This window comes from Hippopotamus amphibius, chromosome 6 (genome assembly GCF_030028045.1).
Source record: "Hippopotamus amphibius kiboko isolate mHipAmp2 chromosome 6, mHipAmp2.hap2, whole genome shotgun sequence".
Classification (NCBI taxonomy): domain Eukaryota; kingdom Metazoa; phylum Chordata; class Mammalia; order Artiodactyla; family Hippopotamidae; genus Hippopotamus; species Hippopotamus amphibius.
In genome coordinates, this window is record NC_080191.1 from 12,351,970 (window position 1) to 12,640,327 (window position 288,358).

Below are 288,358 nucleotides of genomic sequence, written 5' to 3' on the forward strand. Positions count from 1 at the left end.
TCTATTGAGGAGCACCTATAAATAGTTCTAGTAACCAATATGCACTACAAATTGATTCATATCCTTAAGTTCTTTTGACATTTTATTACCAAGCAGTGATTAGCTGATCCTATTTGTAAAATGGAAAAGTCAAATAAACCATTTTATTCATTTGTAGTACCTTCCTCTCCCCAGCAAGTACTTGAAAGAGGCCTACATCAGTTTAATTCCTAAAGCTCTTTAGGAAATTTGGGCACACTGGATTGTCCTATTTCATACATTCAGAGATAAAGAACATAGGAAGCGAGAATTGTCCCCCAAATAAACAAGGGTCTATTTGATTAATAGTCTAAATGCAATACTGTTACATATTGTGGTGTTAATTTGTAATATGACTCCTCTATTACATCTGTACAAACCCATAACAGAAAAAAAAAGAAAAAAAAAACTCATGGCATACATTTCATAACAATTAAGTTTATATTTTGAAAATCACATAAATTGGCATAAATTCCCAACAATTCGATTTAAAATTTTGAAGTTTCCCTGCAGTCCTTATAAAATTAAATTGTGACGTTTTGTAACTTATTGTCAGACTTAAAAATGTGCTTTACCAATGGATGCATTTTAAAAAACGTTACTGCGTTATCACCTAGCTAAATATGGTAATAATCTGCACAAAAAATGAAACGAGGGTTTTTTTGATCTGAGTAAAAATCATTTTAAACCATACTTTTCTAGGGATGTTGCTAAATGCTTTAAGTTCATTCTAATACCAGATGTCATGTGTAATTTTAACTTCCACAATATTTTGACCAAGAAATTAAAAACTACAATAAAACACGAGCCTATTTTCCCTCGCATTAGCAACTGCAGATATAAAAATCTCCAATGAAGAACTTAGTCCTATGAGCGTTAGTAATACCTGATAACCTTAATATCCTGCGGATGAAAACAAATCCACAGAGAGAACAGAAAGGAACTCAAGGAAACACAGGAACCTAAGATTTGAGTCTGTGTTACATGAAACAATTCAAAATGGCGGACTATTACTTACATTTAAGAAATTTCCGCAATGAAGACACTAAATACATACTGTAAGATGTTACTCGAAAACACTCAGTATTTACCAACGTGCAGTTTGAAGAAAAAAAAAAAGTTTTGGGGAGTACAAATCCTCGTAAGGCACCCGCACCCACTGTTCCAGTCAGTAGTCAGTTACTGCTCCTGCGAAGGTATCGACTCTTCTTTGGTTTTTTTCCTTTTCAAAAGCAACCTAAGTCCAGGTGCGTTTTTCTCTGTTCTCCTCAAATCCTTAATTTTAATTCATGAAGGTACATTACCACTCCCGAAGCAAAAGGGATCCCCGACGCCTGCGGCGGCTACAAAGCAGCTCCGCGGCGGAGTGCACGAAGGGCAACAGCCGACGCCCCCTGGCGGCGCAGCCCCGCGGCCCGAGGCGCCCACCCGGCCGCGCCGACCGGCCGCCGGGACCCCGGCCCGCGCAGCAGCGTCGCCCCCGAGGCGCCCGCGCCCCCTCCCCGCCCGGCCCGCCCGTTCCCGCTGCCGGGCGGCGACCGCCGCGGCGAGACCCGGCGGCCGCGCGGGCGACGCCGCGTCGGCACCGAGCGCCGACCCAGCGGCGCGGAGCGGGGAGAGAAAGGTGTGAACCCGGAAGTACATCGCCCGCCCGCATCTCGGTGGGAACACGGGGGCAATAAATCAGGGCCGGCGAAGGCAGGACGCCGCTCCGGCTCCCGAACGGCAACTCGCTGCGAGACCTGTCACTTCCCACCTGGCCCCGTCCTTCCCCCTCTCCGGCGCGCACGCCTCCTCCTCTCTTCCTGCTCCGCCCGCACCGAGCGCCCCTCGACGTTGCTCACGTGCCAGACCCGGGGCCGCGAGCGGCGTCCGCACCCGCGCGCACCCCCGGCCCCACCGGCGCTCGCCCGGCCGCGGGGCGCGCTGCTTACCTCCGGGGCCTCATGGTCGCGTCGCTCGCCGGGGCAGAGCGGGGAAGAGGGTGTGAGTACGCGCGTGGCGTTCAGTCCCGGGGGGACGGGGCGGAAGAAGGGGCCTGGAGTCTGTCCCTTCCAGAGGGAGCGCGGCGGCCGGAGACCCGGGGTGCGCGCGGCGGGGCTGGGCGGGTCAGCACCTTGGGAGCCGCCGAGGGGACGCGGCGAGGAGGGGCAGGGGAGAGAGGGCGGCGCTCGGCTGCCGGCGTGGAATCCGCTGTCGCCGCCGCTCCGCCGCCACAGCCCGGCGGGGAGGAGGGGGCCGGGCCGGGGTGGGGGGGCGCGGCGGCGGCGGCGGCGACACCAGGCTGCTCGACTCGAGCCCTGCGTCAGGCGGCGGCACGCGCACACCTGCCCGCCGCCGCTCCCGCTCGCACCATTGGCTGCCCGCGCCGAGCGCGCGAGATTGAACTTTCCATTCATTCTTGGGCCCGGCGGGCGCGCGCGCGGCGGCGGCGGCGGCGCTTTCCCCGCGGGCTCTCGGGGACGCGCGCCGCCCGCCCCGACCCGAAGGCGCGTCCCCGCGGGGGCTGTGGGCGCGCACGGTCGCCGCCGCCGGCTCTTCTTTGGGCGGCCGCGAGCGCCGGGGCCTGTCGCCGGGGTCCCGCCGCGCGCTGCGCTGCTTCCTGGAGAAGCCTCAGCGGGCGACACCTGGGGCGCGCGTGGAGAGAGGCAGGAGCGAAACTGTAAGGAGGTACCAAATCATATCCTCAGCCCCGGTGTCTGCTCCTTAACCAGCAAGCGCTCCGGAGGTACCAGGAGATAGTGAATGCCTCTGTGCAGTTCAAAGCCGTAACGAGGGATGTATCTCAGGATCCTTTGAGCATCGTAGATAGTGTCAGAAGTTTGGGGGACCCACTGTCAGCTCAGTTCTACATTGTATTTCCTAAACAATAAAATACTCAACCTCAAATTGTATACACACATTACCTCACGAAGTGCCAAAAGATCTGTGGCCAAAAATACTGTGCTCAGTGTATACCTAACTGTGGTATTTTGGTATATATTCCCAAAATATCACTGCCTTCTCCCTTATTATTTTCTACCTAACGACTTCATCGTTCTTTCTTGCCAAAGTTTCTCTTTATTTCTCGGAACCAAATGCGTAGTCCTGATCAGTCACTGTCTCACCAGCTATAAAACTGAACACAGCCTTGTGATCTGTGAGTGGGTCTGATCAAATAGAGACTATTTGGTGCAGCTGATTCAAAGGATTAAATATTTCAGCAAACTAAAAACCAGATTTGTGTATATAACAAATAAAAAGTGGAAAACTTTGAACATGATTAATAAAGGCCAGTTAGCTGGATAACCTGTGACTAAAAGGCAAGCCTCCAAACCGTTCCTGTGTCAGGGTGATCATTTTTTCCCTTACAATTCCTGGATTACGATTAGGAAACCGGTTCATCTGTTAGGAGTAACCACCGTCTAGAAAAAACACTTCCGGCAGACAAAGTGATCAAAAGCAAAATCCTGTTTGACTCCCTAAGAATTTTCCAGGTCAGCTACCTTTGATGCATTTCCTAAAAGGCTGCCCAATTTTCCACTGAGCATGTGTAGAATGTTACTGACTTTAAAGTTCCCTTTTCATTGGCAAGTATGTAAAGTACTTCACCATTGAGAGTTCTTTTAGATACAATACTTGGTTTTAACCATTGTATCGATCAAGTAATCTTTGCATTATGATTTCAAATATAATTTAGTGGAAAAATATGCAGACATTGATCACTAGAAATAAAAACAGCAATCGATTATTTGTCACCATCTGAAATATGATATGCTTTGACAAAAGCATTATAGTAAATTTTTATTTATGAGTAGAGCTTACAAATGATACACCTACAGAATGAACTGGGTTTTTGGGGGGTTTTTTGGTTTTTTTCCAATACTCTGTCTTTTAGATGCTTTGTAAGACTTTAAGTATATTTATGTAATACTTGTTTAAAGTCCTGAGGAGAATTGTAACCAGAAAACAAAAATTAAAACATTAAAACATAACCTAAACTTAGTGTTCCAAACAATCACGAAGTCATCTTCCTTTTTGTTTTCAAACTAATTATCACCACAGCATCATGGTGCTGTTACAAAAATGAAAAATGGGACATTGTAATACTTCATGTATTATTTCATATCAAGTTCCAGGAAGGGGAGATAATGAACTTTGATAGACTAAGCACTTACTAAAGAATATCTTAGCATGATTAGAAGTGGATGAAAAGCCACAAGAGAAAATTAAAGGCAAATGAATTTATCATCTGGATGTGGCTTTTGGCAATTACTTACTAAAAATGTATCTTTCTACCTGGGGCCATGGTGGTAATTTACTTTAAAAATTATATCTGATAATTACTCCCTGAGAGCACAGGCTTTATCTTACTCTTCTTAATATCCTCAATGCCTACAACAGTGCCAGACACACAGTGGATGTGAAAGAAATGTCATTTTTTAATTAGTGCATGAGAATGCACCCTGAATACATTTTCAAGCAAATAATTAAGAAGACATTTAGAAAATATAGAATGTAGTGTATTATATCTTACCCTCCCCCTTTTTAATGACTATAGCATGGGAAAGTAAATCCCAGACATCATGTCATTTTACTTATGAATTACAAGTATTGAGTGTTATAATATTGAAAAACTAGGCTCTTTACATCTTTTTTCTCCTGCTCTAAAACAATTTTTAAAATAGAGTTTAAGAATAAGGAAAGATTCGATTTTTTAAAAAGGAATAAAGAAAGATTAGTATTGTTTGCTGGAGCCCACCCTAATAACCTCGCCTTAACTTGATCATTTGCAAAGATCCTATTTCCAAATAAAGTCACATTCACAGGTAACGGGGGTTAGGACTTCAACATTTTTTGGAAGGGGCGCAATTCAACCCATAAGGTATCATTGTTAGGGTTAGGGTTAGTGATCCCTCTTCTGGAAAATTATCCTACAGATACAAGTGCACACGTAGCAAATGATGTATGTACAGTAAAACCTTGGTTTCCAAGCATACTTAGTTCCAGAAACATGCTTGTAATCCAAAGCACTTGTATATCAAAGCGGATTTCCCCATAAGAAATAATGGAAACTCAGATGATTCGTTCCACAACCCAAAAATATTAATATAAAAATGATTACAATACAGTAATATAACACAAAATAATAAAGAAAATACAAAATATAAAGAAAAATAAATTAACCTGCACTTCCCTTTTAAAACCTTCGTGGCTGGTGTGAGGGAGACAAGAGAGAGGATGGTTATTGTGTAGGACAACTTTCACTATCACTAACGGAATCACTGTTATCTATTGGCTCAATGGAGTCTTTTTCTTTTTGTGCAACTTTAACCAGGAACCTATCCAATGACACTTGCTTTTGCCTCCTTTTGAGGATTTCACAGAAATGTGCCATTGCATTGTCGTTAAACAGATTCATTGCTCGCACTGCTACAGCCCTATTTGGGTGGTGCTTTTCTACAAAATTTTGCACTGTTTCCCACATTTTACACATCTCCCTAATCTCATTTGAAGTGCGGGATTCCTCCACCTTTTTCTCTTCCTCCTCTGCAGACGAGATCTCCTCCATAACCTCTTGCTGTTGCTCGCAATGCAGATTCATCAGTTTGTTGGTGATCAGCTGCATTGGCTCAATTGTGATCATGTGACGTTCAGCATCATGTCCTACTCGTATTGCAAGACATCGCTCATTCATCAAGTTAAAATTTATTAGAAATGTTTGCTTATCTCGCAGAACACTCACAGAGCAAGTTACTCACAATCCAAGGTTTTACTACCTGGAATATTTTTTATCATAGCAAAAGAATGGAAATAGCCTGTATCCATTGACAGAAGCTAAGTAAATAAAAAGCAGTGATACATTGATACAATATTTGGAAAATCTCTCTGTGTACTTGTATGGAAAGGACTCTATGATACATTGTTAAATGTAAAAAGCCACATGCCAGACACTACATGTGCTGCCTTTTGTGTGAGAAAGAGAGAGGAGCTAATACTCATATACTGGATATATTTGTTGTTATTTGTGTATAGAAATACTAGAAAGATACTTGGGAAATGAAACGTTTGCCTATTGGGGACAGATAGATCAGAGTGGATGCAATAGGGGTGGGAACAAGACTTAACATGTGACTGTTACATAGTTTTGATATTTGAACCATGTGAGTGTATTATTTGAAAAAATTTTAGTAAAAGCAATAAAGTATGACAAGGTATTAATGCTACTTCTATGAAAAACACTTTAAAACCTTTCTGTTTTTTGAAAACTCAATTGTTAAAAGAAAAAAAATCTCCAAAAAATGAGAGAAAATGGATCAGTGAAGCAAATGTGACAAAACCTTAACTATTGAATCTTGGTAAAGGTATGTGTGGTTCATTGTACTAGTCTCTCCGATTTCATGTGTTTGAACATCTTCATATTTCTGATGTTCTCTTAATCATTAAAATTTATAAAATCTCATGAGTTATCTAAAAATTTGATAAATTTCTAAAAAGTTAGAGAAATCAGATGTTACTTAAAAATTGTTAATGCCTAAAATGCTTGGCTTTGGAGGAGTCTACCTAATTCAAGGCTTTAAGGCAGTTGACTAGAAATAACCAGTAAAGCCTGCTTTGAAAGGGTAGTCTGGTCAGGTAAGGCAGCCAGGAGAAGAGGAATGCTTGGCAGAAAGATAATTTACTATTATAGTATCATACTGCATGCAGCCCACAGCCTTGCCAACAGTATGTGTCATAGTCATATGTAGAAGTATAGTCCCCAACTTCTTAAAATCAAACTTCCTCATCTAGCTCCAACTTTTAAAAGAATCATTATTGTTCATTTAAACATTTTTAATTTGAATTGTCTTTTAAATTATTAGAGCCATGGTGTAAAAATGTGTATGTTTCACCTCATGAGTGGACACACATCTAGCCATGGTGTAAAAATGTGTGTTTCACCTCATGAGTGGACACACATCTCCTCCAATGTATGTATATTTATTTATAGATTGTATGCATATCCTTGTATATTAAAACCATTACACTTTCCTTTCCTGCTCCCCTTTTCCCAGCATATGTAATTAAGTGTTTGCATTATTGCTTATGATTAAGAATGTTTACATGATTAAGATTATGTAACATAATCTTATGTAAGTGATGTGTTATTTTTACCCCATGCTGCGTTTTTATTTCCTTGAGTTAATAATTGACTTTGTTTGCATGGGTTTTTAGGTGCTTATTGCTAACTAAACTCAAAACTCTTTGTTCAGACAAAAAAAAAATACATTATGTACATTGTAAAACATACAGAGTATAAGTTTAAGATGAGATAAAAATCAAACTGTAGTTATATATTTCCCATTTCTCATTGGATTGTCTTCTGTGCTCATTCCACTTGGTAACCACTGGATTGGAGCCTCCAGGCTGGGTGCCAGGGACAGTGCACAGTCCTGATCCTGCACTGCTATTGCTTAAGGGCACAATGAAAGCAGAAAAGTACAGATTAATAGGAAATTTATCCCCATTTCCTTACTTCTGGAAAACTAAGATCCAAGATTTAATGATGGTGCATCAGTAGCATTGTTTTCATATGTTACAATGTAATAATTTAGCCCCATGAGGACAGGTGTATTTGCTTGCTTGTATTCTTTGGAGTAGGTACACAATAAACAGTTGTAGAATACATCACTAAATGAATACTTGGACTAGTTTCATCCAATTCTCCTAAGCCTTTGAGACAGGAAAGGATTTATTAATACTAGCCACAAGAGGGTAAAAAATTCAGGGTCTTGCAATATTTAAAAACTACATTTTTACCTCATACAGTAAAACATAAGAGTTTGGAAAGCTTTGGCTAATTAAAAACTGGTCTTGAAGCAGAAGCCAGATTAAACAAAAACCTCTAAAAGGATTAAGAATCTTAGTGCAAACCTCAAATCAAGGCACCCATAAATCTTTTCATTGGGATAAAATGTCTCACAGAAAAGAGGCTAAGGTGTGGGTCTTTCGAACCATGTATCATTAGAGAAAGAGAGAGAGGGGAACCAATTCAAATCAGAATAAACTATGGATGTTGTTTGCGGCACATTGAGCCTGTAACTGGCTTGTTGTCATATAGAAAAGAAGCCTGTATTTTGCTGGAGTTATACTGCCAAAGGCATTACCAACCTTGTCTAAAATTGTATGAAACTGTTCTAGACTTTCAACTACTACTCTTTTTTTAGGATTAAATACATAAGGTGTTCTTTTTTCTTAACTTATGCCTTTACTTCTTAAGTTGTTATTTAATTTAGAATTAGACGTCTCTACTGAAGAGGAAAAGGATACTGGAGATAGAGAAGACCGATCTCTCTTGAAAGCACAAAGAAAGCATAAGAAGAAACATAAAGAGAGGCATAAAATGGAAGAAGAGGTGATACCATTTTGAGTACTATCCAAGTAAGTCAACAGTACAAATTATATTCTTGGCATTTGACACACTCCATCAACTACTCTTAAGCTTATGAGAATCTGGGCAGGGATAGGGTTGAGAAACATGTAGAGCCCCCAAGAAAGGCATATTCTCCAGCAACCACTTCAGAGGTAGCCAAAGAGGTAGTGGAAAAGGAAGAATCTTCTGGGGGTGTTGGGGTGGGTAGGGAAGGGGAGCAGAGACCGTGGGGAGCAACAAATCAGCAAGCTCCTTTTAAAGAGCAAAATCAGGACCTAATTAGAGAAGATTTCCCTGCAGCTGGGTTGGGGACCTCAACATCTACCCAGCAGGATTCCCAAATTGCTTTAGACCAATGACTACTATGTGTCTTTCATTCTTCTTCCTTTCAAAATAAGAGTGTTGATTGCAAAACCAGTTCTGCCATTGTGTATTGGGTGTGTTCCAGAAATGGAAGGCTGATATATTATCTCTTTGGTTCACATATTCTGGAATAAAAGGGATTCCCACCTGGACCCAATGAGGAGCCATTGTAAATCACTCAAAGGTCTAGTATTTTGAGCTCCATGCTATAACTGAATGGCACTTTTGGATTGTCTTCCTTGGGAAGGAGATTACTGATTCTGTGTCTGTGAAGAAGAGACACAAGGCTTTCTGGTAATAAGAAGAGTGGACTGTAGAAGATACTTCTACTGCTCCCCCCACATTCATATCTTCTCTTCTGGTCACGTTCAGCTGGACGGAACCATGTGACTAGTTCTAGCCAATGGGTTAGAGATGGAAGTGACACATGTCTCTCCTGGGCCAGAACCTTTAATTGCCAACGTAAGAACTCTTAGTGTCTCCCTTGCTGCTGTGACCAACGACTTTCCAAATGGTGGAGCCTCCAACAACCTGACTCCAGAAATGAGGACCAGTAGATTAGAGGCCCCCATCAGCATAAAGTTGACATAAGCAAGAATAAGATTTAAAACTTGTTTATGATGGGAGATTCCTTAGAGGGCCAGGACAGGGAGGGTGGGAGGGAGTCGCGGGAGGGAGGGGATATGGGGATATATGTATAAATACAGCTGCTTCACTTTGGTGTACCTCAAAAGCTGGTACAAAAGTGTAAAGCGATTATATTCCAATAAAGAGCTTAAAAACAAAAAAACGCGTTGTTTATGCTACAATATAATAGGAGTTGTTCTTGTTATTACCACAGCATAACCTGGTTTATTATGATTGGTACAGTGTTCAATATGGTCATTGATAGTGTCAGTATGTTTGTTAGTGATTTCTACCTGAAATATCAATGTTTGCAATCTGTATTAATAGATCTTAGAGTTAAGAAAAATAAGATTCCTATTCCTGAAATTAACAGGAATATCAAAAACTGAAATATTTAGGGAATTCCCCAGTGGTCCAGTGTTTAGGATTCGGTGCTTTCATGGGAGCTCAGGTTTAATCTCTGATCAGGAAAGTAAGGTCCCTCAAGCTATGCAGCCAAAAATAAATTAAAATATTTACTTCTGGGAGAAGACCAAGTTTTCAACAATCTTAGGTAGAACTTTAATAGAAGTTGAAGTTTGAAGGAATAAAGCACAAAAAGTGGCAAACCTGGTGACAAGAGCCAACACTAGATACAAGTGTAAAAAGGGCAAATGTGTCTTCCAGCTCTCTGGTAGATTCTGTGCAAAGTTGGTTGCAGTAATTCCTCTCCCTATTTCTGTGCTCTTGGGTAGCCTCCTCACACATTGACTCTGAGCTTGTCTGTGACTTGCTTTGGACAATGGAACAGATGAGATGCAAGCACAGGCTTGAAAATTACTTGTGCACGGGGGCTTGCTTTCCTGCTGCTCCTTGGAACCGAGACCATTATGCGGAGAAGTTCATACCTTTGGAGATGAGAGAACATGTGAAGCAAAGATGAACTGTTCCAGGTGATGTCTGCTCTACATCAACCAGCAGGCCAGCTGCCACACAATTAAGTAAGGCCATCTATGACCATCTAGCCACAAATCAAGCCAGTCCAGACCAGAGGAGTCATCCAGCCAACCCAAAGATATGTGAGAGATCATAGTGTTTTGAGGTTTTAGCTGCTCCATTTTTGGGTGGTTGTTACACAGCTGAAGTAAATTGATATGAATTCTGACCCTCAGACCCATTGCCAGCTTCTGCCATATGATGTCTCTAGGGCATGGGAACCCACTGACTCACACCTTCTGGAGAAGTGTGTCAGGGCATTTTTCCATGGCCTCTTTGTGACCCTTCCATTTTCATCCAGACTCACCTTCTCTCTGATGAGAACTAACTTGGTAAATAAACTAACCTTGTGCACCTGTAATGATTATGATTATAGGCTAGTATTTTTTACATGGTTTCTCACACAATTTTTCCTATCTTTGCTTTCTAACCAGGAAGCAAAGATAGGAAAATTTATTAATTTATTAATTTATTTATTTACTGGGGGGGCAGGTGCTTCAAACTTTGAGAAAAACAGAAGGTAAATGTATCAAAAGAGCATAGCGGTTTGGCGGGTGGGAATGGTCAGTGGTGGCTACTATGGGATGGGCAGCTGGGCTGAGGCCTTTACTTGGTTCCAGGCTATTTGAACTTCCCATCTTCCGGGCCCCCATGCTGGGCATGTGCCTTGAAGGTGACAGGGATAGTGATCTATGCCGACTGGGTGGCTGGCTTGGGCAGTGGAGCCAAGAATTTCCAGGATAGGCCGATTTGTTCTCAGTCACAGTCAGGGGAATCGGGAATGGTGTTTGGGAAGCATGGATGGAGGACACTTTGTTGATCTTCAAATCATGCCTGTCTTTTTTTTTTTTTTTAAACATAAAATTATGACTGATTCACCAGCCACTGAATAAAAAGCTTAATGAGTGACATACAAATAAAAATAAATTCAGGAACTTCCATCTCCTTTCCATAGTTTTTCCTTCAGTAATATTAGTCAGAACTTTTTCTAAATATAAATCATAAGAGGTAATAAGGCAGATAGTTCAAGGCTCTGTTGTATAATCATCATTTAATGCAGAAAAGGAGTGCCTAGAGTCATCTGCTTTTACTTGTGTCAGAAGCACAATATATGAGGCAATATATTTTAAATAATTTTTTAAGTGGTTTTCATTTTTTGTTTTAACTAGAAGTGCCCCTCAGGATTTTAGGTGCTGATAGCCATGAAGATGTCTCTACTAACGTTTAGTTCAAGTTTTAGATTCTAGATTCTCCCCCAACAAAAATTCACAGAGGGGGCAAGGATTGTCCATAAAAATAGATCTATTGAGAAAAGAAAGACACTGGATTTATTTTGCTGCAACGTATTTTGAAATGTCAAAGGAGGAAAAGGAAGGATGTGTCAGAACTTTGCAGATTTGTATACAGCTTTTAGCTTTAGCATATATTATATTAAACACTTGACTTTTTAAAATCATTGTAGAGTTGATGCATGAAGAATTCCCAGTTGATGATCTGCCCTGAGTCGTTTCCTCCTTTAGTCTTCCCTTCGTAACTGAAATTGCTGTGCTTTCAGCCCTACAGGTCAAGTTAGAAAGATAGTGTTAAAGTACAAGTTGTATTTGTTATTTAAGATAAACATGAACAAGTTAGCTCAAATTATGGGACAATTAAAATATTGTGATAGCCATCTTGATTTCCATTTATTAGAAACACAATATAATGGATGTTCACCTGGGGCAGATGGTAGACTGTTAAGCAGTCAGGAAAGCCATTCAGAAGTAAATCTAGCTAAAAACTAGATTTACTTCTGATTGTGATCTGATTGAGTAGGGAGAAATTATACTGTAATTCACTACTTTTTCTTTTTTGTATAGTGGAAAATAACCTCTAAAATTGAAAAGAAGGGATGTGGGTGAAGAATTAACGTGTTGAATCCAACTCTGTTCTAAACATTTATGTACATTATCTCATTTATATCTCATAAGAAACCTATGAAATAAGCATAGTGGTTTCCCTTTAAAGAGGAGGATTCTAAGGCTGCTCACTTCATGTTTTCAGAGGGTGTTCCACAGATCACCTACACCAAAGTCACCTAGAGAGCTTAGTAGAAGTTTAAATTCCTGGGCCTCAAATCAGATTCCCTGAATCATAATTTCTGGGACAATTTCAAGAGAACCAATGAACTAAATTATACAGAAGGCATTAAAAAGTAGCATCTCTTTTGGTCAGTGGGTGTTAAAGCCACCAGTTAATCTATCTCTGCTCATGACAAATTAGTGACGAGTATCCGTATCTATAATTACATTTCTGTGTCATAAATGGTCAATGACTATCATTTCATCTGCAAATAAAGAGCGTAATGAAGAGGAAAGAGATCAGCATTCTTGACTTTAGTGCCTATCTAGTCTCTTTCTCAATTGACTGTCAAGGATATCATCAAAAGCAATTGTTAGTGCCAGTCTTATCACTGGCAGTTATTTTAAAAATATATCCTTTTCTTTTTATTTGCGTTCCTTATTTCAGTCTCTCTTTTCTAGTTTCTTGTGGTATACCAATTTTTCTTCTTCCTTTACTGTGCCTTGGGTTTGTCACTAGTTTCTCCTGACTTGATGAGACATTAAATAATACTCCATTCTCCTTTCCCAGTTCTGAACCACTTAAGATATATACAGAGAAGCAAGACAGATGGAGATTAAAACAAAAAAATTAGATTGAAAACTGGGGCTTAGATCAACTACCAATCAAGCTTCCTAATACTTCTCACTGTCCAGACCTTAGAATGACCCACTTACCTGGAATCACTGCTTCAAATGTCGAGCCCAGAGAGTGGGAACAGAGACAAGTAGCAGCCTCCAGCCATGTTTCTAGAAGGCAGTTTTAAGCTGGGTATGGGTGTTAGTACATTTGTATGGAGACATATTTAGAATATATATGAGTATGTATTGCCACCGTGTAGCAGAGAGTTCTGCTTTTTTTTGCCATCGTCTAGCAGAGAGTTCTAGTTGGAAGAGTGTGACACAGTCTGTGGCAATGGTGACATTAGGGGTAGCGGTAGCAACTGTGGAACAGAGTCAGTCATTTCACAGGAACAGCTTATTTTAGTAATAGAAATAAGAAGAGTGACAATAGCCAAGATTTACCACATGTTTACCATATTCCCAGTGACCATAACTCTCAGTTGATCCTTAAGCAGAGAATCAACTTTGGTAGGTACTAAAATAATTCTTTCTTTATAAAGAGATAAACTGAGACTTGGGGGTCAGGAGAGGAGTGGGTATTAAATAGTTGGCTCATGGACATACAGAATAGTAGGCCCTTAAGCTAAGATTTAAACTCAGGAAAAAATAATATGCAAAGTATTATGAATACAAAACCCAGTAGATTAGATGGGAAGAGCGACTTAACTGGGAAGATGCTTAAGTGTGGTTTACTTTTCTCAACAGAGCAGCTCCTTACCTAAAACACCGTCACCCTTGTTGAAGTTTTTGTGTGTGAATAGCCGTGATGAGCTTACATAAATTTGGGGTAAGGAAGTGGAAGGAGTCACATTTTGTGATTTGTGATTTGAGTCCATGTTTCCCTCTGTTATGCTCCTGGTTTGAAGAGAGAGAGAGGAAGGAGAGGGTTTAGTCGGCAAGCTTCAGAACAGATGGAAGCCAAATCCGACAGTGAGAGAAGTGCCAAGAAATCAGGTCCCAGAGATTATGGTGGATTCAGACATAGATAGGTAGGCAATTAGAATATGCAAGTAATTAGCCAGAGCTAATTAGTTAACAAGGGACTTCCAGCCTAAGCATTAACAACACAGAGTTGCAAACCAGCTGAAACTGCTAAAGTAAGTCTTTAAATGTTGAAACTGTTCCCAAAGTAGAACATACAAATTGAAGCAGCAAACATAATTGTGAACAGGTCCAAAATACCGGAAGTGGGAGATTTTTTTTTTCTTAAAGGTAGCAAAGAAAACTAAAGATCAAGGAGTCATAAGTTAAGATTTACTCTGAAAGGAATGTGACTTGTACCTAAAAAGATGTATTTCTTTTGTTTCAGTTATTAAATATTTTTCACTTTGTATAATGAGTAGCTAACTAATTTATAGTATTGTCTTAATAAAAGTTTATATATTCACATTAAACATTTACTGAGCTAAATTCTGGAGCTTGAAGGATTGTCACAGATCACAGCTAGGAGACTGTGCTTCTGAATTCTGGTAGGGCAGCCCAACACTGTTTTATATGAGGAACCATAAGAAATATCTGATGGATAAGAGATGGAAGGATACAGAAAGTGACATTGATTATTAATCTACCCAATGTGAACCTCAAAGCAGTTTACAAAATTTTCTTTTTTGCTTAGAGGCCCAGCAGCCCTTGTACGAAGCTTTGCACCTAACAGCTCGGTCCCTGTGATAATGAAATTAGGACCAAGGGGAGATGAAATCCCCCCAACCTCTGTAGAGGATGGGGGTTGGGATTAATGTGTCAGAAAGGGAAACAATTCACCACATAGCAAAAGAGAGTTTCTTGCTGATCATCAGGAAGAGGATATTCTTTTCAGTCTATTTTTTTTCTCTGTCATTCAGGTTCAGTGAATTTAATCTGTCCTCAAGTTCACTGCTTCTAACCTCTCGTCACTCTACAAGTGAGCCCATCCAGTGACCTGTTTATTTTGGTTATTGTGCTTTTCAGTTTTCTATTTTCCATTTGGTTTTTTCCCTTCACTTGTATTTCCTTGCTGCAATTTTCTGTCCTTTCATTTGTTTCAAGAGATCATAATTGCTTGTTGCAGCATTTTTATGATGGCTTTCTACAATCCATGTCAGATAATTCCAACATATGATTCATCTCAGTGTTGATGTTGTTTCATTTTGTCTTTTCTCATTCAAGTTGTGATTTATCCTGGCTCTCAGTATTACAGGCAATTTGCTATTGTATACCGAACATTGGGGCTATTGTGTTAGGAAATTCTAGGTCCTGTTTAAATCTTTCATTTTAATAGGCAGTCATTCTGTTTAGGTTTAGCATGCAGGACCTGGTCTACTTGTAGCCTGTGGTTTCAATGACAATTTAATGTTCAGAGCCTTTGCTGTACTCTTTTGGTCTGCTTGGCTCCTCTGGTGCCAATAGGGTTTCCACTGATCCCTGCCATTGCCACCTGTGGGGATGAGAGACACTTCCCCAGTGTGAACCACCTGGCCTCTAGGTGGGAAAAGAAAGTCTTCAGCTCACAGGGATGACGAGTTGCTCCCCTGGGCCACTCGTTTGCAGAGCAGCTTCCGCTTTGTCCCCCTTGCCAGTGCCGCTTGGCCTGTCTGGTGGTGTTGGCAGGACTCTTGTTTGATCCAGGGGAGAAATGAGTCTACCTGGGCCATCTCCTGTCACAAGTTTGGGGTTTAGGAGAGACAAGGCATATGAGTTACCTTTTATTGCTGAGTGGGGAGGATCATAAGATACCCAGCCACTGTGTTGTTCCTCCAGTCTTGGGCTCCTAGCCAGTCTGCCTTTCCCTTTTCACCTTTCAGAGTCCTCGGTGGTCGCCTCTTTTGTTATTTCCAGGATTTATAGTTGTTCTTGAATAGACAAGTCTGTACCATTTTGTCTGGACCAAAAGCCCACCGGAAAGGCTATTTCAAAAGGCACTGTTGTCATTTAAATATTCTCTAGCCAACCCTTGAGGGACTTGGAACATTCATTGAACAAATATTATTGAGTACTTACTTTGTGTCAGGAAGTGCCCTGGAAATATGGAAATGAACAAGATAGATTTGGTACCTTCTCTCATAGAGGGGACTGTTCAGTAGAATGAGGAATTATTTCATAGTAAAAGTTATAGTTGGAGGCCAAAAGGGTATCATTTAGAAAGAACACTTTATCACCTCTCTGTCTTCCACTGTGTGGTCACTATAGCAGAGACCAGGAGCACATTATAACTGGAGATGCAAAGAAGTATGCCAACTTCAGAATGATAGTGAAAATGGTAGCCCAGAAAGCATTGCCAAGGAACAGAATCCTGCAATGTTTACCAAAGAAGAGCATGAGCTACATGGGCTAGTCAAAGGAATGGACTTGGGAGTCCCAGTCCTGATCGTAGGTAGAGGCTCAAACCAATTCTCATCACCTCCCAGAACCACACTGGGCAGAGTTGTAGAGGATGGTATCGTTATTCCGAAGGTTGTTTGGACAATAATAGGAAACATGAACAGGAGGGCTGTGTTTCACACAATTGATAAGAAGCAGAATTAGGACTAAAATATTATCTATGATACTGATTCATAGAACAGTGTTTTTATCTAACAACTTGCTTTGCTATGATGATGCTTCTATCTTCAAAATAAAGCTGTGGGGCAGTTAGCCATAAAATAAACGGTTGATTCAGAGTGGTGTGGAGATGCCCAAATTCTTTAGACTCCCAGATTTCTGCAGGGTTCCCTAAGAGCTTGAAACACAGGCATTCCTACTCAGCTGAACAGGTGACTTGGAAGGGATTTTAATAATAATTAGTATAGTATGAGAGAATTGTCTGGTTCCAGTTATAATATCTGTGTGTGTGTGTGTGTGTGTGTGTGTGTGTGTGTAAGCATTTGTAATATAATCACCATCTCATAGAAACACTTTGGAGGTTGTTTCAAGAGCTTATGATTGATGCCTGTGGTCTACTGAACTGGAATAGTTTTCATGATAATTGGGAAAATCAGAGTACATCTATAAATGCAAAAGCAGTTCCAGCATCCTCAAATAGTTGAACATTTCTAAAGTCAGTTAATTCAATAAAAGGCTCTATACTCCTCTTTCTTCAATATTTTCTTCAGAGTGACATTTAGATTATTTTGAATACAATTTTTGCTGCATTTCAATAAGATTAGTGCCCTTTCTCAGCCTACGTACTTGTTCTAGTGTATTTATCTTCATTTGGAAAAATTTTTAGTATTTCTACTTCTTTACTCATTATTCTATCCAATTTTTCTACAAAGTATTTTCTTATTATTTACATATAACCATTCCACATGTAAATTACCAGTATTAAAATTTTATCTGCTGCAATATTAGAGCTGATTAATTTTCTAAACTTTAAAGTTACTGAAATGAAACAAGTTTATTGAAAAATTAGAGCAGGATAGAGTATATAATGTACGAAGTAGAATCCTAAGAGTTAAGAGTTTGGTATATACTTTTCCATAGCATGAATAAAGCATTCCCTTACTTGAAGTTATTTGTAGTGTTATCAGAAGTAAGTCAAGATAATAAAGTGTCCACTGTACCCCCATTTAAAAAAAATTTTGGCCACACTGCACAGCTTGCAGGATCTTAGTTTCCTGATCAGGGATCGAACCTATGCCCTTGGGAATGAAAGTGTGGAGTCCTAACCACTGGTCCCATCACAGAATTCCCTGTACCACCATTTTGAAGATGCAAGACTAAAAGTATGGAAGGCAGCAAGAAAAGCAGAGACCAAACCACCTGGAGCCCATTCCCACTGCAGATGGTCAGTTGTGGTAGAGCCTATGGCCCCTAGCTACCATTTAAAAAATTCTCTAATCTGGCTTCTTAATCAGGGTGAGAGGGCTCTGAAGGGTAAGAGACAGGGGAGTCGATGTTAGAAACTAAATTTGCTCAGAGGAACAAAAATGATTGGATGGAAAAGAATAAGTTAACTTGCAGAAAGAAAAGAAAGGAAGGAAGGAAGGAAGGAAGGAAGGAAGGAAGGAGGAAAGAAAAGAAAGAAAGAGAGAGAGAAAGAAAGAAAGAAAGAAAGAAAGAAAGAAAAAAAGAAAGAAAGGAAGAAAGAAAGGAAGGGAGGAAAAGAAAGAAAGAGAATGAAAATGGTTAACAAATCATGGAGTATCACCTGATTTTTTAACCAGGTGTGACACTCCATGTTTGTTTGTTTTATTGAAGTATAGTTGATTTACAATGTCCTGTTAGTTTCAGATGTACAGCACAATGATTCAATTATACATATATATGTGTATATATATATATATATATGTTTTCTCTTTCAGATTTTTTTCTCTCACAGGTTATTACAAAATATTGAGTTTAGTTCCCTGTGCTATACAGTAGGTCCTTGTTGGTTATTTTATATATAGTAGCATGTATATTTAACCAAATTCTTGGAGTCATCCTTAAAGTAGACAATAAACCAACACCCAAGGATATTCCACTGAATAAGAATGATAAAATACTTTTCATAATTTGGCATAACTGGACAGTGGTAGAGTTTTTAACATAAAGCCCTAACATTGTGGCTTCCTTCAGCTTCGGGCTGACCCACCCTCTCCAGGCAACCAGGGGACTGATTATAGGATAAAAAACATCAAAATGAAGCCTCCACTTCATATTCTAAGGGAATGATTCAAAGGGTCCCCAAATGAAGAAGGAAAGGCATTAAGATGATTCGACCACACTATTTTTTGGCAAATAGCAAGAAACACTCCCATGAGACCTGTATAGAAATGCTAAAAGAAAAACAGAATGAACTAGAAGATGTAAATTATAGATGAGGAGTATGCTTTGGAAGAACAAAATTTTACATAACTTCTTTGATTCTCAAGGAGATTAAAGAAAATAAGGACTCTACAAAACAAGAAAAGAATATCAAATAACCCTAATTCTATCTCTAATCCTCCATATGACCTTTACTAAAACAGGTAAACAAAAGCACTTTTAAGAATTTTTTATTCATCTTTAAAATGTAAATGAAAATATATGATCGAGTTATGTAGGAAAGAACTGTCGATGCACATTGAACACACTTAAACACAGAATTAAGTTCAAATAACTCTGGTAATTATACTTAGAAAGCAGAACATAGATCTTATAATCACTGAAAGGAAATCAGTGTATAATAATAATTTAACTAATAGTCTGGGACAAAATTCTCAGTGCATGCAAACAAAAATATGAGGCTGGGGAAAATGGAAAGCAATATTGGTGCCTTCTTTTACTTTTCTGTCATAAGTCACCCTCAATAGAAATGTTAATTCTGTGGTGTGATTTGCCATGTTTTTATTTTTAAATGAGAAAAAAAACATTTTCATTTTCTGAAAACTAAGTTCAGGTGGTGCCAGAGACAGGGGCTCTTTACTCAGCCTCACGTATTACGGAACCTTACGGAAGAGCTCTTTGAGGCTACCTATGAAAATGTATCTAATGGCCTAACAAAATCTATTGTTGCACTTCAGACTCTGAGCAAAATGATGCCAGTCAGCTGAGCCAAGTGTGTACATTCCTCACTCAACCCCAGACAGCTTAATAATGGTTCATTAAGCAGCTAATTAGACTTGCACTGCTTTCAGCCACAGGCTCATAGACCCCGCCCCGTCGGCACACCTTTGTCATGCTCCTTTCTCCTGGTGCATCTCCCTTTGTCTTGCTGTTCAGAAGTGGCCCAAGAGGGATTTTTACGTTCCAGGAAAAACAAGCAAGCGACTTTTGTATTGTAAGCAGCCTGTCAGTGCACTGATTTTGGTTTGTTTTGTTGACAATGCTTCAAAAGAGGTGCACTAGAGAACTTAGTGATTCCATGGCCTAACTCTAAAAGGAGAGACTGAAAATAGTTGTTGGGCAGGTGCCAAGAAGCAACACAGACAGCACGTGTGCAGAACCATAGCTAGTGTGGTTCTTTTGTGAAGAACATCTTGCTCTCATGACCTGAAGGAGATCCAAAATACATAGATTCAAAGTCCAGTTATTTGGTTCTTGAGATAGTAGGGTATTGCTTGTGGAGAATCATTGCACAAAGAATTTTGTCCTGGTCCTGTTTTGGCAAAGTGCCAGCTGGTGAAACTCCAGGGCTTGCAAAAGAGTCACTTAAAGTGAGATTTTTATTCTTGTTTTAAGAAGTGTCACCATAACTGAGTTTATTATTTTATAAATATATCATTTTATATATTTCAAGCAAACATTTCATATGTTTTCCAATTATCGTTTCTCATAAATCATAATCTTAAAGAAAAAATGAAACACGTCAGAACCTTTGGCAGGATTGCAGTTCATAAGTGCTGACATCTAGTGGTTGTTGCTATTCTTTGATAAAATATTAACCAGGGAGTCTTTTCTGCAGGTTCTATCAGAAGTGATTTTTCCAGAAAGAGAAAAACAAATACCATATGCTAACTCATATATACAGAATCTGAAGAAATGGTACTGATGAACCCAGTGACAGGGCAAGAGTGGAGATACAGATGTAGAGAATGCACTTGAGGACACGGGGCTGGGGTGGGGGGCGAAGGGGAAGTTGGGAGGAAGTGAGAGAGTAGCATAGACGTATTTACACCACAAACTGTAAAATAGCTAGCTAGTGGGAAGTTGCTGTATAACAAAGGGAGATCAACTCGATGATGGGTGATGCTTTAGAGGGCCAGGACAGGGAGGTGGGGAGGGAGTCGCGGGAAGGAGGGGATATGGGGATATATGTATAAATACAGCTGATTCACTTTGGTGTACCTCAAAAGCTGGTACAAGAGTGTAAAGCAATTATATTCCAATAAAGAGTTTAAAAAAAATTAAAGTACTTACTTCAAAACGTAGGTATTTTTATTTCTCCTTATAAGACTCTATGCATTTCAAACACTTTGAGCAAGAAAAATCAGTCTGAGACCTTGGAATTAAACAGGATTTTCAAACTTTTTCCCCCTGCAAGTATGCCCTTCACAAGTGTGGTGCTTTCCCATCATAACATCCTGCTCTGTGCAGTGATTTTCAAGAGGGGCATGGAGGAGAGGTGGAAAGTCCTAGGGGACAGGTAAGGAGTTTCCTAAACCTTTTGAAACATACTAGTTTTAATTTTGTTTTTAGTGTCTGCCTGTAAATGTAGATAGCATTGCTGGATGGGCATGATGCTTAAATGCATTGGAATTTCCTGGAAGCTTAGATCTGGTACTATTTCAGTAATCACAAATACCACTTAGAATGAAAACATACGCTTACTGAGCATGTGCCCAGACTAGCCCTAGGGATGCCACATGAATTATCGTGAAACTTAACGTTCAGAAATTTTAAGGTCAGGAAAATAAATGTGTCATGAAATAACTGCAATTTAGTACAAGAGGTGGAAATTTGACTGTGGTAAAGATTGAAAAGCACAAAGGAGGAAATTATTGGAGAGGTGAAGAAAAAGCTTCACATAGAAGTGATCTCTAAAACAAATATCGTGTATTAACACATATATGCAGAATATAGCAAAATCAACCGATTTGCAAGGCAGAAATAGAGACACAGATGTAGAGAACAAACAAATGGACACTAAGTGGGGAAAGCGGCGGGGAGTGGGGATGAATTGGCAGATTAGGATTGCCATATATACATTACTAATAAGAAAAAAATATCAAATTGTACACTTTAAATGTATGCAGTTTATTGTAGGTCAATTGTATCTCAATAAAAGTTCTTAAAGAGAAAAAAAAAGTGATCTCTGAACTAGGTTTTGAAGATTACTTATGAATTATCTAGGTGACAAAAAAGAGGAATTCTAGACAGCCATTTATTCATTAGCCATTCAGTAAATATTTGTTCAGTACCTACCATATACTAGTTGCTTCATGGGGTACAACATGTGCAAAGGCTGGAGATATAAATGGTATTTTAGAGTATGTTATTGCCAAAGCAGAAAATAGAACAAATTAGAGGAGCAGTAAGAAATGAAGGTGTGTAGTGGGGAAAGACAAATCTGAGTTCATATCCCATATCTACCACACTTACTTAGTCTATAGACTTTAACAAGTAACATAAACTCACTAAGTATCAGTTCTCCCATCTGTACAGTGCAAGAAAGACTGTTTTGTAGGTTTTGGGGAAAGTTAAGTGAGCTAATAGATGTGAAAGTTCCTGGCATTGAATAAGGACCAAAATGTTAGTTGTTCTATCTAACATTTTTTGCTGCATAATAAACAACCACAAACATTTTTGTGGTCTGCAATAATTAGCATTTATTTTCATGCTCATTGGTCTGCAGTTCAACTGCCAGTTAGCTGATCTAGGCTGGGGTTGACTTGGAAGCTCTACTTCAGATTGTGGGTCCAGCCCACACATCTCATTCTGGGCTCAGGCTGCAGGGACACAGGCTATCAGGGTATGTTCTTAGAGTGATGGCAGAAGCAGAAGCCCAACTATGCAAACTCCTTTCAAGCCTATGTTCACGTCACCCTCCTAACATACCGATTGGTCAAAGCAATCACATGGGCAAGTTGAAAGTCAAAGGGTGGGAAATTACTCTGTGCCTCCTTGGAGCCATGGCAAGGATGTGGGTGTATAATACTACCAGCGGGAATAAGATTTGGCAGTGATTTATTTTGCTATATTTCTTTTATTACAGAACCCTTGTGTATCATCCTAAGGAGTGTGGACTTCATCCTGCAGGTAATGGGAAAACACCTGATCAAACCTGTGATTTTAGAACAGGTTCCCCTGGTGCCATGGAGAGTAGAATTGAAGAGAAACATGACTAAAAGCAGAAATACCAGTTGCAGTAATTTCTTAATCTAGAGATGACAAAGGCCTGAGCTAGAAATGTGCCTTGGCCTGCATAGAGGCAAGAGACTCCATTGAATAAAGAGAAGAGAGAAAAATCGTAGGTTAAATCCTGAGGCTGAATCCTAATGAATTTATTAATTTTATTTTATTTGCTCCATTTTTTAATTAAAACATTTTTAATTATTGAATAAATCTGACCAGAGCACTTCTTTAGGCCATGGAATTTAGACTTGATAAACCAGAAGTAATCTTAAACTGAATAAGATAATCTCTTTGTCGGATGGAGGTAGAAAGTGAGGCTCAGTGGTGTGCTGAAGGCAGCTTATAGTGATTTGTGAAAGTCAATAGCTAAATTTTCAGGAATTGTGTGAGCCAGTTGATTTACATAGTCATTATTAAAAATTAAATTGTATAAACTTATAATGAAATAAATTATACTAAAAATAAAGGTAACTACTCTGCTTCCAGCCAAGATGGAGTAACAGGAAAGGGATTGATTTGTCCACCTAAAAAAATTTTTTTTAACTTAGACAAACTATATGAAACAATAGTTTTCTAGACACTGGACATCTGGTAACAAAAGACAGTGACCCCTGAGAGATGAGAAAGACAAAAAGAAGGCTGCAAGCGGCCCCAGATTACTGCCTTGAGAAAGGTTCCAGGCCATGGAGCAGAGAGAGAGACGCAGGCAGAGCCTGGACTCCCTGAGTTGAGGAGACAGAGCTGAGGGTCCAGGGAGACCAAGGCAGCTACAATTCTCAGGACAAAGTAGCAGAGGAGAGAGCTGCAGTGAGAGAGCATCTCAGAGCTCTGGACAGGATCGCTCTGGAATATTCTGCGGAGTACTAACCAGTACATGCATATAACGAAATCACTTGATCCTGGCAAAACAACTGTCTGAAAGAATTACAAGAAATAGTATTCTGTGCTCACACATGATCTGAAATAGTTCCTGTTCCCGCCAGCTGGAAAAACTTGTAATTTGGATAAAGTACTCAGAAAGGTCTTGGCTCAGTAGTGGGGAACATCTAACTCTAGACTAAACACTGCTTTGGCCTCACCTTAAAAACCCTGGAAATTATGGCTCAAAAAGAACAAACTGTTTTCAAGTAATTCAACTACATCTCAGAAAAGCTTGAGAAGATTTAGAAGTGTACAAAAATATGCAGCACTCAACGAAGTAAAATTCACAATATCTAATGCAAAATTACCAAGATTGCAAAGAAGCAGGAAAACAGGAGGCATAAAAAGAAAAGTTAATCAGAACAAGCTCAGAACATATACAGAGGTCATAATTAGCAGAAAGACTGTAAAACAGTTATTTATTTTAGCTATATTCCATGTGCTCAACATTTAAGTAGAAACATAGAAGATAGAAAAAAAGACATATTATTTATAGAGATGAAAACTACAATGTTGGAGATGAAAAAATATACTAGATTGGATTAACAGCTGATTGGACATTGCAGAAAATTGATGAACTTGAATACATACCATTAGAAACTGTTACAATGAAACCCAAAGAGTAAAAAATTTTTTGGTTTTTTGGTTTTGTCATGTGGCATGTGGGATCTTAGTTCCTGGACTAGGGGTTGAACCCATGCCCCCTGCAATGGAAGCAGAGTCTTTTTGTTTGTTTGTTTGTTTGTATTAAATTTATTTTTATTTACTTACTTACTTATTGGCTGCGTTGAGTCTCCATTGCTGCATGTGGGCTTTCTCTAGTTGCGGAGAGCAGGGGCTACGCTTACGCTGCGGTGCGCAGGCTTCTCATTGTGGTGGCTTCTCTTGTTGTGGAACATGGGCTCTAGGTGCGTGGGCTTCAGTAGTTGTGGCATGTGGGCTCAATAGTTGTGGCTCGTGGGCTCTAGAGTGCAGGCTCAGTAGTTATGGCTCATGGGTTTAGTTGCTCCATGGCACATGGGATCTTCCCAGACCAGGGCTCAAACCCGTGTCCCCTGCATTGGCAATCGAATTCTTAACCACTGAGCCATCAGGCAAGCCCAGAAGCATAGTCTTAACCACTGGACTGCCGGGGAAATCCCAAGAATTTTTTTTAAATGAAATGAGTGTCACTGAACTTTGAGATAGAAACAACCCAGAGATCCATTAGTGGGTAGATGGATAAACAAGTTATAGTATATTCGTACAATGGAATATGCTCAGCAATTAAAAGGATAAATTATTGATATATACAACATGGGTGAATCTCAAAATAATTAGTCTGTGAGAGAAGCAAGATAACAGAAGGGTACATACTGTATGATTCTACTCATATAAAGTTCTAGAAAATCCAAATTATAGTGACAGAAAGCAGATCGGTGATTGCCTGGGGAATAGAGTGAGGCTGGGAGGAGCAAAAGGGAGGAATTACAAAAGGATACAGGGGAACTTTTCAGGGTGGTGAATAGTTTATTCTACAATAAAATATTCATGGATGCATACATATATCACAAATTCTCAAATTGTACACTTTAAGCATGTGCTGTTTATTTTATGCCAAGTAGACCTCAAGTTAAAAAGAAAGGCTGACACACGGTGGTAATTATGTAAAATTGAGCTATCTGAACACACACACACACAGGTAAGAAATACTGAGAACTCAACATTTCGTAACTATTTTTCTACATTCGATTGTCATCTATGTTCTTGAGGTTACTATTTATACCTATTATATCTGTATGGTGGCAGTACTATATGATGTGCTGCTTGGCATCTCTTCACAAGTCCACGTTCAGGGACGTTATGCTGGGAGCTTGAAATAGGTCATAGGAACATACACATCACACAAATTGGCAAATACTGCAAATCATGGCCACTCACCCCCCATTCCAAGGACTTGTACTTAGCTAGTTAGAGATACAGGTCCTAACACCAGGGGTCCTATTTTACGTCCAAGTAAGCCTTTCACCAAACCACGTCACCCATCTTACCAGCATAACTAGAAACTGCGCAGAGACACACTGGGGAGACTGAAGGAGAGACTGAAAGGGGCCTTTTCTTCTGCCTTCCAGCCACAGGAAGGCTTCAAGGCACAAGACATTTTCTTCATTGTTTCCTCTCAGTTTTACTTCTCCGCTGCGCCCATCACTCCCTTTCTACCTTTTTTTGTCTGATAAAGGGACAGATCTGCTCTCAGAGAGCCATGCTTAAAAAAAGGAATATATTGTTTATGGTGGAATTTCAGCAGTCGATGGAAATGATTTTTTTTCTAGCAACGGTTCTTTCCAATACCTCTCTGATGATAACATACAAATATGGCAACTATATTTCTTCCTCCAGATGGAATATGTAACTTGAAGATGAAATTTATGCATTTCCATGGTTTATTTGAGATCAGGATTTTACCAGAAAATCCACAAATGCTGAATTCCTCAGTCTTCGCCAGCTTGTGGGTACAAATGGAGTTAAATAAGTGATCAGTCAAATTTCACATTACTGCCCCCACCGACTATCACTGGACTTCCAGGATCCTTCTGAATCCTCAAGGCATGATTCACATCTTATGCTCTGGGATTCTGGTCACCTGGTTAATGTGTTGCCTAGGAAGAGAAAACCCTGAAAGTGGTGCAAGGTATTGTTGCCCACGTCCAATATAATATTGAATCTATTGAAGGCCATCTTTCATTGCTTTCAGAGCTGCCAAATCTGGAGGTGCTGAAGCTGCCCTGCATTTTCTGAAGCTATTGATGATACCAAGTCATGCTGTGCTGTGAGAAGACAGGCGGAGAACACCTCTCTTCCTTGCTTATATCAAGCTGAGTTCCCTTAGCTCCTGGAGTGCCGTATAAGGTGTTACTTGGAATTTTTTGTAACTTCTCTTTTTGGAGGGCTCCAATTGGAATAAATGGAACAGAGCCAGGGGACAAGTATCCAAGACATATAGAACATACTGTTTTCTCCATCTTTGGCCTCAGGTATGTGGTTGGGGGAGTGTGCAGGTGTGGGAGATGGCAGAGGAGGAAAGAAAAGTAGAAAAGCAAAATAAAAGTCTGGTCCAGACATGGCTAAATGCTGGTTTTGACTCAGTAGGGTCCTGTTACATCCAATTATATGAATAGCCTTCAGTTTTTCCTATGGTGGTAAAAACTGGTCTCATATAAACTCTCTGACCTATTTCTTACCATAGAGGTGAGATGTCTGAGCAGCATATACAGAGATGGTCTTTGGTTGACTGAGGAAATTAAAATGTGTTAGATCATATTGCCCAATAGCTTAGCTTTTGTTTTTTTAACCAATGATCCTTCTCATCCTATCACTGAATCTGGTATTTTTATTTTTGTGGAATAAAAATTGCAAAGGGTACATTTGAAAGGCAGGGAGAAATGCACAATAAAGAACCCTCCCCTTTTCCTTCTTTCAGATAATGTTAACATTAACTAAGGTATAAATCCTAACACATGAAATCAATTTCGTAAAGAGAAAAAATGAGGCACTGAGGGGTTAAATGTCTTAAATTTATGAAGCCCCTTAAGGCAGAAATGAACTAAGAGTCTGTGTCCCTCAACTTCTAGAACAGCAGCCAACCCTCTGTGCTGGCTGCTCATCACTTTATATTATCTGCTCAAATCATAAAGTCCAATCCTCTGATAAATGTCATGGAAGAACATCTTTCTGTTATATTTTGTTGTTTGTTCATGGCTGCAACCCATACAGTTGCTGAGGATTTTCATGTCCAAAACCTTTATATGGTGGGTATTTGGGAGATCATGAAAGCCTTACAGAATGGTAGAGAATCTTTTGACAAATCATAAACACCTAGGAATGCAGTTTTGTTAGATAGTGTGTTTTTACATCTCCTATAAGTCTCCGGAGGCAGATGACCTGCAAATATATGAAAATCAAAAACGCTGGAGGTTTAAAATCATACTTCAAGTTCTAAAGTTGCAGAAGCAATTGAATGATTTAGTTCAGGCAGGGGGTTTGTAGGGCTTGGTTCTAATATTAGACAAATCAGTTCCCTCATCTCTAGCTGACCTATTTGTTCATCCATCCAAGTCATTACCCTAATCTCTCTATAGCTTCTGTGTTCTGTACGGTAATTGGCACATATGGGATCCATTTGTAGCAGGCAGTGTCACCTCCTTGAAGATAAGTTTAATCTAAATTCATACATTTATGAAAACCTTCCTCCCCTAAGAGGAGTGACAGATTGATTAATTGGAAACAGGTAAGGTGTACCTTGGCAATGGTTGTCAGGCAAGCGCAGAACTCTCTTCACTCCATACTTGAATACTGCTCTATAAGGTGACACTGGAGACCTCTTCACTATGTGAGTGGGTATGTCCAGTACCTTATGGGGGTGAGAGGCAATGATTGCACAAAACTAGTTAACTAGATGTCTGTGCAATGACCATTCCTACTCACCTAATCATACTCTATTAGCTCCTTTATATACCTTTTGAAATTATATATGAAAGCTGTGTTCTGCAAAAGTAGGAACTATGAACCAGAAGAAATATGTAGATATGTTTGTATTATTATTTATACACATACTTTATATATTCATTATTATATATGTATATATGCAACACGTATTTTACCTATTTCCTGTATCTAAATACACACATCTATATGCATACAGATTTTCTCCACATAATATGGAAGGAAAGTTTTTTTCTCTTGAATTGTTGCTTAAACAGATCTGTTATGAGGAAGGAAATCAAGGAGGATAGTGATACTCTACTTGAGTTTGTCAGCAGTCTTTCTTATTAATTTACTCCTATAAACATCGCTGCTCATATGGAATGGACACATCATATCTTTTCCCAAGGGATAGTTTCAAAAAAGCCAAAACATATATAACATGGCATATCATTCCTTTGAAAAAAAGAGTGGCACATATTTAGAAAGTTATTTATATTTCCCTGGTTTTCATTGATAGGGCCTCATCCCACTACTTTCTTTAGGCCAAGTAACTCTAATCTTCTAAACTTTTTCCTGGCAGGAGTTGACAAACTATGTCCTATGGTCAAATCTGGCTTGTGGTCTGTTAAAACTAAGAATTTTTTTTAACATTTTTGAATTGTTTTTTAAAATTTTTTTAAATGAAGGAGAAAATGTGATGGAGAAGAATATGGGGCCTACAGAGGCCTAAAAAGGCCCTTTATGGAAACAGTTGATCCCTATTCTAGGAGTTGGCCCCAAGGCCCTAATCATAGCATGTGTGGAATAAAAATTGTGATGGTCGTGGCTTGGCCTTTGATAGCCCTAATTATTAGCCAGGACCTGAATGTCTTAGGCAGTAGTATAGTTTCCTCCGTATCTCTGACCAGAGAATGAGTCTCTTATCTAGAAAGTTATCCTGTAACCAATAAAGCACAAATTTGGAAAAAGTACACATGGAGCATTGAAGAAGTTTGAGGACATCCACGTAGTCAGTCACATTATACCAAATCCATTGAGGAGGTCAATGAACTTTTGTTAATACCACATTACATGTGCATTCATGATAATTATGCTGGTGATGTAGCAAAATAAAGTGGGTATATGGTCCTCTACTACTACCACTTGCTTAGTTGCCAAACTCTTGAACTTCTGCTTACAGTTTCTTCCCACTTAGTTGGCTGTCATTGTCAATCTCTGAGAAAAGAGCCTCTGATGTTAAGCATCTTACCTACTGTACTCTTGGTTTGTTTCTTTTAATAAGACTGCCCTTTATTTAAAATATGTAAAAAGACGTGATAAGGATTCTGTTCTTACCCTTAAGTAAGAGGTGATTTTCTTCTTGAATGGAAAACACTTTTCCCTGTATACTCTGCTTGCTTCTGTTTTTCCCAATTGTGTTGGTACCCCTTTATCTATTTTAGATGAAATCAAAGCAAAAGGTCTTCTCAACTTGTATGCACATGTGTACACACACACACACACACACAATTTGTAGTTTTCTTCCTAAAGCAAGTTAATGTAAAGTCATTTTTTTGGTCTTTTTTTTTGGGGGGGTACACCAAGTTCAATCATCTGTTTTTATACACATATCCTCATATTTCCTCCCTCCCTTGACTCCCCCCCACCCTCCCCTCATTTTTTTTGTCTGGAGAGAAAAAAAAGTTAAAATGAAATTCCTGACATAAAGATGGGAATAATCATATCAGTACTCATCAATTTTCGCTGTTCCCCAATTACCTTACCCCTCTTTTCATTTTTTTTTAATTTTCTCTGGGTTAGTGCAAAATAATCAGTAGTGAATTAAGGTATTTGTTTCCCAAAATGTCAAGACCATGAGGGCTCCAGAGGACGTAGGTCAGAGGTGTAATCAATGACCTCCATTTAATGCTGTTCATTCCTGTGAGCAGTGAAAATCCGTTAACTCTTATCGTCCACACAGGATTATTGCTTAAAACCATTATCTCACTATTATTGGCATGCATTGAGTACTTGTGTGTTTGAATCAACTTGAATTGAATTGAATCAGATGAAAGGGCAGGAAGACCTTACTCTCCGTGCACTGTTGTTGGCATCTGCTTGCCTGCTTCTTCTCTTGAAAGTGCTGTTTCTAGTTCTCAAGTCTGAATCCTTTCCCTTTCTATTTTATTCAGCCTTGACTTGTATCCCAATCCTTTTTTTCCCTCAGATTTGACTTTCCCTTTCCCTGAGTGTGAATCCTGGATATCTGATTTTAAGACATTTACCATGTCTCTGCCTGGGCTCCACTGATGCCAGATTGGCTTCTGCAGTTGGCCTCTGACCTGTATCTTGTGCTTTCACTCCAGCCACCCCTGCCTGATACACAGTAAAATATGCTTTTCTATAATAGCAACTATCCGATGTAGAGATGGTGAGGGAGGGGAGGGCACGCACATCACTGTCCATGGTCCTGAATCGCCACTGTGCTAAAACACCATGGTGGTGTTTTCTCTAATCTGCCTGCATTCCACTTATCTTCCTCTCCAATTTGGTTCATGGTCTTGGCCTTTGAGTTCTATTCTGCCAAGCATTGGACATGAACACTATTTGAAGTTGCAAAGCACCTCCAGGAGGATGCTATGTGGAGACCCTGGAATAGTGAACTTGGCCTGCCTCTGCCACCTGAGTTTTTTTTTTTCATTTAATCAAAAGATGTTTAAAACCAAAGATAATGGTTTGAAAGAAAAAAATGTTAAATATGGGTACAACTCTTAGATCTTTTTTCCAAGTCATTTTCTTTTCTGATCTCCCTATTTTACTCAACTCTTTAAATATCTGTCAATGCACACTGACAGGTTTATATACATAATTACCACTGTAGTTCTTTGCACAGTATTTTTATATTTCTTGATATTTTATTTTTGTCACAGGGATAGAGAAAATCTTAGAGGATCTAGATTTTAAATAAGCTTGCCCAGATAGTTGTGAAACTCTGATAAATGACTTTGTCATTAATGAAAGATGATTTCAAAGCCTAATTAAAATTGTTCAGAATGGTGAGTGGATCAGAATCCAGATATTTATAAAATCTCCTATTTATCTTTAGATAAAGATGAGTACAAAGAGGAAGAAGTTATATGAGTAGAGAAAGTAAAGTTTTCATTTTAGGCAAACAAATTTGGTCATAAGTTAATAATCATTGAAGCTGGGTTATGGACACTTGGGGAGTCCTAACATATATTTCCTCTACTTTTGTTTGTGTTTGGAAAGCATAACAAAAAGTTTTAAAAGTAGCTTTAGATAATTGGAAACAAAATTAGAGACATGAATAAAATTATACTACATCTATATAATAAAATATCAGATACATATTAACATTATTTCTGAATGTTTTATGTAAATATGCTTAAAATATAATTGTGTCTTAATAACAGAGCTATTAGGGGCATGGAAAATTCTATCAAGCCTGTCAAATCCTGCTCTACCAATTCATGAAGGTTTTTTTGTTTTGTTTTGTTTTTCAACTGGCAAGATTAATACTTAATACAACTTGGGATTGTTTTGATAAAAACCTAAAAAAATACAGAGACATGAAAAGTATAAATTTCTGCATGTGGCCTTAACTTTTCTTCTATCAGTATAATGTCCCTCCTCAGAAGTGACACCTTCATCAGGTTCATGGGTATTATCCTTGAAGATTTAAAAAAAGTGAATTAAATATCAATGTGTCAATTTATATAATCCTGTTATACATATATGTGTTAATTCATTGTATAATGTTTCTCTACCAATTGAATTTTAAACTTCACTGCATTTGAGAGATAGTAACAGTCATTAAAAAGCAATTTACTCCTCTATTTAAAATACCCATTTCGTCTTAGAACTGAGTCTGCTGTCTCATTCTAATCACAAGCTTCTGAGCCTTCCTGGTGTAGAAGAAAAAAAAAAAGATGCAATTTTAAAGATAAAAGAAAATATTTACCACCTATTTTTACCACAGTCCACGTAGGTATTGCTAATTGTTAGCCTGAGCTTATAAAATACCTGGCAGTAATGATTTGGAAATACTATATATTTGGAGAGCAAGTATTTTGTCATGGTTGGAGTGAGGGGTTCATATAGCAGAATATCAAAAGAAGATGAAGCTGAAAATGGAGCTTTAGAAGGGCCTTTTATGCCATTCCACTAGTTTGAACTGTGTTCTGAACGTGATAAAGACAACTTGACAGGGAATTCCCTGGCAGTTGAGTGGTTGACTCCACACTTTCACTGCTGAGGGCCCATGTTCAATCCCTGGTCGGGGAACTAAGATCCCACAACCTGCGTGGTGTGGCCAAAAACAAAACAAAGCAAAAACCAAAACCAAAGCCCCCCCCCCAAAAAAAAACCTCAAAAAACAAAAATACTTGACAGACTTTAAGTAGGGGAATGATATGATCAAATATTAGGAAGGCATTTGTATAATAGAAGTATTGAAGATTGATCGCAGAGGGTGAGGCCTGGCTCAAGAGAACCAAGTAGGAAACTGTAGCAAATATTTGAGAAGAATATCCAAAAGGAAATGATGAAGGCCTAATTGTGGCCATGGTAATGGGGACAGAGATAAAAGGATAGATACATGAAAGGCTTAAAGGGTGGGGGTGGAGGAAATGTTGAAGGTGGTCAAAAGGCGCAAACTTCCAGTTATAAGATAAATAAGCCTAGGAGATGTAATTTACATCATGGTACAGTTAATAACACTGTATTTTGTAGTTGAAAGTTGCTAAAAGATTAGATATTTTCTTTTAAGATTTATTTATTATTTATTTATTGGCTGCATTGGGGCTTCACTGCTGCACACACGGGCTTTCTCTAGTTGTGGCGAGCAGGGGCTACTCTTTGTTGTGGTGCGCAGGCTTCTCATTGCAGTGGCTTCTCTTATTGTGGACCACGGGCTCTAGGCATGCAGCCTTCAGTAGTTGTGGCAGATGGGCTCAGTAGTTGTGGCGCACAGACTTGGCTGCTCTGCGGCATGTGGGATCTTCCTGGCCCAGGGATCGAACTTGTGTCCCCTGCATTGGCAGGCAGATTCTTAACCACTGTGCCACCAGGGAAGTCCTTAAAAGAGTAGATCTTAAAAGTCCTCATCACAAGAAAAAAAAATCTAAGTAAGGAAATAAATGTAAACTAAACTTATGGTGGTAATCATTTTGCTACATAGACATATATCAAATCAATATGTTGTATACCTAAAACTAACACAATGTTACATGTTAATTCCATCTCAGTAAACCTGGAGGGGGAGAAGAAGTACTTAAGTGGGGGTGGGGGGTATTGGCAGGAGCAATAGAATTGTGAGACCTATTGGGTATAAAAATAAACAATTCAAAAATGATGTGTGATTTCTGGCTTACGCATTTGGTTGGATATAGGTACAGACTGAGATAAAGAATACAGATAGAATAGCAAGACAGTGGACATTTGTTGTTTCTGTGGCTGCCCAGCAGCAGAACTCTCTTCTTTTTGGAGGGCAGCTCTCCATAACGTGTCTTAGCTACAGTCGGCACCCACCTCCCACCGTGGAAGTCTAAGTTCTGCTGTGGCATCCAGTGTTTGCGGCAGCAGCTAACAGTGGATAGCAGCTGTGTGACTGTGGGGCCTGGCATTCATCAGCAGACACGTTAGACTCTTTCTGTGGAGTGATCCTGATTGTAACCCTGGGTGCTGTCCAGAGCCCCTTGGACTTGCCTGGTTCCCAAGCCTGGCTGTATTCTTCCTAGTGACTCCTCTTCAGCTTAAATCAGTCAGATAAGTTTCTGATGCTTGCGATTAAGTGCTTTGATGGATACTAGCAAATTTGGAGGGTCAGACAGTGGAGGGATGTAGAGAAAATATTTTTATGTTTCTATCCAGCTAGGGCTTTCTGAACAAAAGTTACTGGAATGTGGTTCTAGCAAGCCCTTAAAGGTGACTTATGACTAATTAGATAACGAGAGAGTTCTGGAGAGATTTACCTCAGAGGGGCATGTGTTTAGAGTTGGGGATGGGGGGCATGAAAGTCAGGATGTTGGAGGCATCCCTGGATTGTAAAGCTGAAGTTAGTGGTCTTATCTTTTCCATGAGACATTTATTGACATGAGAATCCAGGATCCTTTCCAGCCCACCTCCGAGGAGACTTGTAGGGAAGGGGACAGCTGCCTGATTCTTTCATATAAATGTACTGATTCCTTTTTGGAAGTGGTGGCATTCCTTTCCTGCAGCACAATCCCTGTATCTGCAGAGCAATATCTGGCTTTTGTTATATCATCACAGGGGATAGAATAGGGACATGGCGAACCGCAGGGTGATTTTTTTGCTTGTAAGTGAATAATCATGATCTGTCTCTACTCCAGAAACCTCGTGTGTGTGTGTGTGTGTGTGTGTGTGTTCAGGATAATATTAACAAACAAGGAAAGACAGAGGAAGAAATAGTAAATATGTTCATGTATCTTGGAGACATCAGTGGACTGAAGGTAGCAGTTTTCAGGTGGTCATTGAGGAAGGACAAGGGACTAAGAATTTGAAGTGGTGGCAAAAGATAAGAAATTGGATCAAAGTTGCATTAAGAAAAAAAGTTGTGCAGGTGGAGAACTGGTAGTTGGAGAGAAACAGGAGCAGAGAACTAAAGACTCAGCACCTAGAGGATGCATATCCTCAGGGACAGGGTCTGATCTGTTATGCAGGAAATTAGAATAAGAATGCTTTCCCTCCTGAAATTGGGAGATTGGGATTGCCATATATACAATACTAATAAGAAAAAAATATCAGATTGTACACTTTAAATATATGCAGTTTATTGTACGTCAATTGTATCTCAATGCAAGTTCTTAAAGAAACAAACAAACAAAAAAGGAATGCTTTCCCTCCTGAACCTCACTCATGCCAACTAGCATTTGTGCTCCCACACTTGCCAAGTACTATGGTAGGTTCTGAGGATATAGCAATGAACAAAATAAATAAAGGTCCTGCCCTCAAGGATCATACATTCCACTGTGGGGAGACATGTGTCAGGGAGAAATAAATATAATGAGAAAAAATAAAACAAGATGAAGAATCTAGAAAATGACTGGAGGAGTCAAACAGGTATTGTTTAAAGATAAACTGAGGCATGTTAAAAATTTCAAGAGTTTATTTGTATAAAAATCCATTCAAATGGGGCAGCATCCAACCGGAAGTGGTAAGAAGTGCTCCCCTAGCAGCAGTTGGGGCAAGACTTTTATAGAGAAGACATGGAAGTTAAGCAAGGGAATTGTATGATTGGCTCTAGCTTAAGTGGTTGCCTTATTTGGGAAAGCCTAGTTGGCTGTTTGTGATCGGCTGTCCTTAGGTTTTGAGTTCTTGAAATTGAGGCACTTTGTACAATAGAAACAAACACAGCATTGTAAATCAACTATACCCCAATAAAAAAAATACAAAAAAAATAAAAGCAATTATCATCAAAAAAAATTGAGGCAATTTTACAGGCTTAGTATTTAGTTAGCTTACACAGACATTCTCAGTCTAACAGCCTCCTTATTTAATTAATTTATGAGTATTAATTTATATAAGGTAGTTGTCAAAAACACCTCTCTGTCATAGAGACAGAAAGTAGAACAGTGGTTGTCAGGTGTGGAGAAAGAGGGGAAGGGGGAATTACTGTTTATATGGGTACAGAGGGTTTCAGTTCTGTAAGATGACAAATGTTCTGGGGATGAATGGATGATGGTGATGGTTGCAAAACAATGTGAATGTACTTAATTCCACTGAATCATTTAAAAATTGTTATGGTGGTAAATTTTATGTTATGCACATTTTACCAGAATTTTTAAAAATTACCTTTACATATGTTATTTTGCACATATTCCAGTATATCTGCAAGATAAACTCCAAGTTGAATTGCTTGGTCAAAGATATGTGCAAAGACTTGAATTTTGATAGATATTGCCAAACCGTCCTCAAAATCAATTATACCAATTAACACTATCTTCAACGATATGGGAAGGCTGTTTAATTTCCCATCAAACCCATTGCAAGCAGGTTACTCCACTGAAACTACGCTTGTCAAGGACACAAATGACCTCAGATTGCCAAAATCAATAGTCAACTTTCAGTCTTCTTGCTCTCGCAGGAGTGCTGTAAACACTTTTTCACTTGATTTCTGAGCTACCAACTACAACTGATCGCTCCTTCTTAGCCTGCTGTGCTAGATCCATCTACACTTCCCTATACATAAACGTTGGATGGCTTATTATCTCAAATTTCCCTATCTGTGGTCATCCCCTAAGGGGCCTCATTCTGATGTTTTAATATAATCTAATGCTGATGAGATATGTAATGTAAATATGAGAAATGTAATATATCTAGCCCTGACCTGTTTCCTCAATGCCAGACTCATAATCCAACCTTCAACCCGACATTTCCTCTTAGATGTCTAATAAGTATATCAAACTTGAAGGACAATGATTTCTCCCTGCTCCAACCATCTCCTTCTCCAGTGTCCTCCATATGAAACATATAGCCCAATAAGGACCTACCACAGAGACCTGTACTCATTATTTTATAACAACCTGTAAGGGAAAAGAATCTGAAAAAAAATATATGTATGTATAACTGAATCACTTTGCTGTATACCTGAAACTAATACAATATTGTAAATCAACTATACTTCAATTAAAAAAAATGCATTGAGAATTAAAAAAAAAAAAAAAAACACATGGCAACTCCAGTCACCCAGTAACTTGGGCCAAAATCCTTAGGCTCTAAATCTTAGACTTATATTCTCTCAAACCCCTCATTCTATCTACCATCAAATTCTCAAAAACCATCATATCTCACCACCTTCTTTGGAATAATCTTAGTTCAATCTACCACCATCCCTGTGCTGAATTGTTCCAATAGTTTCCTAACTGACCTCATAGTTTGCAATTTTGTATTCCTACAGTTTGCTCTCTACTCAGTAGCTAGGGAAATATTTTAAAAATATACATTAGATTACATCACTCCATTAGTTCAAACCATTTGGTGGTTCTTCAAACTATGGTCTCTTACTTCATTTCCTTGCACTTTCTCCCAAGCTCCCTGTATTCTAATTACCCTGGGCTTTGTGCTATTCTTTCCCATTTCATGACCTTTGTACTTGTGGCTCCTTCTGCCTTCCTCCCCCCAGCACTTTTAAATAGCTAATATTATTTAATTTTATTTTCATATTTTGTTTTCTCTACTTGAATATTAACCCACGAGACCAGGACTATTGTCTGTTTTACTTAGGGCTATGTCCCCAGTACCTAGAACAGTGCCTGGAATGGAATAGATACACAATAAATAAGTATTTGGTGAATTAAAACATGTGTCTTACCTGTTTTCCGCCAAGTATTTCACCTCTCGCCCATCTCCACCACCAGCTCTCACTTGCTATTTTCTTAAAGACAAGGACAGCACTTTATATTTAATCAGTGTCTCCTTCAGCACCAAGCACAAGGTTCTGCCCTTATTCCGTTTGTTGAACACATGATGACATAGGGATTTGGAGAAATAAAGAGGTGTCAGAAGGATGAAAGGCTTTCTTTTAGCCTTACGGTCTGATGCTATCTTCCAAAAAAATGTTTAAAGTTATAATCAACTCAATTATAAAAAGCTGTTCAGAAAAGATAGCTAGTATAGTAGCTATTCTATAATTATAATAGAATAGCTATAATAGAACAGTGCCAGCCTAGTGGCACTTCTCTGAGCATCATTGTAAGCGGTTCATAGCCATTTGGGTCCCTCAGTGAGAATCAAACTCCTCCCCACTCTCAATGCTTCTGAGAACAGCCCCTTCCAGAAGTGAGGTAGTCAGAGCCATTTAATTCTCTAACAGGAGTGCAGATGACCCCCCCAATCCCCCCACTATTTCTCAGACATCCAGTCTAGGGAACCCACTTCTCCTTTCACCTGCTTTCTGCCCCCGTCCCCACCAAACCTCTCTCCGCATAACCCAGGAAGTATAACTGGATCCGTTGTGCTGACATTCAGAGAGAGAGAGAGAGAGGGAGAGAGAGAGAGAGAAACTAAAGGTCCTGTATAGGTTCTTTAGGAAGATGACAAGAAATTATCCCTCTCCAGCTGAGTTAGTGCTCAGGTAAGAAAGTACCATTAAGTATCAAAAGATTTGCTACATTCTTCTTCTAAATCTACATTGTTGCATTCCCAGATATCCACATTTTAGGTAAGTGTGAAGAAAAGATAGATTCAACCATCTTTATTGTTTTTCAGCACGGATTGCCATATGAAGTGAAGCCACTAAGTCATAAATGTAATTGGAAGAACCAGTGTTGCCGAGACCAGCTCGGCGACTCGAGGTGAGTGACGGGTGCCGCAAGCTTGAAGAAGACACAGACACAGACTGAAGAGAAAAGTGGGACCGGGGGGCTCAAGACCTCTCGGATCAAGAGCCCTGCTGACTCATCCCAGGTTGCTTTTATTGAGTTCGTGGGCTAACATTCTCAGGTTACACTCATAAACAATCAAAGGCCTCACATGACTGAGGCAATTATCTTTGTTTACTTCCTGGGTCCCAGTTGAGCAGGTGTGGACCTGAGCTGGGGGTGGAGAGCAAAACAGCCCTGGGGGCAGGAGACCTCTCTCAGATATTAGGGGTCTGTGCCCCACCCGTGTTGGCCCCTCTGCGACTGTGCCTGTCTTGGGTTGTTCCTCCTCTGAGGAATCTTACCCGTCTTTGGCTAACCAGCCATCCTTCAGGGCCAAACAGGGTGATAGTCTCCACGCCCCACACCCTCAGTTCCTCCACTGCTCAAGCAGGACATTCTGAATCCCATCGCTCGGCCCACATACTTTAACATTTTCAAGGTTTCAGAAAGGCTCCTGAATGTCTTCCCACACAGTGTTCAAAATGTTAAAATGTCGGGGTAAAACTGGAGCTGTGGGATTAGGTAGGAAGCAGGTTGGGGCCCAGAAGTCAGTGGTTAATTAGGTAGATCTAAGGTTAAATAAGGACTTTGGAGTCGTGGTATGTATCCAGGTGAAATAAAGCTGCAAGAAAATTGCTCTCCCTTAATAAGCATGAAATCCACCACCTGCAAGGCTCAGAGTAGGGAGATTGACCAAGTATTCTTGACCCTGTCCCAAATGGCAAATTTGGGTCTAGAGAGTAGTGAGAAGGCACAGTCTTCCATGATGGCTATTAGGGAGGGTAGAGGGTAGCAAATTTTGTTAGATCAGCTCAGCTGACTTAAAACACAAACAAACAAAAAATAAGATATTCAATTAATCAAGGATTCCTGGGGGCGTGGAAGTGCTGAAAATGAAGAAGGATTCAGGAGATAATTTTAAGGCTGGAAGTACAAACAAAAGAAGCAAAAAATTTAAAAGAACATTTTGCAAGAATAGATGTCAAGGATTGCCAAATAAGGATATTATTTCCCAGACACAGACTTGTAGGGTTGAATAAATAAGTCCACATCCTCTGTGTTGGGCAAATTATTTTGCATCTCTCAGCTTCCACCTTTGGGGCAACTATATCTCCCAGACACATGGTTTCTAAGAGAGCAGCCTATTTAAATAGCTTGACCCTGCACCTTGATCCAAGAATGCGCCATCAAGAAAAGCTGTAAGATGTGAGATCATGTTTCCCACCATGAAATGCAGAATGAAATAAGTGAAATGAGACAGATACTGTAATAACTCACATTTTGCAAATGATGAAAATGAAGGTTTTCAGAGGTTAAGTTTATTGAAGGCACCTGGTTAGTAGGGATAAAGCCAAGAATTCTAATCATAGCTTGTTTCCCTCTAAGACAAATCCTGGTTGCAGTAAGCGCTCAATAAATGCATACAATTATTAAAACAAGATTGGGAAGTTTGAGAACAGATTGTGTCAGGCTTTGAATAGCACGCTTAGGAGATTAGACTTTAAATTATGAAGAATGGGGACAGCTGCATAGATTCTGAGGCAGGGAGTGAAATGTTTCCAGTTGTTCTATAAGAAAATAACTAACAGAAACCAGAGAGTTCTAATGGTGCCTTCTTCCCTTGGGGTCCTTAAGCTATCCTATTGTATTAATAAATTTTTTATTTAACATATGCTAGCTGAAGTCATATTTCTGTCACTTGCAACTGGAAAAGTCCTGATTAATAAATTTGAGTTTGCAGATGAGGAAACTTGAAACCAGACTGTTGAAATGAATCACAGTTTTCTGGTGTCAGTGTCCATACTATGTCTCCAATTTATAGCCCTAAACCACCCTACCCTGGGAAATTAGACCTTTTACATTTTTATTGCACTACTTGTTTTGAAGAAGAGGTGAACAAAATAATTCTTCAGGGGAAAGGTTTCTTTTTAATAGAATTGAAACCCACACCAATATGGATGTGGAAAACCAGAAGCATTTATTAAATGTATTTAGTATAGGATTATCCCATACTCCAGACTCATCCTTGATAAGGCTCTTTAGATTCTGCAGTCTAATGATTTGGAGTTAGAGACACAGAATATGCAACTTTTGAACAAGCTACTCCTGACTACCACTGACTTTGGAGTCACATTTAACTCTTACCCATCTAGTCCGTTGTTCATCTAGAGTCGAAATCTTGCACCCTGTCAATCTACAGTTTTCATACTTATCTTTTTTTAAGTTTTTTACTTTTTAATAAATTTATTTTTATTTATTGGCTGTGTTGGGGTCTTCGTTGCTGTGTGCAGGCTTTCTCTAGCTGTGGAGAGCGTGGGCTTCTCAGTGCGGTAGCTTCTCTCGTTGCAGAGCATGGGTTCTAGGCGCACAGGCTTCAGTAGTTGTGGCATGTGGGCTCAATGGTTGTGGCTCTAGGGCTCTAGTGTGTAGGCTCGGTAGTTGTGGCACATGGGATGGGCTCAGTTGCTCCACGACATGTGGGATCTTTCTGCACCAGGGCTTGAGCCTGTGTCCCCTGCATTGGCAGGTGTATTCTTTTTTTTTTTTTTTTTTTTTTTAATAGTTGTGGCACACAGGCCTAGTTGCTCCATGGCATGTGGAATCTTCCCAGGGCAGGGCTCGAACCCGTGTCCCCTGCATTGGCAGGTGGATTCTTTACCACTGCGCCACCTAGGAAGTCCAGGCAGGTGTATTCTTAACCACTGCACCACCAGGAAAGCCCCCTCATACCTATCTTTTTCCTACACTTCCACCTTAATACAGTGTTTCCACTCACCTGTAAAAGTGGCTTCTTAACTCATTCAGCTGTTACCATTCTCTTCCACTACCATCTAATTATGTTGCTCGCTGCTGCTTCCAGAACTGGCTTCAAGCTCCTAAGCATGACATTTAAGGCTGCCTGAAATCTGACTAACACATGTTAGCCTTAATTCTCCAATTACCCAGAAGCCTCAGCTAAATAAGCTATTGATGCTCAACAACTATCAACTGTTAATATTATTTGTTAATCAGATTGTCCTGCTTGTTTCCATCTCCCATGTGTTAATATGATCTTTTGAGCATGAAATTTTCCTTGATTCTACTCCCTCCCTACAATGAAATGATGACTCCCTTCCTCACATCCCCGGGGTTCTGAGTACAATGTGAAGGACTCTCCACAGTTTTCTATGTATTATTGATACTATCAGATTTGTGCATGTCTTAACTTCCTTTCCAGAAGCTGAACTCCTTGAGAGTGAAAAAAGTCTTATTCTTTATTGTACTTCCACCTTCCACCTTGCATATAAATATTGGTTTGCACTGAATTTGGGACTACATTACTGATGATGGAATAAATTCACCAACAATTTTTATTTAATCCAAATTGAATGTTTTAAAAAGGCAGTTATTGAGACGGGGGAAAACAATATAAATAAAAATGATTTCAAATGTACATAAGTTCAGTGATACTGGTTTTCTTGGCAGTATTATTTTTTGGTAGGAAACCTTATCTTTCATGTTCTCTCCAATGACCATTAAGGTTATTAAACTTACTACAAAATTAGGAAAATTGTTTCATAGTAATTTCATGAAATTACTGATTTCATTTATTACAAAAGTCAGGTTTCTACAAATACATTAATGTTTTAAAATTTTAATCTCTATATCCTAATGCCTCACTTTGGAAGATACAGCACTGCTCATAATATTATCATGAACCATGAAATTTTTGCAAGGTATATGAAAATTTGGGACATCAAAATTATTTTTGTCATAGCCAAAAGCTCCTACTTTACACAAACCTAAAGTATACGATTTATGGAAATCCCATTCTTTACATCTCTCCCAAGAGCTAATACATTTTTAATCCTAAACTTCATGCAGGCTTGCAATAATCCACTCCTGAGAAAGTTCTGGTGGCTTGCAATTCATATCCACGAGTGACAGCTGCTGTTGGCATATACCTCCTTCCTATGGTTGATATGCAGGGAGGAGAATTGGTTTCTATAGTGCTTTGAATTTGTAGAGATAGATATGGATTTTTAATGCATATCCTTGATATTTGTACTGTGTTATCTCAGGACACAAGAAAATAGAAAAAAAAAATTTTACTGCAATTAGATTTTTCTAGGACTACTTCCCATATATTAAGCATATATGTTGTCTGGAAAGGAGAATATTTTCCTCCCTATCCACAGGTTACTCTGTTTATATTTTCTGTGACTATGGCCATGAATATATGTGGACTTATTTCTACTATCTTATTTTTGTGTTTTGTTTTACAATGGTTGTTCTTTGTTCCCTGCTTTTTTTTTTCCTGCTCTCTTCCTGCCTTTTATTGAATTGATTGTTTTCTTCTTTTAAATAGAGAAACTTAAGCTTGGGTATCTCCAATAAAACCAAATTTAGGGAGAAAAAAAATCCAGAAATAGAAAAAAGAAAGTTAAAACTGGATCACAGAAAAATCTGGATTCTTATAAGTGAAGGGCTCTATACTTTTGATAATGGAGTTTATAATACAAAAATACCCCTTTAAGGCTTTTGTTTGACATACTTGGTGTTGGCTTCCAGGGGCAAGTGAGAATCTTTAATTCTTCAACTATAACCTATGAGGAGTTATTTGGCTTTTTTGTTGTCCTCATGGGCAGATTCCTTCTTGGTGTGATAAACTGCCCTGTCCAATATGGTAGCCACTAGGCACGTGTGACACTTTATTTAAATACATATTTAAAATCTAGTTGCACTTGCCACATTTTAAGCACCCAGTAGCCCCATTTGGTTAGAGGCTACTATTCTGGACAGTGCAGATTATAGAACATTTCTGTCATTGTAGAAAGTTCTATTGAACAGGCGGTGATAAGGCTATAGTGGTACCATAGCTTTATACACCTCGGAGCAGAGCTATTTGAGAGACTGTGTCATGTTGCAGAATTTAGAAGTGACAACCCACAGCAGCATTCTGTAACATTCTTCCAGCATCTTCTGCTCCTGTGGTGAACAGTGATCAGCATGGGGAGAGATGCCCACCATGGAGGTTATTGGGGGCTTCTGCTCTGCACATAAACTCCAGGCTTGGTGCCCGCAGGACATGGGAGATTATTTATATGGAGCAACAGCTTAAAGGGTGGCAGTGATAGCAGAGGCTGAGATGCTAACTTCCCTATTGCAGTGGGGATTTTGACTTTCTGAATGGTATGGGGAAGCCAAGAAAGGCAGGAGCATTTCCAGTTAAAGTTAGGTTGCAAATGGTTGGACATGGCCTGGCCCACAGTGTTTGGCATTGCTTTGAAGCTCTGATGTCTCCACCTTGTTGTCAGACTGGTTTAGCTTTTATCTGAACCAACTGGTTAGGAGGTCTGACCTGAGCCTGTTGCATCCCTGGTGCAAATGACTGATAGCAGGAGGTTGGAACTGATTCAGGATGGCATTGGCAGGGAACACCCATGCCAGCCGCCATCTGCCCCTGCATATCCTGGAAGGGCAGGTGAGATTCTCTTTCTCCTTCTGGGCCAGCCAATATATATCACCAGCATACATGTGCCCATTCATTGCACGAACAGCTTTGCCTCTTTGAGGAAGGAGAAGCTGACCGAGCTCTTTGGTTCTCAACTCCAGCATCATCTTGGCACTGGTTATATCCAAGAAGAGAAAATTCCTCTCTTCTCATAGTCAGTGGTGTTAGACTCACATTCACCTGGATTGGATTAATTCTTTCATGTTTCAGCTGCTTCAAATAAAAAAATTTGTTTTTATCCTGGCTTGTGCTCAACTTCTGTGTAGAGCTGACAAATATGATCCCCCCCTCCACCCCCACTGATTTCCTTATAATTCATTTCTTCCATACTTTGCTGGTATTGGTAAGTTTTTTGCAACTCACAAAGTCAGTCTTTGGATTTCCCACTGGAATCTGTCATCACCTTGACACTTCAGTATTGTATCAAATAAACTAAAATTTTCTTTTAGGATGTCATCATCCATGTCTTCCTCAAACTTTTAACTTCGTGTCAGGTGCCGTGGTGAGTATGGGAATACAAGGCACTTAGATTATCTAAGTGACGGCTTTGCCTTCAGGAAATCGCCCAGCAGGGGAGACAATTAAGTTACGGTTAAGCTAGCTGCAATGAAGGAAAAAGTGTATTCTGTGTTTGCACTTGTTTGACTTTATCATTCTTTACATTTAACAGATGAAAATATTTCAACAGTTCATGTATCTGGAAAACAAATGTACCCAAACTGGGATGACTGACAACAGATTTAAGAACAATTGTGCAAATCCCCAGGCGGCTATATAGGGGGCGTGACAGAACTGAAGGGAGCTGATCTCGTGCGGCTCTGCGGGCACGAGAAGGGGGCGTGGGCACACCCGGGAAGTCTCTCCCGGAACCCGCGGGCACGCCCGGCCGGGGCACCGCCGCCCGCACACGCCGCCCTAGCCTGGCGTCTCCGTGGCGGGGGCGCGGGCCCGCGGTAGCGCCCCGCGTGGCTCCGCCCCGGGCGCGCGGCTCGGAACTACCGCTCCCAGAAGGCTGTGCGAGTCCGGGAGGGAAGAGGCGGCGGCAGGAAGGGCCCGAGCGGCGTCTCCGGCGGCGGGTGTCCCCTCGGTGGTCTGTCCGACAGCCCCTGGCCCCCGGATAGAGGACGCGGCCCCCAGCGGCCCCCGCACCCCCGGGCGCTGGCCCGGGCGAGCCGCCGCCTCCGCCCGCGGGACGGGATGTAGGGCGCTGGGTGCGGAGGCCGCGGGCGCGGCAGGGGGAGCGCGGAGGGCGCGCCGAGGATGGAGAGAGCGATGGAGCAGCTGAACCGCCTAACGCGCTCGCTGCGCCGCGCGCGCACCGTGGAGCTGCCCGACGGTGAGCGGGCCGCGGGCGGGGGGCGGCCGGGAGGTCGGGAGCGGGGGTGGGTGGGTGGGGAGAAACTAACCGAAAGCTGAGCGAACGCCCACATTTACTTTCTTTGGCAGGGAGGGGCCGGGCTGGGATCCCCCCAGCCCTCGCCCCCCGCTCCCGCCCCGGCCGGGTGGGAGTTTGCCGGCGGGGCCCGGGCCGTGAGGGTCCTAATGCTGGAAGAAGCAGGACAGACAAAAGTCTCTCCGGACTGTTGATTAGGGGTTTTGGTGAAGGAGCAGAAATATCACCCGGATGGCGGACACCCGGATTCGGAAAACATCACAGTTGTGGGCCGTTTTACAGTCGCTGCCTGCTGGGGATGGAGAGATGCTCCCCAAGTAGTATTGTTTACTTTAAGCTGCTGAGGGGAATCAAGCAGTCTTTCCTTTTTAAAAATGTGGAGCACTTTTGTATTTTGACAGTAAGCGGATCCATGAAAGTGTCAGTTATCAGACGTGTACATGACGTACTGTGTGTGTTTACATATATACAGTTTCCTCTAAAAAGCATTCTGCCTTTATTTATTCATCAGGCAGGTGGGGGCTGGGGCGCTTCTACAAAGAGGAGTAAGGCATGATCCGTGTAGTTCAGGAATTTAAGTTCAGGGGGCCGGGATTCCTTCAGGATAGGTAAAACACTAGTTATAAAAGAGGTGAGAAAGAAAGCCGTTTTGTTTGCAGCCTCCTGAATTCAGGTGGCTTGGTAGTGGGAGAGGGCAGTGCTGCCTCGAAGAGGCTTTTGATTCTGTGTGCCCAGCCGAGAGAAAGGGTAGGGGTTATGGCTGGTGGGTTTTTTGTTTTTTTAATGCTTTGTATTAGTTTATCTTACCTTCCCCCCTCCCCCCATCCTCCCCCCAAACTTCTTTGAATTGCTGCTGGAGAGGTGATTTGTAGGTTAAGGAAGAAGACCCTGGGAGAAGTTTGGGACTGGGGACCTGGGGGTTATTTTCCTGAAAAAGATTTTCCCGAGTCTCTACTTACGATTCAGAACAGGATGATTTGTGGTGACTGTTTCTCAAAAATAGTTTTGTAATATGGGGATATGTGTATAAAAACAGATGATTGAACTTGGTGTACCCCCCCCCCCCCAAAAAAAAAAAAGTTTTGTACTTGGTACTTTGCTAGTGTAAAGTAATAGACTGAAAATAAGCCTGATTTTAGGAACAAGACCTTTGGCTTCAGCTTTTTCTTTCTCTGTTTTCTTTCCACCTTCTACCTTTGAGCCCATTTCTTAAAGTGCTGATCTCCCTCTTTTTCCACACTCAAATTATTAGTATCTGTTGCTGCGTGTGTAGTTTCATTGATACGGCAATTTGTATTGCTCAGTTTAAGTCCCAATTTTTTTTTTTATATAAATGTGACTTTGAAGACTTGGATAATGTTTCCTGGTTTTAAAAGTAATGTATTTTCATTGTAAAAAATTTTGAAAAGAAAGAAAAATAAAATATTATTTCACACACAGTAACAATGTTAGTATTTTCTTTATTTCCTTCTATTATTATTTTCTTTCTCTACCGAATTAAGATCATACTGCATATAGTCTTTTATTTTGCTTTTAGAAAACATAACATTTTTTATATCTTTGAATATGCTTAATTATTTTGTAGGATTTCAGAGGATAATATGTAACAGATATTGAATCTAATTTTTGTTTTTGTAATAGATTTTATGAGGAACAGCTTTGTACATTTTTAAGTCTTTGTCTCTGTAAATATTTCCTTAGGATTATTACATAGAAGAATATAGATCTAATTATATCAACATTTTTAAGACTGAGTATCAGCCTCTCAGTTTACACTTTGGAAAAGATTTTGCCGACAGTCCCTGGAAACTAGAGTAATTAAAAATAAAACTTTTTCCTATATTGCTTACATTTGTTTTTCTTTGATTATAATGAGTTTGTTCATCCTGTTCTTTTAATTTATCTTTGTCCCTAAACTATGATAATTTTTTTTTCTCAGAGATTGGCTCTTTCAAATCTGTGTGTGTGCCTGTGTGTGTTACATTCTAATTATAAAAATCTAGATTGCTGTGTTTGCTTTTTAAGGGCTGAACAGAAGTCCTGAGATCTGTCAAGATTTAGGAAATAATCAGATATTTGTCTTGCCTTTTTAGAATTCATCGACTACCAAGCATTTGGTTGCAACAAATTATTAAGGTTGTAAAGTTTTTAATCAGCCCTCGCTCTAAAATTAACTTTGTTGCATAGGATTAAACTACAGATATTTTATTTACTGAATTGAATTCCAGGAGGACATACTTATGTTTCCTTGGGATGATGAAAACCTGAGTATTCCCACTAAGTACTAGAGTGCAGGTTGTCGAGTCATCTTAGGGCTAACACAGGAATATTCTTGTGAGAGAGGAAGTAGAGGGAAAACAGTTATTTTAGGGATATAGATTCCCTGTGGACTTTAAAAAGTTGGCTTATATTGTTCACTTATGTGGAAAAAATATTAAACTATTGCATTTACAGTGAATGTAATTTGTTTAATAAAATAATGGAACTTGAGCCCTTTGAGCATGATTAGGGTAATTAACAATTTTTAAAAACATCTCTTTCATTTTATGATTTGAGGAGAAATTGAATATGGCATAGTGACTCTGGGCTTCCTGCTCTCTGAGGTTTTCCTTTTAGTTGTTGAGTTCTGAAACGTTTTTAATAAAAATGAACAACGTATCTGATAAAGTGAGAGATTAAATTTTCCTTATCACTCTGAAAACTTTTGTTATATACCAAATTCTCAAGATTTCTTCATGAGTGTGGAGAAAGAAACACCTGACAGCAAATTTATTCAGTACTTTCTTAGTATAGTATTTTTTGGAGAGTCTCCTAGCATCATAGTTGTGTCTTCATACCTTTTAGTGTCTGTGAGCTATATTCTTAGAAGGTTAAATGTGACTTAAAAAATGAGATCTACCTCTTAATTGTATCTAAATAAATACCCTGTAAGTAAAACTCATGCGAACCTTATGATGCTCACTTAAAATTATGTACTGTCTTGATTTAAAAGTTTAAGTTCACAGATAAGGGTATTTCCTGTTTATGACTTTGTTTAATATGGAGTGACTTAATTGAAATTGTCATGGTTGAGAGGTTAAGATTTTTATTGGGGCGTGTATTATATGAGAGATAAAGAATGTTGCCCTGCTAAGGGAGGCTTAGTGCAGTGTTGTTTAACTCCTGTTGGTGACTCACTGTTAGATAATGAGAAGAATTTAGTGGTTGCAGAGTCAGCATTTTGAAAAAATTGAGGTAGAAAAGAATAAAACAAATTAGACTATTGTATGCGTTAAGAATAGTATTGTAGACCTTTTGGTTATTTGTATATAGTGTATACTGGGTGCATTGTAATATTTTTATTGTGGAGGCTTTGGAATCAGCCAGCTTTGAATTCCAGTTTAGCCACTTAATGCCACCAACACATGGCTTATTACTTTGCTTACTGCTTCAGCTTTCTCATTTGTAAAATGGGGATAATACTAGTACCTACTTTATAAGGTGGCTGTGAGGATAAAAGATGCATATTGCAAGGGAAGTGTTTAGAACAGTGCCTTTAAGATAATAGTTTAAAACATGTTGGCTATTATTAATAGGATTCTTTGGTTATTACTTTATTATTATAGTGAGAAAATTGTTGCATCTGCATACTGTACTTGTGAATGTCGACTAGAACTGAGCTGCTCTTCGTGTATATACTCAGAGATAGTAATGAACAAAAATGTGAAGAAATGGTAACTTTTTTCTCTCCTCTAAACACTTCAGGATATATTTCTAAATATATAATTTTTTTCAAACATAGTCACAATACCATTATTAGAGCCAACACAGTTGACAGTAATTTTAATTCTCATCAAATGCCCAGTCTATATTCAGTTTTCTCCTCTCAAAAATGTCTGCTTGCATTTGGTTTGTTTGAATCAGTATTCATTCAGGTCTACACATTACATTTGGTTGACTCATCGCTTAAGACTCTTTTAATGATAACAATTTCTCCTCCTTTTTCTTTCGTTTTTTTTTTAACTTTTCATTTTTAAGTAATTTTAGACTTACAGAAAAGTTGCGTAAATACTACACAGTTCCTGTATACCCTTCACTCAGCTTCCCCTCATGTTCACATCTTATACAACCAAAGTACAGTGGTCAAAACTAAGGAATTAATATTGGTGTAATACTATTGGCCACGTTCCAGACTTTTATTAGAATTTCACGAGTTTTCCCATTAATGTTTCTTTTCTATTTTAGGATCTGTTTGAGGATACCACATTGCATTTAGTTGTCATGTTTCCTTAGTCTCCCCTGAACTGTGTTAATTCTTCAATTTTGCCTTGTCCTTAATGGTCTTCAGTCTTTTTAAGAGGACTGGTCAGGTATTTTGTGAAATTCCCCTTAATTTGGGTTTGTCTGATGTTTTCCCATGAGTAGATTTAAGTTACAGATTTTTGGCAAGAGTACTACAAAAGTGATGTGCCCTTCTCAGTGGATACTCAAGGGCTACAAGAAATTGATATATGTTATTTCTGATGATGTTACCCTTTATCAGTTGATTAAGGTGATATTTGCTGGGTTCTACACTGTAAATTCTCTATTTTTCCTTTGTAATTAATGTTGGGGGGAGATAACTTTGATACTATGCAAATAACCTCCTCAAACTTTAACTCATTAATTTTAGCACTGCTATTAACTTTTTAAGGGTGAAATGGGACTTATCAGGGTTACTTCTCTGTAAATGACTTATTAAAAAACATAAAGTTCTAAACTGCATTAAATTGAGAAATGACCATTAGTAATATATAAAAGTAAATTCAGAACCTTACCTGGCAGTCCAGTGGTTAAGACTTCATTTTCCAAAGCAGGGGCTGCGGGTTCGATCCCTGGTTGTGGAGCTAGGATCCCACATGCCACGTGGTCAAAAAACCAAAACATAAAACAGAAGCAGTACTTAACAAATTCAGTAAAGACTTTAAAAATCGTCCACATCAAAAAAAAAAAAAAAAAAAAGGAAAGAGAAAGAAAAGTAAATTCAAACACTGTGAAATTTACGTATCACATGAGATCATAGATGATACTCACTTAACTTCTTTTCGATTATATTTCTGTGAATTCTATAAAAGATAATAAATGAAAATGTGAGTTAAGTAATAAGTAAAAATAAGACTTTAATGCTGTTTAATAAAAGCTTCTAAAAATTTATATTATCAACAAGAAGCAAGTACTATGTATATATTTTTTAAGTACTATGTATATTTAATGTTTTAAAATTATTTTAGCTTATATAGCTTTGATATTCATATATACTTAAAATTCCTCCAGAATACTTGTAACTACAATGAAACATTCTGCATTATTGCAGATTTTGCAGTATCTCTTGTGTTTTTCACTGTCCGTAATCTTCTTCCACCTCTTCCTCTACCTTTTTATTTACAGTTAAGAAAACTCTAAAGTACTCATAAGTATCACCCTTTGGAAAATTAATAAAAGATGAAGATAAATTAATTCTTTTTCTGTTTTTTTTTTAATACTTAGATAATGAAACTGCTGTTTATACATTAATGCCAATGGTTATGGCTGATCAACACAGGTGAGTGCCTATTTCATAAATTTATATATTGTTTTCCACAAGTTTATATTTTTTAATAATATAAATTTACCTAAATGTTGTGTACAAACACACACACACACACACACACACACAAATGCACACAGAGTTTGGATGTAGGTTTTGTCCTGGGGCAAGTTATTTAACCTTTATTATAATTTTCTGTCTGTGAAATAAGAAACAAGATTTTCCAAGATCCACATCAACTATAAAATTCTATGGTAAGAGATTTTCTAAATGCATAGAACTTAAAACAAGTATTTGCTTGGTCACTCATAGTGAAAACAACATTATGATGGTTTCTGTTAAAAGTCACTACTGATCTTTATAGCAAAAGGTTAGGGCTGATGGACAACTTAATTCCCTAATATTCTACTATTTTGATGTTCTTTTTATTGATGTAATGTTGACACTTCTTTTATAGGGCGCATGTGAGGTACCATTGTCTGGCTGTGATGAGGTGTTTATGCTTGTAACATACAGCTCTGCTGTGGTTAGCCATTGGGTAGTTTGGAATTATGAGCAGAAAGTAAAGAGACACTATTTTGAAACATGTTGAAAATATAAATGATTTTTTTGCTTTGAACTTCCTGTCTGATATAATTAAAACATGTTTTTGTCTGATTTTTCTTATTTGGGCAAAATTAATATAGATAGGCTCAGTTTTCTGCCGGGGGAGCAGCCAGCCCTACTTACTCTCTTTGTTTCTCAAGAATCTAGTGGGAGCTGAAGCCAACTTAGTTGTCCTCAGAGCAGGTGACATAGTCAGAGCGGCAGACGGGGAACCCTTCAGCACCAGTTTATAGGTGAGGGGAGTTGGTTTTTGGATGATGCTGCACTGGCTGCTGTGCTATGCTTAGAGAGTAGTGCCTTGTGTTCTGGCTGATGTGGGACAAAACCTTTTGAATAATTGGTAACAGTAACACTAAAGAGTTATTAACTTGAGTTATTATGTTTTTAAAAACTTTTTGTTAAGGTTGACTCAATTTTCTTTTGGCACAGGTCTGTTTCTGAACTACTATCAAATTCAAAGTTTGATGTCAATTATGCATTTGGACGTGTGAAAAGAAGCTTGCTTCACATTGCAGCAAAGTAAGACTAAAGATATTTTGGATTACGTTTTGGTCTGGAGTAACGATCAGTAAGCTTTGAATCAGTGTGTTCTATAGTAGTTATGGAGCGAGATGAGAACAGACAGCTGAGTGGTTCTTTGTTTTGTTGAGGGCTTAGCGTGCTATGCTTGCATTCTTTCACTGGATAGTTAATCTTGGGATTGGACTCAACTCTTATGTCTGATGTTTTAGCTTGTTCTAGGTCAGATTAGAGGAGGTTAGGAATGGGGATTATCTTTCCTGGATGCACTTAAGAGGGTACATTCACCAAAATTTTACTTTTATCCCACCAATATAAGATTTTATATACTAATTGCATGTGAAGTTGTTGGCTTTATATTTTTTTTACTTAGGTGTGAGAATGATTTTTATTCATAATCTTCCATTGTGTAACTAATCAGTTTGTTGATATCTCATCAACAAGCCTTTTAGGATTTAGGTAGAGGTAACTCTACCTAAATAAAATTGATTTTTCAGTATAAATTTGGCTCTGGAAGGCCAAAAGTTGAGTACTATATTGTTTCTTCTATTTGATAATACTTTATTTTGCTTTATATGAACTTCTCAAATACTTCATAGCTTTTGTAGTAGAATGTACCATCTTGAAAGTAGAGGATATTTACTGTTTGTGACAGGAGTAAGTTGTAGGTTAGTATGGACCCCTAATACAGTGTGTTTAATAGGGCTTTCTGTATTTTAATTAAGCTGTGTCAACTATGGCTATTTGTTAAATGTGTCTGAATTGTTTTCAATATTGTTTTAGTTGTGGATCGGTGGAATGCTTGGTTCTGCTTTTAAAGAAGGGAGCAAATCCTAACTATCAAGATATTTCAGGCTGTACACCCCTTCATTTGGCAGCTAGAAATGGGTAAGTATTTTTTCTTAAGTAGTTTAAGTTGTATTATCAGTAATGACTAAGAGTAGTCAAGGTACTCTACCTTCATTTGGTAATTTTTCCGCCAGTATTTGTCTTGGGAAGAGATCTTGAATTATTATGTTACACTTTTAAATAACTATAATTTTAATAATTTATTAACTTGTTTATTAATATTTTTCTTCTTGAAAATGTATTTTTCAAAGTTTATTTTTACTTGTATTATAATGACATTTTCTGAAAAGCATAATTTTCACCTCTTTGTTTCAGTGTTTTTCCTGGTAGTCTTTTGCCACATCTGACTCCATGGCTTATTTTCCAAATTGTTTAGTTAATTTTATTAATGCAGTTGAAGGCAGAGTAAATACATTACACCTAGTTTTTTTTTTGTCAAGAATTTCACATCTCTGTGTCTGCCTCTACAGTATTTTTTACTTCTTAAAATTCTGTTCAACTGAGAAACTGGACCAAAATGGTTGGGATTATATTTAAAATTAGTTTTTGATTCAGGGCTTGAAGAACTTACATTTATAAACGTTGTTGGAATGCTAGAAAACTCCTCTATGAAAGAATATTCCTACGTGTCTCTTCTTTTGATTACTCTTGAAAGTATTTTTTGTTGACTCTTTTGAATAGGAATGTTAGGGAGTTGAGGTGGCTGCCTAAGTGAGATGGATAGGGGGCTAACATTATTCCCTGCATCAATCTGAGGCCAAATTTTTGCAGATAAGGATTGAAGTGGAACCAGAAAGACAGGAACCATAGTGATGTCTAGGTTGGACAGGAGAGAGGCATAGTCCTTTGACCCTGTCTTGTGTGTCCCATTTTCTGATTTAGCATGTGAACCAGTTTAGTTGTCCACTGTTGCAAGCAGTAACGTGCTGATTAAACAGTTGTTTTTATAATTGGCCACATTAGGTATATTGTAGGGTGTCGTGCCCAAGGTCATAGAGTACATCTTTCCCTTGTTGAATTGATCTCAGGTCTAGATACATGATCCCAAGTGTTGTTAGAATAGTGACAAAGCTCTTTGTTTTTTTTTATTTTTTATTTTTTATTTTTTTGGGGGTACACCAAGTTCAATCATCTGTTTTTATACACATATCCCCGTATTCCCTCCCTTCCTTGACTCCCCCCCCACCTCGAGTCCCCCCCACCCTCCCCGCCCCAGTCCTCTAAGGTATCTTCCATCCTCCAAGTGACAAAGCTCTTTGAAAAAGTTACATATAGAAAAATATCTCACTGTCTGAACAACTGTAAATGAAAGGACAGATTGGCACACAGCAGGGATAAAATGTCTACTGCTGTTGTAGAAGGAGACTTTGTCATTTAGGAGACTATTCCTTTTTTTCCCCCCCAACTTTGTTGAGGTATAATTGGCAAATAAAATTATAATATATTTAAAGTGTGCATCCTGATGATTTGATCTATTGTGAAAGGATTTCTCTCATCTAGTTAATTAACATATCCATCATCTCACATGTTTATCTTTTTTTCTTTTTTTTTTTTTTGATGAGACATTCAGTTTGGAGACCATTACATTTTAAAGGTAAAGTAATATGGCAGATATTATTACATAATTCACATGGCAAATCAGTGACTAGAAAAGGAATAAGAAGAGTCCATAACTCTAACATAACATCTAACTTGAATGCCTTTCTGTTTCTATAAAGATTACTTTTGGTATTCCATACTTAACTATTTCGGTTTTTATTTACCAAATGGGTGCCTTGTACGACTTAGAGGTGCTCAGTAAATGTTTACTAAGTGACTTGCTTACTTGTTGCTTCCTGTAGGTTTTGATGCTTTCAGAAATAGTTTTTTGCTGTAATTTCTCTATAAGTTCAAATTTGTCTAGACTGAAGCAGAAGTCATAGGTGAATTCTCTTTTTGCTGGTCTGTGATTTGTGGGGTTTTTGTTTTGTTCCCTCATCTATGGTTGTCAGAGGGGTAGAGTATTTCTCTCCGCCTGCTTTAGTGTTTCTGTCTTCAGCCATCAGTGCTGGGTGCATTAGTACTAAATTGCCCTTTCTAGTACAAAAACCATTAAGCTGCCTCAGAGCAGCTTAATTGTTGCCTTGTCTGGGCAGGAAAATAGTTGCTTCCTGTGCAGTAGGATCCAGCGTCCTGGCTCATGATTGTATGAGGATGTTAGAAGGGAAGACTTAAACATTATTGCTTACCTTTGGGTTGCATATGGGTCAGATTTGAAACATTTTTAAAAATCTTTTCTCCACATGGCAGGGGGGATCTTAGTTCTCCAGCCAGGGATTGAGCCGGCACCCCCTCAAGTGGAAGTGTGGAGTCTTAACCACTGGACCGCCGGGGAAGTCCTAGAAACATTTTTTCTTTACTTTTGGGGCTAGATTATGAGCTCATAAAGGGCATAGCTCATGTGTTAACATTTTAGCTCCATTCTAAGCAAAATAGGTGTGCACTTAGTTGGTCTTTTTGATTTACTCAAGGTTCTGGAAAATAGCAATAATGATCGCTAAGTAAGAAAAAGGATATGTTTCTCTCATGTTGCCCTGGACCTTTTGCAGTTCATTTTTGGGAGGGGGAGTATGGATTGCTGCTTTTTTTTAACAACCTCTAACCCTAAACACTTCGTTGGAACTTGTTCCCTGGCACAGTCCCATCTAAGCATTTATTCTGACAATATGCCAATAGTCCACGATAGGCTTCTAAATAAATTTTAGAAATCCAGCAATATGGGTGCAGACACAGACACACACACATACACACACACACACACACAATTTAAACAACGTAATATTAATTTTAATAAGACTTTCTGGTCTGTTGTCTCACGTTATTGAAGATTTATTTCCTAACATTTTCATAACAATGGTTTAATGAAGGAACTGTGTAAACTTTTAAACTTAAAGGTTTACTCAGAGCTTTATTTTCTCCCATTTCTATGATTATAATGCTGATCTAAAATGACATTTAACTTCATTTTAGATAAAATCTAAGCAACAGAAGTAATTTGTTCTCTTTTAAAAGGTTTATTCAGTTAATTTTAGCTATTGATTATAAGAATGAATAATTAGTAATTAATTAGCTATGCTTAGTACTGAGTTATTAAAGAAGTATATAATCCATGGCATGAAGATATCTGTTATCTGAGTAAATAGTTATATATACTACATGTATTATGTATACTCTCTATATGCCATATATTATATGTATAGCATACTTGCAATATGGACCCAGTTCTTGGACCCAGTTCCAGTGTGTGTGCATGTATGCATGTGTGTGTGTGTGTGTGTGTGTGTAGGTTTCCCCATACCAATAAGCAATTCTTGGATGCCAGCAGAGCATCCTAGAAGTCAGCTTAATTCTGACACTACGTACCTTCAGGTAGAAGCAGATTCTGTAGGTAAAGGCTCAGTCCTATAACACCACTCTCCACTTCAGACACCAGTTGCAAGCTCAGTCACAAGTGGTGCTCCTCACTGGTCGGCTGCAAATTGGAGGTTCCGACAACCCCCTCAAGCTCAGGATTCCAATTGAGAGTTCAGGTTGTTACCAGTACTTTTGACTGGCTATAAATCAGAGGTTCCCACAATCCTTTTTGGGGTTCGATTAATTTGCTAGAATGGCTCACAGAACTCAGGAAAATCTGTTTACTCACTAGAGTACTGATTTATTATAAAAGGATATTAAAGGATATGAATCAACAGCCAAATGAAGAGATAGATACACAGGGTGAGGTCCTGAACAAAGGAGGTCCTGGCCTGGTTGCACAGAGAAGCGTTTTGGTTCCCCTCTGGAAAGTTCTCCCTGAAAGGGACAAAAAGCTGTCCTTCAGGGTCTTTATGGACGCTTTATTACAGAGTCATGATTGACTTAAATCATTGGCCACTATGAGTTAGTGATTGATTTGACTAAATCATAACAGTTGATTCAACCTCCGCTTGTTCTCCCCTCCCTGGAAATTGGGGTGGGACTGAAAGTACCCTCTAATCATGTGGTCAGTTCTCCTGGCAACCAGCCCCCACTCTTGGGTGGGACCCAAAAGTCACCTGCTCTGAAACATTTTCAGGACAAAGGCCCACTGGTCTTTTTTATTTTTTTTAATAAATTTATTTATATATTTATTGGCTGTGATGAGTCTTTGTTGCTGCACACGGGCTTTCTCTAGTTGCTGAGAGTGGGGGCTACTCTTCATTGTGGTGTGTGGGCTCTTCATTGTGGTGTGTGGGCTCCTCATTGTAGTGGGTTCTCTTGTTGTGGAGCACGGGCTCTATGCGTGTGGGCTTCAGTAGTTGTGGCACACAGGCTCAGTAGTTGTGGCGCACGGGCTTAGTTGCTCCACGGCATGTGGAATCTTCCCAGAGCAGGGCTTGAACCTGTGTCCCCTGCATTGGCAGGTGGATTCTTAACCACTGCGCCACCTAGGAAGTCCAGGCCCACTGCTCTTAATTGCTTAGGAAATTGCAAGGGTTTGGGAGCTATGAGCAAGAAGGGTGGATTAAGACTAAATATATATTTTTCCTATAAATCATAGTATCTCAATTCTCATATTAATCCTATATATACTATATGGTATAACAGTATACATAATATGCTATTTAAAAAAAAATTTATTTATTTAATTTATTTTATTGGCTGCATTGGGTCTTCGTTGCTGGACTTGGGCTTTCTCTAGTTGCAATGAGCAGGGGCTGCTCTTTGTTGTGGTGTGTGGGCTTCTCATTGCAGTGGCTTATCCTATTGCGGAGCATGGTCTCTAGGCCTGTGAGCTTGGTTGCTCCACAGCATGTGGGATCTTCCCGGACCACGGCTTGAGCCTGTGTCCCCTGCATTGGCAGGTGGATTCTTAACCACTGCGCCACCAGGGAAGCCCTATACATAATATGCTATTACACATACCCTATTTTATATTTTTTATGTGTGTGTGTGTATATGTGTGTGTGTGTATATATATATACACATATATATCAGTGATTTACTCAACTAGATCATGACCTTTTTCATGCCATGGATTAAATCACATTTCCTTAATTCAGTGCTGAGCATAGTTAAGCATGTACATAAAATACATATTTTACATATAAATATGTATATATAGTATGTGTATGTATATATAGTATGTGTATGTATATATCACTTTGTTTCCAAAGCATGAATTTTCATTTAATTATTTAATGAAGGGGAAATTGAGATAAATACTGAAGAGTGACTAGGAATGGCTCAGGCCAGGAGGAAACATTGTGAGCAAAATGAAGTGGGCAGGCAGTTCAAAAGGCAACAAAGGACTTTTGTAGACATGTCTCCAAATAAGATATACAGATGGCCAATGAGAACATGAAAAGATGCTCAATATCTCTAATCAGGGAAATGCAAGTTGAAACTACAGTGAGATACCAACTCACTCGTTAGTATGGCTATCAAAAAAACCCAGAAAATGACAAGTGTTGATGAGGTTGTGTAGAAATTGGAACCCTTGTACTCTGTTGGTGGGAAAGGAAAGTGGTATAGATGCTCCAAAAACTAGTTTGGTGCTTCCTCAAAAACTAAAAAATAGAATTACCGTATGGAGAATTCCTTGGCGGTCCTGTGATTGGGACTGCTCGCTTTCACTGCCAAGGGCCCAGGTTCAGTCCCTGATCAGGGAGCTAGGATCCCACAAGCTGAATGGTGTAGCCGGGGGCGGGTGGAATGGGGCAGTAAGAATTACCATGTGATCCAATAATCCCACTTCTGGGTATATACCCGCCCCCAAATTTGACACAGGGTCTTGCAGAAATCTTTGTACACTTGAGCTTGTAGCGGTATGATTCACAATAGTGAAAAAAAAATGAACCTACGTGTCCATTGACAGATGAATGGATAAACAAAACGTGGTATGTACGTACAATGGAATATTATTCAGCCTTAAAAAAGAAGGAAATTCTGACATATGCTACAACATGGATGAGCCATGAGGACATTCTACTAAGTGAGATAAGCCAGTCACAAAAAGACAAACTGCATGATTCCACTTTTAGGAGGTACTTAGATGAGCCCAAATCATAGATAAAGAAAGTATAATAGTGGTTGCCAGGGGCTAGCAGGAGAGGGAATGCGGAGTTATTGTTTAATGGGTGTAGAATTTCAGTTTTGTGTAAAGAGTTCTTCAGATGGATGGTGGTGATGGTTGCACAACAATATGAATATACTTCATAGCACTGAACTGTACACTTAAAAATGGTTAAGATGATAAATTTACATGATGTATATTTTACCACAGTAAAAAAAAATTGAAAGAAAAAGTGAAGTGGATAGGGAGATGAATAGATAGGCATTTTATTAATTTTGTAGTTTTAATTACTCATCTTAGTATTTTAAATATTTTGCCATCAAGAATGTAGGATACGATATTGAGACATCATTTTACTCTATCCATTCCCCTTCCGTTAGACTTACATTGTCTTACATTTCTAATGAAGATTACTATTCCAGATATTCTTTCAACACTAGATATTTCTCAGCACTTTGAATGATGAGTTTGTCCCAATGGCATGAAAACCTCATTGTGCCTTTTCTTTATCCTATTATGTTTGAGTCATAGAAAAAACTGTGTATTTTGTTTCAGGTATTACGGTACTTACTTAAATATTGCAGATACAGGTTGATTTTTGCCGTCAGTTAACATTGAGTGTAGTTAATGTTTCAGTAAAATAATTGTCATTTGTTTAATTTTCTAGTACCAGTTATCTGTGACTTTTTCTTTTCAGGCAAAAGAAATGCATGAGTAAATTATTAGAATACAGTGCTGATGTGAACATTTGTAATAACGAAGGCCTTACAGCAGTAAGTGTTACGAATTTTTATCTATGATTTTAAAAGTACTTTTTGGAAAATAGTATTGAAGGTGATAGTAATCCAAAATGTAGTACAGGTATTTCTGCAGTTTATTACTTTGTGGTAATTGAGAATATACAGAATGATTTGAGACACAGTTTTCAGCTATATTGTTAAGAGAAGTTATGGTTCACCATGTTTCTCCTTTCCCCTTATTTTTAACTTTATGACCTTGCATTTATTTTGAAGTCTTGTTCCCCTAGCTTTTGTCACTGACTTTCAAGGGACTTCGTAGGAGCATCCTCTGCTAAGGTGTGTTATGAGTTCATTTACAGGACAGCTGTTTTTCATTGTCCTTTTAAATTCTTTTAGTATGTACATGGTAGGAAAATTTGGATGGCTATGTTTTTATAACTCATCTCAGTTATAAAAAGGAAAGGAATGAAAAAAAAAAAGGAGAGGAAATAAAAGGTAATGAAGGAAGGGAATGATCACTCACCTGTACTCCCTGCACTCAAAGATAATCACTGTTAATATTTTAGCCTGTATCCTTTCGGACTTGTTATATCATCTTAAACTAGTATTTTTATCCATTTTGCCATGTCACTTTCTTTTCAAAAATATGATTTTATTTTTTTGATCCACAAAGATATTATAGGGAGGGTGGTATGGGATATTACTGAAGAGATTGCTGAAATCCAAAAATTTTAATCATACTATCGTTTAATGAAACATTACTTGATTTAGAAGTAGAGATAAAATAGAATTATGTGATTATTGAGAAATTGTTTTGTCATTGTGACAGAAATAAATTTTATTTATTAAATTTTACCTTCCTGTATGTGAGGTGATGGATATTTTAATTAACTGGATGGTGGGAATCTTTTCACAGTGTATATTATTGTGATGTATACTTTAAATGTCTTACAGTTTTGTCAGTTACACCTCAATAAAGCTGAACTTTTTTTTTTTTAACCTTCCTTTGGTAGTTTTTTTAGATTTTGAATCCTTTAATTTGTGACTAAAGAAGAATATTGAGTATTTACATACCATGCTCGTTTTCAAGGCCTTTCTGATTAAAAATTTTTTTTTTCAGTGGGCAGGGAGGGAGCTGGGGCATAAAAAGCCAGCTTTCATAAGATGTGAATTATTCTGTGAATGACTTATTAAAGAATAAGCTTAATCATGATTATTATATGGAATTCACAATTCCTGTGATAATCTAGATTTTTGTTATATATTAACAATATAACACCATTTACTCTGTAAAGAAAAACTGTATTCCAAATATCTACAGGATGCTGTAGTGATATGGTAGGTACCACAGAGGGTTATAGAACTATGGAATTGACATAGCTGTGTCCTTAGGACACTCTCTAGTATAGGCTAGATAAGATGCTCAGTACTAACATAGTCTGTTTAATCGCATAAGTTTTTATCTGCCAATTATCTGCCTTTACTCCTGAACTTTAAGGGAAGTGGGATATAAAATTTTTATTAAAAAATTACTTATGCATATATTTAAAGAGTCAAGTGATTCTACAAGGCTTATTATGTAAAAATAGTCTCAGCTCTTTTTGTGGATCAATCCAGTGTTCTATGCTGTGTCCCTGATTGGTGTGATGTGCCTCCTTCTCTTAGAAACTGCTCTGGCCGCCAGGCATGTTCCTGCCTAGTACCAGACCACATGGAATTAACTCAACAGGCAGGCACATTGATCCCATCAGCTGAAGCAAGCTAGGATGGTGAAAATGTGTTGCTGCAGAATTTTCAGTAGTTGCCACCAAGCATGTGGGGCAGTAAAACCAAGGCTTCTGAGAAGGAAGAACCTTCAATAGGGAGTCAAGATCCGAATGATTTTTCATACAAAAGGAGAGGACTTTTGACTGTATGCTTTCTAGACTGATCACTCTCACAAAGGACTTCTCATGTTTCTTCATTCATTTGTTCTTTGAACAGGATTTTCTTGAATATCTGTTATGTGCTAGTAGGCACGTTGCTGGTATGGGGGGTAGAGCAGTAATTTGACCCAGTCCTTGCCTTCCCTAAACTTCCAAGAAAGGATAGTCAGCAGGCAGTGGTGACACAGTGTAATGAATGTTAATATAGGTGATAGGCTATAGAAGTCAGAGCAGGGGACCCATCGTCACCTGTGGCATTGGAGGAGGCATCCCAGGGAAGTATCACAAGAGCTGGGACGAATAGAAGTTAGACTGGTGAAAGTGGTGATTGTGGGGTTGGGAGTGGTAGTGGGGTTCTGGCTCTGTGAAATAGATTGGCAGAGGCTCGGAGATGCAAGAGAGCATGCTACAGGGGAGCAGTGAGTTTAACTGGTGTTCAGATACCACTGGGAGTTTATGAAGACTTCTGAAGTTCTGTGGCATGGATAGTTAAGGGGGTCACTTTCTAGATCTTAAACTTCTATATGTGTGCTCCTTCCTCAAGCTGATCTACTCAGGAGCACTTTGTCCTTTCCACCTTCACCTTCAGAATCACTCTTCTATCACTTTTATTTTTTGTATTTACTTTTATATTTTATTTATTTTTAAAATTGAAGTGTAGTCAACTTACAGTATTGTGTTAGTTTCAGGTGTACAGTATAGTGATTCAGGTTTTTTTTTTCTGATTATATTTTGAACAAAGTATATTTTATGCTCACCCATCCTAAGTAGTGCCAAGGCACATTGTCAAGGGTGTGGTGGGGGTGGGGGTCAAACAAAAGAATAATTCAAAATACTGGTCTGTGCGAAGCCTCCATCATTCGACACCATTAACCATAAACTCATGGTAGGGCGTTGTGGAATTTTCCCTGTCCTATACATATTGCTGTTGGGCTGAAGTATTTAGACTTGACTTGTTCTGTTCTGAACTGAGCAAAATTCTAAAAGTGAGGAAATAGGGATGATGGACTGTTGGTTTGAATATATTGCCTATACCATCTCTCAACTACTGTCAAAGTTCATTGCCTCTGAGTTCTATGAGAAAAAAGTGAAAGAACAGCAGTAGGAAAAACTGAAGGCAGTGGATGACTTATTTTACCCAGGTGGCAAAGTCAGAGTGAGACATGTGCCTTATATATCCACATCAGGAAATGGAGGAAATGGGAATGCCAGTGGGTACAGGGTTTCTTTGGGGGGAAATGAAAATGTTCTAAAATTGATTGTAGTGATGATTGCACAACTCTGTGAATATACTAAAAACCAGTAAGTTGTATGCTTTAAGCAGATGATTGTATGGTCTGTGGATTTTGTGGCATTATACTGTTGTAGAAATCGGTCTGTCGAGAAACCAAGCACCACCCTCGGAGGGTTGGAGAACTCAGATTTATTGGGTTGGAGAACTTAGATTTATTAAGCTGGCGGCCCCAGACAAACTAACCAGACAAGCTAAGGCTCTAAAGTTCTGGGCCCTGAGCTCAGGGTGAGCTTTACTTTTATAGGGGTCAGTGCACATGGTTACAGTTAGCATTGGTAGATTGGTTACTTGGTTGCTATGCCCATCAGTTACAGAGCATGGGAGTTTCCAAACAGAAACTTGCAAGAGCAGGTGCAGAACATTCCATATTTATCAAAACATCTTATGGTTACATCTTATTTCTTTCTCCCAGCAAGCATATCTTACAAAAGCAGAAGGAGCATGAAGTTACTTTTAGCTGAATGCAAGTTTCTGATTTTCCTCTTCAATACCTCAAATAAATATACATCTACCTTAGGACACTTCTCCCCCAAAAAAGTAAACATTCTCTTGACCTTCCTCCCCAGCTACCAAATTTCTCACTCCTTAGTCAACATCTCTCAGCTATTTTAATGGGTATAAACATTTTGTTCCCCTGTATCTAAATAACATGCTAATATTGCTACTTTCTGATTTTTCACATTTAGGCATCACCTATTGACTTTCTGGAAGATAAGGTTATTGCTCTCTTTTTCAGCCTCATCTCCCCTTATCCCTTCATGTACAAGCACATTTCCCTCAAATCCTTCCAATATAGTTGTAATTTTTATTAGATCATTTTCAGTGTTTTGACCTTTTGAGTATATAAAAACTATTCACAGGCCAAATAGCTTACTATAGTTGCTTTTCTTTTTTGCACAGCATTTTGTTTTTCATGTAGTTAATAATTGCATTTTCAAAAATGAGATAGCTATGGGGACCTCCCTGGAGGTCCAGTGGTTAAGACTGCACTTCTAGCATGGTGGGGTAGAGTTCGATCCCTGGTTGGAGAACTAAGATCCCACGTGCTGCACAGCATGGCAAAAAACAAAAAACATACACACACACACACACACACACACACACCCCCACACCCCCACCCTCCGTATATTTTGCATAGGTTTCCTCAGTGGTAACATTTTACAAAGCCATAGCATAATGTCATGACCAGTATATTGACATTGGTAGAATTTACGTTATTCAAATTTCTCCAGTTTAACATCTACCCACTTTTACCTGTTTATGTATGTATATTAAGTTTTAGCCAAATTTACTACCTTTGTAGGTCTTGTGTGTCCACTACTACAGGCAATCTTCTAAATATTTCCAACTTCACAAAGGTGTTTTGTGTTGCTCTTTTATAACCACACCTTTCCTTTTCTTCACCCCGCGCCTAACCCTGGCAATCACTAATTTGTTCTCCATTTTAAAATTTTGTCGTTTCAAGAACGGAATATGAATGGAGTCATACTATATTAACTCTTTGGGATAGCCCTTTGTGTGCTCATCATATTCCTTGGATAGTTGTGTGTGCCAATAATCCATTCCTCTACACTGCTGACTAGTATTCCTTGGTGTAGATGTACCACTGTCTGTTTAACCATTCACCTGTTGAAGGACATCTGTGTTGTTTCCTGTTTGGGGCTATTGTGAATAAAGCTGTGGTTAACATAGGGTACGGGTTTTTGTGTGAACGTAAAGGTTTCATTTCTTTGGAGTAAATGCCCAGGAATACAGTTGCTAGGTTGCATAGTAGTTTCATGTTTAGTTTTAAAATGCACTGGTTAACTTTTGCAGAGTGGCTGTCTCATGTTATACCCCCAGCAGCAACATATGAGTGGTCTAATTTTCTGGCATCCTCACCAGCATTTGGTGTTGTCACTGTTTTTTATTTTAGCTGTTATGATAAGTATGTATATAGTGATATCTCATTGTGGTTTTAATTTGCGCTTGTCTAATAGCCAGTGTCATTGAACAGCTTTTCATGTGTTTATTTGCCATCTGTATATCCTTTTATGTGAAATATCTGATCATGTCATTTGCCTATTTTCTAATGTTTTTTTTTAATTGACTTGTTAGAATTCTTTATATCTTGAAGATACTAGACCTTTGTCAGATATGTGATTTGCAAATATTTTCTCCCAATCTTTAGTTTGCCTTTTAAAACTCTTAACTGGGTCTTTTGTATTACGAAAGTTTTAAATTTTGATGAAGTTCAGTTTTTCTGTTTGTGGACTGTGTTTTTGGTATCAAGTTTAGGAACTCTTTGCCTAGCTGTAGATCCTGAAGATTTTCTCCTGTCTTTTTCAAAAAGTTTTATAATTTTACATTTTACATCTAAGCCTATGATCTATTTTGAGCTAATATTTGTGATGCTTGACTCAAGGCTCTTTTTTTTTTTTTTTAAACCTATGGAGTCCAGTTACTCTAGCACTGTTTGTTGAAAAGGCTGTATACTTCCTGCATGAAATTGGTTTTATATCTCTCGAAAATCTTTTGGGCATATTTGTATGGGGTTATTTCTGGGTCCTCAGTTCTGTTCCAGTGACCTATGTCTGTCCCTTTGCGAATACCACACTGTCTTGATTACTCTAGCTATATATAGTAAGCCTTAATATCAGGTAGAGTAATTCCTCCTACTTTTTCTTTTTTAAGATTCAGTTAGCTACTCTGGTTCTTTTGCCTATCCATGTAAATTTTAGAATAAGCTTGTCTATGACAAAAAACCTTGCTGAGATTTTTTTATTGGAATTGCATTAAGTCTATACATCAATTTGGGGAGAATTGACATCTTTACTATGTTGAGTTTTCCAATCTATAAACACAGTATGTCTCTCCTTTTATTTAGCTCTTCGATTTCTTTCATCAGAATTTTGTGTTGCTCAGCATACTGATCTTGTGCATGTTTTAAGTGTATAGCTAAGTATTTTCTTTGGAGCAGTTGTGAGATTGTTTTTAATTTTGATTTCTGCATGTTCGTTAATGGTACACAGAAATGCAATTGCTTTTTGTGTGTCGATTGTGTACCCTGTGACCTTGCTGAACACAGTGATTAGTTCTAGGAGTTTTTGGTAGATTCCTTGGGATTTTCTACATAGACAGTCATGTCATCTGCAAATATAGTTTTATCTTTTCCTTTCTAATCTGTATGTCTTTTTTTAATTTTATTTATTATTTTTTTGGGGGTACACCAAGTTCAGTCATCTGTTTTTATACACATATCCCCGTATTCCCTCCCTTCCTTGACTCCCCCTCCCCGAGTCAGAAAGAGAAAGACAAATATTGTATGCTAACTCACATATACGGAATCTAAAAATGGTACTGATGAACTCAGTGACAAGAACAAGGACGCAGGTGCAGAGAATGGACTGGAGAACTCGAGGTTTGGGAGGGGGCGGGGGGTGAAGGGGAAGCTGAGATGAAGCGAGAGAGTAGCACAGACATATATATACTACCAACTGTAAAATAGATAGTGGGAAGTTGTTGTATAACAAAGGGAGTCCAACTCGAGGATGGAAGATGCCTTAGAGGGCTGGGGTGGGGAGGTATGTCTTTTATTTTTGTTTCTTCCTTTATTGCAGCATATTTTTTGTTGTTGTTTTCTAAATACATATTGTTAATTCATTACTAGACTTTCTCTGGGCTTTGTAAATATCCACATAACATGTGTTCAGTACCTTTCAGCTTCTTGAATAGTTTTGAGGGAGTCTGTTATGGAGACTGCTGTTCTCTAAGTCAGATTGGTTGATTTCTAGGCCTGCTTTAAAGTGTTATTTGGAATATCTCTTCACCATCATCCTGGAGATTCCTTTGTTTTTCTCTTGTTTTGGTTTTTTATTTATAGGCATACCTTGGAGGTATTGTGGTTTGGTTTTTTATTTATAGGCATACCTCAGAGATACTGTGGGTTCTGTTCCTGACCATGTCAATAAAGTGAATACTGCAATAAAGCGAGTCACACAAATATTTTGGTTTCCTAGTGCATATAAAAGTTATATGTAACTTCAAGAGGTGCAGCAGGGTGTTACTACTTGTTCTTGAGCCTTTTGGGAGTTCTGTGATCTGAATCTTCCTTCTTGGTGCTATTACTGGTTTAGGATTCACCTTTTTGTTCTGACAAGTCAGACAAAAGCTTCCAGCTTCCAAAATGGGTTGCTGTTATATTCTCTCCTTTTCTTCATCTTCATCGGTCTGTCCTTTAAGAAAATGTACACTTACTGTCATTTTAGTGATGTTTGGGGAAGAAGTAGGAGCTGATGCATAGGTTCAAGGCTACCATTTTAAAACAGAAGTTTCATGATATATTTTTTTCTTTATTCTTTTCCGCATCAGTGATTTCCACCGTTCTGTCTTCCAGGTCACTTCTTCATTCTTTTGCCTCAGTTAATCTGCTATTGGTTCCTTCTAGTGTATTTTTCATTTCAGGTATTGTATGGCTTATCTCTGTTTGTTCTTTAATTCTTCTAGGTCTTTGTTAAACTTTTCTTGCATCTTTCCGATCTTTGCATCTAGTCATTTTTCAAAGTCCTGGATCATCTTCACTATCATTATTCTGAATTCTTTTTTCAGGAAGGTTGTCTGTCTCCACTTCATTTAGTTGTTTCTTTGGGGTTTTATCTTGTCCCTTCATCTGGTACAAAGTCCTTTGCTTTTTCATTTTCTCTTTCTGTGGCTGTGGTTTTCAGTTCCACAGAACTAAATACTGCTGATACTGCTGTCTGCCCTCTTGTGGAGGAAGCTATCTAAGAGCCTTGTGCTGCTTCCTGATGGGAGGAACTGGTGGTAGGTAGGGCTGGGTGGGCGGAGCTCAGTAAAACCTTAATCCGATTGTCTGCCAATGGGTGGGGCTGCGTTCCCACAGTGTTGGTTGTTTGGCCGATCCAGCACTGGAGCTTACAGGCTCTTTGGTGGGGCTAATGGCAGACTCGGACTCTGGGAGGGCTCACACCAATGAGCACTTCCCCGAACTCCTGCCACCAGTCTCCCTGTTCCCAGGGTGAGCCACAGCTGCTCCCCCCTTCCCCCCCCCCCCCCCCCAGACAGCCCTCCAATACCAGCAGGTAGGCTTGGTTCAGTCTCCCATGGGGTCACTGCTCCTTCCCCCTGGGTCCTGGTGTACACACTACTCTTTATGTGCCCTCCAAGAGTGGAGCCTCTGTTTCTCCCAGTCCTGTGGAGGTCCTGCAGTCAAATCCTGCTGGCTTTCAAAGTCTGATTCTCTGGGGATTCCTCCTCTGGTTGCTGGACCCCTAGGTTGGGAAGCCTGACGTGGGACTCAGAACCCTCACTCCAGTGGGTGGACTTCTGTGGTATGACTCTTCTCCTGTTTGTGAGTCACCCACTTAGCAGTCATGGGATTTGGTTTTATTACGATTGGGCCCCTCCTACCGTCTCATTGTGGTCGCTCCTTTGTCTCTGGATGTGGGGTGTCTTTTTTGGTGAGTTCCAGTGTGCTTCTGTGGATGATTGTTCAGCAGTTAGTCGTAATCCAGTGCTCTTGCAAGAGGGAGTAACCGGACGTCCTTCTACTCCGCCATCTTGAACTGTCTGCCATGATATATTTTTTTAATGGAAAAAAGTCAGATGAAAATTGCATGGACAGCATAGTCCAAAGTTTTAACATTAATTATCTTTGAGTGGTAGTCTTATAGGTGTTTTATATTTTTTTATCCTCCCCATAGATGTTACTTATATATGTTACATGCATTATGTGTAAAATATAGGAAGTAAAGAATACGATACCTACTGTGTTAATTACTTTTTAACTTATGTTTGTTTCTGGAGAAGGAAAAATATCCAGTACCTCTTCTCTAGAGATAAGCTGTACATACAATCCATGGTCATCCAAAATGCAGAGTATTTGGTGATCCTAAGTGGGAGATTTTTAACTACTTTGAACCATGAAATGCTTGATTTTGAAGTACATGGTGGTGTAACCTACATACTGATGCATATTTTTTCCCTATATAAAAATATAGGGGAAAAGGTATATTGGCTTAAATTTTAATTTTAATCTTTAGTGTGCATGTTATGCTCACAGTTGAGAAATAATTGCATTATTTATCTGCTGTTTTCATATGAAACACTCTTGCACAAATGTTAAGTAATTAAATGGCTGCACAGATACACTGGCTGGCTGTGAATGGGCGGACAGAACTACTCCATGACCTTGTACAGCACGTCAGTGACGTCGATGTTGAGGACGCGATGGGGCAGACAGCGCTGCACGTGGCCTGCCAGAACGGTCACAAGACGGTAAATTAAACCTTGAGTACTTTAAGTTGCATGTATTTATTTTTGAAAACTTTGAATTCATGAAAAGTTTTTTACTTTTGTGCATAATTGGAAACATGAAGCAAAATCTTATTCTCTGCATCACGGGGACTTCTTATTAATATAGTCTATGTAGATAAAAGGAACAGAAAAATAGTACTTTTAAATATATTTAATGTATTTATAATTTGGATTTCAATTTTATTTCTGCTTCATAGATTTTAATAGCTGAATATTTAAAATTTTAAATGTATGTTCACATATAATTTTAGCAGTTTATAATGTTCATTCTGTTCTCAGTTTTATCAAATAACTTTTTCATATTTTTTACTATTTTCATATTTTTACCATTAAGCTCAGGTTTTGGAATTAGTGAAGTAAGTGAGCTCTGACATTGCTTAAATAGTTCAACTTGGATTATCATATTTTTGTACTCTCTTGGAATATGATTTAAATACTAGAGTCACAGCTGTTTTCTTTCTTATTTTTAATTTCTGAAATCATGCCTTTGTTTTATGGCAGTACTTTCCTGTTATGCCTGTGTATAAACATTTAGCTTTTAAAATTGCTAATAGCTTTCTCTCTCATTAGGAGACTGCTGCATTATTTAAAGAATGTTAGCTTAAGATTTTAGATTGAATTTCTGCTTTTTATAATTTCCTATCCTGGTTGCTTTCATTTTTTTCCCCACATTTAACATTATTGATAATAGAATATTATTTATTTACTAACTAAACAACAATAATGAACTGAATACAAAAAGCACCAACCAACATTTACAAAAATATGAAAGTTTGTTTATTTTTTTTGTACACACTCTGAGTCTTATCTTTTTGTTGGGAGAATTCCTGGTGGAATCTGGATTTCTATCTCTGCAAACACTTTTTTCCTGACCTGGGTTCAGGATGTTGGATCCTACATGTTTAGATGCTTTATGTATGACCTTAATTCACAGAATATTGCACTTTATAGTGATCTCAAGGTTGACACTGTCTTATGTTTAATAAGAATTGGATGAAAGGAGAGATACGTGATTTGTTTTTCTTTCTGACATTTCTTTTGAACACCAGTGTTCATTTTTATTCTTTTGTCTTTTATCATCTGAAAACTAACCCAGTATTTTCAAGGAATATTCCTTTTCATTACTTTTTACTTTCTCCATGTCAGTACTGCTAAATTTAAGAAGTATTCTGGGTGGAAAAAAAATCATCTGAAATGTTCTTATCTTGACTGGCCTCAATAAGCAACTGGTGCCTGTTAGAGAAAGAGTCCTGCTGGTAGCTCTAACAGGACAGAAAAGTACTCGCTTTAATAGAAACACTCCGCCATAACAAATGAGTGGCGTGTCATTTACTAAGATTATAAACCTACCTGTTGCCCAGGAACTTGTGTAGTAAAACACTGGGATTCAGGTTAGGAATTATCTACAAAAGCTAATTTTAGTTGCCTTGAGCCAGTTGAAGAAGCAAGAATTACTCAGAAAACCTTGGTTCAAAACGTGCATTACAGTGTGCATTAAAAATTTAGAATTGCCTTCTGAAGTTATTGAAGAATAGTTAGCATAAATATAATACACTCCATATGGTTTACAAACTAAAGCAGGTGTGGTAAAGTAAGGGAGAATTCCTCATAGTCACATGCCTTTGAAGAATTGTATTTTCAGAAGATTTATAGGGGGCCTGACTTCACTGTGGTGATGGGTTTCACAGGGTGAGATTTTGCAGATATAGTACAGGAGGAAGAGTACAAAAAGCCACGTTGACTTGTGATTGATTGTATTAGTGAGTGAGATTCCTTTCTGTCATAGTTGGTCCATTATAGTTATCTGCACAGATCATATACAAAGGGAATGTTTAGCACTATTTTCCGATTCATTGTGTGCATCTTTAATCCTTCAATTAGGGCAAGAAGGAATCTTGAGAAATTAGTCCATCTCCCAGCCTCCAGGCTGAATTATACCTCTAAAAATCTGTGTTGATAGTTGTGCTTTTATTACCTGTGTGCCATAATTACTTATGTATTTCTGGGACATGTTCAGATCTCTGTGAGTGAGCATATTCTTTTATCGTGAATTGGATATGTGATTTAAGGGCTCTGAGATACGTTATTACAGGGTAGGGATTATCAATTTTGTTTTTAACTCTTTGTATATGTTTCCATAAGTTGAACACTGAGTCTAGCTATACAATACCAGAATTATGGTTTGTCTTTGGATATTGATTTAATATAAAAAATAATTTGAGAATTTGGATATTCAGCCGGCTTATTATATAGTCTTTGGCAACTTTTTCTTCCCCTACTCTTATCTACCTCCTAAGGTATATTCTGTCTACTGATTACATAATTAAGGGAAGTGTTGTGAACATTTTGGAAGATACTTGAGAGTAATGATACTATTGGTATTGTTACTAGCATTATTAATATTGATGATGTGATTCTGTAAGAACAGTGCAAAGAGTACCACCTGGACTCTTCATTCATTTACTCTTGTGCAGTAAGCTAGGCCCGGTGTCTTGTTTGATTTTTAATCTCATTTTTAGGAAGTGTAGTAAAACCTAATATTATTCTACATAGTATACCATTTTTTTTTTTTGGTCATAAATTGTACTTACTTTTTAGTAATTTTTTCCTTTGTCATTAGGTCTTTAAGATTTATTGACATGTTGAATTGCCACAAATGGTTGATTACTGTTTTCCTGGAATAACTTGGATTTAGAAACTCTAGAGAACTGTCAAATGGTTCAGTCTCAATTTATACTAGCGTACACAGCAGAATCAGTTTTTGGACTAATTTCCATTCATTTAAAGAAATTTATTTTTAGCACAATAAACTTTATATTGCTGAATTTAGATAACTGAATATGAAGATTCACAAACAATATGAAATGATAGTTGAACCCTGCTTAGAATAGATTATCTTTGATAGAACTGACTGCATTTTTTTTTTTTACTGAAATTATAGGCTTGTTAAGGAACAGTGCTCATCTACGTTCAGTCAGTTCTCTTGATATCTTTAGCCAGCTTCCAAGCTTTTCATCCAGAGAATTAGAGGACAGCCATGCAAAGTTAATTGAAAGCTTTTGCAAAAACATTAACGGGATTCAGCCTTGAAGCACAAAGGTAGATGTATTTAACATTTCAGAATATGTTTTTGGGTTCAGAGTAATTTTATTTATTCTAATGTTAGAATTCTTCTTTAATCACTTCTGAGAAATGTGAGCAAATAATAGAAAGTTCTGTTAATGTGATTTTTTTTTTCTAACACAACTGGATAATATTGATTTTTGCTAGGCATTACATAAGGGTTCAAAGTCTTGATAGGCTTAGGTGGACAGGTTTCTGGAGAAGACCTATAAACACCAGTCACTGATTAGTGAGTTGGCCATTTTTCTTAGTGCAGAAGTTGTTTGTGCATTGCTGTCCTGCCATCGGAATTACTTTTAATAAGAGATGAAAGATGCTTTTTGTTGTTTGGCTATCATTGTTTTAGTAAATGATAATACAGCAACTCAGATTTTTACTTATGGTTTAATATTGAATATCTATTCCTTTTTTACTTTGATCAGTGTTTTTAAGAGAGTTGACATTGATAAAGTAGAGCTGCCTTGGCTTTCTTGCTTTGTAATTTATCAGTGTATTGGGCACAGGTGGTCCTGGTTAGTCACTGCCTTCAATTAAATGACTTTTGAGATTGACCCAAACATTAACTTTGCACATTAGTTTTCCACTCAGGATGTTGTTTTATCACTTGAAAGGTCATGAAGTCTGTTGAAAGTGTGTTGTTTCTTTTTAAGAATTTCTTGAAGGCCTATGAAAATCCCCTTTCAATGTTTTTCTTTCAAGATTCTTCCCAGCTATTCCTTACTCTGTAAGGAGGAAGACTCCCATTATAGATTATCTAGGAATAGGATAATAGTGTGGTTTTGTTGTTGTTGTTTTTAAAGGGGAGAGGGTTGGACAGGGAATTTGAAGGTCTGAATTATTTTAAAACCATATTTTGGTGATGTAAATTAGACATAGAAAATGATTTCAGTTCAGTGTAGTTCTTAAAATTACATGTTATATTATCTTGAAAGATTTAGGTAATCAGCTATCAGTCACAGATATTTGTTAGTATACTTTTTCATGTTTACAGTTACTAAGTTGTAAGCTGCTGAGCTTAATTTTTTCTAGTAAATGAGAAGCCATAAGATTTTGAAAACAGAGGAACTTGTGACCATTGTAAATTACAATGATTTTTTTGAGACTTCATGGCCTGTAGTCTGTTAAACAGACACAATGCGATTTTCACAGAAGCGTTTATGTTTAGGGGTTTAGAGGTGAGAAATCTGCTAAAACAAATTGAATCCAAATCTGTCATAGAGAATCCTGTCAGTTTTTCTGGATAGCACTAATCAACATCTAGCACACTACATACGTATTTTATTTCTTATGTCCCTTTGTTTTCCTTTTCCACTAGAATGTAAGTTTCATGAAGGCAGATGTTTGTCCATTTTGTTCATTGCTGTGACTCTAGCATCTAAGCACTTCCTACTAACACATACAAACAATGAAATTTTTGTTGAAAGATGGGATGGGCTAGTCAAATGCAGTATCATTCCAAGCAGCTTTTCTGCCATTGTCTTTCCATTTCTGAATATTTGTAATTTTTTCTTTTGTACCTTTAAGTGAAGTATATATGGATAGTGCTGATTCTTATAAAATATTGTATCTGATTTGTTTATTGCTGAAAATTTCTGTTTTTGAGACTCCTTAGGGATTTTAGTGGTTGAATCCAGAATTTATTCTCTTTGATTATGTTTTTGCCTTATGATTGTGTATAATTTATAATCTTCAAGTAGTAGTATTTCTTCAAGAGCTTTTATGTTTTTAATTTAATAGTCAGAGTTTCCTCCACCTGAATTTTCCTAGTTTCAAAGTTATTTTACCCTTCGTTTCCATAGACTGGAAATTTTGAAAAAAACCAAAACTTTTAAGTTATGTGACTTTCTTTCTCTTTTTATTATGCTATTTAATAAATAATTGAATTCTGTGTTATCCTTTCTCCTCCTGTTTCAGAGCTTTTACAAAAAGAAATCTGCAAGTGGTTTTTTTTTTTAATCACAAAGATTGATGACTTTTCACTCATTTCAGTGCTGCAAGGCAATTTTTTTACTCTTTACATGCAAATCCCTTTATCTTTTTTCTTCTTACTCTGAGGGAAATGGGTTTCTCTCTCTCTTTGTCTTCAGGCAACATTTTATCTACAAGTGAGCTGTTGAAAGCTTTTAAAAAATATACGTTTCTTTTAATAGTAGTTTATTTTGAGGATCTTAATTGGGATAATTTTGTTAAAACAGAAAAGCAGAAATTTATTATCAATGTAAAAGAAAATGCTATAATGAGTTTTTCCACTTTCTTAATCAAGTGTTTTTCTCTCAAGGACAGAATTTTTAGTGTATTTATAGAATATTTCCTGTGTGTAAGGGTATGTTAGAAACATATGACAGTTCATATTGTACATCATGCTGTCTTGCTATGATTTGCCTGAAGTTTGTCTTACCACTTTGTAGAGGAATATGTTAGTCTAATGGCTAATTTATTTTACTGTGAGCTCTACAGTATAAATAAAAATACAGGGACTTCCCTCATGGTGCAGTGGTTGAGAATCCGCCTGCCAATGCAGGGGGCACAGATATGATCCCTGGTCCAGGAAGATCCCATATGCCGAGGAACAAGTAAGCCCGTGCGCCACAACTACTGAGCCTGCGCTCTAGAGCCCGTGAGCCTCAACTCTTGAGCCCGCGTGCCACAACTACGGAAGCCCATGCACCTAGAACCTGTGCTCCACAACAAGAGAAGCCACCACAATGAGAAGCCCACACACCGCAACTAAGAGTAACCTCCACTTGCCACAACTAGAGAAAGCCCATGCAGCAATAAGACCCAACACAGCCAATAAATAAATAGATAATAAAATTGTTAAAAAAAAACCCAGAAATACTATAAAAAGTATGTGGATTTAGAAAATGGCATTATTTAAAAACTACACAGAAATAACTGTCTAGGCGCTTGAGCTTGACTCTCAAATAGTTATTTGGTAGGGAATTAGTAGATCATACATGATTAATGCAGCTTATGAAGCTATGCCAAATCAGCCATAATACAATTTAGTATTCTGAATTTAGAAAGTTGAGAATTTCGGTTTTTTGGTAAATTGTCTAGTGGTTATCGACCATGGGCTTAGGTTTTAATCCCTGTTCCACTGTTTGTGTGTTGGGGTGCACATTGCTTGACCTCTTTGAGACTCAGTTTCCTACTTGTAAAAGTGGAGAAAAGGATATCAACTTCCCCACAAGATGCAATAAATGAATTGATAAATGCTTATTAGCACTGTTGAGGCACATACTAAGGTTATTCATATTATTATATCATTATGTAGTTTTAACAATTATATAATTTTTATGAATGTGTAGTATGTTTTGTTAATAATTACTTTATTTCAGCTTCTCTCTGGATTTCTGGGTTTTAATTGAATATTAATGTGTTTTTGATATAATTGTTTTTATCTCTCCTGAGCCTCTTGAGAGATGGCTTATTGTCTATATAATTTCTGTAACAGTCAGTGAAAATTATTGCTGCTGTCTATCTCACTTATGATTTGGGACCACACAGATACAGCTTCTAGGTCAGATATCAAAAAGGGGAAGGCCATGATCAAAAGGCTCATATGGGCCTTGCCTTATAAAATAAAAACCTAAATGCTTATTGTATATTTGAGAGCAGTGCTTGACCACTTGTCCACAGTTTAAGAACTATATAGCTGATAATAAAATTTTATGTAACAGTGTTTCTGTTACATAGATTTTTCAAATTCCTCCTGAGATAGAAGTAAATTCAAGTAGCAATAATACATGAATACTATATCAAAATATTTTATTTTTACCGAAATCTTTTTAATAAAAATATTATAGTCCCTTAAATCACCCTTTTTCTTTGTCAAATTCACGGTCACTAAGCAACAAGTTTCAATTATTTTAGCTTTTCTTCTGGCATCTATTTCCACATAACATGCTTCTACTGCTCTTTCTCAATTTATGACTTTTACATATCACTGAATCATTTCTTGTTATGGTGCATGAGGGTTTAACTCATTTAAATCCTCTTCCCATGCCCTGTCCCCCCATTTCTAAAATTAATTATATCATAAATTTTGGTGAGACATTACCAGTTGTATATAAGGTTAGGTAAATATTGTTTACTGCTGAGTTAAGTAGTGAACTATAATAACATTTTCTACTAGGGTGACATTAGCTTAGCTTAGTTTTTTGTTTGTTTGTTTTTTTGTGAATCAGTAGTTCTTCCTGTATGCTCCCACAAAATCTTTCTCAGTACTGTTTGCTTCAAAGACAAATCATTAGATAATGTCGCTTCCATTGGTAAGTTTTTAAAAAAATCTTACATAGTTAAGCATATTTTTTATTTAAAAGCATATATTTGAATGATACTGTGGCTGGCTATAGAATTCTTTATTGGATGTCATTCACCTAACAATTTTGAGGACGTTTCACCTTTTAGATTTCATTGTTACTGTTGAAAAGTTTAATGTCAACCTATTTAATGAATGTCAAAAACTTACATGAATTCTGTTTATCTCTGGAATCTTATATCCCCAGTATTATGAAATTTTACTTTGTTGTGCCATGGTGGAGGTCTTTTAATTTGTTAGACTGGGCACTGGTGAGCATTTTCAACCTGGCAACTCGTGTCCTTCAGTTCTAGGAAATTTTTTAGTATTATTTCTTGATTACTTCCTTTTGGTCTCTCACTTCCTTCATTTTCTTTATTCTCAATTTCTTACAATATGTCTTCCTGGATTGATCTACTAGTTTTGTCATTTTTTCTGTTTTCTTTGTCTTCTTGTTTCTTGTAGAGTTTTCAACATTGTATTTCTAACTTCTGTTGAAGTTTTATCTCTTCCATCATATTTTTGATGTCTTATTCTCTGAATGTTTTTCCCCCAGCATCTTGTTTTTGTCCCATGGATAGCATTTTCTCTTTTCTCTCTGCAGGTATTAGTTACTTTTCTAATTTTTGTTGCTGTTTTTTTTGGGTTCCCTTTATTGTCTTTTTAATTTTTCTTACTTCCTTTTTCTGTTTGTTTTTCAGGTTAGAAGCCTGCTTCAGTTGTCTTTTAAATATTGTCTGTCCATTCATGTTTAGTAGTGAGGCACTGAAATGGGGCTGAAAGCATTGTGTACATGACCTGTGTTTGTTGGCTGGCTTCACTGTACGCCATTGTTTTTTCATCTTGGTACTATTGATATTTGGGGCCTGAACAGTGTTTGTTTTGGGGCCTGTATGTAGATTGTAGGATGTTTAGACATACCCTGGCCTCTACCCACTAGTTGCCAGTTGGACCCTCCCTTCCCTAGTAGTGAAAATCAAAAAAGTCTCCCAGCATTGCCGAATGTCCCCTTGTGGCCAACTGTGCAGTTTCACTGGTGACTCTGTAATGCCAGTATCAGTCAGACTCTTCTCTGGTGCCACTGTCCAGACAGGAGATTTTCAATCTCCTGCTTAAGCTTTTAAGCCTGGTAACTGGATTTCTGGGAGCCTAGTGGAGTATGGGGGCTTGGAGGTTTTCACTTAATTATTTGTTTACAGCATGGCTTCTCATACCTTCTCTTTCCTATATTTCTTGTCTGCCAGTCTAGAGCCTCACTATTCACTTTGTCCAGAGAGTAAACCTCCCTTCTTCCAAGACAGATAGGGAGGGATAGTGGCTAACTGTATGGGATGGGGAGGAACGGTCCTGGGGGGAGGGCCCAACTGTTAGATTTTCAACTACTCCTCCTGTCTTAGCTCTGTATAACTATCCCTGTCTTCCAAGATACCTCTTACTTCCAATTCCTGTGTTTTGTGTGAGTGTTCTGCAGTGAGAATTTGGTGGTTTGTTGTTGGAATCTGCATTTGCAGACACTTCAGCTTTCTTTGATCTGCTAAGTCGTTTTCTATTCCTTTTCTTGCTTCCCATTTCCTTAAAACTTCTGACTTATCTATTATGTGTTGTATTCTTTCCTGTTCTTCCTTTGAGTTTATAGTCTTAATATTTTGCTGACATTGTACTAGGTTTTAAAGCAGCAATAAAGATGAACATGTGTGTTCAATCCAGAGGTGATATTAAACAGTCTAATTCCAAAAGCATTTAAGTTTTTACATCTTATCTTCCTTTTTGCAGGAAAAATTCAAAAGAAGATCATAGGAATTAAAACTAGAAAAGATTCTCTTTTTGAAGGTTTTTCAGGCGAGCCTTGTCATATTCCTAATCATCAGATATGTAGTTTTAAGATTTTATATTAGCTTATTTTCTCTTAGTACACTTCAGGTGATTACAGAAGTAGAGCTTAGGGGACAGAGTATATATGAATGACTATCAGAAACTGGGTCGGTGTTGGCTACTGTCAATAGCAAAAGGACTTCTTAGCTTTTTAATATTTTGTACTTTAATAATTATGCTCTTTGAGTTTTGAGAAAGTTACAGCTCTGGTACCTACTTTTTTGTTTTTAGAGGCAAAAAATTCTGGTTTTAAAATTCAGACATCTAGAGCAGCACTGTCCAGTGCTGCCACATGTGGCTATTTAAACTTAATTATAATAAAATAAAATTTAAAATTCAGTTTCTGAGTTGTATTAGCCACATTTCAAGTCCTTGGTAGCTACTACACGTGTCAGTGACTTTCTAGAACCTTCCCAGATTAACACAATTTACATTACATTGGTAATTCCACATATACTGTGTAGTGCCTGAGGTTCAGAACTTACCAAAAAGTGAAATTTGTTCAGCCATCTTAATTGTCATGTTTCTACTCTTTCTTTTTTAAAGCTTCAGGCTGTGGTAAGACCTTTCCTTGTAAGGACTGAAACTGTGATAACTGTGCCTTTGTTGGACTTCTCTGGCTTTACTTTTGTTTTCTTCTCCCCCAGACAGTGCAGTGCTTGCTGGACAGCGGTGCTGACATTAACAGGCCAAATGTTTCAGGAGCTACTCCACTGTACTTTGCTTGCAGGTATGATATTTTATACTTCCAGGTGCTCTCATTAAAGAATGTTGAATCTATATTTCCATAAACAAACATTCATGTATATTTTCTAAAACTCTTTTCTTTTCCTAGAAATACAATGCTCCCTTTTAAGTTGAAGTATAGTTCATTACAGTTCTGTTACCTAACTGTGTGATGAAAAGTGTTTTATATTGCCAGTGTTTTTATATGTTGTAAGTAGGAGCTTTTTATTTACTTGATTATTTAGATTTTAGACTAATTACTTAGTAAGGAATAAAAAAGACATCAATAATCCAGTACTTTCCATAGTTTTCTTTATCAAGTACCAAGTTAGTTCCAGTGGGATAAGCTATTAAAGTATGTCTTAGTTCAGAGCCATGTCTTTGCTTTCTCTGAATTTGTAACTAAAAAGTTTCTTGAATCATTCTTGTTAGATACGAAGTTATGCATTAAGTTGTTTTTACATTTCTGTCCTGGTTCATTGTCTTTTTTCTTTTTTTTGGGTCATTTTCTTAAAGCATATGTTTTGTTTATTGATTCATTCATGTAATAAGCAAACATTTAGTTAGCACTGGCCGTGTACCCTGCATTATTATAGGCCGTAGTGATACAGTAACAAAGCAAGCCAAGTCCTTAAGGAGCTAACAGTGTAATAGTTATACACATACCCCCCCCACCATAATATGTTATCTAAATTTAGTTGCAATTAGGAAAAGTTGACAGTTACACTTGCTTTTTCTTTTTGGTTTAGATTATAGGAATTGTATTTATTTAGACTCTTTATTTTTGATATAATGCTTTCCAGAAAGCTCATCTTTTCTTATCCTTTTTCCTGTTTTATGTCATTTTACTGGAGGTTTGTTTTATTTTTTATTTATTTTTTTGGCTTGCGGGATCACACCTGGGCCCTGGCAGTGAAAGTGCCGAGCCCTAACCACTGGACTGCCAGGGAATTCCCTGGAGGTTTATTTTTAGTTTAAAAAATATTTATTTATTTATTTATTTATTTTGGCTGTGCTAGGTCTTAGTTGTGGCACGTGGGAACTTTGTTGCTGCACATGGGCTCTCAGTTTCGGCATCCTGGCTTCTTAGTTGTGGCATGCAGGCTTCTTAGTTGTGGTATGCAGGCTTCTTAGTTGCGGCATGTGGACTCTTAGTTGCAGCATGCAGGATCTAGTTCCCCAACCAGGGACTGAACCTGGGCCTCCCACATTGGGAGCATAAAGTCTTACCCACTGGACCACCAGGGAAGTCCCTGGAGGTTTGTTTTAAATGAAAGATCTGCTTTTCTTCTATTTATTTATTTATTTATTTTAGAACTTTTATTGAGATACAGTTAACAGACAATAAACAGCATATATTTAGAGTGTACAATTTGGTATCCTAATCTCCCAATTCATTTCCCCCCAACCCTCCCCGCTTTCCCCACTTGGTGTCCATGTGTTTGTTCTCTACATCTGTGTCACTATTTCTGCCTTGCATTTCCTCTTTCATGGTTGTTAGGATTTGCCTTATGTATTGAGGTGCTCCTATATTGGGTTCATATATATTTATAATTGTTACCTCCTCTTCTTGGATGGATCCCTTGATCTTTATGTAATGTCCTTTCTTGTCTCTTGTAACATTTTTTGTTTTAAAGTCTATTTTATCTGATATGACTATTGCTACTCCAGCTTTCTTTTGATTTTCATTTGCATAGAATAGCTTTTTCCACTCCCTCACTTTCCGTCTGTATGTGTGCCTAGGTCTGAAGTGGGTCTCTTGTAGACAGCATATATATGGGTCTTGTTTTTGTATCCATTCAGCCAGTCTGTGTCGTTTGGTTGGTGCATTTAGTCCATTTACATTCAAGGTAATTATCGATATGTACGTTCCTATTACCATTTTCTTATTTGTTTTGTTTTTGTTTTTGTAGGTTCTTTTCTTCTCTGATGTTTCCCACTTAGCATTTGTTGTAGGGCTGGTTTGGTGGTGCTGAATTCTCTTAGCTCTTGCTTGTTTGTAAAGCTTTTGATTTCTCCATCAAATCTGAATGAGATCCTTGCTGGGTAGAGTATTCTTGGTTGTAGGTTCTTCCCTGTCATCACTTGAAATATATCTTGCCACTCCCTTCTGGCTTGCAGAGTTTGTGCGGAGAAATCAGCTTTTAACCTTATGGGAGTTCCCTTGTGTGTTATTTGTCATTTTTCCCTTGTTGCTTTTAATAATATTTCTCTGTCTTTAATTTTTGTCAATTTGACTACTATATGTCTTGGCGTGTTTCTCCTTGGGTTTATCCTGCCTGGGACTCTCTGCGCTTCCTGGACTTGGGTAGCTATTTCCTTTCCCATGTTAGGGAATTTTTCAACTAGAATCTCTTCCAGTATTTTCTCAGGTCCTTTCTCTCTCGTCTCCTTCTGGGACCCCTATAATGTGAATGTTGGTGCATTTAACATTGTCCCAGAGGTCTCTTAGGCTGTCTTCAGTTCTTTTCATTCTTTTTCCCCTATTCTTTTCCACATCAGTGATTATCACCATTCTGTCTTCCAGGTCACTTATTCGACCTTCTGCCTCCGTTAATCTGCTATTGGTTCCTTCTAGTGTATTTTTCATTTCAGTTATTGTGTTGCATATCTCTGTTTGTTTGCTTTTTAATTCTTCTAGCTGTTTGGTAAACTTTTCGATCTTTGCAACCAGTCTATTTTCAAAGTCATGGATCATCTTCACTGTCATTATTCTGAATTCTTTTTCTGGAAGGGTGCCTATGTCCTCTTCATTTAGTTGTTTTTCTGGGGTTTTATCCTGTCCCTTCATCTGGTACAAAGTCCTCTGCTTTTTCATTTTCTCTCTCTTTCTGTGGCTGTGGTTTTCAGTTCTGCAAAACGAAATACTGCTGATATTGCTTGATACTGCTCTCTGCCCTCTTGTGGAGGAAGCTATCTGCTTTTCTTCTTGTTTAGCTTCTCTTTAGGGTCTCTGATGTTGCTTTGATCTGTATGATTCAGTCATCATTGAACAGCTTTGAATTAGAATACAAGGACTTTTGGCTCTCTAGACTTTTAGATCTTACCTGAATCCAAGGTTTTTCTTATGTTATGCTTACAATTTGATTGCTTGGCTAGAACACCAATTTCTTTTTTGGTGTCCTGAATTTATGAATAATAATGATATGATATCATTGATTCCCTGAAATCATATCCTATCTTGACAGGTTATCTCTAGGTCAGACCTTCCTTTGAAGCTTCATATTTAAATGTCCACGTGCCTGATTTACATCGTCACTTGCAGGTCTCATAAAATCTCATGTCCAAAATATAGCTTCTGATTTCCTTTTCAAACCTTTCCTCCAGTTTTTCTCGTCTCAGTCATTGCAACCCTTATCGTCTCAGTTGTGTAAACCAGAAGCTAGGTCTTTATATTTTATTTCTCTCTCTCTCTTTCTCTCTCTGTCTGTCTCTTTGATCCTCAACTTGGAATATGTTATTAAGTTCTATAAATTCCACTTTCAGAATGCATTCTAAATCTCATTACTTCTCTCTGCGTCGCTAAACCACCTTAAAGTTGTTAACTCTTTTCTAGAATACTGCAGTAGTCTCTTAACTGGTCTTCCTGATTCCTCTGTTGTTTCCCTTCCTTCTTCTGTTCTTTCCTCGGAAACCAAAGTGACCTTCTAAAAAATGAATCGGCTGTTGTCACTTTGTGTTTAAACCTTGTATTTAAACTTTTCAGCGCCTCTTTGTTGAATTTCCAGTAAAATCTAAACTCTTCTGACCCTGCTTAGCTCACCTGTGCTTCAGCCACATTGGTTCTCTTTAAGTTCCCCGAATGCAACAGACTCTTTCCAGTAGGCTTTTCTTTGTGCTGTTTATTTTGCCTGAAATGTTATTCCGTAGACTTTTTATGTGGTTGACTCCATGCCAGTGCTTCCCTGTCACTTTTTTTTTTTTTTTTTGGCACACGGGCTTAGTTGCTCCGGGCATGTGGGATCTTCCTGGGGCAGGGATCAAACTCATGTCCTCCGCATTGGCAGGCAGACTCCCAACCACTGCGCCACCTAGGAAGCCCACTGTCACTTTTTAGGAAGGAATTCCTGACCAATCTAAGCAGGCCTCTTCCCAGTATTTTCTATCACAGCATCATGATCATTTCTTTCTTAGCACTTTCTAGTTTATAGTGTTTATTTACCTGTTTATAGTGTGTCTCCCCTGCTAGACTAAAAGCCCAATGAAAGCAAGAATTTTGTTGGTTTTATTCATCACTTTATATTCCATGTGTAGCGCAGTGCTTTGTGCTTAGACGCTCAGTAATTGTTTTTGAATGAATGAATCACTATAATTATGTTTTTGAAAAGTATCTTATATAAAAGAATGCCATGTATACTGGTAAAATATACGTATGTAATAGTGTTGTACGTAACTGTGATATTCATATAGTTAGTCTGAGCATAGGGATATGGTAAAAGAATTTTTTAGAAGTACTTTCTGCTAGTATTATATACCCGTCATTAAGTTTTTTTTTTTTTTTTCTTCTTTTTGTTTGTTTTTATTTATTTATTTATTTTTTGGGCACACGGGCTTAGTTGCTCCGCGGCATGTGGGATCTTCCTGGAGCTGGGATCGAACCCATGACCTCTGCATTGGCAGGCGGATTCTTAACCACTGCGCCACCTAGGAAGCCCCGTCATTAAGTTTTAATGTGGCAAACATTAGATCTCTTTGAACAAAGATGGTTAAGCAAATCTGATTAAAATTGAAACTAGAATACAAATTCTTCAGTGTATTGAGATGATAAATATGGAACATGGTTCATTTCTTAGGCAGACTTCTAATTATATTCATGATATCTAGATATAGGTATACATTAAAAATTACAAATTATTCCTAGTGTGTTGTCTCTGATAAATGAAAGGGAAAGGAATGTGAGAAATAGAACAAGTTGATCCTGCAGACAAGTTACAGGGCTCTAAGATAAAAAGCTGAACTTAATGTAAGTTTTTATTGTTGAGAGATGTTACTAGATGGATCATATGTCTAATTCAAGGATCAACTGCTGAAACTGTTTTCTTTTAATTAAATTGAAAAGATATTGAAAAGATATAGGAAACTATGCAGTCCCAGCCCCAAAGCTATGCAACTTTAGTCAAGTTTCTTGACTTCTGAAGCTTGTTTCCTTGTGAAGTGGAAATGCTGATATTTGCCTTGTGGGACTATAGTGGTAATTAAATGAGATGGCTTATATAAAGCATCCTGCAGAGGATTTTACACTTGACAGTTGGTAGGTGCTCACTAAGCTCTAGCATACTTTTCCACACCCGTGAGCGCAGAGTTGTATTGTCCCCATTCAACTTCATTGCTGTGCAGGGTTTCCTAAGAAATTTGACTTATCCCATCGTACAGGCAGGCCTTCCCTTGTTCCCTTTGTAGTACTTCTATTCTAATTCTGAGCACTATTTAATAAAGTAATGCTACTGTAAGTGAGTCATTTCAGATTGATTTTGACCTAAAATTATGACAGGAACTATTTCCTAGCCACTTTTCCTCTCTAGATATTTTGTTCAAGACACTCTAATTCACTAGCTTTCTTTCCTGTGCACTGTAGGCACACATTGTCCTCCGCCTCGGTCCCATTCTTCAGGTGTCTTTGTTTTCAGGACTTTTATATGGTATCTGCCAATGCTTCAAGTCCTTGAATGGTTAGATTGGTTTTATATTCAGTCATAATACTTCCCATTCCATTAACTGGGTTCTTCAAATAAAGGTTTGGATGTACAATGATTTTTCAAATAATTTCTGTATCTGCAGATAACTTTTATTCTGTTAGCAAAAGCAAGATTTAGCTGTGGTTATATAGATACACTAAATTAGTGAGATTTTTATGGAATTTTGGAGGTCTGTAATAGAGTGAGAAAGAGGTAAGATTCTGAACATGGTTTGTAGCTACTGCCAAGCAACTCCTTTCAGTCAGCAAACTCACAATCAAAGTAGCCATGTAAAAACAGTCCATAGACTCAAAATTGCAGCCTTTTAGAATAGAAAAGGACCGTTAGAAAACATGGCCTCTTTGTTTCATAAGCAGTTCCAAAAAATGTTGCAATATATGTACTATCTGCATGTTAGCCAGGTTTTCAGATTCTATCACTGCAAGAGCCTAAAGTTAGGAGACTTGAAAATGCTTGAGAAATCAGTTCTAAGTGCTTTAGAAGCGCTATAGTTTTCTTATTAGTTAAATCTTTACCAACTTCTTAGTTTCCAGAAAATACACTGGAATTTCCTTGAAGGGAGTATTACCTCAATCAATATAAAAAAAGTTGAATTGTGAAGAATAATTATTCATTGAGCAAATTTTTGCAGTTATTTGAACTGAAAAATCTTTCATGCAACATTCTAAGCAGTCTGTAGCAGTCTAATCCTTATCTTTTGCAGTTATTACATATAAGGCACTTGAGGCCCTAATAAGATTATGCAGATTTTATATATTATAAGCAATTGTTTCTTCTAATTTACTTTTGAAATGAAATGCCACCTGCTCACAGATGAGACTTTAATGTAGTTTTAGAAATCACTCCAGCTTTCTAAGAATGTCATAGTGGTATTTTTTTCTTGATATCAATTATTCTTATTGCTATAAGTGGTACAGAATTAATCCTAAATAAATTATGATTCAGGTCTTTTTTGTTATTTTTTGTAGCTTAGTACCTTATTTAAATTTTTTTTTGGCTGCGTTGGGTCTTCGTTGCTGTGTGTGGGCTTTCTCTAGTTGTGGCGAGTGAGGGCTACTCTTCCTTGTGGTGCATGGGCTTCTCACTGCGGTGGCTTCTCTTGTTGCGGAACACAGGCTCTAGATGTGGGGCTTCAGTAGTTGTGGCACACGGGCCCTAGAGCACTACAGGCTCAGTAGTTGTGGCGCATAGGCTAAGTTGCTCTGCAGCGTGTGGGATCTTCCTGGACCAGGGATCGAACCCGTGTCCCCTGCATTGGCAGGTGAATTCTTAACTACTGAGCCACCAGGGAAGTCCGTTTAGTACTTTATTTAATGCTTACTTGTCAAATGAATCGTATCTAAAATTAAATCCCATCATATAACTCAACAAGTATATTGAGTACGTTATAAGCCAATTGCTATGCTTGGTGTTATAGAACAAATGTATTGTCAAGAAGTTTACAGTTTAGTTGGAAGGATTAAACACATCTAACACAGATAATGAATAACTCTAAAAGAAATGTCATTAAAGTTGAACAGAATAGCTTTGTAAATCTGGGTTTCTCAGAACCTTGGGTCCTAGCAAAGAAATCATTGACTCCTTAAATAAATTAATCTCAAGTTAATTTCTTTTCACTTAGCCCCTATTTTTAGGTATTATACAGAATAGAACAGTGTTAATTGTAAAGTAATTACTGTTAGCTGTAACATATAATGTGTGGGCCAGCACTCCCAGCTGACAGATGACAAATGATGCTTGATGAAGACTTCTCTTAATGTAGACTAGTGAAACTAGTTACTGTTGCTTTTGGAGGGATTGTTGATTTACTTGCTTTCTTGATTTTCTGCTTTTTCTGGAGTAAATTAGATATTGTTCTTAGGTTAGTTTTCGTCTGTTGATATTTGTATTAAGGAAGGTAATCAGTATTATAATAAACTATCAAGTAGTGATATGCTAATATCTGCCACCAGATTCATAATAGGATCCTATTTTTTGAATTAAGTCGAATTATTCTTTATCCAGTGTCATTTGTAGGAAGGAATTAATAGGTTGTTTTTATTTGGTTGTTTCAAGTTTCTGAGGAATCTGTGTAGTCTTTCTCTTTGTGAAATAACATACCTTTTTAGGTAATGGTACTATGGGAAGAATATTGATCTAGAAGACCAGAGATCTGAGTTCTAGTTTCACTGTGCTTGAATAGTAGCTTTTTTCATCTACAAAGTAAAATTGTTTTTTTAAAATTAATTTTTATTGGAGTATAGTTGCTTTACAATGTTGTGTTAGTTTCCACTGTACAGCAAAGTGAATCAGCTATATGTATACAATATGTCCCCTCTTTTTTGGATTTCCTTCCTATTTAGGTCACCATGGAACATTGAGTAGAGTTCTTTGAGCTCTATAGTAGGTTGTCATTAGTTATCTATTTTATATATAGTATCAATAGTGTATATATGTCAGTCCCAATCTCCCAATTCTATCCCATCTCTCTCTCTCCCCCCTTGGCATCCGTAAGTTTGTTCTCTGTTTGTGTCTCTATTTCTGCTTTATAAGTGAGATCGTCTGTACCATTTTTCTAGATTCTACATATATGTGTTAATATATGATATTTGTTTTTCTTTTTGTGACTTGTTTCACTGTATGACAGTCTGTAGGTCCATCCACATCTCTACAAGTGACCCAATTCCATTCCTTTTTATGGCTGAGTAATATTCCATTGTATATATGTACCACATCTTCTTTAGCCATTCTTCTATTGATGGACATTTAGGTTGCTTACGTGTCCTGGCTGTTATAAATAGTGCTGCAGTGAACATTGGGGTGCATGTCTTTTTGAATTGTAATTTTCTCTGGGTATATGCCCAGTAGTGGGATTGCTGGTCATATGGTGGTTCTGTGTTTAGTTTTTTAAGGAACCTCCATACTGTTCTCCATAGTGGCTGTATCAGTTTACAGAATAAAATTCTTTGATCAGATAGTCAGTCTTCCAAACTGTATGACTTCTTGGGCATTTTGTAAAATTAGCTTTAAACTCTAATGTCCCTGCATTATAAATTTATTTTTTATTGTCTGTATCTAGGATCAGCTTAGCTCATTTAATAATGACACCTAGAGTCCAATGATTGTTAGCCCCAAAGCAGCTTCCTCCTAGCTTAAAGACTGGTTGTTACACCTACTTGGAAGAGCAATTAGAGAGAATGGGGCATGTGGATAAGAGAGTTGCTCATTCTAAGTCAGATTGAACAGCTGTCAGCAGAAGCCAAACTGAGTGGGTTGATGAAATGAAGGTTGGATGTTAAATAGTATTTTTAGCCAATTAATCCCCCCCATTTACTTATTTTGATACTTATCTTTTCTCCTTCCTTCATTTTTATTTTTTTTACCACGTATTAAAGTATTAAAATGTACTTTCATTTTGAGTATTGTGGTTCTTTTGGACTAAGAAGACTGGAGACTTGGATGTATGTGGTAGAAAGGAGGTCAGGCTAGAGATGAGAAGGAAGTGATTGGAAGAAAAAACACATGAGCCTGAGTAGCAGCAGCTTATGCCAGAGTATTATGATTTATTGTAGGTAATGTGTCCCAAGTTCAGTTCTGAGATTCAGTGGGTTAGTTTCTTATTCACATCGTAAAAGTATGATTTAACATTGGGAAGTTTAAATGTTGAGGTTGTAGTTCAGATCTTCTCAGTTTTTAAAAATTTTTAATCCTCTGTTGATTGATACTGTCTATAATTTATAGAGAAAAACTTGAACAAGATTATATGTTTAACTTGGTTCTATTTCTGTACAGTCATGGTCAGAGAGACACAGCGCAGATTCTTTTATTACGAGGAGCCAAATACCTGCCAGATAAAAATGGAGTAACCCCTCTGGATTTATGTGTACAGGTATGTTGTTAATGTATATTCTTAGTCCCTTACTTTGTAATAGAAACTGAGACAGGTAAGATCACTTTTTTCTCAAATGAGAGGATGGGTGCAAAGATTTTTATTCTGTTAAGAATATGATCTTTCAATGGAGAGACATACCATGTTCTTGGATTGGAAGAATCAACATTGTGAAAATGACTGTACTACCCAAAGCAATTTACAGATTCAACGCAATCCCTATCACATTACCAACGGCATTTTTCTCAGAACTAGAACAAGAAATCTTACGATTTGTGTGGAAACGCAAAAGACCCCGAATAGCCAAAGCAATCTTGAGAAGGAAAGATGGCGTTGGTGGAATTAGGCTTCCTGACTTCATGCTATACTACAAGGCCACAGTGATCAAGACAGCATGGTACTGGCACAAAAATAGAAAGGTAGCTCAGTGGAACAGAATAGAGAACCAAGAGGTACACCCAAGAACATATGGGCACCTTATCTTTGACAAAGGAGGCAGGAATATTCAATGGAAAAAAGACAGCCTCTTCAATAAGTGGTGCTGGGAAAATTGGACAGCTACATGTAAAAGAATGATGAAATTAGAACACTTCCTAACACCATACACAAAAATAAACTCCAAATGGATTAAAGACCTAAATGTAAGGGCAGACACTATAAAACTCCTAGAGGAAAACATAGGCAGAACACTCTATGACATCCATCAAAGCAAGATCCTTTTGGACCCACCTCCTAGAATCATGGAAATAAAATCAAGAATAAACAAATGGGACCTCATGAAACTTAAAAGTTTTGCACAGCAAAAGAAACCATAAACAAGACAAGAAGACAACTCTCAGAATGGGAGAAAATACTTGCCAACGAAGCAATGGACAAAGGATTAATCTCCAAAATATACAAGCAGCTCATGCAGCTTAATACCAAAAAAGCAAATAACCCAATCCACAAATGGGCAGAAGACCTAAATAGACATTTCTCCAAAGAAGACATACAGATGGCCAACAAACACATGAAAAGATGCTCAACATCACTCATCATCAGAGAAATGCAAGTCAGAGCCACAATGAGGTATCACCTCACACCAGTCAGAATGGCCGTCATCAAAACATCTAGAAACAATAAATGTTGGAGAGGGTGTGGAGAAAAGGGAACTCTCCTGCACTGTTGGTGGGACTGTAAGTTGGTACAGCCACTATGGAAAACAGTTTGGAGGTTCCTTCAAAAAGTACAAATAGAACTACCATATGATCCAGTCATCCCACTCCTGGGCATATACCCAAAGAAAACCATAATCCAAAAAGAAACATGTACCATAATGGTCACTGCAGCACTATGTACAGTAGCCAGGACACAGAAGCAACCTAAATGCCCATCAACAGATGAATGGATAAAGAAGATGTGGCATATATACACATGGAATATTACTCAGCCATAAAAAGGAATGAAATGGAGCTATATGTAATGAGGTGGATAGACATAGAGTCTGTCATACAGAGTGAAGTAAACCAGAAAGAGAAAAACAAATACTGTATGCTAATTCATATATACAGAATCTAAAAAAAAAAATGGTACTGATGAACCCAGTGACAGGGCAAGAATAAGGATGCAGATACAGAGAATGGACTGGAGGACATGGGGTTGGGGTGGGGGGGCGCGGGGGTCGAAGGGGAAGCTGGGACGAAGTGAGAGAGTAGCATAGACATATATACACTACCAACTGTAAAAGAGATAGCTAGTGGGAAGTTGCTGTATAACAAAGGGAGATCAACTTGATGGGTGATGCCTTAGGGAGGATGGGAGGGATTCGCGGGAAGGCAGGGATATGGGCATATATGTATAAATCTAGCTCATTCACTTTGGTGTACCTCAAAAGCTGGTACAAGAGTGTAAAGCACTTTTTTTTTCCAATAAAAAGCCTAAAAAAAAAGAATATGATCTTGAAAAGAGCTGTTATAATATAAAAAATATATGTTGGTCTTTATCTGAGTTCTTAACACAAGAGCTTCTAAGAATCTCCAGAGTGATAAGAATGTCTTTTTGTATATTAATAAGATGACTGGTGGCTGAAAGGCCCTAGGTAGCTTCAGGAAAGGGGCTGGTTGACAGATGAGCCAACCATGTAATTAGAGGGCAGCCTCTTCCCCCACTCCTGGGGAGGAGTCAGGGGCTAGAGACTGAGTTTAGTTACCGGTGACTGATAATTTAATCATTCATGCCTGTGTAATGGCACTTTCATAAAAGCCCTAAACAGTGTGGGTCTCCTAAACAGAGAGCTTCCAGGTTAGTGAACACATCAGAGTGCTGGGAGGGTGGCACGCCCAGAGAGGGCATGGAAGCTCTGTGCCCCTTCCCGCTTACTTTACGCTACGCCTCTCTTCCATTTGCCTGTTCCTGAGGTGTAGCCTTTATACTAAACAGGTAATGGTAAGTAAAGCGTTTCCTGTAGTTCTGTGAGCTGTTATAGCAAATTATCAAACCTGAGGAGGAAGTCGTGGGAGCTCCTTATTTACAGTTGGTTGGTCAGAAGTACGGGTGACCTAGACTTAGATTGGCTTTTGAAGTGGGAGCACTCTTATGTGACTGAATCCCTACTGTCTGGTCTGCCCTAACTCAGGCAGTTAGCATCATAATTGAATTACATTGTAGGACACCCAGTCGGTGTCCACAGAGAACTGGAGAATTGGTTGGTGTGGAAAACCCACATATTTGGTGTCAGACTTTTATGTAAAAGAATATGTTTTCCTTTAGGAATTTTGTTTTTAAACCTAAATAATTTTAAATCTTGTTTTTAGGGTGGATATGGAGAGACCTGTGAAGTATTAATTCAGTATCACCCTAGGCTTTTCCAAACAATTATTCAAATGACACAGAATGAAGATCTCCGAGAAAACATGGTAATGTAATTGTGCCGGTAGCTTGTAAATGAACAAGCCTTGTTCGTAGTTGGTGTATATGGCATTTTACAAATTGTTTAGTAATTTTATTATAAATATTTTAATAATTTGAATTGGCTTATCTGCATTCCAGGATAAGTATGAATTATATAATAATTACTAAACTCTGTGCTAATATTTGGCCCTATAAGTATTCTGTCCTCTGCATCTTTGATCTCTCCTTAAGGTAATTAGAATATTTCCCATAGGTAGAGGAAAAGAATCTAAGAAGGAATATCATGTTATGATTAGTAATCACTAGTTTACTGACCTCTGTATTTATTAATAGCTCTACTCTGAATAATTACAGACTTTAAGTTTTTCTTAAATTTTAGAAGTTTGGAATTAATTTTTCATAAATCAACTTGGTGATTTCTGTTCTCTCTATTTATACTTTTTCGCTGGATGATTTTGAACCAAAATTTTATGTCGTCTTATCTCTGTATAAGCTTTTGATTTTATGCAAGGCCAAATAACTGTAAAGGACTTGATTTCAGCTAATTGGGCTTTGGGATATTTACTAAGCTAATAGGTACTTAGTTTCTTGACAAAGTTTAATGGATTATTATGTGATCACATTTTTTTCTTATTTGTAAAAAATTTAGTTACGGCAAGTTCTGGAGCATTTGTCTCAGCAAAGTGAAAGCCAGTATTTGAAGATTCTGACGAGCCTTGCTGAAGTTGCCACCACAAATGGTCATAAGTTGCTTAGGTAAGTGTTTCAAAATACAAGCAAATCAATAGGTAGCAATTTCCGTCAGCTTTGTCTCTTTTTAGGCTTTTCTGGGAATAGTTTGTTTTGTTGATGCCTTTTATCAGTGTTAAGATGTTCCAGAATTTTGCTGAGTTATCATTGTTTGTTTTGTTTTAAAGGATCAGGAGAATCCCGAGGAGACTTTAGTCTGTCTAAAGAGACTAAAAATAGATCCTGACTTAAGTGATTTGGATTATGTTTCTAGAATTTTATAAAATGATTGCTTAGACTAATCATGGAAGTAAAATGTTCATAAAAAAGAATCAAGAATGTAGTATAGGAATCTTGATCACTAATTTACAAAACTGGGTGTAGGCTCCTCTTCAGCCTCACAGAATACCCTCATGATTTTTTACAAAGTTTTCTCCCTGAACTGTCCCCCTCAATTCAGTTCTTTGTTTTTTTCCAATTCTGTGGTTTTAATGGCTCAGTCACTAAGTCCATGAAGTTGATACCTTTATATATTTTCCTGTACCTCCACTTATTTGTATGTGGTTAGCCACCCCAATTAGGAGTAAAATGGCTAATGTGTTATTTCTTAGCTTACAGATTTGGCCCGCTTCTAGTTTGGATGCTGTCTTCCTTTGTAATTTTCTTTTCACTTCAACTTTTACTACATTGACGGTATTAGAATAGGTCGTGGTCTTCTCTCAGCTCTGTATGTGGAACTGGACTTTTTTCCTTCCAACTCCATGCTGCTTCTGTAAATCAGCTACATTGTCAAATCCATTACGTTAGCCCTATATTCCTGTCTTCCTTCATACTTTTCATATACTTCAGACCAGAATCACACTCTGTACTATTTGCTTAGAAGGCCTCTTACACTTCATGGTCCAAGATTACTTTCTTGTGTTTCTTTAGCTGTTGAAGTCTTTCCTCAGCAGTCCTACTCAGTATACCATTTGCTAATTTTTCTATTACGCTGTTTCTATCTTTGAGACTACTTTAGGCTCTGTCTATAAGATTTGTTGAATTCCAGCTTTACATAATGCTCTCCTTTTATTAGTCATTTCTGTTCATCCATTTGTTAGATGAGGACTTTCTAAGACATACTGAGTAAAAGCGTGGGCTCTGGAGTCAGCTAGACTCAGGTTTAAATGCATACATCACCACTTGCTGTGTGACCCCAGCAGGTAACTTTCTGGAGGTTCCTTTCATTATCCACCCATCTATCCAATACGTATTTTTGATTGCTTGCTATCCACTAGGCCATCTGCTAGAAAACGTGAGTAAAACAGACAAGATCTCACCCCAGATTTAATTTACAGTCTAGCCAGGATTTTATCTCCTTGTTGGAAGATGATCGTAAATAGCGAATTGTGAGGGTGAACTGATAAGGTGCTGTAAGCACAGCGCCAAGCAGTGTGTCCGGCACGTAGTAGAGGTGATGCTGCAGCTGCTGCTGCTGGTTCGTTTTTAAATTCCTCATACTACCTTTAACCTGTTCTCCTACATTAGAAAACTTACTCGTTTGTTCTACTTAAATCTTTGCCCTGTTTTCTGCTCTTCCTTGTAATCAGAAAGCATTTACGTTTTTATCTTTCTGTGTTTTTATTTTAAGTTCACCTTTAATGTGTACTTCAGCAGGTTGTGATAAGCTGAGGGACGTTCAATTACATTATTTCCTTTAATCCTCACAGTAACTTTGTGATTTCGCTATTATCTCCATTTTATATATAAGAAAATTGAAGTTCAGTGATTTGCTGGGCTAGAAGAACCAGGATTTATATTCTTACTAATTAATAAAGCGCAGATCCTGGGTCCAGTTTAGCTCTTAAAAATGACTGGGATAACTTGGTGTACCCCCCCCAAAAAAAAAAAAAAAAAAAAGACCGGGATATTAGTGGAACAGGAGAAACAGAGTAGGAAAGAGGGATCTATGGCCAGAACAAGTTTTAAAACTACTTTGCTAAACTGTACTGCCTCACCACTTACAGTGATACCTTTCCAGTGCCTTAAAGAATCCATTATTATGGCCAATTTGGTCTGTAAACATCTCTTTTTCGGGATGGTAGTGAGTATTGGTTATTAGTATTGTGTTAGAATTTATTGTATTGGTACCATCTTGGCAAAACCTAGTCTTCCTCCTGTGTTTCTCCTTCACTCTCACACTACTATCACATTTACAACACTTTGGAAACCAGGTGTGTCGGGTGTGGGTTTTTATTCCCCATATCAAGCAATTCTTTGGCACCAGCTGGTGTCCTACAGTTTAACTCAGTTCTGACTCTATCTACCTAGAGATAGCATCAGATCCCACAGGTTAAGGGCTCAGTCCTAGGAGACTGCCCCCAACCTCAGATGCCAATTGCAGGTATTGGATTCCCAGGTTACCCACAACTTTTGTTGCTTGACTATAAATCAGAGGTTTTCATGACCTCCTCCCCTTTGGATTCAGTTATTTCCTGGAACAACTCACAGAATTCAGGGAAACACTTGCTTTTGTTTACTAGTTTAATAAAGAATATGATAAAGGATACAGATGAACAGCCAAATGAATAGATACATAGGATGAGGTCTGGGAGGGTCCGTAGTACAGGAGCTTCTTTCCCCATAGAGTTGTGGTATGTCACTCTCCTACTTTGTGGGTGTGTTTGCCAACTTGGAAGCACCATGAACCCCCCATATTTTTGTTTTTTATATGGAGGTTTCATCACACAGGCATGTTGATCATTAACTCCATTTCCAGCCCCTACCCTTCTGTGGAGAATGGGGGGATGAGGCTGAAAATTCCAAGCTTCTAACCATTGCTTGGTCTTTCTGGTGACCAGCCCCCATCCAAAAGCCCACTAAGAGTTGCCTTATTAAAACAAAAGATACTGCTATCACCCAGGAAATTCCAAGGGATTTCAAAACTCTATGTCAGGAACCAGGGCCAAAGACCCAATATGAGAAGAAAAGATGCTCCTAGTGCACTTATCACTACAGGGGTTTTAGGAGCTCTCTGCCAGGGAAAGGGGAGGGCAGGGGCAAAAAACAATATATCTTTTTTCTATTACCTAACAGCTACCAAGGTAGAGTCTTAAGAGGACCTCAAATACAAATCATTCCCTTCTGCCAATTTAGTTTAATGGTACTTTTGCAGATTCTTTCTTTTTTTCATTTATTTGTCAATCGTTTTAATGTTTTTTAATCCACAGTGTGATGTAATTTTGGCCACTTATTTTAATAGATATTTTAATTAAGAAAATAATTCAAATATGTATTAATTAGCGATGATTGAGATGTTATTTAGCATACTTTGGGAAAAATGGATAGCCTTTGTCTACTGATTCTAGGAATATTTGCTAAGGATAATAGATATTTACTAAGGGCCCTTTTTGCACAGTGTTGTGTTTCACTAAATAAATGAGTTATCTTCCTATATATTTATGAGTGAAGGTAAAGATAGTTATCAGTGTGCAAATGGAAAGAGAAGTCACAGCTGTTTGCTGAGTAAAACACTGAAGAGTATACTGAATGAAAGTTTACTCCTATATTAACAAAGGTAAGTGCATTGACAGGGCTTTGAATTAGGGAACTAATTTTTAAACCTGAGTCCTGGTGGCTTGGGAAGAAATTATTTTATGATGAGCTGGAGGAGTTTGTGATGAAGTTTGGATTTATGATCTTTTTGTATAATATGAAAGAGAGATTTCACTGGTTGGAAAGTGAAAAATGACGTTTTTTAGATTAGTGACTTAACTTGGAAGAAAATTAAACTGGGTAAAGTAATATTAGACTTTATTAATAATTGATGATATTCAGACTCCACTGTATAAGAAAATACTTCTTACCTTAAGATAAACTCATGAAGTTCTCTGGATCAGGTATTTAAAACAAATGTTTGTATATATGGTAATTTCACAGAGAAAAATTAAATTCACATCTTTCTCGTAGAATTTGAGAGTAATTGGAGTTAACTTTTCCAATAGCTGCAACACAATAAGAGAAGGAAATAGTTTCAACCCTACTACGTTTCTCTTTTGTTAGTCTCAACAATCTTATGATATAGAATTAAAAACAACTTTGTAAAGGCAAATGTGTGAAAATCAGTGCAAGTTAAATTAATGATTCTATACACATTTGATTCAAAGTTACTAAAACAAAAAGTTTTGCTAATGTGTTGTAGCTATCCCTTTCAAATGCAGTATGGATAGCAGTAGCTATTATATTTTACTGACACTTGTAACTGATAGCTAATAATTGTTAGAATGAGAAAACAACATAAACGTTTGAAGTAAAAATGTCAGGAAATTTTGGTTCAGTTGTCCCTGTAATAGAAAATACCTTCTGATTTTTCACTTATCAAATGAGAATATTTGGAATAAGCATTTGCTATTTCCACATTACTAACCATTATTGTGTTTTTTAAAATAAATCTATTTATTTATTTATTTATTGGCTGCATTGGGTCATTGTTGCTGTGTGGGTTTTTTCTAGTTGCGGCGAGCAGGGGCTACTCTTAGTTGAGGTGTGCAGGCTTCTCAGTGCAGTGGCTTCTCTTGTTGCAGAGCACAGACTCTAGGCACATGGGCTTCAGTAGTTGTGAAGTGTGGGCTCATTGGTTGTGGCAAACAGGCTCTAGCCTGCAGGCTCAGTAGTTGTGGCACACGGGCTTAGCTGCTCAGCGGCATGTGGGATCTTCCCAGACCAGGGATCGAACCCATGTTCCCCACATTGACTGATGGATTCTTAACCACTGCGCCACCAGGGAAGTCCCACCATTATTGTTTTTAACGTTAGAGGATACATGAAAATATCATAGAGGAAAATTTTAATGAACTGAGAAAGACAGGGTAAGCTTTGATGATTGTTTATACAAAGACAGTCATGCCATTATGCCCAAATGTTCACACAACTCTTTACTCTGCTTTTGTGTAACCAACCATTGTTACACAAAATGTTACACAAAAATCATTGTAATACAAGATAACTGATGTTGGAGGTTTCAAAATAAAACCACCACCTGAATAACAGCAAATTTTTTAAGATCTATCATTAGAGTCAATATACATGTAGCCTGACTCCTACAGTTTCTCCATGAAAGAGTAATGATCGGTATTCATGATGATGGTGAGTAATCTCCAGGCACTGTGGGATTTTGAAGGGCTTTTTGATTTGTCAAAGAAAGTTTATATTATATTTAATATAGTTGAGTATTAATTGGATCAGAGTCTTTTTCATAGTAGGATGTATTTCCTTTATTTACTTATATACAGTCATAAGACAGTCCATTATATGCAGAACCCTGGTACAGATAGTCAGTAACTTTAAGATTATTCAATTTGTACATGTTCTATATGTGAACAGTTGCTTACTATTCTGGGATGGGTTGGAGAAAGTGGGGTTGTGGATAGAATAGTAGAGCTCAGCCTCTACAGTTATGTTGTGGATTGGCCTAAGACCATAAGCAGCATTTCCACTATTGGTTCTCAGCGAAATGTTCTCAGAGTTCTAAAGAATCAGTTTTATTTATAAATACACTGTTCTATACTGGTGATTTTCTTTATATTTTATGCTTTGATAATTGGTTATATTCTACCTGCTTAAAAGTTAATAAATCATTCATATGCAATATAATGTATATTTGCTAACTTCCTGGTAAACAAAACATTCCATCCCATATCATGACAGGAAAGAAATTTTACTCGTTAAATTATTGAACAGATGGTAAATGTTTTAAAGTAAGTATTTTAAGATGTAATTTGTTTTATTCCATCTAATCTGTTCATATTTTAATTTTTATTTTCAGCATATCTAGTAATTACGATGCTCAAATGAAGAGCCTTTTAAGGATTGTGAGGATATTTTGTCATGTCTTTCGAATTGGTCCATCCTCTCCCAGTAATGGAATCGATATGGGCTACAATGGGAATAAAACTCCAAGAAGCCAGGTGTTCAAGGTCAGAAAAGTATGTGACGTTGTTAGGAAGATAGATGTGAAAGAGATGAATTTGACAAAGCATACATTCATTAATTGGAAACCTCATAAACAGGATGTAAATTTGGTTTATACCAGTGACTGACACTTTTTAAACTAAGATCTTTCTCCTTTCATCTCTGTCTAATCAGCAGCAAGTCTCAATTGAAGAGCTTTCTATGTTTTTCTTAGAAGTAAAATTTTATTTACTAATGGTAAAGATATTTAATTTATAAATTTAATTCTACTTTTTAAAAAAAAATTGGATTATGTCTTAAATGCAGCCATCACAATTTAAAAAAAATATTTCTTATTCAGAAAGAAAGAAAACATCCAGTTTTTATTTAGGTTTTATTATCGTTTGTGTTATGTGTGTGTCTGTGTATCTTTTTTAAAAGTAAGTTTCATTTGTTGGTTTAACTAACAATTCCTGGGGTAACTTCAAGGAAGAAACGTTGAGATATTTTCTTAATGTATTTTGTATTGCTTCAGTTGCTGCTTCTTTACAAGCTCATTTATGAATGGAATCCTTGGAAGAAAGATTTCCAAGGCAGTGTAACCGTGTCCTATTATAATTTTGTGAAGTAAGCAAAATGTATGTGACTATAATTACTATTGTTAATGCTTTTTTGTGGCATTATGTTTTCAAATAACTAAGATTTTGGACAAATGTGTAATTTAATAACTGTTTTCATGTTACTTTTTAAAGGTAACTTGTCTGCAGAGCTTTTCATAGTATAAAATTAGCTTTTGGGTTCATGAAAAATTACACTTCTTTGAGCAGTCTTTTGGGTATAAATATACGTTGTCTATCCAAAAGGTGATAAATAAATGTTTTTATGTGCCCCTTCCTCAAAAACTAGTTATGATTGACTGCTTTACTGTCTATAAAATTGGAAGTTATATAAAGTTAAATTAATGATGTATGCTAAGTGATTCTTTTCTTATATGGCAAGTTTTTGGCAGACACTTATAAATAAATGGTTTGCAAGCATTTTGACATTAGCCAATTCTTTAATACCTAGAATAGGTATGATAGCCTTTTAAAATAGGTATGTATAAGTTTTGTTTTTTTTTTTAAATTGGTGTAGGACTGTTCAGCGACACCTGTATATGCTTCTCCCTCCCCCGCTCTGTGTGTGTGTGTGTGTGTGTGTGTGTGTGTGTGTGTGTGTGTGTGTGTATCTTTTTTTCCCCTATTGTGCCATCTCCTGGAAGAAGGAAGTTATGCATCTTCTTGTAATTCAGATTTTAGCTTTTCAACATTACCACTTCCTTTGATACTAGTTAGAAGCGATAACTTCCTGTCTTTGTAAAATTTGAATTTGAATTATTGATCCCATTTTGTTAGTGCTGTTTTGTGAGTTTTACTGCTTAAACATTCACATTACAGGAAGTTGTTCTTAATGTGTTCTAATATGACTCATGCTGTTAGTTACTGAATCTACCCCTAATTGATTTTCTATTCATCCTTCTACTCATCTGTAATGATGATTGAAAATTGAACCAGGTATAGGTATGGTTACTACTGACAAATTGAGTATAGATTATATTTATTATTGTCTTTTTTGTTTTGTTTTGTTAAAATTTCAATTTGCCACCTATTGCTAATGATATAAGAAAATAATTATGTGCTAAGTAACCTCTTAGAGGCATTTAGTGTTTAATTTAAATGTTATTTTTCTACCTAGCCAGTCAGTACAGATAAAAATAGAGTAGAAAAGGATATTACTGTTTTCCTTTTAGCTTTTCTTTTATCGAATCCAGACTCTTTGTTTTCATTGCTAATTATATATATCAGTGATATGTATAATATATAAAGTTCTTTCCTTCTATTTTATTTCATTTGTTAACATCTTTATTTATCTTTTTAAGGTATTTTTTTCTGTATCATTTACAACTGCTTTTGTCTCTGATCACTTATTTTCTCTGAAATTTTGACCTTTCACTTTGGTAAAACATTTTTGTAACAAAACTCAGCCAGTTTTTAAAAACATTAACAAGTGTTACTCTTAAGGGATTGATTAATCTCTTTCTGTCTGATTTTATGAATTAAAGGTGGACTCTTTGGAGGATGGTGAAATGATCTGCCCTCCCACTTATAAGGATAAAAATAGAAAGTACATTGTCATCCATGTATTTAAGGTCTTTTCATTGTGGGATGATTGAAGTTGTAAAAATCTGAACCATCTGCTCAGTTGCTGCAATTTTAGATTGGAAATACCATTTTAATTTTTACCACATTTTGTCTAAGGTAGCAGTTGATCCCTACTTTCTATTCCATTAACTAGGTACTCTAGCATGTCACTTTATTGTTGGGATTAGCTAATGGGTTTTCCATTAAGAATGAGTGGGTTTATAGGCCATGTGTTTTTAGTAGGTGAAATTGTTTAACATCCTGTTATTAGTTTTCTGATTTATCTTAGAAGTCCTTTAAGTTAATCTTAACACTTAGCCAATCTTTCAGTGTTAAGAGGTTTTTTATCTAGAGCCTTGCAAACTTTGAAACATCTGAAAGAGAAGGTAGTTCTGGTTATCCAAGCAGGGTGAGCATGGGGAAGACAGTTTAGGCTTTTTGAATCTTGATATGCTCTTTTTCTGTGAGTAGTAAGCTATGACTGTTAATGGTTTCATAGAATTATAATTGGAGAAATTTGGAAGCCAAGAAAGATTAAGAAACTTTGAACTTTAAGATCTTATCTTTTGGCTTGTGGCATTTGACATCACTGAGTTGAGAATAGTTTGATTAACAGAATTTCAAGATACTATTAATAAGTTTAAGTTAGTAATGCCTTCCTGTCAAATTTGTATCTCATTTGGCACATGGATCTTGAAATTTATTTAATTGTCCAACAAGTTTGGAATTATATATTATAGCTTTGACTTGTTAACTTGAAATGTTTTGAAAATCATGTATGGTTGTCAAGTCATTGTTATAGGTAGAATATAATTCTGTGGTGAAGGTCACTCAGTAACATGAAATGAAGTAATATTTTCATAGTGCCAGGAAACCTAATATTTTCCATAGATGTTGACTTATTTTTGTGTAACAGTTGGTATGTATGGTACTTTATATTGATATTTTAATTATTTATGAATATAAAAAGCATCATAGATATGGTTTGCAATTGTTTATTTTTAATTTTTAAAGTTTATCTCGGTTCTTTTTCTCTGTGACTGCTACTACAGTTAGAAATTAAAGCTATTTTCACAGTATTCTTTTTGTTATTGAGGAATGAATTTTCTGAACAAGTCTTCAAAGGAACAATTCCCTAAGTAAAAATGCTTTCAAGGTTTGGATTTAGTTTCAGTGCTTGTGTGAATGAAGAAATAATCAGTGGGAAAAAGAAAAAAGTAAAGAAAAGCCTAAGATGACTTTCTACTCTTTTTTTTTCTTTCTTTCTTCATTCTCTTTTAATTCTTTGCTGTGCTACTTTGTTGAAAACTCTTTCTAGCTTTTCTCAGTATCTTTATTGTCACAATCATTTATACACAGATCTGGCTTTTTTGGATGTTATTCCTGGAGTTATTCAGAATTCACCTTTAATTTTTTCAGGTTGTCAATATTTGAGAATAGGATGGTTGTAGTTCAGGATCAGTGCTCTTATCTGCACGGGGAACAGGTATCGCTTCTTGCCTTAGCCTTCATCTCCATCCAATGTGGGGATTTTCTGGGTTTTAGTCCTTCTCACTTAGAGGCCAATTATTCCTTTATCTTTTTGTTTCAGGCAGTTTTTCATCACCACCTGTTCTTTCTTTTTTGGAAGTTCATTTTTTGATGTAAAGCTAAATAGTTTTGTGACATAAAAAGTTCTTTTTCATCTTTTTTAGCAGGATTAATGTTTTTCTTATGAAGAGAAACTGTAGACACAAACTTGGATCCTGATTGAGATTAAGACATTTTCAGTGAAGGTACCATGTCAGTGTTGATGGCAGCTGGTGCTTCTTGCCCTTCTTTTAAGCGGTTCAGGGACCCTTTAAGAAGTTAGGCACCAACTGCTGGGCCTAGCCATGGGAAAGCCTTCTTTGTGGGGGAGAAGAGTGCTCATTTCAACTTCAGAAAAGGTTTCTTAGAAATTATTTTCTCACTTTGCTTACCTCTTTACCTAAGCTGTACTAACTAAATATTTGTTGAATAAGTGAACTGGTTTTTTGTTAATGGTGGTAGGGTTTTTTTCCTTCTTGCTTTTTGGTTTAATATTTAAGACTTTGGGTGATTTAATTGTTTGCAAATTCAATAAGTAGAATATTCTTAAAAAGAGTGTTCTGGAAATCTGAAGAAAGGCTGGAGGTAACAGCAGGAGGATTTATTAGATAATAATTGTGAAGGATTTCTTGGCAGAACAGGTTAAACATTTTCTAAGTTCCAAATATGGTTGTATAATCTCTTTACAGAGTGGCGTTTAAAAGCAAGATTATTTCTTTTAGTTGAAATATTTAGGGGTGGGTCTTTCAGAAGCACATGGTCTAGTGTGTAGTGTTCTGTGATCATATAATAATCAAAAAGTAAGATTAACTTTCATTTGTAGAAAGACCGTTTATCACTCTCAATAGAAATATTTAGAACAGTGTAGGAATGGAAGACCATTAAACCACTGTCCCCCGTGCCTTTACTGTTCATCTTTATTTGGGATGAAAACGTTCTAGCAGGTCTTTCTCCCCCCCCCCCCCCCCCCAGCTTTATTGAGCTATAGTTGTTATATAAGGTTGAGTAACTTTAAGGTATACAGTGTGATGATTTGATACAAGTATATATTGCAAAATGTTTACTACAATAAGGTTAGTCAACGCATCCTTCACCTCTCATAATTAACCAGTTTGTTGTTGTTGTTATGGTGAGAACATTAAAACTTTACTCTCATAGCAACTTGTAAGTGTACAATATAGTATTGATAACCATAGGGACGATGCTGTACATTAGATCCCCAGTAGCATGTCTTTTAATAGTAGGCATTTATATTTCTCCTCGTGTTAGAAACTCTTTACTAGAGATGATGTATATATTTCATCTTCTCTAGTACCTAATCCTGTTGTAGCATTTATGATCACATAATATTTTAAAGATAAAATTTCATTTGCTTGTTAATTTACAGAAGACCTTTCATTATTCTCAAAAGGAATATTTTAAATAGCGTATAAAAAAGAAACTGTTTACTCCCATCTTTTCCTTTTTTATTAAGCTGTTAATCTTTATGGATTTGCTAGCCAATACTTGAGAGTTACTAGTTATTAGAGATGGATTGTGTGTGGTTGGGTATGCCTATATGTGTGTGTGTGTGTGTATGTAAATATCATGTCATTTTAAAATTTGTCATAAATTTTCAAAATCTCAGAGACTACAGGTAAAGAAAAAAGTGTAGTAAACGAAGTTGTTTATTAAGCTCTTTATGAATTCTCTTTTTTTAATTGAAAAACAACAATTAAAAATGGTTGACACATTAATACAGTAAAGGTTAGGGAGATTGTATTCATAAAAATAATGTGCCAGTTTTTGCTGTACAACAAAGTGAATCAGCTGTATTTATACAAATATCCCCATATCCCCTCCAAGAATAAAGATGCAGATGTAGAGAACGGACTTAAGGACACGGGGTGGGGGACGAAGGGGAAACTGGGATGAAGTGGAAACTGGAATGAAGTGAGAGAGTAGCATTTACATATATACACTACCAAATGTAACATAGTTAGCTAGTGGGGAGCTGCTGCATAACACAGGGAGATCAACTCGATGATGGGTGATGACTTAGAGGGCCGGGATAGGGAGGGTGAGAAGGCGTCCCACGTGGTTTTAGGGAAGCTGAAACTGCTCCTGGCTGCAGAGTAACATACATGGCTGGGGTAGCCAACCTCCAAAGTAGCCCCTAGTAGTCTCCCCCATCCTGGTAGTCACACCCTGTGTAGTCCCCTCCCACATTTTACAGGTCTGTGTGACTGGTAAACTTTGGCAGAATTGATGGTATTTTTGAGATTAGGTCACAAAAAAGACTGCAGCTTCCTTCTTAGGAGCATACTCTCTCTTTCTCTTCCTGACCACTCACTCTTTGGTAAGTCAGCTGCCACGTCTTGAAGACCAGTGGATAGGCTCATATCATGAAGATCTAAAGTGAATAGCCAATAACCAGTGAGGGACTAGGGCCTGCCAACAATAGTGTAGTGGAAGCAGATCTCTAAACTTATTGTGATAATCATGTCATGATATGTAAGTCAAATCATTATGCTGTACACCTGCAACTTATAGAGTGCTGTATGTCAATTATATCTCAATAGAACTGAAAGTTTTATGTATATATATTATATATAAATATACCTGATGGATATATTTTAGATTATTTTAATTGAGAGAGTGGTTTACTTACCTAGATTTTCTAATTTTTCTACAATGAACATTCACTGAATAATAAAAATGATAGAATAATTAAAAAAAATGTATGGTTTTAAAACTAAATATTTGAAAATCTTTAAAGGAAGAAATATTGCTTATAAATTTTTTTTGTTTAGTTTTCCTTTTATTCTAAGGAACAAATAAATATAAATTAATTTTTTTCTGTAAATGAAATTGTTTATATTAGATTTATGTTTTTGTTACTTACCTTTAGGCATTGCTGTCACATAAACTTGGGAAAATAAAAATATCTAGAGTAAATAAAAAATATCTAGAGTAAATATTCTCTTCTATAATATTTGTCTTGAGTGGGTTTCTTATCCTGCAGTTTAAGAATGATGTTTAAGAAAAACACTTTTCTTTTTTTCTTAGCCTCTTGAATTGCTTTGGCACTCATTAGATGAATGGCTAGTTTTAATAGCTACAGAATTGATGAAAAACAAAAAGGACTCAACAGATATCACTTCTATTTTACTGAAACAAAAAGGCCAAGATCAAGATGGTACTTCCATTCCTCCATTTGAACCTCCAGGACCTAGGAGCTATGAAAATCTATCCACTGGCACAGCGGAATCTAAACCAGATGCTCTTGGAGGGAAACAGGAAGCCAGTGCAGACTGTCAGGATGTTATTTCTATGACAGCTAACCGACTAAGTGCTGTCATTCAAGCTTTTTACATGTGCTGTTCTTGTCAGATGCCTCCAGGGTAAGAAGGTTTTTGCTTGTTTTGTGTGCTGATCTCTGCTTGTCAGTAACCAATGTTGTGGCTGGAGCAGCCCTTGTGGTTCTTATTATGATTGCAAGACGCCCTTCAGCAATAACTATCAAGAAACTTTGAAGAAAAAAAAAAGGTTTATTACTTACAGGACCTGGAAATTACATGACACACCTGGGGCCACACAGCAAGGTTGCCAGTAGAAAGAAAGCTCAAGGGCCTGGGGTTCTGTTTTTATTGAAATTGAAGGTGGAGGCCTAGGGTTTCGAAAGCTCACTCTTTATTGGTGAATTTAAAACATGAGAGTGGGAATTTAAAGCGTGAGAAGAGAAAACACAAGTGGCTCACATGGTCAGTTATCGAAATCAACCAAGATCTCTAAAACAAAGAAATTTGGAGATGGGGGTGGCTCTTTATCTAGTTGTGGGCCTGGCATTGTGTTTATTCGAGATAGCCGTCTATGAAGTGGCAGCCTCTTTGAAGTGGATAAAGTGAAGGCAATCTGATAGATTTTCCTGGTCTGCAGTTTGAACGTATCTGGTGATTTTTCTGAGTGGCCCATATAGCAGCAGGTACAAAGATTGTCCGTATATGAGCTATTGTGGTTATTTCTCTGAATTTTACATCAAGTTGTCCTACTTTATCTTTTTTTTTTTAAAGATTTATTTTATTATTTATTTGTTTTTGGCTTCATTGGATCTTTGTTGCTGCACTCAGGCTTTCTCTAGTTGTGGTGAGTAGGGGCTACTCTTTGTTGTGGTGCACAGGTTTCTCATTGCGGTGACTTCTCTTGTTGTGGAGCACTGCCTCTAGGTGTGCAGGTTTCAGTAGTTGTGGCATGTGGGTTCAGTACTTGTGGCTCACGGGCTCTAGAGCACAGGCTCAGTAGTTGTGGCACATGGGCTTAGTTGCTCCACGGCATGTGGGATCTTTCCAGACCAGGGATTGAACCTGTGTCCCCTGCATTGGCAGGTGGATTCTTAACCACTATGCCACCAGGGAAACCCTGTCCTACTTTATCTTGTATGGATTTGGAAAAAGTAGTTTTAGTTTGCAGTGATTCCAAGTGAGAAGGGTGGGAGAAAAATGAGAAATATTAATTTGGAGAATTGTAGCTAGATATCGGAGGAAATGAAAATTCAGTATCCAGTCCAGTTTACGGGTGTTAAAAAAAACAAAACAAAACCTCAAAGACAGTTAACAGGACTGGAATCTGATATCCACAAGGGTGTACTATAAATTTCCATTGACATGTAATTTTTCTTTCTACCATCACCACCATTTCTATCAGAGGTAATCAAAGTAAGATTAATTTGTTTGCAAAATAAATCTAGTTTTGTAAATTTGACCTGACTATTCACATAGTGGAGCAAGAGTAATGATTGGTCATTTAGGCTCTTTTATGTCTGCTTTGCCAGAACTTTTCGTAAGGAATTCAAATTGAAATTTAAAAACCTCTGGAGGCTAAGAAGCCAAGCCAACGACTCGCCATTACACTCTGCCTGCAATACCTATAGAATTCCTCTCTTCTTGAGGTCCCCAAAATATCTTGACGTTTCTGGGGCCTGCCAGGAAGTGACCTTCCTTACGTACCTGGTAAGTTTGCCAGGAACCCTGTAAGCAAGGTACTAGGTTGGTTTTTCCACAAGGTTTTATTGGCTCCATAAAATTAACACCCTTAGTTCCTTAAAGTTGTCTGGTCATATCTGAGTCTATGCATTTCTCTCTCAAAGAGGGACATTCCAGTCAAAGCCTTGGCAATATAACCAGTGTTTTCAATTGTGTCCTGTTAGAAGGAGAACAGATTCTTCTTGAACTTGCTCAAGTAACTGTATTGCCATGAAAATAAGAATACTCACTGAGAGTTTCCAAATTCTGGAGGGGTCAGGTTAGAAGAAAAAGTAATTGTTTCATCTTTGTTCATAAAGGTATACTTTACCAAATTGCTGAGTCATAGCTAGCTTAAAAGAAAAAGTTTCCTTAAGTCTGGAAAACAAAAGATTAAAGAACTAGCAATGTTTCAAACAAAAATTCATAAAAATTGTAATCATCCTCATCAGTTTATTAAGTCTTATGTAATGAATTCTTGACTTTGATCTTTGGTTAGCAGTGTTATGAATCCAGTTTTCCCTTAGAGTTCTGTAAATGTTTACCCAGTTCAGTGGTATGATGTGAAAGTTATCAGAAACCTGTATTTGTCAGAGTCCTTTCCATGAATCACCTTAAAGATGAAGTACTTTTGCAAAAGCATCAGAATAAGACAATAACTGTAAATGAGAAAAGACTTAAAAAATGCCCATGGTTAAAGATCTGATGAGAGTTCATTATAATGTGGTTGATAGGGGAATTTGGGTATTTCTGTGACACACAATATTTTAAGATGGTAACTGAAATTATGACAATAACATTACATATCAGATTTTTTAGGAATTTCGTATTATTTCTGGAACACTTATATTAATAAATATATCCATGCAGGGATATCCATAAAGAAGGTTTAGCATTATTTCTTATGTAACATTCTTTTTATAAGGAGAGAGAACTTATCTTTTGAGATGTTCCAGGTGCCCTTTAAAAAAATCCCAGTGTTACTTCTAGGTCAAAAAGACTTCATTTAGAATTTGATTTGGGGAAGTTTGTCAAAAAATATTAAAAGGTTTTGGACACTTGACTAAATAGGATCGCAGATCATTATGAAATAATAATTATCTACTTAACCAAAGTGATAGATGATTTTAAAGGCAAATGCAGTCACTTACATTGTTGTGAGCAAATCTTAACTCTTTATATTGAGAAGACTCGTTTTTCTTAAGTAATCAAAGACTTGATTAAGACAACATGAAGGGGACTTCCTAGGTGATGCAGTAGTTAGGAATCCGCCTGCCAATTCAGAGGACACAGGTTTGAGCCCTGGTCCAGGAAAATCCCACCTGCCATGGAGTAACTAAGCATGTGCGCCACAACTATTGAGCCTGTGATCTAGAGCCCATGAGCCACAACTATTGAGCCCATGTGCCACAATTACTGAAGCCCATGTGCCTAGAGACCATGCTTTGCCATAAGAGAAGCCACCGCAATGAGGAGCCCTCCCACCGCAATGAAGAGTAGCCCCTACTTGCAGCAGCTAGAGAAAGCCCGTGTGCAGCAACGAAGACCCAGTGCAGCCAATAAATAAATAAGTAAATAAATAAGATTTATTAAAAAGACAACACAAAGCATGGGAAATTATTTTGTTACAATACAAAATCTTTGCTTTTCATACCAGATTACTTAGAAGGTAAAGAAAAACCTTTTACAGTCTCTCTCAGGAGCAGACAAATACTGCAGGAAAATTGTCCTTTTAGCAGATAAAAGAAAATTATGTAAACATACCATTGATATTAAAGCTTATTTAAAAAAAAAACACCCTGATGGTAACAGTTGAATTTTAGCCTGGTTGACCATAGAAGGTAAAAATCCTCTCATTCTGTATTTTCTCAACTTTCTATACCATTTTGTTCTTTATTTCCCCCTTTCCCATTCTGAAATAACCAGCTTTACTTTAGGACAAAATTACTTTCAGTTCCCTTTACAAAAATGCATGTCCATACCTCATACCTTTCTTACTCCAAAACACATCCTACTTTCTTGCATACAGAGACATTTCCCTTATTATTTCCAGTAGCTTAAATTACATATATTAATCGGAATTCTTAACCCTTAGAAACTTTAATTTCTAGTGAAAACTGAGAAGTAAGCAACTGTAAACTGCCTGCTGCATCAGCATTCTTTATATTGGCAAAATTATGAATACATTTCATAATTTTTAGAAGCACAAGCTTCCTTATAGTGTAATTTTTCAGTGTGGTACAAGACATGTTTACTAAGATAACCAAATTTATCATTAGTTCCTTTGTAATAGAAAGCCAGAAGTGGATAAACCTATGTTCAGTAATTAATGTTTCAATATTTTACCTTATTTTCCATCATTTACTTATTTTCATTTATCTTATTTTCCATCATTTACCTTATTTTCCATCATTTACTTAACTTAGCAAAACTCTGAAGTTTCAAGTTACCAAAGAGATTTGGGAAATTGTTTTTAAGTAGACATACCATAAAACACAACTGTTGCTGAAAAGTTCACCTAAACTCTTATTCCACTTACATCTGTTTAAATCACTTGTTCCTAACACTTATGTTTAGATTACTCATGAAAGTCTCATTAGGCATTAGACAAAATTGGCCATCATCCCAAGCTATTTTTCTTCCTTAAATTTTTTGTAACCTAGATAACATGAACTTCTTTGAATAATAAACCCAAGTAGAATAAAAACTGCATGTCTGCATTATATCTAATGTTGATAAATCTGAGACATGCCTATTTTAATTAAACCAACAAACTTAAACTACCTTTTATTTACAGAAGATTATCCCAGATCACGTGAACTTGAAAAACATTTGGATTAGTTTCTGTATTACTGAGTTTTAGGAATACTTAATTCATAGTATTTATTTTTAAGCCAATTAAATACAGCTCTTTTACAAATTGATTTTGCTAATACCATCCAGCGGTAGAGAGAAAAAAAACTCTTGCATATAACGTACATCTGTAGACATACAGAAACATGCAGCCAGACAAGGAGACCCAATAGCTTCCATTCCAAAATTGCAGCTGTGAACCAGGCACACAACATACAGCTTACTAGTTTATAGACTACCTTTTGAGTTCAAATTGTGTCTGGCAGGTGGAACAAGTTACGGTTACCTCCTCTAGTGGATAAAGCTTTTTACTAATATTTGTGGAGAAGACTTACAGGATTTGTATTTGTCTTTGACAAGTTGTCTTAAGGGGGGTGTTGAGATTTTGGGTAAGAGAAGTTTTACAACAGTTTATATTTTAAAAGACCTCTTTCCCTCTCTCTTTTTCCTTCAGTGATTGTGGGCAGGGTTTTAGTTACCTCCTAGGGTATTTGTATTTCAAAGACATGATAACACTTACACCTTAAGGGACAGAGAAAGAATGTAAGTTTCCTCCTAGGATTTTTTAGTGCCTTTTGAATGGTTTTGGCAGTCCCAATAAAGTGTAGTAGGGCCACCCAGTAATTAGGAGGAGTGTCCTGTAAAAATAATTCTCTAGACTCAGGGACAAATGGGGCTTCTCTAGGGTTGGAAATGAAGAGGGAGGTTACTTGGGTCACTGTGATAATGGAAATGATAAACCCATTGGACCATGCCAGTTTTGTGCAGCAGGAGGTGGGCCTCATCTTAATATTTTCCATTCACAGTGAACCTTAGCAGTGATCACTGTGATGGAAGAGTTGGCATGGTGCCAGCTGTTAAATATCCAAGTGAGGAGAAGATGTGCCCTGGTACAAATATTGGTGGCTGTGGGGGCTTTTGCCTTCTCATAACCCCTCTTTTCCTTACTAGAGGCCTTGATAACCCTGTCAGTTTTTGCATTGGCAGCAGGGATGCCTTGTGAGGGCTCTTTCTTAGTTCTGCCCCGTTTAGTGGAAAGTGGAGAGGGGCTCATGATCTGTGATCTCTTGGAGGAAACAAGCTTGTAGCCTGGATGGATCTTTAAGAAAGTTGTGGATTTTAGGGTCTCTAGAGATGCTGACCAGTTGACGCGTTTTGGTGGTCACAGCAATTTAGAGCTCATTCTAAACAAACAAGAAAACCTGCAGTAGTCCACTCCCTTCTCCTCTTCTTGTTGCATGAAATCTTTAAGAAATGTTTGAATATCAATTAAGGAGTAGTTTTTGAACTCAGTTTCTACTTCTTTTTCCTGTTACCTTAATCTTATGTGTTGTTACTGGAAAATGTTAGATGACGTCCCTGAGCCCCTTTGTAGGTGGCTGCTTTCCTTTCCAGGGTGTCCCAAGAGAACCCTCTAGGATTGTGGTCTCTCTATTAGCATTATATACTCAGGCTCTTTGGGAAAAGCCCCCAGGCCTCTGGAATGTAATATCAAATTCTTGGCATGTTAGCATGCATAGCATTAAATAATGCCCAGGAAGCGACTATGGGGTTTGCATTTATCAAAGAGCTGGTGTACCTCCTCAGAGTTTTTAGGAGGCACTGGCACCAGAGTTTTAGAATATTTATATTTGTCTATTCATTTTTTAGCAGCATTATACCAGGGATTAGACCCAATATCCCATTGGGTTAGGGGACAAAGAGCGACAGTAGTGAGTGAAGTGGTAACACAGAGACCATAGGGCTCTGCTGTATTTTCCCTCTGGTGATGCCATTGGTTTCCATTGCGAGGCTATTTTACTCTTCTAGGTTAGGACGCATAGTCTAGACACAGCCTGCCACCTCTGTGATTTCAGGCAGAGGTCTCCCCTCCTCACCTACAGGAATCTCCTGTGCCTTTAGCGCAGAGCCTTTCCTTGGGTGGTGGTAGTAGCCTTGCTATCCAGTTCACTCTCCTTAGTTCCCCTTGGCTTTGAGGCGTGGAGGAGCCTCACACACATTAATAGTCATTTAAGGCCTTTATAATTAGTGGTCTCATCGTCTCATTAGACCATATGACCTTAATCACACCGCTCTGAGGAGATTGTTGGATTATTACCGCAGCCATGACTTTTTTGGTTGGATGCCTAAGGCAGCACAAGACAGGCAATATTCAAAAGCACGTTGCAGCAAGACAGACCCCCAGCAAGTGGCACTTCCTTCCCGATGGTGTTCCTCACCGGAGTTAGGTGGTAGTAAGCCCGCTGCAGCTTAAAGGGCATTCCCCTTGGTTTACTGCAGGGCAATCACGCCGTCCTGCCGACTGCGCCAGTTGTTTTGTGTGCCCGTCTCCGCCTGTCAATAACCATTGTTGTGGCTGGCCCAGCCCTTGTGATTCTTAGTGTGATTGTAGGGTGCCCTTCAGCAGTAACCATTGGACAACTTTGGGGGAAAAAAGGTTTATTACTTATAGCACCTGTAAATTACATGGCCCCCTCGCTGGGGCCACACAGTGAGGTCATCTTAGGGGTGGGAGGAAGAGGGAAAGAGCTCACACAAGCCCTGGGTTGAGGGCAGGGGATTAGGGATTCGAGGCCTCACTCTTTATTGGTGAATTTAAAATGTAAGAGTGGGAATATAAAGCATGACAAGAGCGAAAAACAAGTAGCCCAAATGGTCAGTCATCAAAATTAACCAAGATCTCTAAAACAAAGGAGCCTCAGTGGAAGGCATCCTGGCTCTTTATCTAGTTGTGGGGCTGGCATTGTGTTTATTCGAGGGAGCCATCTTTGAAGTGGATGCCTCACCAATCAGACCTGAAGTCAGGCACTTGCATTACAAAGTAGAGAAAACCCAGTTGTCTGGCCTTATACTACATGCTTACTGTTTCCTTCTCTGATAGATGAAGAAAAGCTATAATTTTTTTGTAATTGCGGAGATAAATAATACTTTACTGTTTTTGGCTCTTTTCTGATCTTCAGGATACTCACTGAACTGATCTGGAAGTAGTACAGAATATTTGAGTTTTAAGTATCATATGTTATTAACATGTAGGATGGTGAATGTCACTTTCTGTAGGATCATTTAATTATATATTGGAAACACATAGACAGAGATGCTTAAAATTTCAAGGTTTTTAAAAAGTCACTTGTTTATATCATCTGTTAATGAAAAGTTATTTTATATATATCTGAGTGTGTGTATATATGTATTTATTTCATATTATAAATTGACTAGGCATGCCTCAGATTCCATAAAGACAATCCAAACTGCATTTCTTTTTGTCTAGAAGCCAGTCCAATTAAATGCATAGTCAAATTTGCCGTATCACCAACTCTTGTCTACGTGTTCTGTTTTTTACCCCCCACAGAATGACTTCACCCCGTTTCATTGAATTTGTCTGCAAACATGATGAAGTTTTAAAATGCTTCGTTAACAGGTAAAGCTTTCTTGGTTTCATGGACTGCTCTTACAGCCTTTTCTTTCTTTTCTTACAGTTTTTATCTCATCAGAAAAATGTTACTTCTGTTACTATTCAAAAAATGCTGACAAGTACAAATATAGTAGGTGTGGATTAATATGTATTTTTATTCTGTTTCAGTATCTATATGTCTAAATTTGCAATGTCACTTAATGCTGCTCATCCTTCCCATCCGTGTACACAGTATGTTTTTCTTTTAGGAATCCCAAGATTATATTTGACCACTTTCACTTCCTCCTTGAATGTCCTGAGTTGATGTCAAGATTCATGCATATCATAAAAGCACAGGTAGTGCTTTTCTTAATCTTATTTTAGTCTGTCTAATGAAAATTAAGTTTTTAATTTGAATACTGTTCAAAGTAATTATTATACTTGAGACCACCTGCTGTAAGTGGAGTGACATTATTACCTTATTCATTTTTTTAAATAAATTTATTTATTTTGTTTATTTATTGGCTGTGTTGGGTTTTTGTTGCTGCACACGGGCTTTCTCTAGTTGCTGCGAGCGGCGGCTACTCTTCATTGTGCTGTGCAGGCTCCTCATTGCCGTGGCTTCTCTTGTGGAGCACGGGCCCAAGGAGTGTGGGCTTCAGTAGTTGTGGCACATGGGCTGAGTAGTTGTGGCTCATGGGCTCTAGAGCACAGGCTCAATAGTTGTGGCGCATGGGCTTAGTTGCTCCGTGGCATGTGGAATCTTCCCAGGGCAGGGCTCGAACCTGTGTCCCCTGCATTGGCAGGCAGATTCTTTACCACTGCGCCACCTAGGAAGTCCTGTTACCTTATTCTTTACTTTAGTACATGGAGTTACATTAGTATGTTACTTTTGTATAAGGAGTAACTTTAAGAAGTGAGTATTGAGTACCTACCGTGTGCAAAGACATGTTGCCACATTCCTGAAATGGAACTCTAGTCCTATAAGACCAAAGGTCCTTGGGGATTTTATCCCCAAATACATTTGGGAAATATAACATATGCCCTGTTGGAGATTAATAAAGCATATCAGCAGCTTGCTAAAGGCTTTGACAAGCCATTTGGTAAAAATAATGATTTAACTTTGTTAATCTTCCAGACTTATAAGACCTGAGAGCTTTCCCCAGCGAGGATTCATTCCATATAACTCATGTTTCATAAAATGTGCTTGGGAAAAGCTCATTTTGCTACTTACCAGCTATGTGATTTTAGGTATATTTCTAACATCCTTGAGCCTTGGGTTCTTTATCTATAAAATAGAGGTAATGACACCAACCTCATAAAACCTGTATTGTGAAGATTAATTTTTAAATAAAGACTGGTATATATGTTCAGTAAGTGGTAGTTGTTTTGGAAAGCATATGTTCTACCTGCATGGGGATCTTTATTCAGTCTAGCAGGGGAGATAATAAATGTTCCTGTAAAATATAGTACTTACAGTATTACCTGATTCTTTAGGAGTTTAAGGGAGGAAGAGCTTGCTTTCGGCTGTTGTTGTCAAGGGAGATTTCAAAGAGGAGGTGGATTTTAATCTAAAAAACATGCAAAATTTTGATAGGAGTAAATGGGGAAGATGAGCATTCTAGCCAAGATATGGGTCAGAGCATATAGATGGAAAAGTGTATTAAAATACAGTTGGTTAAGGCAGAAATTTTGTGTAGGTGCGGAATGAGATATAATTCTGGGAAGGTAGATTAGGGTTATACTATATGGAACCTTGATTGCCATATTGAGGAATCTCCATTTGCTAGGCTGTCAGGAGCCACTGATAACTTTATTTCAGGAGAATGACATGATCCTGACAAAGTTTTAGGAAATAATTTGTCTGAAATGTAGGCTAGACTGGAGGCAGTGGTTTGGTTAGTAGTCATAAGATAAATGCCATAGGTATTTTAAAATGTCTTCAGGGACACTGATCCTTTCAGAAATTAAAGAAAACTAAGAACTAATCTTTATAAAATTATATACATGTATATAGATCTCCTTTGGCATCTGTTTAGTAATGATGATGTAAAAGAGAAGGTGGTAGTAATAACTTACATTTATTGAATGCTAACTTTAGGTCGGGTTCCATACATTTGTTTTACATAGATTATTTTATTTTCTTAACAATCATGTGAAATAGGTACTCTTTTACTGAAGCTGAAGAGGTTAAGTAACTTGTTTAAGTCATTCAGCTACTAAGTGGGGGAACCAGAATTTAAAAGTCTGTCTGGTTCTTAAGTTCATTTTCTTAATCAGCACTAAGTTATTCCATTCTAGGGTAAGTGAGATTATAGGTGAAAGAAGCTTTTAGTTTTTGAAAGAGGTAGTTTGCTATATTTAATACTGTCTCTGCTTTTCACTTCCTTTTCCCTCTTCCCTTCCTGAACTATTCATTCAAAAAGCATCTGCATTAGCCATCCCCCTTTTTGACCCACAGAGGGGGTTTTGTCGCCTGACCAGTGTGGGTGTCCATGTGCATAGTGGTGGCCCAGTGAAAGTTTTTGGAGCTTGGATGTGCTGAGGAGAGTGTTTGTGTGGAAGAGGAGCCCAGCATGGAGTATGTGAGTTGGAGTGGTATAGGGAGGATGTCCGATGTGCAGGGTGGTGACAGTTGCTCAGGGTAGTTTGACAAAGCCTAAGTGGGGTATAGGGTATCCATTGCAGTGACAGAAGATGATTATATATGAGGTGGGGCAGTTGATTGAATGAATAAGTATAGTAAAGATAACAGGAGCCTAGTGTCTCGCTATTAGAGAAAGGAGTTAAAAAATGGAGGAAAACAATGAATCCTGTACTATTGGATTGGAATTAGAGATATCATTGTGAACGTATAGTTTCCGATGTGGGTAGATAGATATAGTAAACCTGGCACCCACTTCTTGGTCTCTGAGTACCATTCTCAATGAACTAGGGCCTGTTGGAGAAATGGCTAATTCAGGGAAGGTACAAGATGAGCCTGGATCATTTTATTGTGTAAGAAACTTGTTCAAAGAATGATGAGGTTATGTCAAAACAATTCAGAATCAGCTTGAATGGAATCTACTGGCCAAATCTGGAACAATTTGAACATCAAAATAAATAATGATGGCAAAATATTGGAAATAAAATCGGAATCCATAAGTCTATGGTGAAAGAATTAGTGAATAAACAGAAAGTTTGATGAAGGGTGGGATATTTTTATAGTCTCAAAGTATCTCCTCTTAGAATACTAACTGATTACCAAGATTAAAAAGGAACTTTACAGTGGAGAAGCTTGGCAGTAATCACAGCAGACAAAGCAGTGTGCCAGCTGATAGGATGCACTGAGAGTGTGGCATCACTTCTTTGGTATTCCTGCCAAAGGTGCACACCCTGAATTTATCGTGGGAAGTCATCAGACTAACTCTAATTGAGAGACATTCTAATAACTGACCTGCAGTCTTTATATGTAGGTCATGAAAATTAAGAAAACACTGAACACACAATGTTCAGTGCCACAATGAAAAGGATAACTAAAGGCAGCTCATGAGTTATTATGTTATACAGGGTATTCTTTGGAGCCTGGCAAAACTTGAAATGGGGTCTGAAGATTAGGTATAGTAATGTATCAGTGTTAATTTCCTGATTTTGATGGTGGTGCACTGCTTATGTAGGAGAAATCTTGTTTATAGGAAAAACACACTGGAATATTTAGGGGTGACTGGACATCATGTTAGCAACTTACTCTCACATTAGGGAAAAAAAAAACCACCATTGTACTATACTAAGGAATTTTCTGTAACTTGGAGGCTATTTAAAAAAAAGTAAAAACAACTACCTCTGCTAAAGGATTTTCTGTTGGTGGTTTTCAGGTAGCCTGGTAGTTAAAGGGAGAGACATTTTGTATTGCTGTACAAATACTATTAAGAGGAGCCTCTGATCAGTCCTGTTCTGTGAATTACTTAATGGAAATGCAGGTACTCAGAAAGTTTACATACGGAAATATGCTCTTGGGCTTTGTAGGTATATATATGTGTGTGGGGATGTTTTGATCTTAATAGATAACTAGCTTTTGAAAGCAGCATTTTTCACTTTTTAATGTTATATTTGAAGTACTTTAAAAAATTGCCATTGTATTTATTTTAAAATGGTTCACATTTTCTAGATGAAGGATAGAGTTTAATATTTAATATCTTATGGCAAATAAGTTTACCATCATTTACAATACTTATTTGCAATAATTTTAACATTGTTGTGCAGATAAGAGCAGCATATATTAGCATTCTGGGAGTTGAGTGTTTGCGTAAACTACTTAACCTCTTGGTGCTGCATTTTTCTCTTCTGTGAAATGGGAATAATAAAAGTCCCTTTTTCTCACAGTGCTGTGAGGATTAAATGCGAAAATGCATGTGAAGTGCTTAAAACAGTACCTGGCTTATAGATGCTTTAAAAAACATTAATTTATGATTATAATTATTATTTTGTTCTGTATGTGCATTATTTCATTTAACCCTCAGAATTAGCCCTTGAATTAGGTATTATTTTCCCGGTTTTACAGGTAGGAAAACTAAAATTCTGAGAGGATTGGTATTTCCCCTAAAATAACAAACCTAGTAGTGACAAATCCAGGATTTCAAACCGTGCTTATCAAACTTCAAAGCCGATACTTAAATGCATTACTTCTGTGTAATGTTTTTTTCTCTCCTCTTTTACCTAAGTTTTAGGAATAATCAGCATTAAAATTTCAAGCACTTAACATTCTAGTCTGTTTACTAAAAATGAAATATTTTACTTACATGCCCAGTAATGAATATAACAACAGCAGCACTTTATTCAAAATGTGGAAAACTGCCAGAAGTATGGACAAAATTATATTTAACTTTGGAACAGGGAACATTTACTCTTTTGTTATTGAAAGAACAGATATTAAAAGGAAAAATTAATCTTGCATCAGTTATTTTCATAAAAATATTTTTATTAAGAATTAATGAAGGTGATGTTTAAGTCTTTTGAAGCAAAACAAATGTTTAGGTTAGCTCAGATGAAGAAATTTACTGGTGTCCTAAAAATTGCATGAGAGAGAACTTCTTAGTGGTGTTGGACATTGATCGTATTTATCTCTCTTCTTTTAAAAAATTTATTTATTTATTTATTTTGGCTGCATTGGATCGTCGTTACTGCACATGGGCTTTCTGTAGTTGTGGCGAGCTGGGGCTACTCTTCGTTGTGGTGCGCGGGCTTCTCTTTGTGGTGACTATTCCTGTTGTGGACCACGGGCTCGCAGGCTTCAGTAGTTGCAGCACATGGGCTCAGTAGTTGTGGCACACAGGCTTAGTTGCTCCGAGGCATGTGGGACCTTCCCAGCCCAGGGATCAAACCTGAGTCCCCTGCATTGGCAGGTGGATTCTTAACCTGTGCCACCAGGGAAGCCCCGTATTTATCTCTTGAAACTCTTGGCTTTTGTTGTATTGCACCTCTCTGGTTCTCCTTTGACTTTTCTAGCTGTGTGTATCATTTGGTAGTAAGCAAATTTTCAGTCCTGACCTGTGATCATAAACTTCTGTGTTCTTGGTGTTTGTCCTTGTATCTTTAATCTCTTGAACAAGGGACATTACCTTGTTTCCAGTTTCAGCTTTGTTCATGACTCTCTTTCAAGTGTCTCAGTTGCAGAACATTCTAGTATTTATTTCCAAGCTCTTAGTAGTTATATCCCAATTAACCTTAAATTCAGAGTATATGAAACCTCATTCGTTATCTTCCACCAGTGCCCTCTAGGAGCTCGGGGTAAATTGTGGCGGGGAGTGGGGTTCCCCCTCTAAGCTATTTCTGTTATTAAGTTCTTCCTTCCTACCATGACCAGGACCTTATCACTCAACACCTATTATTTCATCTGCTGCCTGGATGGTCTCCCTTTATCCTGGTTTTACTGTCATTTTAATTCCTGCATTTACTATGCTATTCCTCTGACCAAGTATCTTCAGTGGCCACTGTGTCTCTTGCTTGATTTGAAGGATCCATAATTATGTCCTTGATTTACTTACAAAAACTTATTTCCTTCAGTATGTGTAGGGTTATGCAGGCGCCTTCACTGCCTCTCCCAGGGAGACACAGTTTCTCCTTCTGTGCCTTGTTCCTTGTCTCCCTTAGCCTGGTGTGCTTTCTTTCCATTGTGCTTGAGCAAGTCCCACCCACCTTTAAGTCCCGGTTCAGACCAGGACCTCATGAAGCCTTTGTACTCTGCTTATCTGCACACTCTCTAAATTCTTAGTGCACTGTGGTCTGTACTTCACTGTTTAGAACTTGATATCATTATGCATTGTATTGTTCTGATGTTAGTCTCATCTCTTTAACTGTATTAAACAGTTTTTAGCAATGAAATTTTTACAGCTCTTATGTTACCTAAGTATTGGCACATCCTAGGTACTCAATAATACTTCCTGATAAATAAAATTACAAATCACTTACAGTTTGCATACCTGGCAAATGAACGAAAGGTAGAGACTTTTTTCACTATTCATGAGATCTTATTCAGCTTTTAGGGTGTGGGAAGGGAAGAAAAAAGGATAACAAATTCCTTTCTAGTTGCTGCATATATTGGAAGGATAGAAATTAAAATGAGGTGTAAAGATTATTTTCATAGAAAACTAAATGGAACATGCAACATAATTTTTCTGGATGTGGAAATTCATTCTTACAAGCCTTTTTGGATTTAAAAGAAATTGAAAGTGTGTTCAATTATATGTCTGATTAAATTATTTTAATTTATCAAGTCTTTTCTGTTGATAATGTAGGGAATTAAAAAAAATATACTCTCTAGGTAGTCAAAGTATTTCAACCTAGATCTGTCTTTTTGTGAATAGTGGATGAAATGTCAGAACATTATTTAGAACTACTTAATGTAAATAAAGGTCTAAGAATGATTATTTGTAAAAAAGGCATTTATTTAGCATGCTGGCTAAGTAGATCTGATAGGTGACTGAAATCCCGCTAACGTATTTCACTGTTATTTGTTGGGGTAGCCGTTTAAAGACCGCTGTGAGTGGTTCTATGAACATTTGCATTCAGGACAACCAGATTCAGACATGGTGCACAGGCCAGTGAATGAAAATGATATCCTGCTGGTTCACAGAGGTATGTTTAACAAATAAAGTGTTGTGTGTGAAGCACAAAATACTAGTTATTGTAAATTTTAATATGTAAAATTAACCAATGCTACATATTTAGATTCTATTTTTAGGAGTAGCTGTGAAGTTGTGTCAAAAGCAAATTATGCAAAGCTAAAGCAAGGAATTGCTGTACGGTTTCATGGAGAAGAAGGCATGGTGGGTATAAAAATAAGTGTTGTTAAGATCACTGTCTATAAAAGATTGAAATGCTCTTGAATAAAGTTTAATATTTAATTGATAAAGGAAGAAATTTAATATAGTTTTAATGTATTATTATTTAGAAAAAAATTTCACCATATATTTCTGTTGATACTTAATCTTATTTTCTTGAACTCAGGGTCAAGGTGTTGTGCGTGAGTGGTTTGATATTCTGTCTAATGAGATAGTCAATCCTGATTATGCATTGTTTACCCAGTCAGCTGATGGTAAGTTGTACAGTCTAGATGACTTTTTCTGTGACGTGTCACATTTTCAGACTGTTTCAGTGCATTTTGTCCTTTGATTCCTGTAGTAGCCCTGTGAGGTAGGGTGGCTATTCCCTTTTCATAGAAGAGGAAATTAAAATTCAGGGTTTTTGTCTGTGTTAGCAGATCATGAGTGGAACCTGACTCAGCCTAGCATTCTCACCCCTAAACAGTTGATTCTCAAATGCTTGTCTCAAGGGCTAGTGCTGGCATCAAGGAAGTTTTCATCAGTTCTTTGTATAAAATAAAGCTAAGTTTATTCAATTTAAGGATTGTCCTTTAGTCTGTTTTTCTTGAGCTAAAATTTCCTTTTATAAAATGGTGCTAGTAGGTGAACTTTAAAAACAATACAAGTAAGTCCTTGTTTGGAAAAATTAAAATTTGCTAACGCTGAGTTTACAACTCTTAAAATTTATTGGTCATTAAAAACAAAGTAGAAATCATGGTGTTAAATCTTATAATCTGTTTATGTATAGTAACTTTGTTTTCAGTCCTTTTAAAAGATTAAAACTTGGTAACCTAAAAAGCCCTTATTTTAACCAATACAATAAAAATCTCTCTTTATTGAGATGATGTTTGCTACCTACAGAATTGTAATTTGATATTGTAGGCTAAATGGAAATGGTTACCACCTCATTTGTATAGGATATACCTGAGAGCTCTTTAACTTAATAAAGACTTACATCCAAGTGAAGGTGGAATTTCAGTTTTTAAATGCTTTGTACAATTGTTTTTATTTCCTGAAAATTTTTTCTTTCCCAATGTTTACATTCTTCTGTAAGGAGAGAGTGTCTTATTAATTGTAGTTTCTGATTGTGTCCAACCAAACCACCAGCAAATCTCCATTGAATAAGGATAACTAAGAGAGGCAAGTCGGGGTGGGCTGCAGGGAACTGCAGGAAATTATTTAGGAATATGGGACTTCCTACTTTAATTCTATAACCTTTGATTATTTGCTCTGAGGTGAACTTAGTGTCTTTGTGAGTTTGTGACAAGTATGATGAAGCCCTGGTTTAGTTATTTAGGTCCTATCTTTGAAGCAAGATTTAGTACTAAAGCATTGTATTTTAGATTTATTTCTTTTCTTTATAGTCCCTTATTCTGAGTTGTCTATTTAGTTTCGTATCTGAAAAACAGATTTGGTATAAAATCATTAGTTGAGGTACTTACTCATTCTATGGCAGATAATATGTTGAAGCCCATAGACCGTAAAGTTTGTAATTCGTCCTTTTTGTAAGCCATATAAGTCTTCTCTTTGGGGTTGTAATATTAATAAATTAAAATATAGATGAAATATTTTCTTGTTCTTATGTTTAGTTGACAAGAAGAAAATTACATTTAGGATTCCTGAATGTGGGGAATGTTTGGATAGACCTAATGTATATAGTAATTTCTTTAAAACTTGCTTTCTTAATTAAATTAAGATGCTTATTATAGAGCAGTAGTAGTATAGCAGAATGGCTAAGAGTTTGGCCTTTGACACATTCCACTGAATATGAATCCTGGCTCTGTGCCTCTTTTTGCTATGATCTTGGGCCAGTAAATGTAATATTTCTGGACCTCGATTTCCTTATTTGAAAACGGTGATAAACCTATATTTTGTAGTGTAGTGGAAAATCAGCTGATGTGTAAAAATGCTTAGCTCAGTGCCTGGTACATAGAAATCAGAAATAAATATTAGATGCTATTATTATTATTCTGTGAAAATGATATTTTCTTATTGAATAGGGTTTTTCTGACATGGTGAAATATCACAGTTTTATTGATTTTGAACTTAAAACATGACATAAACTTTATATTCTTAGTTCATTTTCAAGTTAAAACTATCATTCATTTCCTGAAGACTTTTTCCTCTGTTAGTTTCCTGTGTTTTTCTTTTGATTTCTCTGTTTCTATTCTTTTTAATAACCCAGATTTTCCAGAAAGTACTTAGAGAAGGAATTATACACAGACCTAGGGGAGGAAATAGGTAAAAATATTTGCGATTATTCTCCGAATATTGTGTTTTTGGAATTACGGATATGTTTGTCTTTGAAGTCTTTCTTCATCTCACAAAACTTTGCTTTGACTTTTAATACCCAGTCTTACATCATGACTAGGAATGATTCCCAAAAGGTACTTAACAATGAATGACTAGCTTCATGGGGCCCTTTTAAGTTATTCAGCCATAAGCTACCAAATGTATACCTTATATCTCAGTAAACTTAGTGGTCATGGCAATTTACTCCAGTGCCAGCACTGATAAATCGAAGACCAACAAAGCACAAAGAGTTAAAATATGTACGCTCAATAACCACATATTTCACTTTCCAATACTTTTTTACTTTTATTTTTTTTGATGCAATTTCATTAGATTTATCAGTCTTCCTTTTTGCCCAGGTGCCTAGAAGAGAGGTAAATAGCATGAGCTCCATAAATGTTTGTTGAATGAATGAGAGAATTTGTAATCTGAGGTAGTGATCACACAAAAAAATAAGGAAGGAGGGCTGTTTAAAGTTGAGATCTTGATATTAGGTTTTTCCATTGCACTAGATTTTTTTTTTTTTGAGGCTTTCTTATTATGGTAAAATATACATAACATAAAATTTACCATTTTAACCATTTAGAAGTGTACACTGTAGTGGCATTAAGTACATTCACCGCTATCTATTTCCAGACTTCTTTTTCATGTAAAGGGAATTACACTCCATTGCACTGGAGTTTGGCAATAGTCATAACTATTGCTGATGTTGTTTTTACTTTTATACCCCAGCGGTACTTATTCAAACTTGATTATTTGTCATGAGGAAAACATTGTACATTTAAAAATTTTAGTTATTCTCTTGTAATGCTCTATTCCTTAAGGAGCAAAATGTAGTGAATACCTGCTATACCGGGCATGTATAGATGGATGAGACAATGTCTGCCCTAATTCACAGCCTAAGTAGTTATTTCCTCACTGTTTGGGAAAATGTGTGTGTGTATGTGTGTATTTCTAGTATCTCTCTGACACCTCTTCCAACTACTTTCAGTGAAAATTATTCTAAAATTTTCTCTCTGCACAAAGACTTACTCTGGTAAGTATGTGTGAATTAGTATTTCCAATTCCACTATTAAATATTCCGCAAAGAACATTCTTGTAGAAGTTTATACATAATGTAACCTTAGCTTTGCTGAAGTTGTATGTGAAAAATTTACCTGCATTGAAATGATCTCTCTTAATGCATGGTCTTAAAAATAGATTATTTTGTTTTTATTTTAATAGGAACCACTTTTCAACCTAATAGCAACTCCTATGTAAATCCTGACCACTTGAACTATTTCCGGTTTGCTGGACAGATCTTGGGATTAGCTCTGAACCATAGGCAGCTGGTGAACATTTACTTCACAAGATCATTCTACAAGCACATCCTTGGTATGGCTCTGTTGTTATTTCAGTAGGCATTTAGTTAAAGTGTTTTTCTTATGGTCTTTAGGGAAAATTAAGTAGATAAGTGGTGGCTTTTTTTGGGTAAATAATTTTCATTTTGATTGGAGACTGTATGTAAGGCATTTGGGGGCCTGAGGGAGAGAAAAAATAATCTACATTTTTGATAAAAAAATTTTTTCCCCCATTTTAGTGTGTATGTTTATGCTAAAAATGCATTTTAATATGGATATACTTAAGAGAATTGGGACTTTTTAAAGTTTATAATAATTTCCTGAATAGCTTTTTCAGAGAAAGGTTACATTGTAGAAATGTGGAAGAAACATAAGCTTAAATTTACAGACTTCCAAATTCAGGAATTAGCTTTCATTTAAATCATGCTGTGAAGTGGATTATATTTTGCAGTTTTACAAAGTATCTGTAGAGGGCAGTATTTCACCATTAAACAGATAAGGAAAGCAGAAACATTCAGAATATAACTGCTGTATGTTTGCATTTTTAGGTATTCCTGTGAATTACCAAGATGTGGCATCCATTGATCCAGAATATGCCAAAAACTTGCAGTGGATTTTAGATAATGATATTAGTGATTTGGGTCTAGAACTGACTTTTTCTGTTGAGACTGATGTGTTTGGAGCAATGGAAGAGGTGCCTTTGAAACCTGGGGGTGGAAGTATTCTTGTAACACAAAATAACAAAGTAAGTTATTTGAATTTTTACCTTAGCTATTGTTTGCAACTTAGCCCTGATAGTTTGTTAATTACCCTAAAGTCTTCTGGCATTAGCTAGAAAAACTTTTACTGTGAGAGTTTTGTAACACTTATAACAGATAAAATATTTGAATTAACTAAACCATCAAATACCAGACTTTGAATTATAAAGGATCATTTCATCGTTGTGTTAGGTACGCTGAGGCAGTTCCTGAAGCACCCTAGAGGATAGTTCAGTTGATTGTGTAAGTTGGGCATCTGCATATCAAAACATTTGACTAGAAATATAAACTTACGTCAATATCATATTTGCACTAAATCACTATTTCATGTTTGAAAAGTATGATAAAAAGAGTTCCAATAGAAGAATCCCCGTGTTTAAACTTTGTACACACTTTTGGGATCCAGTAAATTCTGTTAGATCTCTGAACTGGATTTTTTTTTAACTTTATAACGTGATTACTTTTATTATTATATCTCCTATTTGTACATATTTTTAAAAAGCTTGGTGCATGTTTTAAATTATACTGTTGAAAGTTATATTACTTTAATATATAATATAGTTTTATGTTTTGATAGATTATGTAGCAAATTGGGAGTCAGAAAATCTGGTTTTGGAATTCCAGTTCTGTCACTTACCAGTAGCAACATCTGGTAAAATTGGACTAAATCCTTTTTCCTTTCCTTTCATTGGATTATAATTCCAAGACAGCTTCAGAATCAGCTACCTATAAAAACTAATGTCCATTGAATCATTTTGTAGACTAGAGATTTAGTAAAATATAGTTTTTTTTTTTTTTTTAAAGGCCAAAAGACTTGTCCATGTTTTAACCTCTTTGAGCCTCAGTTTTCTATTCTGTATACTTAGGATAATAATACCTCCCATACAGAATTGGTACCAGCATTTTGTAAACTGCAAAACACCACAAAGGTTAGTTGTTATTGGATAGTTTTCTATAAAAGTAGATTCCTAAGCTTCACATATCTATAAGAATGAAGACCTGAATTTAGCTACATAATTTTACCTTATGAAACTTAGATACTATACATATTAAAAAAGAAAACTATGAACTTTAGTTTTTGAAAATAAAATCAGGAGCTGAGTTTTTGCACATTTATACTTAGTAAAGTCTTGGTCTACCCTCTCATTTTACACATGAGGACGCTGAAGCCTGAAGAGTTAATGGTAAAGCTGAGGCCAAAACCCAGGTCTCCTACTTTCAAGTCCAATGTTCTTCATCCTGTTAGCAAAAGTAATCACATCAAGGAAGATCTTGATTTTTAATACAGTGAGCCACATTAAGCTCTAGAAGATCAAAATAGTAAAATTGCCTAAAATAATTTTTAAAAGCTGTATGAACTTGCTAGTGAATTGAAATATTAAAAAAAATCTTTTAATATTAAATTGTTCACCTCATGGTGCATTTATTATTTTACTTTACACTGGATACCTCCTCTCAATTAGGGGTAATGAAGTCATAGAATCTTCATTATAAGCAAGTGATTGTTTTTCATGAGAGAACCTCACACGTGATTCCTAACTGTGAATACACTATCTGGTGAGTGAATGTGTCACTCCTATCAGATATATTTTATATGACAAAGTAGAAAGGCTCGTTAACAATTGCATGGTAGATAGCTATATTTATACTTGCATCTCCTGACAGCCTCCCTCCCATATGACATGATTTTTGTTTAGATTTTTAAAATATGTATTTAATTAATTCTTTTGCATTTGTGTTTTTCCATTAAAATCTATAAAGAAGGAAGATATTTAATAAATAATAACAAATAAGAATATACTTACATTGAGGTTATATACCCTTGATCGTGAGTCTACCTTCAGGCTGGAATATTGCTATAACATTAAAGAGCTTGGAAGTTTGCTTTCTAAGTTTAACACATTTTTATTTAACTATATTATTGACATTGTTTTGTTAGTGACAGGCTATCATTTTTAATGATGAGCTTTGGTAATATAGGGGTAAAAGCAGGATCTCAATTACTAATATATTAGTTCTCAGCTTTTATTTTCCTAACATAAACATTTCTCAAAGCAAATTGAGCCTCTTCATTTTCTTATATTACCAGTGAGTCAAGTGTAATTGTATACCAGATTGTTGCTGCTTAAACATTTAATGTTTATGCAATAAGCAACCTGATTTTTTAAAATTAAAAATCTTTAAAACATACCAACATCTTAAATTGATCTCTTGATTTAGAGTTGTTAAAGTATTGAATTTACAAATAAAATCTTCAAACCATGTTCTTTAGAGGTGTTATTGTTATTTTTTAACATACATTTCTGTCATGAACTTTTCTGTTACTCTAGGGTCAACCTTTTACTTATCTTTATAGGTATAAAGTTATAATTGTCACATTTGGCAAACGTGTTAGTCAGAAAAAGTCTGTGTAAGCTGATCTCCACATGGGGGAGTCATTTATTCCGAAGTTTTATTGAAAGGCTTTGGTAATTATAGGCTGAAACCAAATAGATAAAATACCTTTGTTTAAAAAGAATAAATAAATATTGTATTTATTTGTAATACATGCAAATAATGTAAGCACAGCAGTATAATTAGTTCTACATTTGAAATAAAATGCTCTTTTTTTTCTTTTTTAAAAATTTTTTTTTAAAATGCTCTTTTAAATTTAATTTTGTTTCTGCCAATGATTTATTTTAAAATCTAGACCAAAAAACAAAAAACAAAAAACCACTTGCTTTCACTTTAGAAAATGGCTGAATTACTGGGAGCTGAACATTTACATTTAAATAGTATTTTCAGCTTTTTAAAAAGTTTTGTTTTCACTTGTCACTTGCACTTTTAAATTCTTGACCAAAGAATAAAATTATGGAACCATAAAACCTTAAGTTAGGAGTGACATATTTTTGCTGGGCCTTCACTTCTAGCTCTTAGAACTGAGGAGTTAGCTTCGTGGCTTTCAACTATTAACAACACTTTTATCATTACTAATCATAAAGTTCATTCAGGCTGAGAGAACAAAATGGGGTGAGATTGGACAGGATATCAGGGAATGAATGGAGGAGGTGGCTTGAAAGTTGAGTTATAGAGGAGAAGCATTAAGTGGTCAGATAGGAGTAAGGAAGGGGAGAATGAAACGTTCTGGGCTCACAGAAAGGCACAGAGATAACAGAGCATGGTATATTTGGGGAGCCACAGGTGGGTCAGAGTTGTGGATGTTAGCTTAGATTGCAAAGTAAATGACTGGGAAAAGATGGGGTGGGGGAGGTAAGGTAGGCAGGGGCCAAATTCTGAAAGACGTTGTATCCACAATTAGAAATTTGAAAATTATTCTGAAGGCTTGGGGAGGATGATTGCAGATGCTGTAGAGGGCAATGACATGATTAAATTTCTGATTTTCTTTTAAAGATAACACCAATCTCAGCTTGGAGTGTGTAGAACGAGTTGAATTGGGGCAATATTGGAGTCAGGGCAGCTGATAGGTGATTGTGGCATTGGTCTGGGGAGCATGCACGAGGGATTTTATAAGACAGTGGCAGTGAGGATGGAAAATAGGAGATAGCTTTTGAGGATGTAGAATTTATAGAACATGGTCATTAGCTGTTCCAGAAGGTGAAAAAGAAGGACTCGAGGATGAGCCACTTAGGTGGATGGGCTCTGGAATGATGGGTGGTATTGTCATTCTTCTAGTCATCAACCTCATCACATCAGTCGTATTTTCTAGTGATGATAATAGCCACTGCCTATTGAGTACTTTGTGTACATTCCATGTATTTGAGTTGTGTCCTTTGTGCATTTCTCATTTACTGTAACAGCCTTTTGAGATAGTTATTTCTATTCATTAAGCGTGGAAACAGCTTTAATAGTAAGAGCATCTGACATTTATTAGGTGCCTATGACGTGCTAGGTAGGCACTTTTTTATAAAAGTGCTTTATGTGTATTTTTTTTATGTGTGGTGGATTTGAATCTAGACAGTCTGTATATTTCAAGCCGGAGCTTGTAACTGTGATACTATATTCCTTTAGAAGTTAAATAACTGACTAAGGGCTCAAAATTGGTAACTGGTAGACCCTCAGTTTAAATTGAGGTCTGTATGGTTGCATAACTGCTGGGCCTCTCATTTACTAAGGCAGTGAATATGAACAAGGTAACAAATACAAATTTAGTATGTTTTCCAAATTTATGGTTAGCAGAGGGTAAGGTTGGGAAGGGAGGGATAAACTAGGAGTTTGGGATTAACTGATATACACTATTGTATATGAAATAGATAAACAAGGACCTACTATATAGCACAGGGAGCTATACTCAATATCTTATAATAGCCTATAATGGAAAAGAATATGAAAAAAATATAAATACTATATATAACTGAATTACTTTGCTGTGTGTCTGCTAGTTTCATTTGATTTATTTCACATACAAATGCATTTGATGCCCATACAAGTACAAAATACAAGCTTGTCTGTATAGAATATTGACTTAAAGTGGATTCCTTATGTGTATCTTCAGAAAAGTATGCTATGAGAGATCTTTTAATTACTCTAAAAACTTTTAAAATAGTCTAGGGTTCTCCATATTGAGTGTATGTGTGTAGTTTTAGATTGGTTTTTAAATTATCTTTAGTATCTTTTGTCAACAATGGAGAACATGCTTTTCTTTGCATTTTAGTTGGTATATTCTAAAAATTCACTTTAAAAATCACCAAATCCTTGTAATGGTAACCTGAAGAATCACTATTTTCAATGACTGAATTTGTTCCAAGGAAGCTGAAATAATAGGATTTTTATCAGACTATCAATCTTTATAACTAATTTGTGATGTTAAAAATAAAAATATATTGGTAAAGGATAGACTATTGAAAAGTGTTACAATGTAAAAATGTGCCTCTCTTTTTTCTTATATCTACTTATTCCTGCAGAAGAAACCTGGTATCCTTTGAGTTTTCAGTGAAGAAATTTTCAGTGAGAACTCTTACATACCAGAGCAATAATAATCAAGTGTATAAGCCCAGGAAAGAAGCTTTTATTACTAAAGGATTTATATTCAAACAGTGAATTGAAGTATGCCAGTCATAATGCCATTTAAACTGTTAATTTAAAAGTAAAAATAACTATTTCAAAGTTTTACAAGTATGTCCAAGTTTATCAGTTTACCTTTGATAAGAACTTATTACTTTCACTATTAAAAGTTAACTATTAGTTAAGTAAATATGGTTTATATATCTTTCAAGAAATAATGAAAAAAATTTTCAAGAAGAAAAATAGCTTCAAAAAAAGGTGTCAGTTTTCAAGATTATCACCACTCCTCGTAAGAAGACATAAATTAGATTCAAAGCCTGAAAAGAAGTTAAAATTTTAAGGAAGATTTCCAGGGGATGATATTATTCATTCCACAATTCAGAAGACTAGGAGATTATTAAAACCAAATGTTTCTGTAACTAAACATGTAATTCAACTGGAACGTAATATCTGAAAGTTGAATCTTAATCTTAGTGTTTTTATTGTTTCCCTTTGCAGTTATTCTTTGCTTACCTATCTTATATCAGTTATGAGGCTCAGAGATTGAGCTAGAAAAAAGTTGTTAAGGCTCTTTTTTAAAGTTGTTGTCTCTATGCTGAGGGTTTCTAAGTTGAAAGCTTTCAATAAACATAACTTTCAGCAGAAGAGGTACTAAGTCAGATTCTTTAGTATAGTTAATTCTCCAATTTAATTCTGTGGCACCTGTTACTATTTTATGCCCTCAAAGAATTAACAGTAAAACTCAGGTGGGAGCAAATATGACTCCTAGGATGCGCCACCTGCTGGGGATAAAAATATCCCCCACCTCCATGTTATATCATCTCTTTAGATACATTAGAATGAAGGGGGATTTTAGGTTTCATTTATACTTAGTCTTTATTTGAGCAGCTCTTTATGCCAGTGTTCTGTGGACTGATTGTCATCTACATGTTGACCGTTTAAGATATTTGATGTAGTTACCCAAGGGCATGAAGTGTGGGGGTGAGTTACTTGGATCTGAACAGTCAAAATGTTAGTGTATCATAATAGTGGATGTTCACAGTAATAATTGTATCATCAAGAACATGTTAATGTGTGTTATTCTCTCTGAGGATGTGCTCTTTAAGGAGGCAGGGATACATTTTAGAAGCAATTGGATTTAGATTTTTTTCTATTAAACACAGTTATCTTTCAGCTACCTGGAAAACTCTTACTTTATTAAACAACTCAGGAGAATTTGTGATGGCTAGGATTTTATTATTTTACCAAGAAATAATTTAGACCAAGATTTGTCCATATTTAAATTAACTTAATATGTAGACTGGTATCTGAAGGAACTGAGTTTTCACAAATTGATATCCAATAACTATGGGCCAGAGTTACAAAAATAAGTGTAGGAAGTAATTAATATTGGAGGGGACATTAGTATACTTGTGAAAATAGAATGTAAATAGAAAATAAAATTTTTAAAAATAGAATGTATGAGGAAATAATAGGAATTAATTGATAGAAAAAGTGTGTACTATGGTAAATATGGAATGCAATGACAAATAAAAATAAAGTGTACTCGAGCAGATCATGCTTCATAATTTGAGGTCTTGAATAATGAGGAGTGAATAGTACCTTAAGATTATAAAAGCAAAAAATCTTGAGGGAAATATATAATTATTAATGAGTGGAGCAGAAAAATTTTAGTATGTTCATTAAGCAGTTTAGTTAGAACAGACATGAATTAAGAGAATCATGTGTTAATGCTAAAATCGTTGCTGGTTATTACTTGGAAGTGTGTTGTATATATTATTTCCTAGGTTGGATCCTGAAAATATAGTTTGTGTTTCTGTTTCATTGGCACACATTTCTGTTTCCCTCTCTCTGGTAACTAGCTGGATGTAACTTGTAGAAACTGATTAATTCCTGTACAATGGAGAAAAACCTTTGGATGGTTGGGAGTGGGATTTGGGGTGGGAGTAGATTGAATAGCAGAGATGGTAGCTTTCCCCATGCCAGACTGCAGAAGGAGCTGAGCAGGGTTTGGGGAGAGCTGTGAGCAGTCCATTGTGGCACTTCTGCAGCTCTGAGATGTATGGAGAATTCATAGCCGGATAACTTGCTGGCTCAGTGCTGGTGGTTTTTTTTTTGGGGGTGGGGGGGAATAGAGCATCAGATTAGTGCCTATATATATGTATATATATTAAAGGAAGGGGCCTAAAATAGGCTTTCTCACTCTGTGTTTAGAGCATTCATTCCTGGGAGGTGAGAACTATATACAGCATATTGCTTTTTACTCTCAAAATTTCACTTAGATGTAATTTAAAATATACAAATAATAACAGTGATGGAGTTTATATATAGCGAGAGATGATAATTCATTTTGTCTGAGCCAAAAATACATTTTTTACTGTTAGTGAAATTTTAAATGACACTATTCTCGAAAATGATGATGTATATTTTAAAATAAAATGTGTGAAAATAGCTTACCTTAACTCAGAATCAGAGGCTACACTTAAATGAGTCATTTTATCAAGTTCTAAGTGTGTTTTAAGTGAATTTATTGAATGTGTGCATTGATCACATTATTTGTTGAACACTTACCAAGTGTCAGGCACTTTTTTAAAAGCTGAAAATATATACTGGTAAACAAAACAGAGCGCTTGCTTGCAGAGAGCTTACAGTCTAATAGGACATTTCAGTCAGAGAAACCAGGAAGTGTACAGACACTGAGGCCTGAACAAGCTTGTGTTTGGAGGATAGAGAGGGGGCAAAGGGGAGTGGAAGGAAGTGAGATGAGAGAGCAAGGCAGAGACTGGGTCATTTAGGGCCTTATGGACTAGGAAAGGAGTTTGGACTTCACTCCAAGTGTCACGGGAAGTCATTGTTGGGTTTTGAGAAGGAGGGTCATGTGAGCTGAATTCTATATAAAAAAAAATAAATATATTTTTAAAACTCACTCTGGTGTGGAGAAGAAGCAGTTGACAAAGGCAAACAGAAGCAGCAGTGACACCAGATGTTGCAGTAATCCAGGTGAGAGATGATGATGGCTTGGACCAAGGTGCTAAAAGTGGAGATGGTGAGACAAGGTCTGATGGCGAATATTTTTTCTGGTAGATCTGGTCGCACTCGCTGATAGAGGGTGTGAGAGGAACCTGGGTGATTGCTTCTTAGGATTTTGGCCTTAACAGCTTAGTGAATGGTTTGCTGAGATGAATGGATATTGGTGCCAAATTAATTCTAAACCTTTACCTCTTAAATGAGAAATGATCATATCAATAGTATCTTAAGTACATGAAATTAAAAAAAAGTCATCACAGAAACTTTTTTTTTTTAATAGGCGGAGTATGTCCAGCTTGTCACTGAACTTCGAATGACAAGAGCCATTCAGCCTCAGATCAATGCTTTTTTACAGGGCTTTCATATGTTCATTCCACCTTCCCTCATACAACTTTTTGATGAATATGAATTGGTAAGGAAAAAACAGTTCTTTTGTTGTTACACAACACAATGACACAAAACTCCAGTTGATGTGATTTAGAAATAATTTTGGAGCACAATGATGAATGGATATTACAGTTTAATGTTCACGTTTAGGGAGTTCCTATCAGATTTGTGATTGTGCTTCTTTTAAGGTTAATAACCAGATTACCAGTTTCTTAATGTGAAATGGAGTGAGGTGGATACAAATACAAGAATGGAATGTATTTCCAAAGTGTTCTACATGGGAAATATTGAAGGCCAGTCTTCCCAGAAGCAGTAGTCACATTATTTCTGAGTTTTTGTTTGGGCTATATGAGGTAAAGGATACTGATACTAACTCTCTTGTACCTCCAAAAAGAAAAACTGATTGAGGGATTTTCTTGTTGGTTTTCTGTTTTCTTCTCCAGCTTCTTATTTCATCATGTATATAATTTTATAATTTTCCATTTTAAACCTGTATGGTGTCCACTGTTTTTGGTGGCCCCTAGTCTCTAATAAATGTTTTGTTTTGCCTTTTTTTTTTTTTTTGCCTGCTCTTTATTGTGATCTAACAGGATTTCTGATTTTATATGATTTATGTCTGCATTTTCCCCCATTTCCTTTTTTCTCTTTTATTTTTGGTAATAAATTATTTTCAAACTCTTTGAGTTGTCTAACTCCTTAATAAAACTGCACAATATTTTAAATAGAGTATGGCTGCTTTCTTTAGTTTAAAAATGATAATTTGGAATAATAAATTTTAGGTCAGTGGAAAAGTATCCTTTGGTTTTTATTCTGTCTCATAAAATTAGTTTTACCCTATGCTTTTCATTTTAATATATGAATAAGTACATTGGTATGTACCAGTTAATTTTACATATACCAATATTTTTAATTTATCACTCATAGTATGTCAGTATAGTAGTGGACAAAATTTGCTAAATTATGTTGAAGTCCATGGTGACTTAGTATCACTAAATGCCAGTTTTGAGTTCTTTGGTTGTGTTTTTAGGTTTAAGATGAATGGTTTTATTTAGCATAGACTTGTCTAGTTCTTGCATAACCATAAAAGTTACTATTTTTAGTATTTGAAAATGGAGGCGTACTTATGAATTGTTGAACAGAAACTTACATTATTTTCTGGACCTACATGTAAAAAGCAAATAGCAACAACACAAATAATTGACAAAAACTTTGCCTTATAATTTACTGATACTGAGTTTAATGAAATTTTTTATTGAATTACAATATACATGAGAAAAGTACATGCATCATAAATAGCCTGATGAATTTTCACAAACTGTATATACATTCATCAAACAGCACCCAGATCAGGAAACTGAGAAATCCTAACATCCCAGATTCCCTCTCACGTCCTCTTCCTGTCACTCTTACCCTTCATGGGTATCCAGTCTCCTGACTTGTAATAATATAGATTAGATTACCTGTTTTTGAACTTAATGTAAATGGAATAATCACCTAGAATCTATCTGACTTTAGCACAGCTTTTTGTTTGTAAGAATCATATGTATTATCACATGCAGTTGTAATGTGTTCATTTTCATGCTCTGTAGTACTTCATTGTGTCAACATACTTTTTTTTTTTTTGTCTTTTCTACTCTTGAACATTTGGTGGGTACTTTTCAGTTTCAGGTTATTCTGTAGATTATATATCTTGGAGTGGAATTGCTGGGATTTAGGGTGTGCATTATTCCAATAGAGTAGGCACTAGGAAGTAGTTTTCTTCTATGTTTTTTATTTTTACCATTCTGGTGAAATAGTAGTGGTATTTCCTGGTGATTTTAATTTGTATTTTCCTGATGATCAGTGGGATAGAGTGTGTTTTATATGTTTATTGGCCATTTGTATACTGTTTTTGAAGTGTTTATTCAAGTAATTTGTCCATTTTTATATTGTGTTTTCTGGTTTTTGGTTTTTTTTTTTTTTATACTGATTTGTAGGAGACTTTTTGTATTCTTCATAGGAGTCTGTTAGAAGTATTGTGAATATCTTCTACTCTGGTGTCTTTTAATTAATGAAGTTTTTAGTTTTAATATAGTTCAATTTATCACTTGTTTTTTCTTTTTTTTTTTAATAAATGGAACTTTTTGTGTCCTATTTAAAAAATTGTTTCTTATTCCAAGGTTATGAAATTATTTTCCTGTGTTTTCTTCTGAAAACTTTATTCCTTTTTCTTTTACATTTAGGTTTGCTACTGGTAAGTTTTTTTTTTTTTTTTTTTTTTTAATTTTTTTAATTTTTTATTTTTTTTTATTATTTTATTTTATTTTTTTGGGGGTACACCAGGTTCAATCAACTGTTTTTATACACATATCCCCATATTCCCTCCCTTCCTTGACGCCCCCCCCCTCGAGTCCCCCCCACCCTCCCTGCCCCAGTCCTCTAAGGCATCTTCCATCCTCGAGTTGGACTCCCTTTGTTATACAACAACTTCCCACTGACTATTTTACAGTTGGTAGTATATATATGTCTGTGCTACTCTCTCGCTTCTTCTCAGTTTCCCCTTCACCCCCCGCCCCCTCCCATACCTCGAGTTCTCCAGTCCATTCTCTGTATCTGCTTCCTTGTTCTTGTCACTGAGTTCATCAGTACCATTTTTAGATTCCGTATATGTGAGTTAGCATACAATATTTGTCCTTCTCTTTCTGACTTACTTCACTATGTATGACAGATTGTAGTTCTATCCACCTCATTACATATAGCTCCATCTCATCCCTTTTTATAGCTGAGTAATATTCCATTGTATATATATGCCACATCTTCTGTATCCATTCATTTGTTGATGGGCATTTAGGTTGCTTCCATGTCCTGGCTATTGTAAATAGTGCTGAAATAAACATTATGGTACATGTTTCTTTTGGGATTATGGTTTTCTTTGGGTATATGCCCAGGAGTGGGATGACTGGATCATATGGTAGTTCTATTTGTAGTTTTTTAAGGAACCTCCAAATTGTTTTCCATAGTGGCTGTACCAACTTACAGTCCCACCAACAGTGCAGGAGAGTTCCCTTTTCTCCACACCCTCTCCAACATTTGTTGTTTCCAGACTTTGTGATGATGGCCATTCTGATTGGTGTGAGGTGATACCTCATTGTGGCTTTGACTTGCATTTCTCTGATGATGAGTGATGTTGAGCATCTTTTCATGTGTTTGTTGGCCATCTGTATGTCTTCTTTGGAGAAATGTCTATTTAGGTCTTCTGCCCATTTGTGGATTGGGTTATTTGCTTTTTTGGTATGAAGCTGCCTGAGCTGCTTGTATATTTTGGAGGTTAATCCTTTGTCCGTTGTTTCATAGGCAATTATTTTTTCCCATTCTGAGGGTTGCCTTTTAGTCTTGTTTATGGTTTCTTTTGCTGTGCAAAAGCTTTTAAGTTTCATGAGGTCCCATTCATTTATTCTTGATTTTATTTCCATGATTCTAGGAGGTGGGTCAAAAAGGATGTTGCTTTGATGTATGTCAAAGAGTGTTCTGCCTATGTTTTCCTCTAGGAGTTTTATAGTGTCTGGCCTTACATGTAGGTCTTTAATCCATTTGGAGTTTATTTTTGTGTATGGTGTTAGGAAGTGTTCTAATTTCATTCTTTTACATGTTGCTGTCCAATTTTCCCAGCACCACTTATTGAAGAGGCTGTCTTTTTTCCATTGTATACTCGTGCCTCCTTTGTCAAAGATAAGGTGCCCATATGTGTTTGGGCTTACTTCTGAGTTCTCTATTCTATTCCATTGATCTTCCTTTCTATTTTTGTGCCAGTACCATACTGTCTTGATCACTATGGCCTTGTAGTATAGTTTGAAGTCAGGAAGCCTGATTCCACCTACTCCATTTTTCCTTCTCAAGATTGCTTTGGCTATTCGGGGTCTTTTGCGTTTCCATACAAATCGTAAGATTTCTTGCTCTAGTTCTGTGAAAAATGCCATTGGTAATCTGATCGGGATTGCATTAAATCTGTAAATTGCTTTGGGTAGTACGGTCATTTTCACAATGTTGATTCTTCCAATCCAGGAACATGGTATGTCCCTCCATCTGTTTGTGTCGTCTTTGATTTCTTTCATCAATGTCTTAAAGTTTTCTGCATACAGATCTTTTGCCTCCTTAGGCAGGTTTATTCCTAGGTATTTGATTCTTTTTGTTGCAATGGTGAATGGGAGAGTTTCCTTAATTTCTCTTTCTGCTCTTCCGTTGTTAGTGTATAGGAATGCAAGAGATTTCTGTGCATTAATTTTGTATCCTGCTACTTTACTAAACTCATCAATGAGTGCTAGCAGTTTTCTGGTAGAGTCTTTAGGGTTTTCTATATATAGTATCATGTCATCTGCAAAGAGTGATAATTTTACTTCTTCTTTTCCAATTTGGATTCCTTTAATTTCTTTTTCTTCTCTGATTGCTGTGGCTAACACTTCCAAAACTATGTTGAATAACAGTGGTGAGAGTGGACACCCTTGTCTTGTTCCTGTTCTTAGAGGGAATTCTTCCAGTTTTTCTCCATTGAGAACAATGTTGGCTTTTGGTTTGTCATATATGGCTTTTATGATGTTGAGGTAATTTCCTTCTATGCCCATTTTCTGGAGAGCTTTTATCATAAATGGATGTTGAACTTTGTCAAAAGCTTTTTCTGCATCTATTGAAATGATCATATGGTTTTTATCCTTCAATTTGTTGATATGATGTATCACGTTGATTGATTTGCGTATATTGAAGAATCCTTGCATCCCAGGGATAAACCCCACTTGATCGTGGTGTATGATTTTTTTAAGGTGCTGTTGCAGTCTGTTAGCTAGTATTTTGTTGAGGATTTTTGCATCTATATTCATCAGTGATATTGGTCTGTAGTTTTCTTTCTTTGTGACATCTTTGCCTGGTTTTGGTATCAGGGTGATGGTGGCCTCGTAGAATGAGTTTGGGAGTGCTCCGCCTTCTGCAATATTTTGGAAGAGTTTGAGAAGGATAGGTGTTAACTCTTCTCGAAATGTTTGATAGAATTCGCCAGTGAATCCATCTGGTCCTGGGCTTTTGTGTGTTGGGAGATTTTTAATCACTGCCTCAATTTCTGTACTTGTGATTGGTCTGTTCATGGTTTCTATTTCTTCCTGGTTCAGTCTTGGAAGATTGTATTTTTCTAAGAATGTATCCATTTCTTCCAGGTTATCCAGTTGATTGGCATATAGTTGCTTGTAGTAGTCTCTCATGATGTTTTGTATTTCTGAGGTGTCTGTTGTGACTTCTCCTTTTTCATTTCTAATTCTGTTGATTTGCATCTTCTCCCTTTTTTTCTTGATGAGTCTGGCTAATGGTTTATCAATTTTGTTAATCTTCTCAAAGAACCAGCTTTTAGTTTTATTTATTTTTCTTATGGTTTCTTTCCTTTCTTTTTCATTTATTTCTGCTCTGATCTTTATGATTTCTTTCCTTCTGCTCGCTTTGGGGTTTCTTTGTTCTTCTTTCTCTAGTTGTTTGAGGTGTAAGGTTAGGTTGTTTATTCGATCATTTTCTTGTTTCTTAAGGTAGGACTGTATTGCTATAAACTTCCCTCTTAGAACTGCTTTTGCTGCATCCCATAGGTTTTGGGTTGTTGTGTTTTCGTTGTCATTTGTTTCTAGATATTTTTTGATTTCCTCTTTGATTTCTGTAGTGATTCCTTGGTTGTTTAAGAGTGAATTGTTTAGCCTCCATGTGTTTGTATTTTTTGCAGTTTTTTTCCTGTAATTGATATCTAGTCTCATGGCGTTGTGGTCTGAGAAGATGCTTGATATGATTTCAATTTTCTTGAATTTGCTGAGGTTTGATTTGTGACCCAAGATGTGATCTATCCTGGAAAATGTTCCGTGTGCACTTGAGAAGAAAGTGTAGTCTGTCGTTTTTGGATGGAATGTCCTATAAATATCAATTAAGTCGAGATGGTCTAATGTGTCATTTAAAGCTTGTGTGTCTTTATTTATTTTCTGTTTGGATGATCTGTCCATTGATGTAAGTGGGGTGTTCAAGTCTCCCACTATAATTGTGTTACTGTCGATGTCCCCTTTTATAGCTGTTAGTATTTGCCTTATGTATTGAGGTGCTCCTATATTGGGGGCATAGATATTTACCATTGTGATATGTTCTTCTTGGATGGATCCCTTGATCATTATGTAGTGCCCTTCCTTGTCTCTTTTAATAGTCTTTACTTTCAAGTCTAATTTGTCTGATATGAGTATTGCTACTCCAGCTTTCTTTTGACTTCCATTTGCATGGAATATCTTTTTCCATCCCTTGACTTTCAGTCTATATGTATCCCTTGGTCTGAAGTGGGTTTCTTGTAGGCAGCATATAGAAGGGTCTTGTTTTTGTATCCATTCAGCCAGTCTGTGTCTTTTGGTTGGAGCATTTAGTCCATTTACATTTAAAGTGATTATTGACATGTGTGTTCCAATGACCATTTTCTGAATTGTTTTGGGTTTGTATTTGTAGGTGTTTTCCTTTTCTTGTGTTTCCTACTTAGAGAAGTTCCTTTAGCACTTGTTGTAAGGCTGGTTTGGTGGTGCTGAATTCTCTTAACTTTTGCTTGTCTGGAAAGCTTTTGATTTCTCCCTCAAATCTGAATGAGATTCTTGCTGGGTAGAGTATTCTTGGCTGTAGGTTTCTCTCTTTCAGGACTTTCAGTATATCCTGCCATTCCCTTCTGGCCTGCAGAGTTTCTGTAGAAAGGTCAGCTGTTATCCTGATGGGTTTTCCCTTATATGTTGTTTGTTGCTTTTCTCTTGCTGCTTTTAATATTTTTTCTTTGTGTTGAATTGTCGTTAGTTTGATTAATATGTGTCTTGGTGTATTTCTCCTTGTGTTTATTCTGTATGGGACTCTCTGTGCTTCTTGGACTTGGTGAATTATTTCCTTTCCCATGTTGGGGAAGTTTTCCACTATAACCTCTTCAAATATTTTCTCAGACCCTTTCTTGTTTTCTTCTTCTTCTGGGATGCCTATAATTCGAATGTTGGTACGTTTAAAGTTATCACTGAGGTCTCTGAGGCTGTCTTCTAGTCTTTTTATTTTTTTATCTTTTTCCTGCTCTGTGGCGTTTATTTCTCCCATTCTATCTTCCAACTCACTTATTCGTTCTTCTGCCTCAGTCATTCTGCTGGTTAGAGCATCTAGAGTATTTTTAATTTCAGTTATTTTGTTATCCATTGCTGTTTGTTTTTCTGAGTTCTTATGAACTGTTTCTTGTACTTTCTCTATTTTGTTATCAAGATTTTGTATCATTTTTACTATCATTACTCTAAATTCTTTTTCAGGCATTTTTCCTATTTCCTCCTCATTTATTTGGTCTTGTGGGTTTTTTTCCTGCTCCTTTGCCTGCATGGTGTTTCTTTGTTTCCTCATGGTTGTCCAAGCTTTTGGGGTTGCTTGTCTTGGTGATAGAGGTGTTTATAGAAGACTGTCCAAGCCTCAGACTAATGTCCAAGTATTGGAGTAGACGAATATTCAGTCGGCTATGTCAGGCTCCCCGCAGCCCTTTCTGGTGTCCGAGGCCGTCTGCTGGTGTTCAGCTGGTTCTCTGTGGGAATGACTGCGTCCTTCCGTGCATTCCCAATGCATCTGTGGAGAGGGATGCACTCCACGTCTCTCTACTTCGCCGCCATCTTTTTTTCCCCACACACTACTCTTAATTCCTGGACACTGGTGGTCAGAGCTCAGCCAGAGATCCTCCCTCTTGTCAAACCACCACTAGGTTTCCAGCCATATCAGGACCAAGCAAGATAAAATCACCAGCACAGGTTGGCACAGGTGCCTCAGTGGAAATTTTTTAAAGTATCCTGTAAATATTATTCTAGCAGCTTTCATCAAGAAAATATGAACATTAACAAATGTTGTGTATTGGACCACAACCTAAAGTGGTGGCACTAGTACTACCCAGGAAAGAAAAAAACATCCAAGAGATATTTTTAAATGGTTGGTTATGATCAGATCTTAGTTTCTAATTTTTAAAAGAAGAAAGAAAAAAACCCAGAGATCCTTGGAGAAATGGCTAATCCTAGGACTGGAGTAAAAAATATATAAGATAAGCCTGGAGCATTATGGTGGCAAAAAGCAAGAAAATGCTTTAAAAAAAAAAACTCACAAGGATTGAGATTTGTTAAGGGACGCAGTAGCCAACTCACTCAGTATGACAAACTCTAGGTCCATCCATGTCACTGCAAATGGCATTATTTCATTCTTTTCTGTGGAGAACAGTATGGATGTTTCCTAAAAAACTCACTTGGTATGATCATCTCACCTCAGCCACTGGCTAGGATAGAATACCAAGGTCTTGCTCTGCTGGTGTTGGAGGGTTGCCTGCCAAGGTGGGGGGCAGCTGTTGCTCACCGAGGAGGCAGGGGCACTCTACTGGTAAGTTTTTAATTGTGGTTCTTATATCAGAATTTAGGTCAGGATTCCCTGTCTGTCTTCAACTCTGACTTTACTAAGTTCAGCTGATGCAGATGGTGGGTTTGTTTGGAAAGAGCAGTGTTGTTGGCGTGACACTTACTTGTGCAGTGATGATGATTATTATTAAATACTTAGTATTTGCCAGGTACTTCACGTGTATTAACTTTTAAAACCTTCACATCAGACCCCCGATGTAAGTGTTATTCCCATATTAGAGATGAGGAAAACTAGGCCAAAGTAGCTACTTGCTCATGTTCACGGAGTATGTGTTATAGCCAGGCTGTGAACCTGTGTTCTCTGACCTGCAGCCCGGTCTCTGTTCATCAGTATTGCCTCTCAGTGGCGTGAATTAGAAGTAGGACTTGGTTTTGGAACCCTTGGTGTGACTGTGTCGTTCATAGGAAAGGGCTCTGCTGCACTGGGATAGGAAACTTTTTAAAAAAGTTGGCACAAACTTCTAAGCTCAATGTTCATCAGAGGTAAAGGATACAGGTTAGATTCTAGAGTTTTCGTGAAAAGAAGGTATCTAGTAGCGTCAGTGTCCTTAATTGGAGGTGTATTCATTCATCCACTGGTGGACAGAACACAGTCTCAAGTCAAGAGATGATCATCAGGTTCAAAAGTGGTGACGACGTTGTTATTACTATATCTACAATATTATTACAGTTGAGGCATTCCTCAAATGTCTGAGGGGCTAACTGCCATACTGTGCTGCTTATGAGTTTATCCATGGTGGTATCAGGATATTGAAACACTGAGTCATGTGAATACTAGGTAAGCTAACAGCTTTGAACACTTGCATGACTCAGTTTCTGACTACTAGTTCATGGGTTATATATGTTGCACCCAATTCCAAGAGACCAATTTAGTTATTTTGTCACTTCCCTGGTGGGTCCAGTGGTTAAGACTTCGCCTTCTAATGCAGGGGGTGCGGGTTCAATCTCTGGTCAGGGAGCTAAGATCCCACATGCTCGGGCCGAAAAACCAAAACATAAACAGAGGCAATACTGTAACAAATTCAATGAAGACTTTAAAAATGGTCCACATCAAAAAAAGTCTTAAAAATAAATAAATTATTGATTGGGACTCAATCTTTTCGTTATGTGTATACGTACTTTTTGTTGTGGACTTCCCATTTCATCTGTTTTCAGTCAGTTTAATAACTTTTTTTGCCCAAGTGTTAAATGGGATAATAAAGATCTTTTCTCCTCTTCACGAAGTCATAACATACGATGTTCATGAAATGCTTCAAATTTCTGGAGAGGATATAGTCTCATTTTTATTCACAATTATTAACAGTGAAAGCATACTTAATATTATTAAAAGCTTATCTTCAGCCTAGAAGGGAAGGGGATTAAACTCATGGGTTGTGAGAAACATGGAACAATCACCCATTTTCCTTTTGGCAGATCTGCATCAGGGTACGGCCAGGGAACAGAATCTGCTCAGATTGTAGTGAGGGAACTTAAAGAGGCATGGGCAGGTTAAGATAGACAAGATATGGTTGAGGCATCCAGAGACTAGTAACAGTGGAAAGCCTTTATCACCCCTAGAATTGAAGCCAAGTGGAGGAGTTACTGTGAGGAGCCTGGTGAGAGCCTGAACCACCAGGGGCCACCAGATGGTAGCTGTAGCTGAGGAGACACAGCTACTGCAGACAGGTACTGAAGCAGGGAGAGAGCAGAAAATACTCTCACCTGCAGACTCCTGCCTGTTTTCCAGTGATGGAACCCAACCTGAAACCAACAGGCAAGAGAGCCAGTCTGCAGGGATCAGCCTCCTGGGGCACATACTGTGCAAAGAAAGATGGAGAATGTATCTGGGGATGGTGAAATGAACCCTACTAGCATGCCTTCATCTAGCAGAAGTATTTTATAATACTGTGGCAAGGAGGACCAAAACACATCCTAGACAAGCAGTTCTCAAACTTTTTGGTCCTAGGACCCCTGTTAAGAAAAGAGTTTGTTTATGTGGGTTATAGTAATTGATACTTAACTGTATTTGAAATTCAAACAGAAATGTAAAATATTTTATTAATTCATTTAAAAGTAACAATTCATTACATGTTAACGCAAGTAAAACATTTAAAGAAATTAAAACTGCATTTTCCAGAATAAAACAAAAATAGTGGGAAAAGTGGCATTGTTTTACATCTTTCAAGTTTCTTTAATGTCTGGGTTAATAGGAGAAACTGGCTTCTCATATCTGCTTCTGCTTATAATTTATTGTGATTGGTTGAACTATATGGGGAAAATCCAGCCTCAGATAAGTTGGGAAAGGGAGAACCTTGCAGACTCCTTGAGTAGATCTCAGAAACATCCAAGAGTTCTCAGACACCACCTTATATTGACCTTCATTAATCCTTCTCAGAGCGTACTCTATACTAGTCAAGTATATATTATGAGGAGTTGCTGTAGGAGAAGTGATTTTGAACCACATTGTATCTATCTCTGCAATAACAAAGTCTTCTGTTCTGGCTTGCCAGTGTTAAGCCTAGGCTAGTTATTGCCTCACTTTACTGGGTAAATACGGGCTGATTCAGAGATGCGGACAAGCTTTTTTCATGTTCTCTTTTCTCTTGGGGAACATGATGGTAAATACTTTTGCCATTCTTAATTTCATTCTTAATTATTTGATTGATATTTTGTTTGGTGAGCTTCCAGGAAAAAAGATACAAAAAGTCATTAGTAGGAGAATTGCATTTTTTTTTCACCTTGGAGAAGTTTGACTTTAAAGGATTGGAATTATTCCAGAATAGAGTTTTTCAAAGGTGTAAATCTGTTTTGGTTTTTAAAAAATAACTATTTTTATTATAATAACTCCTTTTTTTCTAGTGCTTAGGGTTTCTTGATCGTTTCCTTTGCTTAACCCAGATTTCTTTAGGTCTTTGCTGTCATTTTCCTACTGAGAGCACAGTATTTTCATAGAATTTAACAAATTCATAAAATATATATAAACCAGAGATGATCATGTTCATAAAATTGTTGCACATGTAAACTGTTGTGGCATATATAAACTGTTGTGTTTCTGTATAAACTTAAAGCATTATCTCTTTTACGTTTTAATTAAATTGTATCAGTGTAGAGACATCTCCACTTCTCACAGTATTTGAGATTATCAGTATCAAGGGTTTTTCTCCCATGTAGTACTTGTTATTGATGACTTGGAGACACTGTCGCAATAATAAATCAATTTTACATGGGATTAGTTTCTAATTAAGGCAAATTTACTATTTAAATGTAATCACTTTTTTTTCCCCAAAGAAGATTAATGAAATATTTTCCTTCTTCCCCAAAGGAGCTACTGCTTTCTGGCATGCCAGAAATTGATGTGAGTGATTGGATAAAAAATACAGAATACACAAGTGGCTATGAAAGAGAAGATCCAGTTATTCAGGTAAAATCTCTCTAGAGCTTAGAATGAAGTTAAGTTTTGCCATTTAATCTTGTAAGCTTTTCAGCACTATTGGATGAAAACCTACATTAATTAACAAAGTAAAGTTTTTCCCTAAATTCTTCTCATGGGAATTGCATATGAAAGCTTTGTGTGAAATCTTTTTTGATAAATGAGTTTCATAGAATAAAATATGCTTTATGAATATTGCATATTTCTCTGGTACTAAGAAGCCTACAGTTGCCCTGAAATATGAGCTAAGTTTTTTATTGTTGTTTTTAGTGGTTCTGGGAAGTTGTGGAAGATATTACTCCAGAGGAGAGAGTTCTTCTCTTGCAGTTTGTTACTGGCAGGTAAGAAGTATTTTTATGATAATGTAGAAAGAATTGAATATATTCCATTTCTAATGTCTAAGAGATAAACAACTCAAAATGAATTATTACTCTGAATTGTCAATTCCTAACTTCCTTTTCCATTTTTTTAGGTATTAAACAAAGGTTTATTTAGGCATTAAAGTTGAAACATACAGTAGTGTTCAATAAATGTTTATTTAAGGTATAAAAAATAATCTGTTCCAGTCAGGACTGTCAGCATATATATTATATTTTATAACTTGGTAGTTTTTTCATTCTGCAGGTAAGTTAATGAGAGTAGCCAATATTTGTTGCTGGGACCACACACACACACACACACACACACACACACACACACACAATACATATAATACCCATACACAGCAACTTTTCTCCAATTCTTATCAAACATTAAAGTCTTAAGATTTGTGGCCTAAAAAATAATTTTGATACCACACTTTGAAAAGTCTACTTTTGGAACCAATTAAATATCATAGATATTAGAAGACTAGATGATTTAAACCTCTTTTAACTTACAGTTCTGAAAGATGTAAAAGAAAAGGTCTGATTTTCATTCTTGATAATTTAGAATTTCATCTGTGTCCTTCTGTTTATGAAAATATAGTTCAGTTGTTCCATTATAAATGTACATGGTTCTTCTAAGAACATTGGAACACAGAAAATTAGAAGAAATAAGAAAAACCATTACCTGCCAGCAGTAACCACTATAAATAATTTGATGTATTTATTTTTTCCTACCTGTTTTAAAAACATACTGTGAATTATATCTATATTATATATATGTAATTTAAAGTCCACTCATTTATTTTAAAATTAATTCATAACCGTTATAGAAAATTTGGAAAATGGAGACTACAGATAGAAGAAAATGAAAATCCCATTAAGTAATTACACTATTCAGAAATAACATATTTTGCTGTATTTTCTTAGTTTTTTAAGTATATAATTAGAAAAATAGTTGGAGTTACACTGTATACCTAATTTCAAAATATAAAAAACACATTAATTATTCACAGATTATAGACTAAATATATTAGAGAAAATCTTTTCAGTTTGTTTCTTTGGTTACTTGGTGCCAAGAAATACCTAGAGATTTGAGGAATTTAATAAAAAGTTAAAATTTTTTTTTTCTATGTAGGAAGGTTAGACAATTCAAATTAAAAAAAAAAATCACCTCTAATCTCAGTCTATGAAGATAATCACTTAACATTTTGATTATTCTTCCAGAATTTTTCTCACATATATAACTTTTTATTTTTAAAAACATTGTTCCTATTTTATAACTTTTGAATTTAGCAATATATCATTAAAAATTGTTTCATTTATAGATTAATTCTTAAAATTTATTTATTTATTTACTTATTGGCTGCATTGGGTCTTTGTTGCTGCACATGGGCTTTCTCTAGTTGTGGTGAGCAGGGGCTACTCTTTGTTGCGGCGTGCAGGCTTCTCATTGTGGTGGCTTCTCTTGTTGCAGAGCATGGGCTCTAGGTGCATGGGCTTCAGTAGTTGTGGCATGCAGACTCAGTAGTTGTGGCACATGGGCTTAGTTGCTCTGAGGCATGTAGTATCTTCCCAGGGCAGGGATTGAACCCGTGTCCCCTGCGTTGGCAGGTGGATTCTTAACCACTGCGCCATCAGGGAAGTCCCTAATTTTTTAAATGGCTGCCTATTCTTCAATTTATGAACCTCCCTTAATTGATATTGTGCTTTATTTCTGAATTTTCCTATTTATGAGTAACACTGAACAAATAAGGAATTATTGTGCTTTATATACTTACAGGCCAGTTTGATTATTTATAAATATAAATGTAATATATAGGATATATAGGATAAAAATATAGGATAAATTCTTAAAAAAGAAATTTTTGGTTACAAAAGTATATAAATTTTTATAACCTTGGGACTTTATTCACTTAACCTTCAGAAAGATATCAGTATTGACATCAGCAGGGAATGAAAGGGCCTATTTCTTTTATTCTGTCAATGCAGGATATAATCATTTTTGTCTTCATAGTTTCTTATATGTACACTTTGTATGGTGTGGATTTCCTGTCTTTTTTTTTGCACATTATTCTACCATCATTTTCAAAAATTTGGTTTTAAATATTCTTTATATATAGGGACATTAACTCTGCAAATATTTTTCCCAGTTTATCATTTGCTTTTTAATTATATTAAGTTAAACATATAGGTTTCCATGTAATTTAGATTATAAATTTAATTTATAAAACTTATACAATGAAAGTTCTAAGTTAGGTTGCCAGTTGATTATCAGTACTTTCCTTATTTTATTATTTTATTTTTATAAATTCTTCCCTACTCCCAAGATTTTGTATATATATGTTTATCTGCATTTTTTTTCTGTAAATTTTTGTTACATACCAATTTTTAAGCCATCTAAACTTTATTTTGCTTTATGTTGTAAGGCAGTGCTCTTTTATTTTTTTTAAGTGGTTTATATTTAACAAATATAATTAGTAAACTATTATATTTAATAAATTGTTATATTTTCCTTCATGATTCAGTCAGTATGAGTCTTTAAAATGAGGGAAACAGTTATTCAAGTTTTTTAGTACTAAGAGTGTCTGTTAGATTGCTGCTCTTGTAGAATAAAAAACACTTTGATTTGAAGTGCAGTGTTTACTATTTAAGTGGTCGAGAAGTGTAGTTGTGAATCCATTCAAACTGAGATGAAGGATGTGGGTAGAGTAGAAGCCAACGAAGCTGAGGGGAAACTACACAGAGCTAAGCTTTACCTTCCAAGTTGAAGAATCCCCTTTTCTAGCATTTGGTCTACGTGGAGTCCTTGTTTTGAATTCAAACTGAGTAAGTCTTAAGTTCTTTTCAGCCTTAACATTCCTTTTACACTAGACCCAGTTATCAATGGGTATATAGCATTTGGCATTCTAGACCTAAAGTATGTATTTTTTTTTTTCTTTTTTGCACTTTTTGGAAAATTATGACTGTCGTTTACATTTAGATTATAAAATGTCTTTCTCCATGTCCATAGTATAATTTAGAACATCTTACTAAAGAGTCAAATGTGCTCCAGTTGTAGAAGCAAGAATCTTTCAGCAGTAACTTTAAAATATTTTTATGGTGGTGACAATATTTTGTTTATCTACAAGGCTGTTTTCAATGTCTTACTCTTGTTTCATTATCTCTTAAGAATAATGAAAGTCAGACTTGATTTCTTTGTGTATAAAACAGTAATATATCACTTTTATTAACTGTAATTTTACATTGTATAATACAGGTGTCCTAATACTCAACCAAAGATCATTTATTTTTCTCATACGTGCTTATTAAGCTTGATGAGCCATAATCTTAGCTAAGATGCACTGGTTATTCAAGCATGGGGCCCAGCCATTGTAGTTTAGAAGAAGAGGAGTAAGGTTTCAGGGATCAGCTTGTGAATATCAGTTTACAGAATAATTTCAATTTAGATATTAAAGTTGGGGGAGCTTCTGATTTTTTAAGCTTATTTTTCAAAATGTATTTATAAGAAAGGCATTAGATTGATTATTCTGATATTGAAATACTCTGTTATAATTTGTGTAAGAATCAGTGTCAAGGCTCATTTTCTCACCTTGTCCTGGTGAAGTGGAATACTTGTTTTTAAATTCTGCCTCTGTAGGAAATTGAAAACAGCTTTTTGCCTTTTATCCCTTTTCATTTTTGGTCACCTTTGTTAATTGTTTAGGCAAAGGGTAATACGCGTAGATAAACTAATGTTTCCGTTTACAGACATATTCAGGTCTTTAGATATTCTCTTGCCCTAAGTAGGAACTGCTCACGTGTTGGTGTTTTGTTAGCAAGATTCAGGCATCCTTTTAACATTCCCTTGGATTTCGAAGGTAAGCTTAGGTATTTCATCAATAAAGTGTTTAATAGCAACCAAACTTCTTCCCAGCTAGAAAACTGTTAGTTTTAGAGATCTGTTTATATTGGATTTTTTTCCCCCTGTGATTGTATACGTATCATCTGTGATTTCAAACAGAAAATCCTGGTGCAGTATTCAACAGTTTTTTTAGTGTGTGTGGTAAAACATACATTTACTGTTTGAATGATTTTTAAGTGTACGGTTCTGTGTACAGTCACATTTTTGTGTAGCCATCACCACCCTTCATCTCCTGAGCTTTTTTATCTTCCTTAGCTGAAATTCTACCCATTAAACACTAAATTTCTATTTCCCCTACCCCCAGCCTCTGGCAGCCAGCATTCTACTTTCTGTCTCTATGAATTTGATTACTTTAGGTCCCTTGTATAAGTGGAATCATACATTATTTGTCTTATTGTGACTGGCTTATTTCACCTAGCATATTGTCCTCAAGATTCATCCATACTGTACCATGTGTCAGAATTCCCTTCCTTTTAAAGGCTGAATAGTATTCTGCTGTGTGTATTTACCACGTTTTGCTTATCCTTTCATCCATGGATGGTTACTTGGGTTGAGTCCACTTTTTGGCTATTGTGAGTAATGCTGCTGTAAACATGGATGTAAAAATATCGCTTTGAGTCTCTACTTTCCATTCTTTTGCATATATACTATAATTCTATGCTTAATTTTTTGAGAAACCGCCATAATGTTTTCCACAGTGGCTGTACCATTTTACATTTCCACCAGCAATTGCATAAGGGTTTCAAGTTCTGCATATCCTTTCCAATACTTGTTATTTCCTTAGTGATCTTTTTTTTTTTTTTTTTTTTTTAATAATAGTCATCTTAATGCCTATGAGGTGATTTTCTCAGTGTGGTTTTGATTTGCATTTCCCTGATGACAAGTGATGTTGATTTAGCGTCTGTTCCAATGCTTATAAGCCATTTGTGTATCTTCTTTGGAGAAATGTCTATTTGAGTTGTGTCCCTTTTTTTTAAATTGGGTTTTTTGTTGTTGTTAAGATGTAGGAGTTCTGTATATTTTCTTGATATTAATTCCTTGTCATATTTATGATTTAAAAATATTTTCTACTGTGGCTCACCTTTTCACTCAGTTCATGGTGCCCTTTGGCACACAAGTTTTTAATTTTGATGATGTCCAGTTTATTTTTCTTTTGTTGCCTGTGCCTTTGGTGTCATATCCAAGAAATCATTACCAAATCCAGTGTCATGAAGCTTTTCCCCTGTATTTTCTTCTAAGAATTTTATAGTTTTACCTCTTCATTTGGATCTTTGATTTATTTTGAGTTAACTTTTTGAATATGGTGTTACATAAGCATCCAATTTCAATTTTTGTAGTGGATATCCAGTTTTCTCAACACAAGTTGTTGAAAAGACTGTCCATTTTCCATTGAATGTTCTTCGCACTCTTATCGAAAATCATTTGGCCGTATATTTAAGGGTTTATTTTGAGGTTCTCTCTTCTGTTCCATTGGTCTATATATCTGTCTTTATGCATAGCGCCTCACTATTTTGATGACTGCAGTTTTCTAGTTTAAGTTGGTTTTTTTTTTTTGTTTTTTTTGTTTTTTTTTGTTTTTAAGCTCTTTATTGGAATATAATTGCTTTACACTCTTGTACCAGTTTTTGAAGTACACCAAAGTCAATCAGCTGTATTTATACACATATCCCTTCCCTCCCACGATCCCCCCCCCCACCCTCCCTGGCCCTCTAAGGCATCACCCATCATCGAGTTGATCTCCCTTTGTTATACAGCAACTTCCCACTGGCTATCTATTTTACAGTAGTATATATATGTCTATGCTACTCTCTCACTTCGTCCCAGCTTCCCCTTCGCCCCCTGCCCCCCCAAGTTTAAGTTTTGAAATTAGGAACCGTGAGACTTCTGAGTTTGTTCACCTTCCTGTGGTCTCATTATGTTAGGTGACATTAAAAAAAAAATACAGTGTTGTAAATCTGTGGAAAGAGAAGTGTAAGGAATTTTCTAGTTTTCCCACCATGTAAAACAATACAAAACAAAAACCCTTGACTCTAGATATTTTTCACAGACAGGGCAATCATTTGGATTACATGTAGAGCCTCAGTTGCTTGAATTAATCAAGTAAGCCATTTCTTTATTCAGCAAATACTTAATGAACGTCTATTAGATACTAGTCATTTTTCTGATTTGAAATATATTACAGAGATTTTCCTTGCATGATTACAACTTACTAAGATATGAACTCTTAGTTCCAGGGTCCCACATGGTGGATTTGCTAATATCATGGGTGGAAGTGGATTGCAAAACTTCACAATCGCGGCTGTGCCATATACCCCAAATCTCCTACCGACTTCAAGCACATGGTATGTTAAATTGGTTTATTTAAATGCATTGTGAATTGTTCTGATTCATTTTAAATGACCAAAGGTCTAACTGCTGTATTGCTGCATTGAGAGGAAAATCTCAGCAGTGATCTCTATTCAACATTTTGTAATCACTGATAAATAAGTAGCTACATAGTTTCTTGCCTTCACCTTTTTTGGTAAGGAAAATGTTAGAGGGAACTACCTACCTGTACTCTAATTGAATATATATAGTTCAGGTAGCACTAAAGTTACACTGTTGTAAGTATCACTGAGTTACACCATCATTTCAAACTAAATTGCCCTATTGCTTATTTATTTTAGACTGTAGGGAACTTATTTTCTTTTACTACATTTGCATGCTAAAGAAAACTGCAATGCAGCAGGGTTTTCTTTTTCTTTTTTTCCTTTTTAAATACTACTTCAGGGTTTTCCAATCTGAATGCAAATTTGAGAGGGTGGTTTTATGTTAATTTTGAGTAGTGTTTTCACTGCTAGACAAAACAATAAAGAATTTCAGAGATTTCTTATTTAATAGCGGTGTATTTTTCTTTTAAAGCATCAACATGCTCAAGTTACCTGAATATCCAAGTAAAGAAATACTCAAGGACAGGCTTCTTGTGGCACTACATTGTGGCAGCTATGGTTACACAATGGCATAATGAAGTCTGGAAAATTCATCTGACTGCTGATGTGCAATTCAGAGTGGCAGAAGTAATTTAGGGAACTGTCAACAGAAAAGCAGCCTAAATGCAGCCCATAGGCAGGGCTGATGTTTAAAATTCATAAATGATCAGGTTTTCTTTTTCCCCCCTCTCTTTTCCCTTTTATGTTTTCTCAGTTTGTGGTACAGTTAGAAAATATAAAATCACAGTAGTCTTCATTTAAAAAATGCTAATTGAAAATAGTAGAAGCTGTCCTTTTTCATATTTCTTTAATCTTATGCCAAGAGTATGTTAAGGCAAAATCTTATTCTACATTCCACATCTGCTATGTAACTGTTTTGTTAAAAAGGTGTTGTCCTCTTTATTTTTCTATATAGTAAATTATATTGGGACATCCAGCCTGGTACGTCCTATTGCATGTAAAGTGCTGTTTATATTTTGGAAAACTATTGTATAGAATGGATTAATTTACATTGTGTATAAAGCCACAAATATGTATTTTCCCACATTGAATCTATATTGCAATGATGTTTTTTAGCTTTTCAGTATTTTAATATGTAAAGTTTAGACTGATGTGACTAATAAACAGCTGATGAAATGACATCTAATTTATATACTAAAGCTTATGCTATGTTGTATGAGTTATTTGCATCTTTCAGTGGTCAGTTTTTCATATACTTATATTGTCTCAAAGTTTTTCTTATGCCGTATTTTAATTTATATTTTAGATAAAATTAAAATATGATATTTTACCATATTTCTTTTTGTTACTGTTGTTTTATCTGTGAACTCTAATGACACATTTGAAAATGTAATCCGATGTGCAGATTACAATTTAAGTATAATTTTTCCTTAAATTTGCTTTTTATGATTAGAATGTTGAGTTCAAGTGATATATACATAATACAGAGCATTGGTTTTTTTAATTTTAGGGTGGTCTAATGAGTTTTCTTTTGCAAAGACACTTGAGTAGTTATAGCATACCTTTTAGGGGAAGTAGGAACACTCAGACATTTAAAAATACTAATGGAGGAATTTGTAATGTTTGGGACCCTGCCTCTGGAAACTAAAAATAGACCATCCAGTGGTATCATTTTGGTAAAATGACTTTATATGCATATTTTCTCTTAGGAACAGCCACTGTATTTGTCACTGACAAATGCAGACAATGTGTATGTCAGTAGAGACAAATATGTATTGTACATGAGTGTGTATAGACATGTATATAGGTATAAGAAAACATCTCTCAATAGAATACATTAAACACTAGGAAATCTTTTAAAATTACTATTAGCTCTAAAATTAGGATTTAGATGCTTTATTTACAACAAATGCAGCTAATAATTTTTAAAATGTTGGTTTTTTAAATTTAATTGTACAAGAGGTCATTGCCTTCTAACTTCAAATAGGTAACTGGTTTATTTAATATTACATTGCTTATAATTTCAGTGTTTACAAACATTTATTTCTGTTTATAATCATACATTGGCTTTGTCAGATTGTCCTTTTGCAAGTATTTATGGAAAGGAGATAATAAAACGTTAAAAATCTCATGGTTTTATATCTAAGAATTTGAACATTTTTTTACATAGAGCTAGCGATTTTAGGGTTTATTCTTTTATATTATCTTTAGTTTCTAAACTATAAGAATTTAGCTAATATAAAAAGATTTTATATGGATTAAAAATCCTATTTAAACTAGAGGCAGCAAGTCTTTTTAATTTATTCTGTTCCCACAATTTCTTCTGTAAGTAGATGGATATGTTGAATGCAAGTATAAAAAAATGATTAGAGATTTTCTTCCCCTTCGGGTACCAGAAGATTACATTAATAGGAAAATAATTCTTACAACATGTGGTAGTTTCATATAAGGAAGAAAACAGAGAAATACAGCACTTTACAGGAATAAAAAGTACAAGGCAAGGGACCATATTAGAGGAAACAGATTAATGAAAACATCTGGGCAAGAGTAGATTAAGTTATTCAGATAGTTTGAGAGGACAGTGACCACATAGTTAATAAAATTCATCTTCTAATTCATCCAAAACCAAGATTATTGTAATCTAATGAAATCCTAGTTTTACAACAATATGCTAAACACAGCCGGTTGTGGTGACGTCTTTCTTGGCTTTGGTGGAGGATGATAGCTTTAAAGGTAGGTCACAGGTTGGAGCCCCAACAGATGACTTCCACTCACACGTGTGTTTTGTTTGTCATGCCAGTTCTAAATTTTTGATAAGTTGTCAACATTTACAAAACTGGAGATTTCATGCAGAAGCCCAGATTTTTGGCTTTTGAGAAATCGGACAGTTTAACATTGGGCAGAGGTTCCTAGAAGGCATTATTAGTAGCCTGGAATTGAGTAGAAGCCACTTCTTGCAGTGGCTGAACATGCTCTCCAGTTTGCCATTTTCTTACCCCAGTCTGCTTCACTAATTTATTTTCCTGAGCATTGACAGCATTGGAGTTTGCTTAAAAAAAAAAAAAAAAAAAAATCTGCGTTATTTCGAAATGTTCCCCTGGAGTGTAAAGTGAAAAAAATTCTTGGGAAGGCAGTTTGGCAATAGCAGGTTTTTTAAATGTACACCATAGTCCTTGACTCAGTAATTCTACTTCTAAGAATTCATCTATGGAGATACTTGTTCCCATACATAACACATCTGTACAAGAATGTTCACTAAAGACTTGTTTGTTATAGACAAAAATGGAAATAATTTAATATCAGTAAGGGGTTGCTAATTGTTATATCCATACAAGAGAATATTAATTAGTATTTACGAAGAATGCAGTGGATGTATACATATTGATACAGAAATGTTTCTAAGGTACATTAAGTGAAATAAGATGCATAGAAGTGTTATTAGTGTGTAAATACAATATACATAGGGTTATATGCAAGAAAAGTTTCTGGGCCAGAGACTTGCTATATCTGGGAAAACCTAAGATGGGATGAAGACTTTTTCATGAAGACTATATAACTTTTTTTCCTTTTTGTCTAAATCACAAGCCTGTGTTATTTTCAGAAAGAAATGTCCAGAATCCTAAATCAAGAGAGGTAAGTCTCAGTGATAGGTTTTCTTGAACCTATGAAATGCCATAGGAATAGTGATAAGTAATATTTTCATAATCACAAAACATATGATTAACTTAAAATGAGTCTCCTAATTAAACTCTTTTGCTAACAAAGCCAAAGGAATGCTTCCTTGCTAACAAAGCCAAAGGAATGCTTCCTTGCCCACAAAGCTGTTTCCATATTGCCTGATAATTAGCACTGTATAACTCTCTGAAATTCTATTAAGTAGAGACTTATTTGAATTTACACTGCCCCCCCCCCCCCATTTTCCTTTTTTTTAAATAACGAAAGTGGTACTTATCTAATATGGGAAAATCTGGAAAGCATGGATTCATGTACTGACTGGAAAAAAGCAATAAATTATACTACCCAACAATTGTATTTCCTTCTAATCTTTCTCAGTGAATTTTGCTCAGTAGTTGAGTTCATAAAGAACATAGCATTGAGTATCTTCTTTATTCAGCATTATATATTAAACACTTTCTATGTTATTACCGCTTATTTGTTAACTTTTAAACATGATGGCATAATATTCTATTATATGAATGTTTCACAATTTACTTGATCATATCTTTAAAATTTTTAACACTTAGATTTCTAATATTTTTTGCTTTTATAAATAACAGGTGGCCTCTTTCAACACTAGTTATAGCCTAAGAATAGTAACGTTTTCTAGGTTATTTGTTGAAATGTTCATTGTTTGCTCCGTAGTTGTGGAAGGGGCTGTTGGAACAGAGGACCCTTCAGTAGGACTGATAGGATTGTTGCAACAACATGTTTAGGGCTGTGTACCCTCCTAGGATGGAAAAGGGTTAGAAAGAGGTAGAAGGCTATGACAAAGGTAAATTAGTTTTAATAATTGCTTAATAATTGCTTACTTCCAGTCTTCTTCCCAAGAATACAGAAGGAAATTCATCTTTTGTGTGACACAGGCCCCAGTCTCAGGACGCAGAACTCAAGCATTTAATGTTATATACTTCAGCTACATTGAAGGTCACTTACGTGACTATGGGTTAAACTAAAAACTTAGCCTCCATTTATAAAGTTCCCCCCAAATAGACTTACATTCTTTTGGAGTGTAACCCTTTTGTCAGTTGGATACAGTGTAATAGCTGTCTTTATGAGTGGGCATTTAACTAATATTAAAATTTTGGTTATTTTCACCACAATTTAGGCATATCTATTTATATCTGTAGTCACAGTTGTTTTTTCATGTGAAACATGTTCCTCTATTTCCTATGAACTTCCACAGTTGTGAGGCAACAAAACTTACTTTTAAGGTTGACAGTGGTAACAAATCCCAATTTTATAGTTTGGTTTAAGATATTTTGATGTGGACAAGATTTCTGTTAGAATGTCCTTTGTGGAATTCTTAGGTCTTGGGTTATGGTTACTTGTTTATTGGTCTGGTGCAAATTGGCACAAATTTATTTAATTTATAATCAGCCCTTTCATTTTACAGATGAGAAAATTGGAGACCAGAGAGGTGATGACTTCCTTAAGGTTTCATGGCTACTTAACCAAGCCAGAATTTAGAACCTAGATTTTCTGATTTTTAGTTGACTGAGTTTTCTTTTACTCTGTGCTGTCTCTTTATGACATAACTGCATTATAAAAAGACTCTTTTAGAAAAACACCTGCAGCTTACTAATAGTCATGTAAGACAAGCCTGTTGGGAAACTATAACTTAATAAGCTGATAGTTAAGTGTGATTAATTGGACTATATTTCTCCTCTCCCACTGTGCCACAATAAGCTAGGGTGGGTATTTTACCATCTCAGGGTGAAAAAGAACAGATGTATTGTCAGATCGTAGATCATGGGTAGTCATTAACTTTTATTATCTTTATAAAAATGTTCAATTTCAAGCATACTTGGTGCTTGGAAAGACATTGTGCATCTAATGTTGCAAAACGATTAAAACCATAAACTGAGACTATAATGACTATAACGATATACTTGTGTGAGTGCATCGAGTCTAGCTGAGTGAAATGGAGGGGAAGGAGTCCTAGGTAGGGGCTGGTTATACAGTTCGTGGAGAAAACTTTTCAAATCAGTTCAACAAATTCTCTTTAATGCCTTCTATGTATTCAATACTGGTTTAGGGACTGTGACCAGGCCCTCCCCTCAGAGGAAATAAAATTCAGTTGGGCAGATGGAAGGCCTGCTTGACCAGGTTTTAAAACTGTGCTATGTAGCATATTATTAAGTGTAAAAACCAGCTACAGAAAAGTATTAATGCAGGGAAAGAGGCTTTAATATAGACTGAGTGTCCAAGGCAGCTTTAAGCATCTGGCCTAATTGAATTATTAAATAGCCCTCTAGATTTGGAGACAAATAAGTTGATTAGCCTGTTGGCTTGAGCAAATAACTGAAAAGGTTAAACATGATAAACTTAGAGTGAAATAAAACTGTGTGCTAGTCATTGAATTGTTTTAAAATTTTTACTGTATTAGTACCTTGCTCAGTTCTATGTTCTGGTTATTCCTAGAGAATTCTGATCTGCTGATGGCTTTCATGATTTGGAGACTGTTGTGTCCAGATAGTTCTACATTTTTCTGAGCAGAATGGCAACATCTGATTCTTCTTGAAAAGCTTATTGTGAAAGTGGGGAAGAGTGCTTAAAGTGGTGTCTATACAGTATTCAAGTAAAATTAACATTCTCATTCAGATTCCAAAATTCTAAAATAGTATGGTGGTTCCTCAGAAAATGAAAATTAGAGCCACCGTATGATCCAGCAGTTCCACCTCTGGATATGTATCTGAAGAAAATGAAGACACCCGAAAAGAAGTCTGCACCCCCATGTTCATTGCAGCATCATTTACAATAGCCAAGGTATGGAAGCAGCCCAAGTGTCCATAGATGGATAAATGGATAAAGGAAATGTGGTACATATATACAGTGGGATATTCTTCAGCTATAAAGAGGAATGAGGTCTCGCCATTGTGGCAACATGGATGGACCTTGAGGGCATTATGCTAAGTGCAGTAAGTCAGAAAAATTAACACCATGTGATCTAAATTATATATGGAATCTTGAAAACCAAACAGGTTTTCAGAACAGATGGGTGGTTGCAAGAGGCAGGAGGGTGGAGGGTGGGTGGAATGGGTAAAGAGTGTCAAAAGGTATAAACTTCAGAAGTAAATAAGTCATGGGGATGTAAAGTACATCATGGTGATTATAGTTCATAATATTGTATTGCATATGAAAGTTGCTAAAAGAATTGATCTTAAAAGTTATCACAAGAAAAGTTTTGTAACTGTGGTGACAGATGTTAACTAGACTTACTGTGGTGATCATTTTGCAATATATACAAACATTGAATCAATATGTTTCACATCTGAAACTAATGTAATGTTACATGTCAATTATATCTCAATTTTTAAAAAGATATCTATGGACTGGAAACATAGGAATTAATAAACAAGATGAAACCTAAACAGCTAAATGTGATGTTTTAGATCTTGGTTCCAAAAAAAAAGGTTGAAAAATATAGGGAACATGTGCTTTGAGAGTAATTAATGAGGGGAAGCTACCCTGAGGATTTTCTGTGACCGCTAACTAGCTTCATAGGAGCCAACAGTGTGACATGAATAAATGCTAAATAGTCAGTAAAGTATCTAGGTGCATTAATAACTGTCTTTGTTTCTTGCCAAAGAGAGGTAGCAGTCATACTGTTGTTTTCTTCTCAGGCTACACATGGAGTATATGTCCAGGTAGAGCAGGGTTTCTCAACCTTGGTGCTATTGACATTTGTGACTGGATACTTCTCTGTTGTAGGGAGCTGTCTTGTGCACTGTCGGGTGTTCAGCGACATCCCTGGCCTCTTCCCACTAGATGTCAGTAGTATCTTCGCCCAAGTCCTGATGATCAGAAATGCCTGCAGACATTGCCAGTTGTCCCCTGGGAGGCAAAACTGCCTCTAGTTGAGAATCACTGAGTTACAGGTGCCTCTGCAGACAGCTGCTCTCACTTTCAGGGACCACTTTGACATTGTAGCATCACACTCTAAGGCTGGCTCCCTTAGAGTGGGGCTGCTTTTGACTCTGCTAGGCCTCTGGGTGAACCACCAACCCAGAATCATTCTAAACCCTATTCCTATCTTGACGTTTCTTTGGTATCACTCTAGTGGGGTGAACTTGGACTAGAAACCCACATGAAGGTCTCTTTTGTGGTGATGAATTCTTAGGAGAGACTTTTTCCTCCTCTACTGGCGTCAGGGATTGAGGAATTAGTCTTCTCTCTGATGTAGGGGGTTGGATCTGTAGGCACTGAGGTCTCCTGTTAGACTCCCCGCCTTGGTCAGGCCCTGCACTTTGATTTGTGTCTCCTCCCCCACGACCCTATGAAATCAAAGAGCAAAGGTCCTCAGGATCAGGGACTGTCATCAGAGTGAAAACCGACTTCACGGTTCAGCTTGCCTCTCTAGGCCCACATATTTTTGTCATTTTAGGGACCTCAGTATTCCTTACTTGCTTGCCAGCTTGTTAGCATGCTTTAAAAAGTTTTCCCCTTTTAATGGTATGCATCAATGTTGGGTGTTTTTCAGTGAGAAGGATCCGTTAGACTATCTAGGCTGTACTACAGCCTGATATGGAAATATTCATTCTTGTTTTTAGGCATGAAAATTAATGAAATTTCTCAGAATTCAGGAAGTCTTCCCCAATTCATCATTAATGCCACACAATAATCAGAGCGCAAGTTGGAGCATCAGTTCGCCTCGGCTGGAATCTTAGTTCTAACATTTACTAGCTGTGTGGTCACAGGTAAGTGAATCAACCTCTCATTGCTTCAGTTTTCTCAGCAGAAGAACAGTACCTATTTCATAGGGTTATGATGAGAATTTAATAAATATACATAAAGCATTTAGAATAGTGGAAAATATTAAGTGCTTGATATACAGTAGCTTTTTTTTTTTGGCCACGCTTGGCAGCTTGTGGGATCTTAGTTCCCCCGCCCCCGAGGGATTGAACTCAGGCCATGGCAGTGAAAGCGCAGAATCCTGACTGCTAGGCCACCAGGGAACTCCCTAGCTCTTATTATTCCCATTATTGTCATTCTTTCATACACTTTCTAGCCAATCTACTCTTTCTTTGCCCTTTGAACTGACTACGTGTCAGTATTTTTCTTAAAGCTCTCCTCCAGCTGTTAATAAATGGAGGTCAGCCTCAAAGAACACCCGTCCCATCACTTAGGGAGAATTTGAGAACTTGCAGTACTGCCCTCTGCCAGATCCCACACATTTTATTGTGGCCTCCACATCCACTCTCTGTTTCCTTATCTAAAGTGTGGAAGGGTTCTCTGTAGGGAGCAGAGGGACCCTGACAGTGCTGCCCTACTCAGGATAACACCGTTATCCCTCCCTAACCCAGCTACCTGAGACTAACTAGAACAAAAGCTCCAGTAACAAGACTTCAAGCATTGGGAAGACCTCAAAACTTGAAGCCATCAGAACTAGGTTTGAGTCTCTGTTCTGTGAGTTGCTAATGATGTAAATGACCCCACCATTTCTACTGAGCACTCAGTGTTGCTGTATTAACTAAACAAGGCAAAGTACTTAAAGATCTTGGTAACGGTAAAGCACTCAATTGGTAGGGGGCATTATTAAGAGGTTGGGAGCCCTTGTTTAAAGGATAGGAGGTCATTAAAAACAACAACAATGCAAACGTTTATTTACATCTTGAGGAACGGAGCACGCCGTTGGTAGGTGCTTGTGAGGAGAGTGGGTTATATGACATGAAGCCTAGTGGAGGTAATATCATGAAACATGAACTGACATCACCACATGCAGGAGGGTACCCCTCCACCAGACCGGAAGCATGATCATTAATTAACCTGTGCACAAGAGGCTAGAGTTTGTGTGTCAACACAGAGTTCGGCTGTGTGTACTTACTCCTCTAAGTACTTGTGACGCTACGTCAAGAGTTCAAGGGCTGAGTTTCATACGGGGCTGTGTGATTCAGAGGGATTATCAGGATCCTCCAGGAATAACTTCCCTGAGTTGATTGCCTTTGACAGATCAGTTTGCTTAGATTAAAAAGCAATTGCTGCTGTCTAGTCAAATTTAAACACTTTGGCTAAAAGAAGCTGAACTCTAACTCTGTCCAGTCTATAGAAACACCTTGATGTGAAAATTACATCGAATGTAGCGAAGACAAAACTGAGTTAGCAATACTCCGGGGTATGGTTTTGTAATAACGTGAAGGAGTATAAATGTCAAACAAAAGTGACCCTAGGCATATGTGAGGGAGGGAAGGGTACATTGCTTTTAATAGCAACTTTATCTGTGCCCAGTGTACTGCAAAGGTGGTGACGGATGTGTGAGGTACCACTCTGCTCCACATTCATACAACACTGACCACCGGTGAGAATGAGAGTAGGAAGGACTCATCTTCTGGCTGAACAATGGAAAGTATTTGGGGATATAAGCAGGTGTCTTGCACTTCCCCCTTTCTGAATGGACGCAGGAATTTTTTTTTTTTCATTTTATTTACTTATTTATTATTTTTTTTGAGGTACACCAAGTTCAATCATCTGTTTTTATACACATATCCCTGTACTCCCTCCCTCCCTCGACTCCCCCCCACCCTCCCCGTCCCAGTCCTCTAAGGCATCATGCATCCTCGAGGTGAATTCCCTTTGTTATACAGCAACTTCCCACTGGCTATTTTACAGTTGGTAGTATATATATGTCTATGCTACTCTCTCACTTCGTCTCAGCTTCCCTTTTACCCTGGACGCAGGAATTTAACAGAAGAAATAAGACTCTCAAGGAGAAAGAAATAATACTATCAAGGAGAATGAAATAGCAGTATGCTGAGATTTAAATCATCTTTTAAAAAAATGAATGGAATTATCTGATTTAAGTGAAATTTAAGCCTAATGCCTGAAATTGCATTCCCAGCTGGGGTGAGCTGTAGATTAAAAAAAAAAAAAGAAAGAGGCTGAGATGACATTCCAACCTATCTCAGGTTGATCAGCAAAATAGAGTATTGAAAGGAGTATGAGTAAGAGGAATGTCTCATACACACCATCCCTTTTATCACAGCTTCCTTTTATATTTAGGCCCCTTGATCTCTTTGAATATGGAGGCTGACTGAGAGGAGGAGGAGATGAGAAGCCTGGCTTGAGGGGCTCTTGCCTACTTTCTTAGAAGTCTAAGTCCCCTGAGAGTACAATCCTCACATGGACCTGGGCTACAGAAACCCTTGGTTATACAGTTTTAATTTTAGTGAATTTGTAGTGAATTTTTGTCAACAAAGAGCATCATTACCACGTCCATCTATAAGTATATTTGTGGAGTAGTGTGACCATCATACTGACCTGAATTTAGCCCATTTTCATCACCCTAGAGGAATCCCCGTATCCATCAGCAGTGTTTTGAGCAGAACACTGAGTACCTGGAATCAATGCCAGGGGCGAACGCCACCTACACGGAGGATAGGAAAGATTATCACAGTGCCAGCCACCAGCAAGAGAAGTCCAGCACTTCCTCCCACTGCATCTTGGCATCAGAGTCACCAAGGAAAACACAACAGTCAAGTGCAGCATGCAGCAGCGCTTTCACTCACACAGAGAAGACACGGAGCAGCCAGAGATGAGCTCCTCCCCTAACAGGATGCGCCGGTCACTTCTGGCTAGCGCTCCCCACCGCGCCCCGGCAGCTGACACGTGGCGATCGGCCTACACACACCCATCTCAGGCCACAGCAGAACCTCGACCCCCGCCCTGTGGGTCTGAGATACCGAGAGCTGGGGGGTGCACCTGAGGGCCACTGGGCAGAACAAAGGAGCCCTCACCGAGTCTGAAACAGCCTGGCGCACGGGAAGACGGCGCGGGCAGCACCACGGAGGCGGCCACGTGGCGGAGGGCGATGGCCAAGCAGCAGCGCCTTCTGGGAGGGCGGCCCCGCACGGGCGCCCCGCCTGCCGCGGAGGCCGCGCCAGCCCTGCCCCTCCACGAGGCGCGCGGCCTCCGCAGGCTCCCGGCGCGCAGGGGCCCCGCGAGGAGCCGCTCAGGGGCCCAGCGCGCTCGGGCGCGAGCGTGGGGCTCGAAGCTACTGGAAGCGGCGGGGAAGCCCGGGGGCTGGGGGGGGGGGGGGCCCTCCTCGGTGCTGCTGCTGGGGTTGTAGCGGGTGCTCTGGGGGCTGCTCAGCACCCCCTCAGCCTCGCTCGCCTACAGCTGGCCCGGCGCCCCTTCCCCCCCAGGGGCTCCCGCGAGGAGACGCGCTGCGGCGCCCGCCCCGGGGCCGCGTGAAGGTGGGCAGCCTGCCCGCCAGCCGGCCCTCCGCTGCCCGCCCCAGCGCCCCCAGCAGCCGCCCGGGGCTCAGCACTCGCTGCATGCGGGGGCCGGGGCCCGCCACCCTGGCCTCCGGGCCCGCCGCCGGCTCCGCGTCCTGGCTCAGGCCGCTCCTCCCGCGGGGCCGCAGCCTCTTCTGGGCGGTGGCCGCCCGCGCCTGCTAGTCCGTCTGGAAGGCGCTCTGGGCCGACGGCCTGGGGTTCTCAGTCTGGGCTTTCTCCTCGGGACTCGTAAAGGAAGCAGGACCACGAGGGGATGACTGCGGCCTGGTTCAGCCAGGGCTGCCACCGCTGTCTCCGTGGCAGGGAAGAGCCCCCTGAACTGTCGGGCCCTGGCTCCCGGCTGGGCTCCAGGAGGTCTGGAGGGGCCACGGCCAGCCCTGCCCTGCCTGTGCTGCTGCTCCTGCTTGGCACGGCTGGACTCCATGGTGGGGAAGTCCCGAAACTGGTAGGTGTAGACGGCGAAGAGCGCCCGTGTGGTGTGGGCCCCTCCAGCTACCAGAACACCTTGGGCAGCTTTCGCCACAGGCTGTAGTAGACCTGGAAGAGGGTGAGGCTGACCAGGAAGAGGAACAAAGGGTCGATCTGGTAGACACCGAGGCCACCGGTGACGCTGACCACGAGGAACACACGTGGATCCAGAACTTGATACAGATGTCTGTGACCAGCCCCCCTGGGCGCTGGAGCTGCACCTGTGTCTTTGCGGGCTCCGTGACTGCTGCGGGGACCTCCGGCAAGGCAGTGCGGGCCTTCACCTTCTTCAGCAGCTTCTCTTGGACAAACTGGCAGAGCAGGAGCTAGAAGGTCAGGGTATGCAGCAACACGGCACCCAGGTCCAGGCAGGGATAGCGGGTGTGATCCAGCCCTACCCTAGATGGCGCAGGCTGAGGGGCCCAGGGTGACAGCTGGGGTTGCAGGTCCATGGCCCACTCGTAGCACAGGCTGCACAGTGCCCGCCCATCAAGCAGGATGATGGGAAAGGGGAGCATGGCCAGCTGGTGGAAGCTGCAGCCCTGTTTGGATGAGGCAGGCTCAGAGCAGCAGCGCAAAGGTGAGCCAGCTGCATGGATGATGCTCTACACCATCATGGCGATAAGGGCACACATACACCACGATGAGGTGACTCAGGCCGTGCAGCAGTGGTGTCTCTCAGGTTCAGCCAGCCTGGGGCTGTTGGATAGAATGTGGCCGGACAGGTCGTGCACAACGCAGTTGTCATCCTCTGTGTCAGACCCCGTGTGTATGGGCATCATGTGCTGGGCAGCCTCCTCTTCCTTGGCAGCATCAGCCCTGGCCTGGCCACTGGTCCACCTCCGTCAGCTCCACCTCCTCCTCCTCTTCACCACTAGCCATGTCCTTCCTCTGGTCCAAGGAACTTCAGGAGTGAGGTTCAGAAGCTCAACTCTAAGACCTGCCAGGCCTTGGAAGAGATCTTCAAGAGGCTGCAGTTCAAGGTCGTGGGTCTGGAGCAGATGAGCCTGGATGAAGATGATACCTCAAGCCCTCTTCGACATGATCAAGTATTAGGACTGGGCCCCCATCCCCCAGCACCTCCTTCAACAAGTACATCGGCACTGGGGCCAGCAGGCCGCCCAGGACTGGGACTGTACACCTGTCAGTGGTAATGCAGGTATCCTAAGGCAAGCTCAGGGAGGACCAAAACCTGTAGGGCAGAGGGGCAAAAACTCGCTTGATCTTGATTTTCAGTATGAATATAGACAGTGAAAGTAGGGCCTCACGATCCTTCTGACCTTTTGAGTTTTAAGGAGGAGGTGTCAGAAAAGTTACCAGAGGCATAACTGACCTGCGGCCAAGCATCCATAGAGACGCTGCTTTTCCCTCCTTCGGTGTTGGCTCTTCCTAGCATCGTGGAGCACAATTCACGAAGCGTTGGATTGTTCATCCACTAATAGAGAATGGGAGCTGGGATTTCGCCATCATGAAACAGGTTAGTTTCACCCTACTGATGATGTGTTGTTGCTATGGTAATCCTGCTTGGCATAAGAGGAACCGCCCGGTCATTTTAAATAATCACAATTCTGGAATTCACTTTAAGTTCAAAGAAGTGTACTGAGCTTGACACTTATGAATTCTGTTTTGCTAATACAATTCGAATGGAAACATTAACAGACTTCCTACGGTCATATTTAGACACTCAGAATTTTGTTTCTGGAAAGATTTTGGAGATTATCTGCCCAGGGATTACACAGTAGCCACTCAGTGCCAGTCATTTATTGCTAGACTGGACTGAGGGCCTAGTGATGCTAGATCTTCCAATTAAAACAAAACAAAACAAAAAAAAAAAAATGGAAATCTGGAAATTATGGGAAATCTCCAAATTGCAGCAATGAATTAAAAACTTTTAAAACTCTGTTAAGTTCAGGGCTTTGCTCTTTTAGTTTAGTTGTATCGTGCTTTGTCCTCAGCATGCTGTGGATTGGTGACAGATGTAGCTAAACCGTATAATTGAAGGAGTTCTAGGAGATTATAGGTCTTGCTAGATTTTAACACTGACACAGACAAGAAAAAAAGTTATTAGCTTTAGCCTTTTAGTATAAATATTGGCTACTTGGAACCAGATAGGTATTAAGAAGCTATGTCAGTGAACTTTCTTCCCTCTTTAAGCTTTTACACTTGATTAGCCAGTTACTTATAAAGTTGGATCTTCAAAGACACTTTATATTAGCCTTGGGAGTTGTCCCTTTTACTGAGCTGGAACTTGACAAAATGCTTTAAAATCAAGCATCCATTCTCCTACCCAGTTCAAATTTTAAGGATTGGTATCTTCTGGAAGCAAGGCTCTTGTAAAGAAGCATCCTGGGCACTTTGACCTTCAAGGTGAACAGCCTGGGACACGTGCCCATGGAAAATCTAGCACCATTATTCAAAGCAATATGTTTAAAGCTCTCAATATATTTAAAGCTATACTTCGAAGTGACTAAAGACGCACTTAAAAAATTTGAGAATGTGTGCTTTTTTTGTTTTTTTTTTTGGAGCTAGAGATAGAATATCCCTTGGTGATCTTTTTCTTCTTGGCTGATCTTGGGATTTTGATTTCTCTGTTCAGAAAAAGAGCTTGGTTCAGCATTTTGCTTGCAGAAGTGTTTTGAGTTCTTTACAGATGATGGCCATAGCCCTTAGTTTCCTGATTCCTTTCTTACTTGAGATTTCCTTCCTTGGGAAACTTTGTCTCATAGCAGAAGAATGAAGCCTTCTGGCCACATCCTGTCATTCTGGTGTGTGGTCAGTCTTTTACAAATCTCAGAAAAAGGCAAGATGAAGTAGGCTTCTAACCCTTCTCTTTTCCACCTATAAACATTTACAACTAGAAGCCTTTGAAGCAGCACAATTGGGTGTCTAAATATGTTTTGCCAAGTAAGGCAATCCTTTTAAAATGGGACCATTTAATGGTGAAAATGAAAATCTTGAACAGTTGGCCCAAGAGAGTGCCTGATGATGGAAAATTTTTTAAAATGTGGTGTAAGACTCTCTTCCTGAAAGATTGAAGTGCTTTTCCTCCCTTATGTGTGTCTTCCGTTTTGTACTCCACTTAGGCAATATAGATTCCCCCCCCCCATAATGAATAAGCAATTGAAGTATACATTTTATGTGCCAGTAGGTGACTATGAGATGCTTCTGAAAATTAGCCACTAGCAAGTCCATTTCATGTGCGAAGTAACTTTTTGGCAGCTGGATTTAGCTTAAAGCTGAGAATGTCCTAAACTGGCTTTCAGGATCATAAATTAATTCCATGTGGAACCCCACCAAACCTTTTGGCATTAAATGGAGCATGGTATTAATGTTTGAAATGTACATCACACTTGATGAGATGGCTGGCCTTTCTGATAAAAAGTGAGTCCAGAGGCTAGACATCTGGTGTTGTTGTTTATGCAAAATACATTGTCAAATTGCAGCATATAGAAAAATAATGATCATTGTTCTCTTCTGCTGCCATTCCTCCCAGAAGCATATTATTGTCTGCTCGCTAGTCAAAATTATGTTAAATGACAATAATAATAATAGATAAGCTCAGAGGGTTTCAAACTTACCATCGCCAGTTGGTTGCTCTTAGGGAAAGTGACTTATGATCTCTACTTTGTGTTGCTGCAGTTTCTTTCTTTTTCATGCGTGCAGGTAAGATCCACTCAAAGGATAATGAAGGAGGATGTATATTTTTCAAATGCTGACTTCCCTTTTACCACCTGCTTTTATTTATAGAAAAGAACATGTTGTATTTCTTCCTCTTCTGAAAGTAATTTATTTCATTTCAGTTTGCTTTCCAGTTTTGGTTAATATTTATTTCTTATTTTGAAGGTATTCTTTATAATTTTCATCAGATTCTTAGTTTTACTTTTGCAAACTTTAAGATCTGTGACTTCAAATGATTATTATTTCTTTACCCATTATAAATAACATTTATGTGTTTAATCTAATGGAGCTTCAAAATGCTTAAATTGTTGAAGGTAGTATGTGTAACAGTGACTTAAGTCTACCATGATAATTCTGTTTGAAATATTCTGAATTTGAACTTAAAGAGGGTGGATGTGATTTGATCCGAATATCCTATCTATTCAGGCCAAATCTGTAGGTTAGAATAGGATGACTAGGTATCCATTCATCTCTCTTCTGTCTGGAAAACTTTCGCCCCATTCCTTTGTACACTTGTTAAATGCTACTTATCCTTCAAGCATCTTGGTAAAGGTGGCATTCATTATGTGTCGCACAAGCTCCTTACATTGATGCCCAATGAAAAGCTTCTTCCATGCAATGTTCTTTTAAATATGGGAAGTTTCAGATGGCCCACCTTGGGACCATCCTTTCAGTAGCAGATTGAAGAGACTCTTCCTAGGCCTGTGTTAAAGGAGGCCGTACAAAGCAATTTATATCGACAACAAAATATCTAAACTTTATTGAAATCACTGTATTGCTCACCAACAAAAAAGGAGACTAATTTTGAAAACCTTTTCCAGTGACTAAACTGCCATTTGGCTGATTTGTCCTGGCCTATGATGAGTGGTTCCCTGCCTGTGAAATGAAATCTCTTTGTTGCTTGTGGTTATAAGTTTTTGTTCTTAGATAATAAATCTAGTCCAAAGATATTTCTTTACTGTAAATTTGTCTCCAACGAAGTGCTCGTAAACAGTATCTGTGTCTGTTACCAGTGGTAGAACCACGTTCTAGCATCTTGTAGAGTAAGCATATGCACTAAGAATCAATATGTGTTTTATTAGCACCAAGAGACTCATTGGATTGATTTTTTTTCTCTTTACCTTTATGGGCAATTGCTATAAAAAGGTAAATTAAAAAGTTAACCATCTGCTACCTCACTTTTCATTTAAAATCTTTTATTTGATTACTCTTTCCAGGTAACCAATGCTTTCTCTTTTGCTATTATGCTGGTTAGTGGATGAAGGTGGTTTTAATTTATAGCTTTTATTTATCTAACGGTATTGTCAGAGTCACAATCTTTATGCATCCTATTAGTAGTCTGGAAAATATTTCTTACTACATCGAAACAGAACAAAATTCAATTTAGAAATATAATTTCCTGCCATGGAGACACTTGATAACAGGGGGGAGATTAATGGAGCCCAGTGACAGAAACTTGATTTAAAGCAGGAGATTAATACTGCTTTATCAGCCTACACTGCAAGTGAGTTGGCTCTGAAAGAAAAAAAATCTGTTTGAAGTTGCTGAGTTGTCGGCTTGGTTGGTTGGGAAAAGGTCTCTGGACATTTGTTTTGTTACTGCTGAGTATTTGCCGCACGCTTGTCTGTTTGACAACATAGGAACAAACCTGCACACAACACCAGACTTGCTTATTTTACAGTAGTAACATGTTTCTTATTATTCCTTTTGATCCCACAGGAAGCTTGAATGCTGTGGAGGTCAGCTTCTGACTTAAGGGGATTATACTCCGTAAATCATGTCAGAATTAACGAATAGAATTGCCCTGACACTCCAGTTTGGATGGATTTAAGTAAAATGTTTAAATGGTATTTTTAATTGCAAAGCTCCTGCCCCTAAATCCCATTATAAATACTTTTTTTTCCTATCCTTTCTAGAAGTCATTAATTTCCTTTCCCAACTATAAAAGTATGAATCTTCCAGAAGAATGTAAATCAAATCTGAAGATTACCCAGATGGGCTGAACTGGCCACTAGATTTGTTCTGAAACAAAATTTGGAGCTCGGTGATTGTTAGAATGAGCACTAAAGGAAGTGGGTCCAAATTTTGATTTTTAAAAAATTTTTCTTCCCAGGAAATTGAAGTATTCATATTGCTGGGATTAAATTTTTTGAACGTGTGCTTGAGCTATATGAATTTTTAAACTTGGTATTTGTCTAACAAATCCCTCCTGAAAAATAAAAAAAGAAATAGAGTAAGTTCCTTACCCAGTAGCTTCACAAAAATGGCTACATGTTTTTCCGAAAGCTTGAATTTTTACATAGTTACATACAGACGAATTACTTGGTTACCTTATTACTGAGGGAAAGAGACATGTTTAACAATTTTTATTGTTTTAACTGACTGAAATTTTGATGAAATGAACTGAAAAACATTTGCATTAATTTTTATTAAGTTCTGTAATTCACTATTTTGCGAGAAGTCAGAATATCTGGGTTGTAGTTTAAGGTCATTGAGCAACGTTGTGTTCTTGTGGACGTTTTAAAACCATTTTCTCTTTCCAAGAGAGCTGAATGGTAATAATAATATCGGCCTTACTATAGCACAGGTTATTGAGAATATCAAATGAGATGATTTATGCAAGATGTTTAGACATATGAAGGACTATAGGAATATAGGCAATTTTACTTAAAATAGTATTAGTATACGCAGACTACGTTAAATATATTGCATGTAGGATTTTATGGGAGGAAGATGCATTATTTCACAGACATCCACCTTAGTATTAAGTTGATGTAACTAAAACTGTCAATACTGTTTGGAATTGACCTACTGAAGGTTGTTTAGATGTTTTTAAGTATATGGAGAGTAATGGAACACTTGGAATAAGTGAAGCAAAAGAAATTTAGAGCCACTTTGATTTGCTCATAGTTGGATTCTCAGTACAAGAAAAGAAAAGAGTGCTGATGGATGGAGGATGGTGAAGATGGTCAGCCTAGTGGATGTGAGTTCTAAGGGCTCTGAGCTTGGTGCTGTGGCTGGTGCTCTATCTGATGCCACCCGCGTGGCCTTTGTAGGCGTTGTTAGCTTGTGGACTCTGTTTGGTGCTTGAAAAAATCCATGTGTCTGAAGGGAATAGTAGCCCCTGTTAAAACCTTTCCTGGCTGAAGGCACGTATGAAACTCCCAGGCAAAGCATCTAAAAGTGGCTACGCATTCACTCAGAGGGGAAGGAGTTGCTTTCAGGAATTTAAAGTCATTTTCAAGCCATAAGAATTTAGCAGAGAGGACAACCTAAGAGGGTTTTTAATTTCAGTGAACAAGCATATGCTGCATATGCCTTTATTCCATCTCGTTTCACTGATCCAGAGGGACCTTCCGCGAATATGCCCCTTTGACCTTTTCCTAGTCCTCAAATTACCCTCATCCTGCTTTTTCTCTTTTGCACTTCCTTTCCCAAATGGCCTTTCTTTGGTGATGCAGTTTACATTGTGCAGTGCCCGCTCCAGACATTGCCACTTGGATTAATTTTAATCTCCTCCTTTCTGATCTTGCTGGGACGTGACCATCCCGTGCGCTGACCTCCTGGGAGCCTGTCTGGGTTTCACCTGGAGTTCACAGCAACCCCAAATATATACAAACATTCGATTTTCCATCCTTGGGGACATAGTATTGAAGATTTTGCTTCTCTTTTGTTTTTCCTTCTAACCTGCCTCTTCTCTGTGCTGAGAGTGACATTTGGGAGCAGGAGAGCAGGTATGAAGGTTACCGACTGTGACAGCTTAGCTGCCCTCATGAGTACGAGTTGGCAAATCAGACTCGGGAGACACAGACAGGCTTTAATCTAATACTGCTCTCACTGAGCTCTCTGGAAGGGAAGACAGCAGGAGACACAGAAAGGAGCACAGCGTTGTCAACTCATGGGGAGGCCAAGCATATTCCCTAGCAGCAGCTTTTTTTTTGCCCCTCACCCACACAGGGCCAAGGTGTGAGAGCCAAGGTGCGTGGGGTAACCTTGTCACAAAGAGGCCACAGCCCCGTTCCCCCATCAGTCTCGTATGTGGTTTTCATCAAGCCTGAGGTCTGCATGCCAGCTCACAGATCCCCAACCCAGGTTTTTGTTTCACACAATACAGAGGGAGAGACAACTGTTCCCTATTTATCTTAACTCCACTGTTTCCTAGGAAACAGGGTCTTGGGAGACCGAGGTCATTCTCAGGCAGGCTTGCCTCAGCCAGGCCTGAAGTTAACCCTTTTTTCACACTCACATGTGCTGCTGTAGACATGGTAGCATCAGTAGATGCGATGCTAATACCAAGCTTCAGTGTGCTAGTAGAGTGTCTTTAATATCAGCATCTATCATCGTATAGTTTCTAGGGCAATAAATAGAGAAAGCTTTAAATATCCATCCGTCTAGCCAACACTCCACATTTATTGAGTGTACGTTACATGCCTCACCTGAATTTAGGTACTGAGGATGCAAAAATGGACAGGTCAGAGACCTGGCCACTAAACACTCCAGAATCTGGAGGGCAGTTCTCTCTGCATTTGAGTTACCACAAATCTCCAAGTTCCGTGCGGAACTGAGTGCTCTCCGTGGGAGCGTGAAGAAAGCAGCTCACTCTTTGGCCAGTATTTTGTGTCGTATAGACCTTATTCAGCCTTGCCTTATAAGCATGAGCATGTAGAAGAGTAACTGATGCCCGTAATAATGACTCTGGGACGTTGTAAGGTCATAGAATGCCCTCTGAATCACCGAAAACAGACTTCGGAACTATCTGTATTTTATCATATTCTCGACCACCAATGTTCAGATCATCTTTGCGTTCCTCCCACTGCATCAACACAGTATTGTGTGTCTGGGGAGCAGAGGCTACAGGTTTGTTGTATTAAGTCTACATAATACCACTAGGAGCATTTCATGATATTCAAGACATTAAGTTATGGAAGAGTACTCCAACTCGAAACTTATGCCTCCCAAGACTTCATATGTGCTGAAAAAGCAGAATTACTAAGAAACACGTTAGATAAGTCCATTAGCTGTGGTTCTGTAATAGGCTGTGGGAGGGGAGAGTGTTAAGGCATGTTACATCCCTACCCTTGAAACAGATGTCAAGGAACATAACTGCTGCCTCGCACAAACTGGATCTGGGTGTCACCGGTTCTAAGTGGGGGAAGCCAGGGATCCGACCCAGTCATTCCGATTTCATTACCTAGTATACTTGTTTGTAACATGCACTGATGGTGTTTATTTATTTTCCTCATTATCTGAGCAGAAAACTAATTCATGAGTCTTTTGCTAGTGTTGGGGTGAATCCAAGTTTAATGTTAGCTGAGAACATGTTCAATATTCAGATTTTGTTTCAACAAACAATTTCTGAATTCCTACCAAATGCCAGGCACTTCCACATGAATTACCTAATTTGGTTCTCACTAGAAATAAGCCTTTTATAATGTTTCACTTTTCAACTGAGGACATCAGTTTGAAGAAGTTGAATAACTTGGCTGAGTCACACAGCTGGAAAACGGCAGAGCTGGAATTGGAACCCCTGTCTTTTGAGTCAAAAGATAATGTTCTATTTATCATACCACCACCTCTAAGTTGAGAAAAAAAAAAAAGCAAGAAAAACTTTATGGGACTATTTAGAAGTCACCAGTTAAGAAGTTGTAAAGAGAAGAAGCCATAAAAACATAGTAGCATCTTTTTAGTTCCTCAGACAAAGCACATTTAGTGCACGTTCCTTGCGTTGGTGGCTTCTAGGTCTTCTGCAAATCTCATCTCAAATGTTGCCACTTCAGAGGCCTTCTCTTACTTCTTTATTTTCTATCCCAGTGTAATGTTTGTTTTCTTTATTGCCTATTTCTTAGTTTTTGCTTCATCTTTACCTCCTAAAAATCTACTTATTATCTGTTTTTGCCTTGGGCTGTGAGGTTGATAAAGCCATTGTCTCTGCAGTGTCTAGCACGATGACTGCCATATGGCAGATGCTTAATACATACTTGTGGAATGAATTAATGATATATGAAATATGACCAATGAATGGACCAAAAGTAGATGTCTATCTCCTTTCATCCTGATTAAAAATCAGAATTGGTGAAATCAGAATTATTTAAAATTGGCTGATTGAGCACACATTTTTTTTTTTTTTAATTTTATTTTTCGGCTGTGCAGCATAGCATGTGGGATCTTAGTTCTCCGACCAGGGATCGAACCTACACATCCTGCACTGGAAGTGGGGCATCTTAACCACTGGACCTTCAGGGAAGTCCCTGAGCACACATTTTTAACCATTGCTTCCTCTGCCAACCCCACTATAAAAAGAGTAAAAGGTTTTATTTAACAAGGAATACATCGTTAAGGAAAAGATCAGAAGACAACAGCCATGAAATTCCGGATGCTGGAGAGCAGATGGATTCATTGCAAATGCTGAAGCAGATTCGAGAAGTCTGAACCCTAGCCCAGAGTTGGGAAAGTTAAAAAAGTATTCTGATTAGCACTGCAAAACCCCAATAAAGCCCTCAATTGGTGTTACAGATTCTAGGAGATGCGGAGGTGAGCCAAGGACAGGGTGACTGATTGAAAATCTGCCTGGTAAGTGGTGGCAGAGAAAGCTGCTATCTCCAAATCCAGTCTCCCCTACTTCCTTTTGGAACAGAAGCCCCTCATCACCAAGTTTTAGCTGAGCACGTGCTGGCCAGATAGCAATGACATTTCTCGGACTTTTTTTGTGGGGAGAGATGGCTAGATGAATCAGCTTTACCTAGTGGGATGTGATGGGTCAGGTTTTTAGAAAAGAAGTTAATTGCCCTTCACTTTCTCTTTCGTCTCTTCCTGTGGGCTGGAATGTAGATATCATGCGATGACTTAACCTTGACTATGCCCATGCAGATGAAGGGGACCTCCTAGGAGAATGTGGAGCAACAGATAGAATGCACCTGAATTTTTTTTTCTTTTTTCTTTTTTGCACCTCATGAAGCATAGCCTACTTATCCAGGGCCATCTATCTACTTCTGAACTGTTTTTTGAGAGAAAAATAAAGTATCTTCCTAATTAACATAGAAACAGATCTTTGGACTGTCTCTTCAACTCTGCACAACCAAGTGACTGTTTCTTGCCTACCATGGTAGAAGACTGGAGGTTTTTTTGTCCAGGACCATATTAAAAATAGGGAGATTGGGGGACTTCCCTGGCGGTCCAGTGGTTAAGACTTTGCCTTTCAGTGCAGGGGGTGCAAGTTCAGTCCCTGGTCGGGGAGCTAAGATCCCACATGCCTCAGGGCCAAAAACCCAAAACATAAAACAGAAGCAGTATTGTAACAAATTCAATAAAGACTTTAAAAATGGTCCATATAAAAAAAAATTCTTGAAAAAAAAATAGGGAGATTAAGTGAATTTTACACACTGGTAGTGTGGCTCCAATTACCCCTTCACTTCTTATCCTGCCGGTTCCCAGAATAGAATGTCAGGCTTTGCTTATATGCAGGAGACTTGGAAGAGCCTTATCTGAAAAATCTGACCAGCCCAAAGGGAAGACCTTCATATCCCGATATTGAGTGAATGGACCTTGGCAGATGACTATACAGAAGAACAAAGTTGCCAAACCTCATCCAAACATACAGAGCTTCAATAAACTTGTTAGTACAACACTTCTAAATAGAGGCAGACAACCAGAGAGCTTCATGCCTTTCAGGAAAGCGTCCAATAAGGCAGACAGAGACAGAAACAAGCTAAAAAAGCATCTTGGAGGGAATAAGCCCTAGGAAAGCAATAGAAGAAGAAAAAAGAACCAGAAGAAATTATTAATATAATCAGGGATGGAAGAAGATACTGCAGCCATGGACAAAAAATAGTGGCTCTAAAAAGTAGCATTCAGAAAACAATAAGTGATGCTAAAAATTTAAAATATGAGAGAAGAAATGAAAATTCAGTGGAAAGGCTCAAAGATAAAGTTGAAGAAATAAGCCAGAAGGTAGACCAAAAAATAAAACATTCCAGTATTGAAGGACAAGAATTTCCAGAATCAGAGAGCCCGTGAACTCATGGGAGTATCACTGGATCAAAGCAATTTGGCATTACATGTGAAGGGGAAAGTGGGTATAACATAAGGGTAGTTGTTTTAATAAGAAGACTGATTGACCCATTTGACCATTTAAAATATGCACATGTGTAACTTTGTTAAAGACAAAACTAACATTTTAAAGCAAGCTATTATGTTAGTTTCTTTTCATAACAGTAATAGCTACTGTTTACTGAGGATGTTCTGTTAGTCATGAAAATAAGTTTTTTGAGACATTATTTCTAGTTTTTATATGAACCCTGCATTATCATCCCCATTTATAGAGAGGAAAACTACCCCTCAAGAGAAGTCAAATGACTTTTCCAACACCACACCTGTGGGATCTAAAGCCCACCCTTTGCCCTCTAGACCTGCCTTTACTTCTCTGCGATAGTTCCCCAGGACCTGCCTGGAGATCATTTTATTCCTGCCTTTATGGGAGTCCTGGGACTCAGGCTCACGTGACTTTGCTGTGTAACACACATTCATAATGGTGGCAGGAATAAAAGGAAGTGCTGAATTTGATCACAAGAAGTGACGACTTTGTTCTGTTCTAGCAATGGAGGCTTTTAGAGGGCTTTTCTGCTGGCCCCTGGAGGAGAGAAAGTCCTCGGATGCTGGGGGCCTTTCCAGTAGAATCTTGCTGGGTAGAAGTGGGAGGGTAGACGGCAGGTGTCAACATGTGGATTAAATATGGCTTTTGATTCTTTTATTTTGTGAGCTGGTTTTAGAGTGTTAAGTTCCATAGAGGCAACTTCTGAGTAAACTAGAACCGACAGATAATAAACATATAGCTAGGGCTGTAACAACAGAAATCGATGCGTTTCAAGTTCCACATAGGAGAAAACAGTCAAGATGTCTCAAGTCCTTTTAGAGTGATAGATGCAATTTACACAATAAGCAAGAAGCTATGATTGGAAATAGATGGTGTAAGATCCCATCTAGGAGATGGAAAAGAGGTGTCCGATGGGGGCGATGTTGCTCACCTTAGGAACTGTCAGCAAAATTGGCTCTGAAAGTTATAAAACACTTGCGAATGTAAGCCAGAAAGCTCCACGTCACCCACGTCATGGTGATAGGACCTGGCCTGAGTAGTACAGCTTGTTGCTTGTTTCAAGCAATGCTGCCTTGCTGGTCTGAGAGAAGTGGAACCAAACAACAGTGTGCATAGACATAGAAAAACATTTCATGCAAGTACAAGCAAGATGAGCCTGTGTTTGCAGAGCGCTTTCCCCAGCCACTGCCAGATCTTATACTGTGCTATTTGCTATATGTAATCTGAATGACGCACACCATTGATGGGAGAGTTTGTGGGGCACAAGATGAACTCACTGAAGTTTCTGTTATAACCGATGATATCGGTTATAACATAGGTCTCGTGCATCTCCCAGTCTATAAAGGGAGCCTTGCAAGGAGGCAACGAGGCGTCCCGTGGGCTGAGCCTGGTCCCCAGGACCAGTTACCGCAGCAGAGAAGCTCTGAGCAGGATTTCAAACCAGCCAAAACCCTGCTTTCTCAAGGCCACTCTGTGACCCTGGGCAAGTTACCTAACCTCTCTGAAACTAGGTATCATCTGTTGCAGACAGCGAGGATGCTCTTCCCTGCATTAGAGCGCAGCTGTGAGCCGTCACTGGCATAATGCACACGGAGGGGGCAGCAGAGCCTGCCCGGAATCAGCACTCAGCAGACGCTGGCTTTGCAAAGTTACTTCTTGACTCTAAGCTCCCTCACTTAAATCCTCTAGCGGGGACAGTAGAACCCCCTGCATGGAGCTGTTTGTGGAGTTAGAGCTGGTGTAGGTGGAGAGTCTGGCTCACGCTGAGTCCTTGGTGAATGGGCGCTCTTATCCCTGAGCCCTGCAAACCCCGTCAGAGGTTGGAGTTGCAGAAGCCGTCAGCAGTGTGACGGTTGATCCCATGAGACACACAAACCTAATAGAGTTTACTTCAGTTAATAAGATACGGTCTCTTTTCACTCTCTTTCACCTCATTCAGTTAGGCTCACGGAGTTGATGTACCCCTGGCTCACCAGGCTCCAGGTCAGGGCTCCAGCCCAGGCAGTGACTGGTCAGGATGTGCCTTGTTTCCTGTGTCCCAGGCCCAGATGCTCTCCTAAACGATCTCCCTTTCCTGTTTAATGGCTAATAACTGGAGAAAAGGTCTAAAGAAAGGGTCTCTACTCTTTCTTACCTGCTCCTCTCTCCTTTGTTGCATAAAAACAAGGTTAAGAAGGTATGGTTTAAGGAAGTAAATCTAGTCTAGCATATTCCAGTGTTCCAATTAACTGTTGTTCTGTAAAAAAAAAAAAAAATCAGCGTAAAATATAAAGACAGAACATCGATGACCATTTTATAATCTCTGACAGTTTCTGATAAGGAATTTGGGGAGGGCTCAGCTGGGCGGTTCTAACTCTGGGTCTCTCATGTGTTTACATAAGACAGTGGCTAGAGCTGGAACTCAGGGGCCTGGGTGCTGGCTGGGCACCTTTCTCTTTGTGCAGCTTCATCACTTGTGGTTCCTCTGGTTGGGTTAGTTTGGTTTCCTCACAGCATGCTGCCTCAGTGTAATTCAGAGGGTTCATGTGGTGGCCTAGGGCTCCAGCATGCAAGGTCTAAGAAAACCAAGTGCAAGCTCTCTTGCCTTTATGACCCAGGGTCAGAAGCAGGACTGGCTCTATAATTTGTGGGGCCTGGTACAAAATGAAAACGTGGGTCCCTTGTTCAAAAATTACTAAGAATCTCAAGTCTGCAGTAGCAGAGCATTAAACCACGTGTGGGGCCCTTCTAAGCATGGGGCCCTTTATGATGTCATAAGCTGTGAAAGTCACAACTTGTGACTGTGAAAGTCAACTGTGAAAGTCACCTAGTGTCACTCTCATCATACACTCTTGGTGGACCCATCCCTAAGGTCAACCCAGATTCAAAGGCAGGGAACATAGAAACCTACCTTGTTTGTGATGACAGAAGTGTTGAAGCATTTGGAGACATGAATTTAATTCTGCCTTTTTTGGACATTTCTGTGTTCTGCTGATTATTCGCTCCATTCTTGCTGTGTGTTTATTACCCTTTCCTTAGATGAGGGTCCTTAGTACTATTTGTAGACGTTTTTTCTGCAAGTTTTTATTTAAGGTAAGTCAAATTTGGATTTTAAATAATATGTCTTTAACAGTTGCATGGGATTATGACTTTCAGACTTACTTCTTGAAATGCTTCTGGCCCACCTGGTGTTGGCTTGTGAGAGCTCCCTGCCTTTCACTGAGCCCCGGGCTGTGTGGCCAGCTCCTCTGGGCTGTGCCCCTTTGTGCCCATCTACCAGGGCAGAGGGAGGAGTTGAATTCCTTGAATTCCTCCAGGAGGAACAAAAACTTGTGGAGGGGGGTTCAAACGGAAAGGACAAAATGTATGTCTCCCCTGCTCTTAATACAGACACACACACACACACACACACACACACACACACACACACACACACACACACACACACACACACACACACACACACACACACCACACACGCCTCTCTTTAGACAGATATGTGAACAGGGCCTTCTACTTGGGCACATAGAACATCTTTGCCTGCAGCAGCTGAGGGTTTTTCTGTTTAATCCTCATTTTGTGTGACCTTCATCAAGTCTTTTCAGATTATTGTCTTCTACTCAGGCCACTGAGTTTCTTAATTTTTAAAAAGTAATTACGTATTAACTAGCTTATTTATGTTACTTCAAGTTTACATGGCACTAAATTCTTATATATTAGTTAGATATTAAGTAGCATGTTTCTGTCACTTTGTTTACATGTTACTTTCAATTTTATACCCAATTGGAACCTCACAAGAACCCCCTACAGTATTTGTCCCTCCTGTTCGTTGAGAAAACTGAGCTTCAAAATGTAAGTGCCTTTTTCCAGATCACTGAGCTTTTGAGATTTGGAGCCAGAAACTGAACCCAGGTCTTCTTACTCCAGACACTTGCTGTGCATTCGTACTGTGTCATGCTTTCTCCCATTGAACTTCAGACTTCACTGAATTCAGTGCTTGATGAACAATGCTTTACTATCTGTGTCAACAACAAGGCTCAGTGGTGCCAGCAATGCTAAATCACAGGTAATTGCCCAAAAGTTTCAAGGCCTTGCCTGAACATTTTTTCTTAATTGTTTCAATAGATAATATATGAGCATGATTAAAAGATTCAAATTTTTCCTCCATCCTTGATCCTACAGTGTACACATGTTACTGTATACATATATCCCTTAAAACACTCAAATGTGGCAGCTTGCCATATGTTCTATTCTGCACCTTGATTTGTTTCATGTAACAATATTCTTATTCTCTTAGAGTCATCTCACTCCTATTATCAACTGTAGAATATTTCATTGTATGTATGCGCTATCACTTATTTAATCAGTTGTTGGTGGAAGGATATTTGATTTTTATCTGATTTTTTTCTATTACCAATAAAATGTTACATTTTAATTTCCCTTTACATACTTACTTGTACACATATGAGAATACTTTTATAGGGTATATTAGGGTCAGAATATGTATCTGTAAAATTTTCATAGACATTTAATTTTAATATAAGTGGAACTTATGGGTCAAAAATTTGTGCATTTATATATATACTTTTAAAATTTGTATTTATTTATTTATTTGTTGCATTGGGTCTCTGTTGCTGTGTGTGGGCTTTCTTTAGTTGTGGTGAGCAGGGGCTACTCTTTGTTGCGGTGTGCGGGCTTCTCATTGCAGTAGCTTCTTTTGTTGCAGAGCACGGGCTCTAAGCATGAGGGCTTCAGTAATTGCAGCATGTGGGCTCACTAGTTGTGCTGTGTGGGCTCAGGATTTGTGGCACATGGGCCTAGTTGCTCTGTGGCATGTGAGATCTTCCTGGACCAGGACTTGAAACTGTGTCCCCTGCATTGGCAGGCAGATTCTTAACCACTGTGCCACCAAGGAAGTCCCCATTTATATTTTTGATAGATATTTCCAAATATCTCTATAAAGAGGTTGCTATTGGAGGATGTTATTGAGAGGATGTGACCATTGGTTGACCTCTTAGCTGAACCTTGGCAACAGGAGGCTCCTCACCCCCTCTCTGTCCCTGGAATGTACATTCTGTCCACTGTTCCCAAGCTGGAGCTGTTTTCAAGGATGCAGTCTTGTGATAGCAATGTGCTGCTGAGACAGCTGGACAGTACGTATGACTGAATGCAGTTAAGGGCTTTGTATAAACTTTTAAAATTCTTATGGGCTGGTGTGGAGATGAACTCACCTGGTGGCTGCCCAAGAGAAGCCTCCTAAGTAAATTCCCTTGCTTATTAAACTTTCCACCTACCAGTCTGGAGTGGTCTGCCTCTTTCTTCAGTCTCTCCTTGCCCTCCCTGTACAGGGACCAATTTCTGATTTCACCTGGGAACTCCTAAGGTTATGAGCCAACAGTTGTTTTACTTATATTCCCACCAACATTGTGGAAGAGTATTTATTTTACTTCTCCAGTATAATATACAATCAAATTTTTGTTTTTTGCCAGTATGAGAGTTAAAAAGTGGAATCATAGTGAGTTTCACTTATTTTGAGTAAGGTTGACTACCTTCTAATATGCTGGAAAGCCGTTTATTTGTATTTCATTTTGTGACTCACTGTTTTTGTCCATTTTTTCCTTTGGGATGTTGATATTTTCTTATTGACTTATTAGAGTCTTTGTATGTGTTGCAAATATATTCTCCTGTTTGTTATTTGCAAGCTGGAGAAAGAGCATTTTCAGGCAGAGGGAAGAGCAAGTGAAAATATCCTGAGGCATGCAAGAAGAATAGAAAGAATGGGACTATCTTTCTCCACTTTGTGGTTTCTTTTCAAGTAGAAATTAAAAATTGTTATGTAGTCAAATTCATCATTTTTTATATTACAGTTTTAAAGTAGTTTCAAGACCATTCTAATCTGAGGTAGTAAAAATTTCACCCATATTTTCTTTTAGTAATTATAGTAGTTTCATTTTGTGTGTTGAAATCCTCTCTCCATCCATAATTTATTTTTGTGAAAGGTAAAGAGTAGAAATATATTTTTATGCAGACAGCTACCTGGTTGTTCTGACAACATTTATTGGACAATTCATCTTTTACCTAGTGATTTAGAAGGACACTTTTATCGTATCTTAAATGCCTGTATGTATTTGAGTCCATTCAGAACTCTGTTCTGCTCTATTGTTCTGTACGTTCAGGCATAATACCATACTGCTTTAATTAGTATAGCTTTATAGTATTTTTTTCTCTCTGGTTGGGCTTACCTTCACATTACTGTCCTTTCTCAGAATATTCTTGACTATTTTGTGAGTTTATTTTTTATTTTTTTAAATTTTATTTACTTATTGGCTGCGTTGGGTCTTCATTGCTCTACACAAGCTTTCTTTTCATTGCCGTGAGCAGGCTTCTTATTGTGGTGACTTCTCTTATTGTGGAGCACAGGCTCTAGGCTTGCAGGCTTCAGTAGTTGTGGCATGCAGGCTCACTAGTTGTGGCACACGGGCTTAGTTGCTCCACAGCACGTGGGATCTTCCTGGACCAGGGCTTGAACCTGAGTCCCCTGCATTGGCAGGTGGATTCTTAACCACTGCGCCACCAGGGAAGTCCCTGAGTTTATTTTTTATTAACTTTAGAATTAGCTTGTTTCATTCCAAATATTCCTGTTGGTGTCTTTATGGGGATGGCATTAAATGAATATCTTTAATTTAACACTGAATATTACAAGCTATTCATCTGAATTTTAAGGTGAGTTTTCTTGAAGTTAAAAAATGTATGAGGACAATTATGAATAATATTCTCATTTTATAGAGGAAGCAGAGCTCTTCTGAGAGGTTCCAAACATCCTTATTCCTCAAAGTCACAAAAATGGCAAGTCTTGAAAAGGGCCTGGGACCAGATTTTCTCCCTTACACTGTTGGTCTTTCTATCGCATTGCACTGTCTACACATCTAGCCAGTCTCATCTATCCCCTTATGCCAGGGAGAGGCAGGTCCCGGAGTACACCTGTCATGGCATGCCACCATGCTCAGAAACATGGTGTAGTAAAAATAGCTTTAGGAAGGGGAAGACTCTAGTTCCTCCATGACTTTGCTATTTCCTCCCCTGCCCCTGGAATGTACGTTCTGTACATAGTAGAAAAAGTTTAAACTAGCTACTTGTCTTGAAAACTAAAACTTATGAAAATGTTTCCTTATTGGAATAACGTTAACAATAATTACAACTATAAACTTAGAACGAACAAGGAATGCATCAAGACTGAGTCATTTCTGGTAAAAAAATTTTCTTCTAAGACAACTGTATGATCATATATATGATATCATTCATTTGACATTTTTGCATCAAAGACAAAAAATTTGAGGGCTTTATCAGTTTTCCAAAGATTCTCTCTTAATCAGGTGGTATTTAAATAATTTTTTCTTTGCTCTACCCAGCTGTTATCCCTGCTGATTTCCTGTGTTTTCATTTGTGAAGGGTTCTATCTCTGCTGAATTACGATTTGTCAATAGCTTTGCTCATAATTCTGGCAGTTCTCAACCATAAGTTTGTTAATTTTATGAATTCATTCGTCTTTTGTGAGTCTGGCAACAGACTTTGTTTTGCATTGAATTTGTACTGAGTTTTTATACAGTTTGTGACATCTGATAGTGTGAGTAGCCTCGCCTCCCTCCCAAGGAAGTCCACATCTGAACCCGCAGAACTTGGGAATGTCACCTTATATGGCAAAAGGGACTTTGCAGATATGATTAAGTTAATCTTGAGATGTCAGGATCTTATCCTGGATTATTGGGGTGGGTCTGACGCAATCACAGAGGGGAAGGCAGGAGATCGGTGTGAGTAGAAAATGTGATGATGGAAGCAAGAGATGGCACGATGCAGCCACCAGCCAAGGAAAGCCTGCCTCCTTTAGAAGTTAGAAGAGGCAAGGAATGGATTCTCCCCAGGAAATTCCAGAAGGAAGAAGCCCTGCTAACAATTGGCTATTAGCCCCTCAAGACTCATTTCAGACTTCTGACCTCCAGAATTGTAAAAGAATAAATGCATGTTGTTTTAAGGGACTTAATTTGTAGTAATAAGAAACGAGTACAGCCAGATACTAACCAATTGCTGACCTCAGAGAGCACAGGAATGATAAATGAGGTTATGAGACATGTGGGATGAACACAGTCATTTCATTAGTAAATATTTTAATGACTTTAGCTTCCGCATATAGCCTGTCTCTGTGTGTGTGTACAATGAAAAATGAATATTCAAAAGGCAGTTTATATAAACCTTTTCCCTCTCCTGTCTTGTCAAGAACCAAAATTCTTCCTTGTAGAACTACTGGGTCTAGTTGGGGAAATGTCTGGAGATAAAAACTGAAGAAGCTGCGGAAGATTGATGACTGAACGTAAGAAAGAGCTTGAATCTATCTAAGTAATAAAGGAAAGATGCTGACAGTTTAGTGAGAAGTAGAGCTTACGGATGCTGGACTATTTTAAGAGAGGGAGAATAAAAACAGGGGCAGCTCTGCCAAGAAGTAGGACTTGAGGCATAGAGATGAGAAAGGAGGATTTTAGAAAGTGTCACTTTGTGTTGTATGTTGTAATTTATCCCTCTGTTGCTCCCCGACCCGCTCACCTTGATTAAAATCTTAAGTAATGATCCAGAGTTACATTTTTGTTTGTTTTTGAAAACAGCCGTGTAGTGAGGCTGGTTACAAAGCAGGAGGAGGCAAAGCTTTCTTTGGATTGCATGTTATCAAAATAAACTATGCTTATTTTGAATATCTTACCAAAAAGATTATCTTCTTTTTTTGGGGGGGGGGTATAGTTGCTTTGCAATGTTGTGTTAGTTTCTGCTGTACAACGAAGTGAATCAGCTATATATATACATACATCCCCTCCCTCTTGGACCTCCCTCCCGCCCACCCGCCATCTCACCCATCTCGGTCACCACAGAGCACTGAGCGGAGCTCCCTGTGCTATACAGCAGGTTCCCACTAGCTATCAATTTTGCACATGGTGGTGTATATATGTCAAGAAGATGTGATACATATATACGATGGAAAATTACTCAGCCATAAAAAGGAATGAAATTGGGTCATTTGTAGAGACGTGGATGGACGTAGAGTCTGTCATACAAAGTGAAGTAAGTTAGAAAGAGAAAAATAAATATCGTATATTAACACATGTATGTGGATACTAGAAAAATGGTACTTGTGAACCTATTTGCAGGGTGGAAATAGAGACTCAGACGTAGTGAACAGACATGTGGATGCAAAGCGGGGAAAGCAGGGGATGAATTGGGAGAATGGGATTGACATATTTACCAAAGGCTTCTAAGCCAGGTCTCTCTGATCTGTGATGTTCTAGACGGGGACCAAAATGTCTGCAGCTTTCTGATCTTTAGTGTTTGGGGTAAAGCCTTCTTATTTATTATCTTCTTAGAGGTGCCTCTGTGGCAATCTGTGCTTCCTCAGTAGCTGCTGTTATGGGCAAGATCTTCAGGAGAGAAAACTTTCTAACCTCAGCTTCATGCTTCTGTTTCTCATTTTCTTTGCTTTTCTGAACTTATAGCAGTCAGACATCTGTCATGTTGGAATTCCTTCCTCTGGCTGAAGTTTCCTTGCCCTGTCTTGTAACTGACTGTTTGGATGGATATTCCTCTTTGAGGCAGCTCCTGTACAGTTTTGATGGGCACGGTGTGGGAATTTGAGAGTAAAGTCAATGAGCTGTGTACATTTGCACACAAGAGCCCACATCCTTATACCACTTCATACACCATCAGCTGAAGTCCGGTTCTGATCAGTAGGAACCACGATTACAACCAGATTCAGGGTTTGTGGTCCAAAGGAAAGGCAGACTATGCAGCCATTTTCCACATGGTGCTTGGTGACTTTCAGCTTGAAGCACTTGGAGGCTTCTGGGCAGTTTCAATTAGGTGTTTCCTTTACTGTGTCCTTTGTCTTATCCCCAGAAAGAATCACAGGCAATTTTCAACTTTGAAATACCGTCTCCATGTTATTGGGCTCCTGGGTACTGCATAAAATTATCCTATAATGTGCTATGAGATTTGAGTGTTTTAGTTTTATTATTATTTTCCCTCTCAGTTTAAATGTAGCTGAATGATTAACGGTTGGTCAGAGAGGCCACTCACGGGGCACAGTTTACTGGGAAGGCCACTGCAGAGCCACATGTGTTCAAGTTTCCCATTCCCAGCAATGACTCCCTCGTGGGAAAGAGGGGCTCTGTCCAAGTACTTATGACCTGAACTGATACATTCAGAGAGAACATAATAAGATTTATTTTCCTTTAGGCTTTGAAAGTCCTGTGTTGCAGTGCCCATATGGACTGTCTTGTCTTGCCAGTGCTTCATGAAACACAGCCAAGTCCAAAGAGCCAAGGCCTCCAACTGGCCTGTGTAACTGACAAGCAGGCATGTGATCGTGGCTGATAGATGCATCTTTTCTGGCTCTGAGGGTATAATTAAGTCCTGAGTGATTATTGAAGAGAACTAATAGCTCTGGAAGTGCAAAATGAGGAACGAAGTTCTCCGTACAAATGAGAAGCAAGGATTTGTGTCAGCAAATTTTTGACAAAGGTGGAATAAATGGACAAGGCTGAGTTATCTTTTTTTTTCTGCTACGTGAATTTGGTGAGCAGAAAGAATCTGTCACAGACAGAATCATTTACTAAACAAAGATGAAAATTCTTACAAAATCTATGTTTTGCCTGGTGGCTGGCATGCTAGGATTATTTTGACAGAAAGTAAATAACAAGGCGATATTGAGACGCGAGAGAAAAAAATTTGGATCAGTCCGTGTGTTACTCCATGAAAAGATCCAATCAATTTTACTCCCGTTGCCAGAGGAAGAAGTTATGCAGCCATGTTGGGTAGGGTTCACAAATTGCTCTCCAATCAAGAAGTAAATAATATCTAAATCCTGCAAATTGAATTTTTATTAAGAAATTTATCTCTGGTTACCATGGGGTTTATGAAATCTTTTAGTGCTTTCAGAGGAAGGCAGTATATCAATGTACAAAACCAGACTGATTGGGGTGAGGAATTTTAATTTTTAGGGTCAGGGACATACCTCACCTTTTAAAACAGGCTTAATGAGAAGGGAGCAGGCAAATGTTGCTTTAAAAGCTATACTAATTCTTCCTGTGTTGTCCTATATCTATATTACCACTTCTATTGCTAGTTTCATGCACTTTACAAATTGGAATTAATGGATTTTTTGCATAACAGTTTCAAGGTCACAATTTCATAAATTGAGTAAATAAATAAGTCCCTCTCTATCATCGACTTGCTGTGTACTTAACATCTATATATTCATTATTTTCTGCATTCATAAGATGCCAGTACTGCTATTAATAAAATTTGTATTTCCCGTACAGGGCTCGTTTAACTAGAAAATGTAAGTGGCAGTCCTTAACCTAACATTTTTCAAAGAAGAACAAGTGGAAATGTGTATTCTGCTCTTGCACTGCCCGTTTTCAGATTCTCTTCTATAAGAACAAGTGATAATAATAGCAGCTATTATTAATCTATATTGAAAATTTACTATGTGAAAGGTATTTTGCATGTAGGTTTTCATTTAAGAAAGATATTGCTATCCTCATCAGAGCCAGATTTTGAACCTGGCGGGTCAGGATCGGCTGGATTATGCCAAATTCTTGGTGGTTTAAAACAGCAAAAATTTGTTTATAACCCTTGGCATCACATGTCCATTTTATCTCTAAGGGGCCTCTGGTTCATGGTTTATTCACTCAGAGTCCATGCTAGATAACTGGACAGGGTGACTGGGCAAATGAATGGGCCAATCAGGCATTGACACTTGTAGCCTTCTGCCTGGAAGTGATACGTGCATGTCCTCTCTCATTTCATTTGCCAAAGCAGTTCACTTGGCCCTGCTTCATTTCACTGGGGCAGGGAAATGTGTTATTACCATGTGTCGGGAGGGCAGGCAACAGGCAGTGTCAGTGGATAGCTTAATACCACGTGTATTCAAAAGAAACCTGTGTTGGTCTTAGTATATGTTAGCTGTAAAACATTCCAATACATATTAGCTACCACTTAAAACAGGACCTAGATCTGTTCTAAGGTTCAGAAAAGATATGACTGCTCCAGAAATTGTTCTAATTCACTTATCTGAGTTAATGACTTCCTTGTAGAAAAATTCAATGGTTTTATGTTTTGTTTGCCTAAAATGGCAGTATTTATAATGATGTGTTTGTTAGCTACAGTTTAAGGAACAGATAGATTTAAAAGTAACCAGCATGGATATGCTGAGAAAATAATTTAAAGGATAGAAAAAATTTCCTAATTCCTGTGAGGGTCTCCCTCAAGGGTTCCCATTTATATAATCCATAGCAGAGACTGAAAATCAGAATTTAGACTTGTAGTTCAAATGGGATAGATCATCTGGTACCTTCTTCTGGGATTGTTTTTTTTAAAATAGAAGGTGTAAATTAACTCTCAAGTGTCAATTTAAACAAGCCTGTGAGGCAAATGACAGAAAGACTGGTTAGAGAAATTTCTCCAGCAGAGAGGACAGTGTTGGTTGGGACTTGGAGGCAAGAGAAATCTTGGCTGTCCTAAAATAAAAATTCTGTGCAGTGATGGCAATTAATAGCCTGTCACACAAAAACAGAGTGAAATCATCTGAAATTCTGTCTTGTAGGTTAGTCCAGAATTTGTGATTTTAACTTTGGTATTTAAATTTTGTGTTTCTTTCAGTATTAGCTAAGTACAGCAACTCCGTAAAGGCATAATAGAACTACCAGAGCTCTTAGCTTCTGCTGCACCATGCCGGCCAGGGCTCTTGTGTGCTCTGTGAAAGATGCAATCACACAATCAAAGTAATATTTTCCCTGAGGTTCCCTGGGGCAGACTGGTTCTGCAATTTTCCAGTAATTGTTTGGGAAAGACAGCCCTAGATTTAGTCGTTCTCTTTAATCTTCCCCGCCGTCAATACTCTGCACTGTGGCTCCTGGCTTCTCTTTTGCCAGCCTCACTTAAGTACCTGGGATTGGGGTGGAGGAGTGGTCGGTGCAATTCATTATGGAGTGGGACTTAGTGCCTTCCTGAATGGGCTCCCACTCCAGAAATCCCCTCTATTACTGCAGGCCAGTGCCTAAAATATCTCTCCACAATTGTGATAAGGTTAGAAGACTCCTCAGCATTGGGACCTGTGGAAGGAAGAGCTGAGTTGACCTTTTGGGGTTAACATACTTCTTTTGTTTTGAGGTCACAGCCTGGGAGATTACTAATGTTTGTGCATATAGACTTTTTACTTATCTGCTCTCACACCAGACCTGTGAGGTTGATGAGCCACAGGTGATTGCTATTGGTTGCTTTTCTTATTTTTTCCCTCCATTTCACTGGCAAGAAAATGGAGGCTCTGAGTTGTTGGCCAAGAGGATGCTAGAATCTGGCTCTTCAGACTCCAGATCCAGCGCTCTTTTCTTATACAGTGTTGACATTTTCTTGTTAGCATCCCATCCTAGCAACATGGAAGTAATTAATAATATTCCAGTGTACTCCCTTTAGAATCCCCAGTGTTAACCAGCAGCTGCAGACCTGGACTTCCTGTGAGAACTGCTTGGGGTGGAGTCCATCTTGTTATGTGGTCTGCCGCCCTCTGCTGGCGAAGTAGCCCATCTTTCTCATTGCTTGGCTTCTGGATTTAACCTTGATCTTCATAGTACAATATCTTTCAGCAGAGGGCAGCATCTTTCAGCAGAGTATGCAACTTTTATCTCAAGGTGAGAAACCATTCTGGTTGGCACTTCACATAAGGAAAATATCAGAGAAAATCAAAGAATGTAGGACTTGATATTTCTTCAACAATATACTCCTGTGTGTGAAGTCTCCCTTTTCTTCTGCCATCTGCTGAGGGGCACTTTGACCACCCAATTCCCAGAGTGGCCCTGGCCTCACCTTGGCTCTGGCATCATCCTAATTCCCTTTAAAAGAGAATAAACACTCTTCTCCAAGTCATGCCGAGGGAGGCAGCCGAGAGAACTGACGCCAGAGATTTATCACACGTCCAGAAGCCTGGGAGCCCTGGAACAACTGGGCCAGAAATTCTCAGGTCCTCAGGGAGCCAGGATGGGGAGGATCCATGGCTAGAGGTCAGAAAGGCAGGTTGGGTTCTGCAGGGTAGCAGTGGGGGCGTGGGTCTGTGATGGGAAGAGGCAGTGGGGGCATGGGTCCAAGTCCAACAGATTAGCCAAGACTACAAGGCAGGCAATTGAAAATTGAATGAAAGTGCTTAGAGCAGGGACAGATGAGCAGTGTGGCTAGTTAAGAGTTGGTTAATAAATAAAAGGCAACTCCTACACTGTTGGTGGGAATGTAAGTTGGGACAGCCACTATGGAAAACAGTTTGGAGCTTCCTTAAAAAAACTAAAAATGGAACTACCATATGACACAGCAATCCCACTACTGGGCATATACCCTGAGAAAACCATAATCCAAAAGGAAACATGTACCATAATGTTCATTGCAGTACTATTTACAATAGCCAGGACATGGAAGCAACCTAAATGCCCAGCAACAGATGAATGGATAAAGAGGATGTGGCACATATATACAATAAAAAGGAAAGAAATTGAGTTATTTGTAATGAGGTAGATAGACCTCGAGTCTGTCATACAGAGCGAAGTAAGCCAGAAAGAGAAAAACAAATACTGTATGCTAACTTATATATATGGAATCTAAAAAATGGTACTGATGAACCCAATGACAGGGCAAGAATAAAGATGCAGATGTAGAGAACGGACTTGAGGACACGGGGTTGGGAGGGGGTGAAGGGGAAGCTGGGACGAAGTGAGAGAGTAGCACTGACATATATACACTACCAAATGTAAAATAGATAGCTAGTGGGAAGTTGCTGCATAACACAGGGAGATCAACTCGATGATGGGTGATGCTTTAGAGGGCCAGGATAGGGAGGGTGGGAGGGAGTCGTGGGAGGGAGGGGATATGTGTATAAATAGAGCTGATTCACTTTGGTGTACCTCAAAAACTAACACAAGAGTGTAAAGCGATTGTATTCCAAGAAAGAGCTTAAAAAAAATAAAAGGCAAGGGTTCTCACATGCTTACTTGAGATTTTTGTTGCATGATCTTCTCTAGGACAATAGGAAAGTAATTATATATAGTGGCCTTGACCACTGTCAAAAGGAGTTGTCAATTTGCATCATCTGTAATATACTATCTATGGGTTTTAATTAGGATTCTCACCCTGGTGAGTCTTGGAGCAATTCATATAAATTATAGTACCTGTCACAGCATTATCTGGTGCAAACACCAGGAGACAGGTGGAACATTATATCAGTGGTTCTCAAAGTGTGGTCCCTGGACTAGCAGCATCAGCATCACCTAGAAATTCATTAGAAATGCACATTCTCGGGCCTCATCCCAGACCCACTGAATCAGAAACTGGGGGTGGGGCCCAGCAATCTGTCTTTTAACAAGCCCTCCATATGAGTGTGATGCACGCTTAAGTTTGAGCAGCACTGCCTTAGATTATAAGTGACTGACATCAGATTGTTCCCACTAAGGAAGGACTATAAGTGATTTGTTGGATGGAGAGGGAAAGAATGAAGAAAGACAGGCAAAGATTTGAAAGACACATGTCTCTGCTGTGTTCAGAATGGCTAAGATTGCTTGAAGTTTGACCACTGGATAAATTGGGGCAATAACAATACCATACAGCTTAAAGGTGGATTGCCAAGGTCACAGAAGGGCAAGGTGGAGAGTCAAAGAAATGATGACAGCCAGGGTTGATCAGGCACACCCTATGACTCTTCTAGGACATGGTCGTGAAGCATTGTCCTGTGTTCTGACTCTGTGACCTTCTTTGATATAGATGCAGTAAAGTGATATCTTCCTGAAAAGGGCAAGACCAAAATTATTTCAAAGAAATTAATTTTCTCAGATAAAAAGGAATTGACAATGTCCTCTGAAAATTTTATTTACAAATATTTATTGTTTGGGGAATAATAAATGATAAAAGCATCAGAAAACTTCTTTAATCCTTTATTAAAAGTACAATTCAAAAGTCTTCAATTAAAAAAAAACACAAAAAGGCCATAAGCATCCTCCTAGTCTTCACTGTCTAGTTGTTTCTTTCTTGAAAAACCAGTGTTTTAAAAAACGTGGTGTTTTATGATAAAGTGCTTCTGGAGAATTTAGTCCTTATGGCTGGAATTCCTGTAACTGCAAAATAAGTCACTGGTTGTCATCTTGTGCCAGGGAGATGAAGGGAAACCTGTTCTCAGTTACTGGGCAGCTGGTATGTTTTAATTGTTGGCTTTTGATAAGCAGTAAAATAAAAGGAGTGGTCCCTAAGTATCCTTATGCACTGTTAATGCAGCGCTTCCCACACTTGTCCTGCATCACAGCCCCCAGGGAACTTGTTAAAAATGCAGACTGCCCACCCCTTGAGGTTATGATTTAGTGGGGATATGATTTTTAACAAGCATCCAGATGATTTTGGTGCAGGTGGTTTGAAGACCACACTTTTTGAAACCCTGCCCAGGGCCTACCCATAATTTATGTGCTCATTATTTGAGCATTTCTGAAAGTGACTGACAATTCACAAAAAACCAGCTTAGTGTAGGTAAGGACTTAACTGTGAGCAACACATGCTTACTCTAACAGAACTTTATTTGGTGTTTGGGGAAAATGAGTATTACACACACAAAAAATTTAAAAAATTAACAGACTTTTTAAAAAAAATTTATTTATTTATTGGCTGTGTTGGGTCTTCGTTGCTGCACATGGGCTTTCTCTAGTTGCGGCGAGCGGGGGCTACTCTTCGTTGTGGTGCGCGGGCTCCTCATTGCCGTGGCTTCTCTTGTTGCAGAGCACAGGCTCTAGGCACATGGGCTTCAGTAGTTCTGGCACATGGGCTCAGTAGTTGTGGCACATGGGCTTAGTTGCTCCTTGGCATGTGGGATCTTCCTGGAGCAGGGATCGAACCCGTGTCCCCTGCATCGGCAGGCAGATTCTTAACCACTGAACCACCTAGGAAGCCCCAAGAGACTTTATTTTTTAAAGCAGTTTAGGTTTGCAGAAAATTGAGCAGGTAGTACAGAACTCCCCCTCTCCCTTGCTCAGTTTCTCCTCTTGTTCATTAGGGTTCATTCTTCATGTCATACTTTTGACAAATGCATCATGTCTTGTATCCATTATTATAGTGTCCTACAGAATAGTTTCACTGCTGTAAAAAAATCCTCTGTGTTCCACCTATTCATCCCTTTCCCAGTCCCCTCCCTGAAGTCTTGGCAACCACTGATCTTTTCATTGTCACTATAGTTTTGGCTTTTCCAGTGTGTCATATAGATGTAATCATATAGTCTGTAGACTTTTCAGACTGGTTCTTTTCACTAAGCAATACGCATTTCAGATTCCTTTAAGCCTTTTAGTGGCTTGATAGCTTCTTTATTTTTATTGCTGAATAATATTCCATTGTATGGATGTCCCACAGTTTACTTATCCATTCACTTTTTGGAAGCTATCTAGTTTGCTTCCAGTTTGGGGCAGTTATGAATAAAGCTGCTATAAACATTTGTGTGCAGGTTTTGTGTGGATGTAACTTTCAGCTCATTTGACTTAAGTACTTAAGAGTGTGGTTGCTGGATTGTATGGTAAAACTATATTTAATTTTGTAAGGAACTGCCAAACTGTTTTTTAAGTGGCTGTATCATTTTGCATTCCCATCAGCAATGAGTGAGAATTCCTATTGTTCCACATCTATGCCAGCATTTGATATTGTTCATTTTTTGATTTCTGCCACTTTTAATAGGTATGTAGTGGTATCCAGTTGGTGTTTTATAATAATTTGCAATTATCTAAGGACATATGATGTTGAACATCCTTTTATATGCTTATTTGCCATCTGTATATCTTCTTTAGTGAGGTATCTAGTTGGATCTTTTGCCTGTTTTGTGATTGGGTTGTTTTCTTATTGTTGCGTTTTAAAAGTTCTTTGTATGCTTTGGATACAAGTCCTTCATCAGATACATTTTATAAATATTTTATCTCAATCTTTGGCTTGTCTTTTTATTTTCTTAACAGTCTCTTGCATAACAGAAGTTTTTGTTTTTCTTGAAGTCCAACTTACCAATTTTTTTTCCTTCATAGATTGTGCTTTAGGTGTTCTATATAAAAACTAATCACCAAACCCAAAGTCACCTAGGTTTTCCCCAGTGTTATCTTCTAGAAGGTTTTTAGTTCTGCATTTTACAATTAGGCCTATGATCCATTTGAGTGTTTTTGCAAAATGTATAAGGCCAGTGTCTAGATTCTTTTTTTTATTTTTATTTTTTGCATGTGGATGTCCAGTTGTCACAATACCACTTGTTGAAAAGACTGCCATTTCTCCACTAGATTGCCCTTGTTTCTTTATCAAAGATTAGTTGACTGTATTTTTGTATGACTATTTTTGGGGTCTCTATTGTCTGTTCCATTGATCTATTTGGTTATTCTTTCACCAGCACCACACTGTCTTGATAATTATTGTAGCTTTATAGGCTGTCTCGAGGTCAGGTGGTGTCAGTCCTCAGACTTTATTCCTCTTCAACGTTGTGTTGGTTATGCTGGGTTTTTTGTCTTTTCATAGAGGCTTTAGTTTATATTTTTGTCATCACAAAACAGCTTGCTAGGATTTTGATTGGGATTGTATTGAATCTGTAGGTCAAGTTGGGAAGAACTGATATCTGAAGCATATTGACTCTCCTAACCAGCGAAATAAATTTTTTAATATGTAAAAACATTCCTCTGTAAGCTTTAAAACTTTACATAATAAAATACTTTTGCAATAATATTTATAAAATGTAATGTTAATTTCTCTAGCTTTCTAAATGTATGTGAAACAAAATGACATTTTTCTTATGGCATGGGATGATCTTTTTGAGTTTCATTATGCACTGGGTGCTAATACAATTGTATCTACTGCTTTTTTTTTTAAAGAAATTTTATTGAGATGTAATTAACATACAATAAGCTGCATATATTTAAGGTGTCCAATTTGATATTTTTTTCTTATTAATAATATATATATGGCAATCCCAATCTCCCAATTCATTCCCCCCAACCTCCCCACCCCCGCTTTCCCCCTCTTGGTGTCCATATGTTTGTTCTCTACGTTTGTGTCTCTATTTCTGCCTTGCAAACTGGTTGATCTGTACCATTTTTCTATATTACGCATATATGTGTTGATATGTGATATTTGTTTTTCTCTTTTTGACTTACTTTGCTCTGAATGACAGTCTCTAGGTCCATCCATGTCTCTACGAATGTCCCAATTTCGTTCCTTTTTATGTCTGAGTAATATTCCATTGTATATATGGACCACATCTTCTTTATCCATTTATCTGTTGATGGACATTTAGGTTGCTTCCCTGACCTGCCTGTTGTAAACAGTGCTGCAATGAACGTTGGAGTGCATGCGTCTTTTTGAATTATGGTATTCTCTGGGTATATGCCCAGGAGTGGGATTGCTGGGTCACATGGTAATTTTATTTTTAGTTTTTCAAGTAACCTCCATACTATTCTCCATAGTGGCTGTATCAACTTACATTCCCACCAACAGTGCAAGAGGGTTCCCTTTTCTCCACATCCTCTCTAGCATTTATTGTTTGTAGATTTTCTGATGATGCCCATTCTAACTGGTGTGAGGTGAAACCTCATTGTTGTTTTGATTTGCATTTCTCTAATAATTAGTGATGTTGAGCAGCTTTTCATGTGCCTCTTGGCCATCTGTATATCTTCTTTGGAGAATGCCTATTTAGGTCTTCTTCCCATTATTGATTGGGTTGTTTGTTTTTTTGATATTGAGCTGGATGAACTGTTTATATATTTTGGAGCTTAATCCTTTGTTGATTCATCTGCTAATATTTCCTCCCATTCCGAAGGTTGTCTTTTCGTCCTGTTTATAGTCTCCTTTACTGTGCAAAAGCTTTTGTTTCATTAGGTTGTATCTACTGTTTTTATTCTTTCTCTGTATCAGGTGTCTTAGTTGTCATTGTGGCTAATTGTTTGCATGTCTTTGTCACCAGCTGGACTGTGGGCTTCTTCAGGCCCAGGGTCATATTGTGGCCATTACTATCTATCAAGTCCGGTAGACTCTTTATAAATGTTTGTCAAGTGAATCGTGACTGTCTCTAACACGCATTTCTCTCTCTTGTAACTTTTGCTTCTAGTCTGTTGTACCAAAGAAAAACAGAAAAATCAACTGTGTTAAGAACTGTCTGCTTAAAAAGTAGGCTGTAAACAAAGTCGTTAATACAGTTTTTCTGGGAGCTGTTGTGGCTTTAGGTGATGTACAGTGCTAATGTGTGTGTATGGTTTTTTTGTTTGTTTTGTTTTGTTTTTTGGTCGCTGCGTGCAGCTTGCAGAATCTTAGTTCTGTGACCAGGGATCAAACCTGCACCCTCCTCAGTGGAAGTGCAGAGCTCTAACCACTGGACGGCCAGGGAATTCCTGACCACTGTGTATTTTTTTAAAGCATTTTATTGAACTATAATTGACATACAATAAACTGCATGTATTTAAAGTGTACAGTTTGATATTTTTCTCTTATTAGTAATGTATATATGGCAATCCCAATACTGTATATTTTTAAACATACAGAAAATTTGAATTCCTATGTGCCCTCCACCTAAATAATTATTACCATTGCCATAATTTCTTTATCTCACCCACTCAGTGTAGTAACACACACACATATTAACATATACAAACACATATGCTGTACCATTTGAAAATTTGTAATAAGTTCCAAAGTTATAAATACTTTAACATGTATCATCTAAGAATAAAGATAATGGAAACACTTTATTATACTTAAGAAGTTAACAGTAATCATAAACATTATTTAGTGGCCATTCCATATGTAAATTTCTCTAGTTGTTACAAGAATGCCTTTTATATAAAAGCCAATCTAGGTTCCCACATTGCAGTTGGCTGGTGTGTTGTGTTTTGTGATGTGATATGTTAGGTTGTACTGTGTGGCTTTGGGTAAATTCCTTTACATCCCTGTGCAGTGTAGGATGATCTATAATATTGTTTTGTGCCCTGAGAGTCTATGAATCTATAATTATAGGCCATTTTAGGTTGACAGTTTTGTTATTTATTTATTTATTTAGCTGTGCCACGCGGCAGGTGGGATCTTAGTTCCCTGAGCAGGGATAAAACCCACAGCCTCTGCATTGGAAGTGTGGAGTCTCAACCATTGAACCGCCAGGGAAGTCCCTGAGTTTTATTTTTAAGGAACCATAAAAATAGAAATGCCATGAAGTAATTTGACAGGAACTGAAAAGCCACCAGATAAAAGAGCAATATAAGTCAGATTTCAGATACCAACCAAACTCAGGTGAATGTCCATGGAGTTTTTTTTTTTTTTTCCCAGCTTTATTGAAAAATAATTAACATATATTACGTGGCGCTTTTAAATTATTTCTTCTATGTAGAACTCAGCTGTGTGAAAGTAAAAATCTGTCTATGGAGATTGATGTCTTTAAATACTGCGAAGACCCAAGATAGGAACTGAGGCCATGGATCACTTATTGAAGCTTTTTCCAGCACAATAATCTTCTTAGCTATTATGACCCTGGTCAGAAAATAAAACATTTTGGACAGCTGAACTAATTTCTTATGCCAAAATGGTAATCATTTTAAAACATTTTAAAACTTTTCATTTTGTAATCATTTTAGACTTTTCAAAAAATTACTGAAAATAAGAACTCTGCATATCCTTCACGAAGATCCCCCAGATGTTTATATGTTGCTTAGCTAAAGTACGATTCTCAAAATTCCTTCAAACGTTCCTTAAGGAAAAGGGTTTCTTTTTTTACTTAAGGCATATCTTCATTCAGTTTCGTATTAGACTGTCCACTATTCTTGGACTTTAGAAATACCATACCCACTTTACAGACTGGTTAAGATAATTCTTTGCCACATCCTCATAGTTACTTTTAAAATTTCTAACCTTGGGACTTCCCTGGTGGTCCAGTGGTTAAGACTCTGCACTCCCAGTGCAGGGGGTTCGGGTTCCATACCTGGTCAGGGAATTAGATCCCACATGCCACAACTAGAAAGATCCCGCATGCCGCATGGAGATCCCATGTGCTGCAGCTAAGACCTGGTGCAGCCAAATAAGTAAATAAATATTAAAAAAACAAAACCAAAAAACTTCTAACCTCATCTCCAGTGTTTTTGCTTATAAGGAGCTAGAGAACCACCACAAATATGGTAGAGTGGGTTCTGAATAATTTGTCTCTGATTTAAGCTTAAGGCTTTGTTCTGGAGAACTCCTCTTAGAACAGAAAGCAGGTATAAAAAAAAATATATATATATATTAGTAAAGCACTTGTATGACAAAGTTGACTGCAAAATCCAGAAATGAATGTTGGCATTTTAACTTCCTCCCAGTTACAATTTTAAAAAATTGTTATTTACCAGAAGTGCTTAAGAGATTATGGCCTTTCCATTTTTTTTGAAGCTAAAAGTCCTGAGAATAATTTACAGTCAAACCACTTACTTTTGTTATCTTTGAGATGAATATGGAATGTTTAAATGGTGGAAGATAGTGTTTCCTCCCTCTATCCCACAGCTGTACTATACTGTTATATCTTCTATATATATAAGTGTTTCATTTGAAAACTATGTTCCAGACTAAATAAGCTTAGCATCCTCAAGCAAACTATTTAAAATCTAACTGTAATCAACCTTGACTTGTGTTACGATTTATTATTAGCATAGGCCTTTCAATTGCTTTGGTTGATTTTATGAATTCTGACACTTGTCTTGATAAAGCTCACGTAGAGAGACATTTGGAAGTCGTATTGGTGAAAAGATGGCTTAAAATTCAGGAATTTGGGCAGGAAGTTATATAAATTCAATGTAGAATCATATTTTATTTTTATGTCTACAATTTAATCATTTCAAAATTTTATAGAATATTTCTTATATGAAGTTCACCACTATGTTCATCTTTCTTAGAGGATTAGTGAGAGCAAGGCAATAATATTAACTCAAAGCTAAGAAATTAAACTGTGAAAGCCAAAGAGTCAGGCTTTAAGGAGTTGCTGTAATGAAAGTCTATCACAAAAAAAATTGGGGACTTCCCTGCTGCCACAGTGGTTAAGAATCCTCTCTGCCAATGCAGGGGACATGGGCTTGATTCCTGGTCCGGGAAGACCCCGCATGCTGTGGAGCAACTAAGTCTGGGCGCCACAACTACTGAGCCTGTATTCTAGAGCCCGCGATCCGCAACTGCTGAGCCTGTGTGCCACAGCTACTGAAGCCTGTGCTCATAGAACCTGTGCTCCACAACAAGAGAAGTCACTGCAATAAGAAGCCGGTGCACTGCAACGAAGAGTATTCCCCTCTCTCTGCAACTAGAGAAAGCCTGCACACAGCAACAAAGACCCAACGCAGCCAAAAGTAAATTAAATAAATAAATAATTTTATAAAAACAAATTGGGATAAGAATTAGAAATCTTCCACATATAACTCAGTTTTTTCTTTTCTGTCTTTTTTTTTAATAGGGAAAAGAGTCTTTGGTCAAAATGGACATGTTAGGCTCTCAAAAAACGTTATAGCCTCATACTGCTATTTCCATGACCTTAAGAATATTACTAGTGCCCCATGGGTATGGTAACCAGATATCTTTGATAAGATTCAGTTTCTTAAACTAGATTGCCAGGATAAAGTGTAAAACATGAGGATAAATTTAAATTTATCACGGAAGAAAGCTAAAGTCTACCTGTGTAAAAATAATACCAATTAAATTATGTTAAGAATGGTGGCTTGGGTGGAGGAAGAAAGGGATAACAGAGAGAACTAATCTATATGGACCAGTTGGAATGTGTTTATCTGCTAAGTAACAGAAAACCCTGACTCAAAATGGCTTACACAATGATGAATATTTATCATCTCACACAACAGGAAGTCCAAATGTGAACAGCTCCAGAGTGCTCAACAAGGGCAGAAATATGAGTTCTCTGCATCTTTCTGTTCTGCCCTCTGGGACTTGATGACTTAGTTCCCCACATAGTTGAAGATGGGTACCATAGCACCAGGCGTCGTCACGGACACAATGGCATTAGGCACAGGGGATGTTTATCCCCAGCTGTCTTTTTTGTTAGTAAGGAGAGCCTCTCCCAAATTTCCCACACATCACAGTATCCAGAATTATACCTCATGCCCATGTCCAGACTACAGGAAACCAGGCAGTGTGGTGGGGGCCCCCCCTCCCTCTCCTGAGTACCAGAACAAACAGAGGAGAGGAGATACCCAAACAACATAGGCATCTTTAGAGCAAAAAGGGAAGAGAGGACTGGATTTTGGTCTCTTTCACTATGAGTAGTATCATTTTTCCGTCTTTGATCAAACTTCAATATTTAGTATGAAGGGATTGGAAGGAGCTATCAAATTAATTTCCCATGTTTGGGTCCATGTGTTAGTAAGTCAGTGTATCAAAATGAACTCAGCTTAAAGACACTGAGGGAAAGAAAGTGGTAACTAACTCAGTCAATGAGTAAAAGTTCCGCTGTGCTCTGGGAGCTGAAGCACATCAGTGCTGTGACCCACAAAAGCGCAGTTAACCTCCTTCATCTCAAATCTTTTTTAGCTATCTATAGAAGAGAATTTCTATTTTAAGCTGAAGAGACTTCTGCAAAATATCTGGCTGTGGAGTTTATGAAGAGGATTCTGAAAAAAGGATGCATTTTGTGTTATCTTAATAATATGTCCTATCCTGAGGCTTGTTTGAAGTTGGTAAATAGAAATATGTAGTTCCAAAAGAGATTTTTGTCTATACCTATATGAGAAACGTGGAAATTTTAAACACTTTTGAAATGTAAAAATACAGTTTATAGCTTATCAAAGTATATGGTAGATAAGAAATGTGACTGATTATTCTAATCCTTTACTTTGAAACCATGTTGCATGGCTGGGTCTGTAACTTCTTGTTCTTCCTCTTAATATAACAATAAAATCTTATGAATAATAAAAAACTCAGAAGCCTTCACTTCCTCACCCATGTATGTGTAATGGCTTATATACTTCTGGTTAATTGCTTGTCTGTCCCCACGAGACTCTAAGCTCTCATGATAGTTTCTAAATTTTTATATGGGATGGCCTTGGGGCTGCAGTCTCTTTGAAGAGGAGGAATGTATGGAGGGCTTGAAGTTTTGTTTTCCCAGTACTAAAATCATCATGAAAAATCAGAAAAATGGTGGTGAGGGTACGTGTAGGGGTGCTGGCTGAGATGATGGGGCCGTAAGCACCCCGCCAGCCACTGCTTGGCCTGTGATGAGCAACTCAGAGCTACGTCTGTGGTTCACTGTCACATCCTTAGCATCAAGCAATGTGATTCCAAACACTCGTTGAATGACGGAATAACCAGAATCTACTTCTGTTTGCCAAAAGTAGAAACTAAGTAACGTCACATGAAGTAATGGGTGGTGACTTTTTCTTTGTTTTCCTAATTGTAAAACTTGTAGGAAGTGGAGTGACAGGATTTTTGTTTTTTTTTTTAACTCGAACGGTCCAACTGTGCAGAGATGTGTATTCTTCCTTTCTGGCATAAATCTTCACGTGATTTTTTGTAAAAGGGCGCAAATGAAATACACATTTAGTCCTTTTTATGTCTGAAAATATCTCTGTCTCACTCTTACATTTGATGGGATCCTTGGATGTTGAATTGTACTCAGATTATATGCTCTCGGAATTTGTGGCCATTGCTTTGCATTTACTGAAACTGGTATATAAAGTGTTGGTCTTGGAAATTGTCTTTCGTCAGAGAAGCTACCCTGGGATTCAAATAAAGATCTGTCAGAGCTGACATAGTCGACAGAGACAATGGAGTCTGCATATTGCAAGTTCAGAATCATAGGATGAGTACAGGCAGTGGGGTTTAGTGGTTATAAGCATGGACTTTGAAGTAAGACAGTCCTGAATTTAAGCCAAGCTTCTCTTGCTTCTTATTTGATGTGTTACTCTGGGAAGTTACTTAGCCTCTAAGTCTTAGTTTCCTTGTGCATAAAATGTAGGAGATAATAGTGTCTATAACATGATTGTTGTAGTGATTCAATGGGAGGGCTCACTAAACCTTTAGCACATAAAAAGCCCTCAGTAAAATATATTTATTATTCATTATTATTGTTATAATTAGTCATAATAATACTTATATAAATGTCTTGATTAGAGTTTATGAGGCAGCTCATTTATACAAGAAGCATATTTTAAAAAATTATGAAAAAGCATAAGAATATTGAAGTGAAAATACAAACAGCATAAATGTGAATTAAACAAAAATGAAAAGACTTTATTGCCTTACAGCCTAACCTTACTTCCCAGAGAAAGTCACTGAGAAATGTTTAATATTAATTTTTATGTAAAATGTCTCCCAAACACTCATTAAGGTGATTTATCAACTTTAAACAGTGTCAATTGACTCCCCTTCCCCCCAAAAAAAATTGGTGAATATAGTCTACTTTCACATTTTCTTTCTACCCCCACCACACTAACTTCATTTGGGTTAATTATATTTTACTTTTTCTGTTGATTACTTTTATAACTTCCTTCCTTCCTTCCTTCCTTCCTTCCTCCCTTCCTTCCTTCCTTCCTCCCTTCTTTCCTCCCCTCCTTCCTTCCTTCCTTCCTTCCTTCCTTCCTTTTTAAAACAGAGAGCTCAAGTTCTTTCTTTATTTGGCTGCATTGGGTCTTAGTTGCGGCACCCAGGATCTTCGTTGTGGCATGCGGGATCTTTTTTTTAATTTTTATTTTTTATTTTTTAGCAGAATCTTTAGATGTGGCATGTGGGATCTAGTTCCCTCACCTGGGATTGAACCCGGGCCCCCTGCATTGGGAGCCTGGAGTCAGCCACTGGATCACCAGGGAAGTACCTATAACTTTAAATCATACACTTGAGCCCTATTTCTTGATGTGATTTAGACAAAATTGTGTTCCCTATGATTGACATGAGGAAATTAGCACTGCTGTCCTTTCCAATTCCCCTTCCCATGTAACCAACTCCCAATTATCATCAGATATATTACTCTTACATTGTCAAGATATATCATCTTTATATTCTGTTTGGTATATCTTACATGTTTGTCTGTAGGTTGATTCTCAAAATTGAAAATCACTAAAGAGTTTTTATAATATTATGATTATATAAATATTTTCTTTGCACAACCAAATAGTATGATTGGACTTATGGAGAAAATATAATCTTAATGTCACAAAACTAGTGTTCATAAAAGAATGTTCTAAGCACAAAGCTCAGATGGACTTCTTTTTTTTTTGACACTCTGTCAACTTTTCAAGATCATGCCACTGTTTATTTGGACCTCATTCTTTTCCATATTTGTGTCTCCTGACACATTAATTGTTTTTCTTTTTTATGTAAGAAAGACATCATATCTTAAGATTGTCCAGTTGCTTTACTGTAATCTTCCTTTAATATAGATTAACCGTATTAAGTGCAAGGGTACCATATTAGGGTATAAGCAAAACTATATCTACCTTACCCTCCTATTGATAGGATTCTTGGCTATTGAATTTCAGAGTCAATATTATTTCCTCTGAATTTGAGGCCATTGTTTGTCTGTCTTCTAGCATTTAGTGTGATTGATGATAAATCTACTGCCATTTTACTTCTCATTCCTGTGTATGAAACTTGTCTTTTGTTTGTTTGTTTCATCCTCAGGAAGGTCTTTTGGAACCATCTCTTTTTCCTTGGGGTTCTTGAATTTCACAAGGATTTGTTCATGTCTTATGCTTGGCTCTCACCGGGACTCCCATGTGAAGACTCATGTCTTTCTTCAGCTCTGGGAAATTTTCTTCAATAATTTATTTCATTATTTTATCTCTATTTCTTTTTTCTTACTTTCTGGAACTTTTATAAGATAAAAGTTCTTGAGGATTTATACTCTGTGCATCAACTTCTCTTTCATATTTTCTCTTTTTCTTTTGATTGTATGACGTGTGTGATCTTTTTATATTTATCAATCATATTTTTGGTTTCCAAGAGCAATTTGTTTTCTCTTTTTTTTTTTTTTTTTTTTTTTTGAGGGAGAAGGTTATAATATCATCTCAAATATCTCTGGGAGTATTAAATAGCTTTCTTTTGTATCAGGTCAGTAGTTTTCTTTGCTTGTCTTGGTTTTTCTCTTTTTGATTCTTGCTGTTCCTCAGATACTGTTAATGCTTGATTGCCAAGATTTATGAATAAAGCTCATTGATAAAGGTAGCTGCTGTGGGTTTTCTTTGTATCATTGTGGTGAGGCACTGATTTTTTAAAAATCTTTTTTTTGATTGAAAAATTAATGCATACCAAGACTAAAAATTAAAGGCAAAAAAAAGGTATACACCAAAAACCATCAACCTCTCAGAAACCCTCCCAACTGTTAACCATTTGTACTAGTGTCCTTAGTCTTCTTCTAGAAAGTATATACAGGAATGTTTATATCTATATTTATATATTTTCCATTTTTACAAAAAATGGTAGTAAGCTATACATGTTGTTCTTCACTTTGCTTTAAAAAATGATTTATTTTGCGGAGTGTATGTTATTGCATGTGGATATATTATTCTTTTTCATGGCAGCAGAGTTTTACACTGAATGGAGGTGCTGGAATTTATTGAACCATTTTCCTGTTGTTGGGAAGAAAGTTAGATTACATCTAATCTTTTGTATTACAAATGTTACTGCACCAAATATCCTTGTATAGACTTCTTGTGGCTTATTTGTAAATATTTTTAAAGGCGATATTTCTGGGTTATAGAATATGTGTATTTGAAGCATAGATTAAAATTTTTTTGTTAAATTAGTTAATTTCTTATATAGCTTATAGGTGTTCATTGGACAGAAATCCAAAGGTACAAAAGGATATAGTAAAAATTAAATCTCTTTCAACCCTTCCTTGTCTTCCTCTGACACCCTCCTCACTCTCAACCAAGACTTTTATCACTTTTATTAGTGTGTTTGTGCATGTGTGTGTGTTCCTTTCTTAGGTAAATTCCTGAAAGTGGGATAGCTGAGTCAAAGATATGGGAGGCATTTCTTTTTTAAAAATGAGTAAAAATTTTTCCGTGAAAAATATTCATATTTGATTACTTTAAAATGGAGCCATTTGGACCTTCCCCTCATGTGCCATGAGTCAGGCCCTGAGAGTTTATCCCATGCCCCCTTCACTCACTTCTGCTCTTCCCAACCCCACATTCTATCTGGATGCCAAGGGCTTTTCCAGGGATGCATATGTATCTTCACCAGTATTAGAACTTGAAGTTTTATATAATCTTTCAGTTTTATATCATCTCTTGCAGTTTTATATAATCCCTACTCCTTCCTTGAAGTGTTAGAATCTGTGGCAAATGACAATAAAAAAACGGCGTTTGGCTTGTTTTGTCTCTCTTCAGCACTGTAGAAGGTAAATGGTGCAATAAGATGTTTGCATGACAACATAAAGAGGCCAATATTTGATGCTGGGCAGCTTTCTTTGCAGAACAGTGTAATTGCTGAAATGCTGTTTGTCTTCCTACCTTTTCATCACTATCATTTTTGTTCAATTCCAGTGCTTTTACAAGCTTTCATTTCTCCATCTGTGGCCAGTCTTGGTTGGGGTTTCTAATGATATTGATCTGCAGAAAGGCATATACCCCTTATTACAGCACTAAAAGAATCGGAATAGTGTCAAGAAAAGATAGCTTTTGCATTGAAATTCTCAAAGATAAGTAGTTTGTTTTATTAATTTTTATTGCCTGTGAGTTTAGGTGAACATTGTGGAGATTTACACTGATAAATAAAGCAAGACTGAGTAGTAGAATGTTAATGGGACTTTAAAGTCAGGAGATGTGGGTTGGAAACCATCTGTGCCTCCCAGAAGTTGTGTGACCTTGGGAAAATCAAAGTAGTATCTCTGTGTCTCCATTTTCTCGTCTGTAAATCTTCACAGGATTGTTGTGCAGATTAAAGAGATAATGTAAGCAAAGAACTTTTATTAAGTGCTGTCAGGTGTTATATAAAATTATAATCATAATGTTAAAGTGAGACATGGAGGGGCTTCTCTGGTGGCATAGTGCCAATGCAGGGGACACGGGTTCGAGCCCTGATCTGGCAAGATCCCACATGCTGTGGAGCAACTAACCCGTGCACCACAACACCTGAGCCTGTGCTCTAGAACCCGCGAGCTGCAACTGCTGAGCCTATGCACTGCAACTACTGAAGCCCACGCTCCTAGTGCTGGTGCTCCATAACAAGAAAAGCCTCTGCAATAAGAAGCCTACGCACTGCAGTGAAGAGTAGCCCCCACTCTCCGCAGCTACAGAAAGCCCGCGTGCAGCAACAAAGACCCAACGCAGCCAATAAATAAAAATAAACAAATAAATAAAATTAAAAAAAGTGATACATGGACAGAACTTATTAAAATCAACAAGATTAATCTTCATTATAATTTCCCACATTACACATTATGCTAGTGGGTTAGCTTCAGATATGTTGTGTTTTCATAGTTTAATGGAAAATATGGAAAGCCATAGATTTTTGGATGGGACATCCCATGATTCATATACTTCTTGGCCTTAATGAATGTTGCCAGCAGCCCAATAGGATCAGAGCCCAGGAGTAGTGGGAGACAAGGCCAAAAGAACTGGGAAGGGCATGGAATGCCGGCCCCGAGAAGAATGGATCTTAGTTGTTGAGTATTGGAAATATGTGGGGCTGTCACTTTGGGAGGGTGACGTGGAATATAGAAAGATACCAATAGACACAACAAGAGGATGAAAAGTTCTTCGATGGCAAAAGATCCAGAAACAACCCCACTTGGAAGTAACTACATAAGGCAGGAGACTGACGTGGTCCCAAGTGAAGGCATAGGTGTCCCAAAGTTCCTTTAGAGGGCACTGCTGCTGCTGACTCTACTTCTGTGGGTGACAAGGTTCACCATTGCATTCTTGGAGGCTTTATAGCGACCTGGTCATCTGCCTGACTGTGCTGTAGACTCTGGCTTGGGTCTGCCTCCTCACCAGGTGCAAGAAACTGTTCCAAAACAAGCTCAGCACAGTCTTTACTCAAGAGACTGGGTGGTGGAGTGACACAGTTCAGCAGACCCAGGCTGTAGGCCTGTCTTAGTTTATTCCTGCAGGGTGCCACAAGTGTTCGTAAGAAGGAGGAAACACATTCGTAGAGCACAACGAATTGGTTAAGGAAGAGGCCAGGAGCAGGGAGAGCACTGTGGACCATTGCCATGGGCCAGGCGTGAAGTAACCATGTCTTAAGTTGGAACGTGTAATGGAAATGGAGAGGTATAGCCAGATGGCAGAAATGGTGTGAGAGAAGAATCACAATTAGATGAACTAGAAGAATGGATATTAGAAAGCAGAAGCTAGAGAGAGGAGTCCCGGATTATGTCAACATTTCACACTCCAGCGGGCGGGAGAGTGGAAACACCATCATGGGAGATGAGGAGGAGGAGAAGATGCGTGGCAGTGTCCACCAAGTGGCTGGAAATGCAGAAGTTAAGATGGTATTCAGAATCAGAGAACAAAAATTTGGAAGGTTTCCATTTACAAGCCAAAGGAAAAGCCTTGGTATAATAGAAGTTTCTGTAAATTGTTTTCCAATGAAACAAGCAGTTTACTTTCACAGGGAAGTTTATCATACAAGGTCTAATCTGAGAGAGGATGTTCAGCACCCGTGCTGGCCCAGCCTTCTGTTGCCTTCTTTTAAGCCTGTGGTGCAGGGTACACCTTGACACTCAGAAATCTTGGTTGAATGAATATGCGTAGCTGAAGTGTCTGGCAGACCCTGGAAGCAGCAATACACACAAGGTGACACTCACCAATTTTGAGGAATCACTCACTTACTTAGTCACCATGTATACCGGTGGTGTTCAACTTTGCTGTGCATTAGAATCACTAGGGGAGCTTTTAATAAATCCAGAGGCAAGGCTACAACACAGACCAAATACATTCCCCTATTCCAGGGGATTTTAATGTGCAATCAAGGATCAGAAACACAGCCAAATATCCCCTCTGTGTGAGAAAGCACCGTTGCTGCTCAAAGGATATTGTCCTGTTGAAAAATGCCCTTGTGGAGTTTGTGGTGCAGGCATTCTCTCCATATGAACCTCCCCACGCTATACCACACAGTATAGGAGGATGTGGGAGGTGAGGAGGAGGAAAGGGGCCTGGGGAAGAAGTTAGAGAGGGAAGAGGAACCAGGAAAACACCATGATAAGGTCACCGAGAGAGGGGACTTCAGGGATGTGAGTTGGTCATCAGTATCCGTCACTGATGTCAAAAGCCTTGGCAATTTAGGGACGATGAGGACCTAGAAGAAGCCAGAGTGTTGCACTGAGTTTCAGCATATGCTGTTTGGAAGCCAGTGTGTGAAACACGTAAGGAGTTGGACCCTGAGGACGTGGAGGCAGCAAGTGTAGACAGAGGCCATAAGCTCGTGGTGCATATGCCTCACAGATGTACTTTGAATGACCTTCACGTTGTTGTCCTTCATGGCATTCAAAGATTAACAAAAATAGTTTTCAACATTTATACATTGGGAGGTTTCATATAAAACATAATTTTTGATTTCTGTCTAAAAAACTGGGAGATCTGACACTGAGCATTCGCTTCCTCTTGGCAACAGTTTGTTGTCCACCTTAGAAACAACGTGCTCTCCTGGTTCACTACACATCCCTGTCCCCTGTGGTTATCCTTGCCACCCAGCTCACCTCTTTCATTTGCATGACCTCCCTGGCCTCTGTCGGGAAGTGGATTTGGGACTTGGACTTGATGCACATGTTGTTAGGTGGTTTGAAAGAGAGAGGAGGGGCCTTTGGCACTGCTGTGGGTGACAAAGAGAAAACCAGAAGCCACAAATGGCATCCCTTGTGCTAAAGCCCATACCAAGCCTACATTTAGCACCTGACCTACTGGGAGTTTCAACCTTCCCCAGGAAAGAAATCTTAACAGCCAGTCTGGAATGTTCTGGTCAGCACCAGCAAGGTAATCTGTCATGGTAATCTGCCATGTGGGGCCTCTCTGCCCCACCCCTGCCCCACAAAGGAAGAAGGTGTAATCTGCATGATGGAACTTCACTCTTCCCTGCCAAAGGAGGTGATCTGGCATTAAACAGTCCTTTCTTTTCTTTTGCTGATAGCTTTCTTGCCCCACCCCCCTGCCTTTAAAAACCTTCGGTATTTGTACAGGCTTTCAGGGTGCTGTTCTATTTGCTAGATTGGATGCCTCCCAATTCATGACTGGTTGAATAAAGCCAATTAGATCTTCAAATTTACTTGGTTGAATTTTTTTTTTTTAAACATAGGTGAAGGGGAGAAGTCTGTGTTGAGGCTGTTGTTGGGGGTAAGTAGCAGGGAATTGGAACAGGTAGAGGGGAAGGTGGAATACAGGAAAAGCTTCTCAGGGTTAGCCTGGAATAGGAAGAACGCAGAAGTGGGGAGGAAGAAGAGGATGTGTGAAGATTGAGAATTTGGGGAGGAGAGGAGAGTAGATGAGAGCCTGTTAGTCTCAGTTTCACAGGCTCATCACTGTGAGTTAGATGGAGGACACAGCACTGGGTCTAAGCAAAATGGAGCGGATTTAGAGCAATCATAATAGGAACAATGGAAGGAAACTTAAACTCAGGGTGGGGAGTGGGCAACTGGCCCTGAAAAGTACTCAGTGCATGAGGATTTCTGATGACTTCTTTAGAAACATCTTGTCCTTAATGATTTGGAGACAACCGTTTTAAAACAGAAAATTATATTTTGTAGTTTTTGCAGTTATGTTATTTTAAAACTCATCTTTTTAAAATTTATAATTTCAAGGGCATTAAGGGATAAGTACCATATAAACCATTAGCATAATAAAGCTTATTTACCTTTTATAGTAACTCGATTGTATGTTGCAAATGTTTTCTGTTCTGTTATTTTTCCAGTGGTAGAGCCGTTTTTATTAAATCATGTAAAGGAATGGCTTAAAAGCACTTCTGCCAAAATATTCAAATGTTGTGGTTCAATGCCAATATTTCTGTTTGACTGAACCCTTTCAGATAACATAAAAGCAATTTGTTTTTATTGAATGGAACAAATGTTTGTTTCTTGGGGAATTTTTTTCTTTCTTTGTTATTCAGGTCTGCTTATTTTTAGAGATGGAAGGCATTATATAAGCTGAAATGGCGTTGCATCAAAATTATCCTTCATCAATTTGTTTTACACCACTTATTTTTAATTGCTGCTGGCAGCTCCTTGGTTGCTCATGGGTAAATTTGTTTTGCTGATTTAAGTATTTGGAGATTGTTACATGGAGTCTGGAGAGCACTGAAGACTTTATAAGTTAGGTAGAAAATAAATTTTCATATTAAGAGTTTACATATCTATCTTTTTTATACTCAGAATCTTTTTTATACTCCTTGGAATCACGTTACATAACTTTTTGTACCATTTAATTTTCTTCACAAGGAGGGAAAAATTTCTGTGTTTTACAGGGCAGTCTCATAAATAGTTAAGTGAATTATATAATTTGAGGGATGCTGGCTGTTGGGGTTTGAAGGGTCAAGTCAGTTCATCCCGTCTCGCATCTGAATTTTGAACCAACTGGGAAACAGACACAGGAAATGGACACTGAGAATAAAACATAGAAATAGATATCAATTTTATTATGAATAAAACTGGAGAATGTAGCTTAGATGTGGGGCCAGAATGGGCTTCCTTCTTCCCTCCCTTACAAGTGTAGCTGGTGAGACCTTTGTGGTGGATGGGTCTGGCCTACAGAGTGATATCTCCCTGCCATCTTCCTGAAAGACTATGGCCCAACTCACACCGAGTGAAAGGCCACTCATGGATAGCAGCCTTGAACCCACTGATGCACCCCGTGGTGAAGAGTGGGCAAAGGCCATCGAACTCTCAGCACGAAGGACAGAAAAACTTCTCCTCCTACTAGAAGACAGTGAGTAGGATCAGACAGCTACAGTTTCTAAAGCCAGAGCCACAGTTTCTACAGTTAGAGCAGAAGTTCTTATTTTGTGAGCCAGCAAGAATGTGAGGATGTGAAAGGAAGCTTCCACTTACACTAGGAAACTCAATTCCTACATGCTTCCAACTAAGTGCCACACTGCACAAAGTTTTACCGTCAGGGGTTATTTCTCTGGGCTATTTCTTCTTTTATTCTTGTGATCTATTTAAAATGAATTTGCTAGAAGGACAAGGACAGTCATGTTTTAAGTCATGAGAAGCACCTTACCGTGTGTCAGGTAGCTTTTAACATGCTGGGAGAGGATAACGTAGCATGAGACAAGGAATTGTTTATGCTTCCCCCCCTTTTATCCTCCTATTCTTCTTTTCTACTTCCCTTTCTGGCTGCCGCTGATGAGGCAGGTAGCAAGTCCAATACCCTCTGTGCCTTTTGCCCAAGCCCAAAGCTCATGTCTGTGTTTGAGTAACCAGGCCATGGTATAGTGAGGCTTTTACTCTTGCCTGATTAAACAATTGCCCATTAAAAAAAAAAAAGGCAAAGATGCTTGTGAAAAAAAGTCACTTTATAAATTTGTTACCCAAATTTTAGTTGACAAAACATGATCTGGTGGCTACATGAAGCACTCACAAAAGATGCTCGGCTGAGCTCAGACTAACGTTGTCTCCTACCTTGTCTTCTGGCTTCCAGGTTAGCCTCCTCTAATTCCTCTTCCACAGTTCACCAGGAAAAGCTACCACATTATATGGAAAAGCAAAGAAGGCTAATTACAAAGTTCCTAGTGGATACCTTGGGGTGGGTGGTGGGAATGATCAAGGGTGGAGTTGGAAGAGGTCTTATGGTGCCATCAAAGGCACTAGTAGAAATTAAAATATATATGTGTGTGTGTGCGCGCGTGCGCGCGTGTGTGTATGTATTTGTTTATTTATCTATTTGGGTGCCCCGGGTCTTTAGTTGCAGCACGTAGACACGTGGGATCTTCAGTTGTGGCACTTGGGATCTTTTAGTTGTGGCATGCAGGATGCATTTCCCCAACTAGGGATTGAACCTGGACCCCCTGCACTGAGAGCATAGAGTCTTAACCTCTGGACCACCAGGGAAGTCCTGGCGCTGGTAGAAATTTAAAAATTGGGTGTTAAGTACAAGCATATTTATTTTTATTGGTATTTTTCTACTTTTCACCAATATTATATTTACCTTTTATAAATACTTCATCATTTGACATTATAAAACTAATTTACAAAAGAATTTAGATCACTTTCCTTCTTGGCTCTCTGAGGCCTCTGTCCGTCAGCTTGTAGGAGTAAGAATTTAAGGACTTCATATATGCTTAGCACACAAGGCTGCGTTAGTCAGTACTACGACAGGAATCCAATTCAGATTATTTAAGGTTGCCAACCCCCATCCAAAAGAAAGAGAATTTGTTGACTTACATAACAAAGAAGTATATTTGTGCCCTTAACGTTGGGTCTGGCCACATCCAGGAGCTCAAACAATAGTGGGTTCTCTCTTTTCCGTTTCTCTCTCTGCTCTGTTTCTCTGCATTTTGGCTTCAATTTCTCTTAGTACAGATGGCTTCATCCACCTGGCCGGGGAAGACGAAGCCACATTGTTCTAACTTGGGATCCTAGAAGACACAAGCATCTTTCCTGGTAGCCAGGGCTGGCTATGTAATTTGTGGGGCTTCTTGTTCAAATACCAGGGAAAAAGTATCATTAAAGTTACTAAAATGTAAAGTGTTTTCCTTTCTTCTACATTCTCTTTCAACTTATGCTGTTTTTAAAAAATTTTCCTATTCATGTATTTCCAAGTAAAGAAAAACTGAAAATTTAAATTATGAATACAAATCTCATCATTTATATTGTGCAATGCCAGTTTACAGTGCATTTAACTGAAAATGAAAGCTCCACAACTGCATAATTTTATTTCATACATGCATATGTATTTTGTTTTTACTAGATCAGTGGAAATGTTGTACAGAATGAACTCAATTGTTTTCATTTCACTTCTTGATACAGTTACACTCTACCAATCTCTTCAGCTTATTGATGAGTAAGGAGGAACTGAAAGGAAGAGGAACTACAGGTTCTTTTCCTTCTGTGTCATCATTTTTAGTGAGTTTGTTTAATAGAGGGAAGTAACACACGTAAGAAAGGATATGATGAAGTTCCTTGGTCTTGTTTCATAAAATGCCATTGACTTCCTTCTGTATTGGAAGTAAGCTCTGGTTCATATGGAAAGCGTGGCCTCTTGGGGTTGTCATTTGTTTATTTTTAAAATATTTACTTATTTACTTATTTGGCTGTGTCAGGGCCCAGTTGCAGCACACAGGATCTTTGTTGCAGCATTTGGGGTCTTTTGTTGCGACGCTCAGGCTTCTCTCTAGCTGTGGCTGTGTGGGCTCAGTAGTTGCGGTGCATGGGCATAGTTGCCCCGTGGCATGTGGAATCTTTGTTCCCTCACCAGGGACTGAACCCGAGTCTCCTGCATTGGAAGGTGGATTCTTAACTGCTGGACCACCAGAGAAGTCCCGGAGTTGTCATTTATTCTGTTTTAAATATAACATACTTACCTTGTACACACTTTGAATCTCACAGAATTGCCTGACCCAGTAGGTCCACTGGAATGCCGTGCTGACGGGCATCCTAAATGCTAATGAAAATGGAGTGAGTATTTCCTCTGCTCATGTGCACGCCCATTGTCCCATTGACTTCTCTTACAAAGCAGAAGTTCAAAGATAAAATTATTAAGATTTTCAAAATGGCAACAGCAGAACGTTAAACCAAGTGCAGGATCCTTGTGACTGAACAGGTCACACACCTGCAGCTGGATCTGCTGAGAGCCCTGATGAGGATTCTGATTGGCCCAGATTAGGTCAGGCATGGATTCCTGAACCTACCTCTAGGTCCAGTGTATGGAGCACTCCGATTGGCCAAGCCTGGCTCACTTGTCCACAGCTGGGGCCAAAAGCAAGGTGCTGTGGGCTCCCTCAGCTGGGAGTAGCGGGGGAGTGCTTCCTCAAAAGACACAACCATAGGCAGACAACAGATGTTGACTGTGAGGGGCTTTACATCTGTCTTTCACTTTCATCTCCTCCCCTTGTTTTAATACTCAAACACCCCGCACTGTTTTCTCAGGGACCTTTTTGTCATTCCTAGGATATCCCAGGTTCTGGCATGACTGTGCTTTTGCACACGCTCTTCCTTCTTCTTGGAACACATCTCCTCTTCTGGGAAACTTTTCCTAATTCCTTAACATTCATTTCAACTTCACGTCCTTTGTGGAGTCTGCTCTGACTTCCTCAGGCAGAATAGTTGCTCACACCTTAAATATTTACAGTTCTTTATTTGTTTTTGAGTCAGCACTGTTGCTTCTTTTCCAAAGTGTTTGTTTTCTTGTCTACTTCCCCTACTAGGCTCTGTGCTCCTTGTGAGCAGGGACTGTCTTATCCTTTTTTTTTCAGTTCTCAGTGTAAAGCAAATGCCTGTTACATAATAGGTCTTGGGTAAGTGTCTGATGCATAAAACACAATGAAAAGCTGATGTCATAAAATAGTGTTTCAAGGTGCCTTCTCTAATACTAAACTTGTATCCCAAAAGGATGCTTTCATAAATGAATCCTGTGTTTGGGATATCATTGGGGGTATCAGAGAATCTCTAGATTCTTTTTTCTCAAGCACTGGGCTGTTTTCTGGGGAAATGGAAGCATTTCTTGCTTAAAACTCTCAGAAGAGACCAATTAAATGCAAAACTCAGAGAAGTAACATTTTGAATTCAGATAAATTTCCAAGAATCTATTTCCTAAGCTCAAGCGTGCTGTGTGGGGGTCGGTCCTTGACTACTGTCTGCAGACAGGCAGTGGACACTGTTTTCTTCCGTGTCCACTGGGCAGATCAGCCTGGGCTCTGGGAACTCAAGAGCTACATGTGTAGTGAATATGAGACTGGTCATACGTCACCTTTCAACATGATATTCGTTCTCACATAATTATGCTGTATCGTGGCTAGAGGTGCAGGAAACCAAATGATATGACCCTGTTGTCACCTTAAGATCCCCTTTCCAGCTCCACATATTTAGAAGCTCCATTCCAGCACATGTCAAGATGAAAGAACTGCTGCTCAAAATTCTGCCTTTGGAAAATTTGCTCCAGGGAAGGAGCAGCCATTGGAACAATGTAGGCAGTTTCCTCATGTTAGAAACAGGGGTAAGCTGAGAGTGTGGAAAGCCCTCTGGAACTTAAAGTATGTAATTCTTGGGTTTAAACAGGAAGGATAAAATACAGATCTAAAATATACAAGATGAAATTGGCAACAATCAAAATTACATCAAAATAAATTTAAGAAATCAATCAGTTATTCATAAGATAATGTTATGAATGTGTGAATTAGTCTAAAGAGTAAAAAACAATAAAAAGAAATACTATGATCATTCAAAATTGTGAGAGGAAACCTTTACTGTCACAATATCTCTGTTCTCTGAGCAAAATCTTGATCCATTTCTGTCCACTATACTTTAGGTTTAATCTTTAAATCTTGACTGTTCTCCAAGGAAATGAAACATATACAGATCATTTTTATGCAGTTCTACTTAAAATATTGTTTTCTCTGGATAAATCACCCTGCTAGCTATTATTTTCAGTTTGACATTGGATTAAACCTTTGAACTTGTTTTCTGTTGCTCCATAATGTTGAAAACAAGCTGATAAAAGAAACCCCTAGATATAAACTGCAATGGAGTTTATAACAGAGAGATTGCTGGAATTTTAAAAACATATAAACATTGAGCAAGTCATGTGTCTGCTCCCGTATTTCTAGTCCTGAATACTTTTTGTCAATTTATTGATTCATAAAACGTTCACTATCCATCATACCTATGAGAAAACTGTAAACTATGATTAATGCACCTTGTGAGCATTGTATTTGATTGGTCAGGATGCTGTATCATCACAGAAGAATTAATCACTTAATATTGAATTGAGATATATGGTTAGGATATTTAAAAACACTCTGTCTCTAATCATTGTTTGGTGATTTTTCTAATCCTGAAAGAAGATGAATGTCTTATTAGCTAACGACATCTTACTCAGGGCATCTTGTAACTAACAGCCCCCAAGGAAAGTCCACTAATGGAGGTTGTTATAAAGGGTAAAGGAAAGACTATAACACAAAAAATTAGAGGTGCCAGAAAAAATAGGCTATAAGTTGAGAGTAATGAATGTGAAGCTTTGCTCTTGCATGGCAACAAGACTATATCACCTACAACACCCTTCTTGAATGAAAAAAACCGAATTGGCCTCAGAGATAACATCTGCTAACTGTAGTGTCAGAATAGCAGGTGGTTAGAAATGTGTTAAAAAGCACATTAATTAAATTGATACCCATGCATTCTCAGAACTTTAAAACTTTCTATGAAATATAACATACAGTTGAAGAAATGTGTGGCTGTTTTTGTAAAGTGGAGATACTCTAAATCCAAATACGTTAGAAAACTGTCATTGACAAATTGAGAATAAAAAACCCTCATTTTTAATCTTTTGATGATTTACAACTAGAAAAAGAATTCATAACGAGAGAATTCTTGGGGGGTAGAAGTTGAGATGTACAATTAAATGCTCGTGAGCTTTGTATATCCATGTGCATGTGGTGTACATACGATTAAATATTCAACATCATTCTACCATTATTAAATTTAACATATACATGAACACCAATAATGCGATGATGGGTTTTTACTTTCAGGTCTGGCCATCATTTAGCCTAGTCTTTATATTCTGGAATTCTATAATTCCAGTCATTCCTTTATTCATACAACCAAATGTGAGTACTTGCTTTTCCATAGGTCTGTTCTGGTTCAGAAGATATGTTTAGGAGGAAGGTTGAACATCCTGATTTCACTTGGTTCTGAATGCAGAATGCTAGTCCACAGATATATTCATATGAATAGGTGCTCTGTGAAAAAAGGGTTCTGTGCTCTACTGATTTTGCAGAAATACCTGGTAAAAGAAAGTTATACCTGTTTCTTCAATGTTCTTAGAGCCTGTGATAAGACTAAACTGTATTGTGACTCTCTGAGAGAAGGATATAGTACTTAGCATTGACCTTAATTTTTTGACCATGAAACCCTGGACAGCAGAACCCCTGACCATGGGATGGAGGCATATGTTGCCCAGAGTCAGTTTCTTTTTCTTTTTCTTTTTTTAAAGAACTTTTATTGAGATACAGTTAACAGACAATAGACTGCATAGATTTAGAGTGTACAATTTGGTATCCCAATCTCCCAATTCATTCCCCCCCAGCCTTCCCCGCTTTCCCCACTTGGTGTCCATATGTTTGTTCTCTACATCTGTGTCTCTATTTCTGCCTTGCAAACCAGTTGATTTGTACCATGTTTCTATAGTCCACATATATGTGTTAATATATGATATTTGTTTTTCTCTTTCTGACTCACTTCACTCTGCAGGACAGTCTCTAGGTCCATCCATGTCTCTACAAATGTCCCAGTTTCATTGCTTTTTACAGCTGAGTAATATTCCATTGTATATATGGACCACATGTTTTTTATCCATTCATCTGTTGATGGACATTTATGTTGCTTCCGTGTCCTGGCTATTGTAAATAGTGCTGCAATGAACATTGGAGTGCATGTGTCTTTTTGAATTTTGGTGTTCTCTGGGTATATGCCCAGCAGTGGGATTGCTGGGTCATATGGTAACTCTATTTTTAGTTTTGCAAGGAACCTCCATACTGTTCTCCATAGTGGCTGCATCAATTTACATTCCCACCAACGGTGCAGGAGCGTTCCCTTTTCTCCACACCCTCTCCAGCATTTACTGTTTGTAGATTTTCTGATGATGCCCATTCTGACTGGTGTGAGGTGATACCTCATTGTAGTTTTCATTTGCATTTCTCTGATAATTAGTGATGTTGAGCAGCTTTTCATGCACTTCTTGGCCATCCGTATGTCTTCTTTGGAGAAATGCCCATTTAGGTCTTCTGCCCATTTTTTGATGGGGTTGTTTGTTTTTTTGATATTGAGCTGGATGAACTGTTTATATATTTTGGAGATTAATCCTTTGTCTGTTGATTCGTTTGCAAATATTTTCTCCCATTCTGAGGGTTGTCTTTTCATCTTGCTTATAGTTTCCTTTGCTGTGCAGAAGCTTTGAAGTTTCATTAGGCCCCACTTATTTTTGTTTTTGTTTCCATTATTCTAGGGGGTGGATCAAAAAAGATCTTGCTGTGATTTACGTTGAAGAGTGTTCTTCCTATGTTTTCCTCTAGGAGTTTTATAGTGTCTGACCTTACATTTAGGTCTTTAATCCATTTTGAGTTTAGTTTTGTGTATGGTGTTAGGAAGTGTTCTAATTTCATTCTTTTCCATGTAGCTGTCCAGTTTTTCCAGCACCACTTATTGAAGAGGCTGCCTTTTCTCCATTGTGTATCCTTGCCTCCTTTGTCATAGATTAGTTGACCATAGTTTATCTCTGGGCTTTCTATCCTGTTCCATTGATCTATATTTCTGTTTTTGTGCCAGTACCATACTGTCTTGATCACTGTAGCCTTGTAGTATAGCCTGAAGTCAGGAAGCCTGATTCCACCAACTCCATTTTTCCTTCTCAAGATTGCTTTGGCTATTTGGGATCTTTTGCATTTCCATAGAAATTGTAAAATTTCATGTTCTAGTTTTGTGAAAAATGCCATTGGTAATTTGATCAGGATTGCATTGAATCTGTAAATTGCTTTTGGTAATATAGTCATTTTCACAATGTTGATTCTTCCCATTCAAGAACATGGTATGTCCCTCCATCTGTTTGTGTAGTCTTTGATTTCTTTCATGAGTGTCTTATAGTTTTCTGAGTACAGGTCTTTTACCTCCTTGGTTAGGTTTATTCCTAGGTATTTTATTCTTTTTGTTGCAATGGTGAATGGGATTGTTTCCTTAATTTCTCTCTCTGATCTTTCATTGTTGGTGTATAGAAATGCAAGAGATTTCTGTGTGTTAATTTTGTATCCTGCAACTTTACCAAATTCATTGATTAGCTCAGGTAGTTTTCTAGTGGCATCTTTAGGATTTTCTATGTATAGTATCATGTCACCTGTGAATAGTGACAGTTTTGCTTCTTCTTTTCCTATTTGGATTCCTTTTATTTCTTTTTCTTCTCTGATAGCTATGACAAGGACTTCCAAAACTATGTTGAATAATTGTGGCGAGAGTGGACATCCTTGTCTTGTTCCTAATCTTAGAGGGAATGCTTTCGGTTTTTCATCATTGAGAATGATGTTTGCTGTGGGTTTGTCTTATATGGCCTTTATTATGTTGAGGTAGGTTCCCTCCGTACCCACCCTCTGGAGAGTTTTTATCCTCAATGGATGTTGAATTTTGTCAAAAGCTTTTTCTGCATCTATTGAGATGGTCATGTGGTTTTTTTTTTTTTTTTATTTTATTATTATTTTATTTTATTTTTTTGGGGCGTACACCAGGTTCAATCAACTGTTTTTATACACATATCCCCATATTCCCTCCCTTCCTTGACGCCCCCCCCTCGATTCCCCCCCACCCTCCCTGCCCCAGTCCTCTAAGGCATCTTCCATCCTCGAGTTGGACTCCCTTTGTTATACAACAACTTCCCACTGACTATTTTACAGTTGGTAGTATATATATGTCTGTACTACTCTCCCGCTTCTTCTCAGTTTCCCCTTCACCCCCCGCCCCCTCCCATACCTCGAGTTCTCCAGTCCATTCCCTGTATCTGCTTCCCTGTTCTTGTCACTGAGTTCATCAGTACCATTTTTAGATTCCGTATATGTGAGTTAGCATACAATATTTGTCTTTCTCTTTCTGACTTACTTCACTCTGTATGACAGATTGTAGTTCTATCCACCTCATTACATATAGCTCCATCTCATCCCTTTGGTCATGTGGTTTTTATCCTTCAATTTGTTAATATGGTGTATCACATTGATTGATTTGCATATATTGAAGAATTCTTGCATTCCAGGGATGAACCCCACTTGATCATGGTGTATGATCCTTTTAATGTGTTGTTGGATTCTGTTGGCTAGTATTTTGTTGAGGATTTTTGCATCTATATTCATCAGTGATATTGGTCTCTAATTTTATTTTTTTGAGATATCTTTGTCTGATTTTGGTATCAGAGTGATGGTGGCCTCATAAAATGAGTTTGGGAGTGTTCCTTCCTCTGCAATGTTTTGGAAGAGTTTGAGAAGGATGGGTGTTAGCTCTTCTCTAAATGTTTGATAAAATTCACCTGTGAATCCATCTGGTCCTGGACTTGTGTTTGTTGGGAGATTTTTACTCACAGTTTCAATTTCATTCCTTGTGATTGGTCTGTTCATATTTTCTATGTCTTCCTGATTCAGTCTTGGAAGGTTATACCTTTCTAAGATTCTGTCCATTTCACCCAGGTTGTCCATTTTCTTGGCATATGGTTGCTTGTAGTAGTCTCTTATGGTGCTTTTTATTACTGCGGTGTCCATTGTAACTTCTCCTGTTTCATTCCTAATTTTATTGATTTGAGTCCTCTCCTTTTTTCTTGATGAGTCTTGCTAGAGGTTTATCAATTTTATTTATCTTCTCAAAGAACCAGCTTTTAATTTTATTGATTTTTGCTATTGTTTCTTTGTTTCTATTTCACTTATTTCTGCTCTGATCGTTATGATTTCTCTCTGTCTACTAACTTTGGGTTTTGTTTGCTCTTCTTTCTCTAGTTTCTTTAGGTGTAAGGTTAGATTGTTTATTTGGAATGTTTCTTGTTTCTTGAGGTAGGATTGTATCGCTATAAACTTCCCTCTTAGAACTGCCTTTGCTGCATCCCATAGGTTTTGGATCATTGTGTTTTCATTGTCATTTGTCTCTAGGTATTTTTTGATTTCCTCTTTGATTTCTTCAGTGATCTGTTGGTTATTTAGTAGTGTATTGGTTAGCCTCCATGTGTGTGTTTTTTACAGTTTTTTTCCTGTAATTGATTTCTAATCTCATAGCATTGTGGTCAGAAAAGATACTTGATACAATTTCAATTTTCTTGAATTTACCAAGGCTTGATTTATGACCCAAAATGTGATCTATCCTGGAGAATGTTCCATGTGCACTTGAGAAGAATGTATAATCTGCTGTTTTTGGATGTAATATCCTATAGATATCTATTAAATCCAGCTGATTTATTGTGTCATTTAAAGCTTGTGTTTCCGTATTAATTTTCTGTGTGGATGATCTGTCCATTGGTGTAAGTGGGGTGTTAAAGTCCCCCACTATGATTGTGTTACTGTCAATTTCCTTTTTCATAAATGTTCGCCTTTGCCTTATGTATTCAGGTGCTCCTATATTGGGTGCATATATATTTATTATTGTTATCTCTTCTTCTTGGATTGATCCCTTGATCTTTATGTAGTGTCCTTTCTTGTCTCTTGTAACATTTTTTATTTTAAAGTCTATTTGATCTGATGTGAGTATCGCTACTCCAGCTTTCTTTTGATTTCCATTTGCATGGAATTTTTTTTTCCATCCCCTCACTTTCAGTCTGTATGTGTCCCTAGGTCTGAAGTGGGTCTCTTGTAGGCAGCATATATACGGGTCTTGTTTTTGTATCCATTCAGCCAGTCTGTGTCTTTTGGTTGGCGCATTTAGTCCATCTACATTCAAGGTAATTGTCGATATGTATGTTCCTATTACCATTTTCTTATTTGTTTTGTTTTTGTTTTTGTAGGTCCTTTACTTCTCTTATGTTTCCTGCTTTAGCATTTGTTGTAGGGCTGGTTTGGTGGTGCTGAATTCTCTTAGCTGTTGCTTGTCTGGAAAGCTTTGGATTTCTCTGTCGAATTTGAATGAGATCCTTGAGAGTAGAGTATTCTTGGTTGTAGGTTCTTCCCTTTCATCACTTGAAATATATCTTGCCACTCCCTTCTGGCTTGCAGAGTTTCTGCTGAGAAACCAGCTGTTAACCTTAGGGATTTCTCTTATATGTTATTTGTCATTTTTCCGTTGTTGCTTTTAATAATTTTTCTCTGTCTTTAATTTTTGTCAATTTGACTACTTGGCGTGTTTCTCCTTGGGTTTATCCTGCCTGGGACTCTCTGCACTTCCTGGACTTGGGTAGCTATTTCCTTTCCCATGTTAGGGACTTTTTCAAGTATAATCTCTTCCAATATTTTCTTGGGTCCTTTCTCTCTCTCTTCTCCTTCTGGGACCCCTATAATGTGAATGTTGGTGCATTTAATATTGTCCCAGAGGTCTCTTAGGCTGTCTTCAGTTCTTTTCATTCTTTTCTCTTTATTCTTTTCCGCATCAGTGATTATCACCATTCTGTCTTCCTGTTCACTTATTCGCCCTTCTGCCTCTGTTAATCTGCTATTGGTTCCTTGTAGTGTATTTTTCATTTCAGTTATTGTGTTGCATATCTCTGTTTGTTTGCTCTTTAATTCTTCTAGGTCTTTGGTAAACTTTTCGATCTTTGCATCCAGTCTTTTTCCAAAGTCCTGGATCATCTTCATCATCATTATTCTGAATTCTTTTTCTGGAAGGGTGCCTATCTGCTCTTCATTTAGTTGTTTTTCTGGGGTTTTATCCTGTCCCTTCATCTGGTACAAAGTCTTTTGCCTTTTCATTTTCTCTGTCTTTCTGTGGCTGTGGTTTTCAGTTCCACAAGGCAAAATCCTGCTGATACTGCTTGATACTGCTATCTGCCCTCTTGTGGAGGAAGCTATCTAGGAGGCTCATGCATGCTTCCTGATGGGGGGGATTGTTGGTGAGTAGGGCTGGGTGGGCAGAGCTCAGTAAAACGTTACTCCAATTTGGTGGGCAGAGCTCAGTGAAACTTTAATCTGCTTGTCTGCCAGTGGGTGGGGCTGTGTTCACACCTTGTTGGTTGTTTGGCCTGAGGCTACCCAGCACTGGAGCTTACAGGCTCTTTGGTGGGGCTAATGGCAGACTCTGGGAGGGCTCATGCCAATGAGCACCTCCCAGAACCGCTGCTGCCAGTGCCCCTGTCTCCTCGATGAGCCATAGCTGCCCCCCACCTCTGCAGGCAACCCTCCAACACCAGCAAGTAGGTCTGGTTCAGTCTCCTATGGGGTCACTGCTCCTTACCCCTGGGTCCTGGTGAGCACTCTTTTTTGTGTGCCCTCCAAGAGTGGAGTCTCTGTTTCCCCCAGTCCTGTGGAGGTCCTGCAATCAAATCCTGCTGGCTTTCAAAGTCTGATTCTCTGGGGATTCCTCCTCCTGTTGCTGGACCCCCAGGTTGGGAAGCCTGACGTGGGGCTCAGAACCCTCCCTTTAGTGAGTGGACTTCTGCGGTATAACTGTTCTCCAGCTTGTGAGTCACCCACCCCAAATTTATGGGATTTGATTTTAACGCGATTGTGCCCCTCCTACCGTCTCATTGTGGCTTCTCCTTTGTCTCTGGATGTGGGGCGTCTTTTTTGATGAGTTCCAGTGTCTTTCTGTCGATAATTGTTCAGCAGTTAGTTGTAATTCCAGTGCTCTTGCAAGAGGAAGTGAGTGCACCTCCTCCTTCTCCGCCCACTTGATTCCTCCTCCAGGGTCAGTTTCCTTGTTTGTGACGATCATTTTATACCTCAGAGGAGGGTTACACCCTGAACTGTGAGTGAAGAACATGACACCTGCCTAGTAGGCAGGTCCTGGGACCCCTACCCAGGAGTGCAAAATGTTCTCCCTACCACACAGGATGGGCTTTGGAATGAATGGATGACCAAGGCAGGTATCCTGAACAGTACAGAGTCAGGAATGGAGGAGGCTGGGTGAGGTGCCTGGGGACCCTTCCTCCATGTCACATTTTGAGCTGTTCTTTCAGTGTCATAGAATTTATTCTGTATACCTACGTTCACTATTTTGGTTTTTTGTTTTTTTTTTGCATTAACCTATCAATTAATAATTAACACATTACTAAATGGATGGCGAGGCAAACCATGACCTGAATAATGGAGAAACTGAAGGCTTGTCCCTCTGGTCTCAGGAGGTTGAAGAGCTGCCCCTACAGCAGTGTGTCATTCGGTTTGTGGAACTTTCATGTGCCATATACTCGGAGCTTTCTCACCCAACACATCACCCAGATGCACTTTGAACTGCCTCTAGTTCACTGCTACCGTTTTTTATACCCTTTACTAAGATCTTAAATGTTTTACGTTGTTCTTCCAGTATTATTTCTACCCCTAGTGATATTTGTGGCAGTGCTTTGTGTCATTGGGTTATCTCTTAGTGTGCCTCCTCCTCGACCCTCTGCAGTGGCCTGCCAAGTGCGGTGGTGGGAACTGGCTGCCTCAGGTGCAGTCCATCGGGCGTTGGGGGGTTGGCATTATAGGTAGAGAATTTAAAAACAATAATAAAACCAGGTCAGTCTGCTGTCTATTGTTACCACGCTCCAGTGATTTTAAACAGTGCGATGTAATAAAAATACTCCTACCTGCAGAGGCCGGTGCCACCCCTAACCAGTGCTCTCTATTAAAAGCTTGTGTGGAAGAAACCAAGCATACTTTATTTTTATATACTATGCTTTCCCCTCCTAATCTGTTTTAAGGACAATTTAATCTCTCTTAGTTGGTAAAATGGAATTATTTAAAATTAGGAATCTTATCCACAAACATTTAAAATCAGTTTCTCATTAAGTTGCTTCTTCTTGATTACTGAAAGAAAAATGCCTATGTAAGAAAAAGCACTAGGCTTAAAATACATTAAATCCTAGGCTTTTATTTGCTTTAAGAGAGGAAGCATCATGTTGTAGACTTTACTCTAGATGCAGAGCCCTTAGTGGTGGCTCTGAAACTGCGTAACCATTGAGACCTCAGACACAGAGTCAACTCTCCAGGCCTCAGTTTCCCTCTTTTAAAGTCAGGCTTATGCTCCTAAAAGTCATGAATGAAGGAACTAGGCAGGTAACTCAACAACATGGTCATTTCGACTAAGTATGCCAAATTAAGATGATTTTTAAAAATCTGGATTAAAGGAGTAATAATTGATTATATAGTCAACACAGCCTTGCTCGTTTTCAGAAAAATAAATATGTAAGGTCTACCTGTTCTCAAATACTAAACTCTTGGCATTTCAAGATAGTCTCTCAAACTTCTAGAACTCTTAAATGGGACGAGAAGAAATTCCTTTATGACCCAGAAATTCTGTTACAGACATTAGGAGGTGGAAAAAAAACCCCAGAAAGGCATAATGTCTGCAGATGCCAGATGCTTTATAATCAGGCTGAAATTAGCTCACCATGAGGATTTTGGTACTCTTGCTGCCTCTTTGCCTTGTATCATTGTTTTCTTTAAAGTTTTCTTCCAGGTCTCTTTCCTATCTTGGAGCCCTCCAGAGTATACAAAAGTATTCAGGATTCATGGTGGACATAATTGAATTTTTTCCGTCTTTACCTGGGTATGACCGAAATGTGTGTTTAAACATGGTTCCCAAAGATCTGTGTCAGCTGCTTTGTCCAGTGATTGAGAAGATTGGTTTTTCTTAATTTGTTTATGCATTTATTTAAAAAAACATGCTTGCTTGCCTAGCCTGAGCTAACACCATTGTAGGGGCTGAGACTGAGCAGAGAGCGAGTTCTCTGCCTTCGAGGCGCTTGCCTTCTCCTCATGGGATGGGGGCGGGAGGAAACAGCTGGAGTCAAGATGTGCAGATGTAGTTTTTTTGATTCATGTAGAGTCCTTGCATAATAATCCTTTTATTCTAAACGTTGAGCCCAGCAGTGTGAGAGTAAGGTACTTTTTGGGGTCAAAAGTTCCTACAAATATTTCCAGATGTCAATTAGACTTTATAGTTTTGACTTAGACTGAGCAGTCTGCCTGTCTTTTAGGGAGGCTAAACTCTCCCTAGGCCTGGCCCTGGTCACTTTTCCTAAGCCAGTGCAATCAGAGGCTTTCATTTCATCTTCTATAACACTGCTTCCCAAACCTGGCTGTGCCTCAGAATCACATAGGAAATCACTTAAGGTATGAGTTAAAAAAAATCCGTTCTCTTAGATATAGTCTGTATTTCTAGGAATGAGGGCATGTGGGGCCTGGGATCTGTATTATTCATAAAGTGTCCCAGATGATTCTAATTAAGCCAGCTGGCACCATTTTTCAAACCAGATTTTAGAAACTACTACCAGATTAGTCTTTCTAATGCGGGGGCTTCTCGAGCCTTTGCTTCTGAATGCTCAAGACTTCACAGTGTAAAGTGTAAGGTATTTGAGGAGTCAGTCGAACCCACCTACTTTCTCCTTGATGCCATCAGCACTCCTTGCTCCCACTTCTTCTTTGTGCTTTTCCTCACAGCCTCAGAGTCCAATTCCCTCTCCTCCAGGTCTGCATTCTTTCAAAGCCCGGCTCAAGTCCCACCCTGCCGACCTCAATGGCCTCCGTCTTGGACGCCCTTAGATTTATCATTTGGGTCACTCATTTGTCAACTCTTGGAAAGGTTTCTAAGTGACTGGGACACCTGGCATGTCATTTATACTATTCATTAATGATAAACAAGTAAAGAACATTCACCAGCACTGTTTAGAAACTAGTGCTGCTACTTTGTATTTCAGAAGACATTTTGTATAATAAATTCAGTGACAGCGTGAGCCTGTCTTTATCACTAAAACCACGCTCAGTGCCTGGCACATAAAACTCTGTAATTATTCGTTGAACAAAGTTAGGGAAAAGCCTATATTATTGTCTCAAAGCCCTTGGTGTAGCTTTTTGTTAACTGTTTCGTGCCTGCTGTAATGAGGGTTTGAAGCTTTGCTTTTCACTCATGTGTTCTCATTATTTCCTTTTTAGCACACAGCGGGGGTTTAAGCTGCCCACTTGACACCATGCCTGGTTCCTGTCCTAGAATGAAGCTGTTTTTCATGACTTCAGAAGGCAAGTAGAGTAACCTGAATTACCCTGATATTAAAGTAATGTATAAACCTAGAGGCTACTCTGCGGTGAACGTTCTATCGGCTCAAAAAACTCACTCTGTTCCCTAAAAGTGATCTTGTTGGCTATCTGGGTTTGTTTATTGTTGTGGAGTTTAGGGCAACTATGAGGCTCTGACCCTGGTTGACTAGAGAAATTTCTGTTTTATATTCTTTCTAAGCACACTAACCTCAATCTTTCTGATTTTAATTGTGTTCATGCTTCATAATATACTTCATCTTCATGGCATATGATCTTTCTGATGGCTATCCGAGTTAGTTCTTGTTATGTCTGAAAGTAGACATTCCATCAATTCTCACAGTAAATCTTCAAGGAAAAAAAAAAACCACTTGATAAAGCAGTAGCCTATACACATCTGGATTTAAAAAACATCTTTTGCTGTCAACTCTGCAGTTGTAAATAATCTTTGGTAACACAAATACTTTGTGTGAATGGCAGCCAAACTTTGCTTATTTTGGTGTAGATATTTACTGGAAGCTGAAAATGGTTTCTTGACATATTTTTTTTAAACTACACAATGAATACAGTTGATTCTAAATGGGCCTTTGAGATTCAGGCTGTTTTACCCTGAGCTGAAAGCAGAAACCTGGATATTTCTGCTGGCTGCAAGTAAAGTCTTCATTCATTCATTTATTCAGTAATTATTTATTGAGCATCTTTTATAGGTCCGATACCGCAGAGGGACCTGGGCTACAAAGATGAATAAGACAAGTACATCCTTGTTCCATGGAAATCGTAATTTATTCAGATGGACAGACATTAAGTGGAGGATTAACTGATAATTATTTACTGTTGTGATTGTGGTATAAAGTAGAAACCTAGTGTAAATGGAAAGATATAATTAGAGCCCCCAGCCTCATCTGAGGTGGTGAGTTGGGGGGGAGGAGTGGGAGAAGAAAGTTTTCAGAAAACCTTTCCCCAGATGGGTATTATTTAATATAAGATCTAAAAAAAGTGGGAATTAGCAAGGCAGAGAGAAGAGTTACCAACTCCACAAATATAAAAATAGTGACTGCTTATAGAAATGACATTCTTATGATAAAATCTCAATAATACACATTTAATCTTATTTTATATTCATCCTGTTACTGATACTAGGTAAGAAGAACTGTATGATCTGTAAAACCAGGTAAAGTAACTATATTATGAAGGAACAGCATGCTATTAAAGAAACTTTGAAGGACAGGAGACGAGAGATTGTAAATGTTCTCGTGGAGAAAATGCCTGTTTGAAGCATCACATGAGGATTCTAACCCATTCTATGCTACTCCTTTACACTAAGCAGGAGAACACTTTTCTTTGATATATTTCTCGGACGTATGTGAATTATAACATATTTTAGCTTCCTAGATGAAATTGTGCCTGGTTTACTCTCCAGCTATAAGAAAATACTTAGCATTTTGGGTGTTTAATGAAGTAACTACTGCATTCTCCATTTGTCAAAAATAACATAAAGAAAGAAAGAAAAGAAAAAGCAGACGGACAGACAGAAGATAAGCAAGATGGGTAAATTTACCACACATTATTTTATGAAAAATATGTTTAAGATTAAGTAACTTAATTTTTCATTCTCCTTCGGAAAGTTAAATGCTCACTTAAGAACTGGAATCATCCTATATTGACAAGAATGATAAACATGTTGACTGGAAAATAGTATTGCATTTTCTCTGCCCCTCACTTTTGGAGCCCCTGGTAGTTTAGGTATTTCTGAAATGCAGTTCTGATGTGAAATTCACTTGTGTTTCCTTCCAATGTTGCATGCTGTACTAGGTTTAAGGGCAGAGAGAGAGAAAAGGAAAGTGGCGAGGCAGTTGCAGGCAGAGGTGGGCTGAGGCTGCAGGCATCTTTGCTAGCCACTTGACTGATGCTGTTGAAGTTAATTCTAATAGCAACTTTTTTTTTTACACATGGAAAAGCTGAGGCTCGGAGAGCTTAACTAATATGCTGAAGTATTTGAACCAGGATTCAAATGCAGTCCAAAGCCCATTTTATTTCTTCTCAATTAAAGAAAAAATGTTCCCCCCCCGCCCCGAGAAAGAATGCCTGATTTTCTTTATTATTCTGGATTAGGGGTTGTCTGTAAAATGCTGAATGGTCTCATAAAGATAAACTTACATCTGGTGTGTGGTTCAAAGAGAATTTTCTTAACTAGATGGTAAAATGTTCCTTAAAGGAGCTGAGTGTAGAAACAGAACTTGGATTGCTAATGACTTGCGTGTTTGTATTTACTTTAAAGTTTTACTTTTTTTTTTTTTTTTACAAATGTAGAGGTGTTTATTCTAGAAAGATAGAAATATATAAGAGCATAAAGGAAAAAAATCCCAACATGCCACCAAAGACAACTCTTTTATTAACATTATCATTTTCTCCTAGCCTATTTCCTGTGAATGTGTATTCCCAGCCATGCATTCTTACTAAATATAAAATTCTGTGTCATTTTCACTTAAAACTATAGTATAAGGTCTTTTATCTCTTACTAAACCTGATTTTAATAGATGCATATTATTCCATTGTGTAACTTAGAAGCAAGTGAGATATTCATGTTAGAAATCAATTATTGTGACTCATATTTAGAACTATTGAAGGAAATATAAGGTGCAGTAAGATTTAATATTTTCTTTCTGTGAAAACTCTTCTAAAAACCAATTAACTTGCTTCAGATTAAGACATTTGCCAAATGGGATAAGTTCACAGTAAACCTCGTAGGTCAGGTTGTGTATCTTTTATCTAGACTTTTGGAGAAAATCTTGATCCCATTCCTTAAACTTTACTGTAATTTGAGACAAGGCATGTCGTCATATTTCCTGTGTCTGAAGATGTATTTGGTAGGAAGGCTTTTTATTCTTTGCATTTTGGTTGGATAAAGCAAATAATTCAGCGATTATGGAAAGTAAGCATATACCTTTTCTTGACTTTTAATCAGTAAATATGTTTATCCCAGGAAACCTGAAGCATTAAGAGCCACTTCACATACATAGTCGTACCTATAGTCTGACGTTTCCTTACCTGGTTACTGAGTTGAGGGCATAGATTCTTAAATTATATAGCCTGAAGTCGAATTCTGATTCTACTACTTAGGCATTGTGCAGTTTGGAGCAAGTTACTCAACCTCTGACCTCATTCTTCTCGCCTGTAATGTGGGCATGTGGACATTACTTATCTCAGAGGGCTCCTGTGAGGATTAAGTGGATCAATACATGTAAGGCATTTAGAATAGTGCCTGGTGCCCTGCAAGTGCTGCGTAAATGTCACCTATTGTTGGTGTTATCATTATGCCCTCATCTCTCATTTGGTAACAAAGATTTTGTTAACCACATCTTTGGTTAACATGCCATTTTCAGAGTAAAGCCTGATCCATCCTGCAATGCTTTGAGGGCACAGAATCTAGACCCCCTCAGGAAGGCTACCTGTTGTTTTAGCTCATTACCTCGCGTCAGGTATCTACTTCTAGATGTTTATTTCTGAGATTACTCTTTCATAGTTCAGTTGCTAATTTGATTATCGATAATATAATTTGGGACTTTGGAACTCACTGTATGGTGCTGGAAACATCCCTCAAGTAACAGAGCTGATTCTGCTGCTACCTCCAGCAGAATTTTTGCCTGCTCCAATCTCCACTGGGAGGGAAGGGAGAAAGCACTAACCGAGGACAATGACAGTGCTCGTCTGGTTGGAGTGAAGGCTTTGTTATGGGGAAGGTGGGATACAAGTTGGTGAATGTAGGTTGGCACTTGGATTATAGAGGGCCTTGAATGCTTGGATCCTATTCCGTAGGTTATGGGGAGTGATAGGTTGAAAGAAGGACATCTATCCAAAGAACCCAGAGTGTGAGTCACCAACCTGTTTATACTACAAATCCCTCAATTCCTGAGTTCTTATTTTAATTCATTTCTTAGAGGATGTCGGAGGGCATCGTTTTTACATTCCCACTAATAACCACGTACCCTAATCACTAAGGTAGATAATTTTGGGGGCAGCTCGTTTTCCCACAACCCTCAGGTCATCACGTGCACGTGACTGCTTCTTTGGTTCCTGCAGAGCTGACCCTGGGCCCCAAAGATTTTGTGTGACACTTCTATTCTTTGGGAGCTAGAAAAATTGAGGTTCGACTGTTTTAGAGGCACGATTATGAGGATTATTGTTCTTTAATCCCTTAACTATAATAACATTTTACTCTCATGAATAGTTATTTGCTAGGCTGTATACATACGCACGCAAAATCGATGCTCTGTATTTCCTAAGTAATCAAAATCTCTGAGGGTTGTGCCCAGCAGTAAGTGGGCTGCCTTAGTCTACAAGGTTAATTCTTTTATCAGTTAAAGAAGTTCTCAAGCATCTTCCAGAACACAGTTGTCTCTGTAACAAAGTTGCTGGATAATGAGGGGAAACATTTCCATTAATAACAGAGTGCAGGAACTACCAGGCAATTGCAATGAGGTTAAAGGGATGAGAACAAAACGCCAGAAGGAAGTTGTTAATTGAAAGGCTAATTTTTATTGTTTTGCAATGAATTCTGTGGAGATTTTATGTACCACCCCAGACAGCAATTAATTACACCCAGCTCTGGATTTCCACAATTTATTCATGCCCTCATTTTAGCACTTCCATATCCTGTTGTTATTAATTGGTTTATATCTGTCTTCCCCACTAGCCTGCTGATCCTTGACACTGGCGATGGGTCACTTATTCTCCCTGCAGCTGATGTAGGCATGCTAGGTAGTACATGCTCAATAAATGCTTGATTCCTGTTGAGTGACAATCTGTGTTTGTAAAAAGTCGGGCCTAAGTAATAGACAGTTGCCACCAGTCAGCAGCAGCTTAAAAGAAAATGAACCTCATTACAGAGTCAAGCTTAGAAACAGTATTCTACGGGGACATGTCAGCATCTATAGAGACCAAAACAGACACTTGATCTAGTCTCTATGACCGAGAAGATCTACCAGAGAACGTTTACAAGTTATGATATGCAGCATTTTGGGTGGAAAGTGGGTATAATGAATATAAAGATTGATAGATGCCTTTTCACTTGACCTCTGAAGAGACCTAGGAGTGGATCTCAGGTACAACAGGGCTGATTTCTTTTGCCAGGTAGCAGAGAGGCAGCCGTGGGAAAAGAACAACTGTGGCCTTGTCCCATTTCTAGAGTCCCCTGGGCCCCAGAACTCCTGAGTGACAGGGTGGCCCTCTGCTCTGGCTAGGCTGGGGTTGGTCTGCAGAGTCCACGTGAAAACTCACCCTCAGGAGTGCTTGCTGCAGCGTGCTCCTGTCATTCCACTATCTCTTTTGACCCAGACCACCCTTAGGTCACGTCCCACTCCACAGCTGATCGTACGTGTCTGTATCTGTGCCCTCGTTTTAGATACGGAAAACTGTGCTAGGCAACGATAGGCAAAGGAAAGGGCGCTCATGCCGCTGTGCCCTCTAACAGACCCCAGACTGAGCTCACTATATGCTCCCATTTATTCCGTCTCCGCCAGCAGCTCTAGACCCATCCACCACAGCCTCCTAACTTGTCTCCTGAATATGCTTATGCCTGTATCCAAATCATATAAGTCAGCAAGATCTTCCTGAGATGTAATTCTGATCATGTCACCACACCTTGCCTTCCAATGCTTAAATTCTTGCAAAATTTCCTTATGTCTTGGGATAAAATCCCAAATCCTCCTCCTGGCCCCCAAGCCCTGCATGGTGTGGCACCCACATACCTTGCTGGCCTCAGCTTCTACTCAGCTCCAGTCTCCAGTCATTTCCTCTGGTGCAGCACGCCCCCTCACCACAAGACCTTTGCACATACAGCTCCTTTTCCCTGCGTCCATCTCCCCAGTCCTCTTTGCCTGATTAACTCCTAGTCCTTCATCTCTCGGCTCAAATGCCTCTTCCCCCGTGAAGACTCCCCCATTTAATTATGCTTTTGTAAAACTGTTCCCTTTCTTCCAAGGACATGTTTCAGTTGGTAAGTAAACATTTATCTATGTGATTATTGGAATAGTGTCTATCTCCCCATTAGACTTTAAATTTCATAGGCACAGGGATCATGTCTGTTTTTTGTGTTCTCAGTGACTAGCACAGTGACAGACACGCAGTAGTTGCTCCATAAATATCTCATTACTAAGTGAAAAAAGTGGCAGCTATCATCACAACTCATGCTTGCTACCTTCCAAACACATTTCTGGAAGTTATTTATAACTCATCCAGTCCTCACAACAGCCGTGTTAGGCATAATCACTCTTATTATGCCCATTTTACAGATAAGGAAACTGAGTCATAGGTAAAGAATGCTCAAGCTTACACAGTAATTGGCGGTACTAGCATTTGTACCCAGTTTCCACGCTCTGTGTTTGTCTGCTGTACTGCCTCTTGGGGTGAGGAGTTTTATTATCTGATCCTGACACCAAACCCATGACATAAGTATTGCCATCTCCATTGCACGGATAAGTAAACTGAAGCTCAGTGAGTTATAGTAACTTAACCAAGGTCATAAGCTTGTTTAATGGTGAAGCCAAAATTTGTATGCAAGTCCACTAAAAATCACTGCAGTTCCCTTTGTTGCAATCCTTCCCTGGGTGTGTTACAACATTTTGAATATGAAATTCTGATCTAGAGAAAATAACTAGAAAAGTCACTAATTATGATAATACCGCAAATAACACATGATTTAATGAGTGCTTGATATGTGTGTGGTGCATTGTGATGTTCTTTAAGAGAATTGCTGCCTGGAATCGTGACAAGGACCATGTGAAGGAGAAGCACCCCAGTACTTTTAGGAGCTTGGTAAAATAGTACTGTGAGAGTGCAGAGAGCAAGTCTTTCCCCAAAGAATGAGAAGATAGAAAGCTCGAATGGTCTGCTACTCGTGTGGCTGGATGCCGATGACTGGATTCACTTCTGAATCTCACTTGAGGTTACAGAGAATGAAATACCAGTAAGGGACGTTTAAGCTGGAGAAAAAGCATATGATTTATGTGTTTCTTCTTTTCATTTAAACAGTGCAGACACTGATCAGGATGGAAACCATGCACGGAAACCCTGGTCTGAAATGTCATTTCACTCCAGTCTCTTTAGTGTTATGCAGTGTGGTTGCAAGATATGCTGAAGTGGAAATTTAGTGCTGCTGTATCCGGAGATGTATTTGCATGGTGTTTTTGTAGTCTGTGCATGTACCTTCTATTTATTACTAAATAAGCTCTAGATCCATCATTGTTGATTTAATCGAAGACTGACATACTGACATGGAAAAGATGAAGCAAGATTGTATCTCAGAGTGAAACATACAGCCTAGAAACTGGAAACTCAGAAGTAAATACCAATATCTGTGAATAAAGAAGCAGTTTTCAGAATTTGCTTTACATGGCTTTTAAGGAGCTTATCACATTTATATCTGCGTACATTATTTCTCACTACAAAACTAGTGAATGCTCATTTAATACTTTCAGATAAGGGTGAGGTCTTACTGAGAACTTGATTCTTCCAGAGAAGCCAAGAATGACAAGGAAAAAAAACCCCCAAATATAACAAATTATTGCCTGCATTGATTACAGTACCTCGCCCCCCCCAAAGAAGGTTTTCGGTTGCTGCAATCCTAGTATCAAAGGAGTGATTTGCTAGAACTGTCATTTGTGGTGTTTGCCTCCAAATTATGGGCTAAAGATATGTCAGGACGTGAATGGAAATGTCTCTCTTTGAGAAATGCACATTCATGTTCCTTCCGCATGCACGATGAAACATTCTTGTTGTCCTACAGATTCTTTCTTTTCCTCCATTAACCTCTTCCCTTTGCTTCAGAATAACCTACAGAAAAATGAAATGCAACTATATTTTATATTAAAATAGTGGGAATTTCTCTTTTTCTTTTACAGCATTGGAAGATTTTTCCAGACAGAAAGATTTGCTGCTACCTGTAACTTTGGGCTTTACCCAGCTGATAAACAGCCCATGGATTTCACAAACATAACTGCATTTCCATTATCTCTTCCCGACAAATTACAGCCTGCCAATGGAACTGCCATAGCAGAGGGCAGGCATTCAGCTTTAAACTGTCTTCTTTTTCTAAAATCCTTAAAACAAGGCCATGATTCTTCATATTCAGTTGAAATGGAAAATGCTCAGGCTCAGTGCACACAAGGAAATTGCAACCTCGCTCTCTCCCTCTTCCACTTTCCCATCTCCTTTCATTTACGGTAACTCTTTACTGTACTGCGGTCCTGCAAAGTTCTCAGGGAGCCGGAACCACGGGCTGGGGGTGGAACTACATGCCCAGCACCACCACCTCTTTTATAGCAAAACCACAGAGCCTCGCTTGAGGTCATCTTTTACATTGTATTTCAGTTTTATAGAGCTGCTTTTGATAGAGAGAAGACAGACACATTGCTGAGATGTGTGCAGCATGATGGTTTTATAAGAAGAAAAGAAAAACCCAAAGGTTATTCAGTTACCTACGGGTCTCATCCTGTGCTCCAGTTTTGGAGGAGATGGGGGTGGGAGAAAGAAAAGTGCTCGTTTCAATATGTGATGGTAGATACAGGGAGCTGTTTTGGCTGGATTAATTTTCCTTGAAGAAAATATTTAATAAAAGAGAGAGAATGGGCTAGCTGCTCTGCTCTCTAAGCTTTTTATGTTATCATACAATTATATTGTGTTTTAAAGTAATTTTACCTGGTCTCTTTTTGACAAAGTATTTACATTAGAAGAGATTCTTCTGCTTTGCTTGGGTCTCTAGGACTGTGGGGTGGGATATTTTCTTCTCTGAACCCCAGAAGGAAGAGATGCCTACTCTCACACTTTCTAGGTTATTGAAGGAGGGATGTCCTGGTCCTGGGGAAGTTTCCTGGAAATGGCCGTGGCTGCACCCCTGTCATCCAGGCGGCACAGCAAACGCCTCTCACCGTGTTGTGAGGGTTCAGTACAGTGGAGACCATCCACAGAGGGTTAATTGCCTAGGTGGTGGCACCTTAAGGGAGTCCTTTTACTCTCTGAGCCTCAGTTTCCTAATCTGAATAACTGAGACAATAAAACCTACCTTCCCCTTCCCCTACAGGGCTGTGACAATTAAATGGGATCATGCACGTGAAATACTTTCTAACACAGAATGATCTCTGCAAACAGAACCTGTTTTTGGTTTCGTATCATTGTTTTTATTTAAGGAGGTGGATGCTCTTCTCCTTACTTGCTCCTTCTCACGAATTGTATTTGAACCTTCGGTCTAGGTTTGAAAAATTCCTTCTCAAATTCTTCTTCCTTCTCAAATTCTTCTTCCTAGCCATTGTTAGAAGGGCAGATCAAATGTTTGGTTTGTTATCTGCCTTTTCTGCTAGGTGCCAACCCACTATGCTATCTGGCTCCTCACCGGGTCATTGTAGCCTGTGTCAAGCACATATGCATTGAGCAAGTATTTATTGAAGAGCAATGATGAGTGCTCAGAAAGTTCATGAGTCCACTGTTTGGACCTCTTTTCTTCTTCTACTTACCCCCTGCTGGCACGGTCTTCCCTCCCAGGAACTGTGAAGGTAGGGAGATATGTTGGGCAAGTATGAGTTTTAGTCTGGGATAATCTAATGATTTTACATGTCACTAAAATATCTCCCAGTTCCATTATGGTTTGATTTTCTGAGCCCTACATTTCTTTTAGGAAAGCAGGCCAAATGTCTTTATTAAATCATTTGGTTTAAAAAAAAAATGCTTCAAGAAATTAAGGAATGAGTGCTTTTATACTTGTTCATTGAAACCAGACTTCTAGCTAAAAACGCTTGCTTGTTTCGTTGCTGGCCTCTCATTTGAAGCTAGTTCAAGTGAAGCCTAGATTGTTTTTAGACACTTACAATTAACCTCAAGTCACGAAAGTGAGAAGAAAACGAGTGTTTGTTTTATTTCAATGCGTGCTCAGAACTTCTGGGGACCTGTGTAAAGGACTATAGTCTATAAATGTAGCACATTTATGATTTAATGGATTTAAAAAGTAGTTATCTTTACTAACATTCATTTATGTTGAAATCTTAATAAAGTATACAACTTTTATGACCTGTGGAATTACTGAAGTGTTTTGAAAGTTGTTCTTCTCTCTTTCGCTGATTCGGTGTGATACCGCAGACAGCTTTGTGATTTTTATATTGAGCATTTAAAATTAAGATAATATGCTGTACATTTTAGCTGCCTCTTTGAAGGACTACAGAGAAAAAATATTTTCTGAAAAATAATTTTGGAAGAGCAAATATAAAAGCTAATATACAATGTAGATATGTATGTAAGTGACATGTTAGAACTTTCAGTTGAGTCCTTTTTCTTTTTAATCATGAAATATTTATACAAAATAACATCTATAATGTATATCCAATGTTATTAAGCATAATAATGGACAAGCAATCCTTAACATGGATAAATCTCAAAAAGTTCTCTTTAAAAATGAACACTTCATTATATGCCTGTGAGCCCGGTGGCAATTGCTACTTCATTTTAAATGTAAAATGTAGCCAAATAGGCGACATTTGGTTTGTAGCACCCAGACACAGGCTTGGTAGAGTAGCATTCTATATTGGAGGGTGAGGGGCCGATCATCCCATTACCTGCCTACCCACCTGGGCCCCTCCAGGCACAGAGTGGTCCCTCTGTCCAGCAACCAGGCAGGATTATGAAGACCTGGAGCGTTTCTTTAACTCGAGTTTAAGACAATGAAGTTCCTGAGAGTGATAGAACACATACTGTGGAATGTGAATTGCGAATACTTACATAGCATCGGTTTAAGTGCAAGTATATTAAACAAATATCAAATGATATACCAGGACACTCAGTGATTCATTTCTGGACCCTCCTGCTAGGAGTTGATGACTCTTAATTTGTATCTCTGATCACCATAGGAACTGTTTCTGTTCTCGTCTGGTTCCCATTTTTCCTGTTTGTTTGTTGTTCAGTTTCTGCATGCCCTCTTCTCTCTGAGCTCTTCTGTCTTGAGCCATTATTCACCTGTGCTGGGATCAGAACTCTCTTGTTATTAGAACTCTTTTCATTAATTGCAGAAAACTTTCATTGTATCTGCAGTTACTCAAAGTAAAGATTTAATCTCTTGTGCCTCCATCATCTGTATCGCGTCCGTGGGTTGCTTTCTTTGATCTACTGTGAAATGTTTGTATCTGTTATTGTTTGAATATAACTTTTCTGCCATTTTCTCAGTTATGCACTTTTCCATCTGAGTCATTTTCTTGTTTGCCTGTGTGCTAATGTGGAGAGGAGGATTATGGGTTCCTTTGTTTTTTTTTCACTAGAATGAGTGATTTCCATATTGAGTTTGCGCTGACAATGGGTTTCTTCATTGGGCTGACACGTAGACACCGTTACACTTTGGTCTAATGAGATTTTGCTATTACTAAGCGATTACATAACAAGTCTGCCAGTCACAAAGACCTCAAAATTCTCATGAGTCAAGATAGATATTAGTTTTGCATGTAACATTTCCATGTAAGTAATGAACATAGACAGGTAAGTTCAATATTCTACTCTGTTCCATGAATACGGAATTTTCATAATATGTGCTTTTTAAAATGTTTTACTGGTTTGGATCATTTTATTCTGGAAATAACTGCTTCTCTTATTTTTCTGTGATTGAAAATAGGTGTTGATTTACAGAGACTTTGAAAGGCTGTGGTCTGAGTTAGAATACAAATATGTCGTGCTCATGTTGGAGTCATAACCCCTTTGCCTTAGTGTGGTCTCTAGAACTATAAAATAGACTTAATGTCAGAAGTCAATTGAGAACACATGTTCTTTGTTAATTGCATGTTTATGAATAGATTCCAAAGAAAATCTTAGAAGTTTTTCTTCTCCAATTGCCTATCTTAAATTGAAATTCAAAGGATTATTTTCTTAAAAAAAAAACTTTTATTTTTAAATAATTTTAAATTTTCAGAAGACTTGCAAAGATAGTACAGAGAGTTTCTGTATACCCCTCACCCTGCTTCCCCTCGTGGTAACATCTTATTTAACCATGGTACATTTATCAAACTAAGAAATTAACATTGGTACAATACTATTAAACTATAGAATTTTATTGGATCTCACAAGTTCTTTCTCCTGTGAAGGACAGATTTTTAAATAATTTTTATTTATAGAGTATAGAATTATTCTATAAAAAACAATAAAATTATACCTTTAAGGGATTGGGCAGTCTAATGTAGATAGATTTTTGGGAACTTCTCAGGAAAAGTTAATGAAGATTGTTAAATAATTTTATAAGATGAAAACATTAAAGCATTCAGCATCTTAATTTTGGTACACCAAAATCAGAATTGATTATTTTGACCAATATGTTCATTATTCTGTATCATGAATATAGTATTATTTATATGGATATTTCTTTCAAATGAATGTAGTTTTGCTTTTCTTAAAAGTCAATAGTGTGAATGTAAGGAAATTTCTATAACAATCTCTCCTTTCATCCTGTAATCTTTAAATTCAGTGACTCTCTCACAGGCTTTTCCCTCTAAACATAGAGAATTTTGCACATTATGGAGAATACTGCCAGTTTTGATGAAAGCTGGAATAATTTTTATTTTTAAAGAGTGCATAAAAAGTACCAGCAACAATCTGATAAATAAAAAGATAAATATTACAAAGGTGTACAGGCAGATAGCATAATTAATTTTGTCTTCTTCAGAAAAAGATGTTACATCAACCCTCCTATTTTTTCATTTTATTTGATAGCAACTTTAATACACTTGAGAAGTCCGTTGTCTTTGTCTCACTTTGCCTTTCTATGCTCCTTGTGCTTGGTATAGGCATGATACCTTGGCTCACTGACTTTTCAAACGCTTTGTTTTCATAAATACCTGAGCACGCAGTGCTCAGTAGAACACAAAGCAACTACGCACAGCATTCAAACAAAAAAGGAATTCTAACTTTAAAAACTTTTAATGACTCAATATACTAGAGAGTCAGAGAAGGTAGTCTTTGAGGATTCTCCTAGAATTTGAGGCTTTGCTCTCATCTTTTTCCCACAAAGCAAATACTGTCTAGCAGTGTTGATATTAAAGTGCAGTGTAAGTGTGTATATACAAGGGTGAGTCAAAAATTATCTGCACTCTGGCTGTAGAATTTACTTTAATTAAACTTTTAGAAGAAACACATCATTTTTTGACATAAGCCCCTTGCTTTTCAATACACTTTGTCTGTCTGTCAACAAGCTTTCGTATTCCCTCATTAAAAAATGTTTTAGGCTGAGCTGCGAGCCACGAATGCACTGCTGTCTTCACTTCTTCACCAGAAGTGAAATTTCGTCCTCATAAGGCTGATTTCAGGGGAACAAACAGGTGAAAGTCCAGTGGAGCAAGATCAGGACTATAGGGAGGATGCTTTAACACCTCAAAACAAAGTTTTTGCAGAATGTTGACAGTGTGGGCAGAAGTGTGTGGACGTGCATTGTCATGCAAGATCACAGTGCCCTTGGATAGCAGTCCTCTGTGTTTAATCTGAAGGTTAGGCTTCAGCCCTTCAATAGGCATCTCACTGTAATGAGCACTGTTGACTGTAACCTTTGAGCCATGGCTGATTTGTGAATGATTTGCCACATAATCCACTGTCTATTCGACAGAATCATTTCACGTGTACGCCCAATGTTGTCATCATGGATGTGGACGGGTGTCCGGCTCCTTTTTTTTTTTTTTTTTTAAGCTTTTTATTGGAGTACAACTGCTTTACACTGTTGTGCCAGTTTCTGCTGTACAACAAAATGAATCAGCTGTAATTATACTTATATCCCCACATCCCCTCCCTCCCGCGACTCCTTCCCACCCTTCCTATCCCACCCCTCTAAATCATCACTGGCTAACACGTGTGGGACCTTCCTTGAACTTCTCTGTCCATTCATACACACTTCTTCACAACAAAACACTTTCTCCATCCTGCGCACAAAGTCTTTGATAAATAACGGCACCAGGTACACCCTCAGACCACAAAAAAACGAATCACTGCATGCTGCTCTTCTTTCATGCAAATCACAAGTGGGGCATCCAGTTTTGCTTGCACCACAGTTACAGATGAACTGATGTAACATGTTCACACCTGCACAGTCGTGACTGGGGAGACAGTAGCTTTGAACGGAAAGCACTGATAAGACAGTGTGGCCAACAGAAGTTTTAATATAACCGAAGTGCGAATTATTTTTGACTCACTCTCGTATGTACGCTGTGTGTGTGTGTGTGTGTGTGTGTGTGTAGTGCTTCCCAAACTTTAACCCAGGAGATATTGTTGCGATTTTCAATAAAAAAGAGATTTAAAATCTAGACGCTGGAAAGAATTCTTAGGAAGGGGAGAGTGAGGGTTATCAGTGTAAAGGAAAGGGACATACACTAAAATGTATATGCCTGAACTTCTTTTGAATCTGGTAAAAGAAACCTCAAAATTGAAACTAGATTTCTTCATTCATAAATGAGACATATCAAGGTGAGGTTTGTAGGAGAAAGCATTTTCACATTGCTTCCCATTAAGTTCCATTTATGAAGGTAAATTTTTAAAAGGTGGCAAAGAGTGTTGTTAGGGCCAAATTCCAATCCAGGTTTTCCTACTTGGCACTCAGTGGTGCGGCAGTGGAGAGTTTGGACTTAAATCTATGGCTATTCCCACAATGGAAGCCTATTTAAGAGAACTGTTCGTGTTGAAACGTTGGCGCCTGTATTGATTTTTATGTAGGCCAATGTTGTGGAAAGATTAAAACAAAGAAGTGTAAGTAGGGGAGTTCTCTTAGGCTTTCTTCCTTTGGTTTGCCCCTGTTGGACTGGTTCCCTCTATGGGGAGGCCATGGGACAAGGGAGAAATGCTTTCCAAAGTCTTTTTTATTTTTTTATTTTTTTTATTTTTTATTATTTTTTTATTATTTTTTATTTTATTTATGTATTTATTTATATTTTTTATTTTTTATTTTTTTTAATTTTTGTTTTGTTTTTTTTATTTTTTTTATCCAAAGTCTTTTAAATGTATTTTTTTTGTCTTTATATTTGGAAGTTCTCTGTAGTGGAGAACTGTGTCTTTGAGTCTGCGAAGCCTGATGTCACCGGTTTCTGTGGTCAAGAAGACCCACTGTGTAGCACCTTGTTGCTAGTAGCCGGTGGCAGTGCTACATAGGGGCTGTCTCTTTGAATCAGCATTGCGTTTATTTTGGGATTTATAGGAGCAACCTTGTACAGTGTTCTAGAGAAATTCCTTAGTTTTTCAAAGATAATCAAGGAGGGCGTTATTCATTTAGATATAATAAGAACTCCTCATTGGTTCACCCAAAGAAACTTGAGTTTATATTAAGAGAAATGATGGTATTTAATCCAAAAGTAATTCAATTCAAATTACAAACTCTTAATAATCTTAACTGATTTAATTTTCTTTGCTGGTGTTAGTTGGGTGGTCACCACATTTTATTTGGCTCCGTATGTGGCGGCATCAAGCTGGGAACTTCAGGGGGCCAGCAGGAAAGAGTTGCTAAAGGAGAGACTGGCTGCAATACCCGCATTCCGTTGGGGGGAGGGGGGTGCTGCAGATGTATTTCTCTTTAAGTGGAAAGGGTGTCATATCCCTTGATTACCCGAGCTTAGGGAGACCCCAAACTAACCCCCGGGAAAAAAATCATCCAGTTCTGACTAGTTGAACAAATAATTAAAATTATAGACAGCAGATACGATGTTACGGGATTGGATGAAGGATGACGTGGAATTTAACGACCCACTGTTATTGCCCTTTAGCTTCCTACCTTTGCATGTGGCCTCACCCCAGTCCCAACCTTCCGCAGATGCTCAGGGAGGCATGCGGAAGATAGAATTTTACTGTATCATAGGGTTGGGTGAAAGTAGAAAATGTCAAAGGGAGGCAACACAATCTGATAGGGCTTTCATGGTGTACGTATTAGTTATCTATTGCTGTGTAGCGTATTACCCCCAAACTTAGCAGCTGAACACAGTTAACATCTATTATCTCCCAGTTTCAGTGAGCAGGAATCTATACATGGCTTAGCTGGAAGCCTCCTCCTCAGCTTCTCTCACAAGGCTGCAATTACAGTGCGGGCTGGGAATGCAGTCTCATCTGAAGGCTCAACTGGCAGAGGATCTGCTAACCTTGCTTATGTGGTTGTTGGCGGGATTCAGTCCTCCCTCAGTTTCTTGCCCCACGGGCCTCTCCATAAGGCAGCTCACATCATGGCACCTGACTTCTGGCAGAATGACTAAGAGAGGGCACGCACCGTGGAAGCCACGGTCTCTTTGCAAGTTAATTTTGGAAGTGACATCTTATCACTTTTTCTGCATCCTATTTATGGAAGTGAGTGTCTAGGTCCAACCTATATTCAGGAGAAAGGATTATATAAAGTCATGAATATCAGGAGGCCAGGATCAGTGAGGGTCGTCCTAAAGGCTGTGCCCACAATATTCTACAGCTTTTCCTATTTCAAGAGAAAGTTGAACCCCTATTAGTTTATATTAGTTATCTATGTAGAAGTCATGGATTAGATAAAAAAGATGCCATTTCTGAAGTAAGATTGTTATTGAGGGAAATGTGGCTAAATCTAGTGGAACATGCTCTGATGATTGCTTGAAATCTTTCTATCTTTTCAGTTTCTGTCCCTTTCAGTAAACACTGTCCCTTGTTTTCTCCTTCACCAAGGTTGAGAACCTGCTCATCAGTCTGAATACTGTGTTCTTAACCCATTGTATCCTTCTCCCATATTAAATATAATCTATTCTCAGTTTTTTTTAAAAAACTCAGTTTTGCAAGGTGATTGGATTAAAAAACCTGACAAATTAATTCATAATGAGATTTTAGCAAATAATTATTTTTTAATGCCTTAATTGCTTCGTTATAATTGCATTTTGTCATAGAATTTCCCTAGGGGCTTCTCATTCTTCAAGTCCTCGAGCCTTTAGATGTCATCTCCTCAGAATAGTCTTTCTTGACCATCCTCCTTAAATAGTCCCCACACCTCTCTCTGCGTTTTTTCCTGCATCCTCCAGTTTATACCTTCCTAGCACTTCCCGTTACTTGAGAGTGTTTACCTCATTTCCATAATCATTTCTTTATTACTTCTCTCCTTCCACTAGAATTTAAGCTCCATGAAGACAAGGGTATTGCCTCTTTTGTTTACTGTTATATCATCACTACTTAGAACAGTACTTATTAGCCCATAGGAGGGATCCAGGAAATATTTGTTGAATGAATAAATGTGGGATTTCAGGAACCAGAGCAAGAGTAGGGAGAAATATTTTTACCTAGAAAAGCCTTTGGGTATGCCTTCCATCACACTCGTCTCTTTCAACCTTGGGTTGAGTTTGTTTGACTCGAATGGTTCTAGAGTGGACTGAAGTGTGGTCTGTTGACATGACTGGACCTCTGAGTCTGAGACGTTCAGCTGTAATGTGGTGCCAGAAATAGCTGCTACAGTTAGGAGGCTCATAAAGGTGTACTTAGAATGCCTTCTAGCTTTAAAAGCTATGAATCTATGATTCTTGTTTTGACCAAACAATTAAAAAAAAAAGAAAAAAGAAAAAGAAAATGTAAGGTTTTTGCAGAAGAAGCCACTCAACCTTTGTAATCCAAGTGTTTTCTGATTTTTACAGCGATGGCTCCTGCTATCAGGTATGATGGCTGTGTTCTGGGGACCCTTGAATAATTGTGGAACAGCATAGAAAATGACAGAGCATACAAGCAAACCACAAGGAACCACATTCCAATAAATCTGTAAAGGACAAGATTATGGTTGAGATTAAAAAAAGATCATTGAGGATGGTCCTGCCCTGAATAGAATGACAGTTTAAATGGAAAAAAAAAAATCTTATTCTTTCCTTGCTTTGGTTTCGTTTTCACCCAATGTGGAGAGTGACTTGATAGTCGTATATTGTGGTTTAATATAGCTCATCATCGTATTTCTTTTCCATTCCAGCAAAGTGGGTTGAAAGCTTGAGGGATTTCTCCTGCAATAATTCCCCAGATCTCATTCCTGGTCAGCACCGTGCAGCTCATTTCCATTAAGCAGATAGTCCTCCTTTTTCTTCTTTGCTTCCAGACTCATAATTCTGTGCTTATCTGCACTGAACTTCATTTGCATTTATTAGCTGGGTAGGTACTTGAAATATCTAAAATGCTTTTATCTGCCTGCTTTGTTTCTCATTATTTGCTGTCTCTTCCAATATAGTTTTAACTGCAAACTTGAAATGTTTCTTCTGAAACTGTTGTTCAAATTCTTTGCATACCAATGTAGGGCCTGAAACTGATGTCTGCTGGGATCCCAGTCAATAACCTGGTTCTGCCTCGAAAAGCTGTAACTTCTCACATTTTACTTTCCCCGCTTAACTGACTGAGGTATGAACTGTTTATGTAGGTTTGTTCATTTGGTGTTTTGTTGGACATTTGAACCATGGAGCCTCTATACCATGGTAGATGATGCTCTGAGTAGCAAAATAATGACCAAGACAGGGCTGCCTGCCCTCATGAAGCACACAGACTGTTCTGTGCAGAAATGTATATGTTGTCCATATCATTTTGCCCTCCACCCAATCCCAACAATTTTCCTGAACTGCACTTTTTTAGGCTTTGGGCCTTCATTGACTAATATGATACAAGATGACAGTCTGAAACTCAGAATTACTTTAAAGACAATGTTTACTCTATTTCACATATTTTTTCCGTCACAAAGACCCATGGGAGAAATTCCTTTTAGATTTCAGCATCAGGAATGTTTCTCCTGAACCGCTGGTTTGTTTTTTATCACACATTGTGATTGAAGAGTAGATCCTACCCATCTTTCTGTGTTGGCTGCCAAGTAGCTTGCAGGCAGATGTGTAATTCACTCCCAGAAAAGGCACCAGATCTTATAGCAGACCTTTAAATACCAGTCTTACTAGGGATTCTAACCGGTCTCTTCTCGGCTTTCATACAACTGCCCAACCTTACAATCTCTGTCATCCACCATCGTGGGATTCCTTCATCAGCTGTAAGAAAACAAAGTCTTATTCCTTTTAAGTATTACTCTAAACTGTCCAAGATCTTTTCTGTAACATGACAAATTAGAAGTAAATAAATTATTTATGTGAGCTTGGAGGGAAGTTGTGCCCTAGTTTGAGGCATAGCTTTGGATCACTTACCTTTCCCAAATTGGTGTTCTGAGCTGAGCCTGATCTATATGAATAGCCGTAGGAACTTGAATAAGTCACGTAACCTTCCTAAATTCTCTAGTTCTCATATGCAAACTGAAAGGATTTGATTAGACTTGCAAAGTTGTCCCCAGCACTCAGGTTTTGTGTTTGCACAGACAGATTTGTAATCGTGCCACCAACATGCCTACTTTTCATCTCGGAACTTAGCTGGCTTCTTAGCAGAGTTTCAGTCATCAAATGCTTTTCGGATACTGTCCTGATGCTGGTTGAAGAGTTGATAAATACAACTCAGGAACTGTAAAGTCTATAGTGAGACTGAACAGCAAACCAGCAGTGAGGGTCCTCTGTGAACGGGCTAAGGGAGAGGCAAGAGCAGGCTGTGAGGGCCACCCAGAGGAGGCTGCCAAACAGACTTCAGAAGCTATTGAAAATGTGGAAAGAAGTGATGTAAGTGGCATTTAGAGGGGCAGGAAAGAGTTAGCCAGGAGGGCACTTTTAACTCCTGGAAACTTCATTTACCAGCATGTTAAGGCATAAAAGGCTAGTGTCTGTTCAGGGTGGCAGTTTTGTCTCTTTGGATTATGGAGGGGGTAGGAAGTGAGACTGGAGAGTCAGCAGAGACTGGATATTGAAGGGTCCTATGTGCTCTGCTGAGACATTTTGACCTCATTCCAAAGATTATAGTGACCCACTGAGGGAGTGTAAATGAGGTGGGCAGAAGTGAACAGATTTGAAATTTAGAAAGCTACTCCTCTTATACAAGTATGGATGATAGATTCTAGAGTTAGGTAAAAATTGGGGCAATTTTTCTTCTAACTCCTAGGAAAGTGCAGGAGTTACCTGGACTTCTGATTTGAGTGGATTGCTGAAGAGTGGCAGCGCCATTCACCATGAAAGAGAATGCAAGGAAGGGGCAGCTTGTAAGAGAAAATGAAGCCTCTGTCGTAGACAGGTTGACTTTGAAGGGTTATTGAGATACTTATGCTGGAATGATCCAGACAGGTTGAAATAATAATAATAATAGCTGATATTTATTGCATGTGTATTAAGTGCTAATTGCTTCAATTGTGCTATCTCATTCAACCCTTGAAATCAGCTCTATTATCCTACTTCTAGATGAGAAAATGAAGCCTGGAAAGATTAAGTACCTTGTCTAAGATTGTATAGCTGGGAAGGGGCTGAGCCAAATCCCACTTTTCACTACAATTATGTACTGACTGGAGCTTAAGAGAGAGGTTGGGATGAACGTGTACAGTTGGCATATTAAGTTCACAATGACATGCGTGAAGATGGAAAGTTGGGAAACACCAGCATATTGGGGTCCAGCAGAATAAGGGAGGCCTGTGAAGGAGGAAAAATGTAGAGGAAACAGGGGTCGGAAGAACATCGAGAGAGAGGGTATTATGTCAGGAACACTGGCACCACTAGGCATTGGCAGTGTCATTGATGGCAATCTATTTATCATCTCGGAGCCTCTGCTGTTTTTCTCTGTAAAATGGGGATATTATTACTCTCAAAGCTTCTCTCATGTATTAATCAAGATACATTTATCAGGCACTTGATCTACTGTATGGCCCATAGTAAGTGCTCAGTAAATGGTGGCTGCTGTTATTACAATGAAAAAGTTTTAAGCAATGAAAGAGTTTTGAGAAAGAGTAGCCCCTCGCTTCCTCTGGTGTCTTCTGAGTGGGCGTGTGAATCGCTCCTTGTAGACTGGCCACGGTGCTCCACGTCCCCAAGGCCCCGGGCTTTGCCCAGATGCTCAAGGAGGGAGCGAAGCATTTTTCGGGATTAGAAGAGGCTGTGTACAGGAACACACAGGCTTGCAAGGAGCTTGCCCGAACGACGCGTACAGCATGTGGACCAAATGGAATGAACAAAATGGTTCTCGACTACCTGGAGAAGTTGTTTGTGACAAATGATGCAGCAACTATTTTAAGAGAGCTAGAAGTACAACATCCTGCTGCAAAAGTGATTGTAATGGCCTCTCACATGCAAGAGCAGGAGGTTGGAGGTGGCACAAACTTTGTTCTGGTTTTTGCTGGAGCTCTTCTGGAATTAGTGGAAGAGCTTCTGAGACTTGGCCTGTCAGTTTCAGAGGTCATAGAAGGTTATGAAATAGCCTGCCAAAAAGCCCATGAGATTCTTCCTGACTTGGTATTTGTTCTGCAGAAAACCTTCGGGATGTTGATGAAGCATCATCTCTACTTCATACCTCCGTAATGAGTAAACAATATGGTAATGAAGTGCTTCTGGCCAAGCTTATTGCTCAGGCATGTGTATCTACTTTTCCCGACTCTGGCCATTTCAATGTTGATAACGTCAGAGTTTGTAAGATTCTGGGCTCTGGTGTCCATTCCTCTTCAGTATTGCATGGCATGGTTTTTAAGAAGGAAACTGAAGGTGATGTAACATCTGTCAAAGATGCAAAAATAGCAGTGTACTCTTGTCCTTTTGATGGCATGGTAACAGAAACTAAGGAAACGGTATTGATAAAGACTGCTGAAGAACTGATGAATTTTAGTAAGGGAGAAGAAAATCTCATGGATGCACAAGTCAAAGCTGTCGCTGATACTGGTGCAAATGTCGTGGTAACGGGTGGCAACGTGGCAGACGTGGCTCTTCATTATGCAGACAAATACAATATCTTGTTGGTGAGGCTGAACTCAAAATGGGATCTGAGAAGATTATGTAACACAGTTGGCGCTACAGCTCTTCCTAGGTTGACTCCTCCTGTCCTTGAAGAAATGGGACATTGTGACAGTGCTTACCTCTCAGAGGTTGGAGATACGCAGGTGGTTGTTTTTAAGCATGAAAAGGGGGATGGTGCCGTTTCTACCATAGTGCTTCGAGGCTCTGCAGACAATCTGATGGATGATATAGAGAGAGCAGTAGATGATGGTGTTAATACTTTCAAAGTTCTCACAAGGGATAAACATCTTGTACCCAGAGGTGGAGCAACAGAAATTGAGTTAGCCAAACATCATATGGAGAGACGTGCCCTGGACTTGAACAGTATGCCATTAAGAAGTTTGCTGAGGTGTTTGAAGCTATTCCCTGGGCACTGGCGGAAATCTCTGGAGTTAAGGCCAATGAAGTAATCTCTAAACTTTATGCAGTACATCAAGAAGGAAATAAAAATGTTGGATTAGATATTGAGGCTGGAGTTCCTGCTGTAAAGGACATGTTGGAAGCTGGTGTTCTAGATACTCACCTGGGAAAGTACTGGGCTATCAAACTGGCTACGAATGCTGCTGTCACTGTATTTTAGAGTGGATCAGATCATCATGGCAAAACCAGCTGGTGGGCCCAAGCCTCCAAGTGGGAAGAAAGACTGGGATGATGACCAAAATGATTGAATGGCCTAATTTTTACTGTAGGTGAAGGCTATATTTGTAGTAGTACTCTAGAAATTGCCTGGTGTTTTCATATTCTCCTTAAATTAAGAAGGGTTTTGTGTTTGTATCTTATATCCTCGGTTGGATGATACAATAAACATGTTGTTACTATCCAAAAAAAAAAAAAAAAAGAAAGAAAAAGAAAGAGTAGCTATTGCTTTTAAATACTTCAAGGAATTAGATTAGTAAGGGAGACGGCATAGCGTGTGGGATAGAAACACAGAGAGTAGGGTCCAAGAGTTTTGATAACTGTGGAAACAGCAGGAAAAAATTTCCCTCAGTCACGCATCTGCTATTCATTTTACATTACAGAGAACAAATACCTTGGTATCAGTTTTCTTCAAAATCAGTCACATGAATTCTGTGAATTATAAGTGCCAATACAAATGAAATGAAATGTCGATCATTTATAATTACTTGAAAATAACATTGCATTGAAAAAGTGTCAAGGCAGTCCTATCATGTAGTATTAAAACCTGCTGTACATCGATAATAAATGAGGGGATTTGGCAAATGACAGAGGTAACAGTGGTTGAAGATTTAAACTTTCCTTTGTTGTAGCATTCTTCCCTTTCCCCTCCCTTCAGGGTATCATTTTACAGAAGCAAGGAGGTTCAGGAACCCCCAAATCAAAAGAGGCATTCAAGTTTGAATGACTGTTTTACTCTTGATGGAGTCCTTGACATTGGACAATTTCCTTTACCTCCTCATCACAGATTTTCTTATCTGTGAAATCTGAAGGACACATTTTAGATTTGTATATAAAATCTCCCAATTGGCAAATCATGGCGACTAGTTAACAAAAATTCACTGTACACTAAACAAGTCATATTTGTGGGCAGAATTTGGTTCCCAGACCACCAATTTGAAAATCTGGTTCACACAAACTCTGAGATTTCAGTTAGAAATGATTTAGAGAGCCCTCATTGTGTGTTTAGCCTGCAAAACAATGCCACACATAATAAAGATAAACGGGTGTACTGAAAATGGTTTCAAGCAAAGCTTTCGGCCTTAAAGGAGTTATAATCTCCTTGGAGAGACAGGATTTACCAATGATAAACATAGAAGACAGAGTTATGAAAGAGTGGCGTTATATAGGTAAGAAATCTGAATCTCAGAAAGACTCGGTGAATAGCAGAGCTGGTTCTTTAACTAGGCTTTCTGAGCCCTTGCCAAGGTGCATTCCACAGATGGTGTGTCTTCTCGTCATAGTGATACTGTTGGAGTTCAGAGGGAGAGAATGGTTGGGGCCAAGGTCTTCGTCAAGGATACATGAGTAAAGCCAAGTCTTAGAGGATAAGAGAAGCAGTAACAATTGATTTGGCTTGAGGGGAAAACATGGAAGAAAACCAAACCAAAACCAAATCAAGAGTGAAGAGTAAATATGCTGTATTAGGGTGTATCAGTTGGGATCCAGTCAGGTAACAGGAACCATACCACTATTTGGCAGGGAGAATGTGCTATCAGCTCAGTGCTCTGTGATGACCTAGGTGGGTGGGATGGGGTGGGTGGGAGGGAGGCCCAAGAGGGAGGGGATATATGTATACATATAATTGATTCACTTTGTTGTACAGCAGAAACTAACACAACATTGTAAAGCAATGATACTCCATTTAAAAAACAAGTTACTAACCAGGTATTAGAGAACTGAAAAGGCAAAAGGACGAAGAGGTATCTTGCAGGCAGTAACCACAGGAAGCAGCAATCACCTCTAGGATTGTGGAACAAAGAGAAGTTGGGATTATTAGAATTTAGAATTTTGGAGGAGTGACCCCTAGAAGGTAGGACTCAAACCTCAGAAGAGGGACTAGTGCTGGTATCTCTGAGGAGGAATGCTAAAGTTGGCTCTGAGAGTCAAAAACAAAAAACAAAAAACAACCCCCCCCAAAAAAAAACCCCCAAAAACAAAAAACAAACCTGCAACTAGAATCATTGCTCCTTCCAGGGTAAAGAAGTCTTCCAGATGCTGACAGAGCCGGGAGAAATGGTAAAGAGCAAGATTCTTTTCATTTCCCAGTCCTTTACCCTAATGTCCCTTATTGGCAGAACCCAGCTGGCAAAATAGAAATGTGATTTGCAGAGCACAGTTCCAGCACCACTGAGCCAGGTTTAGAAGGTTGAGTGAGGGGCTCAGAGACAAAAACTTCTTTTTCTTCTTCTTCTTTTTTTTTTTTGGAAAAAACATTTATTTATTTTCCTTTTATTTTATTTTTTAAATTAATTTTTATTGGAGTATAGTTGCTTTACAGTGTTGTGTAAATTTCTACTGTGCAGCAAAATGAATTCCCTCTTTTTTGGATTTCCTTCCTATTTAGGTCACCACAGTGCATTAAGTAGAGTTCCCTGTGCTATACAGTATGTTCTCATTAATTATATATTTTATACATAGTATCAATAGTGTATATATGTCAGTCCCAATCTCCCAGTTTCTCCCTCCACCCCCATTTCCCCTTGGTATTCATACATTTGTTCTTTATGTCTGTGTCTCTATTTCTGCTTTGCAAATAAGATCATCTATACCATTTTTCTAGATTCCACATATATGTGTTAATATACAATATTTGTATTTCTCTTTCTAACTTACTTCACTCTGTATGACACTCTCTAGGTCCATCCATGTCTCTACAAATGACCCATTTTCATTCCTTTTTATGGCTGAGTAATATTCCATCATGTATATGTATTATATCGTCTTTATCCATTCCTCTGTTGATGGACATTTAGGTCGCTTCCATGTCCTGGCTATTGTAAATAGTGCTGCAGTGAACATTGGGGTACATGTGTCTTTTTGAATTATGGTTTTCTCAGGGTATATGCCCAGTAGTGGATTGCTGGGTCATGTGGTAGTTCTATTTTTAGTTTTTTAAAGAAGCTCCAAACTGTTTTCCATAGTGGCTGTATCAATTTACATTCCCACCAACAGTGCATGAGGGTTCCCTTTTTTCCGCAGCATCTCCAGCATTTATTGTTTGTAGATTTTTTGATGATGGTCATTCTGAACTGTGTGAGGTGATACCTCATTGTAGTTTTGATTTGTATTTCTCTAATAATTAGTGATGCTGAGTACCTTTTCATGTTTTGTTGGCCATCTATATGTCTTCTTTGGAGAAAGGCCTATTTAGATATTTTGCCCATTTTTTAATTAGGTTGTTTGTTTTCTTGGTGTTGAGCTGCATGAGCTGCTTGGAGATTAATCCTTTGTCAGTTGCTTCATTTGCAAATATTTTCTCCCATTCTGAGGGTTGTCTTTTCATCTTGTTTATAGTTTCCTTTGCTGTGCAAAAGCTTTTTAAGTTTAATTAGGTCCCATTTGTTTATTTTTGTTTTTATTTTCATTACTCTAGGAAGTGAGTCAAAAAAGATCTTGCTGCGTGATTTATTTCAAATGGTGTTCTGCCTATGTTTTCCTCTAAGCGTTTTATAGTATCTGGCCTTACATTTAGGTCTTTAACCCATTTTGAGTTTATTTTTGTGTATGGTTTTAGGGAGTGTTCTAATTTCATTCTTTTACATGTAGCTATCCAGTTTTCCCAGCACCACTCTGCACTAACAATGAAAGATCTGAAAGCGAACTTAAGGAAACAATCCCATTTACCACTGCAATAAAAAGAATAAAATACTTAGGAATAAACCTACCTAAGGAGGCAAAAGACCTCTATGCAGAAAACTATAAGGTGCTGATGAAAGAAATCAAAGGTCACACAAATAGGTGGAGAGATATACGATGTTCTTGGATTGGAAGAATCAATATTGTGAAAATGACTATACTACCCAAAGCAATCTACAGATTCAGTGCAATTCCTATCCAATTACCAATGGCATTTTTCACAGAACTAGAGCAAAAAAATTTTACAATTTGTATGGAAACACAAAAGACCCCAAATAGCCAAAGCAATCTTGAGAAAGAAAAATAGAGCTGGAGGAATCAGGCTCCCTGACTTCAGACTGTACTACAAAGCTATAATAATCAAGACGGTATGGTACTGGCACAAAACCAGAAATATAGATCAATGGAACAGGACAGAAAGCCTAGAGATAAACCCATGCACCTATGGTCACCCAATCTATGACAAAGGAGCCAAATTGTACAATGGAGAAAAGACAGCCTCTTCAGTAAGTGGTGCTGGGAAAACTGGACAAAACTTCTTTATAAGGAGTGCACTCAACACAGCGGTGCAGCAGGAACTTGACTGGAGAGGAATGCTCTTGTTGGGTGTAGGAGGAGATAAGGCTGTAGGCTTTGATGGGGGCAGGTGACGGACAACTCTGAATGTTGAGAAGAGCCATTTGGATTTGAATTTCATAAGGGACTTACAGACTGGGAGGAAAGATGGGATTCTGAGTCATGATTGTATTATAGTCATTCAGTTGTGTTCTCTTAACAGAGCCATTCTTCTGTTTAGGTGAAAAGATGGATAAATGGATGTTGGTTTTAAGGGAGTAATTCTTTCTCAGGAGCCACTAGAAGAAAGTTTTAGCAAGTCAAGTGTTGAGGCATGGAAGGAAAGCTCTGGTTAGCCTTGAGGCATTGACATAATTCATGAGGTAGAATTTAATGTCAAACTCCCCTTATTCTACACATTAACATGTATAGTTTTCCTCACTAGTCTATTGGATTCCAAAAAGAGGAATTATGTCACAATTACATTTGTGTATGCTGGGCTCAGAAGATTGAAACATAGGAAGTCCTAAATAAATGTAGTAGCTCTACTTACGTATGATAAAATCTCTACACCGGAGGCCAGACTGTGTATCTATCCAGGTGAGAATCAGACAATGTGTATTTGTCATTGGTAGCATAAATGGATTGGATACAATGCCATAGGCTATCAAAATGTGGCAGGTGTCACAAATGTGTCTTGCATTAGTCAGCTTGTGCTAGTGATTTTTCTGTGTAACAAACAATCCTCAAATCTCAGTAGTTTATGAAAGAAATAAGGGTTTATTTTTCCTCATTTTACATGTCAGTGGCTGTGGGTTAACGATGGTGGTTTTGCTTCATGCTTCAGCTCTGATTCAAGTTGGGGGCTAGGTTTTGGTCTGCTCTACACACTGTCTTAATTCTGGGGTCTAAAATAAAAGAGAAAGCTTTCTGTCGAACAAACCCATTCTCACGAACGTGGGGAACAGCCAAACTGAGCTAAATCAAACCACAAAATCACACTGAAATATTTGTTGCAGGAAGAGCATATGTCCCATTTGCTAAAGCAAGTCATGTAGTTAATTCATAGAGCAGGAAAATATATTCCTGTCGCTGGGGTGGGAAGGAATGAATGTTTGTAACCAAGAACACAATCTGTCAGAGTCCTTGTGATGGTTAATTTGTTGTGCTGACTTGGCTAGGCTATGCTACACAGGTGTTTGGTAAAACACTGGTGTAGATGTTACTGTGAAGGTATCTTGTAGGTGTGATATACATTTGCAATCAGTTAACTTAATTTTTAATTTTTTAAAACAAATTTTTTACTTAATTTCAAATTTCAAATTTAATTTAAAAATTAAATTAATTTAAATAAAATTTTAATTTAAATAAAAATTTAATTTTAATTTAAAAACTTAAATTTTTAACTTAATTTTTAATTTTTATTTTATATTCGAGCATAGTTGATTTACAATGTTGTGGTAGTTTCAGGTGTGTAGCAAAGTGATTCAGTTAACTTTTAGTAAAAGAGAGTACTGTCCATAATTTGAGAGGGCTGCATCCAAGCATCCAATCAACTGAAGGCCATAAGAGCAAAAATTGAGGTTTTCTGAAGGAGAGGGAATTTCATCTCAAGACTGTAATGTAGAAATCCTGCCTAAGTTTCCAGCCCGCCAGTTGGCCTTATGAATTTTGGACTTTCCAGACCCCACAGTTGAGGGGCCAACTGACCTCATAAAACAAATAAGCCAATTCCTTTAAATCTGTCTATCTGTCTATGCATGCATGTATGTGTGTGTGTATATATGTCAGGCTCTGGTAAGCCTGAGGTCACAGAGCAGGTCATGTGAACACTTCAGGAGACCAGCCTGGAATTCCCTGGGAAGTGAAGCAAGAGATGTTCCATTGTGGGAAAGGAGGGGAGAAGCTGCATCTCAGTCTCCTTTTACCAATCCAGTCTATTTCTTGGAAAAGGCAGAATGAACCAGTCTGCCCACTCACAGGTGTTGTGATGTGGGAGTGGTCCACTGGGTGTTTGCAAAATGGTCATACTCTCCGGTGTCTGAATCCCGATTGTTTCACAGGCAAATGACAAAATAAAACCTGGTTCCCATTTAAAAAAAAAAATATACATATGTATATATATATATATATATAGAGAGAGAGAGAGAGAGAGAGAGAGAGCGTGCTATTGGTGGTGTTTCTTTGACGATCCCTGACACAGTTCTGTTGTTCTCGTTGTGCTGTTTTTGCTTTTGTTTGTTCTTTTGCTCTGTATAAAGCAGAGGTAAAGTGTACAAGAATATTTCTCTCGTACTAGGAGGACTTGCCTTTAGAGAGTGAAATTCTAGTTATTAACAGAGTCAAAGGTAGAGAAAATAGACCCGTGCCTTAATTCTTGAGTTGTGGTTGTGACAATTGCTTAGAGAAGGAGAGGGTGCTGTGGGAGCCTATCATGGGAGAGCCTGACCCCCACCCCCATGGGAAGTGACGGTGAGCTGAGCTCTAAAGAAAGAGCTCAGGAGCTGGGGGGCAGGAGGGGTGTTTCAAGCCGAGGGAATATATGTGAAGCACCTGAGGCAATAACAAGGTGGACTTATTTTGAGGCCCTGAAAAAAAGGCTGGTGCTGCCAGAGAGGTTAGAGAGCCAGAATGGAGGGGTGAGGGATGAGGCTGCAGGGGTGGGCAGGAGCTTTGTCACACTCTTTAGGCCCAGTGGAGACTGTTGTCTGTTTCCTGTGGCGACCAGAAAGCCACTGCACGGTGGTAAGCAGAGGCGGGAAGTGTTTGTTGAAGGAATGAAGGGCTGCTTGAGTTATAGGTATGAAAACTGTACTAAACAATACAGGGAGGCTGGAGTTTTTGATGATTGTATACAATTATTTTAATTTTAGAATATAGTTTCTTTCCTGGTAGAGTGTGTGTGTGTGTATATATATATATATACACATATATATACACACATGTATATACATATATATATATGATACAATTCTTTGTTGTTTTTGGCCCATTTGCTATAAATAGAAAGTCTTATATGTGCAAAAACAGAGATCAAACTGATTTATAAAAAACTGAAAAACAGTACCACTAATCACAATTAAAGGGAAATTTAGTTATTATTAAATTTCTTAAAGAAATACAATTTAAAATTCTTAGGAAAGTATGATAAGTAAAAGAAGAAGTTTTTCCAAAGTAGTGACACAGATTTAATTATTGAAAGTTAGTAATACATGTAAGGATTCCTAAAAAACTTCTCCAAGGATGCCACATTATTATAAATATTATAAGCCATCATAATATCTGCACATTGTTCATAATGGATGGTTGAATCATATATAGTTATAGCTAATCAAAAACCATTACAAATGTATTTACTCTCTTTAAACACTTCCATATTTCATTACAAATGGCCGATTGAACACTTCCACATCCATTACAGTATTATATTTCCATTCAATTTACTGTTAAGATTTCTTGAACAGCTACAATGTAATAATAGCTATTGTGCATTATAAATATTTCATCACCTCTCTTTGGTAATCCATTTCTCATTTGCTTGCCGAAACTTATGAAGTGCTTATTAAACATTGATAAATAATATTACGGCATATAGTATGAAATAGTGTTGTCTTGCAAATCAGCTTATTGGTAAACCCTGAAGTTGTTGATGCTTTAATCTGCATTATCCAGTCTTTGTACTTCATTATAAGCAACGAATATTGCGGTGCCATTGGATTAGGGGAAAAGGAATCACTTCCAGGGAAGTCTTCACAAACTTAAACAATTTTCCTGTTCTACGGAGTCAATTAGGTGTTTGCCTGTTGGTCTGTGAGGGAGGGCAAGTGGGGTCATGCGGTTCTTTTCCAGCTAGAAACTTCTCAGATTCATAGGGAGTCTTCAGGCCTACTGTGCTCACCTTTCCTTATACATTTTCTTTATTTTGAGTTTCTCTCTTGTCAAGCTGCTTGTCATCCTGTTTAATATTTCCAAAGTTAGTGGTTTGGATCATTCTGCTATGAATTGAAACGGACATTTAATCATTTGTGGCAAGTAGAAATCCTGGACAAAGAAAAAAAATCTCTTCTGTGTTATAGTTGTACAGAATCACAGAATGTTAGACTTGAAAGAGAATTTTAGGAACCATTTAATCTGGTAATAGTAAATTTGTACTCCACATAACCCTCTCCTTCCCCTTCCCTGGCAGATATTACTAAATGAACACAACACTCCTGCTGAGCCTGGATTCAGTCTGCCTTCCAGGCTGCTACACTACGCATTGACTTTTTATGGGACTTTGGGTGAAATCTACTTGCTGTCCCTAATCATGTCTGGCATTTCATTTTGAAGTCAAGGAAATGAAAGCTCTTAGAATTGAAATAATTTGGCCAAAGTCACTCATCTGGTTAGGGTCAGAGCTGGGTCCAAGTCCAGGTCTTCTGAATCTAACACTAGCATTTGTCCTATCATCTCCAATACAATGTTTCTTTCCCTATACTTTTACCCTCCAGAGGCCCTTCCAAACGGTAATCTTTATTTTCTCATCCAATTTCAGTGCTGGAGATTAGAAATTATTCTTAGTGTTCTGAATTAATTATTTGAATTGTGTTGTCATTTTTTTCTTCCGAGGTTTGATGCTTTTCAGAGGAGGCTATAGATGAAGTATGAATATTCAGCAATACATATGGTGGAAATATATTTTTAGGTATTACATGCATGTATCCCTGATATAAAATTATATAAAATATCATTTTTATGTTACTACTTTTCACATCGGAGTCACTTATCTTAGTTCCAAATTCAAATTCATTTTCTAATGAGCAACTGAATGAAGGTTTTTTTTTTAAACTAGTGAAAAATTTTCAGGAAAGACAAGCGTGATTGTCTTGTTTATTTACAAGAAAAGAGATGACTGGCCCTATATAATTCCTAAAAAGAATCTGAGACTGTAGGGAGAAAGATGTTACTTTTTCTTTGGAGGAGGATAATAAAGGAACCACTCGGATTATATTTGAATAGATGTCCAGTATGGTACCAACTTTATGGGTCCTGAGAATTGTAATGGGCCTCCTATTAAAAATCACATTAACCCTCTATTGACTCTAATGACTTGTGTCTTTTGGGAATTGGATTTCTTTCTTTATTCCATATGGGACTTATTATCCTGAGGGAAAGTTAATAAGATGTCTTCCAGACCTGCTTTGCCATGAAGTCTTGTTAAATTCCAAGACTAATAGGAAATGAATTGCGCTAATAAAAAGATACCTTAACAGGTAAAAAATCTTGGGGAAAATTTTTGAGAAGGCAATTGGCAATAGCATTAAAGAGCAACCTTAAACGTTAGCTACAGAACTCATAATGACCTGTTTTTTCTTTTTATAATTTGCTTGTCCTGGTGATGTATGCACACGTCCACCTTATCTGTATCAGCTTCGTGATTAACTATTTGGGAGAGCGTTTGTGCAGTTAAGGAGTTGTTTGTCAGTTAGCACAAAGTGCTGGTAATTAACTTCCTAAGGCATCTTTACTGTTGGGCAAAAAATAGCCTCGATAAATTTATACCACGTCATGCCATGTGACAGAAGCTCATCCATCCTCTGATTTCAAACAAGGCTTAGAAACAGGTTGAGCTTCTTGACAAATATAACCCAGAATTGACATTTATATAAGACCGATTCATTTTATGACAGTGATGACTCACTTGGAGAAATATGCATAGCAGGTATTCTGAGCTGACTAGGAGTGCAAATTCTTATAATTTGACATTGTTTCCGGGGACTCTTGGAAAAGTGAAGTCTAAGTCACAGGAAGCCTGGGGACTTTCAGTCACTGCTTGTGGATGCCTGGGGAACTCAGTTGAGGCAGGAATGTCATTTCTACAGTTTGTAATGGGTTGGTTGGCACAAACAGCATTATAGGAATCTGAGGAAAATGAGAAAAAAGTTTCCCATCCTTTGAACTAAAAAGAAAAAAGTATGGTGCTGCATTTTTTTTGAAAAGGAAAGTTAACAAAAGTAAACAGCAAAATTCTACCCGTATGTCTTCTCAGAGCGATTTATTCTTTGAACTCAAACAATTCAGTCAAGGTTAATGTTCTTCTTTAAAAAGTAGCCTTTACTGGTCCATTTCTATGACTACGGAGGCTGTTTCTTGAACCACTGTATTTTTCTCTGAATAGAGATGGCCAGAGTTTTAAGGTGCTAAGTGTCCATCACCAACGTGAAAGTGTAAAGGACACTGGATTTGGAGTTAGATGACCTTGATTCAAGCCTCAGATCTGCTAGGTAGTAGTTATTATAGCTTTGGATGTGTCACATAACCTTCCCCATCCTCAATTTTTCTTGTCTTTAAAATGGAGTCAAGAGGGCTTCCTAGGTGGTGTAGTGGTTAAGAATCTGCCTGCCATTGCATGGGACACGGGTCAATCCCTGCTCTAGGAAGATCCCACATGCCGTGGAGCAACTAAGCCCGTGTGCCACAACAATTGAGCCTGTGCTTTAGAGCCCGTGAGCCACAACTACTGGGGCTGTGTGCTGCAACTACTGAAGGCCACGCGCCTAGAGCCTGTGCTCTGCAACAAGAGAAGCCTCGGCAATGAGGAGCCCTCTTGCCACAACGAAGAGTAGCCCCCACTCGCCACAACTAGAGAAAGCCCGTGTGCACAATGAAGACCCAACACAGCCAATAAAATAAATAAATAAATAAATAAATAAATAAATAAATAAATTAAAAAAATGGAGTCAAGAATACCTGTTTTACTTCTCCCACAGGGCTGGTGTGTCACATGAGTAGGGATCTGTCAAAGGATTGGTGATCACTAAAGAACTAGACAATTTTAACCAGGAAGGGAGTTCCAGGTGAACTTTATTTTTATTTGAGGAAGTGTAGTGAATTTCTCTCTATATTTCTTTTCTTCTTATCCATGTTTGTAAAACCCACTAAACTTCTTAAACTGTTGCCTTGAAGAGGGTCTTAGCGATTGTGACAGCTGAGAAGCTAAGTGACCTTGCTGTCTATCTAGATGTGATTTCATGCACTTCTCCATGGTTCTTTAGCATTTCTTTGTTATTTATGCCTCATTATAAACCATGTTTTAGATGGGCTACGAACAGAAGAATCAATAGTTCAATAGTTCTACATACTCATATAGAGTCATATCAACAACTTGAAGGATAAAAACCATATGATCATTTCAATAGATGCCGAAAAAGCTTTTGACAAAGTTCAACATCCATTTATGATAAAAGCTCTCCAGAAAATGGGCATAGAAGGAAATTACCTCAACATAATAAAAGCCATATATGGTACACCCCTTCCTTTACTTATTTTTGAGCACATGTTGATGGGAGCAGTAGCCACAGCCAGCAGCCCCTGCAGCAGTGCCACATGCCCTTTCTTGACGGTGTCCTAGGTGGCAGGCATGGTGTCTGCATGCATGTCACATTTTCTCCTCCTAATAGCCCTCTCAGATACTCCTTACAGATTCGCTGTTTTACACACAAGGGACTGAAGCTCAAAGAGGTTAAATAACTCACCAAAAGTAGAGATGGCAGGATATAAAGCCAGGTAGGTCTGATTCCAAAGTCCAAACAATTCAGATCTCTAGACTGCAGTGTTAGCCCCTCAAACTGTGAATATCTTTTATTTATATTCCAAGATACTAACTTCTGGTGTAACTCACTAGAATCTGAATCTTTTGCTTGTTTCGCATTTATTTACTTTTCTTTATTGGAGTAACAGAAAGGAAGGAAGGAAGGGAGGAAAGGAGAAAGAGAGAAAGAGAGAGAAAAAGAAAGAGAGAAAGGAAGGAAGGAAGGAAGAAAGAAAAAGTTCACTTAGGTTAAATCAGTTTTTGAGGATTTTAGTTCTTATTTCTTGACTAGATGATATATTTCTGTTTTAAAAAATTATCTTTTCTCCTTCTGTAACCAATTTGTTAATCACGTTTTGGTGACTGACTTTTGGGCACCTTTCCCAGAAACTTTAAGGCAACCCTTAATAAACACTAATAAGTCTGCATGCAGAAGCAGCCTATTATTATTCATGGACAGTATTACGTAGAATTAAACTTTTGGAAACTGCACCAAACACATTCAGCTAGACATGAAAGTAAGCTGAATTTCCATTTGGTTTGCTTCTTGCTGAGCCTTCAAATTATAAAGTGAAGCAAAGCCAAAAGATTAATACAATGAAAACAAAGATTGGGAAATTAAATGACACGATGCAATTTTCTGCCTCATCGGGCTGGCACCAATAATATGCAAAGGAAGGTCTGCTTAGTGTTGGTTAGCTGCTGTGTAAATGCAGGACAATCAGTCTCCTTCTCGAGGGAGACTATTTTCTTGAATCATATAGCCATTGACTCTTCCAATTACCAGAGCCCCCACGCACAGTTCGGCTTTATTTTTTTTAACTTTCTACTCTGCCACGGTATTATTAGTATTAGCATTTACACAGGTACATGATTTTACATTATCTGAAATATTTTAGTGATAGCTTCTGGGCATACATAAAAACCTGGAGCCTACTGCCACATTCATAATTAAATAATACTAATATTTTATAAAATGGATCTTATGGGTAGTTGAAGGCCATAATGGTCTATCTTTAAATCACCCTATCAGAGAAACATTAGCTCATGGTTGATGTGTCACATTTGGGCTTCTATTGGCATGCCACCCATAATGTATCATTGCTGATCATTGTCAAGATATGTTCTAAAGTGATTTGGGTGGTAAGAAATGGCTCTGAGCTACCCCTAATGTTATTTGAAATTACTTATATCACAGTTGTATTCAAAGGCTGTTATGTCTATACTACCACAATTCTCCAGATGATTCAGACATCCTCTGGAGAATTAAATTGTTCATTAACTTTCAAATTTCCCTCTACCTCTGCCAGATAATATAAACCAGTCAGGAGTAATCAATCTCCTGCAAAGTGCAGAGTACCATACTCGATCTGAAGAAGGTAAAATAAAGAACAGACTGCCACAGGCCTCCAGCACCTTGGAGAGAGATTGTTCTCTCTGGTATCTCTTCTGGGTCATCTGCAGACACCAAACAGAAGTCAATAGAGTGGTCACCCACCTACTTTCTCCAGGATCCAAGACTTTCATTAGGATTCTTGCTCTTTTCTGTCAAAGGCCAATCCTTGCAAAAGGAAAAAGTGTGCAAACTTGTTTATGCATATATGTTTTCATTCTTTGTAATAATATAGAGCAAAATGTTCAAAGAAAATAATATTTACTGTAGAGGATAATCAACTCTCTACTTGTTTGGTGGACTTGAGTTACTTTTTCTGCTCTGGAATTTCCTATAAACACTCATTTTTAGAAGTCTATTCTAGACTTTTATTCCCCTTCAGATTTCTCAAGAGTCCCTGGAGGTATTGATTTTGAATTTTCCATTTAAACAATCAGAATGCTTAAAAGATATGTAAAGTCCTTTCAACTATGGCAGATGGAAATCAAAGCTGCTAGGCGGTCAGGCATCCAGAAATGGGAGGGGAACGTTTGGGATAAATCAGGTGGAGTAGAGCAGAGTGGAGAGAAAGAATTCTTATTGTTGCCAAATTTTACTTTCTGTTTCCTTTTTGCTGTTTTTTGAATGTAGACATTTGAATTTTAAAATGATTACCTTGGGATTCACTCAATTTTTGCATAAGAACATGCCTTGTTTTTCTTTCCTGGTTGCTTTCTAATTTGTATGTTACTTCCTCCGCAATACGATTGGGATGGAGATAGTCAAAACCTGCTTTGGGGTCATCTGCTTTGAGACTCTCTGATGTGGTAATTTTGAAACATGATACTAAACCCTGAAAATAATGAAGCTGAAAGATGGAACATCTCATCCTGGCTCTTCGTTATGATATTTTTGTGTTCTTAACAGAAATAAGCTACCTTTACCCTAGCAAAAAAAGATTTGTATTTTGTACAAAATTTTGAAATGAATTAAGGATCCACATTATTTCACGTGAGAGAAAGGTGCTGGAATGTGTAATTTCCCCTCGGGACCTTGATAGAGTGCACAGAGACTGTAGAATTTCTTTTTGGTTTAGTATTATAATGAAAGCTTCGGGTGTTCCTTGATGCCTCTCTGGAGACAGTGTGGTGTGAATGAGTGCATGGGTTCTGGAGTGTGACTGCCTTGATTTGCATCTGGTCTCCACCACTTATTGCTATTGACCTTGAGTGAATTACTTCCCCTCTCTGTGCCTTGGTTTCTTCAGCTGCAAGATGGTGATAATAATAGGACCTTTCTCATAAAGTCATTGTGAGTACAAATTGAGTTAATATGTATAAAGTGCTTAGAACGATCTCTGTCTCTCATGCCAGCTATTTTTTCTTGGTCTAAAACATAATAAAGTAGTTCAAGAAAAATAAAGGTTAATAAAAAGATGGTGACAAACCCTTAATGATTAGTAACAGTTTTCCGGGCTGTGAATGCTGCTTTCAATTTTCTTTATCCAATATTTCAGAGACTCTTGATGCTTTCATTACCTTGGTGGAAGAAAAAGAAGGAATGAAATGCAAAAGTACAATGGGCAGATTTTTAATAGAGTGTCTTCACAGATGAAGGAGCGTTGCAAATCCTTCAGTCTTCAACATAATCTATGGTTGCTGAACTTAATAATAAATGCGTTTTGGCTCCCTCTGCTCTTTTGCTTCAGTTAAAGAGAAACATGATCCTTGGTGCACTGTCAAGAAAAAAAAAGCTTTATGAAATTTCAAGGGACCTAAACGTTTCCACAGTGTTAGAGATTTGTTCTCATAAAAAAGATTGTATCCCGAAAAGATAAATAAAATAAAGATTTTGGGAAGTTTAACTTTCTGGAGCATGTCTAACTATGTTCTTTGGCTACCACTGAAAAGCTTTTGTATGAGACTAATGGTGGAAATTGCTATGATTTCCTTGACTTCAGCTGAATTTTTGCTAAATCATTTATCTCCAATGGTGTATAAATTGATGTGGAAGTCCCTATTCTCAGCCCTGCATAATTCACTCCTATTGAAACATCTTTCTGTAATGCGTTGATTTTTCCATTTCTGTGACAGCGATGGAGTTCGCAGGATTTTTATTTTCTCAAAAATGTAAAACTACTGGCAGCACCTAAAAGCGTATAGGATTCATTTTTATTTAAATTAAAATATATTTTGATAATGGCTCTGTAAATGACACTAGTAAAATCAACACTTGTTTTTGGCATATGGAAACATACTTTGAAGAAGATGCCACTGGTGATTCAAAAAAGAGAACTGCTCTTTTTTCACTTAATTCACACTTCACTGAGTTACAGAAACAGGAGTTAACTCTGCCAGAGCAGTAATTTTCAAGTAAGCGACCCCAGGAACCACAAAGTCAGACTGCCCCAAGTTTATTTAGTACAGTTTATAAAGTTTAGGCTTTTACTTCACTTGGTCCATCTGATACTGAAGGGTTAAAGATGAGCTTGGGAAAAGGACAGGGGAGTTTGGAGGCCATTTCCTCAAGCTTTTAGCGTTCGTGGCAGGTTGAGTCATACCAGCCTTTATTAAATGATGCATAATTCAGTGATAAATTGGTTTAACTCTGCCTGTTACAAGTCAGGCCTGAGGTTTTACAGGGGTCAGGCTAGAGGCACCGTGGCAGTTTCATGTCATTAGTTTTCATTCAGCTGCAATGTGTAACCACTCTAGCACATGTCTTTCATTAGTGGGTACAATGCATGCTTTGTGTGTGAACATCCTTAGATGGTAAAAGCCAATTTAGAGCTTTCTCACCTTCCTTTTATGTCAGTGGATTCCATCAGACCCACATGTGTGTGGAAGTAAAGGTTTTTGTGGTGGGGTCAGACTCATTTCCCATTTGCATTGCATCCTGCTTGGCTGATCCAGGGTAGAAGCTTTTTCTGAAGTTAATGGGTGTTGAGCTCTGAATAAGACCATGGTGTCAACTTGCCAAACTTCCTCCTCTCTGGAGTTCAGAAAGCTCTTGTAATCCCACTTCCTTTATAAAGCTTTCTTTTGCTAAGTGGAAGACAGTGAGTGAGTTATTTCTTTCCATTAACTCAGATATAAAATCCAGACTTGTTTTCTATCTACACATGTACCCCTTGCCTGCCCCCTACTGGTCCAAGTGCAACTACCAAAGTAATTAGCTTTTGATAAGATTTGTGTTTACAACTGATTACTTGCGTATTAATTAGTCCCTTCTGGGCATACACATCAGGCATTACTATAAAGCTAGAAATTTAAACATTGTGTAGAGTATCTACAGGAACATAAACACATGGCATTTTATAGAATGGATGGTCATGATTTCTGTCTCACGCAATCTCTCCACCTTTTTTAGAATTGTCTTTTCTGTTGAGATTAGACTTGTTTGGGGAAAGAACAACATAGCTGCTATTAAGGCAGACTCTTTGAGCAGGTTGTTCACTTTATGTGCTCAATGCCTGTATCTGAATCTAGTCTAGTTGAAAGAATATACCTTAGAGTTTGGACCAACAGGGATTCACATCTAGGTTCTATAACCTTTTTTTTTTTTTTTTTTTTTTTTTTTAGGTTCTATAACTTCTTACATATGTGATATTCTGGTATAATTATCTGAGCCTCTATCTTGGATATCATTCTTCAATGGAAAAATGAATGGATACTTCTCTCTCAGAGTTATTGTAAATGTTAAATGAGATCATATATGTAAATATGCCCGGGAGGTGTCTGGCATACAGTCAGCACCCATTCATTCATTTTGAGAACCTGTTATGTCCCAGGCACTGTTTGAAGCATGGAGGATACAGCGGTCAATGAAGGAGACATAGACAAAATGCTTATAGTGAGATAAGAAAGTGCACATAGTAAATAGTGTACTATAGTAGGTGTTAGACAGGGTAAGTGCTATGGAGAAGAATAAAGTAGGTACGGAGTATGGGATTGCAGGGCAATTCTAGTGCCATAGGATGGTCAGGAAAGCCTTTTCTGGGAAAATGGTGTTTGAGCCAAGACTTGGAAGGGGTGAGTGAATAAACCATGTGAATGTGTTGGCGGAAAGCCTTCTGGAACGAGGAGTGGAAGGAGTTTGTTTAGCATGTTCTTGGCCAGTGTAGCAAGGACAGGAGTAGTAGGGGATGAGGCAACAGGGCCCATTTTCATTAGTACCTATAGGTCATTGTGAGGAGATTGGCTTTTATATGAAATGGAGAATAATTGGAGGGTTTTAACCAGAGGAGCAGCATAATCTGATTTAGTGTTTTAAGTTGAATTCTCCTGGAAACAGGCTCTGAGATGTATAGTTGTGTGCAGTAGATTTATTTTGGAAATGTTCTCAGAAACAACACCTCTGAGGGAGCTGTGGAGCAGGACTGGGCAGAGGAAGAAGCGGAGATGCAGTACTATTGAGACAGGGACCTCAGATGATCCACAGGGAGTCTTGGAGCTGGCCTAGCCCCTCAGAGTCATCCCCCGTTGAGGAAAAGGGGTGGGACCTTTGTATCCCCACATTAATTAGTCCTTGTTTATACCTTAAGGAAGGTCGTAGACTTCAGTGAGGTGGCGCCTGTTGGATGAGGCCTGTTCCAAGAAAGATTCAAATGTAAGCCGCTGGCATCCTGGCTGCTGGGTAGCAAGTGACTCAGTCCTGAAGGGGGGATCTGGGTTGTGCCCGTAGCACCCACTGCACTTAGGTTTCATCAGGACCATGCTGGCTGCTGTGGGCAGCATATGCCGTAGGGAGAACAGGTAAAAGGAAGATGACCAGTTAGTAGGCTATTACAGAAACTCAGCAGAGGGATGCTGGTGGCTTAGATCAGAGTGAGAGCAGTGGAGGATATGGGGAGAAAAAGGATTCCAGATACATTTTTAATGGAATGCTGACAGGATTCGCTGATGGATTGGATGGAGGTTGTGAAAGTAAGAAAGGAGTCAAGGATAATTCCAAGGTTTTCTGTCTGAACAACTGGAGGGAGAGATTTGCTAATAAGGAGGGATGGGGAAGACTGTGAGGGAAGCAGGTTTGGGTAAGGAGGAGTCAGGAACTCAATTTTAGACATGTTGAGTCAGAGGTGCCTACTAGACATCCAAGTGGGTGTGCTGAGGAGGCAATTGGATACAGAGTTTAATCAGGAGAGGTATTTTTGGTATCCTTGGCTTGTTTGTGGATTTAAGACTGCGAAAGTGGATGAGATCACCAAACTCAGTGAATATATAAGAGAAGTGCTGAGGCTGGTCCCCAAGGTCGAGCTTCCCTTTGGCCACCTTTGTGATTAGTAATAAGTTAGCATCCTTAGAAAAAGAAGATCCTTATTCTTCTCCTTCCCCTAGCAAGCAGCAGTGGTTGTCTTACACAGAGAGTTTGTGGTGAACAGAATAATGGCTCTCCAATGATGTCCATATCCTAATTCCTAGAATCTGTGAATATGGCAAAAGGAGGTTTGTGGGTGTGATTAAGGATCTTGAGATGGGAAGATTACCCCAGATTATCTAGGTGAGCCCAATGTAATCGTATGAGTTCTTATAAAAAGAAGGCAAGAAAGTCAGAGTCAGAGAAGGAGACGTGATGATGGAAGCAGAGGTTAAAGTGGTGCTCTTTGAAGATGGAGGAAGGGGCCACAAGGAATACAGACAGCCTCTCTTAGCTGGAAAAGGCAAGGAAACCGATTTTCCCCAAGAGCCTCCAGAAGGAATGCAGTTCTGCCAACAACTTTTATTTAGCCATAAAAACCCATTTTTGGACTTCTTATCTCCAGAACTGTGAGATAATAAATTTGTGTTGTTATGGTAATTTGTTACAGCAGCAATAGGAAATTATTAAGCTAAATATAGTCTACTTTGCCTCGTGGGGGCTGAATTGCATGTTAAGGAATTAGAAATAGGTAACTTTTAAGGATCTAAAATACTTACGTTTTCTTGTAAATGAAAATTCCTTTCAATTGTTCTATTTATCTATCTATCCACATCCATCCATCCATCTATCCATCTTCTTTCTATCTGGTAGAATGAAAATCAGTTATATAATTGTTACAAACTGCCCACTTCTCTAGGCTAATTTTACCACTTTCTGAACATGAGACTTACACCATATTAGCTGAAGGTCTACACTAGCTTTTAAATAAATCATTTCATTTCACAATTGGGGTGCAGGTGGATACATATATTTATAAACAGAGAAATTTCAATAGCTTATTTTATGTTTTCATTAGTTGTGCTTTGTGGTGTTTTTACATCATCTATACATGTGTGGGGAACTGCTTTGACAGATGCCTAGTCATCTCATGCTTGCCAACATTAATGATGATAAAAGTATAATGTGAAATTCACAAAAATTATTTTGTTTTGCATTTCAGCTTAAACTAGTAAGATTTTTCTACGGATTATGGATGGATTTTTTTTTCTTTGTTGCTACTGGGTGATTTTAAAAAATGGAATTAAGTCCCTCCTGTTTTTCTTCATAATATATACAGTTTAAGCATCTATTGGCAATTGCAATTCCTTGGCTTCTAAGAAAATTGTAAATTTTATATTCCAAGATATTCTGAATATCAGGCTCAGTAGAGCAAAGTGGTTAAGAGTCTAGGTTTTGGAATCAAGCAGTACAGTTCTAATTCTTTATTTTGGCCATGTACTAACTTGGGCAAGTTACTGCTCTGCTCTAAGACTAGTTTCCTTGTTTGTAAAATGAGAATAATAATATCTTCCTCATAGGAGTATTCCTCATAGATTAAGTAAAGGAATATATGTGTATTAATCAGGGTTTTACAGAAAAACAGAACAAGCAGGAAGCATCTAGGGAGGGATTTATTGTAAGGAATTGGCTCAAGCAATCAGGGAGGCCTAGAAGTCCCACCATCTGTCATCTGTAAGCTGGAGACCCCAGAAATCAGTGGTATAGTTTAGTCCAAGCCCGAAGGCCTGAGAACCAGGGGTCTCCAGGGCAGGAGATGATGTTCCAGCTCAGTCAGGCAGGAAGGGCCAAATTCTTCCTTCTTCTACCTTTGTTTTCTGTTCAGGCCCTCGAGGGGCTGGATGGCGCCTGCCCACACTGGGGAGGCCCATCTGCTTTACTGAGTCCACTGGTTCAAATGCTGTTTTTACCTTGAAACACACTCATAGACATATCCAGAAATAACGTTTAGCCGAATATCTGGGCACCCTGTGGTCCGGTCAAGTCGATACATAAAATTAACCATCAGAGTATGTATGCCCAGTGCTTGGAACCTAGGAGGTACTCAAGAGATGGTGGCTGTGCTGAGAGCTGTCCTGTCTTCCTAACAGCTGAGTTAGGCAGGAGAAGCCTCAACACCTACCTGAGAATCTTCCTCATTTATGCCCCGTGTCCTCCTTTATTTTAATAACCCGTCTATCAAGCCATCAGTATTCTGCTGCCAAAAGAATGTATAAGCCAATTAACCCCTGTGGCCGGACACTTCCAGCAGTATAACATTGTCCTGCGTGTGGTCGTCAGCACAGGAGAGAAGAGAGCACGGCCTCTAGAGGCACATTACTCATCAGCTCCCTTGCCATAAAATGTGCTATGTCTGTGAAGCATCCCTTGGTTATATTTTTATTTTACAGCACCCTGCATTGACCATGTTGCAAAAATAATGATGCTCTCCTTATCAGCCCATCTGCTGACAGTTAGTAATTTATCTGAACGGGTTCTTTCAGCATCAACATACAGTGTGGGTTCAGGTGAGGCAATGGCTGTGATAACATTGGGCCACAGTGCCGCAGACAGGATTTAAAATAGCCATTGCGTACACCTCTAGAATGGATGCTAAGCAGAGTTTACTGTTTTCTGGAAGGGAAAACATCTGGAACTATGTACAAATTGTTTCCAGAAGAAAATGCACCTCTGAATTTGTGTTAAGACCTGAATTTTCATTTGGAAGTCTGGCTCGTATGCATATTTAAACCTATGCTTTTGTGTTGTTTGTTTTATGTCTTAGGAATGATGCTTCATAGAAAGGAAGCCTAGTGTGTATAATCAGGTGTGTTTAGTAACTTTGGAGGAAAAAAAAACTCCACCCTAGAGTGTACGTCTCTCCTACCTCCATCTTGTTTTCATACTGACAGCCGTGATTACCTTTAAGACTTCTTCAAGGGAAGGTTTAATTATCATCCCTCGACTTTGGTCTCCTTTCCAATTTAAAATGATTTTTGAAGTCCTTCAGGAAGATGCCGAACACTTACAGATCATCCTGTGCCCATCATCCAAGAGTAAGTGCAAAGCAAGTATTTGCTTTAGTTTGTTATAAAGCTATAGTGACCACTATTCTTGGGTGGGAGGGCAATGGGAACTGTAGGGAAAAAAAAAAAAGGGAAGCATTTTGTTGTCGGTGGGGGCAGGTTGTCACTTTCCCAAATTCCTGCATCTTCCCTCTTCAGAGGACAGTTTTAAAAGCTCTGTTGCAGATGCTGAATTGAACTTTATTTGTTGCCTCTGCCTCCCCTCCCCCCTTCCCCATGCCTTTTATGTCAGCTAGCTGCTAGTATCGAAAATTTGAATGGGATTTTTTTCACCTCAGCTTAAAATATTTAAACTGCCTGTTGTCACCTTTGATTTTGTGAGGGGCCATGCTGGTTATTGTCACAGCTGATAGAAGCCAAATATTTCCACGTGGGAGCTTTTTAGTGTGGTTCTATGCATAACATTGAAATTATCCTTAAGCCAATTCCGATAATCAATTTTATCCAAGTTTAATGGAGCGCTGGATTTATGAACTATCATTGTGAGATTGAACGAATGGTCTCTTACTGTCGAGGAAAAGGATAGTGACTTAAAGCGCTTGCCAGTGTTTGCTTGTGAATTACGTGACAACACATGTACACTTGGAGGCTGCAGCGCACTTGCAGTGAGTAATGAAGCTGGGATCCCCAAGGGGCCATGTACCAAAGAACGGATGGGGTTTTCTGTATTCCAAGGAGGCTGTGACTTATGTCTGAAGTCCTATATGCATGATTCTCATGGTGAAAAGAAATTTTCCAGAAATGAGAGTCTAGGAAAATAATAATTATTTCTTTATGCTGCCTAGACTTGAGTGGATATGCAGCAATCTTTGTTCAAATGCATAACTTGTGAGAAAAAGTTTTAAGGCAGCTTTTGTTCATTTGTGAATATAATTATGTCTCCAACTAGCAATTGAGGTATAAATAATTCACTTTTGAACATTTTCTAATTAGCTGAGACATAAGTACCGGGCCAAGGGTTTCACTGAGAGAGTTTCCATTGGGTTTCATGCTTTTTATTAATTTCTTCCTCTGATACAATTTAAACATTCCTTAATATACTCAGCATATGTGCATGTGTAAACACAAATGCTCACGTGGGTAGGAGTATCTTGTGCTCTGTCCAACCTCAAAAAAAAGGCTAAAAAATTAATGAAAGGGCAACCCTATCATAAATCCTAACTGTTTCCTGATGAGATAAACAATGACTCTTAATTAGAAGCTAAAATTTTTAATTAAGATGATTCTGCGGCAATTATCTCAGTTGTCTGCTTCACTGGATTTTAATGAAAAAGATTGATTAGGTATAAAGCTAGCAGCGTAATTAAACATTCAGGGTTGTACTGGCCACTGAGGTGAAAGTAATGTGGTAAAAGCCTGAAGTATGTTCCTTAACAAAGTATTTCGGGCAGTCATATCTGGTGCAGTGTCCGTAAGCTTCATTTTTATGAATAGCTTCAATATCTTAAGGTAAAAACAGGTTCAGCCACAGATGCTTCATTTACACAAAGTATTTATTATTTACTATGTGCCATAGTAGTGCAGTGGCATAAAGCATGGACTTTGGAATTAGATATGGCCATTCAAAGTCTAAGATCTTTTATTTAGCAGACTTGAGATTTTGGGAAAGCTCTGTGTCTGCTCAGCACATCAGCTGTAGAACCTGTAAGAGTAGATAAATAATACTTCTTTATGTAGTTTGAGCTTGTAAATGTCAACACATATTTAGCCCCTGTCACAGTGCTGGATATTGAGTATGCACTCTATGAGTAGGAGCTATTACTATAGTTTTTATTTTTTGAAAATGTTCCAGAATTTTCTTTGAATCAGTCAGTAAATGCAGTATATAGAATCCCTCCAATTTACAAAAAACTTAAGCAGAGAGAGAAAGAAAAATAGTGTGGATAGGTGATAGTGAGGGCTTTAAAGCATGATGGTGTTAACTTTATCTGCAGCAGTAATGCACAGATGTCAGAAGTCCAATAAGTAAATATTTTCAAAATCTGAAGGAAATTCTCTCCCTCTCTCTTTCTCTTTCTCTCTCAGTTGGTAAGACACTCCTGGAAATGCAGAGTAATTGGCTTCTAGAATTGCTTGATTTTCTTATTTGCTTTAGAATGCACGGTTCAATGAACAAATTTCTGGATCTGCCAGGATCAATTCACATCTCAACCAGTCTCTGTTGGCCAGGGATACACTGTTTGCTAGGAAGTTGGTGCAAGTTAAGAAGATGTGTGTGGGGACTTCCCTGGTGGTGCAATGGATAAGACTCTGTGCTCCCAATGCAGGGGGCCTGGGTTCGATCTCTGGTCAGGGAACTGGATCCCACATGCATGCTGTAACTAAGAGTTGGCATGCCACGGCTAAGGAGGCTGCGAGCCTCAATTAAGACCTGGTGCAACCAAATAAATAAATAATTTTTAAAAAAAGAAACAGAAGATGTGTGTAGTGTTGGACAAATTAATCCAACCTAGCTTCATAGACCTGTCCTAACCTTTTAATCCTGCTCTCCTTGTCACTGTGCTGTAACCATCTGAGTTAACCACCTATACAGACGAATCAACATAGTGCTGACTAGGGATGAGTGAAGAAGTTCAGAATAATTTAGGTACGTTGAAGTTAATAGCCAAGTACTTCATAGAGTGTAGAGTGAGTTGCAGGCGATTTGGTCCATGAATTTGCTAAATTTCTGTGCTGATGAGGTGCTAAGGCATCCTTGAATATTGACATTATGAGGAGTGCATTTGAAGCCAGAGGAACCTGGGTTTGAAACTTAGATCCTTGATTTACTAATGGTATAATATCGTGGAAGATGCCCTTTCTGTTTTCTTATCAGTATAATAGGGATTCTGGTACCTGTACACTCAATTTCCTGGGACTAAAGTGAGAAGCAGTGTAGCAGTGGGTTTGGAAATGACAAGTCCTGCTCATATTCATTCTTATATTCACGTGTCAAATTATGGAACAACTGATATACCAAATACTGCTCCAGGCAGGGAAGGTCAAACATGAGGAAGATACACCTGAACCTTTAAGGACTTTCCAGTCTAAGTGGGGCGATGCATAAACCAAAAGAAAATTACCATTCCGTGTGATAAATGTTTGGCTAAATGTATGCCTGAAATGTTTTGAGAGCCTAGAGCGCCTCTAATCCAGACTGAAGAGTTAGGGCATGATTCCTGGGGTGACTGACACCCTACCTGACTGCTGAAGGGTAAAGGCATTAGTTCGGGGAATCAAGGTAGCAAGGGCATCTAAGGCAGAGGGGACTGCTTGACTGAATGAAGGCTTGGATGTATGCCTGAGAGAGTGGGGTATGTGGGGAGCTGCTTTGGTAGGGATGAAGCCTCATGAGATTTCCCCCAGGGCAGGGAGAAGACAGAGACAAGACTGGTGGTAGGTATGAACACCCGAATGTTATCCTGAAAGCCTCTAGGTATCATAAAGGGGTTTTTGCCAGGTGCATGAGTGATCCGGTTTATATTTTAGGAAGATTATTTTGGTAGCATTGTAGAGGCTAGATTAGAAGGGTGAGGCTGGTAAGAGGGAGAAAAGCTGAGAGATGCATTCATTCTACGAAAAATCTTTTGATTAATATGTGTCCAGCAGTTTATAATATGCTGGTAGAAAAAGTCATGTAAGACATAATGCCTGCCCTTAGGGAGCTTATAAAATATTGTGTCATAGATAGACAGATAAAATGTCACTCACAGGGCTGTGTGATAAGGACGTGGTTGGGGCTGTCATGAGTAACCCTGGGAAGAAGTGAAGAGCTGGACCAGAGCTGTGGCAGCAGAGGGGCCAGGAGAGCATGGTTTTGAAAGAGAACGAAGAGGTAACATTGGCAGGACTTGTTTACAAATGAACAAGTGACTAGCTTTCCAATTAGTGGTACGAATCTAGACCAGAAGATGGGGAGCTTCTTCTCTTGGGCATCCAAGACCAGCCAGTGCATGGTGCACACTGTCAGCCCTGTCTGAATTTTATAACGATCCCACTCAACTTAAATCTGAGATGGCTACCTGGATATTTGGGGGCTTCTTATGCCATTAGGGAACTACAGAGAGACAAAGACTATGTTGCTAGCCAGTTTATTTAATCTTGCCAAGGAGAAACAGTGTTTCCTTATTTTGCAAAAAGCAAACAAAAACATTCTGCAGTCTTAAATGAGCCACTGAGGGCTCAGTTCCAGCGGGAAGGAAGGTTGGTTTATCGCACAGACCCAGCTCTTGTGAGCTGGTGGCAGAAGGCAGGAAGAACATAGCACAGGTGGCAGAAGAAGGAAATCTGAATTCCAACCCCAGCCTTACATTCAGTTGCAGCGATGAAAGAGGTAACTTGTCTCACCCTTCAGTTTCTTTTCCTTTTTCACTGCATGGGTATTTGGAAATTCAAAAATTACCACCTCCCCACTCCTGCCCTTTCTGGCCCTTTCCTGCCTTTACTTTTCCCCCTTTTAATAGAAGTTGCGATGGCCAGCTCATTAGTATTCTTTCACAGTTTTATATTCAGTGTGATGATTGTGGTTAGGTGATCATTTAGTCTATAGGTTACAGAATGAGAACAAGTAGGTGTAGATAATTCCACAAGAGACCTAGAGGGTAAAGGGTATCAACTAGAGACTGACGTTTTTAAGACTAGCAGGCAGCTTCTTAAGTGACCTGGCAAATGTATTTTAGGATGTAGTTGCTAAACTTGACATTAGGTGGCTATCTTGTTGAGGAATATTTGAGACTGTGCATACGGTGGTTGGATTATGTTAGCGGGGTTGGGGCGCGGGGTGGGGGGGGGCGGGTAGGGACTCTTTTCACCTTTAGATGCAAGATGAAGGTTGCTTGTGCCAGGCATACTACATACACAACATAAAGTAAATCAAGCCATTTCCAATGAGCTAGAGAGCCCATGAGGGAGTTTGGCTTTAAAGAGGGCAGGCTCGTTGCTGTGAATTAACTAAAATGGCAGAAACAGCCATGCTGCAGGTTCTGTTCAGCTTTTCTCTTGCATGGACGTGGGCACCTGGGTGAGTGATGCTGCTGCCTGTTCCGTTTTCCTTTCCTATTACCTGGTGTAGACTTCCTTTGAGAGAAGACCGTCGTACACATTCATTCCACTTAGGAAGGTGTCAGCTAAGGTTGCCTGAATAAGAGGATTGTAGTAGTCATTAATGTTACTGTCCTACGTGAGCTCTTTTGGAGTGGGTGATGATTCATTATTTCACGTTTTGAAACGCGGGAGACATAATTTAGGAGACCTGCTTGGGATGGGGAGATACCGGACACAGAAGATTTTCTATAATTCATTAGTCATGAGATCAGTAAATTTTTGTATTAATGTGGAATAAACAAAGGCTCATAACCTAATTTCTTCTCACCAAATGTTCTTTTGTAGGCATTTCCTAACACTTACTTTGCAAAACACAATATCTAGCTTGTGGCACTCAACAGTTAATTGTCCTCTTCCTGTACACGTTTAATAAATGGGATGGCAGATGGGAAGTGAGTGACTGTTTTACATTAGTGCCTAATTGGAATGGAGGTTTTTATTATTAATATAAAAAGATGACTTCTGTAATTACAAATTACAGAAGCACATGTCTTTTATTAATGTGCAGAAGTAAGGATTTGTTCATAAAAATGCACTTACCATTGGAATTTGTCTTTCTTTGCCATTACCCTGTGAACTCCCTAAGGCAAAGAATAGTGTCTTTTTCATTATGCACGTAGTAGGCATTCAGTAATTTGTGTAGAAGCCAATTACTTTAAGTTATAATGATGTGTTTATCATCATAGAATCACACTTAGGAGTCTAATAATTGATATTGAAATTCTTCCCCTGGTTTGTGGTCAATCTGGTGTTCCCTTGGTGATTGGATAATACCGTGAGATACGAAGTCATGTTTTTTTCATACCTGACTCTTCCTTTTTATATCCTTTAACATTTGAACATTAGGTTCTTTCATCGATAATATACTTTGGTTAAATATACTTTATTTCTGGTAGGTTTCAGATCTAAATTTACAACTTCTGAGAATTTTGAATATTTCATGGTTGCAGTAAACATTCATGTTGTCATTATAATTTTTTAAATATGATTTTACTGAAAATGTGATCTTTGCTGACTCTCCAAGTGAAACTGCATAAAGGAGCAGCTTCTGAGAGAAATTAATAAGTGTATGTACCTTCTTCCTCTGATTATAGTTTTCTTTCATCAGTCTAATCTGTATCTAATCAGTAGGAGTGTAACTGGTTTTATTATGAAAATATGTACAACTAGTAAAAAAAAAATCCCTCAGACAGACATTGGAACCATAGAATATATATATTAAGGTCTGAGAACATAAATTATATGCTAAACTAGTCTCTACATACAATGAAGGATGTACTGTAACGATAGCTGTAAAATTTGGTAGAAATCATTGCTGTGACCTTTCTATGCATAATTAAGAGACCAGAAATATATATATAAAAAAAGAGAGACCAGAAATATGATAAATTTAGGAAAATAATCAAATACCTCAGATACAAAAATATTATATTTTCCTCATTGTATAAAGAAAAGCAGAAACAGGTTGAATTTTTTTTCATTGTTATGTTAGAGGCATATAGACTTAGGGTAAGAGTGTTTTAGTGAGTATTCTAAAGGATTTTTGAAAATTTAAATGATGACTGTTGTCTTCGTTAAAGAAACATGTTTGATAAAAATCAAGCTTTCTTTAAAGAACAATTTTAGCATAAATATTGGGATAAAAATTACTACTAAACCTGAAAGAAAACAAAAACAAAACAAAACAAAAACAGTTTTCCTATGGGTGAAAAGGAAACATCTATATATGTTTATTTGTTGTTATAGTAATTACCAGAGGTCTTGAAAACAAAACAATGTATGTAAATAAAGGTAGAATATTTTGTAAACATCAACAGACAGTGTCCCATGTTTTTACAAACTATCTCAATTTTATCTTCAGTAAGCCAGAGAGGTACAATGAAATGATGTGCTTCTCAACAGCCACTTGTGAGAAGGCTTAAATGATTCTAGGATTGTCAGGTAGAATTGACAGGAAGTAGGTATGCTGAAGGCACTTCCATTTTGACAGCTCAGTAATGACTTGGAGCTAATTTTAGTTAGTTTCTGTTCAGAAAGAAATGAAAAGATTTTTGTGTAGAATGAAACCTCTCATCTTTGGGTTTCAAAGAGAGAATCATAATAACTGGAATCAGGTTTAATCTATAATCTTTGTAGTAATTACACCAATGAACAAAATGCAGAGTAGAAGATATTATCCTCTTCTCCTGCCAGGTGTCATAGTTGCTGGCACATCAGGTCCACCCAACGTGAAAATAACTCAGGAAGAAAGAAGTAATAATTGAACCAGAAGCCAGATGTTTACTAAATCACTATTCAGAGGCAAGCATCTGCCATCTAGGAAAGTCCTGATGCATAGGGCTCCAAAATTAACCACATGGGTCCTGAGAAAATGGTACAGTGGCAATATCATCAAACATTTGATTCAGCAGCTATTTAATAAGGGCTCCTTTGTTTCAGGCATTGCTCTTGGTGCTGGGTTATATAACAGCAAACCAGATGGACAGAGTCCTTGGCCTTACAGACTATACAGTGTTGCTGGGGGAGAAGTTAAGAGTAAATAGCTATTGCATTATAGTATGCAAGAGGAAGAGCATTGAAGTGGCACCTAATATAGATTTGGAGCTCATGAAAGCTGTTCTGAAGAAAGTGAATGATGTATTAGTATCACACATGGCAGTCACTGATGTAGGAAGAACTAGCTCTGTATTGACTGGGTGGAGGCTCTTGCAGTTCAATTCATTAGGCATGCAGGAATAAGGCATGGAAAGAAGAAAGGGAAATAAAATAAAAATGATCTTCTACTAGAAACTAGCCTATGAATCAAAATACCCAAACTCGTGGAAAAAAAAATCTGATGCTAAGGAAGACAGACCAAATAAAAATGAGCAGAAAACAAATGAACAGATGATCAGAATATAAACTCATGTTCTGATTAACTTTAGAGAAGCCTGAGAAAGCCTTCGAAACGATCGTGAAAAGAACAGAACAGTGTGAGACAAAACTAGAGAGCAATAAAACAATGTCCTGGTTGATCCAATCCATTGTCTTGGAAATAAAAATGTAGTCAATGAAATAAAAATGCAATATATTGGACAGACTCTCGAAGGATTACAGTCAAAAAGAGAGTAGTAAACTTAAAGGTAGACCTGAAGTGCTCATTCATCATTCAGCACAAAGAACAAATATGGAAGGGCAGTTAAGAAATGTGAAAGATTAGCTGAGAAGCTCCAATATTTATCTGAGTTACAAGAAAAAAAAAAAAGAGAGAGAATGGAAGAAATACTAGAGAATTAATATGTGAAAGATACTTGTTAATAAAATTTCTAGAATTTGAGATTATCACTCACATACTCTGAGCATAAAACTGTATAAATCAAAACAAATTCACTTTTAGATGTGTAATGGAACTAGGTAGGCCATTAAGAATAAAGGAAAAAATAGTTATCAGAGTAAATAAATTACCTGCAAATTAACAACAATGAGATAAACAGCAGCCTTTTACTCTGCGGCCATTGATGTCAGAGAGAATGGGGTGGTGCCTTAGAAGTGCTGAGAGAAGGTCTAAGTAAACTTAGGATTGTATACACAAAAATCATGCAGAAGTGATGGAAAATGAAAAGAATTTGAGACACAGAAAGAGAATTTCTCATTCACATCCAGAAAAAAGTGAACATAGAGGAAAGATGTGGAGCATGGGAAACGGGAATGAACACAGATATTAATGAAATATGTTGGCAAATTTAATTAACTATTGATTACAAAAAATTCTTTGTTTAAAAAAGTTAAAAGTGAAGCTCTATATAAAAATAATAAGATGTGGAGCTGTTCAAGGTTTTCCAGTGTGCTGTACTCATTGTTTTAACTGTGAATAGGATAGAAGTACTACATAATTCAAGATTTTGTTAGAAAATTTTTAGTTAAGTTTGAATCTTAATGTGCTAAAGGAAATCACCAAAACAATAGCAATGCAATCTATAGCTTTTAAATGAACAGAAGGAAAAAATACAGGTATAAAAACAATCAATCTAACAAGAAAGCAAGTCAGTGAAGAAAGGACCATGAAACAATATGATAAAAAGAAGGTAAAAAAAGAAAAAAAATCAGATTGTGTAAGTGAGTCCAAATACACTAGTAATGCCATGACCATAAAATATGTACATTGATTAATCTCATCTGTTAGAATTTGGATTATCAGGTTGGTTATAAAACACAATCAATTTTACCCTGCATCCAAGAGAAATAGCAAAACCAAAATAAGGCTGAAAGGTTGAAATTGCAGGAATGCCAAAAGAAGATCTAATGTGCAAATATAAATTAAAGAAAGCTGAGGTCTGCAAATGAAATACAGTTTAAAGTAAGAAAAAAATATGTATACACATATGTATATCAATGTAAAGAGAAACACTACCAAATAATCTTAAAAAGAAATAATCTACCATCACAAAAAACAATAGATATGTTTGTATATAACAAAACACTCTCAAATTACATAAAGCAAGAACTAAAGGGAATAACCAATAAATCCTCAATCATAATGAAATGGATAGAACAAGAATATAAAAGTAGAAAAAGAAGTAAGATTATGGAAGCCTTGAAAAGTAAAATTAATAATCTCTCTCTGTGTATCTCTATCTCTAACTCTTTACATGTACCATACATACCTCTGTATCTATGTATCTATATCTCTATCATCTCTAGTAACAAACTTACCTTTTAGGTAAAAAAGAAGAAAACAATGCAAAAATTGCATAAGAATAAAACTGCTATGTATAAAAACTAAAGCAGTCTTTAGTGATAACTTTATTAAAAAGAAGAAATTCTGAAAATGAATGATTCATGTTCCATCCCAGAAACTAGAAGTAGAATAAATGAACATAAAAAATATACAAAGAAATAATAAAGATGAAAGAAAAATTAGTGACGTAAAGAAACCCCAAACACAGAGAAGATCAACATAATTCAAAGCTAATACTTTGAAATAATTAATTCTATAACAAACTCCTAGGAAGACTGATCAGGAAAAAAGACACAAAGAAACATTTGGGATTTTTTGAGAGAGAATATAGAAGAAATATATAGATGACATATAAATACAGTAAAGGGACTGTATAAGTACAAATAGAGTGAAGATTGTAAAAATCATAAATGAATTCTGTGAATAACTTTATGCATAATTGTTTGAAAAATTAAAGAAAATGGATAGTTTTTGAGAAGAAAATTACCAAAATCAACATAAGGAGAATTAAATGGATAACTACTAAAGAAATGTAATTAATAATCCAGTTTCCTTTCCCCTAAAGACACAAAGTCCAGATGGTTTTCTGGGCTAATTTTAATTCCAATCTTCAAATAACAGAAAAATTTTTATATGTACTTATTTAGTGGTTACAGGAGAAGAAAAACTTACCTAACTCATTTTCATAAGGCTAGTATATCTTTGATACCAAAACTGAACAAAAACAAAAGAAATATGAATTATAGATATAATTTTTTAAATGACAGATGCAAAACACACACAAAAAAATTAGAAAATCACAGTACAGAAGTGCATAAAACTGCACCATGATAGAGTTGAATTTATCCAAGGAATGTGAGATTTTCCATCTCTAGAAAATGTATTGATGTTATGCACCACATTAGAGAAATTGCTGGAACACAATCCTATGTTTCTGCATATCTTGTGAACAGACACTGATTGAATTTTGTTTGGAACTATCTTTTAAGCATGTTTGTAAAGTGAACAGCCTTGGAGAATAGAGAGAGTGTTTCTCTCTGGAGCAAAAGGCAAGCATACTTAACTATGATGAAAATAATGCCTCCCTCCAGAACAGAGGGCAGGTATTTTAAGATTGGAGTTTCCTAAGCTCAGGGGTCCTCACTTGTAATGCACCCTACTGACTGTGCAGGTATCAACCTGGGCCCATTTGTGTTTTTCCCATGAGATTTCCCAGGGGCCAAGAGGGCCTGACAGAAATACGCTGATATTCATGCTGTTTTCTGTGCTGTGGGTAAAACAGTCATCTGATTCTGACCCCAGAGTCTCACATCTTCCGTCAGCATCTGTGAAATTGTGGCAAGCTAACTTGTTAGCTTGCAGGTAAGGTAATAGCTGCAGAAATAGCATTTGGCAAAATTCAAAATTCATCCATGACAAAAATTTTTGGCAAACTGGGAAGCAAAGGGAACTAGCTTAACCTGCTAAAGCGTATATATCAAATACCTACAGTAAGTATACTTAATGGTGAGATTTTAGAATGATTTCTGTTTAGGCTGAGATCAAGACAAAGAATTCTGCTATTGTTACTTCTACTTAGCTTGTACTGGAGATCTTAGACAATGAAGTAAGACAAGACAGAGCAATTAAAGGTATAAGGATTAAAAAGAAAAATATAAAACTGAAATTAAAGAAAAAAAATTTAAGGGACTCTATAAACAGACTAATGAAATGAGTAAGAATTTGGCAAGTGACCCAGGCTTATGAGCAGACTTAGGTTAATATGTCTGTATTTCCTGCTAAACTCAGGACAAGGATCATATCTGCTCATCTAAGTACACCCATTACCTGGTACAGTATCTGGCACATAGTAGATACTTATTAAATTGTTAAATGAAAATATTGAATACATAGTATACATGGGGCTTTGTATTCCTATATTTTCAATTTATAGATGAGGAGACTGAGACTCAGAGAGACTATGTTCAACTTTACATAGTTCATTATTAGTAGAGGAGATTCAGATATTTTGAATCCAAGTCCATCCTTTTCATATACCTATGTATTACTTTTGATGCTAACGTGATAGCTTATTTTGTAAACTAGAGAGGCTAATAACTATTTCATATAATCACAGTACTGATCTGACTATTTAAAATAAGAACTTTGCTTAGGAAACAACCTTCTTGGGCTTTCTCCTTTCTTTTACACCTATATTTAGACAACATATTTTAGTAGGCTAAAGTATTTTCCTTTTCATTTAATGTTGAGGAGTGTCATTTACTAGGCATGGTGCCTAATTCATCCATGGAGGACACTTAATATGTTGAGTGAATACTGGTGTCAGCATATTCTTGCCCAAATCACCCCCAGTAATTACTTTCATGGAATGTTGCCTGGTTGGCATTTTCTTACCCCCACCTCCTCATTCCTAGCACTTCCAGGAATACTTGTCACACAGATAGGTACAATTAGGATAAGGTAACACTTATATAATAGTTGATATATTCAATTAACAAACCTCTCTACATCCATGCCTCTGCATTTGTGATCTTGGAAATATCTATCAGTCAACGTGATGGATAAAGATAATGAAAGTGATTCCATTCAGACTTCCTGACCTGCATGGACTGTATCAGTGGGCTTGTCTGCTTTTGGTGAGGTTTGGCCAATGTCACTCCTCCTCCCACCTCTACCCCCAGAGGTCAAGGCAGTTTACGCTCCATCCCTGTGCTGTTCAGTACAAAAGCTACTAACCACCTATGGTTACTGAGCACTTGCAATGTGGCAGGTGTAAAATACACACTGAGTTGTGAAGACTTGTGAAAACAAAGAATAGAAAATACCGCATTAATATTTCTATTGATTAAATGTTGAAATGACATATTGGATTAAATAAAATGTATTACTGAAATTTATTTCATTTGTCTAATTTTTAAAAATGTGGCTACTAGAAAAAAATTAGATTACATTTGTGCATCTCATTTTCTCTCTGTTGAACGGCACTGGTCTGTGTGATCCTTCCTCCTCCTGGGCACTTGCCATCTCATTCTCTGCCCATCCCTTCAGGCCCAGGTGTGGTGATGGCTCTCCTGCCACTAGTTCTGGGATTCTGCGTATCCCTGCATATACCCTACCCAGTATACAAATTTTGATATTAACATTTTTATAAATAATCCTTCCTGGGATTTTTTCCTAATATTTCCATTTCCTATTGGGACCCTGACTAATGCAGTGACCATCTGACATAGGCTGGCAGATGATCAAGTTAACTATGACTTCCACCTTTTGACTGTAGAAGCTGTTGCTAATAGAACATTGTCGATTTACTCTCATCTGACTTAAAATGACTGCAAATGGTTATAGCATGAAAGCACTTTTATTATTGTTGTTAATGTTATATATATGTATATTTGTGTTCTAACAAAACTTTATTTATAAAAACAGGTGGTGGGCTCCTTTAGCCTTCTGGTTGTATATACTGACCCTTGTTTTGCTTCTTTGTAGGTGAGAAGGCTCGCTCTTCTTTGACAAGAGGGGCAAAATGGAAGGAGGTTAACATTGCTTGAGTTGGTACTATAAACTAGGCACTGTACTCCTGGGTTTTATGTTCGTCGTATTATTTAACCCCCACAATTTAAGCCCTGTGCTACAGGTCAGAAAATGGAGTTTCAGAAAGCTGAAATAGATTGTCCACAATCACATGGCTGGTGGGAAGCGTCAGCCTTTGACTCCAAAGTGCTCCTTCTTCATCATCATCACAGCTTCTCTTATTTCTCACCCACATGCCTTCCCTAGAGTCTCTGGTCGAACTTTCTTCTGATTCTGTAATAACAACAATGAGAAGTAGCAGCTGAACTTCATTTAGAGAGATGTTTTCTCTCTTTCTTATTCTTCTTTTTAATTGAAGTATAGTTGATTTATAATATTTCCTTGGTTTCAGGTATACACAGTATAGTGATTCATTTCTTTTTCTGCAGATTTTATTCCATTACAGGTTATTACAGGATACTGAATATAATTCCCTGTGCTGTACAGTGAATCCTTGTTGTGTATCTAATTTTATGTACAGTGGTTTGTATCTGTTAATCCCATCCTCCTAATTTACCCCTCCCCGCTTCCTCTCCTCTTTGGTAACCATAAGTTTGTATTCTGTGTCTGTGAGTCTCTTTCTGTTTTGTATATAGATTCACTTGTATTATTTTTAGATTCCAGTATAAGTGATATTCTATAGTATTTGTCTTTCTCTGCCTGACTTCTCTAAGCATTATATTCCCTGGGTCCATCCATGTTGGTGCAAATGGCAATATTTCATTCATTTTTATGGCAGAGTAATATTCCATTGTATACATATACCACATCTTCTTGAGCCAGTCATCTGTTAATGAGCACCTGGGTTGTTTCCATGTCTTGGCTATTGTAAATAATGCTGCTGTGAACATTGAGGTGCATGTATCTTTTTGAATTAGTGTTTTTGTCTTTTCCAGATATATACCCAGGAGTGGGATTGCTGGGTCAAATGGTGGCTCTATTTTTAGTTTTTCCAGGAACTTCCATGATGTTCTCCATAGTGGCTGTACTGATTTACATTCCTGCCAACAATGTAGAAGGGTTTCCTTTTCTCCACACCCTCTACAGCGTTTATTATTTGTAGACTTTTTGACGATGGCCATTCTGACTGGTATGAGGTGATACTTCATCGTGGTTTTGATTTTTTTCACTAATATTTAGCAATGTTGAGCATCTTTTCAGGTGCCTGTTGGCCATCTGTATGTCTTCTTTGGAGAAATGTCTATTTATGTCTTCTGCCATCTTTAAAATTAATTTTTATTGGAGTATAGTTGCTTTACAATGTTGTGTTACTTTCTGCTGTACAGCAAAATGAATCAGTCATACATATACATATATCCACTCTTTTTAAGATTTCCTTCCCATTTAGGTCACCACAGATCCTTGAGTAGAGTTCCCTGTGCTATACAGTAGTCTCTCATTAGTTATCTATTTTATACATAGTAGTTTGTTTTTTTGATATTGAGTTGTATGAACTGTTTGTATATTTCTGGATATTAACCCCTTAGTGGTGGCATTGTTTGCAAATATTTTCTCCATTCTGTAAGTTGTCTTTTTGTTTTATTTATAGTTTGTTTTGCCATGCAAAAGTCCTTAAGTTTTTTTTTTTTAAGATGTAACCACAATTCTTTTCTTTTTTAAAATTTAAAAAAAAAATTTTTAAATTTATTTTATTTATTTTTTGGCTGCATCAAGTCTTAGTTGTGGCATGTGGGATCTTTGTTGAGGCATGCAGGATCTTTTGTTGTGGTGCACAGGCTTGTCTCTAGTTGTGGCGTGTGGGTTTTCTCTTCTCTATTTGTGGCATGCAGGCTCCAGAGTGTGCGGGCTCTGTAGTTTGCAGCATGCAGTTTTTCTAGTTGAGGCACTCGAGCTCATTAGTTGTGGAGTGCAGGCTTAGTTGCCCCGTGGCATGTGGGGCATGACCAGGGATTAAACCCCGAATCCCCTGTCTTGGAAGGCAGATTCTTTAACACTGGACCACCAGGGAAGTCCCTTAAAATACTTCTATTTATTTATTTTTTATTATTTTTGGGGTGGTACACCAAGTTCAATCATCTGTTTTTATACACATATCCCTGTATTCCCTCCCTCTAAAATACTTCTAAATTACTTTTTCTTACCATACAATTTGCCAGAGATACTTTTTGTTTGTTTGTTTCTGTTTATAGGATTACCAAATACTTTTGTGGGGAAATACTTTTTTTTGTTCCAAGTTGACACAAGAGGAAAAATTCTCCTCCTCTTCATTCCAGTAAAACATCCTCTAGGATTTGATAAGGTAGGAATAATCTCATTTATCAATGAGGACACTTAGATTCAGAATGTTTAAGTGAGATTGTTCAAGGTCACAGAAAAAGACCAAGTAATTGTGGGCTGGATCTAGGTCCAGGCCTCAGATCTCCCATTCAGAGTTCTTGGCAATTCACTGCAGTGCCTCCACCACTGGAGTGACACTGGTCAGTGTGAAACTGGGCAGGCCATCAGAAACGGAGTCGGAATCCAGACGAAGATGTTTCCAAGTGATACCAAAGTAATTGGTCCAACACAAACACAAATCAGGTGCTTAATTGCTTATGCTGTAAATTACTGGATGCTCCATTCAATGTGCCTGCCAGATTAGACCACTCCCTTCTAAAAAGCTCCTGCACATTCCAAGACAAACTCCTCTTTTTGGTGGCAGGCATCAGCCACTAACACAATGATAGCTGATTAGGTTAGAGATGTAGGTAGTCTGGCCAGAGAACTCTATGTGGAGCGTTCCCTGCTAGTTGGGGAATAGCTAATTCAATCAGAAGTGAACCACTAGCTATGTGGGCATTATCTTCCTTACTTCAAAGCCCTAATCCTCCATTTATGGGAGCCCAAATATCTCTACTTTTACAGCCTGAAATTGCTGAACAGTTTTCAAGGTGCCAAGCAATTGATTTAGCTGATATTCACACCTGTGTTGGTTGTTCTGGCATCATTTTCACCTGGGGCTCCAACCTTTTGTAAACTTAATATGGATATATTTGTATCCTGATCGAGTTAGGAAATTCACACACTTTCCTTCTTCAAGTATGAAAGCCAGCAGGGCTTTGTTTTTGAATAATTAGTGTTAGCAAGGTCCTTGCTGTGTTTGTTTGCAACCTATGAAATAAACTTCACATGCTGACATGTTTTCTGGGTTTGCTTCTGACAGTCATTACAATAGAAAAGAATGAACAAACCTGTGTTGATGGTGTTGGGGATCTCATTTTTCATTAAGAAAGCCATGTGCACGGTCTCAGTCAGTCTGTAGGTCTTCTCTGCAAGGGCTCGTCCTTCCCTCTGCTGTTCTTATTTGTCACGTTGTTAACCTGTAGAACTCAAAAGTTCTCTTGTTCTAGGATACCTTCCCGATTAAGTGTAATAATCTTTATTCATGCCTTTTCTGTCTCTTTAATGCATCCCTATTCACCCTTCTCAATAGGTGCATGCGTAAGTGGTTCTTAATGGTTTTCCATATCTGCAAGTTGTTATTGCTGCAGCTAAATGACAAATTCCTGGGTATCAGAGAAACTGCTTTTCTTCTCTTTCTGTTGCTGCTTCTTATACTTAATGCCCAATTTTTGGTTATTAAATAATTAGAAGAAAATATTTATAATAACTTTTAGTATTTATTCAGCGCCTCTGATAAGCAAGACATGTATCCTATATTAACTCATTAAATTCTCCTAGCAATTCTTGGGAGCAGTATTTTAGCCCCCATTTTATAAATGAGGACATTGAAATTCAGGGTAGTTAAGTCATTGCTTAAAGTCTTACAGCAGAGGCAATTGGGTATGTCACCACTGTTCCAACTTTGGGAGAAGATTCTAAGTTGATTTTCTTTGGTCCTCTTCAGGTATAGGTGGTTTCCCCTCCACTCAACCACCATCCAATGTGAAGGGGGTAATTAGGACAGGAGTCTGTAGAGTCTTGGGTCCCAAGTGACCTCA

General features: G+C 38.0%; 1 protein-coding gene and 1 pseudogene across 3 annotated transcripts; both read left to right on the forward strand.

Moving 5' to 3' along the window:
• The first annotated feature begins 44,981 nt into the window (after window positions 1-44,981).
• On the forward strand, window positions 44,982-154,112 carry HACE1 (HECT domain and ankyrin repeat containing E3 ubiquitin protein ligase 1). 3 transcript variants are annotated; one of them, XM_057739229.1, is made up of 24 exons: window positions 44,982-45,403; window positions 50,966-51,020; window positions 52,041-52,130; window positions 52,914-53,018; window positions 59,750-59,825; window positions 69,153-69,284; window positions 79,269-79,351; window positions 88,815-88,911; window positions 91,704-91,805; window positions 92,450-92,556; window positions 98,333-98,483; window positions 105,255-105,589; window positions 113,409-113,477; window positions 113,720-113,807; window positions 120,452-120,563; window positions 120,657-120,754; window positions 120,936-121,023; window positions 124,307-124,456; window positions 124,971-125,167; window positions 133,564-133,620; window positions 145,332-145,430; window positions 145,710-145,780; window positions 151,934-152,047; window positions 152,607-154,112. In XM_057739229.1, the coding sequence occupies exons 1-24, from the start codon at window positions 45,328-45,330 to the stop codon at window positions 152,707-152,709; spliced, it is 2,655 nt and encodes an 884-aa protein (XP_057595212.1). In that variant the 5' UTR covers window positions 44,982-45,327; the 3' UTR covers window positions 152,710-154,112. The 3 variants fall into 3 exon arrangements, with proteins under 3 accessions (XP_057595212.1, XP_057595211.1, XP_057595213.1); XM_057739228.1 differs by having other exon boundaries at window positions 133,489-133,620; window positions 152,607-154,111; XM_057739230.1 differs by lacking the exons at window positions 44,982-45,403; window positions 50,966-51,020; window positions 52,041-52,130; ... (1 more) ...; window positions 59,750-59,825; window positions 79,269-79,351 and having other exon boundaries at window positions 69,172-69,284; window positions 133,489-133,620; window positions 152,607-154,111.
• A 93,904-nt stretch (window positions 154,113-248,016) lies between these two features.
• On the forward strand, window positions 248,017-249,644 carry LOC130855933 (T-complex protein 1 subunit theta-like; annotated as a pseudogene).
• Window positions 249,645-288,358: the final 38,714 nt, after the last annotated feature.

Coding starts and splice junctions, on each gene's coding strand:
- HACE1 (XM_057739228.1), top strand. CDS start 45,328: ATGGAGAGAGCGATGGAGCAGCTGAACCGCCTAACGCGCTCGCTGCGC. Junction 113,478..113,719: donor TTAAAATGCTTCGTTAACAG/GTAAAGCTTTCT, acceptor TTTTTCTTTTAG/GAATCCCAAGATTATATTTG. Junction 120,564..120,656: donor TATCCTGCTGGTTCACAGAG/GTATGTTTAACA, acceptor CTACATATTTAG/ATTCTATTTTTAGGAGTAGC.